This window comes from Mercenaria mercenaria, chromosome 16 (assembly GCF_021730395.1).
Source record: "Mercenaria mercenaria strain notata chromosome 16, MADL_Memer_1, whole genome shotgun sequence".
NCBI lineage: Eukaryota > Metazoa > Mollusca > Bivalvia > Venerida > Veneridae > Mercenaria > Mercenaria mercenaria.
The window spans coordinates 23,261,904-23,485,571 of record NC_069376.1 but is presented as its reverse complement, the minus strand read 5'-3'; the positions used below and the strand labels follow the sequence as shown (position 1 = coordinate 23,485,571).

General features: G+C 36.6%; 4 protein-coding genes across 4 annotated transcripts; 3 read left to right on the top strand and 1 right to left on the bottom strand.

Moving 5' to 3' along the window:
- Positions 1 to 10,365: 10,365 nt before the first annotated feature.
- Positions 10,366 to 134,335, top strand: LOC123541099 (1-phosphatidylinositol 3-phosphate 5-kinase-like). The gene is given in 45 exon segments (XM_053526381.1): positions 10,366 to 10,517; positions 16,419 to 16,590; positions 16,889 to 17,104; positions 21,237 to 21,379; positions 21,669 to 21,858; positions 22,490 to 22,661; positions 22,663 to 22,680; positions 24,315 to 24,429; positions 24,853 to 25,010; positions 26,325 to 26,436; positions 26,701 to 26,815; positions 33,525 to 33,614; positions 38,855 to 39,053; positions 42,745 to 42,925; positions 43,247 to 43,426; positions 44,050 to 44,196; positions 45,285 to 45,506; positions 46,676 to 47,664; positions 48,042 to 48,191; positions 49,570 to 49,720; positions 50,756 to 51,024; positions 54,839 to 54,910; positions 55,481 to 55,652; positions 56,354 to 56,535; positions 59,798 to 59,917; positions 61,372 to 61,480; positions 65,101 to 65,291; positions 66,291 to 66,414; positions 67,357 to 67,513; positions 71,559 to 71,681; positions 80,463 to 80,669; positions 81,099 to 81,216; positions 83,412 to 83,507; positions 86,063 to 86,110; positions 89,163 to 89,224; positions 89,975 to 90,106; positions 100,620 to 100,715; positions 112,247 to 112,343; positions 123,696 to 123,775; positions 125,157 to 125,260; positions 126,515 to 126,643; positions 127,294 to 127,390; positions 128,429 to 128,590; positions 129,971 to 130,039; positions 130,491 to 134,335. Coding segments are annotated over 44 exon segments (6,795 nt in total). The 5' UTR covers positions 10,366 to 10,517; positions 16,419 to 16,481; the 3' UTR covers positions 130,613 to 134,335.
- A 4,321-nt stretch (positions 134,336 to 138,656) lies between these two features.
- Positions 138,657 to 146,390, bottom strand: LOC123540914 (penicillin-binding protein 4-like). Its single transcript, XM_045326243.2, has 5 exons — positions 145,975 to 146,390; positions 143,558 to 143,728; positions 141,094 to 141,357; positions 140,465 to 140,724; positions 138,657 to 139,684 (listed from the first exon to the last, which is right to left on the bottom strand). The coding sequence occupies exons 1-5, from the start codon at positions 146,286 to 146,288 to the stop codon at positions 139,017 to 139,019; spliced, it is 1,677 nt and encodes a 558-aa protein (XP_045182178.2). The 5' UTR covers positions 146,289 to 146,390; the 3' UTR covers positions 138,657 to 139,016.
- An 11,653-nt stretch (positions 146,391 to 158,043) lies between these two features.
- LOC123539651 (putative carboxymethylenebutenolidase) lies at positions 158,044 to 176,174 on the top strand. The gene is made up of 4 exons (XM_053525807.1): positions 158,044 to 158,168; positions 172,293 to 172,395; positions 175,295 to 175,507; positions 175,815 to 176,174. The coding sequence occupies exons 1-4, from the start codon at positions 158,044 to 158,046 to the stop codon at positions 176,172 to 176,174; spliced, it is 801 nt and encodes a 266-aa protein (XP_053381782.1).
- On the top strand, positions 169,582 to 214,548 carry LOC123539650 (proton-coupled zinc antiporter SLC30A2-like). The gene is made up of 12 exons (XM_053526379.1): positions 169,582 to 169,706; positions 172,293 to 172,395; positions 183,233 to 183,395; positions 192,102 to 192,154; positions 194,718 to 194,828; positions 197,035 to 197,181; positions 198,500 to 198,653; positions 202,349 to 202,353; positions 206,009 to 206,145; positions 209,540 to 209,645; positions 210,443 to 210,577; positions 211,217 to 214,548. The coding sequence occupies exons 3-12, from the start codon at positions 183,271 to 183,273 to the stop codon at positions 211,360 to 211,362; spliced, it is 1,119 nt and encodes a 372-aa protein (XP_053382354.1). The 5' UTR covers positions 169,582 to 169,706; positions 172,293 to 172,395; positions 183,233 to 183,270; the 3' UTR covers positions 211,363 to 214,548.
- Positions 214,549 to 223,668: the final 9,120 nt, after the last annotated feature.

Sequence of the window (223,668 nt, the reverse complement as noted above, 5' to 3'; positions counted from 1 at the left end):
AGTTACTTCCCCTGATTATTTCCAAGATATTGATTGGTCCTTCCTTGGTTTTTATCGTTGACTTCTATGTAATTTTCAAAAGCAGTATCTATACTAAATTTCATTGGATTGGAAAATGATTAAGGACAGGTTTTCTCTTAGTGGCCCTCTGTTAAATTTAGGTTGGATAATCATTTTTTTTAGAAACCTACTCATAAAAAGCATATTTATTTTGACCAACCGCAACATCTTTGATAAAGGTTATAACGAAAAAGTCAGAGGAATCCAACTGAAAGGGACCAATGTAATATTTGGTTATCCTTGCGCTTTATCATACAACAATTCAAGGGAAGTAACAAGCTAATGTTCCTCATTGTTCAAGCCACCTTTTGAAAACAAAACATATAAGAATTGAGTAACCACGAGTGATAAAGTTTTACCCTGAATTTGGTTTTCTCTGCTATCATGATACTCGGTGATACGACAGGACTATGATAGACTGAAATTAGAAAGAAGAACTTATTGTTTAAATTACATATATATCTTGGACCAGTTTAGCGAGGAGTGAACATAATTACATCATTACGAATGTAGGTTCAAACTAATCAGACAAACTTGGGCTTTGCACTGAGACTCAGTCCTGGTCATGAAATATGCTCGTGAGTTAAATTAGTGACAAACGCTACTCAAATGACAGTTCCAATCATAAACAAAAAGTCTGATTAAACGACACACAAGTTCTGGTTGCTCTCGTCAATGCTCTGAACCATAGCAAGGTTGTGTCTTTTCCAGAATTGAGTCTAGGATTTACTTTCATATGTTCCTTAGGGTCATAACTAAGATATAATAAGAAAACTATGTGTTATTTAAGTTGCTAGTGACAAGAGGCTGATATTTACGCAATTTTCCTGAAAATACTCCCAACCATACCACGGCATCTTCTACTCAGAAAATCACATTTTTAGTCTTTTTTTTTTTAATGAATAGCATTTCCCTGGATATTTCCGGCTGTCGAGGGTTATCTTTGTATGGAAGAGGGCTCATCTTTACTTTGTGAAAATCCATCGGGTATTAAGAAAATGACCGACAAAATGTTACCTGAATCGAGCCGAAAAAATATCACAGTATAATAAGGGAGATCTTTTCCTTCTTCACTTCACCTTGGACCTTTGCACTGTTTTGACGTCGAATGAGTTACCACTGAAATCAGATATTAATCCAGTATTAACAGACGACCTGATTAAGTATTATTCCATATATATCTTATCATTTCAATTTAGTTTATAAATACAATTACTTCCAGTACAAGAATGACATTTCTGTAACAGTATAAACACTACCGATTATACATATGGCCCATTAAGTAATTGATTGTTCAAGCCACCTTTTGAAAATAAAACATATAAGAATTGAGTAACCACGTGTGATAAAGTTTTACCCTGAATTTGGTTTTCTCTGCTATCATGATCCTCGGTGATACGACAGGACTATGATAGACTGAAATTAGAAAAAAGAACTTATTGTTTAAATTACACATACATCTTGGATCAGTTTAACAAGGAGTGAACATAATTATATCATTACGAATGTAGGTTCTAACTAATCAGACAAACTTTGGCTTTGCACTGAGACTCAGCACTGTCCTGGTCATGAAATATGTTCGTGAGTTAAATTAGTGACAAACGCTACTCAAATGACAGTTCCAGTCACAAACAAAAAGTCTGATTAAACGACACACAAGTTCTGGTTGCTCTCGTCAATATTCTGAACCATAGCAAGGTTGTGTTTTTTTTTCCAGAAATGAGTCTAGGATTTACTTTTATATGTTCCTTAGGGCCATAACTAAGATATAATAAGAAAACTATGTGTTATTCAAGTTGCTAGTGACAAGAGGTTGAATATTTACGCAATTTTCCTGAAAATACACCCAACCATACCACGTACAGCATCTTCTACTCAGAAAATCACTTTTTTAGTCTTTTTTTTAATGAATCTCAGCATTTCCCTGGATATTTCCGGCTGTCGAGGGTGTATCTTTGTATGGAAAGGCGTTCGTCTTTAGTTTGTGAAAATCCATCGAATATTAAGAAAATAAACGACAAAAAAGTTACCTGAATCGAGCCAGTTTTCGTTCGATTTTACTCGCAACCTTAGCTAATAAGCCGCGTGGGTTTGCCACTTGAATCTACAAAAGAAAATAAAGCGGTAAAATAATATAGTGTAAGGGTCTGTTTTATTTTTCTTAGTTACGTACACCATTAATACATGAACTTTTGATGAATAATTTAGGAAAGACTTACTTACAATGGAACTTTATATGGAAATCCTGGTGACACTGTGAAATTCTGTGTCACGAACTGTTCTTTACAAACTGAAAGTATAGATTCACTTACCTTATGAACTTGCAATACTGGTGTGAACTGATTAGAGCTGAACATTTAATTATTTAATATATGAAAACCACAATAACATTGTGAAATACTTACCTTTTTGACATAAATTTGTCAATCTTCACAGATTTCATTGCTACCAAAAGTTTCACTGGCGGAAATATTTGAAATCCGCCCACTTCAATATTTTCTTATAAGATTTCCATTTATAGTCAAAGTTTCTACCTAGGAACAACTTATGATCTGTATTTATATGTAATTTATGATTGTTAAACACCAGAGATCCGCCAACTACCATTGTCATGCATGCAGTTTATCGAGCTGCATTTCAATATGGCGGCTGCTGAAATTCTGGATTTCAGTCTCGAAAGTCCCTCTATCATTTGATTGGTGGATCTTGGTGGATTTCAGGTTACTGTTTTGACTGGTGGATTTCAGATCCAAAAGTTTATAAAAACCGATAAGTAACCCTGGCCAGCAGTTCGGTCTTGACCTTCCAGAGCAAGACCTTCTAAAGCGTCACAGAAAAGTGCAACAATCGCTAACTTTCAGATTTACTTTGATAAAATTCGATCAACTCCTATTTGTAAGTATTTGTAACAGAACTTCATGAAGGAACACTGTTATTGATATATGAAAATGTTACTATAACCTATAGGGCGGTACTTTTAAACTTGAAAGAAATCTTCATTTGTTTTCTCGGAATCCTGACACATGTTTACAGTAGAAAATGAGTGTAGCCTCAGCATTTGAAGAGAGAGTAAACATATGGCAGACTACGTTTAAAAAGCAAACAAGAAAAGCTATACATTAAGAACACAGCTCCCCCGCCCCCTCCATATAGCACTCCACATGAAAATATGAGTTTGTGAAACTGTTAACACGAACACAGTGGCTGAGTACATAAGCACAGCAACGCAAACCAACGCAGTAATAACAAACAGGTAACAAACAGACATAAAACACTCATGAAGAAGGAACGCTGTAGGGTACAGTCAGTGGCAAAAACACCAGTGTCAAGTTTAAACTACACGTAGTTATTTGCACCAGACCCCACTCTTTAAGCCCTGCCATGCTCTAATTTATAATACATTGTAAATAAAATAACCCCTAGCCAGGTGAATCCCTAACACACGAATCACAAATTTATATTGTAGCAAATACAAATCAAACATTTAACATTAAGTTCCACTATCAAGCAAATTATAGCAGTATTAATTTAAATTACACAAAGAGATGCAAAAGCGAAAAACAGCTCATTCAAATGTCAATTCATATTTGATGCACCAAAAGCATCTAACACGCCAACTCCCAGCCCAAACAAAAGCAAAACATAAGCAAAAGAAAAGAATAATAATAATAAAACATATAAAAACATAAGCTTAGATTTAAACTTACAGATACTGGCATCAAAACAAACTTCTAGATCTGTAAATATACACATGAAAATGATACGTTACCTAAATCAACAATTTTTACTGAGTTGCCTGTCGTAACTAACCAACCCTTAATATCTAAATTACTGACCCAATTTTCTATGATGGTATCACTTGCTACCTCACATAGAAAGATCCATAAGGAGTAACATACCTCCTAACATGGACTCCCTTTTCTCCAAAGGAAATTTATTTCTTTTAAAAAGAGATCCCCCTCCCCTCCACGCCCCCGAAAAAAATAAAATTTCTCAGAACAGTTTCATATACCACTGTTACTTCAGAATTTCTTTGCAGGAGTCACATACCTCCTTTAAAGACCTAACTGTAAATGAAAGAATAATTTCCTTAATACAGGAAACACGCCCTTAAAATCTTAAAAGTAGAATATTAATAGCTAAAATACATTATATAAATGACATTTGTATAAAGTGACTGTCACATAAGCACTAATTATAACAGTATCTAAGTTTTTACAGAAGATGTGTAGCAACCAGCCGGCAGACTTGTTTTGATCAACTAATTAATAATGATTACTATGTAATTAAATGAGCCACAGTATTAACGAAAAATAACCTAAGACGACGTGTGCCTTCTAAGTTTAAACCATCCCTTATCGCAAACAAAGCTCTGACTGGTTGACCAAACTTGAAAAAAGGGCGAAAAGACGAGATAAACTGACAATGCCTTTCTGCACATAATGCCTTTAACCGTGTGTTAACTGTTTTCACTTTCTGACCTGTAGTTTCATAATCTAAAGGTCTGGGGAGAATACTAGAAAGTACTAAATATGTCCTGGAGTTATTCCGGATAGTGGAAATAGAAGGTGCGCATGTAGTTCATATCATGATTAAGACTCGTGCAAGGTTTCATGAGTCTATATCAAATACTTTTTGAGCTAGGCGTGTCACAAGGTGAAAAGGTGCAGTTTTTACTATTTCAGGAGCCATAACTCTGAAAATAGGGGGTGGAGCCAGACGAAAAATAGGAGGTGCGCAAGCTCATAATTATCATGATAAAGACTTATGCAAGGTTTCATCAATTTATATCAAATACATTTTGAGCTAGGCGCATCACAAGGTGAAAATGTGCATTTTTTACTATTTCAGGGGCCACAACTCAGAAAATAGGAGGCGGAGCCAGACAAAAAATAGAAGGTGCGCAAGTTCATATCATGATAAATTTTAAGACTCATGCAAGGTTTCATCAATTTATATCAAACACTTTTTGAGCTAGGCGCGTCACGAACTTCGAACGGACGGACGGACGCACGCACGGACAAGACCAAATCTATATGCCCCCACCACTCATGGGTGGGGTGGGGCGGGGGGCACAAAAATGTCCACTTATTAAGTCTTGTTTTGATGTAGGTACTAAATTAGACTTCCTAGCAACCAGGAAAATGCAAATAAAAACAAACACCAATACACTGTATCGGATGGTTCACTAAAATTAAAACAACCCATAAATGTCGGTCAAAATTTTAAGTGTGACTGGTTTTGGCACATTTAACGGTATGTTGCTTTAGTCTATTCAAGCCTTTTAATGATAAATTGAGTAAATAAGTGTTAACATGTGAAAACTCCAATCCTAATGTGAAATGTAAAGTCTTAACTCTAGAATATAATTGCGTATGCTGTCAACCGCTTAAAAACTGTGCATACAGTTGTAAATTGACAGTTGACGCCGGCATGAACGCAAGCTTAAAAAACAAGCAAAAAATTTAAAAGGTCTCCAAGTGAATTTTCAAATTCTTATTAGTACCTTGAGCAAAGGCTGACGCTGTAGTCACTTTCAAATCCTTTCTCAATGACTGTAACTCTGAAAACAAAATGAATAGCTCTGTTACCAATCATTTACAACTAAGCAAGCTGCCATATTATCACAAAAAATGACCACTTTTTTACCTTTCAAATACGAACCACACAATTTTAAACACAATATTACTGCTCAAAGTTCTAATCCACTGATATGTAAACTCACTATGAAAGAAATGAGATCCAAAAACTCAACCACAACCAGAAAGACAACTATCAGAAGAAAAAACTTCATCTGCCTCTGACCACTCTCCATAATCAATTAAGGAGATACTATTATATAGCGGAAGAAATTTATCCCACCAAACTAGATCTTTCTTTACTTCGTGCGGAATTGAGAAACATGCACATGTACCTTCTAACTGAAAACGTTCTCTAAGCCAATTCATAATTCTATTTATAAAAACCGTACTTGAGCGTACACAAGCCCCTACAAAATTCAGCTTGCCTAATAGCTTCTGTATCTCTTTTAATGTAGAACTTTTCTTGTGTAACCAACCTTTTATTAAGGTTTTAACTTCAAATAACCTACATAATCTTATCTTCACTGTTAAACAAAATATCTTTTAAAAAAACATGATAGTAGATGGTGTACAAGCTTTATCCAAAGCTTCTTCTATACCACTATTTAAGAATATCTGTCTTAAAACAGAGAATGCCATTGGAGCAATAAACCTTTCTCTCTGCACCTGCAAAGTCATCCAGATAATTTAAAACTGCAAACCCCAATCTTAACATTATATAAGCAAAGGCATTAGTAACACTTTGACATATATATGCTGCTGATCTTAAACCCACTGAAAAGACAGTATCGCAAAATAAATGATTCTTCCATGAAAAGGCTACCGAATTGTAATTAGACGGACATATACTAATTTGTCTGTAAGCCCTTTTTAAAAATCTAGCTTGTACAAAAGGCACCCTTGACCTGCATTTTTGATTAAGGAAATGAAATCATCAATTTTGGGAAATATGAGTTGTACTTCTTCATTCAAATAAATGTCTTTACTTATATAATCATTAACAACTGAGCCATCCTTAGGGAAACTAAGATCTAAAAATACTCTCCGCTGAGAAGGGTCCGACTTTGGTACCGTGTTGAGTGGTGAAATATGAATATCTTCTTCAAATGGATTTTCTTTAAAAGGACCTATGATGGCTTTATGGGAAGCTTCTTTAACCAAATACTTTAACATCTCTTCTGGGTAATCTCTAGCTCCTTTATTATTTTTACCCTGTTTTTGCTAGGTTGAGACTTGGGACCCAAATAACCTATTGGAAAGCCATATTTAAGAAAGTCACAAACTGATTTATCTTTGTAATCATATAACGATGCGTTTCATGTAATCGGTATTAATTTTGGTGTTGACAGGAATTTTACATTTTTCAAAGTTTTTACATTTTTCAAAGTTATATTTTCCTGATTGTTGAACTATTTTATGTATTTCAATTTTTTCAAGTGTGTCATGGACCAATGAATTTTTTAATTGTTTACAAATTTTACAACGATGATGATGGTTTGAAAAACTAGTTATTCTACCTGGATTGTTCTTGACAATAAAATCTCCCTTCTCAAGGGCTCGTGACCAGTATTTAGGGAGAAATGTGTCTATTATGCTGTCAACAGGTTTGAGTGAGTGCGCATGTCAAGCAGAGGAATGTGGACAGGCCGAAGAGCATTCTGGATGGTTCAGCTCTTTATGATATGTCTGCCAGCAGGTTGCACAAATATGTTTGGCTAGTCTCATTTTTTCCTTTATGAGTTAACATATGATCAATCCTGTAAGAGCCTTTTGCACTTCTTTACATGATGAAGTTAAATTATCTCCAAACTGAAAAAAACTTTTGTAATGGCGGGCCACAGTCAAGACCCTCTGTTTTCGGCTTAATGAGAACAATTAATCAAAATCAAGATCCAACTGCTACAAGTACAAGATATGTGAAGATATTTTGTGGGAAAAAAGTTCCTAACTAAATGCGGAGTAATTTGTAAACAAGTACAAAACTGACCAATAAGAAAACGCTTTAGGAAACAGTTGACATGATGTCATGTTAAAAACACGGACCTATAAAAGGGAGTGTTTCATTCTAATAATTAAATAGGACTCCTGAAACTCGGGTTGGTCTGTATAGACAGAAAAACACTCCTCTTCCCTCCAAAGGAAGTCGAGCAGCAGGTCTACAGCCTCCTAATACATTTCATCACCAAAATAGGTTAGTTGAACAGAATATAAACAAAACATAAACATTACATAGGAGGGGCCCGACCAAACAATGAATGTTATGACTTTGGCCTTAATTTAATATCACAAAGTACCAGGGGGTTTGAATCTCTATATGCACCCCGTCTTGGGGTACCATGTAAGGCTTAACGGCACTGGTGCGGTCAATAGAGATAATATAATCTCAGGGGAAACGTTAATAAACATGTTAAAATCCTAAACTTCGTTCAAAAGAGATGGCGTCAATAACCAGGGGGGGCTGAGCTTGTATATGCACCCCGTCTGGGGGTACCATGTAAGGCTTAACGGCACTGGTGCGGTCAATACAGGCGATATGTCCTCAAGGTGAAAGGCGCTATCTATTAAAGTTGCTAGGGTCGGGCCACAACTATGAACAGCTAGAAATAAATTCAAGAATAACATAGTAACAAGAGCCGACTGTATATGAAGTATATCAAAAATAAGCCCGAAAGAGGTTTTAACATTATAATTTATATTATAGTACTTTACTTTTAGTTTGTTAAAATGTATATATACATATGTTATTTTTATTATTCTATATAATAATCAAAAGGCCAAATACTCTTTTAGCAACCAGTATCTTTTAAATTGTTCTGATTTTAAACATATACGTAATTTTAAGCCATAACTAGGCTAATTTTAGACAATGATTTTAAAACTAGGAGTCACATCCTTGCAAACACTTTACATTTCGGCAAGGATGGTCACCTGTTTTTACTAAATTAGTTTTAAATATATTTTTATAACTTAATCTTATTAAAAACTTTAGGCAAAATAAAAATCAGAAATAAGAGTCTTTGTGTTTTCGTCTTTCGGCAAAGGCCGACTCTGATTTTATCAAATTTATCAAATTTTAGCAAGCTTTTTAACCAGCTTTTATTCAATTTTAACTTTTTTTATACAAATTCTATAATAACAGTAATAAAATCATGAAAACATAAGCAACCAATATCAAATAAAGCTATTAAAATAAATTAAAGTAATGGTCAGCAATGTATATATGTGATAGGGACCTATGGTGGCATGCATAAGCATGACCCAGTCCGAGAAAGACGCCACCATAGGAAAATCCAGTAGTGATGATGATCCGGAAACATACAGACGTCGACACACAATGGTAAACAAACAACAGGTAAACATGTAAATTTTAAATAAAATTTTTACGCGTAATTTAGGCGACGGGTACACAGGATTCGCGTGTAAAACATTTATTAATACATAGTTTATCTTCAAATTTACAGAATCGCTAAAGAACACATATAGCTATATTGCTAGAGCAATTTTAGGAAGATAATTCATTAAAATAGCAAAACATTAGAAATGTCGAATTGATAAAAACAATGCAAAATTTTATACAGCGAGATCGTAATACTTTTACATCACAACGTAAGTAAGTAATACAGATATCATCATTAAATTCAACTTTGACTATAAAGTGCATAATACAGTAACTGAAAAACATTAAAAATTACAAAAGACAGCAATTTAAAAAATAGTAAAACGTCGATGAGTATTGAATGTTTACGAAATTAAGATAACATTTCATCATATGAACATTAAATGCGTGCGATGGCGTGTAATCTATAAATAACTTGTACTGTCAACAATCGACTAATAAGCTAGTTTTTAATGTTTTTAAAGTTTCAAATTTTTAAAGTTTTAATATTAATAAAATAAAGCTTAAGAGTATAAATGTAGTTCATGGTCAGTGGCAGTTTTTCTCAGGCGTTTCAGGAGTGTAAGTAAGGTAATCGCGGCTCTTACCCTGGATGACAAAATTTAATAAATTTAAATATATATTTCATAATCTATTTATTATTTTGGAAATGTAGAAACATTTCAGGGGGGTATAACATTTAAAAACATTACAATAACAATAAATACTCCAGCCAAGATCCAGACATGTTCCAAAACTAACACCCGGGCCTTGAATTAAGGCCCCTTTTTTATCATATTATATGAATCTAATTCTTTGGAATCGATCCTGTATCTGGCAACGGGTCTCAAAATTCAAATCTCGCTAGGCCTACGATTGATTAGCTAGACTGGAAACAGTCATAACTACGCAGCGCAGCGTAAACAAATAAAAATGAATAAAACAAAACAATAATAATTAAATAATTTTATCAATGATAAAATGTAATAAATTCGGTTTTAAAAGCTCCTACGAGCTTATGTTATATTGTTATCGTACCACCGACTTTGTAGATAAAATTCATTTGACTTGACTTGCCTTGGACAACAGTAAATAAGTGCTAATTTTAGGGCAGCAGATCACCACATCGCGCTCTGACTGGTAATTCACTGGGAACAATTCAACTCCCTATTTTCTTTTCATTTTTTTTATTAAAACTTTCATGAAATATAGATCTAGTTGTAGGAAAAAGTGAAAAAGTACTACGAAGATACGTAAATACGATCTGAAGTTGTCGTTTTCTAAATGAAACAAAGAAGGATTTGAACTAGTGTCCTTTAACCTAAAACAGGGTAACGACGACAACAATATACCAAAAATATATTCGTAAAAAGACTCGGGATCAACCCAAATACGAGAAAAATTAAAAATACATCCTCAGATTAATAGTAATTTTGTTGAGTAGCGTTTTGTTCGGACGTTAACATGACACGCTAGCTTATCAGTATTACCATTTGCTTGTAAGTTTTTAGAAGAATATGACAATTTTCGATATTTGTTTTGATTACAAGAATAATGTTCGACCAGTAAAATTTCGGATAGGAAGTGGTGAGGGGTCAAATAATTGATATGTTATTACACAATAGGCCCACGAAAAAATATTATAATAAGTTTCATTTAATCATACGTCATTTTTATAAACATTTTTATTAATGGCTGTCACTTGTTGGAGCTATATTCAATATGAAAATACATCTACATCTACATCTACATCTTTCACCCAACCGTCGATTTCCGACTATCACTGGGCGGCGCTGTCAGAGAAACAGTTGTTAAAGAACTGATATGTTACAATGTTAAAAGAATAAAAGCTAAAAAAGACAGTATGCTACAGTTAAAATGGGACAGAGGCAACAGAATTACATACTGACCACCGCCAGCCTGTCTCTAAAGATACTGAGACTGGGGCTAGATTTAACATGAGTTGGTAGGGAGTTCCAGAGTCGGATGGTCCTAGGGAAGTAGGAGTTAGAAAAGTACTGAGTGTGAGACATGGGGATTAAGTAATTTAGGTTTCTAGTTGGAATAAGATGAGATTGGTCGACTGCAACTGTCTGGGTCCTTATTTTATAAAACATTACTAATGAATTGTGTAACCTTCTATATTGGAGTGTATTCCATTCTAAGGTTTTCAGCATTTGTGTAACACTACTGGTGTAACTGTAGTCATACATGACGTACCTAGCAGCTGACCTTTGGACATTTTCGACTTTGCTAGTGAGGGTTTTTTGCCAAGGATGCCAGACGCTTGAACAGTACTCAAGTTGAGGGCGGACATAGGTGTTATAGGCAGCAATTTTGACCTTTTTATTATCAGTTTTGACATTTCGTTGTATGAAGCGAAGAGTGGAAGTTGCTTTGGAAGTGATACTGTCAATGTGTTTGGACCAGTTTAGATCTTTGGAAATGGTTATGCCTAAGTATTTAGCTGCCTCACAAGTTTTTAACTCTATGTTGTGAAGTTTGTAGGGGTAGACTAGAAGAGATTTGGTTAGTCTACATCTACATCATTACACCAAACTGTTAGACTTGACATTTCTTTGACGGTGCGCAAGAAAAGAGAAAGTGTGAGAAAACTGCAAATAGTGAAAGCTAGAAGTTTGAGTCCCAGTCCCAGTCAAGATTGGATGTAGACAAGTTTACTGTCGCTGAGTGGCTGCTTTTTAATTTCTGACTTTTGCAGCCACCGTTTGACCGTCACAATATAAAACAACTGTATACGTCGGATTAGTTGACTAGATTGGGTGAAGATAGACGAAAGTTAAAACTGAAGAATTATACCCAGTCACTTTTCAGATCCATCAGGACACGACCAATTCGGCTTCCATGGTGGTACCAGGGCACAAGGCCCACGCCAACATAGCTCGAGTCCATCATATGAACGCCTAATTTGTAACTGGGAAGGGTGTCCCCTTTGAAGGTCAGGTGGGAGAGCCCGCTCTTAAAAGATGCCAAAGAGGGGGCCTCAGCAACAGCTGCTGGTAGATCATTCCATAGCTGTATAGTACGTGGGAAAAAGCTGAACTTGAGACTGTCTGTAGATGTAGGGTGTGGCAAGAAACCAGTTCCATGCTTGTGTCATGGCATGACCTTTCTCTGCGTCAGATATTTGTCAACATCTGTGTCAACGAGGTGGTTTGCTATGCGGTAGAGCATTATCAGTTGGTGACACTGCTGGTTGTTATTGTACCTGTTGGCGGTAAAGCTGCACGCTGTTGTACCATTTCCACTTGAAGTTTATGTGAAACTGGGTGTGGAATCCATACTGTGCAGCAATACTCTAGGTTTGAACGTAGCGGGGAGATATAAGCGCTGGTCTTTGTTTCTCTAGAGGTGTTCCGTAGGTTGCGTCGCAGAAAGCCTAGCATGTTGTTTGCTTTCTTGGTCACTCGGTCAATATATGGTTTCCATGAAAGTTCAGAGTTAAGGTCCACACGAAGGTACTTAGATGTTTTTTCACTGGATAGTTGGATGCCTTTCAGTATGTAGTTGGTTGGAATGATCTTGGTTCTTGCCCTTGTTACACGAAGAACACTGCACTTTTGCGGGTGAAGGTCCATACCCCATGTAGATTCCCACTAGTGCATCCAGATCTGCTTGAAGAAGTTGGGGATCAAGGTCAGATCGGATCTGGCGGTAGAGAAGGCAGTCGTCCGCTAAGAGTCGTACACTTGATAGTAATCCCTCGGGAAGGTCATTGATGAAGATTAGGAACAGGAGAGGACCTAATACCGAACCCTGAAGGACACAGCTAACGACAGGGACCTCTTCTGAACGCTGACCTTGCTTCAAGACCCTCTTTGTTCTACCATGTAAAAATGACGAGATCCAATCTAAGGTGTTACCTCTGATTCCATAATGTTGCACTTTCCTTAGGAGACGCTGGTGTGGCACGCGATCAAACGCCTTGCTAAAATCCATATGATCAAGTCCATTTGAATCCTATTGTCAAGCAACTCAGCAAACTCATGCATTAGAGTTAGTAGTTGAGTTTAGCAACTCCTCCTTGCTCTGAACCCGTGCTGACAGTCGTGTAGGATGGCATGCTTGTCTAGGTGCTTGAGTGTCTGGCTGACAATGACATGCTGAAGCAGCTTGCAACATAGGCTTGTTAATAAGGACACAGAACGGTTATTTGCAGGATCTTGCCTAGCACCCTTCTTGTATTTATATGGCTGTGACATTGGCTTGTCGCCAGTCCTGTGGTACATTATGCTTACATTATGCTACTGGCGTGTGTTTGTGTATTCGGCACTCGTTATGACACTGTGCAAATTGTCAACAGTCCGGGTAGCACTAATTAGTGAGTGCGGAAATCAAAGAAAATCAGGCGACTTGCATTTCGCTTTTAGGTTAGATCTGAGTGAAGTTTGAAGTTCTAGAGCGCCTATTTCGCTCAAGTCGCCCACTCGCGAGAGCCCTGATTGTCAGTTCAGTATGTTGCCCTTGTCTCTCGCAGAGTTGAACAGTCTTCCATTGTCCTTGAGCGGTGAAATACCAGTGTTGTCTTTCCGTAAAGATTTAATGTAGTTCCAGAATTTCTTTTGTTTTGAAGGTTTAGTTTTATCAGGGCCGTCGACTTCAAACAGCATTACTAACCCAAAAAATGATTTTTAATGAATCATAAATTCATATTTAACAAGTTATGAGGGTAATGCAAATTCTAAGATACTTAAATAAGTCATAAATTATTATTCTTTTAATCTTTAAGTCCCAGGAAAAGCAAAAATTTTGTAAAGGAAGTGTCTAGAGGTATGGATCCGTACCTCTGGACATGACTGTTAGGGGTAAATTAAATACACGATATCTAAAACTTGAATCTAAATCGTTTACAGAATTACCAGTGTTAATTCACCCTATTGTAAACATTTTCTTCTGAAACGTTAAAAACCCAGGAACTCCAAATAAAGATACTGTTCTATGCTGATTATTTATTTTGAAATAAACTGTTGATAAAAGATTAAGGGTACCAAACCCTTCAATTCAGCAGAAAAAAAAAAATGTTAAAATCAAACTATATGACATGACAAGGCATGTGCACCTATTCTTTATTATTTAAGAGTAAATAATCGGCATGGAATAATTTTAACACTTTAATACTTATTAAATGGAACCTTTTTTGACCGCTCAATGTCCATCGTGTGACGTGCGTCGTCCGTCCGTTCCGTCAACATTTTCTAAAAAAATCTTCTTCTTGAAAACCAATAGACAGAATTACATCAAACTTCACAGGAATGATCATTGGGTGGTCCCCTTTCAAAATTATTCAAAGAATTGAATTCCATATAGAACTGTGGTTGCCATGGCAACAGAAAGGAAAAACTTTAAAAAAATTCTTGTCCAGAACCGCAAGGCGTAGAGCCTTGATATTTGGCATGTGACATCATCTAATGGTCCTCTATGAAGATTGTTCAAATTATGCCCCTATGGTGAAAAGAGGCCCTGCCCCAGGGTCCAAAGTTTTACATAGACTTATATAGCAAAAAACTTTAAAATCTACTTGCCTTAAACTGCAAGGCCTAGGGTTTTGATATTTGGTATGTTGCATTGCCTTGTGGTCCTCTACCAAAATTGTTCAAATTATGCCCCTTGGGTGAAAAGAGGCCCTGCCCTGGGGGTCCCAAATTTGACATAGACTTACATAGTGGAAAAAAACTTCTTGTCCGAAAGTTCAAGGCCTAGGCCTTTGATATTTGGTATGTAGCATTGCCTAGTGAATCTCTAACAAGATTGTTCAAATTATGCCCCAGGTGTGAAGAGAGGCCCGGCCCACGGGGTCACTTGTTATATGAGTTATATAGGAAAATATACTTAAAAAATTATCAGATCATATTTCCTAGACTGTTTAATTATAATTACCTGATGACCCAAAGTGATTAGGGGTCACTTGACCATGATCTTGACCTACTGACCTACTTTCTTGTTTTTTAATATACAGCCTTGAAATTTCGATGACATGTACAGTTTTGCACACCGATCTTAAAACTGACTTTCAGTGACCATGAATATGACATACTGACCTACTTTCTAATATTTTTGCATCAGTTTGGCATTTTAAACATGTGGCTCATATTACTCAGGTGAGCGATTCAGGGTCATCATGACCCTCTTGTTTAAAATTAAGACATGTAGATGCAAAGGGAAGTAATAACATTCCTATAAACTTGCATTTTAATAACTTCTGGCTAAATGTATATTTGTCAATGTAAATATTTGACAAAAAGAATAAAATAGCTCTTGTAATGAATAATTCATATGACTTCTTAGGCTAAGAATGTTTATTAAATTTATACATATGCTAAAATAACTGGTTTTAAAAATACCTCCAGTGGATGTCTTACATGTATTAAGCAGTCAGTGAACACAAATAAGTCTATAAATAATCCTTTGCAGGCCTTGACACTAACTTTTTTCAGGGGTGTCCCAGAGGGCTCCCTACCTGTTGAATTTGGTGTCCCTTACCACTACAAGGGATCACTCCAGTTTGAAAGGATGAAAATATACTCAAACAAAACTGCTAAATCTTTAATCATATTTCTTTCTTTCCTTGTTTCAAAATGGATTCAGCAACAGTCTATATGCTTTATTTTGTAACAATTGATACAGGTTGTTGGCTTGTTGCTGAATTTAAATTGAAACAAGAAAAGAAATAAATACGATTTAAGATTTAGTAGCTTTTGTGAGAATCTGTTAAAGCAACAACTCAATTTCATTTTTTTTGGTAGAATATTCTGTTAGAATAAAGAAATTTTTGAATGTAACTTGGTATTTAATGTAGCTATTACTTTGTCATTGAATAATGGGTGTCCCTTGCTAGACTTTTGGGTCCTTGGGCTCCCGGGACACTGTTAGTGTCAAAACCTAAACTTTCGACCAAACCCATTACTTTATCAAATCTGATTAATCACCTTTAATCACTTACCGGTACCACAGAGTAAGAATATATTCTTAATATCATCCTCAAATCTCATCACCGTTCTCATTTGAGAATGTCTGTAATACATAGTTTCCCGTCTAAACATGTCCAAAACATCTGGTTGTAATTAACTTATCAGACTCATACTGTGAACTCACAGATAATGTTAAAAATTAATTGATCAACAATTACCCGCAAAAATCAAAGCTCTTCATAAACAGTAAACCTAAAGATTACAAATTTCTAGATTCATCTGGTGAATAAACTGCGATCATTTGTCTTCCCGTGAATATCCAGTGAACTAGTGAAAAATCAATTGCGACATGTTCATGGCTAGTGGCAAATATCTTGGCTTACTTCCTGCGAATAGGTGTGTTCTTTTTTTAACATTTGCTTAAGTTGGAGACGGTTGCATCGTTTTATTTTCAGTCATTGTTTCTTTCAGAAATTTCCTTCAACTACAGATTTATACAAGTCCATTGGCAATAAGGTGTTTGCCACAAGCTCAATGTCACTATGGGAGGATATACCTTCCACTTTGACCTCATTTGGTCCACCAAGCTCTGAAGTTCAATCCTCTGGCAATTTCCTCTCTAGATTCTTCAGAAGGAGCAAAGGTATAATTTTATATTAATTTTATCATGTTGGGATGCCTCAGTCTGAATATTAAAACTTTTATGATTGTAAAAGATATACTGTTATTCTGTGATTATTAAACTAATTTTATCACAGAACTTTTTTTTATATTATAGTTTTGAATATGTGAACTCTTCAGGCCAAGCATACTGTTTGGAACCGCATAATTTGTGAATATCGTGAAATAGTCAGTCATTTTTGGTTTGTTAGTTATTTATCTCTGTTACACACTTGTTAGACTGCAGGAGATTGTTTGAAATGAAATTTTCTATTATTTAGATGAATCTGACCAATCATCGGAAGGAAGTAAACCTTCAAGTAGAGAGGCGTCAGTGGATAGATTCTCCAGCAGAGAAGTATCGGCAGGAAGATTCTCTTCGAGGGAGCCATCTGTTGACAGTCAACACTCGAGGGAGCAGTCAGTAGATAGGAGTACAAAAATAGAACACACAAAGATACAGGTGTCTGACTTTTCTCCCACAAAAACAAAATCAGGTAATAGTTTGATTTCATGAAAATTGTGTTATATATTTAAAATGGTAGCTGATTATTATTTGAATTCTTCATGTATAATCTACAGTTGGTATTTAAGTTTGTTTTGAGCTTGACTATTCAAAGAATAGTAGAGCTATTGGACTCGCTGGTGCGTCCGCATCCGCATCAGCGTCTGCGTCCCGATTTGGTTCAGTTTTTGTATGTAAGCAGGTATCTCAGTAACCACTTGTGGGAATGGATTGAAACTTCACACACTTATTCACTGTGATAAACTGACTTACATTGCACAGTTTCCATAACTCTATTTTGCTTTTTTACAAAACTATGCCCCTTTTTAGCTCGACTATTCATAGAATAGTAGAGCTATTGTACTCGCCCATGCGTCGGCGTCGGCGTCTGCGTCCGCGTCCGCGTCCCGATTTGGTTAAGTTTTGTATGTAAGCTGGTATCTCAGCAACCACGTGTGGGAATGGATTGAAACTTCACACACTTATTCACTGTGATAAACTGACTTACATTGCACAGGTCCCATAACTCTATTTTGCTTTTTTACAAAATTATGCCTCTTTTTTGACTTAGAAATTTTTGGTTAAGGTTTTGTATGTAAGCTGGTATCTCAGTAACCACTTGTGGGAATGGATTGAAACTTCACACACTATTCACTGTGATAAACTGACTTACATTGCACAGGTCCATAACTCTATTTTGCTTTTTTTTACAAAATTATGCCCCTTTTTCGACTTAGAATTTTTTGGTTAAGGTTTTGTATGTAAGCTGTATCTCAGTACTCACTAATTGGAATGGATTAAAACTTCACACACTTGTTCACTGTCATGATCTGAACATGCACAAAGCAGGTTCCATAACTCTATTTTGCTTTTTTTACAAAATATGCCCCTTTTTTCGACTTAGAATTTTTTTGGTTTAAGGTTTTGTATGTAAGCTGGTATCTCAGTATCCACTAATGGGAAAGATGAAACTTCACACACTTGTTTCACTGTCATGAATTGACATGCAGTGCAAAGGTCAATAACTCAACTTTGCATTTTACAAAATTATGCACCTTTTTAAACTTAGGAGTTTTGGTTAAATTCTTATATGTAAGCTGGGTATCTCAGTACCCTCATAATGGATGGATTGAAACTTCACACACTTGTCCACTGTCATGACTGATAAGCACTATGCAGGTTCCATAACCCTATTTTGATTTTTTTAAATTATGCCCCTTTTTCGAACTTTGGTATTCATTCAATCGACAAGGCTGTTGAATAGTCGAGCGTTGCTGTCCTCCGACAGCTCTTGTTTGACTTAGAAATTTTTGGTTAAGGTTTTGTATGTAAGCTGGTATCTCAGTAACCACTAATGGGAATGGATTGAAACTTCACACACTTGTTCACTGTCATCATCTGGTATGCACTAAGCAGGTCCCATAACTCTACTTTGCATTTTTAGCTCACCTGAGCACGAAGCGCTCAAAGGTGAGCTTTTGTGATCGCCCTGTGTGCGTCGCCAGTCGTCCGTCCGTCGTCATAAATTTGACTGTTAACACTCTAGAGGTCACAATTTTGGCCCAATCTTTATGAAACTTGGTCAGAATGTTACCCTTAATAAAATCTTGGATGTGTTTGATATTGGGTCATCTGGGTCAAAAACTAGGTCACCAGGTCAAATCAAAGGAAAAGCTTGTTAACACTCGAGAGGTCACAATTTTGGCCCAATCTTAATGAAACTTGGTCAGAATGTTAGTCTCAATAAAATCTTGAATGAGTTCAATATTGGGTCATCTTGGGTCAAAAACTAGGTCACCAGGTCAAATCAGAGGAAAAGCTTTTTAACACTGTAGAGGCCACATTTATGACTGTATCTTCATGAATCTTGCTCAGAATGTTAATCTTGATGGTCTCAAGTAGCCTGGCTCCCTGGCTGCATGGTTATTTTTTTATATAAATACTGCAAGCAAAATAGAAAATCCTAAGCCTCTAAAACAGCACAGTTTTATCTGATGGCTGAACCATACAGTCCCTATGTTCGGAGCCAGGGGCAATAAAATAGTCAATGTAGAAACAACCTGCTGGAGTTACTTCCCTCTTAATGGATAAACTTATATACAAACATAGGGACGGGAGCCAGTTTAGGTCTTAAGGTTCAGTTTGAATCTTGGTCATGTAGGATCAAAAACTAGGTCACCAGGTCAAATCAAGGGAAAGGCTAGTTATCACTGTAGAGGCCACATTTATGACCATATCTTAATGAAACTTAGTCAGAATGTTGATCTTGATGAACTTTAGGTCAAATTCAAATCTGGGTCAGGTGGGGTCAAAAACTATGTTACTAGGTTAAATCAGAGGAAAAGCTTGTTAACACTTAAGAGGTCACATTTATGACTGTATCTTCATGAAACTTAGTCAGAGTGTTGATCTTGATGATCTTTAGGTCAAGTTCGAATCTTGGTCATATGGGATCAAAAAGTAGGTCACCGGGTCAAATCATAGGAAAAGCTAGTTAACACTTTAGAGACCACATTTATGACCATATCTTAATGAAACTTGGTCAGAATTTTAATTTGATGATCTTAGTCATAGGCAGGTGAGTGATACAGGGCCTCATGGCCCTCTGTTCAAAATTATGCCCTTTTTAGCTCATCTGATTTTTTGAAAAAAAATGATGAGTTATTGTCATCACTTGAGCGGTTGTCGGCGTCGGCGTCGGCGGCGTCGGCGTTGCCTGGTTAAGTTTTATGTTTAGGTCACTTTTCTCCTAAACTATCAAAGCTATTGCTTGAAACTTGGAATACTTGTTCACCATCATAAGCTGACCCTGTATAGCAAGAAACTCTAACTCCATCTTGCTTTTTGCAAGATTTATGGCCCTTTTGTACTTAGAAAATATCAGATTTCTTGGTTAAGTTTTATGTTTAGGTCAACTTTTCTCCTAAACTATCAAGCATTGCTTTGAAACTTGGAATACTTGTTCACCATCATAAGCAGACCCTGTACATCAAGAAACATAACTCCATCTTGCTTTTTGCAAGATTTATTGCACCTTTTGGACTTAGAAAATCAGTTTTCTTGGTTAAGTTTTATGTTTAGGTCAGCTTTTATCCTAAACTATCAAAGCTATTGCTTTAAAACTTGCAACACTTGTTCACCATCATAAGTTGACCCTGTATAGCAAGAAACATAACTCCGTCCTGCTTTTTGCAAGATTTATGGCCCCTTTTGGACTTAGAAAATATCAGATTTCTTGGTTAAGTTTTATGTTTAGGTCAACTTTTCTCTTAAACTATCAAAGCTATTGCTTTGAAACTTGCAACACTTGTTCACCATCATAAGCTGACCCTGTACAGCAAGCAACATAACTCCATCCTGCTTTTTGCAATAATTATTGCCCCTTTTGGACTAGAAAATCATTTTCTTGGTTGAGTATTATGTTAAGTCAACTTTTCTCATAAACATCAAAGCTATTGCTTTAAACTTGCAACAGTTTTTCACCATCATAAGTGGACACTGTACATCAAGAAACATAACTCTATCCTGCTTTTGCAAGAATGATGGCCCTTTTTAGACTAGAAAATCATGGGTAGGACAATATTTCTATTACACAAAAAAAATCAGATGAGCGTCAGCACCCGCAAGGCGGTGCTCTTGTTTTTACTTAGACGTTCCTGGTTAAGTTTTTGTATGTAAGCTGGTATCTCAGTATCCACTAATAGGAATGGATTGAAACTTCACACACTTGTCCACTGTCATGAGCTGATATAAAACACTATGCGGGTTCCATAACCCGGTTTCCCATTTTTACAAAATTATGCCCCTTTTCCGACTTTTGTATTCATTCAATTGTCAAGGCTGTTGAATAGTTGAGCGTTGCTGTCTTCCCAACAGCTCTTGTTGTTATTGGCAGCAATGAGTTATTTGTGTGTTTCTTATATCCAAGTATAAAATCTTTCTTGAATATGTTAATTAAGATTGATACAACAAACCTCTGTCATGTGGAAGAAAAAAAATCATGCTGAAACATAAACATAGATCCTAGAGAGAGGTTACTTTACTTAATAAGGTTTCTGACTAGGAAGTAAATATATGTATTTTTGAGTGTCATTAAAACAGTATATGGTATGTTCTTTCACCAGAGAGCTCACTGCTCCGGCAAGATGAAAGCCCTGATATAGAAGTCACTGAGTCACAGGGTGTAGACACTAAGACATACCCAACAAAGAGAACATTAGGCAGTGTGTTAACCAGGCTGTCAGCTATTCTGGAAAGCAGAGCTCCTGTAAGTAATTAACAATACTTTTGTTCAAGAAATGAGCTGAAAATCTATTAATAGATAAGTGAATAAGACATATTTTACATAGTTCATTTAATTTACTGGTTTAACATTTACTTCACTGGAAAGAAAGAAAACTATGGAAAGTATAAAGAAGAATATTTTATTTATTCAAAAATATAGACCATCAGCAGAGGCCAAGAAAAGTTTTAGCAGTAGTATCTTGACTTGCTTGAAGTAAAGTTACTAAAGACTTTAATTAGGGCCTAGCTCATCTTATTAGTCATAATTTCAGACTCCACAAGTGTATAGAGACAGTGATTTTAAACAATACTGGATGCCAGACAGCAGTTGTAGAGAATGTTACGAATGCCATGACAAATTTACAACATTCAGGCGACGACACCATTGTAGAATCTGTGGACAAATTTTCTGTCATGCCTGCTGTAGTCAGGAACTACCTGGGAAAATTATTGGCTACAAAGGTATGTATTGGACTGCATTGGCAAGGCTAAGTAAAAACAAGTACTGGCTAGTCTTGAATAAAGTTTCATGTCATCCAGAATTTTATAGTTGTAGAATGATAATCTGGCAATAAATAGTACTAGGATATTAAGGTAATTGTAGAGTTATTTAATTACAGTACACCTCTCCAGAGTGGCCGTCTCCTAAGCAAAAACTTCTCGGTTACAACATCATCAAAATTTCCCTAAGCTGAAATATACTATCAAATTTACCTCTCCAGAACAACAACCTCTACATAACAGTCAATATTTGTACAACCCAAAGGGTGTTGCTCTACAGAGGTTGCATTGTAGATGCATAGAGATAACAGTTTCTTAACTAGATCTTGCCCCTCATTAATGTGGGTCCACACCTCACTCAGCGTGTTGAATTCTTCATGTAAGGAAGCCATCCAGCTGGCTTATGGAAGGTTGTTGGTTCTGCCCAGGTGCCTGCCCATGGTGAAATAATGTACGGAAGGGCACCTAGGGTCTTAGTCCAACATCAAAATCTAGGAAGTTATCATATGACCTATAATTGTGTCGGTGTGGTGTTAAATCCAAAAACAAAACAAAACGTTTGTAGAAACAATAAAAGTCCTTACAATTTCAGGGAGTATACGGGTATGCACGTACTGTTTTAAAATAGTGCATCGGTATGCCAAGAAAACTGACACTTCTGCTGATCCCAGGGTAATCAAAGAAGTCCTAAATAAATATCTACAAGCAGATGTCACCATGTCGCCTGACATAGGAGTCAAAGGTCAGAAAAAGGTCAACACTTGATCTTCAGTCATCTTTGAGGTAAGTTTAAACATTAAGAGTTATGTGCCAGTATTGTAGATACTTTCCAACTAAACTGAAACATTAGCTGTGGAAACTAGATTATTTATTTCACAAAGGTATAATTATGTAAAGCCCTTTTGTATGATTTTCACTATTAGTTAAGAATGTATTTTGTTAAATTTCTTCAAAGTGTTCTTGAGCATTACAACAAATAGAACTTTATAGTAGTTATTCAGTGATGAATTGCAAAAGTCAAGTCACTCGAGACTGATCAGCTAATTTGTAGCTCATGTCTGTCCGTCCACACTTTTCTTCAAACAACATCTGAAACCATTGGGTGGAAATTGATGAAACTTAGCCTGGATGTTCATTGGGTGGTCCTCTTTCAAAGTTGTTCAAAGGGTTCTGCTCGGTCAGGGCAAAGAATAGAAAAATCTTCTGACAACATGATCTCCTCTTTAACTGCTGGTTCAATTTCAAAATAATTTCATGCTTATGGTTTTTATATAATCATCCATCAAGATTGTTCAAATTATCACGATTCATCAAAAAACATCGCTGCCAGGGGGCGTGGTCACTTTTCCCTATATGTATATAGCGGAAACTTTAAAAATATTCTTGTGTGAAACTGCTGGCCCGATTTTGAAATAGTTTTACACAAGTGGTCCTTATGTAACTCTGTACTAAGATTGTTCAAAATATTACAATTCGTTGAAAAACATGGCTGCCAGGGGGCGTGGTCACTTTTCCCTAAATGTATATAGTAGAAACTTAGAAATTCTTCTTGTCTGAAACCGCTAGTCTGGTTTTGAAATAATTTCACACAAATAGTCCTTGTGTGACCTTCTACAAATAGTGTTCAAGTTTTCTGATTTGTCAAAAAACATGGCCACCAAGGGCATGGTCACTTTTCATCAACAATTTCTTTAAATGACATCTCCACCAAAACCACTGAATGGATTTTGATGAAACTTTACACAAATGATCTCTCTGGGTAGCCATGTTTTAAAGTTGTTCAATAGTTCTGGTTCATTGAACATACAGGTCTTTTTGGTTAAAAATAGGTTTTCAGCTATCAGACTTTAAAAATATTCTTCTCTAGAGCTTTGATATTTGGCATGTGATATAAGGGTTGAATTTCTACCATACATGTCCAAATTATTGCCCTAATGTCAAAAATGGACAACACCCCTATGTGTGACATGTTCTTACTATAGACTTATATATAAGAAACTTTGAAAATCTTCTTCTCTGAATCCATAATAGCTAGAGCTTTGATATTCGGCATGTGATATCAGAGTTAAACTGTCTACCATAGTTTTTCAAATTATTGCCCTAAGTTAAAAAATGTGTGTGTGACATGTATATAACATAGGCTAACATAGAAGTAACCTAACACTCTACTTGTACCATTACATTATACAGACACACTTGAAGCCTTATACACAGGTGACCATGAGCGCTTTAGGGTCAATGACCCTCTTGTTTAGTCATGTCCCTTTTTAGACTATTAAAATATTAAAGAAGTGCTGAAATAAGTTGATGTAAGTTGAAGTATACAGTTTTATATTTATTTTCTTTTGTTTAGTGACATACTATTTTTGACATAGGAAATTTAGGAAGTAATGTTCATTTCACTTGCTATATTTTAGATCACCAAGTGACCCAGATATTAGTACAGACAGCATAGCACCCTTTGACCTTACTCCACAGACAGAGTTTGTGGTGGCAGACAATTTCACAAGCGAAAGAAAAATGCTCATACAGGTCATATAAACAGTTTTATGAATTAAGAAATATTTGCTGGAAATTAAAATAAATTTTGACATTTTTATTTTGTAACAAACATTGCTTGTAAATAAAGTTTATCTTGAATATAAAAAAATAAACAAATGTAGGTACATATTTGTATAAATGTTGGTTTGAATATATAAAAAAGCCATGTAGATTTTTAGCTTCCACAAAATGTTAACCTAGAGAAAATGTCTGATATTGCAAGTCTTAGAGTCCATTAAACATTTTTTTTCTCGACTTTACGTTCTTTGCTTAGTTAGGTTTTGTAAAATCTAAATGATCCTGAAAAAGGGAGATAATGCTAATTAGTTGAACATCACAGCTATCCTTAAACACTGGTATTTTCTTCAGTTTATCAAATAATGGATTGAAACTTGTATGATTTTTAATTTTTAGGACTCCACTCAACTTCGTAACTTGTGGACACTTATGAATGATCCAGAAAAGGGGGTCGAATATCAGAGCTACAGAGTTAGACTACGTACCTATCAGAAATGTATTGCAGGAAATAGAGTTGTTGACTGGTTACTGAAACAAGATAAAGTGGCCAATCGGTGAGTGAGACTTGATATAGTGCCCAGTCTGTAAATCTTGTTGCTATATTCTTCTGTTGTTTCTTGTTTTATTATGCCCCCACATTTATGCGGAGGAGGCATATAGCAATGCTGCTGTCTTTACATCCATCTGTATATATGTACTGAAATCTTTTGTGTCCAGCCTCTCCTGCGCTATAAGCCTGATTTACTTCAAACTTTCACAGATGAACAAGCTTGATGTAGTGATGACCATAAAGGAAGGAACTTTTGCTGTGACTATTTTTACCGCAGCTATGGCCATTTGATAGTTTTGCTCTAATAGACTATAGAATATAGAGTAAAATCTTGTATGTCCCACTCCTCAAACACTATTGAAAGGATATGCTTGAAAGCTTCATAGATGAAGGACCTTGATTTGAAGATGACCATAAATAATGGACTTTTTTCTTTGGCTATTTTTTCTAGAATTATGACCCTTTCTTAATTTCACAAAATAGGCCATAGTGACAAAATATGGTGTGTTCAACTTCTCATACACTTTTTGAAGGGATGGATTCAAAGCTGCTCAGATGCACAACTGTATCTGAATATGACCATAAAGGTTTGACTGTGACCATTTTGACAAGAGTTATAACCCTTTGTTAATTTCACTATATAGTAACTAGTGAAGAAATGTTGTGTGTTCAGCTTCTCATACTCTTTGAAGTAATGGGTTTAAAGTCGCATAGGTGTAGAACCTTAATATGAAATTGTGCAGTATGTTGGGGCATCCATGTTCTATGGACACAGTTCTAGTTATTTACTTGCACAGTCTTAACACATTCCTTTTTCCTAAACATGCTTCCAGCTCTCAGATATTTTTAGCTGAGCTATTCTACTCACCCTGGCATCAGCGTCTGCATCACACCATGGTTAAAGTTTTGCATGCAAGTATGTACACCTATCATTTAAAGGCATATAGCTTTGAAACTTATTATTTTTATTTTTCTAAGTCAATAACCAACCTCACTGGATCAAGTCCCATGCTCTGACATGTATTTTGGCCAAATTATGCCCCCTCATCAAATCCCGTCATTGATTTAGGTTTGCAACCTTGCTGTAGGTGTAGAATGACTTGTGGTTCTACCCAGGTTCCTGCCTGTGCTAAAAACAATGCCTTTGGTCTTTCTCCAATATCAAAAGCTAAAAAGTATTTTATTTGACCTAATTTGTGTCTGTAGCTTAATAGCCATAACCTTTGTAGCAAGAATCTATGGACCTGCTATGTACAGTTACAGCAAAACCTTTAGCTGATGCATAGGCTTTAGATAAACTGGCTGCTATAATTTTCAGTGTACAAGCAATAGCCATAGGACAAGCTTTGATAGATGCAGCATTTCTGGATCCAATTCACACAATTACCACACCATTCAGGGATGACTTTACTCTCTACAGACCTACAGAGGTAAATTACTTTATATTCCTGGTTGTCTAAATTTCTACGTTACTAAAGATGTTGTCAGATATATTGATAGTCGTGGCTATTGATAAGGCTGAAGATTTTAGAAGCTGGTAACCTTTTCTTGAAGTATGTAAAGGTTCCTTTCTTCTGTACCTCTGTTGTCAACAGTCACAGTTGAATAAAAATGATTTTTTTTCTAAAAACTAAGATTTATTATAAAGCTTCAGTAAAGTGGAACAGATACAGTGACAAGTAACTATATTGCAGATCCCAGTTGCTGACATCTTGTCACCAGAGTTTGAGAATTTAGAAGACTCACTAAATGAAGACAATGCTCCGCAGTGGTTTCAGGAGATACAGTCTGATACCTCTGAAACTAACAGTATGTACATTTATCATGCTCCAAAAGGGAAAGCATTGTAGTTGCAGCGTTGTCTGTCCGTCTGTCGCACAATTCATGTCAGGAGTATTTCTCAGCTACCACTGGTTGGAATAAGACAAAACTTTATAGGAAACTTTATTATCAAGAGGAGATATGAGCATTGTCATCATGTTCCGGTCTGATGATTTTTCACTTGAGTGATTGCCCTATGATTATTTAACACAGTATACTGTAGTGCCATTTCTTGTCCGAAGGGTTCCTCATCAACAACTAGTGGGAATATAGCAAAACTTCAAAAAGAAGCTTCAGTTACAAAAGGAGATATGCTTATTATCTTCATGTTCCAGTCGGATGATTTTCACTTAGTTATTGCTCTTCTAGTATTCAACATATTATAATACAGTACCATTTCTTGTCCTGAGTATTCCTCAGCAACCACTGGATGGAATTCATTGAAGCTTTAGACTTAAGAGGAGATGGGCATATTATCTTCATGTTCCAGTTGGATGATTTTCACTGAGTTATTGCCCTTCGATTATTCAGTATTAGTGTACTGAAGTACCATTTCTTATCCGGAGTATTCCTCAGCAAATACTGGATTTAAATCATCAGAAATTTGTAGGATACTCCACTTTTCTTCATGTTTGGGTGAGATGGTTTTTCAGTGAGTGATTTTGATTACTGTGAAATCATTAATATTGTTGGGGGACTAATTTTCGTTGATTTCGTGGTTGAGTCAATCCACGAAATTAAATCCCAATGAATAAGTAAAAGTCACAATCATTTTCTGTTCAAAGTTGAAATCCACGTATTTATATCCCCATGAAATTGCTATTTGGACCAAAACCATGAAATTTTATGCGCACGAAATTAAATGATTTTACGTGGGCTGTCAGTGAATTCCACTTCTGTTCTTTTAATATGCAAAAATCATATTTTGGGGAGCATTCATTGCTTTTACTAATATTTTCTTTTTTTATCTCAGACCTCAAACTACCCCCCAAATCCCAGTCTTCAACCCCCCACCACCACCACCACCACTTCTCACCTTTTTCAGTGACTTGTGTTGCACGATACTGTGTCTATTGAATTAAATCCCACCTATCATTATGTCTTCCGCATAAAATGGGGGACACATATTGTTTTTTGCCTCCGTCTTTCCGTCCATCCGCATTAAGTTTGTCCGGCTTTCACAGGTCAAACTGCTGGCCGGATTTCGACGAAACTTCACAGGAGTGATCTGTACCAAGCCTAGTTATGCATATCACAGACACGTTCTGCTTTGCTGCACAATATGGCCGCCAGAGCAAAAAAAAGAAAAATCTTGTCCGGCTGTCACAGGAGTGATCAGTACCAAGCCTAGTTGTGCATATTGCCGGCATGTTCCCCTTCGCTGCACAAAATTGCCGCCAAAGCTAAAAATAGAAAAATATTGTACAGCTTGCGCAGGTCAAACTGCTGGCTGGATTTCAACGGAACTTCACAAGAGTGATCAGTACCAAGCCTAGTTATGCATATCACAGGCCCGTTCTGCTTTGCTGCACAGTATGGCCGCCAGAGCAAAAAATAGAAAAATCTTGTCCGGCTGTCACAGGAGTGATCAGTACCAAGCCTAGTTGTGCATATCGTCGGCATGTTCCGCTTTGCTGCACAAAATGGCCACCAGAGCTAAAAATAGAAAAATTTTGTCTGGCTTTCACAGGTCAACTGCTGGCTGGATTTCGTTGAAACATTACAGGAGTGATCAGTACCAACCGTAGTTGTGCATATTGCCGACATGTTCGGCTTCACTGCACAAAATGGCCACCAGAGCTAAAAATAGAAAAATCTTGTCCCACTAGAGCTAAAAATCGAAAAATCATGTAGAGCTTGCACAGGTCAAACTGCTGGCTGGATTTCAACAAAACTTCACAAGAGTGATCAGTACCAAGTACTGAATCATTATGTCTTCCCCATAAAATGGGGGACACAAATTGTTTTTGCTTCCGTCTGTCCGTCCATCCGCATTAAGTTTGTCCGGCTTTCACAGGTCAAACTGCTGGACAGATTTTGATGAAACTTCACAGGAATGATCAGTACCAAGGTACCAAGCCTAGTTGTGCATATCACCCACAAGTTCAGATTCGCTGCACAAAATGGCCGCCAGAGCTAGTTTTCACTCCATTTTCAAGTAGTTTAGCATGCTGTCTTGGTGACAGCTAGTTCTTGTTCTTACTGTTACAAGTTTTTACAAATTATGTTTTTCTTAATTCTACATGGGAACAAATTTAATATGATTCACAGAAATTGTGTAACCTTAAACAGATGTTAGATTCTAATTTTGCCTACATCTGTATCTTAAGCTGTTCAGGTCAGTGACCTGCGTAGTGATAAAGGATTTAATAGTTTATCTATCTCAAATATAGGGTCATTTTATCTCACAAGTTTTATTGTGTTAGTGATATATAAAATGAGGGAATAAGATATTTTTTGTGGATTATTAAAATATGCTGAACTGCAATCTTGGACTATTTTTCAGTAATTTTTTTTTCTAGGAGTTTGATTGCAATTTTTTAGGACTTCGAGCGCAAAAAATAACAACTTGTTTATGAAAGTTTCTCAGCCATAGCTATCATTTCTACTGGTTAAATATTGTGAGGATATCCAAATACGAAAGAAGTACTGAGTGCAGCGAAAATAAGTAAGAAAAATGTTACTGAAGACAAAAAAAAAGAGATATGTGAGTGCAGCTAAAATATGGGGAAAATATGATCGAGTGCTGCCAAATAAGATATGAAAATGTGAGAATGGCCAAAATAAGGAAGGAATGTTAAAGATGTAAAGATGTGTGGGAGTGGGGGTGGAGGGGAGTGTGAGTGCAGAAAGATAAAGGCAGCCAAAATAAGGAAAAGTATGAATGCAGCCAATAAGGGGGCAGAATGTGATTGCAGTTAAAATTAGGGGGAAATGTGAGTGCAGCCGAATTTAGGGGGGAAATGTGAGTGCAGCCAAATATGGGGGAAAATATGAATGAAATCAAAATAAGGCAAATATGAGTGCAGTCAAAATAATGTGGAAAATGTGATTGCAGCCAAAATAATGAGGAAATGCAAGTGCAGCCAAATATAGGGAAAAATGTGAGTGCAGCCAAATATAGGGAAAAATGTGAGTGCAGCCAAAATAATTATGAGGGAAAATGAGAATGAAGTTAAAGTAAGAAAACTGTGAGCTCAGTGAAGATACGGGGAACAAATGTGTGTGAAATCAAAATAAGGGGCCAGAACATGAATATAACCAGTATGAGGGGAAATGTGAATGTAGTCAAAATAAATGGGGAAAATCCAAAGACTTCCAAGTAGTGCTTTTCAGACTCACTTTGCATTTAAAGTACATGATTATACATTTAAACAACAACTTATATAACTTATTACTGGATTATAGCTGTATGATAGTGTGGGATTCTTACAATGGAAAACTGTTTATATAGATAAATTGTTTATATGTACTATTATATATAGGGATGAAATATTATTGCCACATTGGAAAGTGCACACAGGACATCCTGGTGTATCAGTACCTTATGAAACAATGCATGATACATGTTTAATTTCTGTGGGAAAGTTGTTAGGAAACTTGAACTTATGGTGGTATAGGTGACACATATTTCTGAAACAGAAATGTTTCACTTGTCAATGTGGATAAGTTTAAAATTTTCATCAACGTTAAAATACCTAGACAACATTCATTATTATGCAGGTAAGATAAAAATACAAACTGTAATCAAGCTGTTCTTACCTGAATAGTAAAAAAATATTTCATATTCTGTTGTTAAATTTCAAGAAACTACCTGTTATTTTGTTAAACATATAGATTTTTTAACTTGTACGAGGGGTGTTCAGTAAATACCTGGAAAAGTGAACGCATTTCTAAAGATATCATCAAAAATAGATGAAACTGTTATTAATCCCCCGCCGTGGCGGAGGGATTATAGGAATGGTCTGCGTCCATCCGTCCTTCCGTCCGTCCTTCCGTCTTTCCATCCTTCCGTCCGTAACAAAATCGTGTCCGGTCCACATCTCCTAAACCCCTTGAAGGATTTTCATGAAACTTGGGTCAAATGATCACCTCATCAAGACGATGTGCAAAACCCATGAGTCAGCCTTGTCGGTTCAAGGTCAAGGTCACAACTCAAGGTCAAAGGTTTTAGCCTTCCATTTTGTGTCCGCTCTATATCTCCTAAACCCCTTTAAGGAATTTTATAAAACTTGGGTCAAATGATCACCTCATCAGCACGATGTGCAGAACCCATGAGTCAGCCATGCCGGCTCAAGGTCAAGGTCACAACTCAAGGTCAAAGGTTTGAGCCTTCCATTTTGTGTCCGCTCTATATCTCTTAAACCCCTTGAAGGAATTTTATAAAACTTGGGTCAAATGATCACCTCATCAAGACGATGTGCAGAACCCATGAGTCAGTCATGCCTGCTCAAGGTCAAGGTCACAACTTAGGGTCAAAGGTTTGAACCTTCCATTTTGTGTCCGCTCTATATCTCCTAAACCCCTTGAAGGATTTTCATCAAACTTAGGTCAAACGATCACCTCATCAAGGCGATGTGCATAACTTATGAGTCAGCCATGTCGGCTCAAGGTCAAGGTCACAACTGAAGGTCAAAGGTTTGAGCCTTCCATTTCGTGTCCGCTCTATATCTCCAAAACTCCTTGAAGGAATTTTATAAAACTTGGGTCAAATGATTACCTCATCAGAATGATGTGCACAAATTATGAGTCAACCATGCCAGCTCAAGGTCTAGGTCACAACTAAGGGTCGAAGGTTTGAGCCTTCCATTTGGTGTCCACTCTGTATCTCCTTAACCCCTTGAAGGATTTTCATCAAACTTGGGTCAGATGATCACCTCATCAAGAACTCATGAGTCAGCCATGTCAACTCAAGGTCAAGGTCAAAACTGAAGGTCAAAGGTTTCAGCTCTGTATCTCCTAAACCCCTTGAAGGATTTTCATGAAACTTTGGTCAAATGATCACCTCATCAAGACGTAGTGCAGAATTCATGAGTCAGCCATGTCAGTTCAAGGTCAAGGTCACAGCTAAAATCAAATTTTTACCCTTTCACTATCCATAGCAGTGGCGGGGGATTTAGCTGTCTTTCAGACTGCCTTGTATTATATAGATAAGGCAACTGTTAGTTGATGTATCAAAACCTTATTTCTTTTGGCCAAATAATAAGCAAAATGCTAGTCCCCATGGAAATGTCATCTAACCCAATTTTTTTCTCAGTTTTTTACTTTGTATCCTGTAAAAAAATTACTTGCCACTTATTTTTAAAGTTACGTTATCTTAAATTGGGAAAATATTTGCATGAAATTTAAGTGTTACAAAATAGTATCAAACTATAAATGTGACATCATTAAAATGTTTGACAGGAATATTCTGTTGGTCATTGCCTGAAAATTAGCGTTGAATGGGGATATGTGATAACGTTTTGTGTTTCGATTTAATAATCAAGGAAAGAGACAAATTTTATGTTGCATAAGGTTTTAAGGGACAATGCCATGAAGAAAACTGGAATGGAAGCGGTCCAGTAATCCATTTCATGTATACCACAGGAATATTGCTTGAAAAGTTTTTATTTAATCATAGGGATGTGTAGAAAATTAAGTGGCAGTAATGTTGCCTTAGAAACGACAAATCAATATTGTTCATGTTGTGACATCTGAAATTTAAGTATTCACATTTAGTATGTTTTTCTCTATCATATATTCAAATTTCAGTAAAATAGGATCAGAATTAGAGATATTAGAGTACTTTTACAGGTATTTTTTGAACGGCCCCCTCATATCATTATTGGCAAATAAAGGCTGTATTCATAAGAAACTATATTGCTTAACCCAAAGTGAGTTTAAGAAATCTGTTGCAGTCAGGATGACACTTTTTTTTCATTGGCCCATAAACATTTGAACATAGATGGATAATATCCTTCTTGTATGAATAAAGTTGCATGAAAAGTTTTTGCAGAAAGAAAGTGAAATTTTGTTTGCTTAGTATGCGAATAATTCCATTCATAAAATGTAAGCCACTTGCGAAGCATAAAGAAATCATAAAGGTGAGCTATCACTTGGATGCTCTATGTAAATATGTTTTATAATAAAACAATACATTTTAGAAAAAATATCCCTGTTTTGAAGAACCTGTGTAGAAATTTAAAGGCTTTGAACATGATATAGAAAATTCCTAAAAAAATTAAGGATTTCCAAATTCATGTAAGCTTTACATGTAATGTTAAAGTGAAGGGATGCTACAGCTTGATTGTGACATGTAGCTTGAAACAACAGAACAGAGAGAATGGGATGGAAGGATTCAAGTATATTTGGTATAATTAAAAAACAGTGGTTTTGTCAATGAATAAAATCATAGTTTGGAGTTCAAATGCATTGAATGATATCATGAGGATGGAGGATCAACAAACAACAAACAAGGATTTTATTCAAAAGAAAATCACTACTTGGGATACCGGTTAATCGTTTTGATTCTAACACAATGACAAGGAATTCTGTCTACATCCTTGATGATATCCACCAAATTATTAAACTGTGTTTTGTCGTATTTATTTTTAATGTACTGATATGATTTTTAACACTATGATGTATTAACTGTGACATATAAACAGTAATCTTGCTGAATAATGATGTCACACTTTTTGTTTTCTTTGTTTGACAGGTAGTGAAGGGCATAGACATAGAGATAGTGTTTTAACAGCAAGTCAGGCTTACAGTGATCTGTCTGAAGATTCAAAGGGAGATATAAAAGGTAAGTACCTAATCATGGACTTGTTTTCCAGGTGTAGGGAAAATTTGTGTAGGTCACATTTTCTGCGCAATTGAAAGAGTGTTTCTTAAATTACAGATTCATATCCTAGTTTGGTTACACTTCTTAAGGAGGTAGGTTACCTTCATATTTGTATGTGTGTTTGTATATTCATTCTTCTGAAAACAGATCATGAACCTGTCTTTGATTTGATGCTTTATGGTTTAATAATGCAGAAATAATTAATAAATTGCCGCAGAAACGCTTCAAAACAATGTTGCCTTAAAATGACGTCATTGACGTCATGACGTTACGTGTCAGTTACCGCGCAAAATTAATAGCTTTTATCTTGAAAGTATATAATTCTGTGCATTTTCTTTATTTTAACTATTTTCGAATAACAATTATTTGCTGAAATATTTTTTATGAGTCTTTTGCTCTGAATAATAATCAATATTTTGCTTCTTTTATGTATTTATATTGAAATGTTATGCGGAATGTAAGAAAATGGATGATGATAAACAATGTTATTTGGAATATAGTTAGGTGAAAGGTTACTTGTTACGGCCATTTTCAAATAAAAAATCTAGCAGTTTGATTTGTAATACCTATTTTTCAGGTTCAGTTGATAATTTGCTACTTATGTACTAAAACTAAGATCTAAAATTGTTCAAATTTCAGTAGAAAATTGTGGTTTCTTGAATTGAATTGATGTTACCATGGAAAGAAAGCCCATGACCTATGTATCTGAATGTAAAATTTAAAAACGTTGACACTGGTTTATTTAAGAAACACAGCTTCGGCTTTTTATTTTCATTTCAACAATATCCATGAGAATAATAGCAGCATGCTGAACGATTTTTCCATGAAAAATTCTAGACGAGGGGTACTGCTGTAAGTATTCTAAGCTGTGAAATTTGTTTGAATAAATGCAAATAACACGAAAATATGACTTACGTTAGAAAAGCAAGATATAAGCTATTTTAAACATCTCTGTTGCCATGGTTACTTTAAACATTAAGAAAAATAGGGTACCATGTAAAGTGCTTGGTATTTTGCTAATAATATTACCCAAATATTCCATGTTGGTCATTAACAGAATGGCACTGAAGCCGTCGAAAACCCCTACTTTTATACATAGTTGTTTAAAAATGAGAGGAAATGCGTTACCATGGAAACATGAGCCTCGCGACATATACATTTTAAGCTTATATTAAAAAGCTTACGTGCATATTAGTAAAATTATCAATTGTGCAGACTTCTACGGATATCAATGAAACTAAAATACACTGAAAAGTGTTAAATATCCGTATTTTCCTTCTTCTTTCAATATAAAATACCTTTGGAGGGTCATGTTCTTCAAACCTGGATAAAAATTGAACTTGAAGGGACAGAGACAAACGAAATTGAGATTATAGCAGTTAAAACTTCATAATACACGAAATACAAAAGAATGCTGCGGTTCAACTAATTTGAATTTACCCTTGTAACAAGGTAACCTACCTCCTTAAGCTGGACTATTACGATGTGTAGCTTGGTTAAAGTTTAGATGCACTTTCACTCTTATTTTTGTTAGCTCACATGTCACAAAGTGACAGTGTGAGCTTTTGTGATCGCGCAGCGTCCGTCGTCCGTGCGTCCGTCCGTGCGTGCGTCCATGCGTAAACTTTTGCTTGTGACCTCTCTAGAGGTCACATTTTTCATGGGATCTTTATGAAAATTGGTCAGAATGTTCATCTTGATGATATCTAGGTCAAGTTCGAAACTGGGTCACGTGCGGTCAAAAACTAGGTCAGTAGGTCTAAAAATAGAAAAACCTTGTGACCTCTCTAGAGGCCATATTTTTGACAAGATCTTCATGAAAATTTGTCAGAATGTTCATCTTGATGATATCTAGGTCAAGTTCGAAACTGGGTCACGTGCCTTCAAAAACTAGGTCAGTAGGTCAAATAATAGAAAAACCTTGTGACCTCTCTAGAGGCCATATTTTTCATAAGATCTTCATGAAAATTGGTCAGAATGTTCACCTTGATGATATCTAGATCAAGTTCGAAACTGGGTCACGTGCCTTCAAAAACTAGGTCAGTAGGTCAAATAATAGAAAAACCTTGTGACCTCTCTAGAGGCCATATTTTTCATGGGATCTGTATGAAAGCTGGTCTGAATGTTTATCTTGATGATATCTAGGTCAAGTTTGAAACTGGGTCAGCTGCGGTCAAAAACTAGGTCATTAGGTCTAAAAATAGTAAAACCTTGTGACCTCTCTAGAGGTCATACTTTTGAATGGATCTTCATGAAAATTGGTCAGAATGTTCACCTTGATGATATCTAGGTCAAGTTCGAAACTGGGTCACGTGCCGTCAATAACTAGGTCAGTAGGTCAAATAATGAAAAAACCTTGTGACCTCTCTAGAGGCCATATTTTTCATGGGATCTGTATGAAGATTGGTCAGAATATTCACCTTGATGATATCTAGGTCAAGTTTGAAACTGGGTCATGTGCTGTCAAAAACTAGGTCAGTAGGTCAAATGATAGAAAAACCTTGTGACCTCTCTAGAGGCCATATTTTTCATGGGAACTGTATGAAAGTTGGTCTGAATGTTCATCTTGATGATATCTAGGTCAATTTCGAAACTGGGTCAGCTGCGGTCAAAAACTAGGTCATTAGGTCTAAAAATAGAAAAAACTTTGTGACCTCTCTAGAGACCATACTTTTGAATGGATCTTCATGAAAATTGGCCAGAATGTTCACCTTGATGATATCTAGGTCAAGTTTGAAACTGGGTCACATGCCGTCAATAACTAGGTCAGTAGGTCAAATAATGAAAAAACCTTGTGACCTCTCTAGAGGCCATATTTTTCATGGGATCTGTATGAAAGTTGGTCTGAATGTTCTTGATGATATCTAGGTCAGGTTCAAAACTGGGTCACATGAGCTCAAAAACTAGGTCACTATGTCAAATAATAGAAAAAAAACGACGTCATACTCGGTTCAAAACTGGGTCATGTTGGGACAGGTGAGCGATTCAGGACCATCATGGTCCTCTTGTTTTACTTAACTAATTTGATAATTTTGAAATAGTTGTCATGTATCATTGCTTACATCATATGACACAAGGTTCATGACTCAGGTTCAAATATTTTATGAATTATGCCCCATTTTTAGCTCGACTTTTCGAAGAAAAAGTAGAGCTATTGCACTCACCCCGGCGTCGCCGTCGCCATTGCCATTGGTTAAAATTTTTGATAAAGTCAAATATCTCTGTTACTATCAAAGCTATTGACTTGAAACTTAAAATAGCTATTAACTATTAAAGTCTACACCAGGAGAAACAACCCCCATAACTCTGCTATGAATTTTGACAGAATTATGCCCCTTTTTAACTTAGAAATTTTGGTTAAAGTTTTTGATAAAGTCAAATATCTCTGTTACTATCAAAGCTATTGACTTGAAACTTCAAATACTTATTTACCATCAAAGTCTACACCAGGAGAAACAATCCCCATAACTCTGATTTGAATTTTGACAGAATTATGCCCCTTTTTAACTTAGATTTTTTTTTCAAAAAATTTGATAAAGTCAAATATCTCTGTTACTATTAAAGCTTTTTACCTGAAACTCAAAATAGTTGTGTACAATCAAAGTCTACACCAGGAGACACAATTCCCATAACTCTGATTTGAATTTTGACAGAATTATGCCCCTTTTTAACTTATTATTTTTGGTTAAAGATTTCGATAAGTCAAATATCTCTGTTACTATCAAAGCTTTTGACTTGAAACTTAAAATACTTATTTACCATCACAGTCTACACCAGGAGAAACAATCCCTATAACTCTGATTTGAATTTTGACAGAATTATGCCCCTTTTTAAATTAGAATTTTTTGTTAAAAGTCAAATATTTCTGTTACTATTAAAGCTTTTGACTTGAAACTCTAAATAGTTATTTACTATCAAAGTCTACACCAGGAGACACAATTCCCATAACTCTGATTATAATTTTGACAGAGTTATATCCCTTTTTAACTTGGAATTTTTTTACTGGCAAAGCTCTAATTTAGAGTCAAGCACTGAGAAAAGTCGAGCGCGCTGTCTTCTGGACATCTCTTGTTTACTTTAAATTTCAGGTTGAATATTATAAATTTTCCATCTTGGTTGTTAATGAATGGATTTGATTCAAACTTGAAATAGTATTCCACATCATCAAACTCAATATATGATACAAGATGCAGAAATATTCCTTAAATCATGTCCTTTTATACTTAGAAAAATTCTGGTTAATGTTTTCATGCCTTTTCACTCCGTCTGTTACTACTGAATGGATTTTACTCAAACTGTTGTCCCAATTCATCATCCATATTGAGGGTATTAATCACTCCATTGATAGCTCTTAATTAGTCCCCTACCAGTGGAACACTGGATAGGACTATAGGAATGCCTTCCATCTGTCTGTCTGTCTTTCTGTCTGCAAATCTGGATCCTGCAATTACTCAAAAAGTATTCAAGCTAGGTTCATTTTTGTATGTGAATAAAGAGCCTGCATGTACATGACTTTTGCTTGTCGGTCAAAGGTTAAGGCTACTATTGAAGGTGAAGTAATATTGCTTCATAAACTTTTATGTGCATTGATGGAGTGTCTTTGTACTGCACACAAATGTTCCCATGATGAGACAGTTTGCAGGTCTAGGTCAGTATTGAAATTTAAGTTAAAATAGTTTTTGTTTCTTAGCTTCTAAAATGCCTTGAAGGAGTTTTAATGCTAACACTTGCCAGCGATCACAAGAGACAAACTCTAGCAAGGTCTTCCAGTGGTAGGGAACTTCTGTATTGCCACTGCAATACTCGGTCTCTTGTTTTCTCAGATATGCCCCGTTTCACTAGTATGTATTGAAATATTCGCGCGCACTGTTTCCTCAGGCAGCTTTTGATCACCTTATGAAGTTTGAAGTATTTAATATTAATGTGAAATACTTTATGCTATTTTCTTACCACATTTCAATGACACACCCCACACATGCATCAAACATAACTTGGGGGATTTCAGAAACCGTGACAGAGTACTTTCGTGTTGCCTTAGGGTTGGACTTACGATGGCTAGAATGGTTGTCCTTAAGTTTACAGTAACTCTACTTAGTCATTTGGGTAAGCTGCATAAAGCCTTACGTGCTTTTGTTGCATTCATTTTATATTAGGTTTACATTGTCCCTCGTATCTGCATGTTTTATGTGACATTATTACAGTTGATGACAGACACTTTGACGAGCCTCTTCCACGTCAGAATTTGTTGGGAAACGAGGACGTTGTGGTGGAGCCCATCTTTCAAAGTGTTGCTGCAGAAACCGAGAAGTCCATGGGAACAGAGGAGGTGACAGGGTCATGGAGAACATTGAATATGGTCACTGATGATTCCATAGAGAGGGAGACATTTGAAAAACTACAGTGAGTTGGAGCTTGTTTTTGCCTGCAGTGCCTGCAGATTTATATCAATCTTTTTGAAATCTTTAAAGTATTCATATTGGTGAGAAATCATAAATTATAAGTTAAAACAAGGTTTCTTAAAGCTCTAAGCAATATTTATTCATTCAAACATAAATGTAGTCTGTATAGTAGGTAGAAACCCTAATCTGATAATTTGATTCAGAACTTCTTTAACTAATATAAAAATAGAAATGACATGATGTGAAAAAAAAACACAGCAGAAATATAGCTCAAAATGATTCACCCAGATTAAAAGTATATGGGCCTTCATTAGAGTCATACATGTCCGTCAGTCTGTAATCCTTGTCTGCTGTGTCTGTATCTATAAAACTGCTAGGAAGATTTTCTTGAACTAGCATCAGTTATTTGATTTGCAGAGTGCACCACCCAATAAATATGTAAACTTACTGTTTAGTTCTTGTTTAGAATTGGATAATCCTCAAGTTCTTATCTCCACAACACGGCCATTAGGCTTAAAACAAAATTTGATGCCAAGAGTTAAATATTTATGCAGTATTTAATGGTCTTATTAAATGTTGGGGAGTTTTTCAGTTAGGGGTGACTATTGCAATACTATTGATATTGCTGAAAAACTATTGCGATACTATTCTATTGCAGGTTACTATTGCAATACTGTTGCAGTAGTTATCAGCCACCATGTTTTATAAATACAGTAAAACCGACAACTGGCATTATTACACAGTGTAAGGCACGGCACTGTTTATAATTGCTGTTAATACACATTGAGATGTTTCTATAACTGAAATGGGCAGAAATAAATCTAACATTAAATATTTTTAACATTCTTTCAATTTCTTGCCTTCCTTGGCTTTGAAACAACAAGTAAAACTATAAGCCTATGGAAGGTATCCTCAAACGAATCAGCCATTTTGTTGAGCTTCGAAAAAGACAAAAACTGATGGATTGGACTAAGGTGTACCAGCACTAAATGAAGGGCCCTACTGAACAGTTTGCTGTATCATACAAGTAACCTACTTTAAGATTAACAGGTTATTTAAATATATTTAATCAAAGTTTCTAAGAAACTAAATTTATTGTAGTTTAATTCCGTGAGGGTAATTATTGTAATGGAGATGTAAACATTTTCTGAGGCGCAAATGAAAGCTGGCTCGGTTTCTTGGTTTATAAATTATAAATTATTTCTGTATTTACTAAAATTTCAAAACTATCGAAACTATAGATTGTTGAAGGAACTATCGGCGATTGTTATTGGATTGTGACTTTTCTATCGATGCATACTGTCGGGACACTCAGTATCGCAATGTATCGATATTTCGATGTATCATTACACCCCTATTTTCAGTTGTATACAAAAACTTAAGGTATTGGACCCCATATAGTAATGTTTAAAAAATGGCATTTGCTTGGTATATTTTTAAAGTTGACCATGTTTCGCACTGTGTTGCAAATTTTAAACAACCTTTACCGTGCCGTTTTTTGTAAGTTTTGTATAATTAGCTCGACTATTCGAAGAATAGTCTAGCTATTCTACTCACCCTGGCGTCGGCGTCGGCGTCGGCGTCGGCGTCACACCTTGGTTAAGTTTTTGCATGCAAGTACATACAGCCATCAATGAAAGGCATATAGCTTTGAAACTTATTTCTTCTTTTTCTAGGTCAATTACCAACCTCTCTGGGTCAAGTCCCATAACTCTGACATGTATTTTGAGCAAATTATGCCCCCTTTTGGACTTAGAAAATTTTGGTTAAAGTTTTACATGCAAGTTACTATCTCCAAAACTAATGCAGATATTGATTTGAAACTTCACATGTGTCTTCGGGATTATAAAACTAGTTGATAGCAGCAAGTCCCATAACTCTGACTTTCATTTTGGCCAAATTATGCCCCCTTTTGGACTTAGAAAATTCTGGTTAAAGTTTTGCGTGCAAGTACATACAACTATTTCTAAAAGGCATATAGATTTAAAACTTATTTTTTCTTTTTTTAGATCAATTACCAACCTCACTGGGTCAAGTCCCATAACTCTGACATGTTTTTTGAGCAAATTATGCCCCCTTTTAGACTTAGAAAATTTTGGTTAAAGTTTTACATGCAAGTTACTATCTCCAAAACTAATGCAGATATTGATTTGAAACTTCACATGTGTCTTCGGGGTTATAAAAGTAGTTGATAGCAGCAAGTGCCATAACTCTGACTTTCATTTTGGCCAAATTATGCCCCCTTTTGGACTTAGAAAATTCTGGTTAAAGTTTTGCGTGCAAGTACATACAACTATTTCTAAAAGGCATATAGATTTAAAACTTATTTTTTCTTTTTCTAGATCAATTACCAACCTCACTGGGTCAAGTCCCATAACTCTGACATGTTTTTTGAGCAAATTATGCCCCCTTTTAGACTTAGAAAATTTTGGTTAAAGTTTTACATGCAAGTTATTATCTCCAAAACTAATGCAGATATTGATTTGAAACTTCACATGTGTCTTCGGGGTTATAAAACTAGTTGATAGGATCAAGTCCCATAACTCTGACCTTCATTTTGGCCGAATTATGCCCCCTTTTGGACTTAGCAAATTCTGGTTAAAGTTTTGCGTGCAAGTACATACAGCTATTACTAAAAGGCATATAGATTTGAAACTTATTTTTTCTTTTTTTAGATCAATTACTAACCTCACTGGATCAAGTCCCATAACTCTGGCATGTATTTTGGGCAAATTATGCCCCCTTTTGGACTTTGAAAATTCTGGTTAAAGTTTTACATGCAAGTTTCTATCTCCAAAACTAATGCAGATATTGAATTGAAACTTCTCATGTGCCTTCAGGGTTATAAATCTAGTTGATAGCAGCAAGTCCCATAACTGATATGCATTTTGGTCAAATTATTCCCCCTTTTGAACTTAAAACTCTTTTGATATTTAACTTTTTTGGGTAATATTTTCCTGCTTCTGGGTCAATATTTCGAATAGTCGAGCTTGGCTGTCTTACGGACAGCTCTTGTTTATGGTATTTCCTCAAGCTCAAGTAGACACAATTTTCAATGTGAAGGCCAGTATCTAAAATGTTTGCAGAAAATTCATTACAGTATTAATTTTGATAAAAGAAACGTCAAACACAAAATAAAACTGTAAATATTATTTTTTTCTAGGGTGCCTCAAGTAAACAGATTTAATGAGACAGAATTCTAACTCCAACATTGAAAAATTAAGGTCGAATCTTGTGGGTCTGTTTTGAATTCTGCTCACTTCATTCAAAAATAACCTTGGGGCAGAAGTAAAACCTACCTGCATTTCTTCCACAATATGTAATTTAAAGAATGAAGGCAAAATAGAGAACTTTTACCGCATGTAACTCAGTAGTTTTAAAGATGTCTAACTCTACCCCTCCTGATTCAGAGGTTAATTCACTTTGAACAGCAAAAAATGCTTATAAAATTAAAATTTTCCACTTTTGTACAATACATCCATAATAAACCTTAATACGTACTAGAAAAAAAAGGAAAATATGGAAAAAAATATTTTGGTCCCAGTGGGGCTTGAACCTACGCCCCCCTGAAAATTGCAGTCAAAGTAGGTTTATGGTAGGAATTGGATACTCTTTAAAAAGGAGGTACTCTGTTATGGGTCCAATACCTTAATATGAACATTTTTATATATTGTGGAGTTTTACACTTGTAGACAAGAACACCATGAACATTTAACCATGATGACAAAACAGCTCCTGTTTGAAGAGAATTTGGCTGGTAGTTGGGCAGATATAATTATCTCCACGGTGGATCGTGTCAGCTTGTTTGTTAAGCCTGATGTTAGAAGCAGCTCTGATGACATGGATATACGCAAATATGTTCATATAAAGAAGGTGATATAATCTATACTGCTGTGCCATAGCTATAGGCAAACTCATTAATACCAAGGCATTCAATTTGTGTTACAAACTGAGAAAAGTACACGTGCTTGGCAATGATAGATTAGGATTGTTTGTAGAAACAGTTGCTGTAATACTTTATAGAAAGTCATAATCAGCAGTCTTAGACATAGTCAAGGAGTTAGATTGTGTAACTAACATTATCTTATAGTTGATGAATAGTATTTGTTCAGAGCATTACTTTAGAAATGTATGACCCTGTTTCTATTCTCCAGACATGGATGTGACTTCAGTAAAATTTGTTTACTTTTCTAGATACCCGGAGGATCGCGGGAACAGACTGGGTTACTTCATGGGGTGATCTTCAGAAAGAATGTGGCGCATAAAAAGATGGCTCACAACATTAGCAACCCAAGTGTGCTGTTACTTCAAGGTTCTATAGAATACCAGAGAGTGGAGAACAAAATCTCCTACCTAGAACCACAAATATTACAGGTATTCTATAATAGTATTAAGTGTGGTTACTTCAAGGCTCTATAGAATACCAGAGGTAGAACAAAATCTCTTACTTTGAACCATAAATATTCCAGGCAAACTATAGTGTGCTGGCATGTAAGGACTACATAGAATACCAAAGGGTGGACAAAATCTAGAGGATTTTTGTTTCCTTTGTGTAAGATCGTCTTTTTATTGAGTGAACACCAAGAGTGGCTTAGCCACAAAAAAAAACTAAAATATTGTGTTCATGAATGGAAGATATTTAATCGTACATGTAAAACAAGCTGATTTGCATTTTATTTCATGTTTTTCCAATGGTTTTAGTCAGATTTTATATATTTAACACTTTTTGCTGAAAAATACCTTAAACATTTTTCACTGGAATTACCATATATTTTTTGCTCTAATATTTCAATATTTATAAACTGATCTACATTGTCTTCATTGTATGAGAGTGATGACTGGCATAAACACTCTTAGGCAAGCACAGAAAATGTGAATATATATCATTTCACTGTGTCACACTGATGATGTCACACTGATGATGTCACACTGATGATGTTACACTGATGATATCACACTGATTATAGAATATATTGAGAACACTTAGAATGTTTCAGGAAGAAGAATTTCTTCGTAAGAACATCAAGAAGATAACATCATTGAAACCCAAACCTGATGTATTGGTGGTAGAGAAATCAGTATCCAGGCTTGCACAGGACTTTCTGCTTAAAGCAGGAATTACTCTTATCTATAATGTGAAACAGGTATATAATATTATTTAGTTGATAACGTTTATATGGACTAGTTCACCAATTTTTGGTGACAATGAATATGTTCTTAATCACATATGTGACAGATAATTTTAGGTGGATGGATAGCTCAGTGGTTTGCACACTGGCCTTCCAATCCTGAGGTCGGGAGTTCGATCCCCGGCAGCTACTCGGGAATTTTCAGAAACGCTTTTCAGTGTTTCCCATCCAACTAGAGGTGTACTGGTCAGGAACCCAGGCGATCCTTGCGTGTATCAGTGCTATACACTGGGCACGTTAAAGAACCAGACTGTCTATTCCCAACGAGCCAGGCTAAGTTAGCCGGACAGGCCTGTATCTGATTTCTGATCTCTCTGTCTGGGGGCTTGGTCTCACTCTGTCCCTCTGGTCAGATCGCTCTCTGTCTGTACTAGTAGAGGATGAATTATGCGCCCTGTGTGGCTGCATTTGAACTATGTAAAGTGCCTTTGAACGTGAAATTGATCATGAAAATGGCGCTATATAAATCTGGTATAATAATAATAATAATAATTTGATTAAAAACCTGACCATTGATAAAGAAAATTGCTTGTGATAGACTAACTTTAAAAAGGTGACTGGGGGGCCTCTGTGGCCGAGTGGTTAAGGTCGCTGACTTCAAAGCACTTGCCCCTCATTGATGTGGATTTGAGCCTCACCCAGGGCGTTGAATTCTTCATATGAGGAAGCCATCCAACTGCCTTACAGAAGATCGGTGGTTCTACTTGGGTGCCTGCTCGTGATGAAATAATGCACTGAAGGGGCACCTGGGGTCATCCTCCACCATCAAACCTGGAAAGTCGTCATAATATGACTTAAATTGTGTTGGTATGATGTTAAACACAACAAATAAAATAAATGATAAAAAGGTGACTGAAATGTTTCCTTTGTTAAGTTATATTCTAAGAGTCTGACATACAAAATCATGGTATAACAAGCATATGTAAGGTTAGAAATAACTTAATGTGCCTGAAAAATGCTTAAGTTTAAAGTTGTTGTTTTTCCTATGATTATTACTATGTAGCCAAGGTGTATGTATCCTCATTTAAATTGTATTATTCCAGAGTGTAATGGAGAGGTTATCAAGATTTTTGGTCACTGATATTGTTGCTTCAATTGACAGTCTTGTACGGGGCGTAAAACTTGGTTTCTGTCATACATTTTCTGTTCGAGCATTTCACCTGCCATCAGGAGACACACGCCACATGCTGTACTTTGACGGCTGTGCTACACACCTTGGTTGTGCAGTTACTCTGCGAGGTGGATCTATATCCGAGTTGAAAAGAGTAAGTAAAAGTGATTTGATAATGAAAGTGGAACAAGTAAAAGTTATAAATATACTATATCTCATGCCAAACGATGTGTCATAGCTCAAATGCTAAGCACAGGAACAGTCCATTTCCCCACCAACTGTGAATCATAGCTCCAATGCTAAACACATAGACACAGGAACAGTTTATTTTCCTGCTAAACTGTGTATCATAGCTCCAATGCTAGACAAAAGAACATTTAATTTCCTTTTTATAACATTTTGAGATCAGTAGGTCAAAGGTCAAGGTCACAGTGACCAGAAACAGTTAAATGGTTTCTAGAAGATAACTCTAGAACGCTTGGGCCTAGGATCATGAAAAGTTGATAGAGATGTTAATTATGACCAGCAGGTAACCCCTATTGATTTTATAGTCAGTAGGTCAAAAGTCAAGGTCACAGTTACCCGGAATAGTTAAACCGTTTCTGGACAATAACTTGAGAACGCTTGGGCTTAGGATTATGAACTTAACTTGATAGGGAGGTTGATCATGATCAGCAGATGACCCCTATTAATTTTGAGGTCAGTAGGTCAAGGTCACAGTGACCAGGAACAGTTAAACAGTTTCCGGATGATAACTCAAGAAATCTTGGGTCTAGGATCAAGAAACTTAAGAGGGAGGTTGCTCATGACCAGCAGATGACCCCTATTGATTTTGAGGTCAATAGGTCTAAGGTCAAGGTCACATTGACCCAGAACAGTAGAACTTTTTTGTACAGTGACCAAATAATTTCTGTTCCTTGTGCAATTACTGAATGCATCAAGGGGTGGGAGGGGGGATTTCGTGTTCTATGAGCTCTTGTTTTCAAGATACATTCCATGATTAAAGAGAAAAACATTTTTGACACTCCAGAGGCCATAGTTTTAACTGATCTACATGAGACCTGGTCAGGTTTTTTGTTTTATGAAATATAGGTCAAGTTTAAAACTGGGTCATCTGGAGTCAAAAACTAGGTCATTAGTTCAAAACATAGAAAAACCTAACTAAAACTGCAGATGCCACATTTTGTACTTGTTCAGAATGTCTTTAAAAATCTTTGAGTATATTTGATGAAATAGTTTTTCACCAAACTTATTTTGTAGCATTTAAAGTGAAGGTTAAGTGAGGGACCCAGGTACTTCATGGCCTGCTTGTTTTATTTCCAGGTGAAAAAGATAATGAATTTTATGATTTATGCATCCTACCACTCTCGTCTGGAGATGTCATTCTGTATGGACGAGTTTTTGAAACCACCTGTAAAAGATGACCTTAATTTTGACCTGGAACAGACTGCAGTATCAAAGAACACAAAGGAGTGTAGAAACTCTTTGGGATCAGAATTAGATGAAACAAATAAGAATAGTTTATCTAATTCAAAGAATAACAGTAAAGAAGAAATTGTAATAGATAGCAATGTTAATAGATTAGAGCCAACAGAAAGTGCTGTAAGTGTGGATACTGGTGTGATAAAAAATGATGATGATATACATGACCATGACAAAAATAAAAATGCTAGTCTTCTACATCAGAAGCATGTAGATACAGGTGTCTGTGATAATTCTGGGAAAACCAGTGTGCCAGGTCTCGTTGATGGTGTTAAAAACAAAAATCAGACTGGTGAACTTCAGACCGGTTCTGAAGCTAATAATGTACAGCCTGGTTTTAAAGTTGACAAACATGAGACTGGTTCTCATATTGATAGACAGATGGATCTTGTCAGTGATTCAGAAAGAATATCATCATTTATAAATTTTGAGACAACTTGTGATAAAAAAATCACATCTGCTGAAACAGGAACTGCTGAATCAGACACTGGTGATCAGCCGAAAGTAATATTTGGTCTGGGCAATGATTCCGAACAAAATGCTGAAAATTTTGTGGAAAATGTTACAGTCTGTGATTCAGTTAATCAGGGTACTCGTAATGTTGAAAAATTACTTGATCGGAATCAAAGTCCACATGGAAATCAGGTGCCAACCCCAGAACTGAGGAAGAAACATCCGTCAGGGGGAAAGAGGGACAAAAGCCCACATAGAAAATCGCAGACAACACAGTTGACAGACCACTCAGATCCCCTATATAGCTATCAAATGAATCAGGACGAGTCAATATTCCAGTCTTCTATAACATTTCAGGAACAACTTGTCACCCATAGGTAAAATCACTTACATAACATTCCAGGAACAACTTGTCACCTATAGGTAAAATCACTGAATAATATATTCCAGGAACAAATTCTCACACTTAGGTAAAACCACTTAATCATGTGCTTAAAATTAAGTTACATCTCTGCATGTAAATGAATGTCATATCTTTGTAATAACTTTCTATAATTTACCTGTGTAAGGTAAATGTTCTAGTCAAAAACATACGGAGAAACTATTTTCTTAAGAACTCTGTCTTTTAGAACTGATCCTTCATTTGAAGCTGTATTAGAAAAAAATCTATATTTGCTGTTGTGACTGGTATTTTCTTGACCAACTTTGAGAAGAAAACATGAATATTTTGTAAGCATGAATGTGAATATTTCAGAACAAAGTTCAGGAAAGCTTTGGACAATGTAGTTCTTTCTTCATCACCATACATCAAATATCAACTTCCGTATTTGGAAACAGAGTCGGGGTCAAAGTGTGAGTTGAGGAAGTACTTCCCAGAGGAAATATATTGGTCTTCAAATTTCTGGTAAGATTTCTTCACATTTAGAAGGCAATACAAAGTGCAGTTTTGAATAATTACAGATTCACAGATTAGTCTCCCATTTTAACAAAGACCATGGTGGCAGGTGATATTGCTGCCTCTCAGTCTGTCCTCTTGTTAAAATTTTTCATCATCTACAGCAGCAGGCTCCATTGTCTGCTGACTCAATTAGCTCAAATATGATTCATCAGTGACATCATAAATGTATGACATAAAGTATGACGTCATAATGGTGTGACGTCATATAAAAGTTAAGCTTGTAATTCGTAACACAGGGTCAACTTACTTACTTTGATTATTCTGTTCATAAATAATTTGCGAGCTGTTAGATAACTTGTTTATGTATACTTCTCAAAATTGTAATAAAAAAGAAACAAACAGCTATACGTTACATTGGCTATGCAACACTTTCTAACCATAATCGTAACTGCAAATGATCCGAATGACGTATTATGCTGAAAATATAGTACTGTAAAATACGAATTATTTGCATGTTAGAATTGAAATAATAAATATGTTCCAATAATATTATCAGTTAATAAGCTTTGAGCAGTCGTTAGGATGCGTATAATTAAACCACTTGTGCTACGCACTCGTGATTTGATTATTACGCATCCAAACTCCTGCCCATATTTCATTAACTGATAAAATATAGGAACAGATTTATTATTTTTTAACTATTGTATATTTAATTGTACCCCCCTCCCACCCCCCAACACCCCAAACTATGAAGTTGTAAGTGGGGTATACTGGAGTCTGCAATATTGTGCGTGCCTAGTCTGAACCCATGCACACACTTTTATGAAACCTAACACAAGTTATCAGTAGTAACCCTAGTTGTGCATGGTACATGTTAGGTTCTTTCAGAAAGAAAACTGCACAGTTATGGGACTTTGTTTTTTGTTACTATGCTATATATATACATTTAATCTGCTTATGCAGTCTTGTGCATGCCTAATCTCCCCAACAATTGCACACAATTTTAGATATGGCACAAAATGTGCACCCCTGCACAAGTGACTTTTTGTAACCTACTATATGCATTTGGTTACTGGGGTTACTTACACTATTGCTTTGGTTACTCTTTTTTTAAAAGAGCAATACAAAACAAAATTCAATGAAACTTCACACAAGTGATCAGTACCAACCTTACTTGTGCATGATGCTTGTTAGGTTCTTTCAGAAAATATTCTGCAGTGTTATGGGACTTTTTTGTTATGATACTATATACATGGAATCTATATACATACAGTCCTCTTGTGTGCGTCAAATTGCAATGTGCAGTGTCAGTGCATGCAGGGGGGTTAATTCATCACTTTAAGTGATAACCCTAGTTTAAACAGGATTTATGTTTGATTTTCAGCCTGAAGTCAGGTCAGCGTAAAGTGAAAACAAAACAGTTGGATACAGACTTGCCAAGGAAAATTGACTCCCCATCCAACATTGTGATAAAAGAGGCCCATGATTTTATACGCTGTCGGCTTACCAAACCTGCCACTGATAAATCAACACAGGTTTCATAATTTATAGCATTCCCATTGTTTTATATGCAAAGTTCATTTTTAGCTTGACTATTCAAAGAATTGGCTAGCTATTCTACTCACCCTGGCGTCGGTGTCACACGTTGGTTAAAGTTTTGCATGCAAGTACATATCACTATAATACACTATCATTTAAAGGCATATGGCTTTGAAACTTATTTTTTCTTTTTCTAGGTCAATTACCAACAGCACTGGGTTAAGTCCCATAACTCTGACATGTATTTTGGCCAAATTATACCCCCATTTGGACTTAATCCTGGTTAAAGTTTTGCATGCAAGTTACTGTCTCCAAAACTAATGCAGATACTGGATTGAAACTCTATAGATACCGTATAACTCCGTATTAACGCCCCCCCTCTAATTAACGCGCCCCCCCCCCCCACACACACACACACACGCTTTTTGGGGAAAATAAAAAAATCTTACCTTCAAAAATTGGTCCTAGATCCAACACAATAATATCCAGATAATAACATAACAATACAAATGAATTTCAAAAAAAAAAACACACTTTATTAACACAAACTTTTAAACATGTCAACAGGCATGGCACAAATAAATCTACTGGGTGTATTAAAGTACTGAATATGCCACGCTATAAACGCTACAGTATTGATCGAATTTAACTCGGATGATGTCACTCAGCACGCGACTTTACACAGATTCCCAGTACGATTACGTATCGGGTTATGTCAGTGCATGAATTGGAATGAATAGGGGGGCATTTATACGAGTTACTGACATTGTTCGGATCAAATTTTTCGTAAAATGCATCGCCCCCGGGGGGCGTTTAAACGGGGTTATACGGTATTTTAACATTTAGGGTAATATTCCTGCTTCTGGGACAATGATTCAAATAGTCAAGCACTGGCTGTCTTACGGACAGCTCTTGTTTTATAGATTGTCATATAATTGATGTCTGCAGTTTATCTATGATGATATTAAAGAAAATTCTTACTTTAATTATTTTTACTGATTTAGTTTTGAGTTTGATTTATGAAATTTCAGTATATGCTTGCTAAATTCCGTGCATATGGCGGCAGAATCAATATAATTGATCCACCAAACCAGTCAGAAAAGAAGTCTAAAAAGTCATCAAACAAAGGGAAGCAACTCTCAGTAGATGTAAAAAAAGAAGACAACAAGAGAGACAGTGGAGTTGCTGCAGAGAGAAAAATAGATTGTTTGGATCCATTTAGACACCAAAGAATTGCTGTTTTATTCAGTAGTTTTAGTTATGAATCAGAGAATCATCCTAGTCCATGTGTATACCCTTGGTATGTGTTATGTTTTGCTGTTTAGTCCATGTGTTTGTATTATGAATAGATATCATTAGATGAATTTATGTACAGTGATAACAACCCAGTCTTCTATGAATTACATTGACCTATCTAAAGGTGCAAGGAGTTGATGGAACAACTTGTGTTTTATATGTGTTTTATTGTCAGGTCATTGTCAGTCATTAATATGCTATTAAAACTTTGTTAGAACATTCACAGTGACAGTATTTTGAGAGTTATCAGGGCCCTCGATCGGCCGTTTTTGCCGCCGAATATCGGCTGCTTCCCCCGCCAAAATAGTATCCTTTTTTCCCCCTCAAGAGAAAAAAAATCCCCCTTTAAACAGGACATTCGGTTGACCCGAGGTCCCGGGTTTTGACCCGCGAACATCGGGAAAAACTCGTATTTGACCTGCTCAGAATATGCCCCATACGTCGGGTTGACTCGCGGAAATTTTCTCGAATTCGAAAGTTCTGCCCCTTATCAATCAAAATCCAAGTCAATTTCAATATGGTTCGCCGTCATAAGCGGAAGTATGGCAGTAGGCGGAGCATCGTATGTTAATTAGCTACTAACAGATGTCAGTCACGCAACGTGCCGATTGACACGTGGTCATCTCGCGGTTTGTATTCAGTACAATAATCCCTGTCATTATCAAAGGTGTTTATTGATCAATCTGTAAAAGTTTATAGTGTTTGCATCACTTGTTAATTAGCGGTATGCAACTTGTATTGTATTGTTATCTGTCTTGCCGGCCAACCGTTACGGTCTATTGAAAATTTATTATCATTGCAGAGGCTTTGTTTAGTCCAGAATAAATAAGCAGAAATTATAAGTAATGAACAGGTCTTGTGAAAAAGAGAAATTTAAAACAGGTATTTCATAAAGAATTTTAAATATTTACTTTCGTTTTCCATACTTGTCACCCGTTTTCGCGACTGTGATTTTCGGCCATTTTTATCATTTCTTGCAAGATTTCTCTAGTACAATCTAAATAAAAAGCCATTTAAATGTCTGCATTTAAGAAAAATATGATCTCTGTTGCAAAAGCAGCCCTTTTTTTGAAGCATTTTTAGCTCGACTATTCGAAGAATAGTCTAGCTATTCTACTCACTCTGGTGTCGGAGTCGGCGTCACACCTTGGTTAAGTTTTTGCATGCAAGTACATACAGCTATCATTTAAAGGCATATAGCTTTGAAACTTATTTATTCTTTTTATAGGTGAATTACCAACCTCACTGGGTCAAGTTCCATAACTCTAACATGTATTTTGAGCAAATTATGCCCCCTTTTGGACTTAGAAAATTCTGGTTAAAGTTTTACATGCAAGTTACTATCTCCAAAACTACTACAGATATTGAATTGAAACTTCACATGTGTCTTCGGGGTTTTAAAACTAGTTGTTAGCACCAAGTCCCATAACTCTGACCTTCATTTTGGGCAAATTATGCCCCCTTTCGGACTTAGAAAATTCTGGTTAAAGTTTTGCGTGCAAGTACATACAGCCATTACTAAAAGGCATATAGATTTGAAACTTACTTTTTCTTTTTCTAGATCAATTACCTACCTCACTGGGTCAAGTCCCATAACTCTGACATGTATTTTGAGCAAATTATGCCCCCTTTTGGACTTAGAAAATTCTGGTTAAAGTTTTACATGCAAGTTACTATCTCCAAAACTACTACAGATATTGAATTGAAACTTCACATGTGTCTTCGGGGTTTTAAAACTAGTTGATAGCACCAAGTCCCATAACTCTGACCTTCATTTTGGGCAAATTATGCCCCCTTTCGGACTTAGAAAATTCTGGTTAAAGTTTTGCGTGCAAGTACATACAGCTATTACTAAAAGGCATATAGATTTGAAACTTACTTTTTCTTTTTCTAGATCAATTACCTACCTCACTGGGTCAAGTCCCATAACTCTGACATGTATTTTGGCCAAATTATGCCCCCTTTTGGACTTAGAAAATTCTGGTTAAAGTTTTGCGTGCAAGTACATACAGCTATTACTAAAAGGCATATAGATTTGAAACTTATTTTTTCTTTTTCTAGATCAATTACCTACCTTACTGGGTCAAGTCCCATAACTCTGACATGTATTTTGGGCAAATTATGCCCCCTTTTGGACTTAGAAAATCCTGGTTGAGTTTTACATGCAAGTAACTATCTCCAAAACTACTACAGATATTAAATTGAAACTTCACATGTGTCTTCGGGGTTATAAAACTAGTTGATAGCACCAAGTCCCATAACTCTGACATGTATTTTGGGCAAATTATGCCCCCTTTTGGACTTAGAAAATCCTGGTTAAAGTTTTGCGTGCAAGTACATACAGCTATTACCAAAAGGCATATAGCTTTGAAACTTATTTATTCTTTTTCTAGGTCAATTACCAACCTCACTGGGTCAAGTTCCATAACTCTTAACATGTATTTTGAGCAAATTATGACCCCTTTTGGACTTAGAAAGTTCTGGTTAAAGTTTTACATGCAAGTTACTATCCCCAAAACTAATCCAGATATTGAATTGAAACTTAACATGTTTCATCGGGGTTATAAAACTAGTTGATAACATCAAGTCCCATAAACTCTGATATGTATTTTGGTCAAATTATATCCCCCTTTGAACTTAAAACTCTTTTGATATTTAACATTTTGGGTAATAATTTCCTGCTTCTGTGACAATATTTCAAATAGTCGAGCTTGGCTGTCTTACTGACAGCTCTTGTTCGATAATAAAATCATGCAAAGACACCAAACCCCACCCACTTTTAGACAACTGAAATATAAATTGATTTTAAAAAATCTGCAATGAAAAATGTATTTGTTTTAAATAAAGTCTGTGGAAGTTGCATTCATAACAGTATAGCTTGACCCCTGAAAAGCTGATCTTGACATGATATAATTGCAGTTACTAATAGTATGTTGAGAAAAAGAAACAGCTACCTGAAAAAAAAAGGTTATACATGTTATAGTAAACATAGTATATTATCCTTTAAAAGCAAAGAAAATTCCCCCTTTTGGCTAAAACAACGCGAAAATTCCCCTGCCTGAGGGCTGTGGACCCCTTCCCCCAAAGCAGAGTGAGGGCCCTGGTTATTCCCCAGTAAAACAAAGCAAGCATCTAATTTTGCAACTAATATTAAGAGCTTAGTCATTTAAAAAGAAACAGCCTGCTTTCCTCTTCCTACATACCAGTACTATTTATTGAATTTTTAAATCATTTTGCTAAGTGGAGACACCTCATGGATTTGTTTGTTTGTTTTGGGTTTAACACCATTTTTTCAACTGTTACAGTATTTCAGTTAACCTAACCAGTGTTTCTGGATTTTGTACCAGAACAAACCTGTTCTCCGCAAGTAACTGCCAACTTTTCCCAACATAAGCATCTATGATGGAGGACGAATGATTTAAGATACAATGTCTTTTATCAAATCGTCACGGAGAACATATGCCTCTCCAGGGAATCCAACTCACGATGCTGCGATCTGTGGATCTGTGCTCTCCCTACTGAGCTAAGTAAGCAGGCAGGCTAACAACACATGGAAGTCAAAATTAAAAAGTTAACAGTAGCATTTTTGAAAAATTTATGGATTGATGTATGTCATGTTACATCATTTAAGGTAAACTAGTCAAAATAGGGAGGATGCTGCATGCACCTGGACCTTCCCTGTTCTAGAAATTACCCTCTCTTCCAACCCCTGAGGGTGTTCAAAATCCTGAAAGTATATATTGTATGTGTCTGAAGCTAGGCATAGATGTGACTTTTTTTAACATTTACAAATTACAGTTTGGTGAAATGTTTTTCAGGGTAGTGACAATGGAGTTTTATGGCAGAAATGATACAACACTTGGTGGATTTCTAGAGAGATTCTGTTTCAGGTAAAGTATAGTGTTCAATACTGACACCAAATGCCTTTCCACAGAGCTATGTATCTCTAAGACAAAGCAGAGCTTTGCTTCTCCTAGGCACAGAGAGGTATACCTCACCATTTTGGAAATAATTGATTAAAGCTGCTGGGACTAAAATTATAAGACGTGGTTTCAAGAAATATATTGCTTGAAGAGGTAAAAAATGTACTTGAAAAGTCCTTGAAAAGTACTTGAATTTTTTTCTTGGATATGCTGTTTGAACCATGGTTCTAAGTCTGAAATGTAGATTGTCAATTTAAAACCCTAAATTTTAAATTTGCTCTCTTTTTTTGTTGTTAAAAGATTTTTACTGAAATTAATGTTTGTTTGTAGCTTTTAGGGCTTCTGGGCAACAAGAAATGGTACAAATTTTTGTAAGTTTAAAAACATTGTGAACATCAAATTGCATGATTGGTAAATGTAATTATATTAATTTCTGCCTTAGTATGAAAATAAATATGGGATTTGTACATGTCTCAGAATTTTCTCGTATTCATCGTTACAGTAATAGATTGATTAATTTGTTTATTTTATCCACAGGCCTTCCTATGTTTGTCCATCTGACTTATGCAATACATCTATGGATCGTCATGTGCGAAGATTTGTGCACGGGCGGGGCTGTATAAGCCTGGTGCTGAAGAGGTTAGACCAGCCTATACCAAATGGACAGAACTGCATTCTCATGTGGAGCTGGTGTCATAAATGTAAACAGGTAAAATCATCTAGGAGAGTGAACTGCAAGTTTTGCATTCCAAAGGGCTCTATGGGTGTTTTACTACTACTCAGTGTTAATATAGATTTAAGCAAATGTTCTTTAATCAAAGATACCCCAATAATTCTAGAGGCCTCTATGACCAAGTGCTTATAGTAGCTGACTTTGAATTGCTGATTGTTGTGGGTTCCAAACTCAGTCAAGCTCACCATCGTTTATATGACTAAAAAGATGTTGAAAAAGACGTTAAACCCGAACACACACACTCATCAAGCTCATGGAAGTCTGTCATATGAGGATGCCATCATGCTGGATTGTAGACAGTTGCCTGTTCTACCCACAAATTACTCCTCCATTCCAACTTCCTATATACCCATCCAAAACCCTTAAATAAATACTCTTCCATCCCAGCAAACTTCATATTTACCTATCCACAACCCTGATGTAACTGCTTTTCCAGCTGTCATTTAAACTTACTATATACCCATCTACAACTGCGAGATGAATAATGCTCCATCTCTAACTCATTTGTGAAGCTGTGAGCTGTGAGAAGTAGTTAACATAATCTAGAAACACTGGTCAGGTTAACTGAAGTTCATTACATATAACTGAAATACTTTGCAAAAATGTTGTTTAACCTGCATCAGATAAGCAAATAGATTTTGTACCATTTTATAGGTCATTTTATCATTTCTTTCCAGGTCACTCCGGTGGTACCAATAAGCCCAGACACATGGAACCTGTCATTTTCACGTTATCTGGAATTCCGTTTCCATGGTTACAATTTTCAGCGTCGTGTTGGAGCAGAACCTCCATGTACACATTCTTTACATCATGACCATTTCCAGTACTTTGGCTTCAAGGATACAGTTGCATCATTCAAGTAAGTATTCTGTCAGACATGAGAGCCTGTGTAAAATTGTCTTACTATGAACTTTTCGTGTAAGACTTACTCTAGAAATGCATTTCTTGCCTTTTTGATATATTATGGATAAATATTGGTGGAATGTACAATCAATTTTTACCTCACCTGTCACTTAGTGACAAGGTGAGCTTTTGTGATTGCCCTCCGTCCGTCGTCTGTCCGTCCATCATCCGTTCACAATTTCTTGTGAACATGATAGAGACCACAGTTTGCAATTAATTTTAATCAAACTTGCACACAACTTGTATTGGCATAATATCTCGGTTCCTTTCGAAAACTGGCCAGATCCCAACATGGGTTTCAGAGTTGTGGCCCCTTAAAGGGCCAAAATTTACTATTTTTAGCTTGTGAACATGATAGAGACCACATTTTGCAGTCAACTTAATAAAATTGCACACAACTTGTATAGGCATAATATCTCAGTTCCTTTCGAAAACTGGCCAGATCGCATCATGGGTTCCAGAGTTATGGCCCCGTAAAGGGCAAAAATTGGCTATTTTTGGCTTGTGAACACGATAAACACCACATTTTGCAATCAACTTTAATCAAACTTACACACAACTTGTATTGGCATAATATCTCGGTACCTTTCGAAAACTGGCCACATGGCATCATGGGTTCCAGAGTTATGGCCCCTTAAAGGGCAAAAATTGGCTATTTTTATGCCCCCGAAGGGAGGCATATAGTTTCTGAACTGTCTGTCTGTCTGTCGGTCTGTCAGTCTGTCGGTCTGACTGCAATTTTCATGTCCAGTCCATATCTTTGTCATCGATGGATAGATTTTCAAATAACTTGGCATGAATGTGTACCACAGTAAGACGACGTGCAGTGCGCAAGACCTAGGTCCGTAGCTCAAAGGTCAAGGTCACACTTAGACGTTAAAGGATAGTGCATTGATGGGCATGTCCGGTCCATATCTTTGTCATCGATGGATGGATTTTCAAATAACTTGGCATGAATTTGTACCACAGTAAGACGACGTGCAGTGCGCAAGGCCCAGGTCCGTAGCTCAAAGGTCAAGGTCACACTTAGACATTAAAGGATAGTGCATTGATGGGCGTGTCCGGTCCATATCTTTGTCATCGATGGATGGATTTTCAAATAACTTGGCATAAATGTGTACCACAGTAAGACGACGTGTCATGCGCAAGACCCAGGTTCGTAGCTCAAAGGTCAAGGTCACACTTAGATGTTAAAGGATAGTGCATTGATGGGCGTGTCCGGTCCATATCTTTGTCATCGATGGATGGATTTTCAAATAACTTGGCATGAATGTGTACCACAGTAAGACGACATGTCACACGCAAGACCCAGGTCCGTAGCTCAAAGGTCAAGGTCACACTTAGACGTTAAAGATTTTTCATGATAGTGCATTGATGGGCATGTCCGGTCCATATCTTTGTCATTCATGCATGGATTTTAAAATAACTATGCATGAATGTGTGACACAGTAAGACGACGTGTCACGCGCAAGACCCAGCTCCATAGGTCAAAGGTCCTAAACTCTAACATCGGCCATAACTATTCATTCAAAGTGCCATCGGGGGCATGTGTCATCCTACGGAGACAGCTCTTGTTTGCTAGTGAACATGATAAACACCACATTTTGCAATCAACTTTAATCATCTTGCACACAACTTGTATTGGCATAATATCTCAGTTCCTTTTGAAAACTAACCAGATCCCATCACGGGTTCCAGAGTTATGGCCCCTTAAAGGGTCAAAATTTGCTATTTTGGCTTTTGCAGCCTTATAGAGACTTCATGTATGGTTTGATTTGATACAAACTTGCAAAATATCTTCAACAAAAATAAATCTTGGATTCCATGATGAATCTGTCAGATCCATTCGTAGGTTCCGGAGTTACGGCTCCTAATTGACCCCTGATAGCGCCAAAATTTTTACCTTGTGAACACGATAGAAGTGACGTTTTATATTTGATTTTAGCCACACTTACACACAACTTAAGTCACAATAAGATCTCAGTTCTTTTCGAAAACCGGCAAGATTCCATCATGTGTTATGGAGTTAGTGCCCCTGAAAGGGGCAAAATTTTCTAGTTTGGCCCTTTCAGCTATATAGCGGTTTCATTTATGCTTTGATTTGATACAAACTTGCACAGAATGATTATCTTGATGATTTCTAGGCCTGGAATGAAACTTGGTCATGTCGGGTCAAAAACTAGGTCATCAGGTCAAATCAAAGGAAAAGCTTGTTAACAATCTAGAGGCCACATTTATGACCCTATCTTTATGAAACTTGGTCAGAATGTTTATCTTGATTATTCCTAGGAGAAATTCGAAACTTGGTCATATGGGGTCAAAAACTAGGTCACCTGGTCAAATCAAAGGAAAAGCTTGTTAACACTCTTGAGGCCACATTTATGACCCTATCTTCATGAAACTTGGTCAGAATGTTTATCTTGATAATTCCTAGGCTAATTTTGAAACTTGTTCTTATGGGGTCAAAAACTAGGTCACCCAATCAAATCAAAGGAAAAGCGTGTTAACACTCTTATTCAAGCTTGTTTACACTCTTGTTCATTTGATGTGCATGAAACTTGGTCAGAATGTTTATGTGCATGAAATATCGCATGAATTTTTATCAGGGTCATGAAGGGTCTAAAACTAGGTCACCAGATCAAATCAAAGAATAAGCTTGTTTACACTAAAGGGACCATGTTTTTTGGTCCAAGCTTAATGAAAATTGGTCAGAACATTTGTCTCCATGAAATCACTGGGTAAAACATGTTTACACTGTTATTGTATGTTACTCAGGTGAGCGGGGCCATCTTGGCCCTTTTGATACATAAAATTTTAAAACAGTATTTATTTGTGATGTGAGTAAATGCATATTGCTGTTATGTGATTGTTAAACATAGATTAGGAAACAAAATGAAAATGAAAAAACTGAATCAATATCCTGCTAAAATTTACTTTTGATATTATTTACATTTGATATATATTTGCATCTTTTCATTACATTTGTTAGCAAAATAAGTAGGGTTTTGCTTGTAAAAGAAATAATGCATTAGAAGAACTACTATACCCTCCAACTACAGATAGTAATTGAATAATGTACATTGCAGTACAAGAAATGATGGCAGATAAGAGAAAAGAGTAGTTCATAGAAAAATGCAATGACAAACCTGATGAACAGGCTGTTGGCTGTTATGTCAAAAGAATTAATTTTCTAAAATTTGCTGATGTAACCATTTCAGGTACTCTACAATAAAGATCAAAGAGATCAAAGTTCCACCATTAGTGATAACCCACAAGTCAGTAATAGAGACCATACTACTGTATAGACTTAAAGATGAAGTAAAACGACTAACATTAAAGTAAGTGCTTCTGTGTAGACTTAAAGGTGAAGTAAAGAGACTAACATTGAAGTAAGTGTTTCTGTGTAGACTTAAAGGTGAAGTAAAGAGACAAACATTGAAGTAAGTGTTTCTGTGTAGACTTAAAGATGAAGTAAAGAGACTAACATTGAAGTAAGTGTTTCTGTGTAGACTTAAAGGTGAAGTAAAGAGACAAACATTGAAGTAAGTGTTTCTGTGTAGACTTAAAGGTGAAGTAAAGAGACTAACATTGAAGTAAGTGTTTCTGTGTAGACTTAAAGGTGAAGTAAAGAGACAAACATTGAAGTAAGTGTTTCTGTGTAGACTTAAAGGTGAAGTAAAGAGACTAACATTGAAGTAAGTGTTTCTGTGTAGACTTAAAGGTGAAGTAAAGAGACAAACATTGAAGTAAGTGTTTCTGTGTAGACTTAAAGGTGAAGTAAAGAGACAAACATTGAAGTAAGTGTTTCTGTGTAGACTTAAAGATGAAGTAAAGAGACAAACATTGAAGTAAGTGTTTCTGTGTAGACTTAAAGATGAAGTAAAGAGACTAACATTGAAGTAAGTGTTTCTGTGTATACTTAAAGATGAAGTAAAGAGACTAACATTGAAGTAAGTGTTTCTGTGTAGACTTAAAGGTGAAGTAAAGAGGCAAACATTGAAGTAAGTGTTTCTGTGTAGACTTAAAGATAAAGTAAAGAGACTAACATTGAAGTAAGTGTTTCTGACCAGAGCACTGAGCTAGTATTCTCTACATGTATATGAAAATCGTCTCAGAAATGGTAGAGCCAATTTCAAAATAATTTCACAGCAATGTACCTTGGATGACCCTATACCAGATTCTTTCAAGTTACTTTTATTTGTGTTAAAACATGGCTGCTAATATCCTGGCTAGTTTTCCTTATATGGCAGTTATTATATGTAAAACTTCGAAAATCTTAGAAATCCCAGGTTGTATATAGAAATAATTTCACGGTAAAATTTCTTGTGCGGCCTTTTGCCGAGACGTTTTAGTCCAGCTCAGAATCTCGGGTGAGTGATCTAGGACTATCATGGCCCTCTTGTTTTCTAAACTTAAAGATAAAATGCAGAAACTGATGTTACTGTAAGTTTTTTTCTGTAAAGACTTAAAGATGAAGTGAAGGGACTGATGTTAAAGTACAATATCTCTTTGCAATTTTACCTTGTTGTTATTTTCTGTAGTATTTCTGGCCCACAGTGATAGTTGTCAAACATTTAAGGCAATTTTATAAGTTAGTCTATCTTTTATGGAAAGTAATTTTGACATGTATTGAGAGATTTTGAGAGTAATTTACACATTTATCTTTGTAAGTTTCTAAGAAGGAGGTAATCAGATGCAGTAGTTGTGTGTGCTGTTGTATCCAAACAAACCTTTATTATCTTGGACTCTGGCTATGATCTATAGTGACTGTATGAGTCTATATTAATTTCAGGATAACAGATTTATTTAGCTTGGTACTCGACTGTATGACTAAAATGAAGGCAGAGTCCATGTCGGAGAACCTAGCCAAGTTCATCAGTGACTGTATCTCCATGCAACAGGTAAATACACATTAATCAGTCAAAACTTATTTGAGTTTAGGTTTTTTATGCCCCATTCATTAAAAATGTTGAGGGGCATATCTGTGTGTTTGTGTGCATCCATGCTTGCATACTTCCATCCATATGTATGTTTGTGTTTGCACAACATTATGTCTGGCTGAAAACTTTCTTGTGCATTGTCCGATTTATAAATAACAACCATAAGAAGACAACTTGTCGCATTTGAAATCCAGACTCCCAAGTTCAAAGGTCATTGTCAAATTTGGAAGTCAAAAATTTAAGGTAATTTTTCTTGTGTATGTCTTTTCTTGCATGAGTATTCAAATAACTTGGCACAATTATTCAGCATAATAAGACAATGTGTCAGGTGCAAGACTACGACCCCTAGCTCAAAGGTCAAGATCACACTTGGAGGTCATTTGTCTTATCTGGTATAGAAATTTTATATGCATAGCAGCAAATACAAACTTTCATCAGAACAAGATGATAAAATATTTAATCATTTAAAGGTTAAAGTATATGTACAATTAGTATCATAACCCGTGGACGTCTTCTTCGGTCAAAGTGCCATTAGTCACAGGGCTCCCACTTGTATCCTAACATTACATAGCGGGGGCTTCCGTGTCTTAGGATACATTTCTGCCTTGTAATTAAACATACTTCAGAGGTGAAGTTTATGCACACTGAGGCAAGTGCCTCAATGTCTTGACAGAAAAAATAAAAAATGAGAAACCATGCGTTAGCCTCATTTTAAGGTTCTGCCTTGGTGAATTTTTGTTGCTGGCTACATGACTTTCTGTAGCATTAATTTAATGAAAACCGACTATTTACTTAGGAAAACATACTTGTTTGAGGATTGAATTCTTTTTATTTACAACTCTTTTATTACCTCTCTGTTATATGTGGAAACTATATTGAAGGCTTATATATCTTTGAATTTTTAAGAGAATGATAAGAGAAATACTTTTGTTGGCATAAGATTTTGTGGACCATATCAAAACGACCAATCATAAGGACATTAATGTATGGACTTCAGTGTTTATACAAGGTTAATGGTAACTTAATGTGATTGTCATTGATTGATACAGCTATGAAAGCCGAGAAAATTTGTCCTCAAATATTTTTAATGATTTCACATTATATCAGATATAAAGTTAATGTTCGAAATTCTGTCCAATTTTGCAGCCGAGTTATGTGTGTATGTAATGAAAATATAATTTGTAGAAATTCCGTATGTTGATACCTAGATTGCAGACAATCATGAATGTATGCTGCACTCTTTCCTTGAAGTGTTAGATGAAATCACAAATCATATTAACGGCCTTAAAAGTTGTATTTCACCTTTTTAGCTCACCAGAGCACAAAGTGCTCAAGTTGAGCTACTGTGACTGGTCATTGTCTGGCTTCCGTCGACGTGCGTCGTCCGTCAACATTTGCCTTGTGAACACTCTAGAGACCACATTTTTGACCCAATCTTTATGAAACTTGGTCAGAATGTTTGTCTCTAGGTCAAGTTCGAAACTGGGTCATGTGGGGTCAAAAACTAGGTCAGTAGGTCAGATCAAAGGAAAAGCTTGTGAACACTCTAGAGACTACATTTGTGACCCAATCTTTATGAAACTTGGTCAGAATGTTTGTCTTGATGATCTCTAGGTCAAGTTCGAAACTGGGTATTGTGGGATCAAAAACTAGGTCAGATCAAAGGAGAAGCTTGTGAACACTCTAGAGACCACATTTTTGACCCAGTCTTTATGATACATAGTCAGAACGTTAGTCTTGATGATGTCTAGGTCAAATTAAAAACTGGGTCATGTGGAGTCAGAAACTAGGTCAGTAGGTCAGATCAAAATGAAAAGCTTATGAACACTCTAGAGACCACATTTGTGACCCAATCTTTATGAAACTTGGTCACAATGTTTGTCTTGATGATGTCTAGGTCAAGTTCAAAACTGGGTCATGTGGGGTCAAAACTAGGTCAGTAGGTCAGATCAACGGAAAAGCTTGTGTACACTCTAGAGACCACATTTTTGACCAAATCATTATGAAACTTGGTCAGAATGTTAGTCATGATGATCTCTAGGTCAAGTTCGAAACTGGGTCATGTGGGGTCAAAAACTAGGTCAGTAGGTCAGATCAAAAGGAAAAGCTTATGAACACTCTAGAGACTACATTTGTGACCCAATCTTTATGAAACTTGGTCAGAATGTTTGTCTTGATGATGTCTAGGTCAAGTTCAAAACTGGGTCATGTGGGGTCAAAACTAGGTCAGTAGGTCAGATCAATGAAAAAGCTTGTGTACACTCTAGAGACCACATTTTTGACCCAATCATTATGAAACTTGGTCAGAATGTTAGTCTTGATGATCTCTAGGTCAAGTTTCGAAACTGGGTCAGTAGGTCAGATTAAAGGAAAAGCTTGTGAACACTCTAGAGACCACATTTGTGACCTAATCTTTATGAAACTTTGTCAGAACGTTTGTCTTGATGATCTCTAGGTAAGTTTCGAAACTGGGTCATGTGGGGTTAAAAACTAGGTCAGTACATCAGATCAAAGAAATAGCTTTTGAACACTAGAGACCACATTTGTGACCTAATCTTTATGAAACTTCGTCAGAACGTTTGTCTTGATGATCTCTAGGTCAACCCAATCTTTATGAAACTTAATCAGTGTGTTAGTATTGATGATCTCTAGGTCAAGTATGAATCTGGGTCATGTTGGGTCAAAAACTAGGTCAGTAGGTCAGATCAGTGGAAAAGCTTGTTAACACTCTAGAGGCCACAGTTGTGAACCAGTATTTATGAAACTTAGAAAGTTTGACTTGATGATTTCTAGGTCAAGTTTCAATCTGGGCCATGTGGGGTCAAAAACTAGGTCACCTGGTCAAATCAAAGGAAAAGCTTGTGAACACTTTAGAGGGCACATTTTTGACTCGATCTTTATGAAACTGAGTCAGAATGTTTGTTTTAATCATTCCTAGGTCAAGTATGAATCTGGGTCATGTGGGGTCAAAAACTAGGTCACTAGGCCAGATGAAAGGAAATTCTTTTCAACACTCTAGAGACCACAATTTAAGTTTGAAACTCATGGGAATTAGTCAGAATGTTTGTTTTGATAATCTATAGGTCAAGTTCAAATCCGGGTCATGTGGGGTCAAAAACTAGGTCACCGGTCAAATCAAAGGAAAAGCTTGTGAACACTCCAGAGGCCACAGTTGTAACCAAAGCTTTATGAAATTTAGTCAGAATGTTTGTCTTGATGATCTTTAGGTCAAGTTCAACTCTTGGTCATACGGGGTCAAAAACTAGGTCAGTAGGCCAGATCAACTCTGGTGACCGATGTTTAGGGCCATCATGGCCCTCTTGTTAAAAATTTGTGCTAAGCTACTTTTTGCCAAGTTTTCAGTTCTGCAATGAAAACATTAACATAAATATCAAAAACAAACAAGTCATTCAAATTGATCGAAGTGTCCTGTAATGCAGAGTGAAAGCCCTCCTCACAGTTATTGGAGGCTGATTTGTTGTATCATAAGGATTTTCATGTGACCAAAATTGTGTGACATTTATAAACAGTCTAAATATTTTTACACTAAGAATTTTATGCAAGCCTTTCATTGATTTCAGGCGGAGAAGGCCACAATTCGAGAAATGGCTCACAGTGTGAAGGAGAAACTGGAGAGGTTATTGAAGGAAGCAGGAGATCTCAAGGTTATCTCACTCAATGAAGAACAGAGAGCAATCTATGGACAAATAGAGGATGGTATTGTGTTGTTGAAGAAATCTATAGCAGAGTCTGTAACTAACTGGAATGTAAAGTATGTTGTTTTGATTGTTTCCACAGTTGTTGTTTGTTTTCTTTTTTACTTGACTATTGAAGAATAGTGAGAGCTATTCCACTCACCCAGGTGTCAGCATCATTGATGTCACACCTTGATCAACATTCTGAGTGCAAGGTCATATTTTTGTAACCATTGTATGTTTTGGATTAAAACTTAACACAAGGTTCCTAGTCATCACCAGACCTAACTCAAATAACCAACTTTGATCATTCTTTCTTGAATTTCTTTTAAATTACAACCCTTAGAAATTTTTCTTACAGTTTTGCATTCAGCTAATTGTCAAGCAGTATTTCTGTAACACAGATACTGAATTTTAACTTCACACAAAGCTTTCTTGTCACCTACTGAAATAAAGAAGTTAAATAACTTGATTGATTTTCATTGGAATTTATGGGCTTTTTGGACTTGTGAAATTTGGTTTAAATTCTTTTGTGTGCAACTTACTGTCTGGCTAACTTGAGTTAATTCAAAATGAGACTCACCACTCAATTAACCTTTACCTTGCTGGTTGCGTGTGATTCTGCCTTTGTGACCAGTGCAGACCAAGATCAGCCTACACATCCATGCAGTCTGATCATGGTCTGCACTGTACGCTGTTCAGTCAGTAAATTTTCAGTGAACACCCCTTTAATGATAAATGTTATTTTCCAAACTAAATGATGGACCAGTCCATTTTAGAAATTTAGCAGGCTAAAGGTTAATGATTGACAGTTTGAATGTTGTAATGAATCTGTAATTACATGTTCTTAACAATAAAGGCTTACATGAGGCTGCTAGGCATGCTTCCAAAAATTATAAGTAAAATTTAGCCAACAATGTCACAATTTGAATCAACTTAGAAATTGTTGAATAGTTAAGCTTGCTATCTTATGGACACCTCTTGTTAACTTACTACTTCTGGTGAAAATCATGTAATGTATATATAGATATGATCAACATTTCAAAGCTTATTGAGTTTCTGTGTACCTTGTTAAGGTTACAAGATGTGTACATTCAACAGAAGAAAGTGAAACAGGGAGCCAGTCAGAAAAGGGAGAAAGATAGGGAACCAGTATTGAACAGTGCTAGCAGTTCAGCTGCACTAGAACCAGAAGATAAGGTACAGAAAAAATTATTAGTTTTTTGAAATGGAAAAGTTAAAAAAGGAACAAAAGAATTGTGTTGAAACAAATTGCAGGGGTACTTTGCAACTGAAAATATGTTTGATTTTCGGGATGAATGAAGTATACAGGGAAACTTTTGTGAAATGAAATACCAAATACAAGTTACTTTTAATATAGCTGTATTTCAAACTTGTCCAGTTACATTCAGTTTAGCAGTATCAAAATGTTGATAATTGCTTGTTTGAAACAGAGCTATACTAAACAAAATAACTGATTGTAATGATTCTCAGAGGTAAATTATAGACCATGAAAATTTCAAGTTCTACATTTACAGTATTCATTGTATTCAAATTTTGTAAACAGTATTTTGACAGCATTTATGAGCATATACCAGACAGTGCAAAAAAGTAAAACTTGGGTCATGTAAATATGTATTTGAGTACAATATTTCTTTTCCTATGGACTGCAGTATACCAGTACACTGATAAACTTTGGCATCTCATGTAGTTTACGTAAATAACAAGGGGGGCCTTCATGTTGTTGATATCCTGATATCCTGGCAAGTTAAGATGTTTTATTGCCTATAGTCATTTGAAATATATTTAGATTTTTCTAAATTATGAGTTTTGAGAAAAACATATGGAATTAACCCTTACCATGCTGGACATGACAGATAATGCCTTTGCGACCAGTGCAGATCATGATCAGCCTGCACATCTGCACTGTTTTCTATTCAGTATCTTTTTGGTAAGCATCCCTTTTAACAGTTAATGGTACTGTCCAAATTGAAAGATGGACAAGTTCATTATAGAAATTTATCAGGGTAAGGGCCAGATATTGATATGTGTTGCACAAAAAGCAAACAGACTTTTCATGTGGCTTAGTTTGAATTACCAAACTTAACTTGCATTTAATTTCATATTCATTTCCTGTTTCAGAGTTTAATATCATCTTTACAAAAATCAACAGAATTAGAAGGACAGACTTACAGCTCAGCAACAATGTTTGACGATACTTTTTCACTATCAGGGTCAGATTTTGGAGACGCAAGGAGAAAGTCGGATTTCAGTGTATTGGCTTTCACTCCACCAATACGTACGTAAACATGTTTTGCCCATGCAAAGGATTATATTTTCCTGAAAATTGCACACTCTGAGATTGACTATAACCATTGTCTTATTAGAAAAGTATGAAAACAACACTTTCATAATATTTTGGTAAGAATAAAGTCATCCCAAGATTTTTGTAAAAGTGATATTTGTTGTAAACTTAATTGAAATTGAAATTTTAAAGTTCTTGGGGTCAAAATCTCAGGAATGATATAATGTTTGAGCTGTTTGTCCTTCTGTCCATCAGTTTGTTTGTCTCACTTTCTTATGTTCTCAACCTTTTTAAGCTCATTGTGGTCAGACTGTGTCTGTAGTGCATGCATACATCTGTCGTCTGTCCATTGTCAACAGTTTCTTTAAACAACATCTTCAAAAGAACTGAATGAATTTTAATAAAATATAACAATTCAAAGACAGGAAAAAAAGTGGTTATTTGCCAAACATTTTCAGTATTTTTCCCCAAATGTTGCTTTTATACCCCCACAAAACAAAGTTTGTGGGGTATACAGGAGTGAGCTTGTTAGTCAGTCTGTCTGTCAGTCAGTCCGTTGGTTTTCATGGTTTCCGGACAATAACTCATGAAAGGCTTGACAGATTTAAATAATATTTGGTACACAGGTGTAACATCATGAAAGACAGGTCAAGTTTGACTTTGAGGTCAGTATGTCAAAGGTCAAGGTCATAATGACCCTGAACAGTTAAATGGTTTATGGATGATTACTTGAGAATGCTTGGGCCTTGGATCATACATTTTAGTATACAGGTGTAACATCATGAAATACAGGTCAGATTTGACTTTGAGGTCGGTATGTCAAAGGTCAAGGTCATAATGACCCTGAACAGTTAAATGGTTTATGGATGATTACTTGAGAATGCTTGGGCCTAGAATCATAAATTTTAGTACACAGGTGTAACATCATAAAATACTGGACAAGTTTGACTTTGAGGTCAGTAGGTCAAAGGTCCTTGAACAGTTAAATGATTTCCAGATGATAACTTGAGAACACTTGGGCCTAGGATCATAAATATTGGTACACAGCATCATAAAATACTGGTCAAGTTTGACTTTGAGGTCAGTAGGTCAAGGATCAAGGTCACAATGATCTGGAATAGTTAAACAGTTTCTGGATGATAACTTGAGAACACAAAAATTGATAGGGAGGTTGGTCATGACGAGCAGATGACCCCTTTTGATTTTGAGGTCAGTAGGTCAAAGGTCAAGGGCACAGTGACCTGGAACAGTTAAACCATTTCCGGACGATATCTTAAGAACACTTGGATCATGAAAATTGATAGGAAGGTTGGTCATGACCAGCAGATCACCCTATTGATTTTGAGGTCAGTAGGTCAAAGGTCAAGGTCACAGTGACCCGGAACAGTAAAACCGTTTTCGGACGATAACTTGAGAACGCTTGGGCCTAGGATCACAAAATTTAACAGGGAGGTTGATCATGACCAGCAGATGACCCCTATTGATTTTGTGATTTTACTTTGACATTAGCTTACTTCTGTGACAAGGCCGTATTGTGAGGGTATAATTAGTCACTCCTGTGACAACTTTAATTTTTCTTAAACCATGCATAAGTTATGTGCACAACGGGATTTGGGGGTGTCTGAAGAATATATTTAGAATGTCTCGCAGTCAGTTTAAGGAAAGCACTGGTTTTCTTGTCTTAAATGGGACAGGGCTAGTTTTCTTGAAAATCTCCTCCTTGACTGTAGGTCAAATTTGAAAATAATTTGACAGTAATTGGCAAACCTCTACCAAATTCCTTCAAACCTTGTTGAATTCTTAAAATATTTAGCTGCCAGGGAAGTGAGCTAGACTTCTCTATATGGCATTATGGAAAACTTTGAAAAGCTTCTGCTTTCAATCTTCTTGTTTGATTTGAAAATAGTTTGATTGCAATGTTCCTTGAGTGACCCTCTAATATATTTCTTCAAACTATCTTTAAAAAGCATGACCACCAGGGGGATGGGGCTAGTTTTCCCTTTATTGTTAAATTGATAACACATCTCAAATCACTGACCAGATTTCAAAATAATTTGACAGCAGTGTTGTGTGGGTGACCCATTTCCAAAGTCCTTCAAACCATATTGATATCTTTAAAAAATGTGGCTACCTAGGGATGGGGCTTGTTTTCTCTATTTTGCTATATGGAAAACTTTTAACATTTTCTCCCCTGAAACAGCTAACACAAGTCCAACACACATTACCCACCCCTACTTAGTGCATACTTCTAAAATCTTCTTGTCAGAAAAAAACTGACACTATTTCAATATATACTCAACATCACTAATCTCGTGTCATCACTAATTTCGCGGTATTCGAGTTGCACCACCTACGTGGTGTTTACTGGTGAAGTTCGTGACCTATTTTACTCATGCTGGCGAAAAATGTTCCTACCTGCAGTTACATTGCTAGATGTCTGTCAATATTTATTAAAATAGTATTTTTCACATATCTATTGCAAAAAATCCATGAATTAAGCAAATATTTGCAATGTTTATAAGTTCGTCTACCAGCTGATCGGCATTTGTCCTCATTAATTATGCAAATTAAGACCCGCCTATAGGTTAGAGGACACCAAGTTTTACGTAACATCCCCCAGCTACACAAAAATGAATGAAATATCTGTATCAGGCGAAACATCAAAACGTCTTGACTCGACAGATTTTAAGGGGGAGGAAGGGACGGGGGCCCCCTGACCATCTCCTCAAAATACACCCATTATACTGAGCAGTGAATTTGAACATGTTAGATAACTATCGAATAGAAGATATTCGTCGGTACGATTCTTAGGATCCGCTACATTATGACCACGCCCGCGACCTTGTAATTTACTTGCAAAATATCTGGTGTGTCCACTGCCCAGTGGAGAATATTTTCGATAGTGCCAATGTGAACAGGTAATATAAAACATTCAAATTGGCGTTTAATGACTTTTGAGTGTTCCTGTTAGTTTGACTTAGATAGCTTTTCAATGTTTGAATTATATTTAGTGTTTTTATGCCCCCGAAGGGAGGCATATAGTTTTTGAACAGTCTGTCGGTCTGTCAGTCTGTCCGCAATTTTCGTGTCCGGTCCATATCTTTGTCATCGATGGATGGATTTTCAAATAACTTGGCATGAATGTGTACCACAGTAAGACGACGTGTCGCGTGCAAGACCCAGGTCCGTAGCTCAAAGGTCAAAGTCACACTTAGACATTAAAGGATAGTGCATTGATGGGCGTGTCCGGTCCATATCTTTGTCATCGATGGATAGATTTTCAAATAACTTGGCATGAATGTGTACCACAGTAAGACGACGTGTCGTGCGCAAGACCCAGGTCCGTAGCTCAAAGGTCAAGGTCACACTTAGACGTTAAAGGTCTTTTTTCATGATAGTGCATTGATGGGCGTGTCCGGTCCATATCTTTGTCATTCATGCATTGATTTTAAAATAACTACGCATGAATGTGTGACACAGTAAGACGACGTGTCGCACGCAAGACCCAGCTCCGTAGGTCAAAGGTCCTAAACTCTAACATCGGCCATAACTATTCATTCATGTTTCTTGAATGATATCTTATTCATTTTCACACAGTTATTGATGCATATGACATGAAATATTGTGGTAAAGACACGAAATACTGTGTTGTGTTGTTTCTTGTTTAATGTCGTTACGTCGAATGTCAAGTACTGCGACATTACAGATGAATGGTATAATGTTACAGATATTTTCTTAGTTTAGTGACCAGCTACCAAATCTGATTAAGCATGCTCAGGTGAGCAATCTAAGGTCACCATAGCCTTCTTGTTCCTCTTAGTTCTGAAGCAAATGTATAGATGTTTTGTGGAAAAAAGGACCTATGACTGAGTGAAAATATAGACGGTAAACTAATACCATTCTGAAATAATTGAATGTGTAATGGCTGATATATACTGATATATAACATTAGCGTTTTACAGCTGTCTTGTTATAAACCACAGAGACTTAAATTCTTTTAAAGCAGTTTATTTGAATTATAATATTTCCCTGAAAATAGGTAAAAAACAGTCCAGTGCCTCAGCAGACAGCTATATATATGGTGTGACCCCGGGGATATCTGCAGCAGGGGTGTGGCATGACAGCCTCTCCGAGAGTTATGTGGTCTGTCACAGTGATGAAGGTGATTTAGTTATCCAGATGGCACTGCACTTGATACTGCCTCCACTAATCATATTTCTACACACATTCTTACATATTTGTATTGCCCTCTGAGATTGGTTGGATATTTGTGTTATATATTTTAATACCTGTATGGTCCTGGGCTTGCATGGAAATGGATGTCAGTTATGTACAACTCGTTGAATAATTGTACAAGTTCACAGTGTTTCTACGTTCTTCTCCAAAACTATATATCTGTCACATTTAGCATGTTTCTGGGTGAACAGGAAACTTAGAAAAATAAAAAGACACAATGTCATAGTATAATTCATAAAAGGTTTTAAGTTCTGTGCGTGTATTCTGGAATACAGGAATGATGGAGAACAGTCTTCCCCTATATTTTGAAAAGGTGTGGAATAATAATTAAAAGCTGATGAAAACAGAACAAAAATAGTTGCTTGTACTACTTAATTGACATCAATTTTAGAATAGTATTCTAGGATTCATGATAAACTCTATAGAAGGACAGAACACTTAGGTTACAACTATTTATGGTTAGAGTAGTTCTGTTCTGTTCATTGACATCAATTAAAGAACATCGTTCTAGAATTCAGGACATTATTTTAAGGAAAGGAGTAAGCCCTTTATGTATCCTATAGTATCAGATTTTGAATGTTTATGATGGAATGTCCTTGCTAATAGTTGCCACATTGCCACTGTTATCTGCAGCTGAAGTCATGATGTTGTATTTATATAACACATACACATTCAAATTTAAATGAAATATCCTATGAATACCATTATAGCCTTCCATTACATATATATATATATTATTCCATATTACTCGACATAAAATAAGAACATGTACCATTCTTTGTCTTTTATTTATCTCATTGTTATACTGTTAAATGTTTTAAGATCATATAACACATTATGACGAACAAATGACTTAAAATACTTGATTTCTAAATTAATATATTCTACATCTGCTAAGGTAAATGCATCAATAGATCTGAGAAAAACATTGAAAAGTTAAGTTGGCATGTTTTTGGCCGCTCTATCTTCAAGCGAGAGGAGACCAGGCGCAAGCATGAGACAACACGCGATGCGATGACCCCTAAAAACCGCAGACGGCACCCAGCACACGGACCACACCCGAAGTATGACAGCAGACCTCAGCTCACCACGGCTCCGCACCAAAACGATGCCACGAAGCAAGTCAAGAGCTGCTACCAAACACTCAGTGCTAGAAAGCTGTCTGATATATGTCTGTGCTAAAACAAGAACGACAATATTGGCATTATTGTCCACGAAAACGGCACGCGTTAAATATTCATGAGACAGCCCAATTCTTCAGCTAGTAAAACTAAAATACGGACTGACCGGCCTACCACACAAAACACCAACTGATGCACCCCAGACACACTTCACCTTGCAAGAAGCAACGCAACATAGGCACCACACAACATTATAGTGAAGCATTACAGACAACGGAATGCAACCAGGGCCTCACCAGTACCATTGTGATGCATTACAGACACTTCATATCGCAAGAAACAACGCAACATAGGCATTACCAACACTATAGTGAAGCACTACGGACAACGGAATGCAACTTGGGCTCACCAGTACCATAGTGATACATTACAGACACAACCTAGGTTTCGCCAATACTGTAATTATTTCACTATAGAAGCTTCACTACGCAAAAAGCAAAGCAACCTAGGCATTACCAGACCTATAGTGGTGCACTACAACCACTTCACAAGCAAGCAACGCAACGCAACGCAATGCAATCTAGGACTCGCCAGTACTATAAGGACGAAATCCTAGTGACCCGAAGCAACTTCAGGTCAACCAACCTTAAATAGCAAGGTGCATCTTTTGCAATGAAAAACCTTTGGTGCACTGTTTAAGACAATAATGCCCTTGTGATAGGCCCGATAAAGGCAAACATGGCTTCACCAAACTGAGCGGACCGTGTCCATAACTGACAGACGACAACGCAAATTACACTGAACTGTTCCGAATAAAATTCATCACACCAAACGCATAGATATATCTCTAGTTCGGCGTCTACCGTATAAATCGCCACAAAACAAACACCCAACCGGTTATTGTTTAGCAATCTAATTAACTCGATATCTCGCCTGATCCCCTCAATTCAACATTATTTGAGCGACAGTCCTAACATTTAAGGTATAATTACCGATTCATAAAATTACAAAACACATAAATAACTGCCAGTGAGCCTTATCTTTTATCTAGAAGCTAAGATATAAATGAAAATACCTAAGCTAAAGTAATACACAAGTTCATGTAATTTCTTTCCTATATATTCTTTTACAGAAAATGTCTTAAACATTAATTTAATTTCCGATATCCTAAAAAAGCAGACAGCTCCAGTTAAAAACATTCTAACGAATGCTGTTATTTATCAACACAATACACCTGAATTCCATAAATCGGGAACTATCCAAAAGTTAATTTCCAGGAATTATCTATCTACGGTACTTTGAAGTTCCTTCGACTTGGCTTCTATCACAGAACATTCATTCGTAACTTCTTTGAGTATGATTATAATTGGGATATCGGAGACTTCACAGTGTACGTTGCACTAACAGCTCACTGACATCTTCAATAAACGCCATATAAGAAATCTGTACCCTGAAAGTATAATACAAAACGCAGCAAATCTGACACAAATTTCTCCAGAATGTCAGGTCTTTCACCAAAAAAAAAACTAAGTTAACCATAAAAAACTACTGCATTAGCAACCTTAGGGGTGTGGCGGGAGGGTAAGTTTATCTTTACTGAACGACATGTAGAAGAACTGTAGATTCTGTCAGTGTATAATAACGGTGTATTCGCCCTTTCAGACGCAATGTGAGAAATCTGCACGGGCTTTTTGCTTTTATATCGAACAACTGGCTGTGTTCTCGGCTCGCTGAACATGCACATCAGTACTGTATTAATAAAACGAGAACCAGTTCAACTGAATAATAAAGGCCGATTAATCCCGAATCCTTAGCAACTAACAAACATTTTAAGTCTCGAGGAATAAATGAAATTATTTTAAGGAAATAATTTTATATTATTCCATATTACTCGACATAAAATAAGAACATGTACCATTCTTTGTCTTTTATTTATCTCATTGTTATACTGTTAAATGTTTTAAGATCATATAACACATTATGACGAACAAATGACTTAAAATACTTGATTTCTAAATTAATATATTCTACATCTGCTAAGGTAAATGCATCAATAGATCTGAGAAAAACATTGAAAAGTTAAGTTGGCATGTTTTTGGCCGCTCTATCTTCAAGCGAGAGGAGACCAGGCGCACAGCATGAGACAACACGCGATGCGATGACCCCTAAAAACCGCAGACGGCACCCAGCACACGGACCACACCCGAATGTATGACAGCAGACCTCAGCTCACCACGGCTCCGCACCAAAACGATGCCACGAAGCAAGTCAAGAGCTGCTACCAAACACTCAGTGCTAGAAAGCTGTTTAACAAACACCATGCGTCCCGTCTCCTCTCGATTTATTGATTTTTTCCGCCACAATAAATTTTGCAAAAATTTATCCCCCAAAAAATCAACACAAAGAAATATTAGACATTTACAATTTTCTATTAAAGCATCTCTGTGACCGCGGCAAATCTCAAGTAAAATGCAATGAATCCGCGCGAAAGAAATTATAGCGAACGCATAAAATATAGGTAAACATTCAATCCACACGGCCAGCCAACCGCTGGAGTCGAAAATATCACGCGGTGTTACCGAAAGATACTGTAATATTTCTAATACGAATGATCAGTACGTACAGGAAAAACTAATTAAGCGTATTGATGCACTTATCCCTAATAGCATAAATCTGACAACATTTTACCGGGAAAAAAGTTGCTGTGGCATAACACATTATAGTGTGATTTGGTTAACCGTAAAAATCTTGGGCAAACTAGATCTTAACAAAATAATTCGATGTTAGGTTATTTGTGACGTCAGAACTTCTGAATCACAGTAAGTAGTCATGAAAAATTATTTGTTTTATTTGCGTGTATACATGGTAAAAGTACATACATAGTTTCAAATCACCAAAAATTCGTAATTTCGGATATTGTTTAATAGTTTACCTAAATCAATGAAGAATTGTATCAACTTTTGGCACACACAAGTTTTATTTGAATTTGTGTCCAAATTGTGAAATAATTGTCATAAATTTAAACCTCTAGCATGTAAAGCGTCGGTAGCGATGAACATTTTCTCAGAAACTGCTTGAACTATTTGGTCTTTTGAATGTTTGACTCGGGGGATATTGCCCATAAGAAAATAGTATCTTAATATTTCATAGAATCGCGTTAAATTAATGGAATTATGGGCAAGCTACACTGGTTTCGTTTTGTATTTTCAACAAAATAAAATCCCCTTTCTGATTTGTCTTAGAATTTATTAAACGTATAACCAAATACTGTCCGTAAAAGACAGGTCAGCCTCTTCTCTAAATACCGGATCCCACCGACGCTTGAATCTACCAGTACACTTAATTAATCTGAATAGGTGGCCTGCCAAAATAGGCTAATATGAAAACAACTGTAAACATCCTTTATTCGTAGTTATAATAAATCTGCAATAAAAACAGGTTTATGTCTACCGCCGCAAAAATGAATTTGATTCCGTATGACAACCCTGTAATAGATTACTTTAAAACACTCTCATATAAAAACTAATGAAAATAATGCTCGTAAGGTATGATAAACTTTGATGAGAACCCTTACACTTAACCATACGTCATGAATAAACATGATGACGTATTCACTAAGTATAGGCTATACTTTTACCGGTTATAATTGTCGAAATATTTCAAATGCTTTTAAAAGCAGTGCTACACATTATCAGAGAATCGGTAGAGATTTCCGACCAATGAAATAAAATGTGTATTTTATACTTCTTTGTTCTAAATAAAGAATGTCTTGAACTTTTCAATTTGAAGGCGAAGCAGGCCATTTCAAATGCCATTAAAACGACCAGGCACGTGATTGGTTTTGAATAAAATATTTATATGAAGGCACCCAAACATAATCGCCACTGAATTTGATTTCTTTATTCGACAAGTCGGTACCCCAGATAAATGGGGAATAATATAATAGTTCTAGAACAATTCTATCGGAAGTTATGCCACATTTATGCCACGTGTCAGGCAACAGTTTGCGTGACACCAATGACCTTTAATCCAAACCTTCACCCCAAGCATTTGCAGAAAAAACAACTGTTTACCCTGATTGGTAGTCCAAAAATAGTCCTAAAAAAAAAACGGGTATACCGACTGTAATATCGCAAGAATCCTAGTATTGTTAAATCTAAATAAATCTCAACCCTTATGTGGTGATAGGCTTGCTAAATCAACAGAATGAGCCGGATGAATCAGAGACGAAACAATCCACATACATCTGCAGTCCTGAATAAAAATTATTCTGTGAAACAATCGTTTTTTTTGTTTGTTTGTTTTTTTTTTTAATTTACTTTCTGAAGTGTAGTGGTCAGAATTCGGATCACCATCTGTAGGTCTACAAATCAGGCTCTGAACCCCAAAATTTCAATCATTATTGCTTTGTTTTTTCGTTTGCCAACTGCTATCAAATCCTTAAATACATTTAAAGCCGCAAAACCACCTCCAGTAAAATCGTCTAGATAGTTCTGCTGTTTGCCTGATTTCATGTTTGATTTCAACACAAAATTCTTAAATGCCCACCACGACCTAGTAACCTTTTCTTTTTAACCACGGAAACTTCATGAAAATCATTCTTAAATTACAAGTAATATACAGCCATGATGGATAATCAAGGCCCTTCCTTAAATAAATGAGTTTTACAGCTTCGTATGCAAAAACTTATTCAATCAATCTATTATCATCATAGTTTTAAGAGCATAGCTAGAATGACTACTTTACATTGAAGAAACCAAATGTGTTCGAAATTTAACTTAATACACTAATTTCTGTACATATTGTTACATTGATTAAATATAGTATTAAGTCATTAAACGCCTTGTTTTGGCCTAATCTATGTCACCGTCAACTTGTTACTAAATACTTGTATATTTCAATCTTTTCATGCAAATCATGTAAAACTACCGTCGTGGAAATACAAAAGAATACAGGTATTTTGTGGCGTATCTTTAAATCCTAGCAAATTTGCAATGTTATCCATTCCTCAAAGGAAGTGTTGTATCAAAATAAAACTTTCTGTGTCAGTCCAGTGTTTGTGTTAGCAGAGAAGACTATTAAACGTACTAGACGGTATGCGTTTTGCGTTTTTTGATGACAAGTCCCTTGACCTAGATCTTGACCTATTTTAGAAATTTAACAGCTGTTAATTTTGGGTCGATATAGTCTACTTTGACCGGTGAATTTGCTAAGTTAACTATATCGATATTTCTTTTTTTTTTTTTTTTTTTTTTGAGCTCTGAGACGAAATTTCATTTGAACTTCATCTCCGGGCGCGACCCCAATCTTGACCCCTAAAATGTCTCTGAAATGTTCTACTTGCAAATTATCCCGGGATGTGGGTTTTGATACTTCACTGAAAAGTTATACTGACTGCAGGACACTCCCGAATGTGGAGCGAAGTATGTGCTTTTTTATGGAAAATTTGAATATTAATGAAGTAATTGCACATGCAGTGACGTGTACTCGCCCGAACCGTTTCCGCTGCGTCATTAACCTGCACACATCGCCACCACCAGTCTGTTATGTTTTAAGACCAGGATGCGGGCGATATCACCCGACGCAACTGAAACTGCCCACCGAGCACACGCCATGCTAAAACTTGTACATGTAACAAAGCATTTTCTGAACTTTATCACTGATTGGTTAGATATGTCGCCGCATAAATAATGAACGCTTACGACCACTGCATATAGAATAATTCTGCCCGAGTGTTTTCAGCCTGACGGTCAGTAGACAGTCTAAAATGTCTTTCTTACAAAAAACGTTTTGATAACTAAATGCCCCCTTTGACCGGCAATAATGCCAAATTGATATATTCGTCTCTGAAAATCTGTTCAAGGGAGGAAAGCAGATGTGCCGCCAATAAGACACTGGTAAGACTAACAGAAGGTATGATTTAATTTGCGCATCTTCCTACAGACTGTAACTTTTTGTTCAATATTAGACATGCTGACCATACAGACGAGCCTAGTATAGATGACCTATACACTTACACCGCCACACCCTCCTTGAAATTTTACCTCTAACCATGACATAGTCTTGTGAAATACCCGAACCATGTAAAAATACTTAAAAATCAATAATATTATCAATACACCCACCAGCATTATCTTGTAACTGTCTGTTTCTTCCTTCTCGATATCGTTTGCACAATTACCGGTCCCTCGTGCTCCAAGGTCATGTGGAGGTATCTGATTCCGCACCTCGTTCCTGGCCGGCCTTTTGTTTCTCTCCTCTCGTCCTATGGTGATATTCCTGTTGTTGACGATTTTGCTCTTACATTTTGCCTGTGACCTTCGTCCTTCCTTTCCCGGCCTTGTCGTTTAGGTCTAACACGTTCATGCGGCATCTCAATTTAAGATTACTTTAAGTTTATCTTTACTGAACGACATGTAGAAGAACTGTAGATTCTGTCAGTGTATAATAACGGTGTATTCGCCCTTTCAGACGCAATGTGAGAAATCTGCACGGGCTTTTTGCTTTTATATCGAACAACTGGCTGTGTTCTCGGCTCGCTGAACATGCACATCAGTACTGTATTAATAAAACGAGAACCAGTTCAACTGAATAATAAAGGCCGATTAATCCCGAATCCTTAGCAACTAACAAACATTTTAAGTCTCGAGGAATAAATGAAATTATTTTAAGGAAATAATTTATATTATGCACATATTAGAGATGTTGCTATTTTATGCTTTTGGAGTAATGCTTACTTTTAAGATTTTCTTCTTTATTTGAGGTTTCAGAATTTATAAGTCTGTTACACATTCAACTGTACCTGAAAAAAAAAAAAAAAAAAAATGTTATTTGAAGTCCCACATTCAATCCATAATAACCATTCTAGCATAAAACTGCTGTTATTGTCACTTTTCTGGGGTGTTTTAACAGGAGAGAAAAACGTGTTAACGGAGAGATTGTCACGCTCACGTCATGTTATAACACCTTTTTATATATGCGCGTTCCTTGGCAAAGCATAAACGTATTATGGCCCCAAAACAGATAATTCTAAAGGAAATGACGTCAACATGTAAAAACAACGTAGACACTGCGCATTTCATGGAAATTTAATGACGTCGAGGGACAATATATTCATTTACTTGGTTTTTACGCGTTTTATGCTAGAATGGCATTAGCACATGTTCTTTTCGTGTTATAACATCTTCAGAACCCCTCGGGTACCAACCAGTCTCGGGATTCTGCAGATGTTATAACACGAAAAAACATGTGTATCCCTGCATAAATAAATAAACCAAGTGGATCGTTGTTGGATAATTCAATTTTTTTTTTCAATAAAAAACTTAAACAAAACCCATAACAGACTGGTATTCAGTTTTAATTGACATTAACTCATAAAAATAGATCTATATGTCTTCATTAATGAACATTTTATAATTTAAAGACATATGGTTGAATGAGGAGTAAACAGAAAATTTTGTCTGCCTCAAAATGTAAAAGTTGATGGAGATAATTGGCAGGGGAGGAGGACTTCAATAGATGGAAATTTTTTACAAGGCCATCTTTCAGTTAAGAGAAAAGTAGTTTTTATAATGATTCATTTCCAGTGCTGTCACCCCCTCCTGCAAGTCTAGAAAATTCCATAGAAAAGATGACAGAAACTGATGCTGGCATTGAAACCAGTGTCCCAGGTGTCACCATGGCAACAGATGAGGCTGTGGAGAGTCTAGGATTTGATGTTACCCTTGAATCTACCAGTATACAAGGACCTGATACTGGACAGAAAATACCAGAAAATGTAGTTGTTAAGAAAGGTGAAATCTTTAGATAATTTTAGTGAACCTTTCCACTTTGTTTTGTTTACTACTATATAAGTATGATAATCATTACCAAGAAATTGTTAGCCGGGGCCCAGCCAAAGTCAAAGTTGAACTTTTTAAACCAGTGTTTAAACTGAATATGATGTGCAAAAGAGTATTATAAAGGCAAGAATCATCCTGAGCATACATGATCTATGCTTATGGAAATATTGGATGGCTTTACTTAGGAAACCAATCTATAAGTGAGCTGCTGACTCCCTTACCAACTAAAGTTTTCAGTCAAATTATTTAGACCCTAGTCACATTTCTGAGAAAACAATGGACTAACATGTTATCAAACAGCAGTTATCAGATATGCTTGTTAAGACAGAGGCATGTTCTGTATTTGCCTTAGAAAGTTCTAATGTTTTATTGATATTTCAGCCCCAGCAGATGACCAAGTGGAGGGCCAAACAGGTGACAAGTTAGGGACGGTTATAAAGAAGACTATCAGGAACACTATCTGGCAGGGATCTGGGGCCTTCCAGTTACAGATGCCATTGTATGTTGTCCTTCATATACATCAACTCACCATCCACTTTAGTACGCCTTGTTAATGTTGTAGAGATCTAGGGGCAGCATTAAAGTTTGCTATTAACTGTCTGTTTGTAAGACAGGTTAATATTCAATATGAAAATGTTTGTTTATATTAGGGTGTACAGTGCTCCCTCTCTGCAGCGGCCCTCTGAACAACAATTCCCTCCTTGCAACAACACTTGCTACTGACTCCACAATATGCTTATTGTTCTTTATTTTACCTCTCTACAACAACTCCCTCCGAACAACAACCAAATTTTCTGTTTCCCAAAGGGTGTTGCTGTAGAGAGGGAGCACTGTATTGATTCAACTCTGTTAATTCATAAAAATATAGTAAAAAGTTTTAGGGGGCACCTGTGTACATTGGATATACTCTTGTTTCACGGAAAACTTTCCATGGAAATCTTTCTGATGATACAGCTGTTATATATTGGTACATTTAAACCAGCCTCGGTAGCCTAGTGGTAGAGCATCCGCTTTTCAGGAGGTCATGGGTTCAATCCCCGGCCGCGTTATACCAAAGACGTAAAAAATGGTACTAGTAGCTTCCTCGATTGGCGCTCAGCATTAAGAGGATAGTGCTAGGACTGGTCATTGTGCTCACTGCTACAAGTAGACACCGTCGTTTATATGACTGAAAAATTGTTGAAAAAGACGTTAAACCCGAACACACACACATTTAAACCAGTAGAGTCAGTGTACCTGGTTTCGCACACTTTTTACACACTTCTTGAAATAAACTGAAATATGTGGAAGCAATTTATTATTTTGCATTTTCAGGCAGAAGAATAGATACATGGCTCTTTATTTATGCACTAGGTTATTCTTCATGTGATAACTGCTCACCACTGGTAGCTCTCCAATATAGCCAGAAAATGAGCCATTATTCGGACATATTTGTACCCGGTTTCGCACACAATGACTAAAAATTCTCTAATTCTTTGTACAGTACGGATATTGGTTGGATCGAAATTGCACAACAATGATACTTCTGTAGAAACTGTATTTTTAGCTGTCATTATCATAATGATGTCGCTATACCATGCACAAACGAGGTAAACTCAGTGGTGTCTAATTTTATGCTGTCTCGGTGATACTTTTACTACACTTTTATATATCTTTGTCTTTTATCAGAATGCCTGCTTGTCGTTTAGAAAACTATAGGAACATTCAAAAGGAGACCTGGTCCCTTGATTTCACCAGTTTAAATTTCTCTTGGCAAGTATTTCATTACAAGAACGGAAAATTCTTTGGTGTGCGAAACTGTGAACTGTGCAAAACCAAGTACACTTACTCTAGTTAACAGGTCATATTTTTCTGTGACCCATGTGATCATTATGTGTTTGTATTTTGAGTGACCTATGTGATCATTATGTGTTTGTATTTTGAGTAACCCGTGTAATCATCATCTGTTTGTGACAAAGTGATCATATATCTCATTGACTTTTGTTATCATCATCTAGTATGTGCAGTATGTGTTTGCATTGTTTAGTGACCCATGTGATCACTGTCTGTTAGTAACATGTGATCTTATTTTTCTGTGGCCCATGTGATCATTTTCAATTATTGACCTGTGTTTGTATTTTTTAGTGACCCATGTGATCAGGGACATGCGCTACTATTTTTCTGTTTTTGACATGTCCTGTTTTTCAGTGTCCAATGTGAACATCATCTTTTAACAACTTGTGATCATGTTTATAAGTGACCAGTGTGATAGTCAGGTTTTAACATGTGATCCTATTTTTCTATGACCCATGTGATAATGACCTATTTACAATATGGGATTTTACTTTTCTATGAGGGATTTTACTTTTCTATGACCCATGTGATAATTACCTATTTACAATATGGGATTTTACTTTTCTATGACCCATGTGATAATTACCTATTTACAATATGGGATTTTACTTTTCTATGACCCATGTGATAATTACCTATTTACAGTATGGGATTTTACTTTTCTGTTACCCATGTGATAATTACCTATTTACAATATGGGATTTTACTTTTCTGTTACCCATGTGATAATTACCTGTTTACAATATGGGATTTTACTTTTCTGTTACCCATGTGATAATTACCTGTTTACAATATGGGATTTTACTTTTCTGTTACCCATGTGATAATGATTTATTGGTTACTTGTGTTTGTGTTTTTCAGTGACCCATGTGATCATCATCTGTTAGCAACATGTGATCGTGTGCCTGTCATTGTGTATGACCATGAACCAAGTTCTGTCATTGCTTATTCTCTGAGGTAAACATTTATTATGCCCCCTTGAAAGAAGCAGGGGCATATAACGACTATAGGTTTTGGGGTCAGTAGGTCAAAAAGCTCAAGGTCACAGGTGCCTAAACTTTGAAAATGGTTTCTGCCCAATAACTTGAGAAACACTTGACCAAGAACCTTCAAACTTTGTACCATAATTGGGCTTATAAAATAGATGACCCATATAGTTTTTGGAGTCAGTAGTAGGTCAAAGGTCAAGGTCACAGGGGCCTGAACCTTAAAAATAGTTTCTGCCCTATAACTTTAGAACTACTTGACCAGAACGTTCAAACTTGGTAACATAAGTGGGTTTATAAAGTAATTGTTCCCTATAGAATTTTGGGTCAGTAGGTCAAAGATCAAGGTCACAGGGGCTTGAACCTTGAAAACAGTTTCTGCCCAATAATGTGACAACCATTTGACCCAGAACCTGCAAATTTGGTAGCATAATTGGGTTTGTGAAGTAGATGATTCCTAGTGTTTCAGGCATCAGTAGGTCAAAGGTCAAGGTCGTGAGCCTTAAAATGGTTTCTGCCTGATAACTTGAGAACCACTCAACCTAAAACCTTCAAACTTGAAAGCATGATTGGACGTATGAACAGAAGACCTGTATTGCTTTTGGGGGAGGGGGTCAAGATCACAGTGCTTTGAACCTTCAAAACAGTTTCCACTCAATAACTTGAGAAACGCTTGACCTAATACCTTCAAACTTTAAAGCATGATTGGGCGTAGGAAGTAGATAACCCCTTATATTTATGTCTCCCCTAGGAGACATATTGTTTTTGCCCTGTCCGTCCGTCCGTCCGTACGTCACACTTCATTTCGGAGCAATAACTGGAGAACCATTTCACCTAGAACCTTCAAACTTCATAGGGTTGTAGGGCTCCTGGAGTAGACGACTCCTATTGTTTTTGGGGTCACTCCGTCAAAGGTCAAGGTCACAGGGGCCTGAACATTGAAAACCATTTCCGATCAATAACTAGAGAACCACTTGACCCAGAATGTTGAAACTTCATAGGATGATTGGTCATGAAGAGTAGACGACCCCTATTGATTTTGGGGTCACTCCGTCAAAGGTCAAGGTCACAGGGGCCTGAACATTGAAAACCATTTCCGATCAATAACTAGAGAACCACTTGACCCAGAATGTTGAAACTTCATAGGATGATTGGTCATGAAGAGTAGATGACCCCTATTGATTTTGGGGTCACTCCATCAAAGGTCAAGGTCACAGGGGCCTGAACATTGAAAACCATTTCCGATCAATAACTAGAGAACCACCTAACCTAGAATGTTGAAACTTCATAGGATGATTGGTCATAAAGAATAGATGACCCCTATTGATTTTGGGGTCACTCCATCAAAGGTCAAGGTCACAGGGGCCTAAACATGGAAAACCATTTCCGATCAATAACTTGAGAACCACTTGACCCAGAATGTTGAAACTTCATAGAATGATTGTACATGCAAAGAAGATGACCCCTATCGATTTTGGGGCCACTCCATTAAAGGTCAAGGTCACAGGGGCCTGAACATTGAAAACCATTTCCGGTCAGTTACTTGAGAACCACTTGACCCAGAATGTTGAAACTTAATAGGATGATTGGTCATGCAGAGTAGATGACCCCTAATGATTTTGGGGTCACTCTGTGAAAGGTCAAGGTCACAGGGGCCTGAACATTGAAAACCATTTCCGGTCAGTAACTTGAGAACCACTTGACCCAGAATGATGAAACTTAATAGGATGATTGGTCATGCAGAGTAGATGACCCCTAACGATTTTGGGGTAACTCTGTGAAAGGTCAAGGTCACAGGGGCCTGAACATTGAAAACCATTTCCGGTCAGTAACTTGAGAACCACTTGACCCAGAATGATGAAACTTCATAGGATGAGTGGTCATGCAGAGTAGATGACCCCTAACAATTTTAGGGTCACTCTGTTAAAGGTCAAGGCCACAGGGGCCTGAACATGGAAAACCAGTTCCGATCAATAACTTGAGAACCACTTGACCCAGAATGTTGAAACTTCATAGGATAATAGAACATGCAGAGTAGATGACCCCTATTGATTTTGGGGTCAGTCTATCAAAGGTCAAGGTCACAGGAGCCTGAACAGTGACTTGAGAACCACTAGGCCAAGAGTGTTGAAATTTAGCGGGATGACTGGACATGCCAAGTAGATGATCCCTATTGCAGCTAACCATCAGTGTCTCTTTGACTTTCGCTCCTAACCCCTATTGACTTCTTGCCTATAGGACTTTGCATTGGGGGAGACATGCGCTTTTTTACAAAAGCATTTTCTAGGTTTTTTTAGCATAAAAAATGTACTGTGTAAAAATGCTTGAAAAAATGTTACATATACATGTTAATAAGTTTATACTATTAAATGTCTTCTATAACAAAATAGAGCTTTTCCAAGTTTTAAGGACATTTTCATTTAAATCTTGAGTATGTTTACATCCTGCTTTAATATATAGATTGTGATATAGTCAAGAAAGAAGTAAAAATCTCTGTCATGTTTCTTCCTTTCCTTCTTATTTTAGTTGCCATGACTACCATATGAAACTTCATGAGATTCAAGCTGCGCAAAGGTAACTATGCAAAATATTGGATGTAGCACAGTTCACTTTTGAGAGGTTTCTAGTTTGAGGGGATTTGTCTGTGGAATGCGTGCTACATAGAAGAAATAATCGTATGCAGTTACCTTTAAACAATTCTGATCTTGTTGATATACCTCATGAAATAACTTTGTTTGTTTGTTTTGGGTTTAATGCCATTTTTATGCCCCCAAAGGTGGGCATATTGAAATCGCACTGTGCGTCCGTGTAAATTCTTGTCCAGGCTGTAACTCTGCCATCCATAAAAGGATTTTGAAATAACTCAGCATAAATGTTCACCTAAATGAGACAACTTGACATGCGCAAGACCCAGACCCCTAGCTCCAAGGTCAAGGTCACACTTAGAGGTCAAAGTTTAACAGGGTCTATTTCATGTCCGGACCATAACTCTGCCATCCATGAAGGGATTTTAAAGGCGTATGCTAGAATTCCCTGTATATGAGATGGGCGAAAATTTTCCCAATAACAGAATTTCTTTAAACTTTTGATATTGAAGGACAATCATCTAAGAAACAAAAAAATGCAATAAAAATCATAGGTCACCGGATTCGAAAAAGAGTTATCTGCCCTTGAAAACGTCATTTTTGGGGGAAATGCCGTTTTCAAGGGCAGATAACTCTTTTTCGATACCGGTGACCTATGATTTTTATTGCATTTTTTAGTTTCTTAGATGATTGTCCTTCAATATCCAAAGTTTGAAGAAATTCTGTTATTGGGAAAATTTTCGCACCAAATTCTAGCATACGTCCTTAAAATAACTTTGGATAAATGTTTACCATAATGAGATAATTTGTCATGCGCAAGACTCAGACCCCTAGCTCCAAGGTCAAGGTCACACTTAGAAGGTTAACAGGGTCGGTTTCTTGTCCGGTCAATAACTCTGCCATTCAACAAGGGATTTTAAAATTACTTGGCACAAATGTTCCCTATAATGAGTTGATATGTCATACGCTAGACCCAGACCCATAGCTCCAAGGCAGGGCTCCAGATAAGATGCGTATTAGCGTAAATTACGCTTTGAAATAATGCATATACGCATGTGCGATCATTTTTAAGTGTATAAAAATGTATAAGAAGTTACAGAAACTCCTGCAATGACTTTTTACTAGCGTAAACAAAATCTGAATCATCTAAAGGCTTTAGGTAACAAAGCACGGTCAGCATTAATTCTCCCACACAGAACGTACACACGCATTGAATGGTACTTTATAAGTTAAACTATATCATATACCCAATGCATTCGTAAATCAAATAGTTGGGAAACAATATTGATGGTACGATAGTGTATTTTAAAGCGGTGTCGATTTAAAATATCAACCTCCGGTGTAGAGTAAACAACAAAATGTCTCTTTCTAAGATTGTAAAAAGTGAACAAACACTATGCATCTTTAAACCAACAAGAACATTTTGTGTTCGCTCTATATCTCATAAACCTCTTGAAGGATTTTCATGAAAAATATCAACCTCCGGTGTAGAGTAAACAACAAAATGTCTCTTTCTAAGATTGTAAAAAGTGAACAAACACTATGCATCTTTAAACCAACAAGAACGATCATTAAAATATATTTAAAGCTATATTGAGTATTCTATTGGATTCAGTAGCGGTGTTTTAAGCCAAGGGAGAACAAAAAGCAAGAACTTGAATGTTGAATTGAAACTGAACTGCAAACAAATTCATGGGTGTTACACCAAATTAATAAATATGTTATAAAACCGTTTTCTTTTTTTTCACATTTACAAATTTTCAGGAGTAAAATTACTCCTAGTAAATTTCAGACTACCATTTTACTCATTCACAAAAATTATGATGAGTAAATACTCATAGGCCAAAAAAATTATCTGGAGCCCTGCTCCAAGGACAAAGTTACCTTTGGAGAACTTCTTTTTTTTATCTGGTCACAAAACGATTCATACGTAAACTATTATGGTGTAGATATGTGCTCTCCCTATTGAGCTAAGCGTGCTGGCTCATGGAATAACCACATAACCTATGTAGTCCCCTGCCACGAGTGGTGGGGGGTTATAGGAATTGTCTCCATCTGTCCTTCCATCCTTCCGTAACATTTTGTGTTCGCTCTATATCTCATAAACTCTTGAAGGATTTTCATGAAACTTGGGTCAAATGATAACATTATCAAGATGATATGCAGAACCCATGAGTCAGCCATGTCGGCTCAAGGTCAAGGTCACAACTCGAGGTCAAAGTTTGAGCCTTCCATTTCGTGTCCGCTCTGTATCTCCTAAACCCCTTGAAGGATAATCATGGAACTTTGGTCAAATGATCACCTCATCAAGATGATGTGCAGAGCCCATGAGACAGCCATGTCGGCTCAAGGTCAAGGTCACAGCTCGTGGTCAAAGGTTTGAGCCTTCCATTTCGTGTCCGCTATGTATCTCCTAAACCCCTTGAAGGATAATCATGAAACTTGGATCAAATGATCACCTCATCAAGACGATGTGCAGAACCCATGAGTCAGCCATGTCGGTTCAAGGTCAAGTTCACAACTCAAGGTCAAAGGTTTGAGCTTTCTATTTTGTGTCCACTCTGTATCTCCTAAACCCCTTGAAGGATAATCATGGACTTTGGGTCAAATGGTCGCCTCATCTGAATGATGTGCAGAGCCCATGAGACAGCCATGTCGGCTCAAGGTCAAAGGTTTGAGCCTTCCATTTTGTGTCTGCACTGTATCTCCTAAACCCCTTGAAAGATAATCATGAAACTTGAATCAAATGATCACCTCATCAAGACGATGTGCAGAACCCATGAGTCAGCCATGGTGGCTCAAGGTCAAGGTCACAACTCAAGGTCGAAGGTTTGAGCCACTATCAATAACAGCAGCGGGGGATATAGCTGTCTTTTAGACTGCCTTGTATTTACAGTGACAGTGAATCCAGATAATCATGATGTAAGTCAGATTGCCTGAAATTGCTAGGTTTTCACTAATAATATATAAATGTTATACCTAAAAGTATTTTAGTATATATGACATGTTTAGATAGTTGAAATGTATTTATTCTTTTCCAGAAGCAGTAAAGCAGAGACTGAGAATGTAGATAGATTGTCAAAAGATGAACAGACAGGATTAGGTAGAGATTACTTGATTTTTATCCTGAAGAATTTATACTTCTTTTTGGTAAAAAGTTAAATGTGAAGCAGTGGCTGAGTGGTCCCTGACCTCCAATCACTTGTTCCTCACTGCTTTAGGTTTGAAACCTTGCTTAAATAGGTCAGCTTGTTTAAGGAAGATCTGTGGTTATACCCAGGTGCCTGCCTGTGCAAGGGGCACCTTGGATCTTCTACCTGGATCAAAAGCTGGAAAGTCACCATATGACCTATAATTGAATTGGTGGGATGTTAAACCCAGCAAAAAGAGTAAGTGTGAAGCTCATTACAGTACAGTACTATTATGCCAGTTAGTATGTCATTGATATAAAACATACATTATTTGGACCTTCAGTATTTCAATACTGTTTTCAGGAATGGTATTGAATTGTAACAGGAATGGTATTGAATTGTAACAGGAATGGTATTGAATTGTAACAGGAATGGTATTGAATTGTAACAGGAATGGTATTGAATTGTAACAACTTGACTAAGAATTGGTAGGATTGCATTATTTTATTTCCAATTCTGAATGGTTAGACTGTAAGACTAGGCTATAAAACTATCTCTGCCATTCCTTTCTAATGGAAAGTTGTTGTTTTAATATACATAGATATAAATAATACTAATACAAAATATAGGACCTCTGCTAGACTATTGGACCACAAGGCATAGTTGAAATAGTGTTGTCAGCAAATGTTAAAACACCAAAATAGAACAAATAACTATTTCAGCAAAGAGGCCTTCATCAAGCAAGTTGTCATTCTTTAAGGGCACTGGTAAAGAGACTGTGAGTAGGCCAGACACTCCTGACTCTGTTAGATTCCTGAATAAAGTGGATAACACCATACTAGAAAGTCCTCAAGGTGAGTAGGCCAGTCACTCCTGATTCTGTTAGATTCCTGAATAAAGTGGATAACACCATACTAGAAAGTCCTCAAGGTGAGTAGGCCAGACACTCCTGACTCTGTTAGATTCTTGAATAAAGTGGATAACACCATACTAGAAAGTCCTCAAGGTCAGTAGGCCAGTCACTCCTGATTCTGTTAGATTCCTGAATAAAGTGGATAACACCATACTAGAAAGTCCTCGAGGTGAGTAGGCCAGTCACTCCTGATTCTGTTAGATTCTTGAATAAAGTGGATAACACCATACTAGAAAGTCCTCGAGGTAAGTAGGCCAGTCACTCCTGATTCTGTTAGATTCTTGAATAAAGTGGATAACACCATACTAGAAAGTCCTCGAGGTGAGTAGGCCAGACACTCCTGACTCTGTTAGATTCCTGAATAAAGTGGATAACACCATACTAGAAAGTCCTCAAGGTGAGTAGGCCAGACACTCCTGATTCTGTTAGATTCCTGAATAAAGTGGATAACACCATACTAGAAAGTCCTCAAGGTGAGTAGGCCAGTCACTCCTGATTCTGTTAGATTCTTGAATAAAATGGATAACACCATACTAAAAGTCCTCAAGGTGAGTAGCCAGACACTCCTGATCTGTTAGATTCCTGAATAAAGTGGATAACACCATACTAGAAAGTCCTCAAGGTAAGTAGGCCAGTCACTCCTGATTCTGTTAGATTCTTGAATAAAGTGGATAACACCATACTAGAAAGTCCTCAAGGTGAGTAGGCCAGTCACTCCTGATTCTGTTAGATTCCTGAATAAAGTGGATAACACCATACTAGAAAGTCCTCAAGGTAAGTAGGCCAGTCACTCCTGATTCTGTTAGATTCCTGAATAAAGTGGATAACACCATACTAGAAAGTCCTCAAGGTGAGTAGGCCAGTCACTCCTGATTCTGTTAGATTCCTGAATAAAGTGGATAACACCATACTAGAAAGTCCTCAAGGTGAGTAGGCCAGTCACTCCTGATTCTGTTAGATTCCTGAATAAAGTGGATAACACCATACTAGAAAGTCCTCAAGGTGAGTAGGCCAGTCACTCCTGATTCTGTTAGATTCCTGAATAAAGTGGATAACACCATACTAGAAAGTCCTCAAGGTGAGTAGGCCAGTCACTCCTGATTCTGTTAGATTCCTGAATAAAGTGGATAACACCATACTAGAAAGTCCTCGAGGTGAGTAGGCCAGTCACTCCTGATTCTGTTAGATTCCTGAATAAAGTGGATAACACCATACTAGAAAGTCCTCGAGGTGAGTAGGCCAGTCACTCCTGATTCTGTTAGATTCCTGAATAAAGTGGATAACACCATACTAGAAAGTCCTCGAGGTGAGTAGGCCAGACACTCCTGATTCTGTTAGATTCCTGAATAAAGTGGATAACACCATACTAGAAAGTCCTCGAGGTGAGTAGGCCAGACACTTCTGATTCTGTTAGATTCCTGAATAAAGTGGATAACACCATACTAGAAAGTCCTCGAGGTGAGTAGGCCAGACACTCCTGATTCTGTTAGATTCTTGAATAAAGTGGATAACACCATACTTGAAAGTCCTCAAGGTCAGTAGGCCAGTCGCTCCTGATTCTGTTAGATTCTTGAATAAAGTGGATAACACCATACTTGAAAGTCCTCAAGGTGAGTAGGCCAGTCGCTCCTGATTCTGTTAGATTCCTGAATAAAGTGGATAACACCATACTAGAAAGTCCTCAAGGTGAGTAGGCCAGACGCTCCTGATTCTGTTAGATTCTTGAATAAAGTGGATAACACCATACTAGAAAGTCCTCAAGGTGAGTAGGCCAGACACTCCTGATTCTGTTAGATTCCTGAACAAAGTGGATAACACCATACTAGAAAGTCCTCAAGGTGAGTAGGCCAGTCACTCCTGATTCTGTTAGATTCCTGAACAAAGTGGATAACACCATACTAGAAAGTCCTCAAGGTGAGTAGGCCAGTCACTCCTGATTCTGTTAGATTCCTGAATAAAGTGGATAACACCATACTAGAAAGTCCTCAAGGTGAATAGGCCAGTCACTCCTGATTCTGTTAGATTCCTGAATAAAGTGGATAACAGCATACTAGAAAGTCCTCAAGGTAAGTAGGCCAGTCACTCCTGATTCTGTTAGATTCCTGAATAAAGTGGATAACACCATACTAGAAAGTCCTCAAGGTGAGTAGGCCAGTCACTCCTGATCTGTTAGATTCTTGAATAAAGTGGATAACACCATACTAGAAAGTCCTCAAGGTGAGTAGGCAGACACTCCTGATTCTGTTAGATTCCTGAATAAAGTTGATAACACCAATACTAGAAAGTCCTCAAGGTAAGTAGGCCAGACACTCTGATTCTGTTAGATTCCTGAATAAAGTGGATAACACCATACTAGAAAGTCCTCAGGTGAATAGGCCAGTCACTCCTGATTCTGTTAGATTCCTGAATAAAGTGGATAACACCATACTAGAAAGTCCTCGAGGTGAGTAGGCCAGTCACTCCTGATTCTGTTAGATTCTTGAATAAAGTGGATAACACCATACTAGAAAGTCCTCGAGGTGAGTAGGCCAGTCACTCCTGATTCTGTTAGATTCCTGAATAAAGTGGATAACACCATACTAGAAAGTCCTCAAGGTGAATAGGCCAGTCACTCCTGATTCTGTTAGATTCCTGAATAAAGTGGATAAACACCATACTAGAAAGTCCTCGAGGTGAATAGGCCAGTCACTCCTGATTCTGTTAGATTCTTGAATAAAGTGGATAACACCATACTAGAAAGTCCTCGAGGTGAGTAGGCCAGTCACTCCTGATTCTGTTAGATTCCTGAATAAAGTGGATAACACCATACTAGAAAGTCCTCGAGGTGAGTAGGCCAGTCACTCCTGATTCTGTTAATTCCTGAATAAAGTGGATAACACCATACTAGAAAGTCCTCGAGGTGAGTAGGCCATCACTCCTGATTCTGTTAGATTCCTGAATAAAGTGGATAACACCATACTAGAAAGTCCTCGAGGTGAGTAGGCCAGTCACTCCTGATTCTGTTAGATTCCTGAATAAAGTGGATAACACCATACTAAGAAGTCCTCGAGGTGAGTAGGCCAGTCACTCCTGATTCTGTTAGATTCCTGAATAAAGTGGATAACACCATACTAGAAAGTCCTCAAGGTAAGTAGGCCAGACGCTCCTGATTCTGTTAGATTCTTGAATAAAGTGGATAACACCATACTAGAAAGTCCTCGAGGTGAATAGGCCAGTCACTCCTGATTCTGTTAGATTCTTGAATAAAGTGGATAACACCATACTAGAAAGTCCTCGAGGTGAGTAGGCCAGTCACTCCTGATTCTGTTAGATTCTTGAATAAAGTGGATAACACCATACTAGAAAGTCCTCGAGGTGAGTAGGCCAGTCACTCCTGATTCTGTTAGATTCCTGAATAAAGTGGATAACACCATACTAGAAAGTCCTCGAGGTGAGTAGGCCAGTCACTCCTGATTCTGTTAGATTCCTGAATAAAGTGGATAACACCATACTAGAAAGTCCTCAAGGTGAATAGGCCAGTCACTCCTGATTCTGTTAGATTCTTGAATAAAGTGGATAACACCATACTAGAAAGTCCTCGAGGTGAGTAGGCCAGTCACTCCTGATTCTGTTAGATTCCTGAATAAAGTGGATAACACCATACTAGAAAGTCCTCGAGGTGAGTAGGCCAGTCACTCCTGATTCTGTTAGATTCCTGAATAAAGTGGATAACACCATACTAGAAAGTCCTCGAGGTGAGTAGGCCAGTCACTCCTGATTCTGTTAGATTCCTGAATAAAGTGGATAACACCATACTAGAAAGTCCTCAAGGTGAGTAGGCCAGACACTCCTGATTCTGTTAGATTCCTGAATAAAGTGGATAACACCATACTAGAAAGTCCTCAAGGTGAGTAGGCCAGACACTCCTGATTCTGTTAGATTCTTGAATAAAGTGGATAACACCATACTAGAAAGTCCTCAAGGTGAGTAGGCCAGACACCCCTGATTCTGTTAGATTCTTGAATAAAGTTGATAACACCATACTAGAAAGTCCTCAAGGTGAGTAGGCCAGACACTCCTGATTCTGTTAGATTCCTGAATAAAGTGGATAACACCATACTAGAAAGTCCTCAAGGTGAGTAGGCCAGACACTCCTGATTCTGTTAGATTCCTGAATAAAGTGGATAACACCATACTAGAAAGTCCTCAAGGTGAGTAGGCCAGACACTCCTGATTCTGTTAGATTCCTGAATAAAGTGGATAACACCATACTAGAAAGTCCTCAAGGTGAGTAGGCCAGACACTCCTGATTCTGTTAGATTCCTGAATAAAGTGGATAACACCATACTAGAAAGTCCTCAAGGTGAGTAGGCCAGACACTCCTGATTCTGTTAGATTCCTGAATAAAGTGGATAACACCATACTAGAAAGTCCTCAAGGTGAGTAGGCCAGACACTCCTGAATTCTGTTAGATTCCTGAATAAAGTGGATAACACCATACTAGAAAGTCCTCAAGGTGAGTAGGCCAGACACTCCTGATTCTGTAAGATTCCTGAATAAAGTGGATAACACCATACTAGAAAGTCCTCAAGGTGAGTAGGCCAGTCACTCCTGATTCTGTTAGATTCCTGAATAAAGTGGATAACACCATACTAGAAAGTCCTCAAGGTGAATAGGCCAGTCACTCCTGATTCTGTTAGATTCCTGAATAAAGTGGATAACACCATACTAGAAAGTCCTCAAGGTGAATAGGCCAGTCACTCCTGATTCTGTTAGATTCTTGAATAAAGTGGATAACACCATACTAGAAAGTCCTCGAGGTGAATAGGCCAGTCACTCCTGATTCTGTTAGATTCTTGAATAAAGTGGATAACACCATACTAGAAAGTCCTCGAGGTGAGTAGGCCAGTCACTCCTGATTCTGTTAGATTCCTGAATAAAGTGGATAACACCATACTAGAAGTCCTCGAGGTGATAGGCCAGTCACTCCTGATTCTGTTAGATTCCTGAATAAAGTGGATAACACCATACTAGAAAGTCCTCAAGGTGAGTAGGCCAGTCACTCCTGATTCTGTTAGATTCCTGAATAAAGTGGATAACACCATACTAGAAGTCCTCAAGGTGAGTAGGCCAGTCACTCCTGATTCTGTTAGATTCCTGAATAAAGTGGATAACACCATACTAAAAGTCCTCGAGGTGAGTAGGCCAGTCACTCCTGATTCTGTTAGATTCCTGAATAAAGTGGATAACACCATACTAGAAAGTCCTCGAGGTGAGTAGCCAGTCACTCCTGATTCTGTTAGATTCCTGAATAAAGTGGATAACACCATACTAGAAAGTCCTCGAGGTGAGTAGGCCAGTCACTCCTGATTCTGTTAGATTCCTGAATAAAGTGGATAACACCATACTAGAAAGTCCTCGAGGTGAGTAGGCCAGACGCTCCTGATTCTGTTAGATTCCTGAATAAAGTGGATAACACCATACTAGAAAGTCCTCAAGGTGAGTAGGCCAGTCACTCCTGATTCTGTTAGATTCCTGAATAAAGTGGATAACACCATACTAGAAAGTCCTCAAGGTGAGTAGGCCAGTCACTCCTGATTCTGTTAGATTCCTGAATAAAGTGGATAACACCATACTAGAAAGTCCTCAAGGTGAGTAGGCCAGTCACTCCTGATTCTGTTAGATTCCTGAATAAAGTGGATAACACCATACTTGAAAGTCCTCAAGGTGAATAGGCCAGTCACTCCTGATTCTGTTAGATTCTTGAATAAAGTGGATAACACCATACTTGAAAGTCCTCAAGGTGAGTAGGCCAGTCACTCCTGATTCTGTTAGATTCCTGAATAAAGTGGATAACACCATACTAGAAAGTCCTCAAGGTGAGTAGGCCAGACGCTCCTGATTCTGTTAGATTCCTGAATAAAGTGGATAACACCATACTAGAAAGTCCTCAAGGTGAGTAGGCCAGACGCTCCTGATTCTGTTAGATTCCTGAATAAAGTGGATAACACCATACTAGAAAGTCCTCAAGGTGAGTAGGCCAGACACCCCTGATTCTGTTAGATTCTTGAATAAAGTGGATAACACCATACTAGAAAGTCCTCAAGGTGAGTAGGCCAGACACTCCTGATTCTGTTAGATTCCTGAATAAAGTGGATAACACCATACTAGAAAGTCCTCAAGGTGAGTAGGCCAGACACTCCTGATTCTGTTAGATTCCTGAATAAAGTGGATAACACCATACTAGAAAGTCCTCAAGGTGAGTAGGCCAGACACTCCTGATTCTGTTAGATTCCTGAATAAAGTGGATAACACCATACTAGAAAGTCCTCAAGGTGAGTAGGCCAGACACTCCTGATTCTGTTAGATTCCTGAATAAAGTGGATTAAACCATACTAGAAAGTCCTCAAGGTGAGTAGGCCAGACACTCCTGATTCTGTTAGATTCCTGAATAAAGTGGATAACACCATACTAGAAAGTCCTCAAGGTGAGTAGGCCAGTCACTCCTGATTCTGTTAGATTCCTGAATAAAGTGGATAACACCATACTAGAAAGTCCTCAAGGTGAGTAGGCCAGACGCTCCTGATTCTGTTAGATTCCTGAATAAAGTGGATAACACCATACTAGAAAGTCCTCAAGGTGAGTAGGCCAGACGCTCCTGACTCTGTTAGATTCTTGAATAAAGTGGATAACACCATACTAGAAAGTCCTCAAGGTGAGTAGGCCAGACGCTCCTGACTCTGTTAGATTCTTGAATAAAGTGGATAACACCATACTAGAAAGTCCTCAAGGTGAGTAGGCCAGACACTCCTGACTCTGTTAGATTCTTGAATAAAGTGGATAACACCATACTAGAAAGTCCTCAAGGTGAGTAGGCCAGACACTCCTGACTCTGTTAGATTCTTGAATAAAGTGGATAACACCATACTAGAAAGTCCTCAAGGTAAGTAGGCCAGTCACTCCTGACTCTGTTAGATTCTTGAATAAAGTGGATAACACCATACTAGAAAGTCCTTGAGGCGAGTAGGCCAGTCACTCCTGATTCTGTTAGATTTTTTAATAAAGTGGATAACACCATACTAGAAAGTCCTCAAGGTGAGTAGGCCAGACACTCCTGTTAGATTCCTGAATAAAGTGGATAACACCATACTAGAAAGTCCTCAAGGTGAGTAGGCCAGACACTCCTGATTCTGTTAGATTCTTGAATAAAGTGGATAACACCATACTAGAAAGTCCTCAAGGTAAGTAGGCCAGTCACTCCTGATTCTGTTAGATTCTTGAATAAAGTGGATAACACCATACTAGAAAGTCCTCAAGGTGAGTAGGCCAGACACTCCTGATTCTGTTAGATTCTTGAATAAAGTGGATAACACCATACTAGAAAGTCCTCAAGGTGAGTAGGCCAGTCACTCCTGATTCTGTTAGATTCTTGAATAAAGTGGATAACACCATACTAGAAAGTCCTCAAGGTAAGTAGGCCAGTCACTCCTGATTCTGTTAGATTCTTGAATAAAATGGATAACACCATACTAGAAAGTCCTCAAGGTGAGTAGGCCAGACACTCCTGATTCTGTTAGATTCTTGAATAAAGTGGATAACACCATACTAGAAAGTCCTCAAGGTGAATAGGCCAGTCACTCCTGATTCTGTTAGATTCTTGAATAAAGTGGATAACACCATACTTGAAAGTCCTCAAGGTAAGTAGGCCAGACACTCCTGATTCTGTTAGATTCTTGAATAAAGTGGATAACACCATACTAGAAAGTCCTCAAGGTAAGTAGGCCAGTCACTCCTGATTCTGTTAGATTCCTGAATAAAGTGGATAACACCATACTAGAAAGTCCTCAAGGTAAGTAGGCCAGACACTCCTGATTCTGTTAGATTCTTGAATAAAGTGGATAACACCATACTAGAAAGTCCTCAAGGTAAGTAGGCCAGACACTCCTGATTCTGTTAGATTCTTGAATAAAGTGGATAACACCATACTAGAAAGTCCTCAAGGTGAGTAGGCCAGTCACTCCTGATTTTGTTAGATTCCTGAATAAAGTTGATAACACCATACTAGAAAGTCCTCAAGGTAAGTAGGCCAGACACCCCTGATTCTGTTAGATTCCTAAATCTGTTAGAGTACTGATTGCCCCTTTGATAGGTTTTTGATGTAATTGATTTTGTTAGACGCCATGTAATGATTATTGAGATCCCCATCACATTAAAAATTGGAAATGTCTATTTACTTGATCACTGAAACTAAAAATTTTAGTCAAAAGTCTTTTGATATAGATAATGAAATCTTGAATAAGATTGTAGATGACTTAATTGCCTTTGCCTGGAAAAAAAGAAAATTTACCCCAGATATGTCCAGTTTTATGAACAAATGGAAAAAACATGGCTCTCTGAATTGAAGGTCTTCTTTTTGCTTATACATGTAGTAAATAGAAAGTGTCTGTTCATCCAGTAATCGGACACCTAGTCTCTGTCTTAGGCATCTGGTAAATTATCAGTTAAGTTATGTGGACTTTCAAATGAAAGTCCTGAAGACATGTAGGCCAGACATTCTAGTATAGTGTTATCCACTTTATTCAGGAATCTAACAGAATCAAGAATGTCACATTTAATTTCAATGTTAGAAGTAGTGATTATTTTTTTGGAAACAAAATGATATTTAGGCACATAGGCATCCGGTTACCAACTTGTACACAAATAAGGCATCGGTCAGTATTGGACAACTGCAGAATATATAGAAACACTATTCTATGTTAAGAATATGACTCAGGACTTTCTAAGTAAATTTTATTTCTGTGACACAACTGAAGGTGGAGATTCCTCACAGAAAGATACATTCTATTACAATTCAGACAATGAACAGATACTGTGTGTATTCTCCTGAGAATTTTTTTTAGGTTTCATGCGGCTTCATGACAATGGAAATGTAGACTTAAATAAAGTGACTTAAATATATTAATGTCTGACTTGTCTTTTTTACCATCAACTTTGGTTTCATTGCACTGCATATTCCTCAAGAAGTCCACTTCAACTGCTATAATGACATTTCTATGGACCTTCAAGAACCTTTGATATTTCCAAACCTATTTCTTTTTACAGTCATAAGCTGTATGGCCAGGTTTGTTTTTAATTCTCCGCCATGGCGGAGGGATTATAGGAATGGTCTGCGTCCGTCCTTCCGTCCGTAACAAAATCGTGTCCGGTCCATATCTCCTAAACCCCTTGAAGGATTTTCATGAAACTTGGGTCAAACGATCACCTCATCAAGACGATGTGCAGAACCTATGAGTCAGCCTTGTCGGTTCAAGGTCAAGGTCACAACTCAAGGTCAAAGGTTTGAGCCTTCCATTTTGTGTCCACTCTATATCTCCTAAACCCCTTGAAGGAATTTTATAAAACTTGGGTCAAATGATCACCTCATCAAGACGATGTGCAGAACCCATGAGTCAGCCATTCCGGCTCAAGGTCAAGGACACAACTCAAGGTCAAAGGTTTGAGCCTTCCATTTTGTGTCCGCTCTATATCTCTTAAATCCCTTGAAGGAATTTTATAAAACTTGGGTCAAATGATCACCTCATCAAGACGATGTGCAGAACCCATGATTCAGTCATGCCGGCTCAAGGTCAAGGTTACAACTTAGGGTCAAAGGTTTGAGCCTTCCATTTTGTGTCCGCTCTATATCTCCTAAACCCCTTGAAGGATTTTCATCAAACTTGGGTCAAACGATCACCTCATCAAGGTGATGTGCAGAACTTATGAGTCAGCCATGTCGGCTCAAGGTCAAGGTCACAACTGAAGGTCAAAGGTTTGAGCCTTCCATTTCGTGTCCACTCTATATCTCCTTAACCGCTTAAAGGAATTTTATGAAACTTGGGTCAAATGATTACCTCATCAGAACGATGTGCAGAAATTATGAGTCAACCATGCCAGCTCAAGGTCAAGGTCTCAACTAAGGGTCGAAGGTTTGAGCCTTCCATTTGGTGTCCACTCTGTATCTCCTTAACCCCTTAAAGGATTTTCATCAAACTTGGATTAAATGATCACCTCATCAAGAACTCATGAGTCAGCCATGTCAACTCAAGGTCAAGGTCACAACTGAAGGTCTAAGGTTTCAGCTCTGTATCTAAACCCCTTGAAGGATTTTCATGAAACTTTGGTCAAATGATCACCTCATCAAGACGTTGTGCAGAATTTATGAGTCAGCCATGTCAGTTCAAGGTCAAGGTCACAGCTAAAATCAAAGGTTTACCCTTTCACTATCCATAGCAGTGGCGGGGGATTTAGCTGTATTTCAGACTGCCTTGTATATGTTAATTTAAAGACCTTTCCAAAATACATGTATTATAGGTTTATTCACTTTCTAGATAATTATTATAACAATAAAGATACAAACATATGAACATTTTATTGCATAAAGTTTCTCGAAGAGTTACACGCCTGACCTTATAAAAACAGTAGAGAATTTATTTCAGATGAGATGGACTTTACCATGATTTTACCGAGTGGGACAGACAGCAATGATAAATCTAAGACTGGAAAACAGGCTATAAATCATCATATAGAACTTCGTAAGTACCATCTCATAGAAATATATAAGCTGTATAAATATATAATTGTTAGTATTGTCTTATAGAATTACATTTCTTGTAAGTATTGCGTGAGAGCTGTTACACATTTCATTATCTCTCATGAACAGGCTCAATCAAACCGAGTCTGCTATTACCGTATAAGTACTTTTTTCTGCGGTAACTTTTTTTCTGTGGAAGACAATAAGACCGCAGATTTAAAATCCGTAGAAAATTTTGTCCTGATATGCTGTGATACCGATGATACAAGCTGCCATTATAATCCGGTTAAGTATAAGACAATGTCCGATAACGTTACCTGCTTTTGTCCCACAAGGCCGACAAAGCAAGTTGAAAAATTAGTAGTAACTGTAATATAATAGAACAGTTTTATAATTGTTTTGTTGTTGAATAAACTGTAATGAAAAAAGATCGAATTTGTTTTGATTTTCGTTCACCCTTGAGCAGTTAGCTGTCAGTTTCAGTTTTCTTACATTATGTGACAAACACAATCCATTGTATCCTTTGTGTCTATTGTTAACCGAGTCGTGTGGCAATGGTCATATTTACCGTTATTTGTATGGGTCTTGAAAAAGGCGTGATTAACAAAAATTATCATACCGTTTCAATGCACAGATAAGAATGTTTGCAAAATATAGATTCAGGCATTTTTTGTGTCTATTTGGCATGAATGTATTTATAAAATGACTGTTTCTGTTTGCGTTTAACACGCAACATTATGTGATGATGACGATGTTACATCAGTATCCATCAATTTTTATTTTCAAACCGGAAGCCAACATTACTGTCAAAATAACAATAAAATATGTACCTGTCTATTTGAAATTAATGAAACAACCAGTGAATATAAAACTGCAGAAATAAATCCCATCAAGGTGAGAAGGAAGACACCGCAGAAATATGGTAGGCAGAAATTTAATACCACCTCATTTTTGAAAAAATCGCAGAATATCAAGCCTGCGGAAAAAAGTACTTATACGGTATGTTACTTGGTTGCGTTCTGTGCTTCCAAAGGATCTTCTTACAGATTTTATTGACAATGTGAAGCTTAAGCCTTAAGTAGCCACAGAAAGTTCCTTTCAAACTCAGTGTCATCATTGTATTGTCATTAGCTCACATGGGGGTGGGCTTTAGTGATCACTCACTATCTGCTCAACATCATCTCTGTTTGTCTGTCCACACTTTGGTTATAAGTTAATGAAACTTGGCCTGGTTGTTCTTTGAATGGTCCTCTACTTAATTGTTCTACCAAGTTTGCAACTGGGGTCAAAATTTGCCCTGCCCTGGAGCTCTCTTATCAGTCCCCTATAGGAATGCCCTCTGTCTGTCCGAGCTTATATTTGCATACTTAGGTGGCTGTAGGAACAATAGGTAATTGTACTTTTTCTTTGATGTCATTTATTTTATTACTCGAAATAAAAGACAAATAAATCCCGTGCAATTTACACATATTTATTTCTATAATATATAGTTCTATATCATAATCATAATACAACGAGATGTATATAATGCACTGCATAATATCACACGACTAACTTTAACGTACACTATCAACGAACAGTAATTAAACTAAGGTTGGAATGAATTGGCCGCTCAAAAAATTTACAGAGAAACATCGCTGGCTAGCCACAGCGCATGTAATTGACCGAAAGGAGAACAGACGTGTTGTAGACGCCAATGATGAATAAATTTGTATCAGTCCCTGGTACTAAACCCGCAAAAGTATCATACTAACGCAACGCAAACGCAATAACGCAGTGTTAAACGGTCCAGATTACCGCAAATGACTGTCGAATTAAAGATTCCATCCATCGCTGGCTAACCTCAGCGCATGGATAAAAACCTCAACCCGCACCACTGTACGGCAAAGCCAGCACTGCAACGCAATATTGGAATTACCAAGTACTAAGGGCAAAACCAATGACGCAATACTCCTGTGCAAATAGTGTATGATACATCTCCCAATTAGTGTTCTGATCAAAGGTCAGCCTACCCTGACGGCTGCCCTGTCACGAGAAGTAAGACCCTAATCAGATTTAAAATTTAGAAAATACAGACACGCCTGATCACCTCTCAGAAGATAGAAGAGCGACATATTTTAAATTATAGATATATCTTAAAATAATTTCTTAGATATATTGTCCATTGTTTACTCCTTAAAGTTTCACAAATCAAACACACTTGCACTTATGAAGTAAACCTGTCTTTTGAATTAAAGTAATTAAAGCCGCAGTAACATAAACATTTACAAATGAAACTGTATATGTGTCCATATAACATCACTGAACTGATAAGAGAACAATAAAACACTGATCTATTTATACATCATATAAATCACTGCTACTGAATAGCAAAACGTTTATATTTTAAGTCCCAGCTCACAATTCAACGTCATTTAAACATCCCAGCTGGGTCGACTTGTTCTCATTGCAGTGCTCATACATCTCTCCACACAGAAAATACATGAGTAGTAACTTCAGTACAGCTACCTGTAAACAGATAAACTACGAAAAGCAGTAACTTTGTCAGAACTGATCCAGACAATCAATATTTACATCTTATATTAACAGAATAGCCTGGAAGCTTTAACAATGTTAGAGAATATTCTCATATCTAAAATATTCATATACAAAATTGTTTCTGGGGTGTGGCGGGTGGGTAAAGTTTTCTTGTGTTGAGAGCGACGCGTCGATATCTGACTGAGAAAAGTGCACGGGATTTATGTGCTTATATACTGTAGCGACTTTAGCCCGTTCGTAAACAGCAGAGCGGGAACCAACGTGAGACAGCGAATGCAACGATAAAGCCCGAGAATAACCAAATGCATAGCAACCGATAATGTTCGTCATATCAAGACAGATGACAATTTCTCCGAAAAATAAATTGAATTATTTTAAAGGAAAATAATTTTTATTATTTTATTACTCGAAATAAAAGACAAATAAATCCCGTGCAATTTACACATATTTATTTCTATAATATATAGTTCTATATCATAATCATAATACAACGAGATGTATATAATGCACTGCATAATATCACACGACTAACTTTAACGTACACTATCAACGAACAGTAATTAAACTAAGGTTGGAATGAATTGGCCGCTCAAAAAATTTACAGAGAAACATCGCTGGCTAGCCACAGCGCATGTAATTGACCGAAAGGAGAACAGACGTGTTGTAGACGCCAATGATGAATAAATTTGTATCAGTCCCTGGTACTAAACCCGCAAAAGTATCATACTAACGCAACGCAAACGCAATAACGCAGTATTAAACGGTCCAGATTACCGCAAATGACTGTCGAATTAAAGATTCCATCCATCGCTGGCTAACCTCAGCGCATGGATAAAAACCTCAACCCGCACCACTGTACGGCAAAGCCAGCACTGCAACGCAATATTGGAATTACCAAGTACTAAGGGCAAAACCAATGACGCAATACTCCTGTGCAAATAGTGTATGATACATCTCCCAATTAGTGTTCTGATCAAAGGTCAGCCTACCCTGACGGCTGCCCTGTCACGAGAAGTAAGACCCTAATCAGATTTAAAATTTAGAAAATACAGACACGCCTGATCACCTCTCGGCCGATAAAATTTCATGGCCACAATAAATTGCCTAATTTTACCCCAAATTCTTATCGAGCAGCGGGGCTGTTTTTAATAATCGAATCCCTGATATTATCTAAATAAAACTCAAGTCCAACATCGTTCAGGTGAACACCGTCAGAACGAAAAAATGCCGTTTTCGCATCGATATCTGGTCTGACGGCATCACTTCTGCCTGACAAAGCGACCAGCTGAGAACCTATTCTGTTCACCCGTTTACGTTTATTGTCTACTGATAGCCATGTGCCTGATGCTTTAGCCCAGACCTGCCGTTGCAAAATATCCACCCATATAATGACAATGTCTGGGAATGCGTCACGAAGATACGTCACTTCCGTCCGAATGATATCTTTCAGCTCTAATATTGACAAATCAACCAAATCATTGCCACCTAAGTTTAAAATAAGTATCTTAGGAGATGAAGAAAACAGCACCTGCTGTTGAATGGAGTGGTGAAAGGACGTCCATCGTAGACCACGTATACCCCACCATGTTATTGTTATGTCCCTCAGGCGAAGATTTGGTTTGCCAGTGTCCTTCGCACGCTTGCCTGCCCAATACGGAATAGAGTCGCCCAGGACCCAAACATCTAAACAAATACAAATTCGAATTACTTTACACACCAAATTGCATTTACCTTCCCTGGCATTAATGAAACGTTTAAGAGTTTGTTTATAAATGGCTGTCCCATCCATTGTTATGAGCTTAAATATATCAGTTTCTTATTAAAAATTCTACTTCCGATACTTTACACAAAATTTTATTTTTAACCGAGGCTTTAAGCCTTTCAAGGCTAATTATTGACGAATATATAGTCCAAGTTTCATTATTACCGACGAAGGATAACCTTGAATGGCTAAATCTGTAGCCCTGCCAATTCTAAAACTATGTGACTTGTATCGAGCATCGGAAAATCGGGACCCACTGATACATTTCGTTAATACAGCAGAAAATTGCGTTCTTGTGACGGGTGCGCCATCTTTATGACAAAACAGAGGACCTTGAATACATGGCCTGCAGGATAAGAATTCCGTTAATCTGCGGACAGGACAAAATCTGCCTCTTCTCTTGGTATTTTTAACATGAATGGCGGTCCTCTTTGATTCGTTTTAAAACGACGAAGCTGAATTTTTGCGTACCTATTGCAATAAGTAAATGATAAATCAGACACGTGGATCGCACTTTCTACTTGAAATTTGGACGGCGCTACAAGTTCACTGACCCGGAACAAACCGAAGTAAGCCAATATGAATAATGACGTGAATAATTTACTCTCGTAAATGTCATAACAAAACTGTGGAAGACAGTCGCATACCGCCTCTAAAACCTGTTTAGTCAGTGGAGCCCGATTATCCTGGCTAGTACGGCTTCTACGGCAGCCTTCTAACAGTTTACTTATTATGAAAACCTTAGATATCTCATGAAATCCCTGAGTTTATGATAATAGTTTATTCCAGCTACATAAGTTGTAATAGTCTTAGGTGAACGACCCTTCTCAAAGCAAAACGCCATGAATAAGATAACATGTTGATTTGGTATCGGCCATTGATTTGGGAGATTATGCAACAGTCTGAAACTTTCAAACACATTAACGCTAGTTATGTATGTTGAATGGGAGTTCGCTGCTATTCCTGATCGTAACAGTTGTTCAGCTCTAGACTGAAGACGTTCCAAAGGAATTCTGGGACTTGACATGGGTCGGAGTCCGCCTCTGGAGCCAATTTTCTGAACCTGTCCAACTGAAAACGAGATAAAGCATCACAAATCTCGTTTTTTCGGCCCGGTACGTGATTTGCTTTAATTAAGATGTTAAGTTTAGACAGCGTAGGGTTAGCAATCTTACTAGACACATTACTGCTTCCGATTTTGATGTTGACTGCTCAAAATGTAAACTACTGCCATATTATCGCAATTGAACCTGATCTTCTTATTCACTAAATATTTGCCCCAAATAAACAATGCAACTAAGATTGGGAAGAGTTCTAACACAGTGATATCTGAAGTGATATCCAAATTGTGCCACGACGCTGGCCACTTAGCATGGCACCAGTGACCTTGAAAATAGATGCCAAAGCCTAAATTTTCACCTCCGGCGCTATCGGTGAACAGTTGGACGTCCCGTTCGAGACCCAAAAACGGTCATGAAAAACCGAAATACCATTGAATTTTTTTAGAAATACCAACCACATGGACAGATCCAACTGAATTTCTTTCTTTAGCCTGATATGATGGAAGGGTTTAGTCAGTCCACAAACGGAGTTAATCAAACGACGCGAAAACGGCCTGCCTACCACAATTGCACGACAACAGAAGTTCAGCGAACCAATCAAAGACTGCATTTTTTTTAAAGTAGTTTTTGGACTTGCCAACATGTCCTTTATTTTTTGAATTACCTCTTGTATCTTTGAATTAGGAATCCTGACTAACATATGGTTTGAATCAAGCTCAAGGCCAAGGAATATCAGGCATTCTGTTGGACCTTCTGTTTTATCTTCGGCTAGAGGAACACCAATTTCGGACATTGTATCTCGAAAAACATTTAATGACCTGTTACACAATTCCGTCGTTTTGTCCCCGCCCAGAAAATCATCTAAGTAGTGTAATAATTTGCCAGAATTCAGATTTAACTTAACACAAAATTCTAGAAATCTGGCAAACCGTTCAAAAGTAATACAACTAATAGAAGCCCCAAATGGGAGTGCTTTATCAAAATAGAATTTATCATTGAAGCAAAATCCAAGTAGCTCAAAATCCGAAGGTGTTATGGGTATCAAACGATATGCACTTTTTATATCAGACTTAAAAAGTTTACAGTGACGCCCCAAATCTTGAATCATTTTTACGGCCTCATCAAAACTGGTATATTGTACTGTACACAAAGCTGGGTCTGTATAATCATTGACGGATTCGCCTGGAGGATATGAAAGATGATGGATCATTCTGTACTCTCCAGGGGTTTTCTTTTCGACCAAGCCAACAGGGGAGACAATTAAATTTGGAAGTGGGCGTTCAGTGAAAGGACCAGCTACCCTACCTGCCTCTATTTCTTTCTTTATTTGACTCTGAATTATCTCTGGATTAAGTAAAGTGGAACGGAGATTATTCGAATCACGTGGGGAACGTGGGCCCGAATACTGGATCGGAAAACCATACTTAAAACCATTTAATAGGAATGCCGCCTCAGTTTTATTATAAAATTGTAGATAGTATTCCAACATTGCCAGTTTTATTGGGGAATAAGCCAGACTAAGAGTGTCGAGGTTGCAAGACTCCTGCGTGTTATACTGCGCCCTTAATTTATTTACCGATTTGGCCTCTATTGAAACCACGCCCTCTGTAGGGGCCTCGAAAATTTCTGCCTCGAGATGATCTCTGAAAGGCCGGTGTTTGACCTGTTTGTATATTACCAGCAGATACAGGAGTGGGACAAGTAATCTCTGGATGAGGCCCATTGCATTTCGTGCATATATGTGGGAACCTACAATTGGGCCAAGTACATCTTCCATTATTAAAATCCAGACACGAATACCTCGATTTTGCAACTGATTGAACTTTTGGAGATGATTTAACTTGCATCATACAACGCCACCATAAATCGTTGTTGATATTTGACCATGGTGCAGGGGATATAGCCTGGCGCAAACGAAACTGCTCATCGTAAGTTCTCCAAGCGAACCCCCCTTGACGCAAAGCACACTCCCGAATATTATACATGTAGTGTAATATTCATACACTTTATCGGCATGGTTAGACAAATATATGGAAGAGTAAATAATGAATGCGTTGGTCCACTTTTCAATACAGGTTATTTGATCTTTGCACACTTTTGGAGTCGACACAATATGAAAATCGGCGTCTAATCCAAACACAGAACCTCTACAAAATTCTGACAATTCTACCGCCCCTTGAGCAATAGTGCTAAATTCACATATTCGCCCCTGCATATTTGCTGCTTGAGCGAGGTAGGTTTCATGAGCGGCTAAATCATCGTCTGCTAGACGCATAATAGGCGCCGAATTAAAATTGCTTGCCACGTGGCCATTCGACCTTGCCGCCGATAAATCACTAACCTGAGAGGGTAGAACTGATAGATTTGCATTCTGGTTAGTGACGCCACACCCGTCGCTAAATTACTATTATTACATTGTAAACTGCCTGTTTGCGGAATTATACCAGAAGCATTCATAATTTGTTCAAAGTCGATAAAATTTGACTTACCGGCGTCAGACTGCAACAGGCTCTCGTCTACCAATTCCTCAAGGTCGTCGGCCATGCGCTTTCGCCCCCTGGTTTGCCTGCCTTCTTGCTCATTTCCGGCGTCACGCTGTGCCGGTGCGTCCTGCACGGCGACTGGTTGTTGGTCCCGCTCCTGCCTCGGAAGTGGCGGATTTCGCTGATTCTCGTGCAGCTGCACGTCTGCGCCCCTATTTCTACGCCCCTGGGGATTCCTTTCTCGTAGTTGCCTGTCCTGGCCCGCAACATTTCTTTGCTGGCCTCTCCCGGCTGCATGCTGATGCCTTCGGCGGCCTCGACCACGTGGCATTATCAAGACAGAATTTCAAAATCAAATTCTACGACCAAGTAAGTATTGTTGTCTAAAGTTTTCTTGTGTTGAGAGCGACGCGTCGATATCTGACTGAGAAAAGTGCACGGGATTTATGCGCTTATATACTGTAGCGACTTTAGCCCGTTCGTAAACAGCAGAGCGGGAACCAACGTGAGACAGCGAATGCAACGATAAAGCCCGAGAATAACCAAATGCATAGCAACCGATAATGTTCGTCATATCAAGACAGATGACAATTTCTCCGAAAAATAAATTGAATTATTTTAAAGGAAAATAATTTTTATTATTCTGTAAGCTTTTATGTGGGTATTTTTCTTTTACATGGCTAAAAGAACAATAGAGAGAACAAAAGAGTAGCCACATAAATACCCATATGTAGGAATGTCTGTCCGTCCGCAAATCTGGATCGTGCGATAACTCAAAAAGTATTCAAGCTAGTTTCTTAAAACTTGGTATGTGAATAAAGGTCAATATGTAGATTATTCGTGTACATTACTTATGCTTTTAGGTCAAAGGTCAAGGTCACTATTGAAGGTCAAGTGAAAATTGTTTCTGCTCCATAACTTTTATATGCATTGATGGATTATCTTAGTACTACACACAAACGTTCCCCATGGTGAGAAAATGACATCTATGCTTGTCGATTAAAGGTCAAGGTCACTGTTCAAGGTCAAGTAAAAATTTGTTTCTGCTACATTACTTTTAATTGCATTGAAGGAATTTTTTAGTACTACACAGAAATGTTTCCCATGATTAGACAATGTGTCATGCACATGACCCATCGTTGTCAGTCAAAGGTCAAGGTCATTACTGAAGGTCAAATAAAATTGTTTTTTCACCGGTAGGGGACTTCTGTATTGCCACTACAATACTCGGTCACTTGTTTTACATAGTCTTATGTAGGAAATTCTTTAAAAATCTTTTTATCTGAAACCTCCAGGGCCTGGGCTTAGATAAGATATTTGGCATGAAGCATTGTGTAGTGGTCCTCTACCAGCTTTATTCAGTTGGACTAAATTGACCATGTCCTGGAGTTCACTTGTTTTACATTGACTTAATGAGGGAAACCTTTAAAAGTCTTCTTGTCTTAAACCTCAGTCACTTGTTTGAAGCTTCAAAACATAGAGCTTAGATATTTTGCTTGTAGCATTGTGTAGTGGTCCTCTACAAATTTTGTCCCTGGGGTGGACATTGACCCATCCCTGTGGTTTACTTGTTCTACATAGACATGAACATGAAAACCTTTTTTGAATTTACTTGTCTAAAACTGTAATGGCTTGAGCTCAGATGTTCGGTATGTAGGTCCATTAACAGGTTGTTCAAATCATGCTCCTTGGGAAGTTTCTCAGACAACACAGCAAGGTTCTGTTGTAAAGTGTGTTGCTGGACAGTTTGCTAAATGTATATATTACAGAATACTCTGACAATATAGCAAGGTTCTGTTGTAATGTTTATTTTGCTGAATAGTTTGATGACAGTACAGGAAGGTGATATGATTGTAAAGCGTTTTAATGAACAGATTGCTATGTGAATATTACAGAGTTCTCTTACAACACAGCAAGGTTCTGTTGTGTGTTTTATTGACCAGATTACAGAGTTCTCTGATAACACAGCAAGGTTCTGTTGTGTGTTTTACTGACCAGTTTTCTATTTATATATTACAGAGTTCTCTTACAACACAACAAGATTCTGTTGTGTGTTTTTAGCTCACCTATTACGTAGTGACAGGGTGAGCTTTTGTGATCACCCTTCGTCAGTCGTCCATCCGTCATCCGTCCGTTCACAATTTCCTTGTGAACACGATAGATACCACATTTTATATTTGATTTTAATCAAACTTGCACACAACTTGTATGGGCATAATATCTCGGTTCCTTTCAAAAACTGGCCAGATCCCATCATGGGTTCCAGAGTTATGGCCCCTCAAGGGCCAAAATTTGCTATTTTTTGCTTGTGAACATGATAGATACCACATTTTGCAATCAACTTTAATCAAACTAACATGCAACTTGTATTGGCATAATATCTCGGTTCCTTTTAAAACTGGCCAGATCCCATTATGGGTTTCAGAATTATGGCCCCTTAAAGGGCCAAAATATGCTATTTTTTGCTTGTGAACACTATAGAAACAACATTTTGCAATCAGCTTTAATCAAACTTGCACACAACTTGTATTGGCATAATATCTCGGTTGCTTTCAAAAACTGGCCAGATCCCATCATGAGTTCCAGAGTTATGGCCCCTTAAAGGTCCAAAATTTGCTATTTTGGCTTTTGCAGCCATATAGAGACTTTATTTATGGTTTGATTTGATGCAAACTTGCAAAATGTCTTCAACAACAATAAATCTTGGATTCCATGGTGAATCTGTCAGATCCAATCACAGGTTCTAGAGAGGCCACTAACTGACCCCTAAAAGAGCCAAAAGTTGGTAATTTTTACCTTGTGAACATGATAGAAGTTCTATATTCTATATCTGATTTTAACCACACTTACACACAACTTAAGTCACAACAAAATCTCAGTTTCTTTTGAAAACTGGTTAGATTCCTTCATGGGTTCTAGAGTTACTGCCTCTGAAAGGGGCAACATTTTCTATTTTGGCCTTTTCAGCCATATAGAGGTTTCATTTATGCTTTGATTTGATACAAACTTGCACAGAATGATTATCTTGATGATCTCTAGGTCTGGATCAAAACTAGGTCATGTCAAAGGAAAATCAAAGGAAAAGCTTGTAAACAACCTAGAGGCCCTAATTATGACCCTATCTTCATGAAACTTGGTCAGAATGTTTATCTTGATTGTTCCTAGGCCAAGTTTGAAACTTGGTCATATGGAGTCAGAGACTAGGTCACCCAGTCAAATCAAAGGAAAAGCGTGTTAACACTATTGTTCATTTGATGTGCATGAAACTTGGTCAGTATCTTTGTCTGCATGAAATATCATATGAATTTTTATCTGGGTCATGTGGGGTCAAAACTAGGTCACCATGTCAAATCAAAGAATGAGCTTGTTTACACCCTAGGGGGCGCATTTTTTATTCAATCTTCATAAATTTTGGTCAGAATATTAATTTTGTTATCATCAAGTCTTGGACAAGTTCTTATCTAGGTCATGTGGGGTCAAAAACTAGGTTGTTAGGTCAAATCAAAGAAAATGTTTGTTTACACTCAAGGTGGCATGTTTTTTGGTTCAATCTTACTGAAAATTGGTCAGAATATTTGTTTCCATGTAATCACTAGGTAAAACACTGTTATGGTGTGTTACACAGGTGAGCGACCTAGGGCCATCTTGGCCCTCTTGTATTGACGAATTTTCTATTTATATATTACAGAGTTCTCTGATAACACAGCAAGGTTCTATTGTAAGGTGTATTTTGCTGAACAGTTTAGACATCTACGGAAGCACATATTTCCTGATGGAGAAGATGCGTAAGTTATTATATAGTGTTTTGATAGCAATGATTTCCCTCACCACACTCCCAGAAGAGATGTTTAGTAGAAATATCAGTGGATGTTGGTTATTTCATCAACAACATATTTTGTGCTTAGATAAAAATGATTAAACCATTTATAACTAGTTTATTTTTAACTGGAAGCCTTGTTCTTTCAATGCATAATGTCATTGCTGATTGGTGTGGCTGGAAGGTGGCATTATACTCGCCATATCTGCTTCATAGGTGTAGTTTGATTTGTGATGGCTATTTTCCAGCTTTGATGGTGAAGGAAGGACCCAGATGCCACTCCGTGTATTATTTCATCATGGCCAGGCACCTGGGTAGAACCAGGAAGGTCTAATACGGGGAGTAGAAACTCCGTATAAATCAATACATTTATCAGTATTATGCTGTCGTCCATACCTGTAAATATCGACCAGTTGTTAGCGATCGATATTTTGTTTTCGCCACTATCGATTAGCGTGTAATTAGCATATTATCTCATGTTAATCATGGAGCTATAACACTTATTGTTCAAAGGGTTTACCAGTCACATGTTAAGTGGCGATAATTAGATGATCAGAGATTGATCTAAAGGGATTCTGAAGCAAAAACAGCATGCGACTGCATGTGGTGATATGCTTAATTATTATGAATTAACTCGAGCTCACTTCCCTGAAGAAATATTTTACCACGTAACTTCAAACCTTTATCAAAGGGCCGATTTTTGTTGGATTTGAATAAAAAAAATTGGAAAATAACAGAAAGCTGACACTTTTCTTAATCTTGTAGAGCCATAATTATTGTTTATAATGTCAGTTTTCTACATACAGAAACAAACGTTCTTCTTGAACGTAGGGAATGTTTCAAACGAAATTGTTGTTTAAACTCCAAAAATTAGTTTAATAAATTTAATCTTAAAACTGATGTGTGAAAAATACAATGTATTTAAATTAAAATATTTTTTATACATTTACAGTGAAACACCGCTCGCTCGAGGTCGCAAGGGGATGAGCAAAATGCTCGAGTTATCCATGATTTCGAGCGACCCAAACATTGACCAGCATACGAAAAAAATGAAGTTTTATTGTATCAATTGTCATCGGTACCATTTGCAGAGGAAACGGTGATGCGTAATAATAACAAACCCGTGACATTTAAAAAAATATATCTATGATGTAATAAGTAATAACATACTTGCTCTAATCTAAAGCAAACAGTAATTTCTTTAACCTTTCATCAATAATTAATCTCATTATCAGATCAAATATACCGACAAACAAACATTTAACATAGTCAAGGAATAAACAATGCAATTTTCACGACGTGCGAAAATTTTTAATTAACCGATACATTCTGATCGCCGAAGCTGCGAACATTTTTGACACCTCTGCTCGAGTTAGCCAGAAGCAACAAAGAGTAAATTAATACACAGGGACCAGGTGTCATGCTCGAGCGATCGAGTTATCGATGCTCGACCCAGCCATGGTAATTTCACACAGAAAATAGAAGGAAATCGGCCGGGACCACATGAATTGCTCGAGCGAGCACGGGTGCTCGAGTCATCGATGCTCGAGCGAGCGGTGTTTCACTGTAGTATTCCGAACTTTTAGATTAAACTGCAGAAAATCATCTAGGTTTAACACGCGTTTAAATGGTGAAGAACAGAGCAATATCATAAACAAATATTTTCAGGCAACAGTTTACAGTTTTGACTTGCTATTTTCATTAAAATATGTCCTAATTTTTTTGTTCTAAATACTCTGAATCAACAAGGCAGATATCATGTAAAAAACGACATCTTTCTCTCTGGGTAAGACAAGTCTAGATTTAGCCATTTTCACAGATGCAGGCAATAATTTCATGGCAGAACTTTTTTCAACAAAAAATTCAACAAATGCTTTCCCAGATTTTCACTGAAAGGACGGGTTAAACTGTAACGTGTAAGTGTTTGAGTAATAGCAGAATAACCTACGGCATACGCTTCGATTGGACGACAGCATAAGATAAGATAAATGCCGGTTTCCAGTCCCCGTATCAGTTGTTCCAGGTAGAACCACTGACCTTTCATAAGCAGGCTGGATGGTTTACTCACATGAAAAATTCAGTGCCTCATTTCACATGGTAAGGGGCCAGTGATTCAAAGTCAGAAACCTAAACCACTTGGCCACAAAGGCCCAGGATTTTACAATCTCCAAACAAGAGTGCCAGAATGTCACAATATACGCCCGTCACAGTAAATTTCTTTACTCTAGCACTTGTATTTGCAAATGGAATTTTAATTTTGTGGTTGTTTAGTAATTATTGTAATTGTTTTGTTTTTCTAAATTCACATCCTTCCCAGGTAGAGATTGGTCGAAATACACCTCAAAATTGGATGTAACATGCATGTTGTACTACAGAAAAGTGGTCTCGATTTTTCCCAATGACTAGTTATGAAAAAGTTACAATATAAGCTGTTTATAGTAACAACAAATGGAAGTAATTCTAAAGAAGGGACCTGCGCATGACACTTTGTCTCATGATGGTGTACAATTGTGCCAAGTTACATCAAAATCCCTCCATGCATGAAGAAAAACTGCTTCAGACAAAGTCATTCTTGTATCTGACCTTTGGCCTCTAAGTGTGACCTTGACCTTAGACCTAGAGACCTGGTTCTTGCGCCTGACACTCCGTCTCGTGGTGGTGAACATTTGTGCCAAGTTATGTCAAAATCCCTCCATGCATGAAGAAGAAATGCTCCAGACAAAGTTTTCATTCTTGTATCCTTTGACCTCTGTGACCTTGACCTTAGACCTAGGGACCTGGTTCTTGCGCATGACACTCCGTCTCGTGGTGGTGAACATTTGTGCCAAGTTATATCAAAATCCCTCAATGCATGAAGAAGAAATGCTCCGGACAAAGTTTTCATTCTTGTATCCTTTGACTTCTAAGTGTGACCTTGACCTTAGACCTAGGGACCTGGTTCTTGCGCTTGACACTCTGTCTCATGATGGTGAACAACTGTGCGAAATTTCATCAAAATCCCTCCATGCATGAAGAAGATATGCTCCAGACAAAGTCTGTGGACGCCGCCCGCCTATCCGCCCACCAGGGGCATTCCCATAATATGTCCCGTTTCTCAAACGGGCGTATAAAAACAACAAATTTACATTCTTTGACACTGGCAAAACAGTGCTTGTTTTAATATTAGGTCACAGTGTCCTCTTTTTCAATAAACAACAACTTTATGGTATGATGTTTTGGCAAAAGTACCAAGAGCTCTCAGACTTTGCGTAAATATTACACCTACGAGGTCACTGTGATTCATCTTGTATTGGTTAACTTTCTGTATAAGGTTCATACATGGAGGGGTATTTGTACTGGAAATATATCTAAGGGAACAGAACAATGTTTGAAAATGTTATTTGAACCAGGAGCAAGAGTCAGAAAGTTTTCAACAAAGTTCATAGATAGATAGATTTATTTTTGTACGTTGTGCATACATGAAATACTGTGAAATCATTTAATTTCGTGGGCATGAAATTTCGTGGTTTTGGTCAAAACGGCAATTTCGTAGGGACGAAAATTCATGGATTTCAACTTCTGAACATAAAATGAGTGGGAATTTTACGTGTTCGTTCAGATTAAATTTCGTGGATTGACTCAACCACGAAATCCACGAAAATTAGTCCCCCACGAACATTAATGATTTCACAGTATTTAAAACAACATGTACAGAAATTTAAAAGATATCACATACATGAGAATAAATAACAACATGACATACACACCAAGGATAACACAGAAAAGAGAGAGCTCTTATTTCCATTGTGGTCCTTCATATTCAAATTTATTTAAAAATATTGATGTTTGAAGACATCAGTTTGTAATGTATGTGTCAATACCTTGCTCCCCTCCAACAAAAACCTTGTTGCTTGTCTTGGAGAAAGCGAAGCAATAACTGGGTAAATTTAGAGTTTGAACTTTAACACAGTCTGCAGATAGCATCTGTATGTTAGGTGTTCTTTCACAGTGTACATAGACATTGCCTGCTTTGTCCACTGACAGTCCAAATGGTTTTACCAGGTCCTTATCTCTGTAGATGACCTTGACCTTGCCCTCGACTGTCATGCTGGTCACTGAGGCAGTGTCACTGCAACTGTCCAGGACGTAGACGGTCTCGTTATCAGGGCTGATTGCTAAATAAGATGTCAATCTAAACATTTCCTGTCCAATGGAATTGTAAGCAATTGTTCTTATCTCATTCCCTTCCATATCGACAACTCTTACTTCATTAAAACATGCAGCCATCAACTTATCTCTACAGTATTGGATCCCAAATGGACCAAAGCAGCAATTTTTAACAACTATTTCATACCCTTTTGTTAGAATTCCAGTTTCTGACAGGTTTAAGAATTGAATCTTATTTTCAGTAGGTAATGATACAGCAAGCTGACTTTCATTTATGGTTGTTAAACTTGTTGTTTCTACGTCCTCGAGCACTGATGTAATGACCCTGCTTTTTGTGTTAATTGCAGTAACTGCTTTGTTTTTGTAATCCGTTGCAGCAATGAAAGTTTCACTAACTATAGTTAGTGCTGAAATACTGTGTGTTTTCTTGTCTTTACCTTTGAAGATATTCAGAGACGAAGCAAAAATGAATCCTTTTTTCTGCTCAGAATTTATAACCTCTAAACTGCCACACTGGATACCTGCAGCATGTGAAGATGGTTTAAATTCATATCTCTCAATCTTACTCCCCTCCTTCAGTTTCTGAAGTTTGTCTTTTATATCTTGTGTATTTGTCTTATAAGTTTTTGTTGCTATAAATAGTTCACAGATATTTCCATCATCCTTCCTGGCGGTGAGGTCAGATTTCATATGTGAGATTCTGTCAGTCAACTTTCCGTACAATGTAGCAGCTGCCTTTAAGGATGTCCTGTTCTTTGCTCCAATATCTTCAATCATTTTCTCACTTTGTTTCTCCAAATTATCAAATAATTTTCTGATGTAATTCATTTGTGTCATTAAATTTTTCGTAGCACATTCGTGAAGTTTGTCTTCTGCTCTTATGTTAGAGTCTATAGTATTTTTACAATGCTCGAGTTCAAGTGATATTGAGTCTAAATTGTTTGTAATTTCTTTTACATTGTTATTTATTTTGACATTTTTTATCATATCTGGAATATGTTTGACATTTTTGCATTGCCTATGTTGAAGTGTAGTGCACACCATGCATCCTACTTTGTCACATTGTCCACAGAAATATTCAATGATCTTGGTAGGATGAATGGCACATTTGGTCACACAAACATTTTGACTCTGGGTGGCTACTGTTGGCTCAGTGGGAGATTCACATTCATTACGTAGGACATGATCCTTGAATGCCCGGAATCTTTGATGGTATTGATAGCAGTTTTGGCACAGATTTTCATTGCAGTCCACACAAAATGCCTCTGCCTTTATCTGTCTTCCATCTTGTTTACATGGGCCGCACAAGAACTCCCAATATTCATCAGAGCTTTTAGCAACTGACCTGCTGTCATCATATGTGGCCATTTCCTGGTCTTACTTTGGAAGCTGTAAAACATTTGAGTGCCTTTTTTTCTGAATGAATCTTCTATCTTTCTCCAGAGACCATTACTTTATCTTAAATGAGCTTTATTTTATCTGACCTCCAGTCAGCTTTTTTGTCTTTTCACCAAGAAGCTTGATTTTGTCTTCTTTTCTCCAATGAGCTTTATTTTATCCTTTCTCCAATGTTTTCTCCAGTGAGTTTGATTTTGTCTTTTCTCCACTGAGCTTTTTTTTTGTCTTTTCTCCAATGAGCTTTATTTTGTCTTTTCTCCAATGAGCTTTATTTTATCCTTTCTCCAATGTTTTCTCCACTGAGTTTCATTTTGTCTTTTCTCCACTGAGCTTTTATTGTCTTCTCCAATGAGCTTTATTTTGTCTTTTCTTCTGTTAGCAACATCATTCACTTCCCTGTTAAGTTGCTATAAATTCAGCTTAAATGTCCATTTGTGACAATCGTGTCAAAAGTCAATCTTTAATTCTGACATAAGGAAGAGGAGACATGACCGTTTACATAGATAATGAAAATAATGTTACTGAACTTTTAGGATATAAGCACTTAGGATAAATCTACACAACTAGAGTATTTTATATTGTACAGGAAGTATGTACCTAAAGGTCAGTCATGTATCAATTATAAAATCAATATTTGCAATCAAGTCAGAATACACATGGTATGAAATATATACAGTTATTTTCAGCTGGACTATTACATTTCAAGCAAAATATGAGTCAATGATAATTTATTGATATACACTTGTATTAAAACAAGAGCAACAACTGCATAGCTTTATGCAAATCTGACATTAACACTGAAAGCCCAAACCAAACTTTACAATACAGGGTCTTGCTCGCTCAAGTCTGCTGAATATCAGCATCCTTGTTGAAAACGCCAGCTGAATATCAGCATCCTTGTTGAAAAAGCCTGCTAGATATCAGCACCCTTGTTGAAAAAGCCTGCTGGATATCAGCACCCTTGTTGAAAAAGCCTGCTGGATATCAGCATCCTTGTTGAAAAAGCCTGCTGGATATCAGCATCCTTGTTGAAAATGCCAGCTGGATATCAGCATCCTTGTTGAAAACGCCAGCTGAATATCAGCATCCTTGTTGAAAACGCCTGCTGGATATCAGCATCCTTGTTGAAAAAGACTGCTGGATATCAGCATCCTTGTTGAAAAAGACTGCTGAATATCAGCATCCTTGTTGAAAAAGCCTGCTGGATATCAGCACCCTTGTTGAAAAAGCCTGCTGGATATCAGCATCCTTGTTGAAAAAGCCACCTGAATGTCAGCATCCTTGTTGAAAAAAAAACAGCTGAATATCAGCATCCTTGTTGAAAAAGCAACCTGAATGTCAGCATCCTTGTTGAAAAAAAAACCAGCTGAATATCAGCATCCTTGCTGAAAAAACCAGCTGAATATCAGCAACCTTGTTGAAATAGCTTGCTGAATATCAGCATCCTTGATGAAAAAGCCTGCTGAATGCCAGCATTCTTGTTGAAAAGGCCTGCTGAATATCAACATCCTTGATGAAAAAGCCATCCTTGTTGAAAAAGCCTGCTGAATATCGTCATCCTTGTTGAAAAAGCCAGCTGAATATCAGCATCCTTGTTGAAAAAGCCAGCTGAATATCAGCATCCTTGTTGAAAAAGACTGCTGGATATCAGCATCCTTGTTGAAAAAGCCTGCTGAATATCAGCATCCTTGTTGAAAAAGACTGCTGAATATCAGCATCCTTGTTGAAAAGCCTGCTGAATATCAGCATCTGAAAAGGACTGCTGAATATCAGCATCCTTGTTGAAAAGGACTGCTGAATATCAGCATCCTTGTTGAAAAAGCCTGCTGAATATCAGCATCCTTGTTGAAAAAGACTGTTGAACATCAGCATCCTTGTTGAAAAAGACAGCTTGATATCAGCATCCTTGTTAAAATACCAGCTGAATATCAGCATCTTGTTGAAAAAGCCAGCTGAATATCAGCACCCTTGTTGAAAAAGCCAGCTGAATATCAGCATCCTTGTTGAAAAAGATAAAGACTGTTGAATATCAGCATCCTTTATGAAAAGCCAGCGGAATATCAGCACTCTTGTTGAAAAAGCCTGCTGAATATCAGCACCCTTGTTGAAAAAGCCTCCTGGATATCAGCACCCTTGTTAAAAAAGCCAGCTGAATATCAGCATCCTTGTTGAAAAAGCCTGCTGAATATCAGAACTCTTGTTGAAAAAGCCTGCTGAATATCAGCATCCTTGTTAATAAAGCCAACTGAATATCAGCACCCTTGTTGAAAAAGCCAGCTGAATATCAGCATCCTTGTTGAAAAAGCCTGCTGGATATCAGCGTTCTTGTTGAAAAAGCCTGCTGAATATCAGCATCCTTGTTGAAAAAGCGTGCTGGATATCAGCATCCTTGTTAAAAAAAGCCAGCTGAATATCAGCATCCTTGTTGAAAAAGCCAGCTGAATATCAGCACCCTTGTTGAAAAAGCCTGCTGGATATCAGCATCCTTGTTGAAAAAGCCTGCTGGATATCAGCATCCTTGTTGAAAAAGCCAGCTGAATATCAGCACCCTTGTTGAAAAACCCTGCTGAATATCAGCACCCTTGTTGAAAAAGACTGCTGGATATCAGCATCCTTGTTGAAAGAGACTGCTGGATATCAGCACCCTTGTTGAAAAAGACTGCTGGATATCAGCATCCTTGTTGAAAAAGCCTGCTGAATATCAGCATCCTTGTTGAAAAAGCCTGCTGGATATCAGCACCCTTGTTGAAAAAGCCTGCTGGATATCAGCATCCTTGTTGAAAGAGACTGCTGGATATCAGCATCGTTGTTGAAAAAGCCTGCTGGATATCAGCACCCTTGTTGAAAAAGACTGCTGGATATCAGCATCCTTGTTGAAAAAGCCAGCTGAATATCAGCATCCTTGTTGAAAAAGCCTGCTGAATATCAGCACCCTTGTTGAAAAAGACTGCTGGATATCAGCATCCTTGTTGAAAGAGACTGCTGGATATCAGCACCCTTGTTGAAAAAGACTGCTGGATATCAGCATCCTTGTTGAAAAAGCCTGCTGAATATCAGCATCCTTGTTGAAAAAGCCAGCTGAATATCAGCACCCTTGTTGAAAAAGCCTGCTGAATATCAGCATCCTTGTTGAAAAAGCCAGCTGAATATCAGCACCCTTGTTGAAAAAGACTGCTGGATATCAGCATCCTTGTTGAAAAAGCCTGCTGAATATCAGCATCCTTGTTGAAAAAGACTGTTGAACATCAGCATCCTTGTTGAATAAGCCAGCTGAATATCAGCACCCTTGTTGAAAAAGACTGCTGGATATCAGCATCCTTGTTGAAAGAGACTGCTGGATATCAGCATCGTTGTTGAAAAAGCCTGCTGGATATCAGCACCCTTGTTGAAAAAGACTGCTGGATATCAGCATCCTTGTTGAAAAAGCCAGCTGAATATCAGCATCCTTATTGAAAAAGCCTGCTGAATATCAGCACCCTTGTTGAAAAAGACTGCTGGATATCAGCATCCTTGTTGAGAGAGACTGCTGGATATCAGCACCCTTGTTGAAAAAGACTGCTGGATATCAGCATCCTTGTTGAAAAAGCCTGCTGAATATCAGCATCCTTGTTGAAAAAGCCAGCTGAATATTAGCACCCTTGTTGAAAAAGACTGCTGGATATCAGCATCCTTGTTGAAAAAGCCTGCTGAATATCAGCATCCTTGTTGAAAAAGACTGTTGAACATCAGCATCCTTGTTGAAAAAGCCAGCTGAATATCAGCACCCTTGTTGAAAAAGACTGCTGGATATCAGCATCCTTGTTGAAAGAGACTGCTGGATATCAGCATCGTTGTTGAAAAAGCCTGCTGGATATCAGCACCCTTGTTGAAAAAGACTGCTGGATATCAGCATCCTTGTTGAAAAAGCCAGCTGAATATCAGCATCCTTGTTGTAAAAGCCTGCTGAATATCAGCACCCTTGTTGAAAAAGACTGCTGGATATCAGCATCCTTGTTGAAAGAGACTGCTGAATATCAGCACCCTTGTTGAAAAAGACTGCTGGATATCAGCATCCTTGTTGAAAAAGACTGCTGGATATCAGCATCCTTGTTGAAAAAGCCAGCTGAATATCAGCATCCTTGTTGAAAAAGCCAGCTGAATATCAGCATCCTTGTTGAAAAAGCCTGCTGAATATCAGCACCCTTGTTGAAAAAGACTGCTGGATATCAGCATCCTTGTTGAAAGAGACTGCTGGATATCAGCACCCTTGTTGAAAAAGCCTGCTGAATATCAGCACCCTTGTTGAAAAAGACTGCTGAATATCAGCATCTTATATGTCATTTTAAAGCAATTTTTTTATATTACCATGTAATTGCCATGCATTTCATTTGTTTATGAATAACTTCCCTTTAATTTGACAAAATATGTTGTTATATTTGTACCCCCTGACAACAAAGTTGTAAGGGGGGGTAAACTGGTTTCAGGTTGTCTGTCTGTCTGTCTGTCTGTCCGTCTGTCCGTAGACGCAATCTTGTGCGCACCATCTCTCCTTATCCCCTTGACAGAATTTAATGAGACTTCACACAAGTGATCAGTACCAACAGTAGTTGTGCATGGGGCATGTTAGGTTCTTTTAGAAAAAAAATTTGCAGAGTTATGGGACTTTGTTTTTTTGTTACTATACTATATATATAGACACAATCTTGTGCGCACCATCTCTCCTCATCCCCTTGACACAATTTAATGAAACTTCACACAAGTGATCAGTACCAACAGTAGTTGTGCTTGGGCATGTTAGATTCTTTTAGAAAAAAACATTTGCAGAGTTATGGGACTTTGTTTTTTTTTTACTATACTTCATACATAGACACAATCTTGTGCACACCATCTCTCCTCATCCCTTTGACACAGTTTAATGAAACTTCACACAAGTGATCAGTAACAACAGTAGTTGTGCATGGGGCATGTTACATTCTTTCAGAAAAAATTTTTGCAGAGTTATGGGACTTTGTTTTTTTGTTACTATACTATATACATAGACACAATCTTGTGCACACCATCTCTCCTAATCCCCTTGACACAATTTAATGAAACTTCACACAAGTGATCAGTTACAACAGTAGTTGTGCATGGGGCATGTAAGGTTCTTTCAGCGACAAAAATTGCAGAGTTATGGGACTTTGTTTCTTGTTAACATACTATGTACATACAGTCTGCATATGCAATCTTGTGCATGCCTAATCTACCAAACCCTTGCACACAATTTAATGAAACTTCACACAAGTGATCAGTACCAACCCTAGTTGTGCATGGTGCATGTTACATTCTTTTAGATAAATATTCTGCATAGTTATGGGACTTTGTTTTTTGTTACTATACTGTATACATACAGTCTATATACATACAGTCCACATAATTATGCAATCTTGTGTGCGTCAAATTGCAATGTACTGTGTCAGTGCATGCGGGGGGTACATTCATCACCTTTAGTGATAACTCTAGTTTTATTTATTTTTCCTTACCAATTTAAAAATAAAATCGCATTAAATCTTTAAATTCAGAGATTAGCATTTAAAAGCATCTACCAATTATAGCTTTCCAGACATTTTCAAACGTAGAATGTCTTCATGAATTATATGATATATAGTTATGATTTATATACAATGTTAGTATGTTGCCTTTTACTTAGATGTTGTATTGGCATGCAGTATGTTTTGTGAAAAATGTGCCTAGACGGGTGACGTTGGTAACTCTGTAACAGTTTCTTGTTTTTAGTATGATTTGTTATTATTTACAGGTACATACGGTCATTAAGTAGATGTAAACCATGGGAAGCAAAGGGAGGCAAATCTGGATCATCTTTCTGTAAAACTGATGGTACAACCTTTATGTTTCATCTTGATTTAAATAAAGTGAAATAATGCATAATCAGTGATTTTTGCAGGTGACAGCAGTTTCCAGCTGCAAGCCATTTCCAGTTTAAATGTCCACTTGTAAGGTCTTGAGCTGAAACATTGTGTTGAGAGTAAAATAAATGTTCATTCTTTTAGTGACTTTACAACTATTGGAGGAAGATCAATAATTTTGAGCCCCTAACTTACACAAGCTAGATTCATCATCATCATCATATCCTGTGTTTATTTGTCGACTGCTGCGGGTGTCCCAGTAACTAGGGTAGGCAGCAGGTGGCTAGATTGTTTAACACCCAGTCTCCATGCTTCTCTGTCATGTGGGTCAAAGCTGTCAAGGTTGTAAGCCTTCAAGTCCCCCTTGGCACATTCCAACCAGGTCTTTCTAGGTCTCCCACATCCTTTGGAGTTTGGTATGGACATACTCAAGATTGAGTTGATGCATGAGGATGCACGAATGAATAGATTGTTGGAATGAAATGAATCAGAGCAATGAGGGAAATTGATTGAATCAGAGCAATTGATGGTATTGATTGAATCAGAGCAATGAGGGAAATTAGTTTAATCAGAGCAATTGCAGGTATTGATTGAATCAGAGAAACGAGGGAAATTGATTGAATCAGAGCAATTGCAGGTATTGATTGAATCAGAGAAATGAGGGAAATTGATTGAATCAGAGCAATTGCAGGTATTGATTGAATCAGAGCAATGAGGGAAATTGATTGAATCAGAGCAATTGCAGGTATTGATTGAATCAGAGCAATGAGGGAAATTGATTGAATCATAGCAATTGCAGGTACTGATTGAATCAAAGCAATGAGGAGAATTGATTGAATCAAAGCAATGAGGGAAATTGATTGAATCAGAGCAATGAGCAGAAATTGGTTGAATCAGAGCAATGAGCAGAAATGATTTGGCAATGCTTGAAAGAGAGCAGTTGGGGGAATTGATTGATAGTGCTTGAAAGAGAGCACTAAGGGGAAATATATTGGCATAGATTGAATGGAAGCAGTGAGGGGGTGATTGGCAATGCTTTAAAGAGACACTGAGGGGAAATGTGTTGAGCAGTGATGAGGGATGATTGGCAATGCTTGAAAGAGAGCATTGAGGGTAAATATGTTGGCATAACTTGAATGGAAGCAGTGAGGGTGGATGATTTGCAATGCTTGAAAGAAAGCGATGAGGGCAATAGATTGGCAGTCAGCTACTTTCAGCTGTGGCCATATAGGTCCTCACAGATATATACAAGGGATTTTGTTTACTAAAATTGTATTGATTACATCAGAGTTTATAGTCATTTGAATTTCCATGTTAACTCTGTTAGTACTGTAGTGAATAAACTATTACAGATGACAGGTTTATACTGAAGCAGATGTCAAACATGGAGGTAGAATCATTTGAAAGATTTGGACCAGAATATTTCCAGTATATCTCAAGTGTAGAAAAACAGCAGGTAACATGTAATTAGTGACTTGTTGTCAATGTTATAATCCAGTCTACTTTTTGATTCACATGTTTAGTTTGATATTGGTTTAATGTCTATTTTGAGTGGTGTTGTAACTTATATGTAATTGTAGTCAGTTTGTTAAACAGGGGCTCCACAATTCCATACAAGTACTGAAGTGTGGACTGTCTTAAATGAATCAGAATATTTTTCAACCAAGATGAATTTTTAGCGGTATGATAAGGTGGTAACTCTGATTCTGACAAATAATTCCTGCTGCAGTACCCACCATACATACAGTATTTAAAGGGACCAGCCCATACAGTTTAGTTGAAAAAATAATTTCTCTCAAAAATCCATAAAAAGTGAGTACTCTGAAAGTGACAAGTGGTACAAACTTTTTGACATAAGATTTTGCAAGATATTCTTGTAAATAACCAAACATATTGTGCAGAAGATAGTAAACGTAATTTGAAATTATGCAGAAAAATTACATTCTTCTTGTATTTTCACACTATCATTTTTCAGTATCATATATACATTCTATGCCAAACTTGGTGGAAATGAACGTGTTGAAAAATGTCACCCAAACTGTTGGCGAGTAACTTTAAACATGTGATGTAAATTAATTGTCAATATTTTAGAGAAACCATTAGATTTGTTTTTGAAATTATCAAGAATTACCTTATCAAAAGTTATGTGTAAATGTACAGTAGACTGTAACACTTGCTGTTTGATACAGTGCTAGTAAATGTTGCAGATTGATTCGGATATATTAAGATAAAATAGGGTTATTATAACAGTAGATTGATCTGGGATGCAGTATTCGGCTCGAGTGGATTTTGCCAGATCGGATCTCACGAGGCGCGCAAGCGCCGAGTGTGATCCGACCTTGCAAAATCCACGAGAGCCGAATACAAAGTCCCAGATCTAGCTACTGTTATAATGACCCTTTTATTATATACCTTTACCATTTTGATTCTTGTCTGGTTCTTGAACGAAATCTTCAATGTTTTATCGATATTAAATGGAATTTAGTGAAGTTTTTATGTGCGCTATTTATAGAAATGTGTCGGGTCATGCATATTTATGAAAATAGTCCGGCAGCATACAATACGGAAGGTATAATACGGAATTTAAAAGGTACAATACGGAATTTTTGTCTGTCTGTTCATATTTAATTGTGAAATACAAGCCGATTTTTTTACAGAATTTATATAGGTATATAATAAAGATGTTCTAACCCATGTTTGTCTGTTTCAGAGACCTACAGCCCTTGCCAAGATAGTAGGTGTATACAGAATAGGCTTCAGGAATCAGTATACAAACAATGCTATGAAGCAGGATCTACTGGTGGTAGAGAATTTATTCTACAATAGATGCATCTCACAGGTACCTTCACATCATACACACTATAATGACTTTGAATTTGAATTAGAAACTGAGTACCATTTAAAAAAGGGACCCAGGCCATCACCAAATAATTTAAAAAAATGTTTTCATCTACATTCATTTTGTTTGATCATTGAAGGGAAGGAATGCCAGACAATAAGTAGACTGTATATGAAGCCATGGTCAAGCCTTCCATTATGCTGAAATATCTTTTTGAATCTGACCACTGTTGAAAAAAATATGGCAGTTTGAAGTTTAAGAAAATGGCTAACCATGGAGGCAGCAAGTGTAGTGTGTTTATGACATCATTTACCCACTGCTATTTCTTGAATTTAAATGATGTAAAGGGTAATAGTTTAATATTTCACCTGGAAAAATATAGAAACTGTTTAACATAAATATCTAAAAGTAAGTTAAGTCTGCTTCTTTGACTGCCATTTTGAGTCCATAACATTCTTATTTATGAATTTGGATACTTTTTCACTTCTCTAAATGATCTAAGAAGACCTAGAAGTCAGACAGAATTATGACCAGAACAACATTTTCTTTCCCTTTGTTTTTGTTCATTTGGTAGTTCTGTATTTCTGTTAGATTCTTTGATCTTTGAAAAAACAGTTACTTCAACAGCTAGTGTTGCACATCTATTTCAGACGTTTGACTTGAAGGGGTCAGAGAGAAACCGCCTTGTAAAACAAACAAGGAAAAGAGATGAAGAGCTTGTGTTACTTGATGAAAACTTTCTGAGAGGTATCTAAATAAGCTTTTACTTAAGGATAAATTGCTGATGGACTAAGACTTTCTCCAGTACATTAAGTGCATTTTGCCATTTACAAGTCAAAATTTCAAATAACGTTATATATATAAAATCATTGTATAGTTGTATGTGTGGGCTGGCTACTTTACATTTTAGTGACACTTGCACCAATATTCAGTGAATGTATGCTTGGCACAGCTCTGGTTTTTCAGGGCAACTGCAGTTCAAATACCCCTGAACCATTAGCAGCTGAAACATGATATTAATACATCAAGTCAGATGTAACTTTTGTCTAATGAAGGCTGCTTTTTCTCCACATCCCAAGCTTCCGGTCATGCACACTTTGCATCTGTAACTGCACCTGATACACCAAGGAGAAACCATTGAGTGTGGACTGTTTATTGTACTTTCTAGGAGGAAATCCTGTTTATTGTTTATTTGGGCGATGTGGACTGTTCATTGAACATTCTAAGAGGAAATCCTCCTTATTGTTTATTTGAGCGATGTGGACTGTCCATTGAACATTCTAAGTTTATTATATATTTCAGTGAGTGTGGACTGTCCATTGAACATTCTAAGAGGAAATCCTGTTTATTGTATATTTCAGTGAGTGTGGACTGTCCATTGAACATTCTAAGAGGAAATCCTGTTTATTGTATATTTCAGCGAGTGTGGACTGTCCATTGAACATTCTAAGAGGAAATCCTGTTTATTGTATATTTCAGTGAGTGTGGACTGTCCATTGAACATTCTAAGAGGAAATCCTGTTTATTGTATATTTCAGTGAGTGTGGACTGTCCATTGAACATTCTAAGAGGAAATCCTGTTTATTGTATATTTCAGTGAGTGTGGAATGTCCATTGAACATTCTAAGAGGAAATCCTGTTTATTGTATATTTCAGCAAGTGTGGACTGTCCATTGAACATTCTAAGTCAATTAAGAGGAAATCCTGTGTTTATTGTATATTTCAGTGAGTGTGGACTGTCCATTGAACATTCTAAGAGGAAATCCTGTTTATTGTATATTTCAGTGAGTGTGGACTGTCCATTGTACATACTTTCTCATTCCAAGACAATGTTGATGCTGGCCATCAGCCATGACTCACAGTTCCTTTCAAGCAACTTGGTCATGGATTATTCCCTGCTGGTAGGGCTGGATGAAGAAAACAAGGAATTGGTGGTTGGAATAATTGGTAAGGCTAGACTGTGGTGTAATATTTCACATTATTCCAAGGTTATAAAACCAGTCTCACAGAATCAAACTGTCATTTGTCAGGGTTAAGATTGAGCTCAGAATCAACCAGTCTGATACATATTTATTGAGACTGGTCTCCCAACACTGCATTATAACCTTTTATCATATTTGATTGCCTATCAAATTAAAGACTTGAATAATTTTCAGACATGTAAAATAACTTACACTGTCTGAGGACAGTTCAGAATAACTACAAATTCAACCCAACATAAGCATATATTTGTGATGTCATAGTACATACATTATGAGTTTACTAAAAACCAGGAATACTGGTACAAAACTCATTTTATTTTTCCATTTGGTACAAAAGTTTTTTTTATGATGAAATGATCCAAAGTGTCATGTACTCGCTACTGTAGTTTATAATGAAGAGCTCATTTTACAGCAAGACATGACTTGCAATTTTTTAAGTTTATATTGGTGCTCAGGCTACAAACTCCTGTCAGTATAGGTTTATCCATTGCTATAAAACAAGTGTACATTGTTAAGAAATTATAATGTCTCCCACCACACAGTGGTGTGGGAGACATATTGATTTACTTCTCTGTGTGTGTGTGTGTGTGTGTGTCTGTATGTCTGTCACAAATCTTGTCAGCACTCTTAAATCGAACATTTCTCATCCGATCTTCACCAAACTTGAACAAAATATGTTTGACCATAAGTCCTTGGCCAAGTTTAATAACTAGCCAAATCGGCCCAGGCACTTCAGAATTAGGCCCTTGAATTACCGAAAATCGGCCTTTTTGCTCATGTCAGCGCTCTAAGTCAAACACTTCTCATCCAATCTTCACCAAACTTTAACCAAATGTTTTTGACCATAAGTCTTTGGGCCAAGTTCTATAACTAGCCAAGTCAGCCCAGGCACTTTGAAATTATGGCCTTTGAATTACTGAAAATCGGCCTTTTTACTCTTGTCTGCGCTCTAAGTCGAACAGTTCTTATCCGATCTTCACCAAACTTGAACCAAATGTTTTTACCATAACTCCTCAGTCAAGTTCATAAATTAGCCAAATTGCCCAAGGCACTTAAGAATTATGGCCCTTGAATTACCCAACATTTTTACTTTGTAAAGATATATTTGTAGTGAGTAAACAGTATATAAAGACTGACTTACTATTAAGACGATTAGGCAGTTGTAGGAGACATGCGCTTTTCTCAAAAGCAGCTCTAGTTATACAACAGTTTTTCATTATGTTTTTGTTATTGGAAAAAAAATCAGAAATTTGCTTCTTCATGGTGATATACACCAGTTTAATAAGCAATAAACAATACATTTATTGTTTACTTGTAGCAATTTATTGAAATATTTCTATTTCAGATTATATAAGGACATTTACATGGGACAAGAAATTGGAAACTATTATAAAAACAAATTTTGGTGGACAAGGTATGCAATTTTATATCCATGTTTTTTCTTAAGGCATACAAGCTGGCTGAAGCAAGCATTGGAACTTAACAGTGTTCAACAAAAAATAGAATACTTTTAAATTTGTGTGCCTAAGTATTCGAGCATATGAACTAGGTCGATAGGTTAAAGGTCAAGGTTACAGCAGTCAAATCTGTCCATCATATCTTGTGCCTACAGCTTAAGTTCCATTTTGATTTGTCAAAAAGAACATGGTCTACTTTTCTATATTTGGCTCAGTCATCTTCTTGTCTGATTCTGCAGGCCAGTTTTTGAAGTGTTTTGAACCTGTTTGAGTTAAGAAACTCTGGTGAGCAACATCATGGCCCTCTTGTTTTACAGGTTGACAGAAACTGAAGTAAATTAATTACACAAAACACTTTGATGCTTACAACTTTGGAGAAATTAATACTTTATCATTTCTTTAATTCAGGAAAAATGCCAACTGTTGTTTCCCCTGAAGTTTACAGGACAAGATTTCTTGATGCTATGGCAAAATACTTTCTACCTGTACCAGATCAGTGGACTGGTCTTGGTAGAGATGTAGACACCTAGAGAGGCTTTACAGGAGTTAACTGTCAAGTTCTGCAACTCGAGTAAGGATAGTGGAGTCAGGTGCTAGATCAAATATAGCTAGACAAACAGCCATTTCAGTGCCAGACAAACAACAATATTTTATTGCAGGACAAACAACCATTTCAGTGCCAGACAAATAGCCAAATTAGTGCTGTTGTGTAAATTAAATTATGTCAAAAATCCTGACTGCCAAACCTAAAAATAACAAAATCTTCAAATGTTCCTTAGCTGACCCATTACTAAGATGGTTTAAATTGTTTTGAATTATCGAAAAGATTGGCTACCAGTTGTTATTGTCACTTGTCCTTATATGTATATGGTGGGAACTTAGAAATATTCTTTTTCAAAACTGCTGGCCCAAAATATAGCTGTTTTTAGTGGCTCACTACCGAGATTGTTCAAATTATTATGATGCATCAAAAACATGGCCACCAGAAGGCATGGTACTTTTCCCTTTATGTATATAGTGGAAACTTTAATAATCATCTTGTTTTAGTAATGCCTTCCCACATCTAATATAATTTCACACAAATATTTGGTAACCCTTTACCAAGAGTGTGCACTTTCTTTCAGTTTGACTAAAATAAGGCAGCCAATGCTAAAAATAGAAAAATGTTCAAACAACATCACCTAAAATGTTGGTCCAGTGTTGCAAAATAAATTAACACTAATGTTTTTGTGTGACCCGCTATTGTAAAAAAACATGGCTGTCAGAGTTAAAAATAAAAAGAAATTCTTAAGATACAAACTGGTAAGATTTTGAAATAATTTAAATTCCTTCCATGGGTGGCCCTTTCCTGGAGTTAATACCATCTTAATTTGTAGAAGAAGCCGTGGCTGCATGGTTGATGGAGATGCTAGTTTTCCTGTTAGGGCTTTAACTTTAAAAATATTCACTGAATATTCATGCCAGTTTTCAGAGGACTTTGGAAGAAATTGTTTTTTTCTGGTACCAAAATTGTTAGAGCTGTGAAACTCAGGTGAATCATGGTCCTTTTGTCTCAATTTGGCATTTTTAGCTCACCTGAGCACGAAGTGCTCAAAAGTGAGCTTTTGTGATCGCCCTGTGTCTGTCGTCAACAATTTGACTGTTAACACTAGAGGTCACAATTTTGGCCCAATCTTAATGAAACTTGGTCAGAATGTTACCCTCAATAAAATCTTGGACGAGTTCGATATTGGGTCAACTGGGGTCAAAAACTAGGTCACCAGGTCAAATCAAAGGAAAAGCTTGTTCACACTCTAGAAGTCACAATTTTGGCCCAATCTTAATGAAACTTGGTCAGAATGTTACCCTCAATACAATCTTGGACAAGTTCGATATTGGGTCATCTGGGGTCAAAAACTAGGTCACCTGGTCAAATCAAAGGAAAAGCTTGTTAACACTCTAGAGGCCACATTTATGACTGTATCTTCACGAAACTTGGTCAGAATGTTAATCTTGATGGTCTTAAGGTCAATTTCGAATCTGGGTCATAAGGGGTCAAAAGGTCAGTTTCAAATCTTGGTCAGGTGGGGTAAAAAAACTAGGTCACTAGGTCAGATCAAAGGAAAAGCTTGTTAACACTCTAGAGGCCACATTTATGACTATATCTTCATGAAACTTGGTCAGAATGTTAATCTTGATGGTCTTAAGGTCAATTTCGAATCTGGGTCATAAGGGGTCAAAAACTAGGTCACCGGGTCAAATCAAATGAAAAGCTTGTTAACATTCTAGAGGCCACATTTATGACTGTATCTTCATGAAACTTAGTCAGAATGTTAATCTTGATGATCTTTAGGTCAAGTTAGAATCTTGGTCATATGGGTCAAAAACTAGGTCAACGGGTCAAATCAAAGGAAAAGTTAGTTAACACTTTAGAGGCCACATTTATGACCATATCTTAATGAAACATGGTCAGAATGTTAATCTTGATGATCTTTAGGTCAGGTGAGCGATACAGGGCCTTCATGGCCCTCTTGTTTCTAATACTAGTTCAGCTGACTTTGATATCAGTCTGTTTCATATACACATATATCTCCTGTCCAGATGTTGCACAGTTGAATAATAACTGAAATACTGATGCAGCACATGTCTATTCTTTGTATGGCCTAATTCCAGACCATTCCTTGAACCTCTCAAATGAACCTCTCCATACAACCTGGTCAAGGTTTTCCTTTAAGACAATTCACAATTCAGATGTTCAAGGCATTTTTTAGCTCGACTGTTCAAAAAATAGGGGAGCTATCCTACTGGTCGCGGCGGACCGTGAGCGTGAGCGTCACACAAATGTTAAAGTTTGCGTACCACCCCAAATATTTTCAAAGTACATTGAGATATTGCTTTGATATTTTGCATACTTGTTTACCATCATGACCCCAGTCTGTAAAAAGGAGGAGGCAACTCTATCAAACTGAATTATGGCCCCTTTTTGACTTAGAATATGCTTATTGTAATGTTAAAGTTTTACTCGTAGCTTATATTATTCTATTAAGCACTGAGAGTAGTCGAGCGCGCTGTCCACTGACAGCTCTTGTTTTAACTTTGTTAAATGAATGGTTGAACATGCCTTTTTTTTACATTTCTCCTATACCCCTTGAGGGATTATGATATAATGGAATTATACTCTTCTTCTCAAGACAGAATACAAGAAGTTCAGGACAGATTTACAGGCAATATCATTTGAATGTGAAAGGTTTGGAATACCAGATGTATGTCTAGTCCTTTATTTCTAAGTTTTTATGGCAATTAGCAAGCTTATACATAATTTACTTCACATTTTAGTTACTGTTGCTTAAAAAAATTCTAAGTCTTAAAATGACATAACAGGTTTAGAAAAACTACATGACTTGTATACCTTTAGCTAATGTGTTCAGAGATACCTGTAGCTTTTTTTTCGAAGAGTCAGTGCTTTATTTCTGTTGAATATTAGAACTGAATTTATCATTCATAACAAACCCATACATATTCCTAGAGTAAATTATTGATTTGAACTTAAAAATTGTATTGTTTGTATATATTGTATTATGAAGAGTTTCAAACTGTTGTATGACAAGAATTGGGACCACTGCCTTACCCTTGCATGCTTGTAAGAGGATATTAATAAGGTCTGAACACTTGTGTTTGCTGTATCTCTGTGATTTAAGTACCTTTGATTCAATATTTTGATGTAAATGAGATGTGAAACATAAATTTTTTAGTCCGTTTTGGCACCATACTGTACTACACTGTTGTGCTATAAAACCCAGCTCAGTTTAACATATTGTAAAGAAAATATTAGTGATTACATGTTAATATGTTGTTTGCTTCATGTATACAGAAAGCAGTGACTTTATGTAGGATGTACGCAACATTAGAAAATGGAAAATTGGATTTTGGATGTTTTTTAATGTAACTGTAGAGATAAGGTGAAATATAGTTCACACAAATACATTAAATTTTGTGAACATTGATCTGTGATTACTTGTTAATTAACATAGCCTCTATGGCAAAGAGTTATATACATATTGCTGAAAACTTTAAATGAACACATATATAAACCAGTATGTTGCTGGGAAAAATATATAAGAAATAGATCTCTATCAGGGTTTAAATATAACGTACTATGTCTCTGAAGTGACTTGTTGTTATTGTTTTGCTTTTTGATAAAGTGCAATAAGTGATATGTGTAATAAGTTTGCTATAAGTCTACGTCACATGTGAATAAACAAAAGTAAAACTTACTTTGATTTTTTTTTCATATTTTCTTTTTACTCGGTTACACCTGCTCAATATGTTGGGAGGATCTGAATATGTTTTTTCAGGACCTATTTAACAGAATGCTACTAGATCACAGCGGCACCACCTGTGGTGTGGAGAGGTAGATCATATGCTGATCCTGATATTCATTTTAATGGACTTTTTATCATATTTATATTGTTGATAAAAGTCTTGTAGTATGACAAAAGACTGCAGACACATTATATGCATTACCACAGAAATAATTTGCATTTTTAGCTTCAGTTTTTCAGATTGCTCGATGTCCGGCGTCTGTCTGTCGTTTGTCCACATTTAGCTTGTGCATGCAATAGAGGCTGTATTTTTCAACTGATCTTTATGAAGTTTGGTCTGAATGATTACCTTGATGAAATCTAGGCCGAGTTCAAAAATGGGTCATCTGGGGTCTAGGTCAAATCAAAGAAAAACCTTGTGTATGCGATAGAGGCTGTATTTTTCAAATAATCTTCATGAATTTTGGTCAGAATGATTACCATGATAAAATCTAGACCGAGTTCCAAAATGGGTCATTTGGGTTCAAAAACTAGGTCACTAGGTCAAATCAAAGAAAAACCTTGTGTATGCAATAGAGGCTGTATTTTTCAATTAATCTTCATGAATTTTGGTCAGAATGATTGCCTTGATGAAATCTAGGTCAAGTTTGAATATGGGTCATCTGGGGTCAAAAAGTAAGTCACTAGGTCAAATCAAAGGAAAAGCTTGTATATGCGATAGAGGCTGTATTTTGCAACTGATCTTCCTGAAATTAAGTCAAAATGATAACCTTAATGAAGTCTAGGCCGAGTTTGAAAATGGGTCATCTTGGATAAAAAAAGAAGGTCACTAGGTCAAATCAAAGAAAAACTTTATGTACGCGATAGATGCTGTATTTTTCAATTAATCTTCATGAATTTTGGTCAGAATGAAATCTAGGCAGAGTTTGAAAATGGGTCATCTTGGGTCAAAAGGTAGGTCACTAGGTCAAATCAAAGAAAAAGCGTGTGTATACGATAGAGGCTGTATTTTTCAATTAATCTTCATGAATTTTAGTCAGAATGATTACCTTGATGAAATCTAGGCCGAGTTCGAAAATGGGTCATCTAGGGTCAAAAACTAGGTCTCTAGGTCAAATCAAAGAAAAACCTTGTGTATGTGATAGAGGCTGTATTTTTCAATTGATCTTCATGAATTTTGGTCAGATTGATTGCCTTGATGAAATCTAGGTCAAGTTTGAATATGGGTCATCTGGGATTAAAAAGTAGGTCACTAGGTAAAATCAAAGGAAAAGCTTGTATATGCGATAGAGGCTGTATTTTTCATTTGATCTTCCTGAAATTAAGTCAAAATGATAACCTAAATGAAATCTTGGCCGAGTTTGAAAATGGGTTATCTTCGGTTAAAAAGTAGGTCACTAGATCAATTCAAAGAAAAACCTTGTGTATGCGATAGAGGCTGTATTTTTCAATTGATCTTCATGAAATTTGGTCAAAATGATTGCCTTGATAAAATCTACGTTAAGTTTGATTATGGGTCATCTTGGGTCAAAAAGTAGGTCACTAGGTCAAATCAAAGAAAACCCTTCTGTATGCAATAGAGGCTGTATTTTTCAATTGATCTTCGTGAAATTTAGTCAGAATGATTGCCTTGATGAAATCTAGGTCAAGTTCGAATATGGGTCATCTGGGTCAAAAAGTAGGTCACTAGGTTAAATGGAAGAAAAACCTTGTGTATGTGATAGAGGCTAATGTTTTTCAGCTGATCTTCGTGAAATTTTATCAGAATGATAGCCTTGATGAAATCTAGGTCAAGTTCGAATATGGGTCATCTGGGTATAAAAACTAGGTCAAATCAAAGAAAAACCTTGCGTGTGCAATAGGGGCTGCATTTTACACTGGATTTTCATAAAATCTGGTCAGAATGGTTGCCTTGGTCAGATTCGAATATTGGTAGTCTGGGGTCAAAAACTAGGTCACTAGGTCAAATCAAAGAGAAACCTTGTGTATGCGATAGAGGCTGTATTTCTCAATTGATCTTCATGATATTTGGTCAGAATGATAGCCTTGATGAAATCTAGGTCAAGTTCGAATATTGGTCATCTGGGGTCAAAAACTAGGTCACTAGGTCAAATCATAGAAAATATTTATTTATACTCAAGATTTTTGCTCCAATTTTAATGATAATTGGTCAGAATATTTTTTTCCATGAAATCACTAGGTCAAACATGTTTACACTGTTATGGTGTGTTTCTCAGGTGAGCGACCTAGGGCCATCTTGGCCCTCTTGTTTATAATGGGGAGTAATCATTTGTGCTCAAGAAATGACTGGAACTCAGATCCTACATAAATTTGGGAGTTTTGACACAATTTAAAGTTCTTAAAACTTATAGTTTTATGTTAAAACAGATTCATCAGCTACCCAGACAGTGAATGTGCAAGGGAAGTACAACTTTCTATATTACATATGAACTTAAGTACTTTAGTAAATTCCAGATCACAGCAGTACACTGAACCGAAGAATTTGAGGAAATTTAATTATATAAGGAATGTTTAACTCTGGTTAGTTGAAATGGAACATCCTTCAATATTTTCAATATCAACATCAGTTTCATGTCATGTTTATGACCTCACTAATAACACTGCATTAATCAAGAAGTACATTTACCTCAATAATTTTCTCAGACAAACAAGCAAAATATATATGTGTTTATAAGTAAAATGAATATGCAACAAAATGGTAAGTTTGCTTTGCACAAAGAAGTATAAAATACACTTTATTTTTATAGTCCCTTGCTTTGTATCTGAAATATGCACTCCTGTATTGCGTGCATGCACTGCACTGCCTAGCTATTCAGTCAGTAAATTTACAGGGAACACTCTAATAATAAATTGTATTGCCAAAATTGAATGATGGACCGGTCTATTTTAGAAGTGTAGCGGGCTAAACACTATGCATTTAAGGGCATAGATTAGAATATGTTTGTAGGCCTGGCGTGTTTGGTCTAATATGCGTGCATGGGCGTTTTCTAGCATATCTGGCTCCAAAAAATACGTTTTGAAGAAATATGTGTACGGCCCTACATGAAGCTAGGCAATAAAATGTATGTGCACGTGATACAAAATGTATGTATACACTAACTTGGCACTTAAAATACTTTATTGAATAATTAACAAAGTATATACAATTGCATACGTCAACTCCATTTGCATGACAGTTTTGTGACGGATGAATCCAATTCACGTTTAGTGGTAGGTAACCTTGGACGGCCTCTAAGTCTATATTAAGACAACATACAGAGAAATCTGCTTCGAAAAAGCCCTACCGCGGTGAGATTCTTGCGCTACGTCTCCGTCACCAATGTCCGCAACCATAGCGACCAGCGTTGGCAGAACGTAGTCACGTTTCAACTTGTGGAACGCTGACGGACGTATCCGTGTCACACACTAATTGCGTTCTGCAGCACAATCCTTGCGGTGGGAGTGGAGTTATGGTCTGGGCAGCCACTAACCTTAGGTTTAAGTCTCGATCATCGTGTGCCGAGCTAATCTCACAGTCAGGCATTACATCGACCAGATATTACATCCAGTGGTTGTCTCTATATTCCGTCAACGTGAAGGCTTGGTCTGTCAGCATGACAACGCGCAACCTCACGTTGCACGTCACCAGGAACTTTTTACAGACGAGCAACATTGACGTTTTTGGCGTTTTGCTGTGGACACGACTGGGATTACTTACGTTAATGTCATCCGCAGCCCACCAACGTCCAGTAACTGATAGCAGCTCTCCACAAGGAGTGAGCCAGAATCCTACGGTATCTTCTACGTAAGTGGGTTACCAGTAGTGCCACATGCACTATTGACCGCGTCAGTGAAATTCCTCTGAACAGTCTATTGAAATTCAAGATTTGAAGCACAATGCGACCATGAAATGCTGTCTAATTGAAATGTTAACATCAGTTCTTTTTAAATCATAGATTTGCAAACAAAATTGTTTTTTTTTTCTAGTTTTGAAGCACGGGTAACAAAATGTTGTACAATGAGTTTAAATGAGGCGTTTCTTTTTCTCGTCAGTGTATCATCGTACCCAGCTTCAAATGATTTTCAAGCTATGGGATGATCCAAGTTTAACGACGGAGAGTAAACTTGAATGGACATAATTAAGCTATTTTAAACGGAACTATACTTTTTTTCAGTTAACTTTATTAAGTATAAGATACTAAATTAATAACAGCATGATTTGCAGAAAAAAGTAGGTAAAAACTACAGGTAAAAAGATAATAAAAGACTACGCTGATTCAGGGAGACGATTTACTTTTTCTTCGATTTACAGTACTACAACTAGTATTGTCAGAAATATACCGGTATCCTCCTGATACACGACCGTAACTACTCCGATACAGGTATATGTATCATAACGACAGTCCAAGACATAACTATATCCAAAATTTATCATATATGATATATAATATCTGCATAAAGAGATTCTACCGTGTTTTCTAGACGAGTTCTTTGTAGTTTTGAATCACTCCAAATGCTTGAAAAAATAGCATGGCATCCCGTCATACACTCGAGGAATAATAATTATAGGTCTTTTTAGACTTTCATTGCTCTATCTCTGCAGACATAGATGTTCAAACCTTTCATTTCTTCATTAGAATATTACTATAATTAGTATAATCATAGAATACCAGAATATGTTCATGCGGTATTTACCACAGGCAACATTGCTTCTTTTAGGCCGCTCGGTTCCGTCGGATGCTTTTCTTTGGATTCGGTTAAACACTGGTGGATCTTTGGACTCAAAACTAGGAATTTTCAAAATATCGACTTCTTCATTTTTAAATGAGAACTGAAACGTAGAAAAGTCGCGTACATTTTGTAGCAGGTCAAATCCTTGCGCATAGAATGTGTCTGCTGTGGATTTCGGGTATAAAACAAACTGACCGAACCCAACCTTAGCCATCAGAAAGCCAGAACTATCATTTAGGTATATTTCAATAATACCATATGCGTTGTTGGAAAATAGTCCCTCATATTTAGACAACGGTTTATCTGCAGCAATATCGGTTCTTGGTTTGGCATCAGGCTTATCTGATTTCTTCTTCCAGGGTTCCGGAAATGAACAGACGGTTACATTGTCGAGCCATGGTTCATGACCAAGTAATAGGTCAGCCATATAAAGATGACCGTTTGTGCGGAAGAAGTAGCTTGGATCATCCCCTGTTAGTGTAGTGAAGAATCCTGCATTTATGCCCGGAATAAGTGTCACCATGGCACGATATCCGTATGTAGATCCAGTATGTGTTATGATAGGAAAACCTTGGGAAAAAAGAGACAGATCGTGGCTTAGACTAATGCGCATTAGGTCACATTTTGACAACTCAAAATTCACACAATTTAGATAGCTAAATTTTACCTTAAAATTAAGTGTTTTGGCGGAATCGTGTGTTTCTGTTCGGTCTGTTTTGCTGCCTTATACCTTCAGTGACAACTACCTTTTTGTATTATTTTTATCTTGCAAGTCCATACCGAAATGTTATCTTAACAAGATCATGCACGCAGTCAAATATGATACGATGCCTGTTATTTAAAAAAATAAAAGATGAGTAAATTTCCCAGAAACACTGAGCACCCTTAACACAGCCAGAGAGCCATGCATTTCAAAGTAGGTCCGCAACAAAAAGCAGCTACAAAGTAGCTTCGTAAACCCAACAAGTACACTTTAATAATATGGGTAAGGGGTAAGATTGTACGTTAAAGCCAATTTTACTTAGCAACATCAAATATCTACGCCAATGGTTCTTAAACAAAATGGTCTTAATAGCGGGTTGATCTTATTAGCGGAACGGTTATTATAAGATGTACATGTATATCATAATGATGTATTTACCCTTTGTTTGGTTTAAATGTATACATTGTGGTGACATACGGCAGAAAACCTACTTTGGTCAAGCAAGTAATAAAACACACTCATAATTTAGATCCATTTCATCTTTAATATAATGCAATTTTAAGTTAAGCATATATTATTCCCTTTTTCTGTTGTTTTATTTAAGAACTGATACACCTTTTTATAGTAAGTTAATGATAAGAGCATACCTCGATAGTGACCCAACTTCCATCCAAGACCATAGTTGCTATGACTAAGAGTAACTGGGGTCAAAGGTCGAGTGTAGTATTTCCCGATACTAGCATATGAAATGCTGTTTTGTGCTTTGTGCGCATCATCGAGAATATCGGGGTCGAGTACACGTACATTCTTGCTGTTCAAACCATTGTTCAAATGGAAGATCATCCAGTTAGCCATGTCCAGGGCGTTACTCAGTACACAGCCAGAACCACACAGCAACCCCCATCGTCTGCAAATTAACGTGTACTCCTATGATTAAGATGCAATTGTACTAGATCTACGAAAAGCATGTAAATACGAAACTACATAGATCTATATGTCTGATAGGATAGATCTACTAAATGGTGTATGAAAAATATTATTATTATTGTGACTAAATTAAAGCTGATTTGTCTGAAGATACGCATGTTATACATGTCTGATAATGTTTATCCCTTTGGGCGTTATGTTAACATTGCTCTTATTAGTAACTCTATACGTTATCATCATGTAACTTAGAGCATGGTTTTCACGTGTTTTACCATAAGAAATAATGCACCAAAAATCTTCAGCCGCCATGGAAAATGGTTTGATCATAAAGTTAATGGAATCTACTTGCCGACTAAACTCAGCAGGAACAGGTACCAATGTCCCATATCGGTCTTGGTAGCCAACTGCGAAATTTTCTAGGTTTTTGAGGTCTGCTGTCGTCACAAACGTTGATGAGGTCATATCCAATGGGTCAAATATTTTCTCTTTCACGAGATTCTCCCATGATTTTCCTCCAATTAGTTCAGAAATGTACGTGACTAACCCGTACATAAGGTTACTGTAGTAGAATGATGTTCGAAATCCTCCTTTAGGAGAAAGAAATTTCAAACGGCTGTGAAAATAAAAAGAAAATGTAAATGTACTACCACGTACCAACCAGGCATGTAGGAAGCATTTCAGATCGGGGAGAGAGAGGTGGGGCGGGGGGGGGGGGGGGGGGGGTACATATTTGAAAATCAGCCGACCTATAACAGACCCGGATCAAAGCAACGTTTTTTTTTTTTTTTTTTTTTTTTTTTTTTTTTTTTTTTTAAGATGGGCTAAGCACTACTGTGCTAAGCTGCATACTTAGCATGGTGCGTGCTTAGCCCATCTAAAACGATTATAAACTGCATGTCACAGCTAAAATTGGCTAGCTGTCAAAAAATTGCTAAGATTATTACCATAAAACGTCAAATTATTGTTTGGGGGGGGGGGGGGGCTGGCCCCCACCCCGCCTCCCCCAATCCCCTGTTCCTACGGTCGTGCGTACGGAAATTATGTGCTTGCAGGTTCACCCCTAGTAGATTTAGATCTACTCTGACTACACAGTGTTGGGGATCGTGGATTACATTCCATGTATCATTATAAAGTGGAAATCCGTTATGCCGGTGTTCGGGCTGGGGAAAGGGAATGGGTGTCATTTAACGACCTGTCATGAACAGAGTCTGTCAAAACACGAGTTGCTGAACATTATTATTTTACTTGGTTATTATCTTTTTCTGTCCTCTGAAAGATACATTGCATGGAGTGTGAAGTCTAGGATTCACGAGACTCGGAATCCGACTGACATGATGCCGAGTATCCCACTTTAATTAAGGTTGTTCTGCACAAGTAATGGCGTAACGTCATTTATCGGGATAACGTAGAATAAAGACTCGGTATACCGAAATCGTTTAATGAATTGATGGCATCCCGGGAGTAAATTTTTGTTTAAACGGCAACCTTCCTATCTTAAGATAAAATATGATATTAAAACGTTTGAAAAATTAAATAACACCAAATAATGTCTTAAAATCAGCGTGTTACGTGCAGATCTCTTTTATAATGGGTAAATATCTCAAGAACAAGTACAAGGATCCATACGTCTTGTTTCACCATCCGTTTATTTACGATTGCGAGAAAATCATCAAAATCTACATTGAAGAAAAATTCTTATCTAGTTACCCAGAAATTTCGACTTTATAAATAACATACACCTGGCATTTGTACTACGCCGAATGATAAATATTTTTCTTGTTATCTTGATGAATCTACATTATTGTAACAAGCTTTCTAGTCTGGCTACAAGTTTTCCTTCATGTATGCTCGTATTTCCTGGAGATTCTGTCACTGGCAGTAGTTGCAGATTGAAATATTCTACTCGAGGGTGTAACGAGGCTCTGCGTATGACATAGCAACAAACGTAAGAGGTCTGGGTTTTTTATCAGTAACAGTGAAATGTTATGATTATGTAGTAAAAGGAATAAAGAGGAATTATCAGATTATTTGATTTTTATCCGGTTTTCATAAAAAATAACAATTGCTAAAAAAATATAAGAATGATAATAGAACAACATTACGCACGGCGTTGAAAATTTCGATGCGTGCATGTGTGCGCGTCGTGTTGTGTGTGTGTTCGTGTTCGGAGGATGAAAGGGTTGGAAGAGGAGGGGATCATAGCCGTAATCTGATCCCAGTATTAATAACCTCAGTTCCACAACAAGAATGTCATAGAATCTTGCAATAACTTGCAATAACTATTCCAGTCCATTAAACCTCAGTATCAAAATATTTACCTTTCGCTATTTTGAATACTCGGTTTCAAAGCGCTTTTAATTCTGTGTTTTACTTTAAAACGGATAAAGTAGTTGTCCAAGTAGAGAATTATGCCTAATTACATGATCTTCTTTCAATGTTGCACGTAAATTGAGCCATAGAGATGATCAAAACAACTTTCTGTAAAGTATTCTAGAATTCATATCAATGAAAACTGTCTGAAACAACAAAGAAAAAATAATTGATATATGTTTACGTTCAAAACAAAAAGGACTTTTTTGCAAAACAGTTTAAAATTCTAAGTGGTCAGGTCGCTTTATAATCAATGTACAGGTTTGTCATCAGTAAATAAATAATCCAAGCCAAGTTTCTAAGTTATCAAAAAAAAAAAAAAAAACCCGAGCCGTACAGAGCTTACAACTTCTCTCTATCCCCGGATTTTCCGATTTCCCAACGGCCGTCCACACCATACCAGTGGACTGCAATGAATTTATGACATTGTAAAAACAACTTACTCCACGAACGTTTTGCGAGTGAGAGTGTCATCTAGGCGTATGTTGTTGTTACTAGGGATCCCCAGACGGTGTGCAAGTAGATCCTCCAACGTTGTATACCGCGATCTCAGATAGTCCTTGAATATATCATCCCTTCCTAGAATGTCTCTAACTTGAGTGGACAGAGATAAACTGAAACAAACGATTACAAATATATATAATGTATAAAATAGATCCAACCTCTGAACATCAGAGACAAGCCCTTAGTCATAAACTTCGACTATTTTTCAGACGGTGTCATACTGGTACCAAGTCTCATAATTTTTAGACGGTTTCATATTGCTACCAAGTTTCTTTGTTTTCAGACGGTGTCATATTGGTACCAAGTTTCATAGGTTTCAGACGGTGACATATCGGTACCAAAGTTCATAGGTTTCAGACGGTGTCATATTGGTACCAAGGTTCATAGTTTTTAGGCGGCGTCATTGTTTTTTACTGAGTTTCATTAGTCTTATATTGGTTGGAAGCTAAAACAAGTTTTGTAGATCATCTGCACTCTTTGTTCGACAGTCCTGTCGTCTCTTGTTTCGTCCATAATTTATTAACTACCACCTATTAAGGAATTTCGATATTACTTAGCACATGTTTGTTTGTTTGTTTGGGGTTTAATGCCGTTATTCAACAATATTTCAGTTAACCTAACCTTCCTGGATTTTGTACCAGTACAATCCTGTTCTCCGCAAGTAACTGTCAACTTCCCCACATGAATCAGAGGTGGAGGACGAATGATTTCAGACACAATGCCTTTTATGAAATCGTCATGGAGAACATGCGCCACGCACGCGGATCGAACTCACGAGCTCGCGTTCCGTAAGCCGGCTGGTTCCAAGGTATAGTGCTTTTAGCGGAACTATAAATTAGATAAAACATATCTTGCCTACGGAATGATATCAATATGAGCAACTGTATTATATTTGTAGACAATTATACATTTAGCAAAAGTTCAGAATAAGAAATGCCAGTTTGTAAAAACATTTTTGCCTTGGTTCCGCAGCCAATACAGATTGAAAATTAAAGAATTCCGAAGCTACAAACAATTTTTGGTTCAGCTTTTGGAAATATCCCAATATCTACCAAATGTAAACGTAAAACAAGAAAATATACTGAAATAAAAAGAAAAACCAAGCTTTTTAGGTACTTTCATATGAAAGTTTCATAACGCTTTACTAATATGTTACTTTTAGAATAGATACGGCAGCTGTTAGAGAATATGCATAGTGATATGTATGTATTATTTGAACAACACAAAATTGCAGTGTTGCATATGAAGCCAAAGACGGATATAATAAAAAAGAATGAATTCACTTTCTACTACATAAATCAAATAGGTCATCCCGTGACAAATGTAGAAGATACATGAAATAACAAGAAATTAATATATTTCACTTTCATCACAAAAAGTATATCCGAAACCATTATTACCCTTTAAATGGGAGAGGGTTGGAGAGGTGGATGAGGGCGGTTTGGTCAAATTTTATAAAAGTCGGAAAATCTAACTCTACGCAATGGACCTTTTTCTAACAGAATATAAAACTAAAACAATGTTGCTTTAATGTGACTGAGCACTTTGATAAAACAAATCTATGAACAAAAAAGATATAGCCACGAAAGGGGAAAATGTCCTACCCAACTAAGGTTGCTATGAGCTCAAATAATTTAACTAAATTAATATCCTTGGTCGTATTAGTATTTGTACAAAATTAGGAAATACAAAATTGAATATGTGTTTTAAGCTTTCTAAACATACTACTGTTGCATTTGACCACATGTCATTTTTTATTTCAAAACAGAATAGTCACCATATTTCAACAATAATAACAAAATTGTACACATGTTGAAACTGCATCGAGTCTTTTCTTTAAGCCAACCTACATTAAGCAGTTGAATCGGGCACAATGGCATCATATTTAAACGTGTCATTTACGTTAATATAACTATAAAATAATCCGCTCCTTCATTTAATGGCCGGCCTCTAAAAATGTCAAAATTAAGAAAAAGATAAATGAAAATTACTCGCGCTCACTCCACATTTTTTTGAAAATTTTCCAAGGAACTAGTAATTAATTTGGCATGGCCTTATGGATGAAAATGCTACAATACTCTGCGGTATCGATTCAATGAGTCATTCTCTGAGAGACGAACATAGTAACACTGGTGCTCTCTAACTTTCTTGTAGAAATAAACAAAGGAGAAAGTTGAAAATATTCTTTCACTAGCTCGTGCTCATGCATTTTTATCATCCTTTCATTTATTGTTGATATAAATATGACATGAACATTTTTCAATAATGACTTCTGTTCATATGAAATGGCAGCAGATCAAATGCTTGTATAATTATGTTATAATATTGTTCATAAAAGATTTTATTACTAACTTACGAATCATTTTCCTCGATTTGCTTCAGTATCAGCGTTGCTGCAAAAGCCTTCGATAAAGAAGCTATACCGAATATCGTCTCGTTGGTAACTGGTTCAAGTCTGTCTAGCGTCTTGTGTCCGAACCCTTTAGCCAACAATATTTTCCCATCCTTTACAACAGACAAACTTAGACCTGGGTTATTACGACAATCCATGCCAGCTTTAATATAACTGGTCACCTTCTGCTCGAACCCGGCCTGGTCAATGTCTTTGAGGCTTAAAGTTAATCCAAAAACGGCGAATATAACACCAGCGAATAATGCGTGTAGGTCCATGGTTGTGGAGTGAATAATAACTGAGCTAACGTATTTATCTTTACCAGTAACTCACGGCCTGGTGATGTATGTGTAAAGTTTAAGCTACTTCTATTTGTAACTAAATATATTTGTGCAAGTATCATGTTGCTATTTTTGGCGTTGAAAATGTTTATATTTTATCATGGTGATTTACATTTACACCGCGGGACGTCAACTTAACCGAAACTAACATATTTGACCTTCTCTCTTCTCTACAATTCAATAACGCTTTCGTTCTTTCTAAAGATCTCATCTTAAATGATCGGTACGCATAATATAAACTGAATTTGACCTTTCTGTGCGTTCTTAAATTCAAAACAAACGGGTTATATAATGAATTCCAGATAGGTTAAAACAAAATGTCCCTTAAACTTAGAGTACAAATTAAATTTCAAAGCATTTGACAAAAGAAAAAAGACAAAAAAACTGCTGGACAATAAAATATCATGTGATACAGCCCGACCCAAGGGGTCACCGAATTTGATAGCCATTTGCGCCACCAACACCAGAAAAACACCGGAAACAATACTTGCTTTATCCCTTAGTCTGCTAAATTTCTATAATGAACTTGCCCATCTTTCAATTTGGACAGTACCATTAACTGTTAAATGGGGTGATTACCAAAAATATACTGACTGGATGGAAAACAGTGCAGATCATGGTCAAACTGCACGGATGTGCAGGCTGATCATGATCTGCACTGGTCGCAAAGGCTGAATCAATCTGTCCAGCACGATAAGGGTTAATGTTCAACCGAGATAAGCGAAAATATGAGTTAAGACGAGTTTTAGTGTTATTAATATATTACGGTATTTTCATAAACAGTTTTGTAAGTAATAGATACAGTACGAGATTTTCTTCGAAAGTGTCCTCTTACAGACGTAAGAAGCCGTTTCGCTAGGACGAATACCAGTATTGTGATGAAACGGCATGAGAAGATTCAGAATATGATTTTCCTTTCCTTAAGTATTTTCTACTAGGTGACCTAGAAATGAGGTAAACTGAAGACTAAGTGTCGTTTTCAAACTGTGATTTAAAAACTGAAATGTACACACTCGTCACCAAACCGTGACACCTCAACACGCTTTAAAGTACTCAGAAAGTAGCTTAATGAAAGACTGCATCGTTACTTTAAGGGAATTAATGTAATAAGTTAAAAGTGATTAATATCACAAAACCGTTTCTGCGCAAATAATTTTGAATTTTGCAATCTTTGACGTGATAAAATTGTACAAAAAGAAAAACAAAAGAAAAACAAACTAAAAAAGAGATCATTTTCGATGCTTAGGAGAGCCACAATATCAGAAACTTCATTCCAACAATTACAAAAGGTACAAAGTCAAAGCATGTACCGACATCAAACCGTGTGGTTGTTAAATGAGTCAAAATATGAGATGACTTAAATATTTTTATTAATTAACTGCATTAAACATTAATGCTTGATCTACGCTGGAAATTAAAGATTCAACTACACTTAATGAATCTTCAAATGCAACACTTGGTTTCTGCCAGTATAAACATTACATGAAGAACATTTCTAGATTTTGCATACGATTAGACAATTATTTTGTAATTGTCATAAAAGAATTTCAATGAAATATTTAAGTCATCTCATATTTTGAGTCATTTAACAACCACAACCCATTTTTAAAAAGTTACAAAACACAAAAATGTATTTTATAAACAAGTATATATGATTTTAACTAAAACTAATCACAAAACATGCTATAACACAATTGTTCCCTTAACGCTAGAAAGAAAATGAAACTTTTTGAGAATATTTTTGGGAAAATTAGTTATCTACTATTTTGTGTCCAATTAATAGAGGCAATTCGCACACACTTTTGGTAAATCAAGTGAAAACCTCAAAAGACTCATATAGATTGATGAAGAATAGAAATAACAAAAGACAGTAAGCAGTTTTCAGACATCAGCAAATGCTCATTTTAAACTACTATATCCTTATATGCCTCATGATACCATATTTTATCAACAACGTGGAACTACATTTTGGACTACGATTTTGTGTTGTACTTTACACGTTTCATATTTGGTGTAAACAGGCCTAGTTCTGCACGTTTAATAAACCATAAGTAATAGCGTAACGTCATTTATCCGGAAAACGTAGCCTGAGTACCATAAAGCCTGTATTCAGTGTCCGGAAATGAAAATCAAAACATTTTATCCGAAAACGCCTTAAAAGCGTCAAATCGCTGAAGATCATGTACAGTAGCGATATTTAATTAGCTCGCGTGCCACTTTCAAAGATGCAGTTTGAAACAAATGTTCAGATATAAGCCGTGAGTTACCTAACAATATTAATTCGTATTTTGCGACTTTGTCAAAATGCGTTGCGGTATGAAGGTGATTAAAATTTGTGATTGCATTAGGCCTACTCAGTTATGATGTAACTTTGACATGTTATAAACAATTGATCGGTTAACAAGATTTGTACCATTTCCAGTGTTGATAAAGTAATGAAAAAAGATATTGGCAAAAAAGATGAAGAAAAGGAAAAAACAAATCAAAACAAAAAACCAAAAAAAAAAAAAAAAACAAACAAAATACAGACTAAGTTTTACGTCAGAAAATTTGTTAAGTGTAAATTGAATCAATAAATTATGCATGGTCATACAAGAAGCGTGAGTTTGAAAAATTAATACGTGTGAAAATTGTGCAGTGTGCAAAATGTGCAACGTGCAAAAAAGCAGTGTGTAAAATATGCATGATATATAATAATTAGCAAGTGCTTTCAAGGAATACGCACGGTAAGTTTACATAATTTTTACTTATGGATGGTCTACAAATAAAGCATTTTGTTTCTGATACCGTTTATCAAACGTTATTACAGTTTGCTAATACTGTCCCACCGTCAAATATAAGGTATCACGTACGGAATCCTGTTTGTGCCACTTTAATTGCCTTACCAACACGCGACAATTGTCGCCTTGTCTTAAAACGATTTAACATTCTTCGCCAGGTTTTTAGGGTGTAAAGGTAAATTTTATATACCGTCGCTTTGTGAATCAACGACAATAAGCTCTGCAGAGATTTTGAGTGACCCCATTTTATGAACATTTAAAACCAATGCTGGTACCCATTTACAGCTGGGCGGACTGAAGCAATCGTGATACCGCAATGGGAGCAGCCAGAAATCGAACCTGGGATCTTCAACTCCACGGGAAAGCGTCTTAGCCCTCTCGGCCAATAACTAATTATCGCATCGTCTTAATTATCGCATGTTTTTCTTAATTCTCGCATTGGCAAATTGAAATTCCGCTTAAGTAATGATACATAGTAACGGGAATTATTGTCGCATTGTCGCAATGTCGCCCAGTGTTAGGCATTATTTCTTACTAAAGCACCTTGGATAAAAATTTCTGTTACACCGTCAAAAGTAGGTGTATGTATTTGTAACTTGTGACTCAATTCTCTTTCGACACTTTTAAATATTTACAACATTTGAACTCATGCCTGTAGTTTGTCCGTATACTATGAGTTAAATTAAATAACGGTTTGTTACTGCTGAAGTATAACAATAAAAAAGTTAAAACATTTTTTTATGGTCTTATCTTTTAATCTTTTTTAATTTATTATCTTATTCACAAAATTGTCATAGCATTTGGAAACCGTTTCACTAATTTAGTGTCCGAAGGTAGCATCTACAGACAAATTTAATATCCTAAAATGTCCGAAATATGTTTATTTAAAATATTTGACAAAGTAAGCGACATGTCATAAAACAGTACTGTCTTTTATGGTCTACTGATAAATATGAACATGTACGTGTTGAAGCAGTATGTTTCAATTACAATAAAACATATTTGTCTGAAAGCACACTATACCTGATTATTAATATAATTAACTCTGGAATCTTTTAGCGTTTGTTAATTTTGTCATTATTATTTCTATTACTGAGTCTGTGAGTCTGTTGAGATAAATCGCAGGAATTGTTTAAATTTTACCAAAAGGTCTGTTTTAGGACAAATTTTAAGATATTCTCATGTAAAACTGATCCAGAATCTATATTTATAACAGGTCAAACATATAAACTGATAGTCTTATTAGCCTTTTACAATGCACATAACTCGTGTTTCGTTAAACGGCCTATATCTGGCTGCATAACATCAAACTTTGACACACCGCTCCAAATCACACAAGGTTTCAGTATGCATTAGACGGCGCCAAGCTTTAAAGAATCGCTTCATTTTACACTGTACGAACTCATGTTGCGTTAAACGCCTTCACATTGGACTGCATGGCATCAAGTTTTTATACACCGCCCTTAATTACACAAAGCAGTTTCAATATGAATTAGACAGGGTCAAGTTGTAATAAATCATTTCACTTTTCACTGGACGTACTCCTGTTGTGTTAAACGGCTTCACATTGAGCTGTGTGGTATCATGTTTTGTTGGGTGATTTCATATTACGGTGCATCGCAACAAGTTTTTCAATGCATAGTTCCATTGTTAAATGGATGGAATAAAGTTTTGTATTAAATGGTCTCAAAATGCAATGCGTTGAATGCAAATATATTGGACGGGGTGGAATTTTAGACGAGACGGCGTTGAAATGCACTGCACTTACTGACTTGTTTAGGAATGGATTGTATATTTACTAATTTTGACGGTTACCGCCGCCCATAATAATGCTTAAGTTTAGAATGCATCGGATTCACCACTTGATATACTAACTTTGATAACAATAAATTGAATTTGTTTTATGAAAAACATGTTGTTGTTTTTTTTGTTTGTTTTTTTTTTTTTTGCAAATTCTATATCAGCAGATAAAGCAAGAACTATTTCAATATTTTTCCAACTAAGTATCTGACATGTTGCAATAATTTTGTATTTTAACATTACGTTGGACAGATTACTTATTTCGTTTTTAGCCATGTATGATTGTTGAGTTTTCATAGTAATTATTTAACAAAATCATCTATAAAGAGACCCGTGGTTCCTCTCCAGTCCTGGCTTACACACAAAACATCCGAGGTGAAACTGCCACTGACCATAAACTATATCTATACTCTACTTTTTATTATAATAACATTAAAACTATTAGATTATTCATGGGCGTAGGAGCGAGTTTAACTTTGGGGGGGCCAAACCTTTTCGACCGGCAGCGAGGGGAGCGGCAAGGTATCCCCGGTGCATTATTCATGACAAAGCCTTGTACAGGGGCCAAATGGGACATAGGCCCCCTCAAGCCTCTATGTTTTAGCAATCATTGAGTTATTCTGATGATACACATACGACTTGAGGCACTGAACTGTCTTAATCAGTCATATTATGTATTGTTCTAATTAAGTGTGCTATTTTTTTACATTCTTCTGTTGAAGCCCTGGACATACAATCAATTAGCGCTGCATTTGTCTAATTGTGATATAAAGTTGTGGAAATATCATTTCCCTAGAATGGAAAATGAAAAACAAAAAAATACATAACGTTTACATGCGTAAACAGGCTTAATAGTTACAAAGATTTTGCAGACGCTCAAACCGGAACTGTAGTGATTGCGCTGAATGATATAATATTTTATAAAATGTAATCAAACAATCCTTGGCATGGTGCGTACAGATTTCAGTACTCACACTACGGAAAGAGACAAGTCAGAATACAAGAGAAGGCCAAATGCAAATCAGAAATCAGGTAGAAAAGAATTATATGATGCTAACTAAGTAAGTAAATGTTATATTAGACTGCAAGTTATATCTCTTTTCCAAAATATTGGGGGGGCCAAACTATAGTTGGGCCCCCCCTCTCCTAGCTTTGGGGGGGCCTGGCCCCCGCTGGCCCCCCCTGCTCCTACGCCTATGTTATTTAAAACTTATAAAACCACCTTATTTACGATCGATACACAGCTGTATAAACTACACGCCTATTGAATATGCCGTATCGATAAAATATGCTACTCCATCACGGGTATGAAACGTTGCCTGCGGCACAAAATGTGCCGCACTGAAATGAAGGCATCGCGCTTCCAACGGCGCAGGCATTGCGCAGGATGTTTACAGAAATAACGAGCAAGGTGAGTAAAATTGAATGTTTTTGGTTATTGTCTTTTTACAGTAAAAACTTTTTAGAAATCGGGGAATGCAGCGGGATGTAGTTGTGTCTTGCCGACAAATCCATGCCCAGTTTGCGAAGAAATATGTTATATTGTTATTTTGCGCGTGTTTTTCATCGGATACAGTAACGTGAAAATTACAAAAGCAGTGAATATTCCGAGTCATTTCATATCCTGCTGAAAAAGGAATGATGTATTTCTGTAGTATATTATATAAAGACATGACATCTGATCGATTGAGATAAAATACATGTCATGGAAAAGGCATATCCCCACGTTCTGCCGACTATTCAGTCCAGTGCCGCAGGCATCTCGATGGTGCCGCAGACATCGTGAGAGGCGCAGTCATCTTGAATACTATTGTAGTCGGTAGTACGTGTAATTTCGACCTTCTAACATGTATTGAAGTACAAAAATATCGATAACAATGTTGTTCCTCCAGTTATTGTGTAAGACAAATCTTCTCAATCCGAACTTTGTAATATTAATAGCTATTTTAAGAATTTCGCAATATTTTTTCTTGCTCTTTTGGGGGATGGGACCAGGTGCCTCCCAGTTGAGAAAATCACGTCATTTTGTATCGAATTTGGATTATTTTCTCTTTAAAAAATAGCAATATTCAATTACCAAACATTCTTATTTTTAACAATTGTTGATGCTTAGTTCAAAGCAAGGTATGAAAACCAGCATTGGAGCACAAAAACTGTCATAACTTTTGTCATTTTTTAACCAATTTTGATGTTTTTGTTTCAGCATCAAGTTTTTTTTCTTTACAGTTCGGGCGTATTAGATCTATTTTGATAAGCGATGAGCTGAATTTCGTCCCCCTCCCCAAACCCCCGAAAAAAAATGGCGAAAAATCACTGTTTTGGCTTTCCGAAGAAAAGGAACGCAAAAAAGACACACAAAAAACCGTAAAAACATGAAACTTCCCTTAAAACGATACCGTTCCCAAGTTTTGTGTGGAAAAGAAGCAATGAAGTTATCGGTAGTTAAATATCTTGTTTATATTATATTTTCAGATGGATGTACATGCATTCAGTGTATATTAAAAGGAAAAAGAAAATCATTTCTCCTTATGATCAGACGAAAACTTTATGTGTACAGTCAGTGCACAGACGTAAATCATAGTTGAACGACAAAGAGTGAGTAAAATACGTTAATATTTTTGTAGAATTTCAGAAATAATTAGAACAACGCCAAAACTGCGAATCTCACCATTTATTTATTTATTTATTTATTTTTTGAGGGGGGGGGGGGGGGGGGGGGTGAAATTCAGCTCGCCGCTAATAAAAAAGTACGCCCAAACTGTAAAGAAAAAAACTCGATGCTGAAACAAAAACATTAAAATTGGTTGAAAAATGACAAAAGTTATGACAGTTTTTGTGCTCCGATGCTGGTTTTCATACCTTGCTTTGAACTATAAGCATCAATAATTGTTACAAATGGGATGTTTAGTAATTGAATATTGCTATTTTACGGGAGAAAATGAATCCCAAATCGATACAAAATGACGTGATTTTCCCTGGCCCCATTCCCCTAAACAGCGAGAAAAGTAATGCAAACTTCTTGAAATTGCTATTTATATTACAAAGTTCGGACTGAGAAGATTTGTCTTACTACTACAATAACTGGAGGAACAACATTGTTATTGATATTTTTGTACTTCAATGCATGTTAGAAGGTCGAAATTACACGTACTACCGACTACAATAGTATTCAAGATGACTGCGCCTCTCACGATGTCTGCGGCACTATCGAGATGCCTGCGGCAATGGACTGAAAAGTCGGCAGAACGAGGGGATATGCCTTTTCCTAGGCATGTATTTTATCTCAATCGATCAGATATCATGTCTTTATATGATATACTACAGCAATTTATCATCCTTTTTCAGCAGGAGGTGAAATGACTCGGAATATTCACTGCTTTTGTAATTTTCACGTTACTGTATCCGATGAAAAACACGCGCAAAATAACAATATTACATATTTCTTCACAAACTGGGCATGGATTTGTTGGCAAGACACAACTACATCCCGCTGCATTCCCCGATTTCTAAAAAGGTTTTACTGTAAAAAGACAATAACCAAAAACATTCAATTTTACTCACCTTGCTCGTTATTTTTGTAAACATCCTGCGCAATGCCTGCGCCGTCGGAGGCGCGATGCCTTCATTTCAGTGCGGCACATTTTGTGCCGCAGGCAACGTTTCATACCCGTGTCCATGTACTTTAAAACTTTTACTTCTATTTCTATGTGACCGCATCACACAAATATTCTCAACGTGTAAAGATAGTCCCATATTTATTTTTTTTATAATCTTGGTATTGTGTGAGTGTGTGAGCAACTGAGGACTACCGTTTTAAAACAATAATTGAAAACAAGCAGCAACGGGTTCTAGAATAGCAATGAACTTAAATTTATATTCATATTCTAAATATTTGGAATCTCTCCGCGGAATCTCTCCGCTCTAGGATTGGGTTTAGGGTTTAGGGTTAGGGTTTAGGGTTAGGGTTAGGGCAGGGTTGAAACCTAGTTTTACATGGAGTTGTAGGGGAAACATTTAAAAATCGTCTTGTCTTGAACCACAATGCACACAGCTTAGATATTTGGCATGTAGCATTGTCTAGTGGACTCTACCAACATTGTTCAAATCATTACCGGTTTATATATACACAATGCAATGTTAAACAATGCAATGTTAATTCTTCAGGCGTTTCGGTTGAAATATCACTAAATAAGCACTGGCTATCAGTCCTTTCAGGCTTTGATTTTACTATACATTTACATCCTCTGTCATTTGTTTATATTTTTTTTCACTCAAATTTAAACAAGAATAATAAGTCGCATTTCATTGCCCTAGTTGTCCAAATAAATCCCATGCAGTATTGTAACTTATATCGCATCAGTACTAAATCATTGCACTTTTCTCCTCTAAAGCAATCAGTCAGAACACTGACACACTTCCCTAGTATCAGTCAGAATTAATCTCAGGGGAAAAACCACCTTTGTCCCGAAGTTTTATTTCAACCGTAATTGTACTTTGTGCTTTATATTGCTTTCTCAATGCAAACCGTTTTTTTAAACGAAACTGAACAACAAAATAATCTTCGCCTATCATCGTAAATAGATTTCCAAAAAGCTTTTGATTCTATTTAGTAGGACTTTATTCACAAAACATCAGAAAAGTTCAATTTTGGAGCTTCCTTTAGAAATTCAGCAAGGAAGCGAAACATATTGTACAAAATGGACATTTGTTGAATTTTTTTTTTGTTTTGTTTAGAAAGAGGCTGTAAGTAAGGAGACCTGTATCTCCTTATCTTTTGTATTCTGTGTACAGAAATACTTGAATGATGAGATGGAACAATAATATTTCAGAACATTTATAACAAAGAATATAAAATGAGTCCATATGCAGGAGCTACGCAACTATTTCAAAATGGAACTGAACAATATCTGCGTCGCTGTTTGAAAACACTTCACACATTTTTATAAAATTCAAGAATTTAATAAAAACACACCAAAAAACAAAAAAAAAACAGATCACTTTTTTGGGTAGAGGAGCATTACGGCAGTCACTAAGAAAGTTACGTACGGGTTTACAGCTAGACTGGTCGCAAACACCTACAAAAATACTAGTTGTAAAAGGTAAAGGAAAAGGTCTTGTTTATTATAGTGTCACCCCTACTGAAAGGGCCAGCCAGTTTGGCTTATGAGACACCTTTATTGTGCGTACCAATTACCTCCCAACTCCTACCACTATCCCAGGGCGCCAGGCGGATAGAAGTCTGTAACCATTTATTTAACTAGCTCGCAGCTCACGAACCGGCCTTTTTGGAGCGAGTCCCATGACAAACATCCCCCGGACGAACGCTCCCCATGGGGCTCGAACCTTCGACCTCCCGATCCCGAGTTGTATGTTTTTCTTCACGAGGTAGTTGGGATTTAATGGTCCACTTGTTTCAGTAATATGTAAGATATCTGATTAGCTCTTGGTCAAAGAGAAATTTCTTAACTTTATTTTATTTGGCAAAGAAACAGTTATTAAATCCAATTGTAATTTCGGAATTCGTGCATTTGTCTCTAGCATATACCAAATTCTCCGTCTATCTCTGTGAATAAAGTAAATATTATGGCATTTTTATTTTAATGGAATAATGGACCAGACAGACTAAAAAGATCAAATATAACAAACGATGTTGATTCCGGTGGTTTAAGGATGAAAAATATCAACACTATATACAAAGTTTAAAGTTAAGATGGTTAAGAATAAATATTTGTGATACTTGAAAATATTAAACGGAATGTTGTTACCTTAGGTGCAACTTATGCTAGGGTAATATCTAAAAAAAAATACAAACTCCCCTGAAAAGACGTTCTTGAAAGTTATAGTGCTCTGTTACAACCACATTTGTAATAAAAACCAGATTTGTAATAATTATAACATTTCTCGTTTTTATAACAAAAGTGGTTGCAAAGGTTCAACCACATTTGTAATAACCAGATTTGTAATAAAAATCGCAAACTTTTTTTTTCGAGAGGTGTGTTTTTCCACGTGATATTCAAGCTAATGCATGCGTGTTTAAGCACGTGCAGGTCGAATTGAACTGTCCTGGGTCAATTAAGACTCCAAATGTTTTACCTGAAATCCTTGTTCATGGACATATTTTACTTAAGAAAATTATTACATTTCTCGTTTTTATTACAAAAGTGGTTGCAAAGGTTCAACCACATTTGTAATAACCAGATTTGTAATAAAAATCGCAAACTTTTTTTTTCGGGAGATGTGTTTTCCCACGTGATATTCAAGCTTATGCATGCGTTATTAAGCACGAGCAGGTCGAATTAAACTGTCCTGAGTCATTTAAGACTCCAAATATTTTACCTGAAATCCCTGTTCCTGGACATATTTTACTTTAAAAAATTATTACATTTCTCGATTTTATTACAAAAGTGGTTGCAAAGGTTCAACCACATTTGTAATAACCAGATTTGTAATAAAAATCGCAAACACTTTTTTTCGAGAGATGTGTTTTCCCACGTGATATTCAAGCTTATGCATGCGTTATTAAGCACGTGCAGGTTGAATTGAACTCTCTTGGGTCATTTAAGAAACTCGAAATGTATTACTTGAAATCTCTGTATAAATATTTGTCCGAAGACACTGACCTGGCATTTTTAAAGGTTCTAGCTTGATGGAAGATGTCGGAAAATAGTTATGAATCTAATCCAGAAATTCTTACGTATATTATCTTTTCAAAAAAGTTTTACTTGCCAAAAGGCCTGTAAACAAAAGCCATTTCATCTCAGCAGGTTTTAGTGGATTTTTATGTAAGCTAATTCGTAGCTATACGAGGGGCATTTCAAAAGTAATGCAACTGATTATCGTGCGGCCTCGCCTTGCACGGGATTTTCTTGAAAATTGTACCGATATAGCGAGACATCCATTCTCTACACAGATATACTAAATTTACAGGTGTACACGCAGTATTATCGCTAATACAGTGATAAACGCAACATATAGTCATTGATACTATAGTAAAATGGTTGGCAAGAGAAGTGTAAAGGCAGGTGAAATTCGAGGTTATATAAAGACTTGATGCCAGCTTAGCGTATCAGCGAAGGAGATTTTTGACGAATTGTGTGTTGTTCATGGACAGAATGAAGTGTCGTATGCCACCGTCACGAGGTGGATTAAGAAGTTTAAAAGCGGTTGTGACTCTATTAATGATGCACCAAAATTGGGACGTTCTTGTAGTGCTACTTCTAACACTATGGTTAACAAAGTATGTGATGTGGTTAAGTCTGACGCCAGACTAACTGATCATCAGACAGCTAGTAGAGTTGGTGTTTCAGCCGCAAGCGTATTCCGCATTCTAAAACGTAATTTAAAAATGAGACGTATTACAGCTAGATGGATCCCTCATTTGTTGTCAGACAAGCAAAAGCATGTCCGACTTGAAACCGCCGGAAAACTGCTTAAAATGTTTCCAAAATATCAAAGAAAGCAGTTTTCTGACATTATTACTGGAGATGAGACATGGGTTCACTTTTTCGAGCCTACCAGAAAAATAAACAACAAAATATGGGCTACCAAAAACTGTCGCCGCCCCTCAATTGCCAAAAGATTGATTAGTGCTAAGATAGCAATGTTTGTTATTTTCTTTGATATACGTGGCCCTATTATGCAACTGGTTGTACCAAATAGAAAATCTGTGACTGGTATACTTTATAAAGAAAAAGTGTTGAAGAAACTTAAAAAACAATGTTTCAAACGTCGTCCACACACTGGCTTTAAGCACCTATCCTTGTTGCATGACAACGCCCCTGCGCATGAGTCTGCTATTGTGACCTCTTTTTTGAACAAGGAAAGGGTTCGAGTTCTTCCACATGCACCATATTCCCCAGACCTAGCCCCGTGTGACTATTTCTTGTTCCCTAAATTGAAAAAAAAAAACATTTAGCTGGTAGACGGTATAGGTCCCGACAGGCCTTGGGGTTCGCTGTTTATCAGTGCATGTTGGGTATACCTAAAAATGAGTATGAAGATGCCTTTAAGAACTGGATTAAACGTTTGAAACTTTGTGTACGTAACAAGGAGGATTACTTTGACGGTATGACGCGTAAATAATTTAAAATTTATCAAACGTGCGCTTTATATCACCCCAGTTACATTACTTTTGAAATGCCCCTCGTATATCACACATACGCAAATAATTTCTGTAGGGATTAATTCCTCAAAATTTCATAAATACCATCTACTTTTAATTCTAAATGACCATAACCCCGTTGTAAACAGTTGTCATCTTGGGGTATTCAAGATCATCTTTAGTGAAAGGTCGTTTTTGCATTAAGCCTATACTCTTACAGCTTACCTGACACATGGACATAGACACGAACATCAATGGCAAATATTGGACTTCAGCAGAATCATTTGATATAGGAAATAATCAAATAACAAGCTTATTAAGATTTAGCTAAATTTATTAGGTCTATATCCTTTAGACCCTTTAAAGACACATGCTCACAAATAACGCAAAATTACACAATAAGTATCGTAGTATCGTAAGCAGGCATGAAATAAGGCACAATGCTACAAAATCAGGGTTACAACATAGCCTTTAGTATCAGTCATGTCAGTGTCTTTGACTTTAACGACCCCAACACCTAACGTCTTCCGCGATTCACATGCTGAGGATTCACATGCTGAGTCAAAGCAGGCGACAGATGCAAATAGTTACAGACACACACACACGTACATTTACACACACGCACACGAACGCGCACACGCACACGCACAACCTGGCTGGTAGAAATATACATAAGAGTTTAACAATACTTTAATATGTAACAAAATCTAACTTAAAATGTGGCATTAATATGTAAAAAGAAAAAAAAACTCATAACAGAGTTGTGGGGGAAATCATTACTAGTGTAAAGTGTTATAGTAGAGATCCAATTTCAGTTTCCAGTCAATGCCTTTGAAAGTTACTGATAAATTGAACTTTATATAAAACTGTACCATAAAGGTTGTCGGTGTAAACGAAGCATAACTCTCTCTTCTATTAGGGGTTATGGAGATTGTTTCTACTAGTGTAATCTTTGATATTAAAGAAATATCTTAAGTTTCAAATCAATAGCTTTCAAAGTAACAGAGATGCCATAAACAATAACTTTAATCTAAAAATTCTAAGTATAACACTTTACACTAGTAATGATTTCCCCCACAACCAGGTTGTACGTGTGCGCGTTCGTGTGCGTGTGTGTAAATGTTCGTGTGTCTGTAACTATTTGCATCTGTCGCCTGCTTTGACTCAGCACGTGAATCGTGGAAGACGTTAGGTGTTGGGGTCATTAGAGTCAAAGACACTGACTTGACTGATACTAAAAGCTATGTTGTAACCCTGATTTTGTAGCATTGTCCCTTACTTCATGCCTGCTTACGATACTACGATACTTGTTGTGTAATTTTTCGTTATTTGTGAGCATGTGTCTTTAAAGGGTCTAAAGGATATAGACCTAATAAATTTAGCTAAATCTTAATAAGCTTGTTATTTGATTATTTCCTATATCAAATGATTCTGCTGAAGTCCAATATTTGCCATTGGTGTTCGTGTCTATGTTCATGTGTCAGGTAAGCTGTAAGAGTATAGGCTTAATGCAAAAACGACCTTTCACTAAAGATGATCTTGAATACCCCAAGACGACAACTGTTTACAACGGGATTATGGTCATTAAGAATTAAAAGTAGATGGTATTTATGAAATTTTGAGGAATTAGTACCTACAGAAATTATTTTGCGCATGTGTGATATATAGGTACGAATTACCTTACATAAAGAATCCCCTAAAACCTGCTGATATGAAATGGATTTTGTTTACAGGCCTTTTGGCATGTAAAATTGTTTGAAAAGACAAATATACATCAGAATTTCTGGACCAGATTCATAACTATTTTCCGACATCTTCTGTCAAGCTAGAACCTTTAAAAATGCCAGTTCAGTGTCTTAGGACAAATATTTATACAGAGATTTCAGGTAATACATTTGGAGTACTAAAATGACCAAAGAGAGTTCAATTCAACCTGCACGTGCTTAATAACGCATGCATAAGCTTGAATATCACGTGGGAAAACACATCTCCCGAAAAGAAAAGTTTGCGATTTTTATTACAAATCTGGTTATTACAAATGTGGTTGAACCTTTGCAACCACTTTTGTAATAAAAACAAGAAATGTAATAATTTTCTGAAATAAAATATGTCCATGAACAAGGATTTCGGGTAAAACATTTGGAGTCTTAAATGACCCATGACAGTTTAGTTCGACCTGCACGTGCTTAATAACGCATGCATAAGCTTGAATATCACGTGGGAAAACACATCTCCCGAAAAAAAAAAGTTTGCGATTTTTATTACAAATCTGGTTATTACAAATGTGGTTGAACCTTTGCAACCACTTTTGTAATAAAAACGAGAAATGTAATAATTTTTTAAAGTAACATAATTATGTCCATGAACAAGGATTTCAGGTAAAGCATTTGGAGTTCTAAAATGACCCAGGACAGTTTAGTTCGACATGCACGTGCTTAATAACGCATGTATAAGCTTAAATATCACGTGGGAATACACATCTCCCGAAAAAAAAGTTTGCAATTTTTATTACAAATCTGGTTATTACAAATGTGGTTGAACCTTTGCAACCACTTTTGTAATAACAACGAGAAATGTAATAATGTTTTAAAGTAAAATATGTCCATGAACAAGGATTTCAAGTAAAACATTTGAAGTCTTAAATGACCCAAGACAGTTTAATTCGACCTGCACGTGCTTAATAACGCATGCACTAGCTTGAATATCACGTGGGAAAACACATCTCTCGAAAAAAAGTGTTTGCGATTTTTATTACAAATCTGGTTATTACAAATGTGGTTGAACCTTTGCAACCACTTTTGTAATAAAAACGAGAAATGTAATAATTTTTTAAAGTAAAATATGTCCAGGAACAGGGATTTCAGGTAAAACATTTGGAGTCTTAAATGACTCAGGACAGTTTAATTCGACCTGCTCGTGCTTAATAACGCATGCATAAGCTTGAATATCACGTGGGAAAACACATCTCCCGAAAAAAAAAGTTTGCGATTTTTATTACAACCCTGGTTATTACAAATGTGGTTGAACCTTGGCAACCACTTTTGTAATAAAAACGAGAAATGTAATAAATTTCTGAAATAAAATATGTCCATGAACAAGGATTTCGGGTAAAACATTTGGAGTCTTAAATGACCTATGACAGTTTAGTTCGACCTGCACGTGCTTAATAAAGTATGAATAAGCTTAAATATCACGTGGGAAAACATATCTCCCGAAAAAAAAAAGTTTGCGATTTTTATTACAAATCTGGTTATTACAAATGTGGTTGAACCTTTGCAACCACTTTTGTAATAAAAACGAGAAATGTAATAATTTTTTAAAGTAACATAATTATGTCCATGAACAAGGATTTCAGGTAAAGCATTTGGAGTTCTAAAATGACCCAGGACAGTTTAGTTCGACATGCACGTGCTTAATAACGCATGTATAAGCTTAAATATCACGTGGGAATACACATCTCCCGAAAAAAAAGTTTGCGATTTTTATTACAAATCTGGTTATTACAAATGTGGTTGAACCTTTGCAACCACTTTTGTAATAACAACGAGAAATGTAATAATGTTTTAAAGTAAAATATGTCCATGAACAAGGATTTCAAGTAAAACATTTGAAGTCTTAAATGACCCAAGACAGTTTAATTCGACCTGCACGTGCTTAATAACGCATGCACTAGCTTGAATATCACGTGGGAAAACACATCTCTCGAAAAAAAGTGTTTGCGATTTTTATTACAAATCTGGTTATTACAAATGTGGTTGAACCTTTGCAACCACTTTTGTAATAAAAACGAGAAATGTAATAATTTTTTAAAGTAAAATATGTCCAGGAACAGGGATTTCAGGTAAAACATTTGGAGTCTTAAATGACTCAGGACAGTTTAATTCGACCTGCTCGTGCTTAATAACGCATGCATAAGCTTGAATATCACGTGGGAAAACACATCTCCCGAAAAAAAAAGTTTGCGTTTTTTATTACAAATCTGGTTATTACAAATGTGGTTGAACCTTTGCAACCACTTTTGTAATAAAAACGAGAAATGTAATAATTTTCTGAAATAAAATATGTCCATGAACAAGGATTTCGGGTAAAACATTTGGAGTCTTAAATGACCCATGACAGTTTAGTTCGACCTGCACGTGCTTAATAACGTATGCATAAGCTTGAATATAACGTGTGGAAAACACATCTCTCGAAAAAAAAAAGTTTGCGATTTTTATTACAAATCTGGTTATTACAAATATGGTTGAACCTTTGCAACTGCTTTTGTAATAAAAACGAGAAATGTAATAATTTTTTAAAGTAAAATATGTCCATCAACAAGGATTTCAGGTAAAACATTTGGAGTCTTAAATGACCCTAGACAGTTTAATTCGACCTGCACGTGCTTAATAAAGTATGAATAAGCTTGAATATCACGTGGGAAAACACATCTCTCGAAAAAAAGTGTTTGCGATTTTTATTACAAATCTGGTTATTACAAATGTGGTTGAACCTTCGCAACCTCTTTTGTAATAAAAACGAGAAATGTAATAATTTTTTAAAGTAAAATATGTCCATGAACAGGGATTTCAGGTAAAACATTTGGAGTCTTAAATGACTCAGGACAGTTTAATTCGACCTGCACGTGCTTAATAACGCATGCATAAGCTTGAATATCACGTAGGAAAACACATCTCCGGAAAAGAAAAGTTTGCGATTTTTATTACAAATCTGGTTATTACAAATGTGGTTGAACCTTTGCAACCACTTTTGTAATAAAAACGAGAAATGTAATAATTTTCTAAAGTAAAATATGTCCGTTAACAAGGATTTCAGGTAAAACATTTGGAGTCTTAAATGACCCATGACAGTTTAATTTGACCTGCACGTGCTTAATAACGCATGCATAAGCTTGAATATCACGTGGGAAAACACATCTCCCGAAAAAAAAAAAGCTTGCGATTTTTATTACAAATCTGGTTATTACAACTGTGGTTGAACCTTTGCAACCACTTTTGTAATAAAAACGAGAAATGTAATAATTTTCTAAAGTAAAATATGTCCATGAACAAGGAATTCAGGTAAAACATTTGGAGTCTTAAATGACCCATGACAGTTCAATTCGACCAGCACGTGCTTAATAACGCTTGCATAAGCTTGAATATCACGTGGGAAAACACATCTCTCGAAAAAAGTGTTTGCGATTTTTATTACAAATCTGGTTATCACAAATGTGGTTGAACCTTTGCAACCACTTTTGTAATAAAAACGAGAAATGTTATAATTATTACAAATCTGGTTTTTATTACAAATGTGGTTGTAACAGTGCTCTCTATGTGAATGTATTACAGTTACTGACCTTCAACAAATTTTATATTTACCACTGTGAAATAAACAGAAACTTAAGATTCAAAATAGACATAAATGACAGTTGGTACAGGAAACATAGTATCAATGTCATAGATATTCTAAATGAAAATTTTATACGAGAGATGAGTTAAAACGTATATATGCAGTAAATGGTACGTTTTAGAATTATAAGTAATAAATGTATACTAAACGAGTGGACAGAAAAGATCATCAGAATTAAACAATAACAAAACAAAAAGAAAAAGAAAAAAAAGAAAAACAATAAAATGGAATATTTCCAAACGTGTCATAAAACACAATCCTTAGAAAGAAATAAATAAATAACAATAAAACATTAAAAACTCGAGTCACTATGAGTTATTGAAATCGTAGGGATTTTTTGTTTTCTTTTTTATCAGTTTTTTTTTCTTTTCATTTTTTTTTTCATCTTTAAAAAAATGAATAATTCACACATACACTCTTCGCTTCTATATTGTTTCGATATGTTTGCTCGTACATTGTCTTCTTAAACAACCTTATATAACAACAACAAAAAATGTTAAGAACGATATATGATTTTACTCCGTATGTAAAGTGTTTATACATAAGATATCATAATTAGTTGATAGGTTATATAGTATGCTTTCCAAAAGTTCGTATGTATACAAGCGAAATAAACGGTATTATCCAAACTGGAACCTTGAAAAAAGTTTTGAAGTTTTTTGTCTCTAAGATCGTATTCAGACCAGCGATATGGAGTTGGTATAAAAAAAACTTGGTGCCCCAGTCTCCCTTGGAGTGAACATTGTTCAGTAAGTATTGTATAAGCCTTACTCGTTCGGCTTATCGGGGGCCTGCGTGGTTAAATGGTTAAGGGCACTGACTTCAAATCACTTACTCCTCACAGATGCGGGTTCGAGCCTCATTCGGGGCATTGCAATCTTGATGTGAGGAAGCCATCCAGCTGGCTTACGTAAGGTCGGTGGTTCTCCCCGGGTGCCCGGCTGTAGTGGAATTATGCACGGAGGGGCACCTGGGTCTTCCTCCACCATCAAATCTGGAAAGTCTCCATATGACCTATAATTGTGTGGGTGCGACGTTAAACCCAACAACACAAAAAAACCGTTCGCCTTATTGGGATGGCTTATTCTTGCTCTGATTTTTTATAGTTGCCATACTGGTATAGGTGACTTCGACCAAGAAATCCACTATTTCTACGGGTAACCCGGACAGAATGTAACAAACGTATAACTAACCTGTCACTATTCAATTATTGTGCGCATATTGCCTCGAGCAAAGATTTGCATACAAAAATAGAGTATATTTTTGCATAACTTGAAATATATGCACCTTGATAGAACATTATAATCAGTTTTACAGGAGCTGACAAAAATAATCAACCTCATATTGTCAAAAAAATATTTATATTCATATTCGGTTTTAGATGTCAAAACAGAAAACAAATTGAAACTATTACCCTGCTTAAACTTAAGAAAGATGTCATATATATTTACTATTTCCTTAAACTAGTTTTAAAAGTTGGCCTATTATCTCAAAAGGGCATACGGTAGGTTGACAAAAATGTCGCCATTTCTCGTTAGAGAAAGGGGCATCTATCCTGTGATGCGTGTATGTGGTCACACGGTCTCATATATTTTTTACAACGGTGTCCCTTTTTAGTGTTGAGAAATGTTCAGTGGGAATGACTCTAAGTGTGCTGAGGTTACAATTTCTCAGTGATCATTGCTAATGATCAGTGTGGAGTGATCACAGCTCTGAGTACTTTTCACAGAACATTGATCATCGAGTAGTAGTTCACGGTACTGTACTGTGAGTTCTGCTCACTGAATAGTGTGTTCACGGCACCGTGAGTACTGATCAATGAGTAGTGTTCACTGAGTAGTGAGTACTGCTCACTGAGTAGTGTTTACATTACCGTGAGTACTGCTCAATCAGTAGTGTTCATGGCACTGTGAGTACTGCTCACTGAGAAGTGTTCACGGCACTGTGAGTACTGCTTATTGAGTAATGTTCACGGCACCGTGGGTACTGCTGAATGAGTAGTGTTCACGGCACCGTGAGTACTCCTCAATGAGAAGTGTTCACGGCACCGTGAGTACTGCTCACTGAGTAGTGTTCACGGCACAGTGAGTACTGCTCATTGAGTAATGTTCACGGCACCGTGGGTACTGCTCAATGAGTAGTGTTCACGGCACCGTGAGTACTGCTCAATGAGTAGTGTTCACATTACCGTGAGTACTGCTCACTGACTAGAGTTCACGGCACGATAAGTACTGTTCACTGAGTAGTGTTCATATTACAGTGAGTACTACTCACTGAGTAGTGTTCTCGGCACCCCGTGAGAACTGATCACTGAGTAGTGTTTACATTACCGTGAGTACTGCTCAATCAGTAGTGTTCACATTACCGTGAGTACTGCTCAATCAGTAGTGTTCACGGTACTGTGAGTACTGCTCACTGAGTAGTGTTCATGGCACTGTGAGTAATGCTCAATGAGTAGTGTTCACGGCACAGTGAGTACTGCTCAGTGAGTAGTGTTCACGGCACAGTGATAACTGCTCAATAAGTAGTGTTCACTGCACCGTGAGTACTGCTCACTGAGTAGTGTTCACATTACCGTGAGTACTGCTCACTGAGTAGAGTTCATGGCACCGTGAGTACTGCTCACTGCGTAGAGTTCACGGCACCGTGAGTACTGCTCACTGAGTAGAGTTCACGGCACCGTGAGTACTGCTCACTGCGCAGAGTTCACGGCACCGTGAGTACTGCTCACTGCGCAGAGTTCACGGCACCGTGAGTACTGCTCACTGCGCAGAGTTCACGGCACCGTGAGTACTGCTCACTGAGTAGAGTTCACGGCACCGTGAGTACTGCTCACTGCGTAGAGTTCACGGCACCGTGAGTACTGCTCACTGCGTAGAGTTCACGGCACCGTGAGTACTGCTCACTGAGTAGAGTTCACGGCACGATGAGTAATGTTCACTGAGTAGTGTTCATATTACAATGAGTACTGCTCACTGAGTAGTGTACACGGCACCGTGAGAACTGATCACCGAGTAGTGTTCACATTACCGTGAGTACTGCTCACTGAGTAGTGTTCACGGCACCGTGGGTACTGCTCACTGAGTACTGTTCACTGCACCATGAGTAATGTTCACTGAGTAGTGTTCACGACACCGTGAATACTGCTCACTGAGTAGTGTTTACATTGCCGTGAGTACTGCTTACAGGGTAGTGTTCAAATTGGTTCTGTGAATACTGCTCACCGAGAATTAACTTAAGGACATGTTTTGCATAAATACTTTTGAAATCTGGAAATTGTCCTGAAATCATTTACTCTATCCGATATTTGAGTTTTATGATTATTTGATCTTTTGACGTTTAATCTGCATAATTTTATTTTAGGCAATTTATGTTAAAAAGATAGATCTACTCATAAAATCTGACATATCGTAGTTAATGTTAAACTGAAAAAGTAATTAAGATTTATATGAAAATGTAGATATTGATGGTGTGTTAAAACAATGTAGTCATCCACTTTTGTGGCCGCCATCTTGCATTTCTCAGATCGCCACCATTTATGCCAATTGCCGGTGTAATGAAGTATTTCGACCCCAATAGAATAATGACCCCCCGGTCATTATTCTATAGAAAAAGTGACCCCCGGTCATAGTATTATGACCTCCAGATCATAGTACTATGACTCCCCCACGTGAAGTAAACTGAACCTCACGAAGAATATTGACTCCCATAAAAAAAAACGACCCCGGTCATTTGGTCAAATTTAGTGATAACTCATGTATCTAAGGCCTAATTGCTGCATTTTATGCCCCCACTCGGGGGAGGGGACATATAGATTTGCCCTTGTACGTCCGTCCGTCCTTCCGTTTGACCATTAGCCCCATATACCATCACTTGATACAGAAATCAGAGCATTCCGCAAAGGGAAAAGGGATTCTATTTCTAGACGCTGTATCTTGGTGTATACATTTTTTTTTTCAGGAAAATAACAATTCACAATACGTTCACAAAACACACCAGTGTCAATAATCCCTGCAAACTTCGGAAAGAAGTAATTTTTCAGAAGAAAACTGCACAAGAAACTGCTAGCATAGAACTCAGTATTAATAGAAGTTGCAATACTTAGCAGTGGCAGTAAAGTACGGTAGCGGCAACAATAGAAAGTAGTAGTAGTAGTAGTAGTAGTAGTAGTAGTAGTAGTAGTAGTAGTAGTGGCAGTGGTAGTGGCAGTTGCAGTAGTAGCAGCAGCAGCAGCAGAGGAATAAGTGACAGCAACAACAGCAGCAGGAGAAGAAGAGGTAGATGTACAAGACGTATTAGTGGAAGCAGGTATAGTAGTATCAGTAGTAGCAGTTGTAGTAGTAGTTGTAGAAGTAGTAGTAGTAGTAGTAGTAGAAGAAGAAGTACATGTAGTAATAGCAACAGAAGTAGCGGTACCAGTAGTAGTAGTACAATTAAAATGTTAACTATTGGCAATGGAGGGTATTAGAGTTGTAGATCTAGTAAAATTGTCCGTTAGGTTTGGTGCGGATCACTTTTTAATAGATATTATCGTCGAAAGTCTTTTTAGGAGCCGGTGTTTTATACGGAAAGAGTAACTTTTTTAAATAGAATAATGTCCGGGAATCGATATTGTATGAGAGTTCGAATGTAGTAATTTCGGCAGTGAGTATTTTACATGGAAGGAGTCAGTTTTTCTATAGAATAATAGCCGGGGTCGTTATTCTATGAGATTCGAAGGGAGTCATCTTTAGGGAGTCAGTATTTTACTTGGAGGGGTCAGTTTTTCTATAGAATAATGACCGGGGGTGGGGGGGGGGTCGTTATTCTATAGAGTTTTCAAAGAGAGTCAGTTTTTTATAAGGGAAGTCAAAATTTTACAGGAAAGGAGTCACATTTTCTATAGAATAATGACCGGGGGGTCGTTATTCTATGGGGGTCGAAATACTTCATTACACCTGCAGCCTCCTGATAATTTGCAGACCTTTACGAACAAATTGGGTCCATGTTCGACTTTTTGAATGGCCTAATGCTCGCCCTACCATATCTCTCAAAAGATATCAGGTTGTTCCTAAACGTCCTATTGTTTTGGACTTAACAAAGTGAGTGTTACCAAACTGAATGAAATGAAAGTCACAATTACGCAACGAGATGGACTGCATTGATTATTATCGGTCGCCATACATTTGTGATAAAATGCGTGATTAACTCCCCTGGTTTCGTTTTCGCCATTTGTATGCAAGAGATGCGTTGTCTTTCGAAGCGTTATATATCAACAAGTAAGGGGATATTACACTTAAGAAGGTAAATAGATTCTGTTTCATTATTGTTAGCATCAAAATGGTTCTCCGTTTATTTAAAGGCAGTGGCTACGATTACGGTACCGTAATCCTAGCCTCCGGTTCTAGGATTACGGAAGTTCCGTATTCCTAGACAACCCTATGAGGATAGGCTAGGATTACAGAAATATTTTAAGAGGCATAAAGTATATGTTAGGACACGCATAAATGATGTTGTAAACTTACTTTTTTCACTTATTTTTTCATGCCTGCCTTATTATTTCGTGTTTTCTATCCGCCGTTTTGGGTTAGTATAATCTGAATGGCGGCGCGCGGAAATATATTAGAAATATAAGTGTCAGAGTTAGATTTAAAAAAAAATCTATACTTTGAATTTTATGATTTATAACCATGTTGTATGTTATTAAATACCATTTGTGTTGACTTGATGAAAAAAAATGCAGGTATATACGAAACATAGATACTTCTATAATATTTCAGGGCCCTCACTCTACTTTGGGGGAAGGGGTCCGCAGCCCTTAGGCGGGGGAATTTTCGCGTCGTTTTAGCCAAAAGGGGGAATTTTCATTACCTTCAAATAATAACATACTATGTAAGAACTATAACATGTATAACTCTCATTACACTAAAGTTGTTTCTTTTTGTCAACATACTACTGGTAACTGCAATTAAATCATGTCAAGGTCAGCTTTTAAGGGGACTAGCTATACTGTTATTAATGAAACTTCGACAAACTTTATCTAAAACAAGTACATTTATCATTACACATTTTTTTTAATCAATTTATATTTTAGTTGTCTAAAAGTGGGTGGGGTTTGGTGCCTTTGCATTTTATTATTAAAAATGCTTCAAAATAAGGGCTGCTTTTGCAACAGTGATCATATTTTTCTTAAATGCAGACTTTCAAATGGCTTTTTATTTAGATTGTACTAAAAAATCTTGTAAGAAATGATGAAAATGTCCGAAAATCACGGTCGCGAAAACGGGTGACAAATATGGAAAACGAAAGTAAACATTTAAAATTCTTGATGAAATACCTGTTTTAAATTTCTTTTTTTTTACCAAACCTATTCAATTCTTATAATTTCTGCTTATTAAAGCATTTAATTTATTTGGACCAAACAAAGCCTCGGCAATGATAATAAATTTTCTATAGACCGTAACGGTTGACCGGCTCACGTAATCGTTCAAGCAAACAAAATAATGATTTCAATTATCCAATTTGTGCAAAGACGATAATCTAAAGCTGCATTGTTTATCAATTAATTTTTACACATTGATCAGTAAACACCTTTGATAATGACAGGGATTATTGAATTTATTGTACTAAATATAAACCGCGAGATGACCATGTGTCAATCGGCGCGTGGCGTGATTGACATCTGTTAGCAGCTAATTAACATATGATGCTCCGCCTACTGCCATACTTTCACGTATGACGGCGAACAATATTGAAATTGACTGTGATTTTGATTGACAAGGGGCAGAACTTTCGAACTCGAGACGCATCAAACAAAATTTCCGCGAGTCAACCCGACGCACGGAGCATATTTTGTGCGGGTCAAATACGAGTTTTTCTCGATTTTCGCGGTTCAAAAACTCGGGTCAACCGAATGCCCAGTAAGGGGGAACGTATCAATCGGCGCGTGGTGTGATTGACATCTGTTAGCAGCTAATTAACATATGATGCTCCGCCTACTGCCATACTTCCACGTATGACGGCAACAATATTGAAATTGACTGTGATTTTGATTGACATGGGGCAGAACTTTCGAACTCGAGACGCATCAAACAAAATTTCCGCGAGTCAACCCGACGCACGGAGCATATTTTGTGCGGGTCAAATACGAGTTTTTCTCGATTTTCGCGGATCAAAAACTCGTGTCAACCGAATGCCCAGTAAGGGGGAATTTTTTTCTCTGGAGGGGGAAAAAAAGGATACTATTTTGACGGGGGAAGCAGTCGATATTCGGCGGCAAAAACGGCCGATCGAGGGCCCTGTATTTCCGCGCACCGCCATTAAGATTATATAATAACCGAAAACGGCCGATCGACAGCACGAAATATTAAGTGAAATGAGTAAGTTTACAATGTCATTTATGCATGTCCTAACAAAGATTTGATGCCTCTTAAAATACTTCCGTAATCCTAGCCTATTCTCATAGGGTTGTCTAGGAATACGGAACTCCCGTAATCCTAGAACCGGAGGCTAGGATTACGGTACCGTAATCGTAGCCACTGCCTTATTTAAAAGTCGCCGTCAATATAGTATATGAATAACATAAAAATCTACACTAGACCAGTCCACAGTCATTTCACCTAATCGTTCTACATTTTCATTTTGCCTGTTGCCTGCCAGCAAGGGTATGTAATGTTTTTACAGCTATAACACGAGTTGGCTATAATAATGACTGTTATCGAGATCGTGAAGATATTTACACCACGAGTGTAAAATGTAAATATGTAGCTCTACTGTAATTCATTTTTTCCCCTGTGAAATAATTTGATCATAGATAGCGCTATTTCTTAGCTGAAACTTACAGCGTAAAGTGCAAGATGTTTATGTTTTATATCTTGTGTCTTATTACAGAATGACAAGTGTTACATTTTCTTCGGAGAATGTAGCTGGAGACTGCCCTGGTACGTTATACGGTGATCCTTCTTCAACATCTTTTGCGGTAATAGTATTACAGGTGAGTCGTTACACAGTAGATATGAGTTCCTTCCTTTTACAGAGATCGAGTTATCCCATGGGTGAAACCCAGGGTCACATTGTTCGATTGTCTGCACTTGTTTATATTCTTAGATGCATCCATTTCACCAGACGCAGGGGGAAACGTTGGAAATCCTGAATTTGAAATAACCATGATATGTTCTTTGTTCCAACAACATAAACAAGGACTTGTAACTTCGACAGAGAGTTGGGATTTGGACCTCGCCCAAATATGGCCTATTTTCTGTCCAGTTTGCCAGGAACCCACATATTAACCTATCAGCCAGCCAATATGTTTTAAGAGGTTATCTCGCTGTCAATATATTTACACGTTCTCAACCTGGCCCAGTTGTTAAATCTCGTCTATATATTTTAGTTGTGTTTTATACTCCCAGTGCAATTGTCAGTTTATATAGGTAAGCCCTATCTTTTTGAATATGTCAAATTACAAAAAGATGTGAATTCATAATCAAGTATGACATCTAACAATAGATTAATGAAAGTACATTCAAACTAAATTAAATACATATTAACAGTCGGAAGTAGATAGTGTCATAGAAAGCCACAATACGTTATATTTTATTCTGGTTTCTAGTTTTAAAACAAATACACAGTAAAATACACAGTAAAATGGGTCACGGTTTACACTTGTTTTGATAAAAACGGTGGGCTTCATGTATAAATTAAGCAAGGACAAAATAATGTGTTAGTGTATTGGTGCTTAAATGCCTTAAATAAATAGAACAATACCTGGGTAACATTAAACAATTGGTGACGGTTAGATCTGTATGTTTACTGTTACAAATGAACGTGCATTTTTCTGATTGGGTGTACTTTCTATTTTCTGTTGTTCTAATAATAAGAGATTAGTATTTAGTGAGTACATATTTTCCGTGCTTTAACTGATAAATACTGTTTTACTTGACATTTCTTCATCCTCTATAGCTACAACATTTTTACTTAAATGTTTGCTTCAATGAAGATTCAATGAAGATTTTAAAAAAACGCTCTGATTGATGTACCCTTAAAATTAACTGAGCACTCATCTTGATCATTAGACACGTTATGTTACGATTTCAACATGATAATGATATATAAAGAAACATTAAAAACATTGTAATTGTAATAATTCTTCGTATATGGTGGAGTCCTTATGCTCAGTTCGTATATACAAATGTATGCTGTTAGTTAACATGTATTGGGATACAACCCCAAATGTTAGTGTTGTAACATCAGAAGAACGCAACACTGGAATGTACCTGAAACTTTCAGAGCAAAAGATAAGCTGCATATCTGCGTAAATACGAAATTAAAACATTCAAATTATCAAAACACATTATGTAAATCCAAAATACACAATTTTATCTGATGCATCCATACCGGCGCTTGGACTCAAAATCACACAGATTGAAGTCAACAGCTTGGCTTTGAGCACGCTGAGTCTGTCTGCTTCGTAATTTGATGGATGGGAAACACAGAAATATACAGTTGACAAGACGTTTATGATTATTGATTGAGTAATCAAGTTAATAACTGACCAGCAATATTACGCACAGATTAACTGAGTAACAGGCTTTACATCGGCGACAATAATGAAGTTTTACTAAATATGACGTTTTGTTAAAAAAATACAAAATAAAGTATTTTAACTAGACTACTTTGTACTCAAGAATACTTGTTTAAACGCTTTTCACAGAAATACTGCCATGTCAGTTACGATTTATTAAAGTTGCAAATAAACTACATGTATGTATTTGTTAAGAAATCGAACTCAAATACCCGAATAAGCAACTGAAATAAAAATCACAGAGAACCGTGTTTTAAAATACCAAAGTCATCTAAACCAGTTTGCAGCTCAAACCAAAATTTTGTGATAATGTTCAGCTGATTGTGGAGGCTTATTTGTAGCTCTGAAAAGGTATGAGTTGTGTATGAAATCAGGTCTTTATCGCTGCTTCGGGTTTTCAGTCTCAGCTTGCTTGTAACATGACATTTATGGTATGCACAAAACATAATAATAAAAAAAAAACGGGAGGATCGATGTGGTTTTAAGATGGGACTGATTTGGTAAATATGTAGTTATATGGGCAGGAAAAACGGTCATCTTTAAAGAATTATATATCGTGTTGAATTCCAAAGTTTTTCTAAGTTATGTACGGAGAATAGCACTTGGCGGCAAATTGAAATTATTTTATTTTGTTAAGCTGTATACAGAAGTTGGGTACAAAGCATAACGTTACAGCGAGTTGGGTTTTCTTTTTATATGTAGTGTTAGCTATTTCAAGTAAGTCCTGGCTAAAAACCATGAATTTTATATTTTCTTCGACTTACCTAATAAATTAAATTTATAAGACAGTAACATAATATTCTCACTCACTCTACCCAAAGTAGCTGAAATTTTGAAAACAATTCAGTATAGTAGTTTTCTCGATATTCTCTGTTATAGAACACAATAGCTTCACTTCACTGTTTAACAAAGTTGCTAAAGTATGCGAGTATTTAAGTCTTCTACTTATAATGTTTATGCAGTGCAACCTCTGTAGAGCAACACTCTTTCGGAAATACAAATATTGACTGTTATGTAGAGGTTGTTGTTCTGGAGAGGTAAATTTGAAAGCATATTTCAGCTTAGGGAAATTTTGATGATTTGTTATAGAGAGGTTTTTGCTCAAGAGAGGGCCGCTCTTGAGAGGTTGTACTGTATTGTTATATAGCCATTTGCTAAGTTTTACCTTTTTAAGAATCATGAGAATAGAAATATGAAAATAGAAAGCTTACGACGGGATTGACTCCCTGGCCCCGGAATAATCATGAACATATCAAATGATAGTAAGTGTATACAACTGTACTTCAAATGTAATTTTACCGAACGATTATAGGAATGGTGGGGAGTAACAGATGAAGTAAAATCTAAAGCCCAGGAGGTCCAGAAAAGATGCGCATGCGTAACTTTCATTCCCGATCTTTATAGGGGAAAAGTGACCAAGGACTACGAAGAAGCTGGGCACTGGATGGAGGGACTAGATTGGCAAGGTGCTGTAAAGGACGTCCAAGGAGCCGCAAGGTTTTTGAACTCAAAAGGTTTAAGGAAGGTTTGTAGATGTTTTTTATGTTTGATCATTTGCTAGGCAAGTTGCATATCAACCTCATTAAACGTTGCGATTTCTTTGAGTGTGGAATGTCTAAGTCAGTGTTCGATCTGTCACTTCGAAGCACTTCTGTTAGAGAATTAGTAATAAGGGTAAAGTAAAGTGACTGGGTTTGAACATTATTGATTGTCGGACTAGGACTGTCCTCATGGAAAGTTAGAGACATGCATTTGTTTGTTCAGTATCGAACATGTTTCTCGTTTCCTTTACCACCTTTATTGTTATTGACTTTCGTACATATGTTTTACAGGTTGGCGTAACAGGATTTTGTATGGGAGGAGCATTAAGCCTCGCTTCGGCTGCACTGGCGCCCGAGATATCTGCGGCTGCTCCATTTTATGGTCTGCCGAAGCCGGGGCTCTGTGACCTTTCTAGCATACGGGTTCCAGTGCAGGCCCATTTCGGCGAACTTGACACTTTCAAGGGATTTGCAGCACCTGAAGATGCAAGAAATCTCGCGAAGATGTTGAGTGGGAAATGTGATTTTCAGTTGTACATGTATCCTGCAGGGCATGCATTTTGTGATCCAAACTGTCACCGATATAATAAAGAACAAACTGATTTAGCAATGGAAAGATTGGCCAAATTCTTTACTGAGAAATTAACTTGATACTCGACGTAGTGTTACGAGGGCGACAAGGATAATACAATGTGATCTATTTCCCTAATTTTTGTCAAAAGTCCAGTGATATGTGAAATATACTTAATAGTTATTTTACGTATTTCATACACAAATTAATACATTGATTCTATCTGCGATTCGTCAAAAGAATGTGTCTACTGTTTTTACAGTACAAAGTTCCAGATAGAAGTTATGTATCATTCTAAAGGTCTTCAGAGAATGTAAAAGAAGCTTTTTTATTTGAAGTTTAAATGCAATGTATGTAATTCTCTTAGTGGTCACCCAAAGGGCCATTTAATTAGGTATAAAATGCTTGTTTTGATATATGTGCAAATTACTGTTTGATGGACATTTGTTGTGACAAGTTGGCATCTTTGTTTGTAGATAATTTCAGAACTGATTGAGACTTCTCAAAAACATAAAAACAGTTCCTAATTCTATCCATGAAGTTCTTTAGAACGATGTACAATATACATGGTATGTTCTTATACTAATAAAAAGTTGGTACGGAATACGTAAATCAAATAGTAATCCTGTCTGTCTTAGTTATGGTACACTAACATGTCAGACATTTTATACATTTTTACAATATTTTTATAATATCATGACACATCATCATGTACTTGTCTGTGTATACAATTTATAATTTTAGTTAGTAAAGTTATCTTGAGACTAGTGTTATAAATGTCTTTAACAGAAGTGACCTTTCAGTTGAAAGTATTTTAGCTCATTTTGACAATTGTCTTATGAGCTGTTGCAATACCTCTAACATCCATGTCATGTGTAGACATCGGGCAAGCTCATGTCGTAGTTAATTATTAGCTCACCTGAACCAAAGGTTTCGAATGAGCTACATGTATTTGTATACGCGGATGACCAGGTGTCGGCATGGTAAGATAAACATCACCTCAGAAACTACAGACCAGAATTACAACAAACTTGTTCTGTAGCACCAAGTTTGTTCAAATGGTTCCACTTCGCTTAAAAGCCGCCAGGGCTAAGAATAAAAAAAAGCTTTAAACGATTTTATCTCACTAACCACTTGAATGAGGATAACCACATTTGCTCTGTAGCATCATCGTAAGGTCCCCTATCAATTTTCATGCCCCCACTTTGCCGTGGGAGGCGGGGGACATATAGATTTGCCCTTGTCCGTTCGTCCTTCCGAGAATGTTGTGTCGCGCCCAGCTCCAAAAGTATTTGATGTAGAGTCACAAAACTTTACAGGACTGTTGGGCAGCATGTGTAGTTGTGCACCTGGGGTTTCGCCTCCGGATTCATTCAGTCTTGTATGAGTTATGGCCCCTGACTTTAAAAAATGGTAATTTTAGTGTTGTGTCGTGCCTAGCTCCAAAAGTATTTGACGTAGAGTCACAAAACTTTACAGGAATGTTGGTCAGCATGTGTAGTTGTGCACCTGGGATTTTGCGTCCGGATTCGTTCAGTCTTGTAGGAGATATGGCCCCTGACTTAGTAAAAATTAGTCAATTTAATGTTGTGTCGCGCGTAGCTCCAAAAGTAATTGACCTAGACTTACCAAAGTTTACAGGAATGTTGGTCAGCACGTGCTGTTGTGCACCTGGGGTTTTGCGCCCGGATTCATTCAGTCGTGTAGGAGTTATGGCCCCTGACTTAGTTAAAAATTGGTCATTTTAATGGTGTGTCGTGCGTAGCTCCAAAAGTATTTGACCTAGAGTCACCAAAGTTTACAGAAATGTTGGTCAGCATGTGCAGTTGTGCACCTGGGGTTTCGCGTCCCATATACATGTATGTTTATATGTACATTATAATTATATGGTTATTTTTGCATTTTTTAAATAGCAACATATTGTTTTCCCAAAGTTGATCTGTGTCCTTTATCATATAGTGGGGGCATCTGTGTCCTACGGACACATCTCTAGTGTTTAAATGGATTTGGTTGGCCACTTTTAGGGATAACCAGAGCTAAGGAATTGAAAGGCCTTTAAACACCTCGTGAACTCTCAGTTTAGTTATATCCTTGTACTTAAGGAGCGCTCTTAAGTTTGTTCAAATGTTTTTATTTGACCGTGTTTAAGGGGGCCGCTAAAGCTAATCATGTATTATAAGAACCTGTAAGCACCTTCTCGTGAACTTCTTGATAGATTTAAGTTTTACTGAGTCTGTTCAGGAATATGCGAAATCCCCCAAAAACCGGCTTAAATACAGACATACATGACGGGACTCCCATATAAGATATAACAGCACTGTTTCTTTTTAAAAAGATTTAAATGACTAGTTTGTTAAAATGGAAAATCTGTTTTTATTTTACACGCTGATTGAGGACTTGCTGGTATAAACCATATCCTGTCTATTCAGAATCAAATTTTTGCATATGTTTATGTGTGTCCGTCTGCCAGATAACTTGTTTTGGGTCGTTTTCTAAAACCCTCTAAAGGTTTGGTCGAGATTTTCTTTGAAAATCCTTATCTGAACCAGTTTTCATTTGAAGAAGTCCACTTCAATCTCTACACCAAAAGCTTAGGGATTGATCAATGAGTTACTGTTATTTTGCCGTCGATTGACCTCTTCTATGCCTATAGGTATTGTAGGCTACAAATGATATTTCATGGATTCCCAACTGTTACGTTAGGCGGTGTTAGATTTTCGTAACCCAGTGGCGATGAACTGTTCTACTGAATTAAGGCAGATGTTGTTTTCGGTACAACGTTTTTACTAGCAGCTCCACAAACAGGGCTTAATTAGCTTAACGCACGAAAGCCAGCACCTCCTACACTATCCGCCCAGAGCCGCTGAACTTGTTTTCAGAAAAAAGGTTTTTTCCATCACCATAGATCTGTACATGTATTTTGATCAAGATGTTTTAGGAGTCATCTCTACTGAATATTACAACAGTTTTTGGTTTTGAAAATGAAATATATAAAGTTAAAAACTTACGCTCTTGGTCTTCAGCCGCTTCTATCGTTTAAGTATCTACTCTAATGGTATGGTGTAGTTTTACCGTTCATTCATTGCGTACAAGAAATAATTAAAATATAGAGAATGTTTCTCTTTCTAAGTTTTAAAGCTATCAGTTTAATACTGAAAGATATCATCTCTGTGGCAGTATATATTTCAGGTGGTTCTGCACGTTTGGTAAACCGGAAGTCATGGCGTAACGTCATTTACCCGGAAAATCTCTTAAAAAACCTGGAATCGGCGTACGGAAATGAAACTCATTTTATTCTACCATATTATAGGCAATATTTTTTATTTACAACTGTGAGGAGTTTCATTAAAATCTACTTTGTAGAAAAAAAATTTATTCGCGCAAATGTTACCAAAGTTGTGATTTTCCCATAGATTAAGAAAACTTGTGTGAAGTCAAACTTTTACATCTAGTCTAGCAAAATATCGAGCACACGACCGTACCTTTTTTATTTGCCGAATTTATTAAGTATATTCTAAAGTTTTGAAAATTAGGATTTAATCAAATCCTACATTGTAGAAAAAAAACTTGACCCGAACGTGCAGAACTACCTTAAAAGATAGCACTACAATTGTATATCTGTGTAATCATTCCAAGATATATCTTTTTTCAGTAAATTGAGCCTGATTTGTACTCGTATATTGCTATGAAAGATATCTCTCTAGAAAAAAGAGCTTTCAGTAGCTTTAGAATACATCCATTTTTCAAAGTAAAGACATACCGCTATAAAATCAACTTTCTTTAGTCAATGAGAAGTTGTAAAAACAGATTGCCAAAGTAGCAACCGTGCAACGGTGTGGATCTTTTGCGAAAACTTCAGTCACTAAGAATTTAATGTTGAACTAAAGATCGGTCAATTGTATTATGGACTGGCGAGTTATATAAGGAGTCTTGCTATCATACATTGTACTGTAGTGAGCAAAGTTAGTCACACTAAACTACTTTACAAACTTTATGGGAATATGGTATCAGACTGGATTAATTGCTAATAATACCCATAAGGGAAGTTAAGCAGTAATCGAAGATAGACAGACAACACAACCTGCTGTTGCAGTGAATTACAATATGATCTGTACACCCTGCAAAATCTTTGGGAAAATAATTGGGAATGTACTTCAACCCAAGTAAATGCCAGGTTTTTAAGATTTCACGAAATAAACATATATACATTATCATTACAACATGATGATATATTGCATTACCTGATCATTAATTGTAACCATAAAAAATGCAAAATACCTTTGAGTATACCTATCAAACGACCTTAATTCTTTTTTAAAACACTCATTAAAAAATCTGCACAACAGCAAATATGTATCAGGTGATTGGTTGGAAAAAGTCACATGCATGAATATTAGTAAGATTAGTAAAGGAGACGATGATTTACTTCCCTTAGACAATATATAAATATTGGAGGATTTGGTAAAAGTACGGAACACCAGACAGGACATTAACGGGGAAAATGAAATAAAACAACTAAAACATTAAGGATTTACAAGTGCCACTATTTTACCCTACGATACTAACATAAAAAAAAACTTATGAAAAAGAGAGATCGCATGTAAAATGAAGAAATCTCAAAATGCCAAGTATTTTTCTAAGTTTAAGAAAATAAAGTCATTGATTCAAAAACAAACTAGAAATGCATTTGGGATTACATGAATAACATCATTTGTGATAAATCTGAAAATAAACATGGCACTACTAAAAAAATTTGGGGATTTATCAAAGGCCTAAAGAATGATTCTATGGGCGATTCTCCTCTTAGAGAAAATGGATTACTTAAAAATACTTCTAAAGAAAAGGCTGACGTTCTAAACAGACAATTTTCTTCTGTCTTTGTAAAAGACAACAGTTCTACTATACCTCAGATGGATTCTTATCCATCCCCAGCCATGTCTTCCCTGCGTGTCACGGAGAGGGTGTTTTTAAACTTTTGGGGAATCTCAATCCTAACAAGGCTGCTGGCCTAGATGCCATTAAACCTAGGATCCCAAAGGAGTGTGCCCAAGAAATAGCACTTACCTTCACCATTTTTTTAATAAGTCCCTGGAGACTGGCACTGTTCCAACAGATTGGAAAGAAGCCTATGTATCTCCAATCTTTAAGAAGGGGGAGAGATTCCTTGCAAGAATTACAGGCCCGTCTCCTTGACATGCATTGCATGCAAGGTTCTTGAGCATATCGTGGTGAGCAGCATCCTTGATCACTCTGACAAGCATAACATTTTAGCCGATAATCAGCATTGTTTTCGTGCCCGCAGATCATATGAGACTCAGTAAGTAGGCTTCTTAAATGATCTTGCCAAAGCAATCCAGAAGTATCGGACAGATGTAGCCATAATGGACTTCAGACTTTTGTTCACCACGGTAGGCTCATGCACAAATTATCTCATTATGGTATACAAGGTAATACCTTAGCTTGGATAGGTGCCTTTCTGGACCATGATAGTTCTGGCCATAGAATCCAATAGGTTGTTTTGGATGGTAGTCTTTCTCATAAAGCTCCAGTTCTGTCTGGTGTACCACAGGGCTCAGTATTGGGACCTCTTCTATTTCTGCTCTACATCAATGACCTCCCTAGTGCTGTCAAGTCTTCCTGTCGACTTTTTGCAGATGATTGTGCCATTTACAGGATTATAATTTCTGCAGCTGATTCCCTGACACTGTAGGGAGACTTGGACAGCTTGGCGACATGGGAGCAAAAGCGGAGGATGTCTTTCAATACTGACAAGTGCCATATAATGCACATTGCTAGTCGATCCAGGAAAGTCACTAAGACTCAGTGCACCTTACACAATAAACCACTTCAGACTGTTGAACAAGCCACCTATCTAGGGATTGAATTAACTTCAGATCTGTCCTGGGACGCCCATGTCAATAAAGTTACATCTAAAGCTAGTCAGACATTGGGGTTTCTGAAACGCAATATCCATTCCGCATCTAAAGAAACTAAAACGGCAGTATACAATACATTAGTTCGCCCAACTTTGGAATACTCGTCTGCTGCATGGGATCCCTATTTAAAGAAAGATAAGAATAAACTTGAGTCAGTGCAGAAAAGGGCGGCTAGATTTGTTACAAATAATTATTCAAAAACTCCTGGCTCTATGATAAACATCATGTCTTCGTTAGGTTGGCAATCCCTAGAAGATAGGCGTTGTGATAGTAGATTAGTTATTAATTCTATTTTACAAAACTGTAAACAATCATGTTGATCTTAATATAAAGCAGTTCCTAAATCCTCAAAACAGATCATCCAGGCATTATCACAACCAAGCCTATCAACCTGCCTCACCATCAAATGACATATACAAATATTCATGCTTTCCACGTACTGTCTGCCTGTGTAACTCTCTGCCACAGAGTGTAGTCAGTGCTGACTCAGTCTCCGGACTAAAGTCAGCGCTGGCTGTACGCGTTCGGACTCCAAAATTTCATCCCATCTGCTTTAAAATTTTTAACATTACTAACTCTTTGTTTCTTCCTGCACAAAAACCATACTTGTACATGTTGTCGAATTTTCTGTATTTAAGGTTTTGAAGGTGTTAGGTTTTTGCACCTATTTTTTTTATCACGTTGCTATGGTTCTCCTGGGTAGATTGAGTAGCTTGGGAGGCTTAGCACTCTATCATTTTTACTAACCCCACACATGGCCATTATATTCTCAGTGTCAAGATTGTTTGCCATTACTATAAAAGAAAGAAGAAAGAAATATCTATAAGTTTAAGACACTGTTAGGGGGTGGTGGTTGGGGATTGAGGTGGATACCTCATTCCATACAGGGGGCTATTCCTGGATATTGCCTAGCACACACCCTAGCCTATAGACAAATCCATAAGTTCCTAATTATTATAAAAATATCCAAGTACTCTTATGGAACTTTATCCGTCTGAAATTGTTCTCGTGCTTACGCTTTGCGAGCATACATGCAATATGTTGTAGCAAAGTTTTCTGTACTGTGTATCTGTTTTCAGTCTTAAAATCTTACTTTCATTACTTTGTAATAATCCTGCACTGACTATGTGTCTGTTAACAATTTATTTATATTAGTAGATAGAGACCGCGACCTATAATTTTCACTTTCTTACATTTAAAAGTCTTAGGGGTGATATCGAGTGCATCACATGACCTAAAAATGGCGGATGACGAAGCTGCCGTCAAATTTCCTGCTGCACCGCAAAAAGATACCATGAGCCATTTAGCAGAGGGTAGAAGAAGATGTAGCTCTTGTTCCGGTGGAATACATGATGAAACAAAAGTGCAAGTTTATAATAACTACTAGTTTCAGTACTTTAAATGAAGGAAGTGTCTAACAGCAGGACCGTAGGAAGCAAAAATTTTTCAGATGGGTCGGGGTAGTCCAACTAATTGTACGTGAGCCACGATATTGTGATAATTTTTGCATAGGTCAATATCTTTCCTCCACATACAACATAGAAAGTAACTTTTCTGTGTTGAGCCTTCCGTGACGATTTCTGAGCGGAAGGTTCAACACAGAAAAGGTGATTTTTAAATCGCATTCTAACTATTAAAGCCATGATTTCACGCGCTAACATCTGTTTATCTGGTGGTTGGCAAAACAAATGTTTTTTGCTCATTTATGAAATTATGTATTTTCAAAATTCAAAAAGATTTGAAATACTAACAATTTTCATATTTTTGTATCCAAATATCTTTTTTCAATGAACAACCGCTTTAAATGACATACAATTTTTAAAGCGGCGTAGTGATGTTCAAAACTTTTAGAAAAACAGTGTAAGTTAAGTGTTCATAATTGATCCATTTTTATTTCGAAATAACAGTTAAAAGTAATCAATAAATTGCTTGTTTTATAACCTTTGCATTGATCAAAAAATTATTGATGTAATTTGTGTTTTAAGAAAGTTTAGACCGTTAGAAAAACATCACCGTTTACAAAAAAACATGGACAATCGGCTTCTGCCTACTCGATCGCTGTCTTCTCAGTTCTGCTAGCAAGACATTTCGACCCCAAGACATTTCAACCCCTAGAGACAATTCGACCCCAAGACATTTCAACCCCAACTCCTTGGACATTTCGACCCCATTCAATGATATGCCTGAAAATCCTCTAAGAATGCCGTCATCATTATAATTAAGCTTTAATTTAAACTGAATTGAGCAATTTCAAAATGTAAATTATTTAAAAAAAAAAAAAGTTTTTTAAATCATGGGCCGATTTCGCTGATTTTAATTATGAAAATAACTTTAATAAAGTCAAACCTTTAATACCTCTTTATTTATATATATATATATATATATATATATATATATATATATATATATATATATATATATATATATATATATATATATATATATATATTTTGTGGGGGTGAAAGATTTTTTTTTTTTTTTTTTTTTTTTTTTTTTTGGTGAAAGATATAATTGCATTTCATTTTTATGGGATTCAACCAAATATAAATAATTATAATCTAACTCAAAGAAGTTTAAGATGTCACCATCTTCATTATATTGATATTTAAAATCATAATCAGAAAAACGTGATCTTTTGATTGGATTATCACACCTTGATTAATTGTTTGTTGATATAGTCAGCACGTGTATATTTATCTGCAGTGCGCATTGCAATTAACAATCAATTAAGCGATTGTGGTGACATCGGATATTTAGAAATATGTGTCAACAGTATCTTTAAATTGGGCGAAAATGTAAAGAAAACAATAGGAAATTAAACAACATATTGCTTATTTTCGCATTTAATGTTATTTTCGTAAGCGATTTTGACGCACACATTTTTTTGCACAGTATTTGCTTTACAGGATACAGAATATGATTTTTGTTATTTACAAACTGCTCTTTTCTTTTCTATGAACGACATTCCTTCCAGTTGTAAAATATCAAACATGAAATCCCCGTTACTGCAAAATATAAGAATATGTGAGTACTGTTCTGTTAAAAACGGGGAAAAAATTATTATCATATTTCATATCTGTAAGGAAAATGTAGCAGCCGTATTACTTTTTTCTATATTAAATATTTTAGCAAATACACGTGATTTAAAGTATGATTTTAAAAGTATGATTTTAACAAACCGGAATCCACCTTAAAACCGGGATACACCGGAATACATTTTCCATAACCGGAATACACCTGTTTTTTTTTTTTTTTTTTTTTTGTAAGTTAAAGGTATTTTTGAAGTTTTTTTTAAATAATTCACTTATATATGTCATAAATGAATAAAATACGAATTTCGTATATATCATAAATGAATAAAATACGAAAGGAAAATAAGATAAGTTCACGCAAAATGACTTTATACGAGACTGAAATTCGGCGACCGCGCGGGAAATTTCCATTACCAAAATACACCCTTATTTTATTAATAAATGGTACTTTTTGTAGGGTTTATTGCAGAAATCGTTCGTGTATAATATAAATGATAAGTTTAAGAAGTAATACACTATACACCCATATTTCTTCAACAAATTGTATTTTTGAAGTGATTTATGACAGAATTCAAACATATATATCATAAATTATTATTTTTCAAAAGGAAAGTAAAATACTTTTGCGCGTTACTTCTTGTACCTGATTGAAAATCGGCGTGCGCACTGGAAATTTGTGCATTCGGAATTTCCATGTCCTAAAATTTTCTAATGTACACAGGTATTTCTTTAATAAATTGTATTTTTAGGGTTTATGATAGAATTCAATCATATCTCAAATAAATAATTAATTTACAAAAGGAAAATAAAATGCGCAAAGCATTTTTATACGAAGTTGAAAATTTGTTGAGCGCACGGGAAATTTGCGCACTCGTGGATGAACCACAATCGCCATAATTTTGTTAGCTTTTAAATTAAATAAAAGCTTACCGTATTCAACTGCACTTACCTTGTTAGACATAATTTGTCACATGTCACTTGTGTGTGCTTACAAATATACTGATTAATTGATGTAATCAGTAGGTGTGATAATCCAATCAAACTCTATCAGGACTAATCAGAGGCACGTGTTTGTTACGCCGCATATATTCAAAGGACATTAATTGTGCTTTGGCAATAAATGCAGTAAAATAAATGCAGTAAACGTTTTTATATTCATATATAAACATGATATAATTCTTTTAAAAACTGATTTTTCATAATATATTTTCTTCTTAAATTATCAAATTAAACATGAAGAAATAATTCAGTTAGTTCCAATAATAAAGATACGGCCGGTCCTTTCCGGTCAGCGCGGTTTATTCACTGACATGTATTTTGTGTAAGATTTATTTAAAAATAGAGTATTTATATAGATCTATATATTCATATTTTGTAAAAGCAAAAAAAACGGAAGAAAAATAAAATGAAAACATACAACTATTTCTGAGGGGTCGAAATGTCTTGGGGTCGAAATGTCTTTGGGGTCGAATTGTCCAAGAAAATTAAATTTTGGGGTTGAAATGTCTTGGGGTCGAAATGTCTTGGGGTCGAAACGTCCAAGATTCCTCAGTTCTAAAAATAGAAAATACACCGGATTTGTATACAAACACGATCTCTCCTATTAGTGAAATTTTAAGAATAAGATACCTCAGGGGTTCCACTAGACCCGAAAACCCAAGAGTCCCAGGACCCTTGGGCCCAAATTTTGAAGGGTCCTTTTTCAAAATACAGGAGTCCCAACATGTCCGTATAATTGACTATATTTTTTATACAGTAATACGTAGATCTTTACCTAAGAAAACAATAAACCCAAGATCATGTTACAGCATGATAAAAATGTCAGTTTCAGGTCATAATTATAGTCTTATATTGTAAACTAATATTTATCAAAATTCATTTTATTTTGATTAGGGTTTTCTTCAATATTTCATTTCATTTTTAATAACAGAAAAGTGCTAGAACACTCTATAAAAAAATAAAAATGTATCCAAAATATACTATCCAGATACTGGTACACTTTCAGAATGTCATCGGAAAGTACTTTTTGCTCTATTTACTTGTCAAACTAAGCTAAATCAGCGATAGTTCCTCGAATAATGATGCTACTTGTCATTAAAAACTGCATTGAAAGTCAGTTTTTATTAAGGAATTTTGGAAATATGCATATCTTGATCTTGATCTTGATTTCGAAGCCTTCCGGCCGCAATAACTCATCGTTGTCGTCTCGATCTCCGGTAAATATGTCTTACAATGTAAATGTCTCTCAGGTAGTGTTTTGAAATTAAACTTTTACATTTAAGCATTTATATGGAGTCCGGTTGTGTTATCGGCCAGAACTGATTTAACAAACCTCTTTGACCTATCAATATATTGGGTAAGTTCGTCTAATATAACGGGTCTTATGTCTTTCCATGGGTCGTCTTCTCCTGAACTAAGTAACAATTTGAGATCCAGATTACATATACCAGTTCTGAGATGCAAATTTGTTTTCATTATCTCTCTGTGATTCTCAATAATTGGGCATTCCAGAAGGTAATGTTCTACTGATTCTGGGTCACCACATTCACAATGAGGGTTACTGTCCAGTCCAACCTTGTGTCTATGCTCTTTTAAATTGCAGTGGCCATTCTGTAATTGTATAAGAATTCTTTGATTTGTACTTTTGCTGTAATCCATTTGCTTCAGTTTTACTTTTGGCTTCAAGTCATACAATGGCTTTCCCTTTCCTGATGCATCCCATCTTCTTTGCCACAACATTGCAATTGTTTCCTTGGCTGCCTTCTTTACATCCCCTTGAGTGATGGGTTCTTGTGACTCTCCTTTCATTTCTTCAGCCTGTAGTGCAGCTTCCTTAGCTAGTCTGTCTGCTATTTCATTTCCAGCAATTGCGGCATGCCCTGGTGACCAATCAAGTTTTATAGTGGTTCCACCCTTTTCAGATGCTTTCCAGATACTTTTAACTTCTTGAACAGCCTTAATATGTAACTTGTTTTCCCATCCTAATGTCAAAATCCCAATTACTGTCTGACTGTCTGAAAATATGTGTAATGAAGGTATTCTGTATTTTGTTTGCTCCTTTACAATGAATTCTAATGTGATCTTGATAGCTATAAGCTCACCAAGGAGAATTGAAGCCATTTTAGAAACTGGCTGCTTTAATTCCATCCGTTCACCACTTGGTAAAAAAACACAAGATCCTGCACCACATGGACCAGGATTTCCTCTGCATGATCCGTCAGTAAAAGCTATAGCAGCATCTGGGTTTATGTCATGTAATTGCTGGTTGATGGCTTGTCTAGCTTGTATTTGTTGTTCAGCTGTTCTGTTCTTTGATGAACCTAGGTTGTTCCAGTATGTTGGACGGCGTCTACTTGGTTGGAGGAATTCTAAGTAGGTCAGCCCAGGCTCTATGCATCTGGTATTAGTTTCAGTGAGTGTTTCCATTTCATATACTTGCATTAACATTTTTCCTACGGGTGTTGATGAAATGTCATTGACCTTTTCCTCTTCTCTACAATTATCTAGATATTGTTTCAAAGGGTGGTTTAAGCCTTTTGCCATTAATTTAGTGCACTCTCTTATTGCTAATTCTGTCCTTCGCAAATCAAATGGTGGTACTCCGGACTGTATTTCTAAGCTTTCGCAGCTGCTTGTGCCCATTGCTCCCAAACAAATCATCAGACCTTTTTGCTGGACTTTTTCTAATATTTGTACTGAAGTACTTGTTTGCCAAACTGATGACGCGTACTCTAGATAAGGAACAATTAGACTTTGATATAGTTTAATCATATTCTGTGGTGACACCTTTTCTGATTTTGCTATATGACATCGGGTGTAATTAGACCCGTGAACGGACATTCTAAACTTATTTTTGCTTTCAAAATTCATCAAAATTTGTGAAGTTTTTTGTTGAAATTACGATATGATCACTAAACAATGGTCTGATTTAAAGTTGGCATGAAAAAACCTTGCAGGGCACTTTTCACATGCTCGGTAATCAGCTGCTTGCGATAATTTAATAATTGGCGCCTTTTTTGACAGTACAAGTGATTCGCTTTATCAATTAATTTCAACACTTCATTGATTCTTGTTACCTATGTGCACTCGCCGTGACGTAACTTGCTGATAAAAAAATCAGCGAAGCATGTCTACAGGAGAAAGGGCGGGATTTAGCAGAGATCAAAGGCAGAAAGACAGGAGGGCATGACCGCGAGTGTTTATTTTGAATACACGTGTCTATCGTGGAAATAGTTTTACTGCTGGAAATTAATGATAAGAGAAAGGATTATCAAAGGAAAATGCCCCGGGTCCCGAAGGACGCACAGGCAAGTATTCTGCCGGGTCCTTTGAACGTCTTTTGAAAATCTCCCGGGTCCGGACCCGGGGTCCTGGGTCAAATGGAACCCCTGATACCTGGAAAGAATATCCCTTTTTTCCTTCAATTCAATTGATGTTTATGTGAATAAACGGCAAAACACGAGTTTGTCACTGTTTTAAACAACACACCCTAAAGTTTACACAAATTTTACATGGCTCTGATTCATGTCACATGATCGATAATGACCAACCGCACTGTCAGCGTGTACTGAGTGTAAACATATAGTGTTTACGCTTTATTAACGTGTTTTACTGTTATGTTTAAACCATAAAATGATTCAGTTTTATTTTGTTTTACGATTTCATCGTGTAAATATATTGCCTGATCGTGTTTTTACCTAAATCTAATTTCAACACAGGAAAGGTCGTTATTGGTTTTGACGTAAAGAGAGGGATTATGACCTATCACGAAAATATCTCAGAATCACTTTTGACCTAAAATTATTTGGACTAGGGTGGGGTTGGGAGAGGGCAAACACTATGAAATTCAGCTAAAATTGACTCCCTGTCAAAAAATTGCTAAAATAATTACCATGATCGGCCCTGAACAGTAGTGGGCCTAGACCTGGGGTCTACTGGTTGGCGACCCAGAATTTAGGACCATCCAGAAATCTGGACATAAACGCTTATTTGGCATTCTTTTTTATAATACTTTATACTGTAGTATGCAAAGTAAGTCACACTAAACTACTTTACAAACTTATGCGAATGGTATCAGACTGGATTGCTAATAATACCCATAAGGGGATCGAGTTAAGCAGTAATTAATGGAAGATGGACAACACAACCCGCTGTTGCAGTGAATTACAATATGATCTTTAGACTATACTGTCGATTCGCCGTAAAACCCAACTCATTCATTCATTCATTAGACTTTACACCCAGCAAAAATGGGAAAGTAATCAGTCAGGGGTGTAACTGTTTCAGGTTATCGCAGTTTATAACCCATTTGAGTTATTGCTTATACTTTCATAACTTGTTTCAGATATCATAAAATATTACAAAGCCCTCCTGTGCCAATTCCTCATTTTGAATGAGACTAATGCAATTCTTTCCTGAATCCTTGAACTTTTATCTTTCCAGCTATGCAGTAAAAATTTTTACGCAAGGCTGATAAAGATTTACTCAAAAGTTTTAAAGCTATAATTTATAAAACTCTTAACATCCCATTATGCTTATCAGGTCATGATCAGACTAAAGGAGAATTGGATTAACCACAGTTTGCTACTAATTTCACTCTAAAGGTCACTTTGTGAGAACAGCAAAAAGACTTTCTTTGAATAACATACCCGAGTTAACTGTATTTTATAACTAATACAGGTTATAAAATACTTGAATTATGTTGAAAAAGTAACTGAAATAGGTTACATAACTTAAAACAGTTACACCCCTGACTGGTAATTGGAAAATGTGCTTCAACCCAAGCAGATGCCAGGCTTTTAAGATTTCACAAAATAAACATATATACATTATCATTGCAACACGCTAAACAATGTTAAATTTACGTACCCTCTTTCAGGCCTCAGTGACATGTTCCGATTATTTTTAGATACAAACACATTCGCATTTTGTGACACTGAAGAACTGAACTTGATTCAGTAACATTTCATGGATCTTGCATTAAAAATGAAAATATGACAGCTGAAAAGGTTATAAAATTGTCTGAATCTGGGTCACCAACCAGTAGAGGTCTGGTAATTAGTATACATGTATTATCATGTACTGTACTTTATTACTGTGTACTGGTCGGAGATCAACAACCAGACACTTTTTAAACCTTTTTCAAGATATCTCCAGTAATTTTTATACCAGACTCTTGAAATTTCTACTGAATAAAGTAAAGTCATCCTCCAAACTAAAGAGCCTATTTTTTACCTCTAAATTATTTTAAAATACAGATTGCATATATGTTTTGAGGCCCGGAAAGAGGGTACCAAATAATTGCTGTAAATTATCTCTTTACAGTACTGTGTGTCTGGACTGGTAGTTGTTGCTTAAATAGTTCTGTATAATACTTGTTTTGGATTTAAAACAAGACTATTAGTTTTAATAGTATGAATTATTAAACTAAAATATTACCTTTTTTCATAATTTTAGTTATAAAAATTGCATTATCACCAGTAAAATTCCAGATATATAATTACTTACATAGAGAGATTTTTTTTTCAAAGATAACTCAAGGCGTCATAATGATTTATAACTGACATGCATTTTATCAGAATTATAGCCCTTTATTTATGTACCCCAGTAAGTAGGTCAACACATAACTCTCTCATATTTTGCATTTTGTCAGAAATCCATTCCTTCTTTGAAAATTAGTATTTTTTGGTAAGTTTTTTTTTGTTTAGGTCCACTTTTCTGCAGTTTGAGATTTTTTATACATTTTTTTTTGTCATCGGTAGATGTGTAAGAAGGCCAAGAACCATAACTTTTGTTGCATATAAGCCTTATGTCAAACACTGGCACCCGCAGGTGGTGCTCTTGTTTTATATTTTGTAACAATTAAAACAGTACTAGTCTGGTAACTTTGCCTGTATTTCATGTAACATTGCCCAAAAACAGATAGCAGAGAGTTTAACCTTGATTTGTCAAACATTGCCAAATAGATGCAACTATTTAGAATGCAGTAAAGTACCGGTATTTGTGAAATTTAATTTTATGCAGAATTGTTGTTTTTCAGACTTACGGGATATGAATCTCTTCAACAAGTCCAAGAGACTTTACCTTCACCAGGTGAGTATACCAGAGACTTAACTTCACCAGGTGAGTATCCCAGAGACTTTACCTTCACCAGGTGAGTATACCAGGGACAACTTCACCAGGTGAGTATCCCAGAGACTTTACCTTCACCAGGTGAGTATATCTCTTCAACAAGTCCCAGAGACTTTACCTTCACCATGTGAGTATACCAGAGACTTTACCTTCACCATGTGAGTATCCCAGAGACTTTACCTTCACCAGGTGAGTATCCCAGAGACTTTACCTTCACCAGGTAAGTATACCAGAGACTTTACCTTCACCATGTGAGTATACCAGAGACTTTACCATCACCAGGTGAGTATCCCAGAGACTTTACCTTCACCAGGTGAGTATCCCAGAGACTTTACCTTCACCAGGTGAGTATATCTCTTCAAAAGTCCCAGAGACTTTACCTTCACCGGGTGAGTTTTCCAGAGGCTTTGCCTTCACCAGGTGAGTATATCTCTTCAACATGTCCCAGAAACTTTACCTTCACCAGGTGAGTATCCCAGAGACTTTACCTTCACCAGGTAAGTATCCCAGAGACTTTACCTTTGCCAGGTGAGTATATCTCTTCAACAAGTCCCAGAGACTTTACCTTCACCAGGTTAGAAAAAATCTCTTCAACAAGTCCCAGAGACTTTACCTTCACCATGTGAGTATATCTTTTCAACAAGTCCCAGAGACTTTACCTTCACCAGGTGAGTATATCTCTTCAACAAGTCCCAGAGACTTTACCTTCACCAGGTGAGTATATTTCTTCAACAAGTCCCAGATACTTACCTTCACCAGGTGAGTATATCTCTTCAAGTAGTCGCAGAGACTTTACTTTCACCAGGTTAGTATGGAAATTTAATTATTTTAAACCCATCTGTGGAGAGTTGTCCTACTTGTTTCCAGGGTTAGTGTCTGTGTCAAATGCTAGGTTAATTTTTTAGGTTGATGCACTTTCACTTTATCTTCTATTATTAATGAATGGATTTGACTTAAGGTTAAGCAGTATATCACAAAACCACAGAATTTTCTTTTTAACAAACCACATCTTTTACAAGCAACCTATCTTGTCCAATGCATTTTTTACCATTCTGTCCCATAGAATTTGATACTTCAAATATTCTAATAGAGTTGCCTCCCTTTAAAGGTGGTCAATCACATTTAATCAGCATTTAATGACATTTTTTACTTTTTGTATATTCTGGCAGAGAATTATTTAAGGAACAAAAAGACCAATTACATAGAGTTAGATTCCTATTTGAAATGAATATTTTATTATTTTAATAAAATTTTGTAATTACTCCCCTTTAATATGAAAGTATATAAAAAGCTGGGTATTTCTTTGTATTTCGATACAATGTCTAGTTTTACATTTGCATTTGATAGATATATCAACTATTGAACAATCTGAACCAAAATGCAAGTTTTAAAGCTGTGTGTAGCTTCTGAATTCATTTATTTCCAATCTATCTTGGTTGTGCAACCAAGATAGGCAAAGGGAGGTAATAATAATTTTTCAAACTTGCGTTTCTAATGAATTCCATCTAAATACATAATTTTTAATGCAAATATTTTACAAATATATTACAATATGTCTAATATTTATACATTTCCTTAGGCAAAGTATGTTTATCAAATTTATACTTATGATAAAATAACTCTATCTTGGTTGGGCAACCAGGATAGGAAAATGAAATTTTAAAAATACCTCCAGTGAAAATCTAATTTGTATTAAGTGTTAAGTGAACATAAATGAGTATAAATGATCAGATGCTAAAGTTTCAAACAAATCCATTACATGTCCAAAATCTGATTATCTACCTTTAAAAAAGAATGCCATTTGTAAAAAAAAAAAAAGGAAACATTTGTTAAAAATGATGTTTAACCTACTTATGTAAAGTTTAAGCACTGGAACATTGTTGCAAATGCATCAAAATGAAGACATGCTACAGTTTTTTTAAATGGTGAGGTTTTAAAGGCATTGAACTGTCCAGAAGTGTGACCTCTTCATGCGGTCCCCTTACAGAATTCTATACATATATGAGTAAATTGACAATGGTTTTGTAAAATAATGTAAATGTTTTATATGCTGTTTTATTTTCATGTAAAAAAAAACTCTTCCTTTCAATCTTTTGGTGATGTTCAAACTTTTTTATCCGAAACGTGGACATAATTCTTAAAATAGTTGTTCCGCATCCTCCTCCACATCTTATGACACATTTAGTGCTCCAGTGCTAGCTTCAGCTTCCTCATATTAGCTGTTTTAACTCTCCAACATTGAAATAGTTGAGGGCTCTGTCTCCTTAGTGACAGTTCATGTTTTGAAATTTGTACTGATACTTTTAAAATAAATTTTTAAGGAATTATGAATGATTTTGCAACTTTTTGTCAAAAATCATGTATTGGTGATGGGTTGTGGAAGGCACTCAGTGTCTCAACCTTCAACTTTCAGTACCTTTGAAGGTTTTGGTGAATTTTAAGAAAACCATGAAATGAGCAAAATATTCAAGATTCATTTTCTTGAAGACTCTTCTAAAAAATATTTCATATTTCTGAATTTTAGAACGGCATTGTCATGAAAGTAAGACAAGGCCAGACATAGATAAACGAGCAAGACGAAAACTCCTCATTGCCTGTGTCCTGTCATTGACCTTCATGATAGCAGAGGTTATAGGTATATTTTCATACATAATTTATAGAAATAACAAAAAGTATGATTTATGTTTATAATAGTCTTTTGTTTGATTAAACAGAAAGCATTATCTAGTTCTTAAATAATGTACAATCATGCAATGTCATTATTTTATTATGTCTCCCCCAGGAGACATATTGTTTTTGCCCTGTCCGTCCGTCCGTCCGTCCTTCCGTCAGTCCGTCCGTACGTCACACTTCATTTCCGAGCAATAACTGGAGAACCATTTGACCTAGAACCTTCAAACTTTATAGGGTTGTAGAACCGCTGGAGTAGACGACCCCTATTGATTTTGGGGTCACTCCGTCAAAGGTCAAGGTCACAGGGGCCTGAACATGGAAAACCATTTCCGATCAATAACTAGAGAACCACTTGACCCAGAATGTTGAAACTTCATAGGATGATTGATCATGAAGAGTAGATGACCCCTATTGATTTTGGGGTCATCCATCAAAGGTCAAGGTCACAGGGGCCTGAACATGGAAAACCATTTCCGATCAATAACTAGAGAACCACTTGACCCAGAATGTTGAAACTTCATAGGATGATTGGTCATGAAGAGTAGATGACCCCTGTTGATTTTGGGGTCACTCCGTCAAAGGTCAAGGTCACATGGGCCTGAACATTGAAAACTATTTCCGATCAATAACTAGAGAACCACTTGACCCAGAATGTTGAAACTTCATAGGATGATTGATCATGAAGAGTAGATGACCCCTATTGATTTTGGGGTCACTCCATCAAAGGTCAAGGTCACAGGGGCCTGAACATGGAAAACCATTTCCGATCAATAACTGGAGAACCACTTCACCCAGAATGTTGAAACTTCATAGGATTATTGTACATGTAAAGTAGATGACCCCTATCGATTTTGGGGTCACTCCATTAAAGGTCAAGGTCACAGGGGCCTGAACATTGAAAACCATTTCCGGTCAGTAACTTGAGAACCACTTGACCGAGAATGATGAAACTTCATAGGATGATTGATCATGCAGAGTAGTTGACTCCTAACGATTTTTGGGGTCACTCTGTTAAAGGTCAAGGCCACAGGGGCCTGAACATGGAAAACCATTTCCGATCAATAACTGGAGAACCACTTCACCCAGAATGTTGAAACTTCATAGGATGATTGTACATGCAGAGTAGATGACCCCTATCGATTTTGGGGTCACTCCATTAAAGGTCAAGGTCACAGGGGCCTGAACATTGAAAACCATTTCCGGTCAGTAACTGGAGAACCACTTGACCCAGAATGTTGAAACTTAATAGGATGATTGGTCATGCAGAGTAGATGACCCCTAACGATTTTGGGGTCACTCCATTAAAGGTCAAGGTCACAGGGGCCTGAACATTGAAAACCATTTCCAGTCAGTAACTTGAGAACCACTTGACCCAGAATGTTGAAACTTCATAGGATGATTGTTCATACAGAGTAAATGACCCCTATTGTTTTTGGGGTCACTCTGTTAAAGGTCAAGGTCACAGGGGCCTGAACATTGATAACCAGTTCCGATCAATAACTTGAGAACCACTTGACCCAGAATGTTGAAACTTCATAGGATGATTGAACATGCAGAGTAGATGACCCCTATTGATTTTGGAGTAAGTCAATTAAAGGTCACAGTGGCCTGTTCATGTAAAATCATTTTTTGGAAATAACTTGAGAACCACTTGACCTACAATGTTGAAACTTAATAGGATGATTGGACATGCAGAGTAGATGACCCCTATTTATTTTGAGGTCACTTGATCAAAGGTCAAGGTCACAGGAGCCTGAACAGTGACTTGAGAGCCACTAGGCCAAGAGTGTTGAAATTTAGCGGGATGACTGGACATGCCAAGTAGATGATCCCTATAGCAGCCAACCATCAGTGTCTCTTTGACTTTCGCTCCTGACCCCTATTGACTTCTTGCCTATAGGACTTTGCATTTGGGGAGACATGCGCTTTTTTACAAAGCATTTTCTAGTTGCCATTAACTTCAACTTTGTACCATATATTATTTTCTTTTTGTTGCTAAGCAATACATTTTTGTAGAACTGTTTTCAGTTTGTAGGGTATTAACTTGTACTTTATTTAGTAATTGTTGTCGCTTTTGGATGGGGCACCAATAACTTTGATTGAATTTTTGTTGTGTAATTTCTAATGAAAGGTATTTTTGTAAAGTGGTGTAAACACATGTTTTACAGGAGGAATATTTGCTCATAGTTTAGCAATAGTATCAGATGCTGCGCATTTGCTAACAGATCTTGCCAGTTTTCTGATAAGCCTCCTGGCTTTATATCTAGCATCTAGACGTGCCACAAAGAAGTTGAGCTTTGGCTGGTACCGAGCAGGTATGTTAAAGGTTGAGCTTTGGCTGGTACCGAGCAGGTAAGTTAAAGGGTTTTTGCATCTTAAAAAGAAAATGCAAATATTTTTTTTATATTTTTGTCTGATTTTGTAGCCTTATTATTTAAAACCTGGGCAAACATTTTTATTAGCTCATCTGATTTTTTGAAAAAAAATGATGAGTTATTGTCATCACTTGAGCGGTTGTCGGCGTCGGCGTCGGCGTTGCCTGGTTAAGTTTTATGTTTAGGTCAGCTTTTCTCCTAAACTATCAAAGCTATTGCTTTGAAACTTGGAATACTTGTTCACCATCATAAGCTGACCCTGTATAGCAAGAAACATAACTCCATCTTGCTTTTTGCAAGATTTATGGCCCCTTTTGTACTTGGAAAAAATATCAGATTTTTTGGTTAAGTTTTATGTTTAGGTCAACTTTTCTCCTAAACTATCAAAGCTTTTGCTTTGAAACTTGGAATACTTGTTCACCATCATAAGCAGACCCTGTACGTCAAGAAACATAACTCCATCTTGCTTTTTGCAAGAATTATTGCCCCTTTTGGACTTAGAAAATCAGTTTTCTTGGTTAAGTTTTATGTTTAGGTCAGCTTTTATCCTAAACTATCAAAGCTATTCCTTTAAAACTTGCAACACTTGTTCACCATCATAAGCTGACCCTGTACATCAAGAAACATAACTCCATCCTGCTTTTTGCAAGATTTATGGCCCCTTTTGGACTTAGAAAATATCAGATTTCTTGGTTAAGTTTTATGTTTAGGTCTACTTTTTCTCTTAAACTATCAAAGCTATTGCTTTAAAACTTGCAACTCTTGTTCACCATCATAAGCTGACCCTGTACAGCAAGCAACATAACTCCATCCTGCTTTTTGCAATAATTATTGCCCCTTTTGGACTTAGAAAAATCATTTTCTTGGTTGAATATTATGTTTAAAACAACTTTTCTCATAAACTATCAAAGCTATTGCTTTAAAACTTGCAACAGTTTTTCACCATCATAAGTGGACACTGTACATCAAGAAACATAACTCTATCCTGCTTTTTGCAAGAGTGATGGCCCTTTTTAGACTTAGAAAATCATGGGTAGGACAATATTTCTATTATACAAAAAAAATCAGATGAGCGTCAGCACCCGCAAGGCGGTGCTCTTGTTTAAATGATATTTTCACACAGTATACTTGACAGAGCATGTGATTATGAGAACCAAACTGTAGAAATCTACTAGTACGCTTGTAGTTTTAAGGCTTACTTAATTTTATGATGAGAAATAAAAAGAAATAGAAACTATTAAAGAATTGATATTTTCAGAGATTCTAGGAGCATTGGTGTCAATACTGTTTCTGTGGGTGATAACAGGTGTATTGTGTTATATGGCTGTAGAAAGAGTGGTCAGCATGGATTTTGAAGTGAATGCAACTGTCATGTTGATAACTGCTGCCTGCGGTGTGGCTTTCAATTTACTGTAAGTGTATGTTAGGTATTTAGTCCTTAGAAGACAAATAGTCATCAAAATAATTGACAAATTTTTCTGTTGAATACAGGTCATTCTGAGGCTTTCTGATTCTCCCATACGAGTGGTCTATCGTGATTGTTCTCTTGGGACTGTGTTGAATGATGGTTGAAAAAGAGACCTCCCATCGGGTCTACAATATTTGCTACTTTTTGTGAAAACAGTGTCTTTACATAGTTTAATTGGTGTATTCATGTTTTAAAACAGAAAAAAAAACATAGTGATAAAAAATATTTTTTTATTATGTCTCCCCCATAGGTGTGGAAGACATATTGTTTTTGCCTTTGCCGTCTGTCCGTCTGTTTGTTGTCCGGCTCACTTTTGCATACTTGGGGGCTATGGGAAAACAATAGGTAACTGTATTTTTTTCTTTGATGTCACATTCCGTAAGGCTTTTATGTGGCTTTTTTTCTCTTAGGGCTAAAAGAACAATAGAGAGAACAAAGAGTAGACATAAGTATCCATGTGGGAACGTCCGTCGTATAAGCTTGTCCCCTTTTTTGGGGTGAAAGGGCTGGCTTGTTTTCGATGAAACTTCCAGGATGATCGTACCAACCCCCAGTTGTGCATATCAGGCACTTCCCTTCCTGCACAAAATGGCCACCAGAGCAAAAAAAGAAAAATCTTGTCTGGCTTCACAGGTCAAACTACTGGACAGATTTTGACAAACTTCACAGTGGGGTTAGACCACCCCCAGTTGCATTCGCCGGCACGTTCCGTTTGGCTCAAAATGGCTGGCAGAGCTAAAGAAAAAAAATCTTTTCCAGACTTCACAGGTAAAAAACTCTGCCGGTTTTCGATGAAACTTCACGGGAGTGATCACTCCCATGCTTATTTGTGCAATCGCGGCATGTTCCACAAAAATTTGCCACCAGAACAAAAAATAGAAAAATCCGTCCGGACTTCACAACTTGGCCGGTTTTCGACAAAACTTCATACGCCAAATGGGGCGAGACATTTTTTAGCATAGAAAAGGAAACAAAATCATTGCACCCTTACTAATCCACCAGTGTTCTTTTTTACAAAAGTGCTTCATTGTGACATTTTGATACAAGCAAAAAATGTATTATCGTCACTAAAAATACTTTTGGTATTTATTTCATTTTGTTTTTTGTTGTTTAAAAAATTAAATTTAAACCCCAAATAAGTTGACAAAATCATAGGAAGCAGGGTTTTGAGGGGGAAATCAAACACTAAAAAATCTAAAGTTTTGTTCTGCAAAAAGTATGAATTGGTCTTAAAACCCTTTTCATTTTTTCCCTTAAATTTTGTTATTGCAAGGGAATAAACTAAAAGATATCTTCTTATAAATACTACCCAAGGCGAGAGTTGGAAAATTTTTGTGGATCACAAATTTAAATTAAAATTTTAAACTTTGTTTTTTGTATTAACAAAACTATCATAAAATTTTTCATTTTTGGGAAAACATTTTTTGCTACCTGTACAAAGGACAAGGTGGGTTTTGTGATCGCGGGTGTCCGTGTCCTGCATCCGTGCGTAAACTTTTCCTTTGTGACATTTTAGAGGTAATTTTATGGGTCTTTTTGAAAATGGGTCAGAAAGTTCATCTTGGTAAATTCTAGGTCAAGTTCAAAACTGGGTCACGTGCCATCAAAAACTAGGTCAGAGGGCTAAAAATAGAAAAACCTTGTGACCTTCAGAGGCCTAATTTTTTAATGGATCTTTATGAAAATTAGTCAGAATGTTTATCTGTGAATCTAGGTCTAATTCAAACTGGGTCCGTGCGGTCAAAAACTAGGTCAGTTAATCTAAAAATAGAAAAAACCTTTTGACCCTTTTGGGCCCCTATTTTAATTCCAAGATTTCATGAAAAAGGTCGAAGTTCACCTTTATGATACTAGGGCAGGGATGAAACTGGGCCATGTGCCTCAAAAATAGGTCAGGAGGTCTAAAAAAAAGAAAAACCTTGTGACCTCTCAGGGCCCTTAAATTTTACAAGACTTCAGAAAAAAATTTTTGTCAGAGTTCACCGATGATATATAGGCAAGTTCGAAAAAGGGCACGGGGTGTCAAAAACTAGGCAGTGGTCTAAAAAAAAGAAAAACCTTTTGCCCTTTTTGAGCCCAATATTTCACAAGTCTTCATGAAAATTGGGCAGAACGTTCACCCTTTATGATATCTAGGTCAAAATTTGAAAAATGGGCCAAGCCATCAAAATAGGCAGTAGGTCAAAAAAAAGAAAAACCTTGTGACCCCTCTAAGGCCCTATTTTTATAGGTCTGTATGAAGGTTTGGGCTGAATTTCATCTGATGATATGGTCAAGTTCGAACTGGGTCACGTGCGGTCAAAAATTAGGTCAGTAGGTCTAAAAAAAAGAAAAAACCTTGTGACCTCTCTAGAGGGCCCTATATTTCATGAATCTTCATGAAAATTGGTCAGAATGTTCCCCTTGATGATATCTAAGTCAAGTTTGAAACTGGGTCACGTGCCGTCAAAAGCTAGGTCAGTAGGTCAAATAATAGAAAAACCGTGTGACCTCTCTAGAGGCCATATTTGCCATGGGATCTGTATGAAAGTTGGTCTGAATGTACATCTTGATGATATCTAGGTCAAGTTTGAAAGTGGGTCACGTTCCTTCAAAAACTAGGGCAGTAGGTCAGAAATGAAAATACCCTTGGGGGGACCTCTCAAAAGGGGATTTTTTTCCAATGGATCTTCTTTGAAAAGTTGCTTTTGAAGGTTCATCTTGATGTATCTAGGTCAAGTTCGAAAAACGGGGTTTCATGTGGGGTTTAAAAAAACTAGGTCATTTGGTCTAAAAATAAAAAAAACCCTTGTGACCTTTTAGAGGCAATACTTGTGAAGGGGATCTCCAAAAATAATTGGTCAGGGGTTTTCCCTCTTGATGATATCTAGGCCCAAGTTCGAAAGGGGGTTTCACGTCCCAAATTTAAAACCCGAGGTCAGTGGGTCAAAAAATTTGTAAAAACGTTTTTGACCTCTTTTAGGGGCCCATATTTTTCAGGGGGAATTCTGTTAGAAAGTTGGCCTGAATGTTTATCTTGTTGATTTCTGGGTTTAAGTTTGAAACTGGGTCAACTGGATAAAAAAACTAGGTAGTAGGTTTTAAAATAGAAAAAAACCTTGTGCCCTCTCTAGAGGCCTACCCTTGAATGGTTTCTTCTTAAAAAATTGGTCAGAATGTCACCTTGATGATTCTGGCCCAATTTTGAAATTTGGGTTTCTTGTGCCTAAAAAACTATGTCAATGGGTTTAAATTAATAGAAAAACATTGTGAAATTTCCCATAAAAATTTGGTTTCAAAATTTTTTTATCTTGTTTAATATTGGGTTTAAATTTCCCCAAAACTGGGTCACATAAACCCCAAAAAAGGCCCACTGTGTCAAATAAAAAAAAAAAACGACGTCATACTCAAAACGGGGATCATGGGGGAAAGGGAGGTGAGCGTTTCAGGGACCATCGGGGTCCTCTTTTTGGTTATTTAAAGGGATTTGGAAACCCTTTTTTCTAGCTTTTTTTAATGAATTTCTATCTTTTAAAAATTTAAGGGTCTATCTTACATAATAAATATTACATTTTTTATGACAAAAAGCCCTAGTTTTTTTGCATGTTTTTGTCTTAACCCTTCTCCCAAAATTTTAAAACGTGTTTGATCTTTTTTCAGAATGGGTTTGCCTTCCCATCCGGGGAGGTCATGGCCTTTCACATGGTGAGAAAACCATTTTTAAAAAAGGGGGGGGGGGGGATTCTGGGGCTAAAGGGGAAAGAAAGTGGTTGAAAACTTCAGGTAGTGTTAAAGGGCTGGGGAGAACTGGGCCATATGGTTCCCTGTCAAACAGCTTCCCCGGAAAATATGTAATTGTCGTAAACTAGCAGTGGTGTTGGGCATTTAGGGTCATATGGAAAATCTGGTATAATTTTTACCCGTTTTTAGCTCAACTGTATAAAAGTTGGAGAGAAACCTACTAGCCCCGGGTTTCTGCGTCCTTCCAGTACCCCATTTTGGGTTTAAAAGTTTTATCTTAGTTATTACTTGATGGATTTCCCTTCAGACTTAAAATAGTTTTTCCCTTTCATCACCCACCCACATCATATGGCACAAGGGTCAAAACCCTGGCCCCAAATATTTCATGAATTACCCCCCCTTTTTTAAATTAGAATTTCGGGTTTAAAATTTTTTGGTGCACTTTCACTTTTTTCAGTTAAAACAAAATTTTTTTGGATTAAAATTTTTAAAGTAGTTGTTTTTGTTCAAAAAAAAAAAATAATTTTTTTTTTCATCCCCACGGATCAATTTGAAAACAAGGGGCCATAACTGTGTGCCTGTTTTTTATGAGTTATCCCCCTTTTTTTACTTAAAATTTCAGGTTAAAATTTTGATGCATTTAAAATTTTACTTTTTCTCTGTTATTTCCAAATGGATTTGATTTTAAAATTTTGTTAGTTGTACTACATTTATCTTCCCCATCATATGAAAATAAGGGCCCGTAACTCTTCACCAAAATTTTTTCATGAATTATGCCCCCTTTTTTTCTTAGAATTTTTAGGTTAATTGTGGGGCACTTTCGCTATTTTCTTTGTATTCTTAATGAAATTTTATTAAAAATTAAAATTTTGTTTTTCCAGATCTCCTCCTATCTTTTGGCACAAGTCGTCACTCTGGCACAAAAAATTTTTTGATTTTTATCCCCTTTTTTTTTAGGAAAATTTGGGTTTTAAATTTTTATGCTTTTTTTTATCTCTTCTGTTTTCTTTTTTGGATTTAATTAAAAATTAAAACATTTATCCTTTACTTTTATAAAAACACAATTTGATTTTCCTGAAAAGTATGTTCTGAGTTATGCCCTCTTTTTATACGCCCCTTTGAAAAAAGGGGCGTATTATGGGGGCGCCCCTGGTGGGCGGGCGGGGGGGCGGGGTCCACAGACTTTGTCCGGAGCATATCTTCTACATGCATGGAGGGATTTTGATGAAACTTGGCACAGTTGTTCACCATCATGAGACGGAGTGTCATGCGCAAGAACCAGGTCCCTAGGTCTAAGGTCAAGGTCACTCTTAGAGGTCAAAGGTCAAATTCAAGAATGACTTTGTCCGGAGCATATCTTCTTCATGCATGGAGGGATTTTGATGAAAGTTGGCACAGTTGTTCATCATCATGAGACGGAGTGTCATGCGCAAGAACCAGGTCCCTAGGTCAAAGGTCAAGGTCACGCTTAGAGGTCAAAGGACACAAGAAAGAAAACTTTGTCCGGAGCATATCTTCTTCATGCATGGAGGGATTTTGATATAACTTGGCACAAATGTTCACCACCACGAGGCGGAGTGTCATGCGTAAGAACCAGGTCCCTAGGTCTAAGGTCAAGGTCACACTTAGAGGTCAAAGGATACAAGAATGAAAACCTTGTCCGGAGCATTTCTTCTTCATGCATAGAGGGATTTTGATGAAAGTTGGCACAGTTGTTCATCATCATGAGACGGAGTGTCATGCGCAAGAACCAGGTCCCTAGGTCAAAGGTCAAGGTCACGCTTAGAGGTCAAAGGACACAAGAAAGAAAACTTTGTCCGGAGCATATCTTCTTCATGCATGGAGGGATTTTGATATAACTTGGCACAAATGTTCACCACCACGAGACGGAGTGTCATGCGCAAGAACCAGGTCCCTAGGTCTAAGGTCAAGGTCACACTTAGAGGCCAAAGGTCAGATACAAGAATGACTTTGTCCGAAGCATTTCTTCTTCATGCATGGAGGGATTTTGATGTAACTTGGCACAATTATACACCATCATGAGACGAAGTGTCATGCGCAGTTCCCTTTTTAGAATTACTTCCCTTTGTTGTTACTATAAATAGCTTATATTGTAACTTTTTCATTACTAGTCGTAGGGAAAAATCGAGACCACTTTTCTGTAGTACAACATGCATGCTACATCCAATTATGAGGTGTATTTTGACCAATCTCTACCTGGTAAAGATTTTTGTGTGGACTTACAATTTTTTTTTGGATTTTTTTTTTTTTTTTTTTTTTTTAAGATTACCATCCTTAGTTGTTACATAAATAACTTATATTGTAACTTTTTTATAATTGACCGTAGGAAAAAACAAGACCATTTTTCTGTGGTACAACATAGATGTTACTTTCAAATTTTAGGTGTATTTTAAGGTATCTCTACCTGGTCAGGAGTTTTTTTGTGGACTTAGAAAAACAAAAGACTTACAATGATTACCAAACAACCACAAAATTAAAATTCCATTTGCAAATACAAGTGCTAGAGTAAAGAAATTTGCTGTGACGGGCGTATATTGTGACCTTCTGGCACTCTTGTTACTAATATAATTTTCGGTTCAAGTTGCATTGCACTTTTGCTGTATCTCCAGTATTACTAAACAGATTTGATTAAAACTTAAAATAGTTGTTCCAAATTATTATCCGCATGATATGACACATGGGGCATTGCTTTTGTAGAAGTTTTCCATGAATTATGTTCCTTTTATACTGATTTAATTTTTGAGACTTAAGCTGTTGTCCAATATCTTCATCCACATTTGAGTCATTAAACACTCCAGTGACAGCTCCAACTTCCTCAGATGTACCCAATTTCACTATCCAGCATCGAAATAGTCGAGCGCGCTGTCTCCTGTGACAGCTCTTGTTAGCTCACATGAGCACAAAGTGCTCAAGGGGAATTGTTGTGGTGTCCATGTCAAGTTTGTCATGAACAGTTCTACTTTTAACTCTCTAAAGGTCATGTTTGTGGCCAAAACTTCATTAAATCTGGTCAGAATATTTGCCTTGTCAAATTCTCACGCTAGTTTTCAACTGGGCAATATTTTCTACATGATCAGGAAACACCTTGACCCTACTGTAGAAGCCATATTTTCTGTTATGTCCATGAATTCTGGCTAAAATGGTTGTCTTTATGAAATCTGTGTTAAGTTTAGAACTGGATCATTTGAGGTTTCTGACAATAAGGTCACTAGGTAAGATCCGTAAAAACTCTTTAACACTTTAGAGGCCTATCTCCTGGTTTGTCAGAATGAATACTAGTCAGAATGTAATAAGTATTCATTAATCGATTTATACCAAATCATTGCCTTCCGTGTTACCGTTTGTCGTCCAGTATATTCAAAGTCTATCATGGCCCTCTTGTCATATTAATTTGTTTTTATATTATCACAGTTATATATACATAGCAATTTTCGTGACCAATAAACATTCAACAAAAGACAGGTGTTCACACAGTAAAATTAGAAAGTTTTTTGTTTGTTATTAATTTATTTGTCATGCTATTAATTTATTTATAATTTACATAAATAGGTACACCAGGTGACAGTCTAGCCACAGAAGTTAAAGGTCATTCCCATAAAGCCAATATAAATGTGAAGGCAGCATTTATACATGTACTTGGTGACCTCCTTCAGAGTGTTGGCGTCCTTGTGGCAGCATTTATTATATATTTTAAGGTAAACTTTATAGAATCCATAGTTTATATCAAAGTGGAAAATGCAACACTTTGAATCATGTCTCATTGCAAATCAAAAGAGAAACTCGTTGGAAAATGCAGTGTTTGACAAGTTTCCATATTGAGAAGAGCTTTATAAAGCATTAAAACTGGCAAGACAATACAGTCAGGCACTACTGTCCATGGAATAAAACAGCAACCATTTCGGACATGGTGACATCACAAGGTATATATGGTAAATCAATGAGCAACAACCAAAATAATAATACTTTGTAGGTCAAGATGTAATATGAATTATATTTATTGAACAGTGTACCCTGAATTGAAGCTCCACATTTCAATATATTTAGCATAATTTTTCCATAAATACCACATTTAATAATGACAACATCAGGAATGACTGATAACATCACTGTGCTAAATAGCTGCCATTTAATTACATACATAATATTTAAATGGATATATTATGTGTTTTATGTGTTCTATTTCATGAAATTTTCCCAATATGTTTCATGAAGCTCTATCTATATAGAAATTGTGTCAAATGTTGCAGTTCATGAGTAGTTTTGGAATATATTGCTTTTTTCTAGTGTTCAAGCATGTGTTAAACCTGTCGTATTTAAATTTAAAGGCAGTCGCAGGGTTTACACTTGCTTGAATTTAGTCCGTCAAATTAAAAAAAAATGCGCCTTGGCAGTGATTTTTAGCTTTATTCGAAGAATAGGTAGAGCTATTAGACTCGCTTATGCTGAGGTTCTGGAATTGGTTAACTTTTTGAATGTAATGCTGTTATCTCAGTAACCACTTATTGGAATAGATTAACATTTCACACACTTCTCTGTAACGATGACTTGATTGCATAGGTTCCACATAGAAAACACTGGTCCTATTTCACAGATATTTTTCTTTCATGATCATCTGCCAAAACTTTTCAAGCAAGCTGTGTACCTGAGGTGAGCAACATTTTACCATCATGTCCCCTATTAGTTAAAAAATGGGCAAAATTTCTGGTGTAAACTGGGTCTGTAAATGTCATAAGAGGGGAAAGTGCTATGACTCAAAATTCCTGAATGTGTGCCATGTCACACACTGCTTACTATTAAACATATTTTAGTTGACTGCGTGGACTTCGTTCCACAGCGCAGTACATACTATGACGTTCAATCTTTGAAGGAGTTGTTTGAAAACATTTCAGTCAGCAATATCTTTCCTTTTTAAAGCAGATGGGCATTTATCACAAAATCTGAAATCATATATTTTTCTTTACACATTTTGCAGTATTGTTGTTTGTCACTAATATTTTAACCCTTTATATACGTTTTTGCATAAATGTTTTTAGACGTGCTTTACAAGTTACTTTACATTTTATATGTTTATACATTTTTAGCTCGACTTTTCGAAGAAACTATAGAGCTATTGCACTCGGGTCGGCGTCGCCGTTGGTTAAAGTTTTTGATAAAGTCAAATATCTCTGTCACTATCAAACCTATTGACTTGAAACTTAAAACACTTATTTACCATCAAAGTCTACACCAGGAGAAATAATCCCAATAACTCTAGATCTGATTTGAATATCAAAGCTATTGACTTGAAACTTAAAACACTTATTTACCATCAAAGTCTACACCAGGAGAAATAATCCCAATAACTCTGATTTGAATATCAAAGCTATTGACTTGAAACTTAAAATAGTTATTTACTATCAAAGTCTACACAAGGAGAAACAATCCCCATAGCTCTGATTTGATTTTGACAGAATTATGCCCCTTTTTAACTTAGAAATTTTGTTAAATTTTTTGATAAAGTCAAATATCTCTGTTACTATTAAAGCTTTTGACTTGAAACTCAATATAGTTATTTACTATCAAAATCTACACCAGGAGACACAATTCCTATAACTCTCGTTTGAATTTTGACAGAATTATGCCCCTTTTTAACTTAGAATTTTTAGTTAAAGTTTTTGATAAAGTCAAATATCTCTGTTACTATCAAAGCTTTTGACTTGAAACTTAAAACACTTATTTACCATCAAAGTCTACACCAGGAGAAACTATCCCAATAACTCTGGTTTGAATTTTGACAGAATTATGCCCCTTTTAACTTAGATTTTTTTTGTTAAAATTTTTGATAAAGTCAAATATCTCTGTTACTATTAAAGCTTTTGACTTGAAACTCAAAATAGCTATTTACTATCAAAGTCTACACACAGAGACACAATTCTCATAACTATGATTTGAATTTTAACAGAGGTATGCCCCTTCTTAACTTGGATTTTTTTTTACTGGCAAAGCTCAAATTCAGAGTCAAGCACTGAGAAAAGTCTAGCGTGCTGTCTTACGGACAGCTCTTGTTACATAATTGTTTTTTAGAGATGCTTTACAATTTACGTTTTCAAAGTGCTTGTTTTCGGCGATATATGGCCTTTTTATGTTGGTTCGCCGTAAAATCTAACTCACTCACTCAAAATTACTGTCCTCGTTTTACTTGACTAGGTTTTCATTGTTCTAACTTTTTTTTTAGTGAAAATGCTTTTGAATAATCTAGCATTGCTATCCCCTAACATCTCTTGTGTTTTGTGCAGTATCATATTTATTTTGTTCAAAAGTTGCAGAAAGTAAACAAGCAGTTGTGAAATGTTACTTTGTATGCATGTGTGCAAAATAAAACCAAAAGCTAGAATGTAATTCATTATGCAAGTCGAATATGCTTGTTAAAACAACATTATGCAAGTAGAATGTACTTGTTAAAACAGCATTATGCAAGTAGAATATGCTTGTTAAAATAACATTGTGCAAGTAGAATGTGCTTGTTTAAACTACATTATGCAAGTAGAATGTGCTTGTTTAAACTACATTATGCAAGTAGAATGTGCTTGTTTAAACTACATTATGCAAGTAGAATGTGCTTGTTAAAACAACATTATGCAAGTAGAATGTGCTTGTTAAAACAACATTATGCAAGTAGAATACGCTTGTTAAAACAACATTGTGCAAGTAGAATGAGCTTGCTTAAACAACATTATGCAAGTAGAATATGTTTGTTAAAATAAAATTATGCAAGTAAAATAAACAACATTATGCCAGTAGAATATACTTGTTAAAACAACATTGTGCAAGAAGAATGTGCTCGTTAAAACAACATTATGCAAGTAATGTTGTATTAGTCTGTATGTGGAAATGAAAACATATCAGTAATAATATAGTCTAATGTTTTGAGCTTATTTCATTTGAGAAAATGATTTGAAGTATCAGTCAGTTATTGGATTGAATTGATAATGTCAATTTTGTTTACTTGCATAATGTTGATATCACATCAGACAGACCTTGTGTGTTATTCATTTATACAAGCAACATAAAACAAACAAATAATATGATATTTTCTCTCTCTATATATAGCCGAGCTGGAAGCTGGCAGATCCTATCTGTACTTTCGTGTTTTCTGTGATAGTACTAGGGACAACGTTAACCATTATGAGGGATATTTTAGTAGTTCTTATGGAAGGTAAGTCTAGACTTGCTTCTTTTTTTAACTTAAACAAGCCTCTTAAGCCATCAGTAAACTGCTTAAAAGATAAATTAATTGAAACTTGAAGGTTATTTATTTCAAGCTGGACTGCTTTTCATTCAGTCTACCTGTATTTACTTTTAGTTTCTGATTGCTATAGGTGAGATACGTGTTATGGTGAAAGGACTCATTTTGGTGTGATTACCAGTGAGTGTGGACCACTATGTGCTCACCACTTGTATTTTACATAGTCCAAAAAACGCAATCATGTAAAAAACGCAATCATGTCTATACATTATGGAGAGTGGCTGAATTCCTCATCTTGTGGGATTCAAGCACATGATCCATTGATTTCAAGCCCAACATGTTATCACAGAGTGGCTCAACAAAAATTTCGGAATGATTCCCAAGATAGAATGCTGTGTACTAAACAGTATATATAATGTTTAAAGATAAATTCTAATATACTTTTCTCTGTTAAAACACTCTTACGCTAGAATGACGTCACGTTAATGTGCGGTTACGTCAGTGTTTTTGTTGCGACAAAGAAAGAGCGCTACTATATTTTATCTACTGTTTTAGATTAAAGGCATATTAGAATCGAATTAATTTATAGCAAAACCGAGTTTTAACACTATTTATACACTCGGGGTGGTAATACGTCATACAAATCATTTCACTCGGGCTGCGCCCTCGGGAAATTATTACACCCTACATATTACCGCCATCTTGCATAAATAGTGTTAATACACTCTTTTGCTATAAATTATTTCTTAAATATATGCTTGTTACAGGAACACCAAGATCTGTGAATTTTAAAGCTATCTATCGGAGTCTGAAAGATATTCCGGAAGTTAAAGATATACATGACCTGAGAATCTGGTCACTGTCCATGGATAAAGTGGCTTTGTCTGTCCACTTAGCAGTCAGTAAGTATCAGCGGTATGTTAAACTTTGTCTGCTTGCAAAAATTGTGATGAAACACACTGAAAATCCAGAATTTTGGTTAAAAGGGGTCAGAACTGCCCCACCCTCCCAACCTCATTTTTTTTAAATGCCTTAGATGGTGCAATGTAACAAATATTTTAACATAAGAATTTTAACACAGTATAATCCTTTAAATTTTCAAGGAAAAAGCACTGACTAATATATAATAAACTGATGATCTTTACTTCAGCACTTACAAATACTACTGATGTACTGTTTTCTTAGCAGAGAGAGCTAAACGTTTTATCAAGTATGATTTAAGCTTTCATGTCAACTTAATAAAAAACTATTTACTTAAGTTGGATCCTTAATGCAATTTATGCATATTCTCATTCCAGCAAATATGTCGGATCCTTAATGCAATTTTTGCATATTCTCATTCCAGCAAATATATCTTCCTTTGATGTCATGATTAGACTGTCATATTTATATTGCACCATTTTCATGATAATCGAGTTAAAACATGCTTTACATACATACATACAAACATACATTTTATTATTTTGTCTCTTCCCAGTGGAATTTTTTTTCAGGAAACATATGGGTACTTGACAATCTTTTGACACTATCATGTATTACAGGTAGAACAACAAATACCTTGGAAGTGTTGGAGCAAGCCTCCTGTATGATAAGGTACAAGTTTGGCATCACAGAAACTACCATACAGATCGAGGAACATGTTGCTGATATGCTTGATTGTACACATTGTAGAGATTTACCAGACTAAATTACCCCAGAAAATATGAGCCGTGCCATGAGAAAACCAACATAGTGGCTTTGCGACCAGCATGGATCCAGACCAGCCTATGCATCCATGCAGTCTGGTCAGGATCCATGCTGTTCGCTAACAGTTTCTCTAATTACTATAGGCTTTGAAAGCGAACGGCATGGATCCTGACCAGACTGCGCGGATGCGCAGGCTGGTCTGGATCCATACTGGTTGCAAAGCCACTATGTTGGTTTTCCCATGGCATGGCTCAAATATACATTTTGGATATTCAATTGCATTATTCCACCAGAAAAAAAAAGATTTCTACTCTTTGGAGATTCAAAGATATGGTGTGTGTGTGAACTGGAGATTTATGGACGAAATTCTACTAGAAATGAACTGCGAACATGCAATGCATCATGCTGTCATGACATCCAAATATCCAAGTTGGAAAAAATGTTAAATATTTCTATGAGATTTCTAGATTTCTTTTACATTCGAATACAATAAAGCATATTTTTTTTATGTTGGTATATTATGTGTTTATATGCAACTTTATCTTTATGGAAGTATATTTTGGAAAGAATTTCTGATTATTTTATAATAATATTCTTTCACATATATATCTATTTTAATCTTGTCAATGTACAGTACATAAAAAGGATTATTGTTGTCAAAATTCCCAGATAGTTGTATACATCCATTCAATAAAACATTTCAAGAGTTCTATCACAGTATACATATTCAGACTCTGCAGATAGATATCAGTATATGAAAGCTGAGGAACTGCTGGTCATTATGTCTCCCACCTCACAGTGGTGTGGGAGACATATTTATTTACTCCTCTGTGTGTGTGTGTCTGTCTGTCTGTCACAAAGCTTGTCCGCATTCTTCAGTCAAACATTTCTCATCTGATCTTCACCAAACTTGAACAAAATGTGTTTGCCAATAAGTCCTCGGCCAAGTTAGATAACTAGCCAAATCGGCACAGACACTTCAGAATTATGACCCTTAAAACTTGTTTTTTGATAATGAAAGCACTCAAAGTCTGATAAGGCAGTTGAGGTCTTGGTTCATGGTTGACTCATGTACTACTATTCAGATGATTAGAATGTTGTGGGAGACATGCGCTTTTCTCAAAAGCAGCTCTGGTTTTAAAGTTGAATTCTGTTTAAAAACAAAATTTACTGATAGTGTTGAAATTAAAATAGGGCTCTTTGCAGGTGTTAAACGTTTTAAAAAATTCAAAAATCAGTCTCGATTAGATTTAGAATGAACTAAGTAACGAGACTTTTGTAAACATAAAAATCAAGTACAAAGTCTACCAAAAAAATGCTAGACAGTATTTATACATGTTGAAATACTCGTCTTTGGAGTGTGTAAAAAACAGCACTAATGATGGAAGGTAAAATAAGTCAGCATTAGTACAGTACAGTATATTTTTAGGGTGTCTGGTAGACTAGCCACTAGACTGATAATAATATCTTTCTACATTTTTCCTTTTTTGACGAATTTAATTTTATAGAGACAAAAGCCAGTCTATTTTAGAGATTTTCGCAGAGGAATGATGTTGAAATTATGATATTGGACATGGCTCAGTTCACTACATTTAATCATAAAAATGTAAAAAAAGATATATCATAGTCTAGGAGCTAGTCTAGGTGTCTGGCTACGATCAATATTTTTCTGGACTTCAGATATGATCAGTATTAACATTTGACAGATATATGCAGCATCAAAGTAAACTGCATTTTATAGATTATTGTTTTTTTAGCTCGACTATTCATAGAAAAGCAGAGCTATTGGACTCGCCCATGTGTCCGCGTCCCGATTTGGTTAAGTTTTTGTATGTAAGCTGGTATCTCAGCAACCACTTGTGGGAATGGATTGAAACTTCACACACTTATTCACTGTGATAAACTGACTTACATTGCACAGGTTCCATAACTCTGTTTTGCTATTTTACAAAATTATGCCCCTTTTTTGACTTAGAAATTTTTGGTTAAGGTTTTGTATGTAAGCTGGTATCTCAGTAACCACTTGTGGGAATGGATTGAAACTTCACACACTTATTTACTGTGATAAACTGACTTACATTGCACAGGTTCCATAACTCTATTTTGCTTTTTTACAAAATTGTGCCCCTTTTTCGACTTAGAATTTTTGATTAAGTTTTTGTATGTAAGCTGGTATCTCAGTATCCACTAATGGGAAAGGATTGAAACTTCACACACTAGTTCACTGTCATGATATGACATGCAGTGCAAAGGGTCAATAACTCAACTTCGCATTTTACAAAATTATGCCCCTTTTTCAACTTTGGAGATTTGGGTAAAATTCTTATATGTAAGCTGGTATCTCAGTACCCACTAATGAGAATGGATTGAAACTTCATACACTTTTCCACTGTCATGAGCTGATAAGCAGTATGCAGGTTCCATAACCCTATTTTACTTTTTTACTAAATTATGTTCCTTTTTCGACTTTCATATTCATCCAAGCGACAAGGCTGTTGAATAGTCGAGCGTTGCTGTCCTCCGACAGCTCTTGTTTTATAAAACAATTTTGATAATATGTTTGTCTTTCAGTTTTGAATTGACATGTATTTATTTTTGTAATATATGTATGCATCATAAAGCTCAACTTAAAAGTCAGCTCTGATAATTTTTAGTTGATTGTAAAGTACTTCTTTTAATGTGAAATAGTTTTGTGTATGTTCTATTTCTGTATCTTTTTTGTGGGTGGTAAGTTTCCAGTCAGGGAAGTTCAAATCCTGAGCAATTCTCTATGATGTTTTACCAAAGATATTGTAGTTAAGGTAATTCTCCACCTCTGGTTGGTGTAGTTAAGGTAATTCTCCACCTCTGGTTCATGTGGGGAAGTTGTCATTTACTTTAAGCAGTTTGCTGATGGTAAGTAATCCAGAAACACTTGATCAGGTCAGCTGACTACTGCTCACAAGTTTACTGAAATACTGTTAAAACATCGCATTTAGCCCACCAATAAGAAGCCACTGATGTGAAAAACAGGCAATACTAGTGATATTTACTGCAGCTTGTGATTGTCAGTTTTACCACAATTGTCAAAGGTTGAATTAGGTTGTATAGAAACTGTCCTTATTTGTCTGCATTCTATTATATCTTGTCACTGGTGCAATAACTTCAGATGTTTTGAAAAATAAAAGCTATCATACTGTTTCACTTACATTATTTTTGACAGTGTTTTATGACATCATTATAAAGGTATACAAAAATGCTGGGCAGTGAAGGATCTTGTTACCATTTATATTTTGAAGATATTTAAAGGCACATCCAATAGTGTCTCTTGACCTACTGACCTACTTTCTTGTTTTTTTTTTAGATACAGCCTTGAAATTTGGATAAGGAGCCTCCGTAGCCGAATGGTTAAGGTCGCTGACTTTAAATCACTTGCCCCTCATCGATGTGGGTTCGAACCTCACTCGGGGCGATGAATTCTTCATTTGAGGAAGCCGTCCAGCTGGTTTACGGAAGGTCGGTGGTTCTACCCAGGTGCCCGCTCGAGATTAAATAAAGCACGGAGGGGCTCCTGAGGTCTCCCTCCACCATCAAAGCTGGGAAGTCGCCATATGACCTAAATATGTGTCGGTGCGACGTTAAACCCCCCCCCCCCCCCCATTTGGATGACATATACAGTTTTGCACACCGATCTTAATACTGGCTTTCAGTGACCATGAATGTGACCTATTGACCTACTTTCTTAATATTTTAGCATCGGTTTGACATTTAAAACATGAAGCTCATATTACTCAGGTGAGCGATTCAGGATCATCATGACTCTCTTGTTAATTATCTGTCTAAACTACAGAGGTAATTATCTGCCTCGGTAGCCTAGTGGTAGCGGGCACTGAGTGTGGGAGGTCATGGTATTGATCCCTAACCGTGTCATACCAAAAAATACAGTCGTTTGCTTGAATTTTAGCTGGACTGATATGAAAGCAAATGGTCAAGTTTTCATAATGGACGTCTAGGGGAAATTCACAATTTTGATAACATTTTCACTAACAGAAAATTTTCCACGATGTAGATTTTTACGAAAGTCGTCATAGTTGTAAAAAAAACATATGGTCTTCAATGTGGTGAAATCAAATATATAGGTCTGTGTTCTTGTTTTTAGCTCACCTGTCACATAGTGACAAGGTGAGCTTTTGTGATCACCCTTCGTCCGTCGTCTGTGCGTCCGTCCGTCCGTCAACAATTTCTTGTCTGCACGATAGTGGTTTCATTTATGATTTTATTTTAACCAAACTTGCACACTACTTGTATCACCATAAGATCTCGGCTCCATTCTTTAACTGGCCAGATCCCATTATGGATTCCAGAGTTATGACCCCTGAAAGGGCCAAAATTAGCTATTTTGACCTTGTCTGCACAATAGCAGCTTCATTTATGATTTGTTTTTTAGCTCATCTGATTTTTTGAAAAAAAATGATGAGTTATTGTCATCACTTGAGCGGTTGTCGGCGTCTGCGTCGGCGTTGCCTGGTTAAGTTTTATGTTTAGGTCAGCTTTTCTCCTAAACTATCAAAGCTATTGCTTTTAAACTTGGAATATTTGTTCACCATCATAAGCTGACCCTGTATAGCAAGAAAGATAACTCCATCTTGCTTTTTGCAAGATTTATGGCCCCTTTTGTACTTAGAAAATATCAGATTTCTTGGTTAAGTTTTATGTTTAGGTCAACTTTTCTCCTAAACTATCAAAGCTTTTGCTTTGAAACTTGGAATACTTGTTCACCATCATAAGCAGACCCTGTACATCAAGAAACATAACTCCATCTTGCTTTTTGCAAGAATTATTGCCCCTTTTGGACTTAGAAAATCAGTTTTCTTGGTTAGGTTTTATGTTTAGGTCAGCTTTTATCCTAAAACTATCAAAGCTATTCCTTTAAAACTTGCAACACTTGTTCACCATCATAAGCTGACCCTGTACAGCAAGAAACATAACTCCATCCTGCTTTTTGCAAGATTTATGGCCCCTTTTGGACTTAGAAAATATCAGATTTCTTGGTTAAGTTTTATATTTAGGTCAACTTTTTCTCTTAAACTATCAAAGCTATTGCTTTAAAACTTGCAACTCTTGTTCACCATCATAAGCTGACCCTGTACAGCAAGCAACATAACTCCATCCTGCTTTTTGCAATAATTATTGCCCCTTTTGGACTTAGAAAAATCATTTTCTTGGTTGAATATTATGTTTAAGTCAACTTTTCTCATAAACTATCAAAGCTATTGCTTTAAAACTTGCAACAGTTTTTCACCATCATAAGTGGACACTGTACATCAAGAAACATAACTCTATCCTGCTTTTTGCAAGAGTGATGGCCCTTTTTAGACTTAGAAAATCATGGGTAGGACAATATTTCTATTATAAAAAAAAATCAGATGAGCATCAGCACCCGCAAGGCGGTGCTCTTGTTTACCATTTAAACTTGCACACAACTTGTATCACCATAAGATCTTGGTTCCTTTCTTGAAATGGCCAGGTTTCTTATGGGTTCCAGAGTTATGGCCCCTGAAGAGGCCAGAATTAGCTATTTTGACCTTGTCTGCCCAATAGCAGCTTCATTTATGATTTTATTTTAACCAAACTTGCACACAACTTGTATCACCATAAGGTCTTGGTTCCTTTCTTGAACTGGCGAGATTCCATTATGGGTTTCAGAGTGATGGCCCCTGAAAGACCCAGAATTAATCAAACTTGCAAAAAACTTGTGTCACCATAAGATCTCAGTTCCTTTCTTGACCTGGCCAGATCCCATAATGGGTTCCAGAGTTATGCCCCTGAAAGGGCCAAAATTAGCTATTTTGACCTTGTCTGCACAATAGCAGCTTCATTAATGATTTGATTTTAACCAAACTTGCAAACAACTTGTATCACCACAAGATCTTGGTTCCTTTCTTGAACTGGCCAGATTCCATCATGGGTTTCAGAGTTATGGCCCCTTAAAGGTCCAAAATTTGCTATTTTGGCTTTTGCAGCCATATAGAAACTTCATTTATGGTTTGATTTGATACAAACTTCCAAAATATCTTCAACAACAATAAATCTTGGATTCCATGAGGAATATGTCAGATCCAATCGTAGGTTCCAGGGTTATTTTATATCTGATTACCTCCCCTGATTGTAATCAAAATGGATTTATATTAATTAGTACTTATAGGACTTATTTGAAATTTCATTATTGTCATTAGTTGGACTGAGACAATCAGGGTAGATAACTATGGACTGATTTTATGTCAAATTACCTCCCTTTACTTCAAATTAAAATGGGTATTTCTCTGTAACTAATGAAGATACTGAACTGAAATTTCATTTATGTCAACAGATGGACTTGGACAATCAGTGAAGATACATATTGCCTGAATTTATGACAAATTACCTCCCTTCTTTTTTATCTAAATGAATATACCTTAACAGCTTCTAATGAGAATAGTTTGAAACAATCATATCATCTTGAGGAATGGTACTCAGGTGAGCGATACAGGGCCATCATGGCCCTCTTGTTGAGATTTTAGCCTGTGATTAAAGAGTTTCGCACATTTCATGCTGATTTTATGACAGTTTTTTGTCAAATGTTTTAATATCATATTTCATCTTTAGAACACAGTAACGTTGTCGTTTTAATAAATTTACTCGCAGAATGCCATTGATTCTAAAAACACTTTCCATTTCCGTATATCGAGTCCAGGCTTTATTCTAGGTTATCTGGATAAATGACGTTTTGCCATTACTTTCCATTCATCGAACGAGCATAACTATCTTAAGGATGAAGGATTCCTTGTAAATTTTATTTCACAACTACACTTATTAATTCAGAAATGTTTTTAGCTGCTAAAATCTGTTGTTTGTCTCCTTTCAATTAAAGCAAATACAGGTTTGAAGTACATGACCCCCTGAAGGTAATTCAGATTGAAAAAAAGAAGGAAAATATAAATTGTTAACATCTTTCAGTTTATTTCGGTTTAAATCTTATCCATAGAAGACTATTTCATTAGTATGATTTATAATGTGCATTAGGTATCTACTATTACCTTAAAATGCCTATGTCACGAGGCTTGTGTTTTCGTGGTAATGCATTTTCTCATTAGCTCACCTGAGCACAAGTGCTCAAAGGTGAGCTTTTGTGATCGCCCTGTGTCCGTTGTCCGTCCGTCTGTCGTCCGTCGTCAAAAATTTGACTGCTAACATTCTAGAGGTCACAATTTTGGCCCAATCTTAATGAAACTTTGTCAGAATGTTACCCACAATAAAATCTTGGACGAGTTCGATATTGGTTCATCTGGGTTCCAAAACTAGGTCACCAGGTCAAATCAAAGGAAAAGCTTGTTAACACTCTAGAGGTCACAATTTTGGCCCAATCTTAATGAAACTTGGTCAGAATATTACTCTCAATAAAATCTTGGACGTGTTTGTTATTGGGTCATCTGGGGTCAAAAACTAGGTCACCAGGCCAAATCTTAATGAAACTTGGTCAGAATGTCATCCTCAATAAAATCTTGGACAAGTTCAATATTGGGTTATCTGGGGTCAAAAACAAGGTCACCAGATCAAATCAAAGGAAAAGCTTTTTAACACTGTAGAGACAACATTTATGATGTATCTTCATGAATCTTGGTCAGAATGTTGATCTTGATGATCTATAGGTCAAGTTCAAATCTGGGTCAGGTTGTGTCAAAAACTAGGCAACTAGGTCAGATCAAAGAACAAGCTTGTTAACACTCTAGAGGCCATATTTATGACTATCTTCATGAAACGTGGTCAGAATATTAATCTTGATGATCTTTAGGTCATGTTCGAATCTGGGTCATGTGGGGTCAAAAACTAGGGCACCGGGTCAGATCAAAGGAAACACGTTAGAGATCACGTTTATGACCATATCTTTATGAAACTTGGTCAGAATGTTAATCTTGATGATCTTTAGATCAATATGTCAGGTGGCCCACTTGTTTTTAAAAACTACTTATGATAATTGTTTTTAGGGCTTCTGTGCCATTTTCTTTATGACATAAATGAAATAGGATATTTTGAACCGTAAATTTCACAGAAACGAGTTCTTCACACATGTCATTGCGTTTTATGCATTGTCTAAAGGCCGAAATTCCACGAGGAAACTGCGATAATATGTTAGATCATGCAATGACGAAGGACGATATGCGAAGATACGATGGCGATACACAACAGTGTGACTGCGAAGCGTGAAGGTGCGATGGCGTTGCGCAAATGTGCAATAGGTGTAGCCATCGTACCATGAATGATTCCATGATGAAACAAGATGTCACGTGCAAAACCCACCACATAAGCTAAAAAGTCACGGTCATACTTTGAATTAATATGGACAAAGCTTTTCAGGTATCCAGCGTCCTCTTCGATCAACCGATTTTAAAATAACTTGGTGTGATCACCACGACGAGATAAGGTGTCGCGCGCAAAACCGCGAAATTAGCTGAAAGGTCAAGGGCACACTTGCAAGCTATTGGTAAATCAAATGGGACAATACTATACAGTTTGCTTGTACGATCTTCAACGTCATCATCGATTGAAATATTTTCGATTTATAAAATGATCATCCATTGAATGACCCAGATCTTACAATAACGGCTAGCGGATTGGCGTTTGACGAAAATGGGGCCGTTTTGCGAAGGCCATGAACTTGATGGCGGCACTAGGAGAAGATGTGTCGAATGTATCCATTGTTGCTGCAAAACGTCTACCTTCAAGATACCAAAATCGGCCTAGGATTGTCAAAATTAGTTTTCAATCACTTAATGAGAAAGTTATAGTCTTGAGGGAAAAAATGTCACAAAGAAACATTCCAGAGTATAGTACAGTCTACATCCCAGAGTATAGTACAGTCTACATTAAAAGCAGCAAATCCCATGCTGAAAGGTTAATTGAAATAAACACAAGGATGCTTCTTCGTAATACTCCGCAAAGCAGAAACTTCCGTATAAACGCAAATGGCAGGATCATGCAGAGAACTTCGGTGCTGCTCCACAAAATAACAACGACCAAAATTAGGAATCTACCCGCCCCCTTGCCTCGGTAACTATTGCTCATTTGAATGTTTGCGGATGGACTGCTAATAATGACTTACGATGCGCTTTAATAAAGGCTGTAGACGCTGATATTTTTTTTCAATCTGTGAATCGCATTTACTCGGAAATAACGCTTTGGAAGTTAATGAATACGTTTGGATCGGTAATAACAGAAAAAAAAACATTCATGTTAATGTATTGCACAATCTTTTTAAGTCAGTGTTTGATACAAATATCATTCCAAGAGAATGGAGAAAAGCGATTATCTGCTCTATTTTGAAGGACAAAACTTCGGATAAGCGTTTGCCTTTGAATTATAGACGAATAAGTCTTTTATCTGTACATCTCCTTTGTTTAATAACAAACGTTTTTCGGCATACTAGTATCGTGAGGGAAATGACCTACTGGCAGATGAACGAAATGTATTTCGAAAAAGACAGATCATGTGAAGATCATGTATTCTAGCATAAAACTGCTGTTATTGTCACTTTTCGGGGGTGTTTTAACAAGAAAGAAAACGTGTGTTAACAGAGATTCTCGCGTTCACGTTCTGTTAAAACACCTTTTTATACATGCGCGTTCCGTGGCAAAGCGTAAACGTATTACGGCCCCAAAACGGATAATTCAAATGGAAATAGACGTCAACGTGAGAAAGCAGCTCAGATATTCCCGCGCTTTTCATGGAAATTTAATGACATTGAGGTAGAATGTATTTATTTATTAGTTTTGTTTTCGCGTTTATGCTAGAATAGCGTTAGCGCATGTTCATTTCGTGTTATAACTTCTTCAGAATTCCTCGGGATACATTGATACCCTCGCCCTACGGGCTCGGGTACCAACCAATCCCTCGGGATTCTGCAGACGTTATAACAGGAAAAAACATGCGTTATCCCTATATTCACCCCCAGTAGTACTGTGCGAAATAACGACAATGTTTTCACGGCCTTCATCGATCTCAAGAAAGCGTTTGATTTTGTAGATAGAGACATGCTTCTCTTCAAGCTTTTACTAAACGGTATCTCATCTCTCTGTGTCCTCTTGCATTGTAATTACGGTATTTACTACTTTTTTATTAGGAAAATCATTTCATTTACGTCTAATATTAGCGCTAGACATGAGTTAGCGCATGCCCGATCCCGTTAATAGCGCGAAAATTAGTACTCTGCTAATATTAATACACGTTCAGTATATATATATAGTTTATTTATGTCTCATTCATTTACAAGGATAGAAATTTACATATAGCCTAAAACAATTGTAAATGACCGTTCTAACAAGAACTACAAGAGACATGACAACAACATATGGAGTTGTCTAAAAACTTGCTAAAACTGATTTAACTAAGAAACTGACATTGTCTGTCACAGGTGTACAAAAAGTACTCCAGTGAGAAATGTTGTAAAATACTAAGTATCATTTCCGATTAAATCAGAAATGAACAGAGTAAAGATTTCTCCAAATATCTAGTAAAAAGATTTTCTTAGCGTAAAACAGTTATATACAGCTTTACAGTAATTAAAAGCAACAACTGACTTTATAAAATATTATCACATTGAGCTCTATTAATGGATCTCAAAAGATTTAAAGCTTGTTAAGATCTCAGACATGACTATGCTACATATCTTTTAAATACAACAAATTATTTCTAACTTTTAATATTTCAAAACAGGTTTTGGCTAATAACATTGTCAATTCTGAGTGGTTAAACAAGTATTTTTGTTTTTCAGACTCGTTTAGACTACTAAAATCTCCTAGATATAACTCATTCACCTTGGCAATCAGCTTTTGCCTTTCCAACCTATAAACAGGACAGTCAAGCAATACATGTTTTTCATTTTCAACTGCACCAACACAGAACGGACAGACCCGCTCATGCTCTGGTGTATTAGTATAACGCCCTGTTTCTGTCTTCAACGGGGCTACGCCACATCTAAATTTAGCTAAAGATGATCTGTGAGCAAATGGCATAGTAATTTTACAATGATGCTCCGTTTCGTAAGTATTCTTTAAAAGCTTGTACGTTCTAAGCTTTCTCATGGTTTGATTAACATCAGTATTCCATTTAACCAAATGTTCATGAAATAACACATTATCTAGTTCATCTATGAATTTACTATGTGAAAATGGTAAATCTAAGTAAGCATGTAGACTAAATGATTTTAACTTCACTTGCACTGTAAATGACCAATTTCAACACCTAGTATTCCCTTTACTCAATGTCCAATTAAACACTTTGCAATTTATTCTAGCAGAATCATACCTTAAACACCTATTCCAATGATTACAGACTGATTTCAGTTGATCAACTATAATAGGCTTCCAACCCATGTCACCTTGCACTGCAGCATTTGGTGTGTACTTCCCCGTGCCCATGAAGAATCTCATTGCCCTGTGGTGTATTGCATTAATACATGAAAATGTGCGCACACCCCAAACAGCAGCCCCATATGTTATAACTGGGACTACATATGAGTAATATAACTTTGTATAAACACTATAGGGCAAGCCACCACTATTTTTGAAGCGAGCAATGAGAAGCCCAAGGGCACGACCAGCACTCTGAGCAACCACTTTTGCTGTTACATTATAGTCGAGATGCTCAGTGAGTGTAATGCCAAGGTATACATATCTACTGACATACTCAATATCATAATCACCACATTTAAAAACGAAATCAGACTGTTGTATAGAATTGGACCTAAAGTGCACAACTTTGCTTTTACTAACATTAACAAACATGCCACTACTTGTACACCAATCATTGAGAATTGATAACATGAGCTGAAGATCACTTTCATTTTCCTCTATTAGAACAATATCATCAGCGTACAATAAAATACAGATCCGTTCATTACCGATATCAATACCTTTTCTAGTATTCTTTAACAAAACTGCCAAATCATTGATGTATAAATTAAACAGCACCGTTGACGGAGACCGGTGTTTACAGAGAACCAATCCGTATAATGGCCATTGATTCGAATACCGGATGAAATATCATGATACAACGACCTTACTACAAAGAGCATTTTGGACGACATGCCAATATCAGCTAATTTATTCCAAAGACATTCACGATTCACTGAATCAAAGGCTTTACGAAAGTCATTGAAGGCACAGAATGTAGCCTGTCTATTTTTTTTGCGTGTGTCAATGATATTCGTCAAGCTCGAGACATGGTCAATGGTACTGCGCTTTCTACGGAAACCGTTTTGCTCTTCGACAATAAAATCATTAGCATCAGTCCA

What these genes read in the sequence shown, in the direction of transcription:
- LOC123539651 (XM_053525807.1), top strand. Translation starts at nt 158,044, where the DNA reads ATGAAGTGTCGTATGCCACCGTCACGAGGTGGATTAAGAAGTTTAAAA. An exon ending in TTGCGGTAATAGTATTACAG is followed by an intron (nt 172,396 to 175,294) that starts GTGAGTCGTTAC and finishes GAACGATTATAG; the next exon opens with GAATGGTGGGGAGTAACAGA. An exon ending in ACTCAAAAGGTTTAAGGAAG is followed by an intron (nt 175,508 to 175,814) that starts GTTTGTAGATGT and finishes TATGTTTTACAG; the next exon opens with GTTGGCGTAACAGGATTTTG.
- LOC123540914 (XM_045326243.2), bottom strand. Translation starts at nt 146,288, where the DNA reads ATGGACCTACACGCATTATTCGCTGGTGTTATATTCGCCGTTTTTGGA. An exon ending in ACTCGCAAAACGTTCGTGGA is followed by an intron (nt 141,358 to 143,557) that starts GTAAGTTGTTTT and finishes TTATTTTCACAG; the next exon opens with CCGTTTGAAATTTCTTTCTC. An exon ending in GAAGTTGGGTCACTATCGAG is followed by an intron (nt 139,685 to 140,464) that starts GTATGCTCTTAT and finishes TTTTTTCCCAAG; the next exon opens with GTTTTCCTATCATAACACAT.
- LOC123539650 (XM_053526379.1), top strand. Translation starts at nt 183,271, where the DNA reads ATGGCGGATGACGAAGCTGCCGTCAAATTTCCTGCTGCACCGCAAAAA. An exon ending in ATACATGATGAAACAAAAGT is followed by an intron (nt 183,396 to 192,101) that starts GCAAGTTTATAA and finishes GTTGTTTTTCAG; the next exon opens with ACTTACGGGATATGAATCTC. An exon ending in TTTAGTAGTTCTTATGGAAG is followed by an intron (nt 209,646 to 210,442) that starts GTAAGTCTAGAC and finishes TGCTTGTTACAG; the next exon opens with GAACACCAAGATCTGTGAAT.